Source organism: Coturnix japonica, chromosome 4, assembly GCF_001577835.2.
Source record: "Coturnix japonica isolate 7356 chromosome 4, Coturnix japonica 2.1, whole genome shotgun sequence".
NCBI classification, from domain to species: domain Eukaryota; kingdom Metazoa; phylum Chordata; class Aves; order Galliformes; family Phasianidae; genus Coturnix; species Coturnix japonica.
In genome coordinates this window covers 47,143,972-47,432,329 of record NC_029519.1, presented here as the reverse complement: position 1 = coordinate 47,432,329, position 288,358 = coordinate 47,143,972, and the positions used below count along the sequence as shown (strand labels likewise).

The 288,358-nt window shown below is 39.4% G+C and overlaps 1 protein-coding gene and 4 long non-coding RNA genes across 6 annotated transcripts in view; 2 read left to right on the top strand and 3 right to left on the bottom strand.

The window, feature by feature from the left end:
• The window catches only part of LOC107313549, a 112,805-nt gene extending 80,287 nt beyond the window's left edge, over nt 1–32,518 (bottom strand). Inside the window, exons 1-2 of one of the 2 annotated variants that reach the window (XR_004307029.1) lie at nt 32,417–32,503; nt 28,632–28,761 (exon numbers count right to left, since the gene is read on the bottom strand). This is a non-coding gene — a long non-coding RNA (uncharacterized LOC107313549). Of the gene's footprint in view, nt 1–28,631; nt 28,762–32,416 lie in introns of both variants that reach the window. The other variant, XR_001555056.1, reaches the window with a different exon arrangement.
• A 91,889-nt stretch (nt 32,519–124,407) lies between these two features.
• Nucleotides 124,408–164,002, bottom strand: ANKRD50 (ankyrin repeat domain 50). The gene is made up of 5 exons (XM_015861898.2): nt 163,811–164,002; nt 161,776–163,061; nt 140,930–141,159; nt 129,749–133,296; nt 124,408–127,481 (listed from the first exon to the last, which is right to left on the bottom strand). Exons 2-4 carry the CDS (start codon nt 162,252–162,254, stop codon nt 129,752–129,754), a joined length of 4,254 nt encoding a protein of 1,417 aa, XP_015717384.1. The 5' UTR covers nt 162,255–163,061; nt 163,811–164,002; the 3' UTR covers nt 124,408–127,481; nt 129,749–129,751.
• LOC107313556 lies at nt 163,509–214,746 on the top strand. Its single transcript, XR_004306941.1, has 4 exons — nt 163,509–163,739; nt 186,319–186,432; nt 207,141–207,221; nt 214,547–214,746. It is a non-coding gene; the product is annotated as an uncharacterized LOC107313556 (long non-coding RNA).
• A 27,631-nt stretch (nt 214,747–242,377) lies between these two features.
• LOC107313526 lies at nt 242,378–264,999 on the top strand. The gene is made up of 3 exons (XR_001555031.2): nt 242,378–242,581; nt 263,629–263,680; nt 264,663–264,999. It is a non-coding gene; the product is annotated as an uncharacterized LOC107313526 (long non-coding RNA).
• Nucleotides 254,256–257,260, bottom strand: LOC116653410. The gene is made up of 2 exons (XR_004307182.1): nt 257,058–257,260; nt 254,256–254,373 (listed from the first exon to the last, which is right to left on the bottom strand). It is a non-coding gene; the product is annotated as an uncharacterized LOC116653410 (long non-coding RNA).
• Nucleotides 265,000–288,358: the final 23,359 nt, after the last annotated feature.

Genomic DNA, 288,358 nt, shown 5'->3' with positions numbered 1-288,358 from the left:
CCTCTGATCCCACATCCACCACCAATCTTTTCTCTTGAATGAGATGACTCTGTAGTCTCACCATTCATGTGTTTGAGTCAGATCTCACATCAAAGATATCCCGGGTTTTATACTGTCAGAAGCAATCTTGTCCCAGAAGAGTGAAGATTGTGATCATCCCAGGAGGAAAGCTGTCAACTCAGCTCTATGTAGAAAAACTGCTGTCTACAAAAGCTTGTAGTGGACACCCTTTGGCAGACTGCCCTCAAGAAAAAAAAAAAAGTCCACAGTCAATCTACATGAAAGACTTTTCCTAAGAGCATTTTTTGTGCTTGCTGTCTTGGTTAATACAGCAAATTCAGATGAGGAGGAAGAGGACATAATATAATATTTTCCCATAAGCATTAATTTTCCTAGTGAATATTCAGAAAAGCAATAGAAGTATCACAAGGAAGAGGCCTGTTTTGAGAAGGGACCAACAGATGTTGAGCTTTGACAACACTGTAGAGCTCTCAGACAGTGAAAACTACTGGATCACGTGATGGGTGGGACCCCTAGAGAAGCAACTTTTGGGCTGCTGATGGCACTGAGTCACTCACTAAGCTCCCTCACCAGCAAGCAGGCTGAGGCATATTTAGGAGTGTGTGACAATGCCCAGCTCTGTAACTCAGGCTTATCTCCAGCTGAAAAAATGCTGCCATTCAGGGATCTGAATGCTGCTGAAATGTCAACAGGTTCAAAGAAGATTTCTTTGGAATAATTTTCTAAAATTGTTCCAGAATAAAATGTTGCTAATGAACAAACCTGGCTTTGCCTAAACTACACGAGATCTAAATACTTTTTAAGAGCTGCAGTCTCAGCGAGACATCCTGTCCATGCACTAATACCAAATGATAGAACCATTAAGGTTGGAGAAGACAACTAAGATCATCCACAGTCCAATCCCCAACCCACATCCACCATGCCCCTCAATGCCACATTTCCATGATTCTTGAATACTTCCAAGGGTGGTGGCTCCACCACCTTCCCTGGGCAGCCTGTGCATCACATCCCCACTTGAGAAGAGATTTTTTCCTAACATCCAACCTGAAGAACAAAGATCTTGGTTATGATTCAGTGAAGTACTTAGGCAAAACCCTAATACCCACACATGTGAAAAGAATCATAAAATCACTCAGGTTGGAAAAGACCCTAAAAATCACTGAGTTCAACTGCAACCTAGCCATACTACCCTAACTCTAGCAACCCTCTGCTAAATCATGTCCCTGAGCACCACATCCAGACAGTTTTTAAACACATCCAGGAGTAGTGACTCAACCACCTTCCTGGGGAGCCTATTCTAACAACCCTTTCTGTAAAGAAGTTTTTCCTGATATCCAACCTAAACTTACCCTGGCTCAACTTGAGGCCACTTCCCCTTGTCCTATCACTGGTGAGAAGATACCAACCCCACTCCTGCTGCAATCACCCTTCAGATACTGGAAGAGAGAAGTAAGGTCTCCCTTCCCCCAGCCTCCTTTTCCCCTGACTAAACAGCCCCAGTTCCTTCATTCTCTCCTCATAGGGCATATTCTCCAAGCCCTTCACAAGCCTTGTTGCCCATCTTTGGACCTGCTCCAGCACCTCAGTGTCCTTTCTGTACTGAGGTGCCCAAAGCTGAACACTCAAGGTGAGGCATCACCAATGCAGAGTACAGGGGCAGGATGACTTCCCTAGTCCTGCTCACCACACCATTCTTTACACAAGCCAGACAGGATGCCATTGGCCTTCTTGGCCACCTGGACACGCTGCTGGCTCATACTCAGCCAACTGTCCATCATCACACCAAGGTCCATTTCCATCAGGCAGTTTTCCAGCCACACCTCCTCAAGCCTGTAGGGTTGCCTGGGGTTGTTGTGACCAAAATGCACGATCCAGTACTTGGCCCTATTGAAACTCATACGGTTTACCTTGGCCCACCTATCCAGGTCCCTGGACCATGTACAAAGCTAATGATGAAGCATGTACTTTTACCAATCCCAGCTTTAATTGCACAAAACATAGTAAAGGGTGAAGAAAAAGGTAAAGAAAAAAACAACAACTGTGAAGGACAAGAAAAAAATATTGTGAGCGTCAACGTCAAAAGGTAATGCAAGACCATTAGAAAATGGTTATTTTGAAGATGTTATAGTGTCAAAACTCAGAACTGTCATACTGTTCAGAATTACAGGTTTCTCCCTTTAAGTGCATGCCTTCCAGGCTTAATCTAATATGACAGTATTTTGTATAACTAAAAAAAAAAGGCTACTTAAAAGATGACAGGACAGGGTACATTTCTCTTACTGGAAATGGAATCGTAAGCACTGAGTTTATCTTGTCAGGTTGGCTCAGAGTGATGTGAGCTTGCAAGGGGTGAAGCAGATCACTAATTGCCAGCAAGCATGACAATAAACTGATAAGCACAGAAGCTAGAAGTGTTCAGATAGGTGCTGTTTGGAAAGCTGGGGACTGTTAGAACAGGTACTTTCTGAGTGAGTTTGCTTCTCCCTCAGCTTGGCGGTGATAGCCTGACTTTTGTTCTTGGATCCCAGAAAGGAGCACGTTGTGGGTTGTTTGGGCCAAATCAGAAAGACAGGTATATACCTGTACACCTTGTTGCCATGCCAGCTCCACCCTGCAAATCTTGCGGCTCTGTTTATGCTTCATTTTTCCATGGCTCCAGACAGCCACAATTTTAATTGGACTGGCTGACTTTTTTAACCCTTTTTATTTACCTTATTGCACTTTATGATACCAATCTTGGCACCAGAGTCTCCCGCAATTCAAATTACATTATCAAATGTGCATCAGCTTATTAACAAATGGCCATTCACCTAAAATTAGGCAACCTACCCTAAACAATAAACCAAATTAACCCCCTACCTCTCAACTCTTGCTTCTGGCCTGAGCTGCTCCAAGGTTAGCAGAGGGAGGAAGGCACCAGGGGAAGTACCAACTCTCTGCCCTGGGCTTTTGAACCTTGCCACACATCTTCCTCATCACAAAGAGCATACAACAGAGGGGGAAAAAAAAAAAAAAAAAAAAAAAAGACTTGGCTGGCTGTGAAAAGGAAATCCTGAAAGTGGAAGGGGACTGACTGGATACAAGCTTTTCCTTCTGAAGTGTTGCCATCACTGGCAGGAAGTAAATGGAAGGGCGGGAGAAAGGGACTGGCCTCATTTTGGGTGCTTTATTCTTGCCTCCTGGAGCTTACTCCACAGCTTCTATTCACCATTAGAAACGACAGTCATAAAATAATAAAAGAAAAATATCAGAAACACATCAAAACCTTGTCTCCTCTTAATTGTAATAAACACAGGCCACAGTTCAAGCAATAGCAGAAAAAGCACACGGGTCTTTTTTTCCCCACTTTCCTAGTATTTTCCCCAAAATCTTTTACCACAGAGTGCCTCACACTAAGCTCTCATCCTGCAGACAGTTCGTGCTGGTGTCAGTGGCTGTACTCATGCATGGCAAGTTGAAGGCTCTGAAATGGTGAGCATGTACATCCCCAGTTCCTCAGGAGAGGCTCAGTCTTAAATGTCTTCTGGAAAGCGCTCTCACAGCTTGAGCTGTTTCATAAATATCAAAGTTGACCTCAGGAAAAATTGCATTCTATTTACACCTAGATCCATACTTTTTAGAACTGGCTCAGCTGTGGTGTATATAAAGCCAGGGAAGCAGCCACAATCAGTGCAATGCCTTCTTCAGCAGAGAGCATGCAGCCCATCCCAGTGAGTGCTGGGTGTGCCAGACAAGGGGATGGTGCCACCATGAGGTCTGCAGGTAGCATCTGAGATTGGCACGGCTGCCGTGCCCAGCTGCAGCATGGGGCAGGCAAGGAGTAAGCCAGCACACTCTGCCAGGATGGGTTTACAATTTTCTTCCAGGTTTCAGTCAAGATCTCCCTCTCTCCTGTTTGCTTAAAAGGTTATTTATGAATTAGTAAACTAGTTTTATGGCACATAGTATCTCATAAATTCCCCTAGATCCCACTGGGCCACTCCATGAAGTATTTACTTATACTACCAACTGTCAGAATAAGAAGCGAGTTCCAACCAGTCTGAATGCTGGCCATCACTATAATAACCCAAAATGAATTTTAGTAGAGTTTCTTGTAACTTCGGCTTCTACCTTGGCAGTGAAACTACATCACAAGACATCAGGTATAGTATTTCTCAATGAGGTTACAGCTCTGTCTATAGCATTTGCTGTCTGAAGTACAAAATAATTTGCCAGACAAAAATTTTACAAGCATTTTTGTTTAAAATAATTATTGATTCTATTTATGCCCATTAAGTCATAAACAATACACAGAATCTGACAGAAGGCAACACCTGAACTCTATGGAGACTGGTAGCCCTGCCTGAGGCAAGAAGGTTGGAACTCTATGATCCTTGGGATCCCTTTCAACCCAAGCCAATCTATGATTCTATGAACCGTGTAACTGTGTATGTTTATCATCTGTACTGTTTCTTTATCATCTGTACTGTTTCTAAAGAAACCTGCTCACTTGTCTCCTTAAAGCTGCTTAGATAACAACTTTTCCAATCCTTGGGCACATCAGTGTCCATTTTGATCTCTAAGATGAACTTCGAAGATTCTCACCTAAGATGCTCTGACCTTCCCAGTGATAATTCTGGTGAAAGCTGATTAGCTGATTATTTTGGCTGGCTTGCAAACACTGCCAATAACATGTAAACTTCTGAGGAGCAATATTGACTTTCTAAATGTTATTTACAGCTGCTTCAAGCCATATTTGAAAGAGGAAAAGAAAACAAACATATCTGGCATCTTATGTCCCTCAGCTTGTGCTGGAAGCATCAATTTATAAAAACAGGATGGATAATAAACAGCCCTGTCCAAATTTCACGGGGTCTAGTATGACTGAAAATAGTAGCACAACACAAAATATTTATTTCATTCTTCATTAACGAAGAGTAACTTCTTATTCTGTTCTATTAGTATCATGTAATAACGAATGCTCACACTTCACAGATACAGGAAGAACAGCCTTTTGTAGGAGTTGAGAAAACCCAACCTGTCTGGTATTTGCTATGTAGCTCTGGCTTGGACATTTGAGTTCAGGTTTTATTCTCTGACACTGCACAACTCAATCCATGCTTTTATGGACTGTGTAGGTACATAAGCAGCATGCTATGTTGAGCTCTTATAATGGTGTAGGCGGAGCACATGGGAGCTGAAAATGTCAGTGTTGGTGGCCTTGTGCTCAAGACTGCCTTCATGGCTACCACCCTTTATTTCCTACAAAATTTTCCCCTCAGATAGTATTAAGGAAGAACCCCTCCTTGTTCAGAAAGCATCAGCCTTGACATAGTATGGATGCCTGAAAGGTTTTGTAAAAGATTCTGCCAGGGAGGGAGGCAAGGCTCCCATTGGCAAGTACCAAGATGAGAGATGCACACAATGCTTAGGCCATCCTTGGACACCCTGAGAGCTTTCCTTGAGGAGCAAGGCAAGTAGGGCATCTCCTTAGGGACTGCCCTCGGGTGCAGTTCTTCTGGGACCTGAGAAGTCCCACAAAACAGCTTGGCAAAGCTCAAACATTTCAAGTAAGTCAACAGGAAGACAAGAGTAAATTACCTGTTTATTTTCAAGTTCATGTGAAACTAAATGCTGCTTATTGCTTCTATTAAGAGCAGCTCTCTTCACATAACATTTCCATCTGTTCTTTACCAGCAGTGACTATTTCTACATGCCAGCACTGCTCCTTTCCTTACACCCTCCTTTCCTACGACTCCTGCCTACAGATAGAGGAGAAAAAAAAAGCCTCTCCAACTTCTTGTTTCAAGGCTGTCATCAGTTAACAGTTTTTCTTCCTACCAGATGACCAGGCAGGGGAAAAATTATAGAGCTACTACAGAAGATTATATGTTTAGCCTTTCAGAGGGTGGAGGTATGTAACTTTTCTTTCAAGCATCCCTCTGTCACCTTCCCACCCTCTCCCTGAGGCTCATTCCAGCTTGTTCACAAATCAGAAGTAACTGACGGCAGCAAATCAGATCGCATAAATCACTTGGTAGAGGTTGGAGCAGGGAAGGTGAGGGTACACAGCGGTTGTGTGAGCCAGAGGTCACCAAGATGCTCCTCACCACTCATATGGGAACCCTGGTAAGTCCTCATCATCCTCACTCCTGCATGGGAACGCAGTGGAAACCTGCACCCTGGCCATGAGAACGTGCATCGTCCAAATTAGGGATGGATGGCCAGTGTTGCTGGCTTGAAGAACTAAATCCTGACCACTCTCTTCCCAAAATAAAACCACTTCTATTTACATGCTTCAAATCAGATTTTGATACTGAGATCTGCATATGATGGTTTATATCTCCACCTTATGCTTGATATCTTGTCACTCTGCACTGATGTGGTACTTTCATTAGACAGTGACTAACAGCACAACAGCTTTAATAATATCTGTTAATGTGACATTAATGGAAACTGAATGTAAATCCACAGAGACGTGAAAACCACTGTGCTGAACCAATACATTGGAAGGCAAAGAAAAGAAAAAGCAACATAAGCCTCAAAAGTAATGAGTGGCTGCTTACTGGCTGAAGCTTGTCAGTGAAGTGGTGTGCTTCAATGGATCACTAAATTACCAAAAAAAAGAGGAGGAGGGAATTAAAGGTGGATATCTTAACACCATTTTTAACATCAAAGGATTTTTTCTTTTTACCAGAAAGAACCCCCAGCACCTGCAGACTGACATCAAAACAAGTAATTGCAGCTATACCGTCATTAGCAGAGTTTTAGCTACTTGCACCATATCAAAACTAAACCAACCAATTTTTGTAGAGAATTTTTTTTCTTCCTCAGGTCCTTCATTTTAATAGATGAAAACTTTTACTCAGAATACCTCAAAGGTACATTGGTAGAAGTGCTGAAGTGTAGAAATAGCTGTGAATTCTCTGAGATACTCATCTCTTCAAATTTTGCTGAAAGTTTCAAGAGGAAAGAAAAGAATAGGAAACCCCCCAAAAAAACAAACTTCCCCTTCTCTAAGTATTACATTGCAAAAAAAGCTTGTTACTTTTAAAATGTTTCAATCTTGTGAATACTAATACAATGCTATAATTGGACCTGGAACCAGGAAAATAAGAAGGAATGAACAAGCAAGAAAACAAAACCAAAAACCTGCAGTGTGCTCCCAAAGCATAACAAGCTTAAACTTCTGTTGTTGCTGTCATTTCTTATTCTGACTTGCATGGTTTTGTTCTAGGAAGCTATATGCTGTTTACAAAGGATATCTAAACACTGGAGCTCTGAAAACTTCACACCAATAATTTAAAGAATTCAATAAAACCAGCTGATTTTATAAACACGAGATACTGAGACAATATTGACAACATACAACATTATTTCCCTTCAAGATATTTCACAAAGCTCAGCAACATAGATTCATGCCATTCACAAGCACAGCATATTCATTTCCCCTTTTAGAGTTCTTTATCTTATCAATCACACTGGGCACAGATTATAAACAACTTCCTAGGGATTAAACAAAACTGCACGGCCATGAGATAAGCACCACTTTCCTTTTGATGCTATCAGAACCCTACACTGCCATTTTGTCCCACAAATGTTCAAGCACGGTGCTCCCACAGAATGTCAAATTAACTCTGAATGAGCTTCCTCTTGTTTATAACACTGTGGCCAATTTTCTTTCATTTCTGCCTTAGTTTCAAGATCAAATGTTGAAATACTATAGCACAAAGAGAGAAGTAGTTCTTGTGTTATACCTTGATTAGCTAAGTAAGGATGCTTGAAATTTTTTATCAGATTTCCCAAAGTTGGAAATGCTTATTTGTTAAAAATATATGAGAAACCATACTAGCAACAAGAAACTACAGTTTCCATTCTCTTCACCCTTTACTAATAAATACAAAAGTTTCACAAAGCCTACCGTTGAGTATCAGAAAGCACCATGGCAGACTTTTGCTGAAGCAGAGGCAAAAAGTGATGAAAAACTGAGATTCTGGTGAAATAAAAGCTCTAGAGAATCCAGAGACCACATACTTACTCACACATCTAGAATAGGGTACAGTCTCTTCTGTACATGTCCTGAAGCATCTATCACAATGCATAGAAAATTACAAGTTCTTAATAAAATTACGTACTCGTGCAAATAAGTATGCTGCTCAATTCTGTACTGTATCAGTAGTGATTTAGTCTCATTAAATCTGATTTCTAAGAGAAATAAAGCTGATTCAACCAAACCTAGGGACTTTAGACTTTTAGAGTCATGAGAAACTCAATTTAGAATCATTGAAAACTGAAACCCCCTTTCTTATGCCTTTTCCTGCACATGGTGGTTATTGACAATACCAGAACAATGTTAATATTGCCCTTATGCTGGAAAACAGTTTGAGGTGTCATTTTGCTTTCTGGCATCTACAGCACTACACAATTTCCTGTTTAACATGTACATGCCGCATACCAGCTGCAGAAGACAACTAAAGACAACAGTTCACCTGAATTATGATTGTACGCTACCTCAATCCTTTGCTGCTGGTTAGCTTGACTTTCCATCATATTTTGAATCATGAAGGAATTCTGACAGGTTTATGTGTGACACAAGTTACCCTGCATAGTAGAAAGCCTGTAATTAGAAGCTGTGCAATCAGTTACCTCCCACTGGCAACCATTCTGCCTTAAATCTGCCATCGCGCTTAATCAAGAAAATGCCCACAGGGAGGCCAGTGCCTCCACAAGCCATGAACCTATCATCTGTGGGATTTACCGTGACATGTACTGCCACCCCTGCAAAGGACCTGCCCTGAAATACAAGGGAAGGCCACAGATGGGGGCCAAGTATGTGTCCAGTAAAGCCACCAGCGGACTCCTCACATGTTGCATGGAGATATGACTATCTTCCGCAAATATACTGCAGAACATTTTTAACAGCTTATGAGTTCTAGACAAAACTCCTGTGAATTAGACCAAAACACTCTTAACAGTATCTGGAATAGTTGGAAACATGCAGTGTGAAAGGCATAGGAATAAAATACAGTAAAGCTTAAGGAGCATGGCAGGACAGCTGGCACTAAATAAATAAGTTGAAAGTTTTATTTTCCCCCATGTAAAACCATTCCCCTATTTATCATTTTGTTTCCTAAATGTCACTAAAATGTCACCTACTAAAAAATAAGAGATGTATCTCATAAGGAAAAGATGTTTCTAAATACCTAAGAACATGCAGAAGCCATGTGAGTGCCATAAAACTTCAAAAAGGTGGATGCATAATTAAAATATTAACTTTTTAAATAACTTTTCTTGGAACTGGGTTTAATAAACTTCAATACATATGTCTTATCTAGATGCTCATTTCTAAGATAAAAACATCCAGTAAGAGAAAACAAGCCTGCTACATCAGCATTGCATGCATGTCACTGATTTTGATGCAGCAGCCAGCAAGAAAACGTGTTTAGAGAGAAACAAGCAGCAATTGTAGAGCTCAGCTGAAGGTGGGGGCCTATAGCTGCCCCTAGATTCTCAGACAGGTGTCAAAGAACCCTTTTAGGGAGGAGGGGATAGTGTCTAAGCCTCTAATTACAGAGAAAATACAAGTTTGAATGCAGTTGTTCATGCCCAACAAAGGCAGGAGCTGGTTTATATCACTTGTGATGCATACACTGGGCAAAATGGCAGCTCCCCAGCAACATTTCCCCTTGGTATGACACAAACTAGACAGATACTCCTTGCAGGAAGCCTGGTGCACTTGAGTCCCATCTCTTCTTCCCTCTCCCATAAATGCTTCCATCTAGTGTTTATTATTACACAAGTAGTAATCTCAAAGGCCAGTGGTATAAACCAGCTTGTCTGGGATGCTGCTCACTACTGGCACTGACCCACACACCTTAGCAGGACTTGCAGTGGTCATGAACCACAGCATAGGGGTAGAATGGAGATAAAGGTTATTTTGTTTTCACTGACTAATACTGCTTTTTTATGAAGTTACTCTACATAAAAGTGATTGACATCCTCAGAAATTAAGCTCTTCTCAGCATCTTCAAAGTTATTTCAACGTAGCTACAAGAAGCTTTCTTAATTATAATAAATGCTAAGCAACTACTACAGCTTTGTAAACCTGTTCTGAACATGCAACTACACTGCATTTTATGGTATTCAGTTCTATAGACAGCTCAGATCATTTTATCTAGCTTCAATAATTCATGCAATATCACCTCACAGCATTATGGAATCTGCTTTGCAGAACACAAATTCCTGTTGATGTTTAAGTGGAACTACTAAACAGACCCTTGGGGATGCAGACTGACCACAAAAATCTTTATGTAAATACAACAATACATATATACATACATATATATATGTATTAACGAAAGGCAACATTAAGAAACAAGCATCCTATTCCTTAGAGAAAAACTTCTGGTCATACAAGGCTTTGGATCTATCAATAAAGGAATTAAGCAACACATCTTAGAAAGAGCATGTGCAAGCATGGATGTCTTAATGGCTAGAATAACAACTTTCACTTCTTTGCTCAAATCTCTTTTGAAGAAGGGAGAAGTAAATGAAGAAACGTCACTAGTTTCAGTCAAATTCTTCATTAGAGATTGATCTATGAAACCTTCTTTGTCATATCCACAAAAAAAAAAAAAAAAAAAAGGTCCATTTCAATAACTTCCGCTGCTTCCCAGGAGTAAACCAAGCAGAGGATTAGATTACTGAAAATCAGTATGCCAAAGTGTGAAAATCAATACAAGCAACTGCTAACTGGCAATCTTTTTTGTCCATTAGAAACCAGAACCTCTGTCAAGGAAGAGCTTCAGCCATAAGAAAGTTAGGTTCAGACTCCACAAACACTTGAGCGTGGAATATTTATAAGACAAAGAAATTCAAGGGTGAAGAAAAATAAAAATGCTTGCTTTGTCATACAAAATTCAAGTCCAATGTCTAGAATGTCCTGTTAATTAAGAACTTAAAGAAGCTGAACACAATGAGCTGAAATCTGTTGTCATCCTAGATAAAACTCCCGTAGCTTATACATCTCTGAGAAAGCATTCCCGTTCCTGACTCATTAGTCATTGATGCACTGTGCTACAAAATAAAGACATTGGATTACGCCAAAGCTAATCTGCAGATAACTCAGAGGAAGGTCGTGTTGTTTCAACGAGGTCATCTATCAGAAGATAACCTCTTCAAGGGAAACCACCATCTTGCATCCTCAGCTTTTTCCCTGTAGGTTATCTTCTGCTCTTTGTCCTTTCATCAGAGCCATTCTCTAGGCACAGAAGCTGACAGAAGGTGCTTACAGCACATAGCTTTTATCCAGCCATCCCTTGCTGAAATTTCTGCTCCCATATTATTTGGAGGGACAGAAAAAAAAAATAAAATCTTTGTCAATATGATCTGCTGAACAAATTTTTTTTTTCCATTTTTTTACTTGGTTAAACTCACTTTGATGGCTTCCTATTTAGACCTGATGCATACAAGGGCTGCTTCAAAAGAAATGCCACCTGTTGTATTATGTTGGCCTGTGACACTGGAAGCAGATGGTGGTGTATGGCAGTAGAAACTGAATCTTCCCAACAATAATCTGTTACACATTGTTACCATGTGGCAGCAGCAGAGAAACAGTCTGACATGGAAGTGCTTATTGAGCAAAGGTGTGTCATCAAATTCTTCCATGAAGAAACAATGGCACCCACTGACATTCATCAGCACTTGCTGAACCTTCATGGAAATAAGCAGTGGATGTAAGCACTGTGAGACAGAGGGTGGTGTGTTTTAGCAGCAGTGATGTTGGGCCACCTCCACTGACGCAGAGTTAAAAAAAAAAATTAGCACAGTATGCAGGCTCTTGTTCATCACTGTTGACTATACTTAAAAAAAAAAAAAAAGTGTTATGTAGCTGAGAAAATTTGCTCTATGCAATTGTGCTCATTGTAGTTGCTATAGCTTTTGTGGAAATAAGCAGGATTTATTAATTTCGGAGCAAGCTATGGACTATTTTTATGTTTCAAGATGACTGCTGTGCCAAATCAGTTGGAAAGGCAGATGGCACTTTGTTCTCAATCACAGTTTCTTGCTTTTAGGGTGGAGGTTGTAATGCCTAACATTATCAAAACTGGAGTACGTCTGTGCCCTCTAGTGGCACTGTGATTTAACGACAAGCATTTGATGTTTCATTACCTGACTAGAAAGTTCAAATGCAGCCCGGTACATTGTGCATTATTAGAATCCACGTTTTTGTGGGAACACCTGCCAAGTGAGACTACAGACTGAAAACGTCCCCATAAGTCTATGACCCCACAAAACACTAAAGAGGCAGGGATGGCTTAGCAAAAAACTACTTTGTAAAACATTCTTAACCAAAATGATTGCTGACTCCAGCAGTCTCTGCAATTCACAAATCTTCGTTCTGTTACTTCATTGCCTGATCTAGTAGAAGCATTCTGTGCTCCCACCTTAGTCTAAGAATGACAGGCATCAGTAGCAATGTTTTGTTGTTTTTATTTTAACTATAGGACTCTCACCAGGATTTTTGATAGCAAACAGCAGCTGACACACAGCCTAACACTGCCAAGGCCATTGTCACCTCTGAACTTCAAGTTTCACAAGTGTCCCCACCCATGTGCTGGCCTGGCAAGGGAGAACAGCAAGAATAACAGATCTAGGCAAGGTGAGAGTAAAAGACAGAGCAACCTGCTGTACTAAACCACAGGCTTACTCACTTGCAATTTACTTTGATACTTGAGCATCTGAATAGAAAACACTACTTGGTATGTAAAGCCTCTTGTAAACCCTAACAAGTAGTAGGAGGAACCATAAGAAAGTTTGCCATGCTTTACAATTAAGTTCTTGCATTTGATGAAGATAAACCTCCATGCCACTGAAATTAACTAGTTACATGGTACAGAATCATAATCTGTGCTTTGGGTGGGGGAACTCTTGACAAATGATCACCTGGAAGGCTGGAAGAACATCACTTCCCTGAGCAATTAGTACAAGATATTTGCATTACAGCTGTGATAGCAACCTAATCCTGATCTTGCTTAGGGACTAGAGATACCTAAAAGCAGTCTCTGGGAATAGTACGAACAAACACTTGCAAACAAGAGTCACATCCTGATCTTTAGTCAAGTAGGCACTGGCTAACTTAGCTGCAGGAGTTAATTTCTTCTTCTATGCACCTGATTTTTACCCTAGTTTACTCTTTGCTGGTGAAAAATACTTTGTTTTCCTTTCCTTCCTGCAGGAATACTGATAGATGAGTCAGTGCCTTATGTAGCCTTCTCCAGGCACTTTAGTGAATGATCTTTCTGCACTAGAGTCTGCAGTCTTCCCACATGGCCCTGAATTTCTCAATTATTCTGGAATATTTTACATGACTCAAAGACCCTGTTCTCCCTATCTTTTAACAACTTTGCCAAGAGAACGGTAAATAAAATGACACAGACACTATTAAGCCATAGCAAAATCCTTCTCATGGGTACCTCATGAAAAAGAGAACCACATCCAACAACACATAATTCAGCATGTAAAGTAAATAAATATCTTATTTCATTTGAAATATCTGCTCGTTTTTTTAATCAGAACAGTAAATACGAAATATCTGCCAGACTTCACAGTAATTTACCATTACTCCCTTAAATACTAGAGCCACCCACAGCAGCTATCCAAAACCTCATGTAGTTTTACCAATACAGCATGTGTGAGGAAATCCAGTGCCTTTAGGTCAGAGTGCACCTAGGACAATTAACATGAAAATAATTCATGGCTGTATAATACATACTGAATCAAGGTACCACCTCTCCCTGTTGCCAGCTTCCAGACCCCACTAGGTGGCATCCATGTCCTTACTGACCACGAAGGCTCCTCTGCTGCAGAAGGAAACATGCTCCTTGGATTTTATATGTCAAATGAAATTGAAAGGTCCAGGAGGCAACTCAGGGTCATTCTGCTCTGGAATTTTATACCAGTATCTTTATACCAGTTGTGCATACAGCTTCAATGGTTTAACATTTTAAATGTGTCATTACATATTTTATAGAATTAACAGTTCTTTTGTGCGGTTCTGTGCTCAGAATTAAGAGTTTTATAGTACACCACACTGCTTAACAGAATAAACTAAAAGAGATGGCTACTTTAAATTCAGACATTATTAGTGCATTATTGTGCTTTTTGTAATTTATGTCCTTTACCAATGCTAAGAAGAGATGGGTGGAGAACAGTGAATAAATCAAACACCAGAAGTTTTGTCACATAAAATTGTTCCACATTTGACACAATCTTTGGCCATTGCCTGCTAAAGAGAAGAGCTTCACTCACTGTCCTCTGCCATCATCACCCAAACAAATGTACTGAAGTTGAATACTGCCACAATAGAGAAGTCGCATGTATTTACAAGCATTCATGAAAATGCATTCCTTCTCTATTAAAGCTTTTATGATTGTAAAGCAGTTAGCTCTGACTCAGATACAAGCATCATAAAACAGGCATTCCTGCAAATTCATGAGGACTGTTCTTTTCTAGCTATTCCTCCACGTAAGCAGATTTTAAAAGCTACACTGTCAGACACTGTACTAACAGAAAGAGATTCAATTACCCAGACCTTTCAGAAACTCAAGCTCTCCTAAAGTATAATTCAACTGAGGGTATTGCCTCAAAATTAAGCAAAACACTAAGCAGTGGGTGGGATCACACAGTATGTCAGTTGCCTTATACCTCTAGTAATGATATTTAGGAAGATGAAGTGGGGAAGCCTAGTACAGATTTCCCCTAAGCAAAAGTAACAAACACAGCTGGGAGAGGCTAGAAGGAAGTGCTGGGAGCATCCATCTACACAAGAGCATCTATGAAGCTCCATTATGAAATCAAATGTGGGTTTCAAGAACACAACAGCTGCAAACAGATCTCCAGCTTGTGGGACGCTTGCCTGGTAAGGACAAAATATAGCTCCACTGAGGACAGTCCTTAGAATAACCCAGCTGCTCCTTGGGTTCCATGTTAGCATCCACTCAATTCTATCTTGCATGGGAAAGTCAGTTCTCACTGAAGCAAAGGACACAGAGCAGAAAGTGAAGATAAATGGTAAATGGTAGAAAACCTGTAAATAAAAGTGACAAGGACTAAGAAAACTCTTCTAGGAGGTAAAAGCTTAGTGCACCTTATTTACATGCTTAGTTTTATTTGAGGGCAAAGCTGGCATACAAGTGACATCTACTTGCAACAACAAAATGTAGGTGACAAAACTGAGGTTTTGGTGACTGTTGTCAAATATTAAGTTATATTCTTATCTTTCAATTTCACTGGAAGACTTCTTTCACCTGCCTGACTTAATCATAGAATCACCAAGGTTGGAAAAGACCCACAGGATCATGCAGTCCAACCATCCACCGATCAACATTGTTTCTCACTAAATAGTTCTCACTACTACCAATCCTAGCATAAGTGAGCAGTAGTAGGCCTGGTTTTGCACACCTGGGTGTTTTTCAAAGCTGCAGTGAAACAGTCAAGCAAGCTCATACTCGCTTCATGAAGTTCTGCACAGCTCCAGCTGAAGCTGGAATTCAGGAGTCCAAGTTGTACAGTATTTAAAGCAACATTGCTGCAGCTCCAACCTGCTGGCATGAATGTTCAAACACTAATAAGCTCTAAATTAAAATGTTTCCAAGAAAAATTCTCTAAATTCATTTAAAAATCACAAATCTTTTTCCTCCGATTTGAGTACAAACAAACATCTGGAACCACTGTGCTTTGGGTCTTTGTTTATGTAGTTACTTAGTAGATGGCCAGAGGGTTAAGAGACTAACAAGCAATTCTAGTGTTAGGAATTTACATTAAATAATTTCCACAGGATTTAAGATTCATTTGCAAAGTTCCAGATACAAGCAATGAATTTACAGTTGAGTTGTAACTCCTGGAAGAACAGTCAAGAAATGAAAGTGCCAGACATGCAACCCAAATTCATCTTCACCCCAAGCATTACAGTACTAGATGAAGATGTAGCATTTAACTTTGCATAAATTAATTGGTTTTTCAGTTCTTTTTAAGTCCTTCCATAGTCCCTGTGTCTTTGGGAGCAGATGAAGCTGTAGAAGAGACCTCAACTCCTCTTGGAGTGAAGGTATCATATTAGACCAAGACTCAGCTAAAACATAATACTCTGCCCCAGATAGTCCTTCCAGTCTTCCTGATCAGATCCATGGCTTTTCTCCAGGTTCCAGTCAGGTTACTCACATTTTTCAGTGTGAAAGTTGTTTTTCCTGGAGATTCATCAGTACTGAAATACTTGACATAATGCTGCTACTCAGATAAGAATTAACTGTCTTTCACATTCCACATTTTGGGAATAATGCCTATCAAAGCAGCCATTCATCTTAAATGTTTTGAGAATTAATATTAGTGAGATATACTGAAAGAGCACTGCATTAAGGAGGAGGTCATTCTAGCTTGATGCTGATGCAGTGTTAACCTCCCACCCACTCCAAGGCTCATCCAAAGGCATTTGCAGACAATGAAAACAAGTCTGCTAACCCTATTAACATTTTTTGGCTGACTTCATAGAGTTCAACTCTAAGCTAAAGCTGGGTGTTTGAAGAGTATTATGACAAAATTAAAGCTTTACAGTTAATAATGCTATGTGCCTGGTTGTTGGGACACTTAGCATTTAAGCATTAACTTTGGAATTCCTGGAACAAGAAATGGATGGAGGAAAGTCTTTTCACAATACAGGAAAAAAAAAAAAATGAAAGGGTCTTGAAACACGGAGAAGTGAAGGCAACTTTAAGTGGAAACTCTCCCCACTCAAAAAAAATAATCAGAAATGTTGTGCTTACTGAAATTTCCTTGCAGACATGGGTATATACTTTGCATTAGCAATTTAAGAGCAACCAGTTTGCCTTCTGTTCTGCGATGCTTCTCTGCTTGCTAGAATTGTTCCCTTAGAGGAAGGGGAGAAACACTAGTCCTGTGATAGGACGGAAAGATGCAGAGAAGCACTCTCTGTTCCTTTGAGGAACTGATGGCAGAGGTTTTGCAAGCTACCAGTAGATTGTGTAATTTCATACTAGGGTGTTACATCACATTTTATATATTTCTACGTAGCCTCCAACATCAGATTGGAATAAAGCAGAAATCATGGTCCTCTACTACAGAATAGACAGATTAAAATGCCATCCAGATAAAGTAACAACTAGATAAAATTAATCAGACTTAACATCCATAAAACAGCAGCAAAACAAAAATTCAGTTCCTTGGTGTAATTTGTCATGGGTAATTTTAGAAGTTTTGTTTTCAGTTTGTTTGCATTTGTTGTGCTGAACCCAACACACGCACCATTACAATTTTCTAGGTATCAGAGGAGAAAATAGTATTGCTTAATCATGTTTAAAATCATTGAGTAAATTAAGTTAACTTCAAGTTTTCACATCCTGAAAACATGTTTTTCACTAACTACATATGCAAGCAGAGGTGTAAACTCGGCATCACAGGCTCTTACACTGAGCAAAGAGGATTCTGCTGTTGACTATGATCATACAGTGCTCTGGTGAAGCTCCTCTGCCAGCAGCAGACCTGCCCCCATCTCCTTCCACCCCACACAAGGCTCCCTGGTTGAGCTCTGAACCTGGCTCACTATTTGCCATGACTGGAGCTGTCACAGACAGCCCTTTGCCCACTAGGCCCTGTAGCCCAGCGATGTCACTCCTCAGGCAGGGGGTACAGCTACTGCTGGCGTCACCTCAGCATCACTATGCTTACCATGGGATCATCAGCTGCACGTTCACAGTACACTGTGCCTAGGCTCTCAAATTCAGCACATCGTATAGCCAAGTGACCAGGAGATACTGCAATATGGTACATTCCAATAATTCCCATGTGACATCTTCATACCAGAGCAGAGACAAGAAATTGCTTGAGCCTTGCAGATCCTTGCTAGAGTATGCATGAACACAGGAAACAGTCTCAGAGCCTTTCCTACTAAGGAATACATATATATGCAAAAGGAAGGAAGAGGGGGAAAGAATGGAGAGAGCAGCAGAACAATATTTTAATTATTTTTTTTTTTTTTTTTTTACAAGCTGCTATTGCAAGAGTAAGCAGGATGTTTAGATGATGCTGAAAGACCGACAGTTTCCCGGAAAGGGAAATTTTGAAGACAATTGCTGCAGTGCTGGTTATGGACCCCTGTTGTTTTTTTGTTTTTTTTTTCTTTCCAGAGGGGTTATCCATTAAGAACAAAGCAATGCACAGAGTCTGTGCTCTAGGAGCATGACAGCAACACATCTTTTGGCTGTGCCAGCAACAGCAAAGGCAGAGCAGTGAACTGGTGCAGCTGAGCCATTGCGATACAAGAGGCCAGGCTGAGCAAAATCCTGCTCTTGCTGTGTTATTCTGCTGTTTAAGGTCTACCAGGCATCTTTCACATTGTAACGCATGCTTTTTACCTTTCATATGTAGTTCACATTAGAACAAACAGGAAACCTATTAATGCTTACTTATATTCTCTGAATACTGTGATTTCCCTAGAACACATACTTACCTAATTTGTTCATTAAGTTTGCTTCAGTAAAGCAGAGTCAAGGGCTGGAATGATTGAAATAAATTTAACCAGAGAGGTAGAGAAGCACAAAGAATGTGTGGTCAAAACAGTAAGTGTATCTTAAGTGTATCATATCTTAAATCTCAGGAAGTAATCAATGCTTTCTAGACACTATTTTTGTACCAATAAAAACATACGTATTGGAGATTGTCAGCTGCTGGTTCAGTGTTTGTCTTATACTGCTGTTGGCAACAGCAAATGAAAGTAACAGCAATGATAAGGGGAATGATTTCAGACATCAATCCCTCACCTAAGAGCTTAATTGAATTACATGGAATAGAGAGGGATTTGTGCCCCCTCCCATCCATTGGGCTCCCCAGAAGTTATTGAGCAGTGTCACATTTCCTTGCAGGCACAGTATTTGGAGTCCTGTTTCAGACAGGTTAAGCTTAGGGTACATGATATTCCAGCACCTTTTAGAAAGAAGTCCACCGTCTTGCTCATACCCACTTACAATAAGGCTGCCTTCCTTAGTGCAGCCCTCCCTACACTGCAATGCATGCACCTTCCCATGCAAACAAGTGTCCTTAACCCCAGCTTCTGACCAGGAGAAACTTGCAGATAAAGCAAATCACTGCAGAGGCATCTTGAAATATCCAGAGTTAAAAGATTTTTAAAGAATTGTTGTTGCCATAGGACTGTAACCTCAGTGAAGCTTCTTGTTTTCAGCATCCTTCTGACTGACTACTCCAAAGATTCATTATTTTCAAGACAGAGTAAAGGCTCACCTCAGACAACATCCCTTTTGACCTTCTTAGCTTAGATGATTTGGCAATTTGCACATTGAAAGTCTATCAACCATTTCTAGGTATTTTTCCTAATTCTTCACTGCTTACTACATGTTTATCAAGAGGACAATAAAAGCCTTCAGCAGAGTTTTCTCTAATTCCTTAATTTGCCAACCATCCACAGTTATCTGGACATACAAAAGGAATTATTTTCTATCCACCAATTAGCAAACAAGAAGTTCAAAAGCCTCTGTGACTGCATTAACACAGAATTCCTTAATCCATAAAAATTAATGGAGATTATGTTAAAGAGACTTAAATACTTAAATCTTTTGCCACATTAGTCACTCTTTTATGTGCAGGTAGCTCCAGCTGAAGACCTTGGAAGCCTGTGTGTGTGTGTGGCAGAACAAACTAATCTCCTCAAACGAGAAACCTGAGCTTTAGGCCAGCTCTCCCCAGCAACAGGAGGCGGCTGCTTTCTCCATAGCTATTGAGGTCTGACTTTTCCCTCCGCTGAAGCCCTTATACTGTATAACTTTAACATACAGGATAATTGGCTCCCAGACCTCTAAGTGGAATAATTTATTGTTGTTGGGAATAGTTGTCATGGTTACAGATAACTACAGCACGCAATTAAATACAACTGACTTCATAACACCACCCGGCTGCCAGACAGAAGTTCTGGGCTTTCAGTTTTGCTTGGATCTGAAATTTGGCTTCAAGATCATCTTAGACCAGTCCCGGGACAATACAGCCCTGAAGTACACATGCTGCACACAGATGCCTTTATTGCTCTTTTTATAGCTGCATACTTTTCACACACACCTATTAACTGGAGTAACATTAAAAGTTTGGAACTAACTTTTTCCTCATGGCTTTAAATAAACACATCCTCAGAAACATAAGAGATTTTAGAATAATTATCACTGCAGATGAAAGTCCCCTTTCAAAGATTTGCTATAGGGTATTTACTGAACTATATCTGCCATAGAAATAGTTACAGAAGTGGGATTATTTCCCCACCATGTCATCATTTCTTCTCTTTCCTCCCTGGCCCAAGTACATCACACAAAAATACTTGATTTCTCTTCACATCACTGAGGCTCTTGATGCAAGCAACCAAGGGGCACATGTCATAGAATCATTAAGGCTGGAAAAGACCTCTGAGATCATATAGTCTAAGTATCTACCTACCACCCATATTTTCCCACTAACCCACATTCCCTTAAAGTGCTATACACCCTGTTTCTTCAGCACCCCCAAGGACAGTGACTCCACCACCCCCCCGGCAGACCATCCAACATCGCTTTTGGAGAAGCAATTTTTCCTAAGTGGTTTCTGGTCATTAGGAGGACACAAAGAGCATCTGCCTTTCCCTCCCTCAGGCAGATTTCTGCACCCTTCTGAGGACAGAGCAAACTAGCTGCACATGTACAGCATCAGGATCATCCCTACCTTTGTGACATGCATATAATACACACACCTTTCCCACCTTCTGCACGAGTTTGCAGAAGTAGGACAAAATAAGCACCAAGGAGGTGAAACATCGCTCCGAGCCTCGGGAGGACCCACCGGCTCCGGTCTGTCGCACAGCTGCCACCAGGGGTCAGCTGAAGCCCAGCAAACACCCTGCAAAGCCCGAGCCCCGCGCCGACAGAGAGAGCATCAATCCAGGCAACCGCGAACATGACGTTTCCAACTTGCTCGCGTTGGAAAACCAGCAAAAAAAAAAAAAAAAAAAAAAAAAANAAACGAAGGTTGATGGTAATGCATAGCTGAGAATGGAAAACTGAGAATTTATGTGTCCATTAAGTTTATAAAGTAATATACAGGCTTGCTATTTATATGAATAACATAAGTTCGAGTTTTTAAAATATTTTTAATTAGAACATTAAAAAAAAAAAAAAAAAAAAAAAGCCACGAGGTGAAGACAAGCTCTTCCTTTTGTGCTTCAGAGCGGCTTCTGCTCTGGCTTCACAGCACAAGTGCAGGTAGCCATGAAGTACTGCCCAAGTTGCTGTCACAAACACACAGTACCTTTCCCAGCAGATTGATACAGATGCATCTGTTTCCCCAGAACTTAAGCTGAAGTCCTAATGGCATATCATTCAGAATTTAGAATAGTCTCAGATATTATCTAGGACAGTTTGCAAGTGCAGGAATCACCTCTGCTCAGGAAGCTGAAATTGTACTTGCAAGCCGCAGTTTTACTACCTTACAACAATACAGGGCAGCTAATGGCTCTGTTAGATAATGTTTTATTAATTTAAATACAGCATATTCAAATAGGTTATTAGCATACCATAGGAAAATAGCCTATACCCTCTGGCATACTAAAGCAGGCAATACACAGTGTTGGACAGCAGAGAGCTCATGGGAAAGGTCACAAATATTTTCAGTGTGTTTTCAACAAGTCAAGCATTTTGCAATTTATTTGATGTTTACAGATTGATGTTCCTTCAGTGAAAGTCTTGTGCAGATTCTATTATTTTTGAGGGATACGTTGTTCTGCTTGCACAGTTCAATAAACCCCTATTACATGTGTTTTATATTCTCTTCCAACCTTTATAGCAAGGATTATCCTAGAAACTATTAGATTACATGAGAAGTATGCAGCACCCCAAGAACAACATTTAATCCTTGCAATAGTGATATGTATCCAAGGTGTGAGAAACTGAAGAGCCCTGACCTTTCTCTCAAGCAAGAAAGGGGAAAGACAATGAACAAAAGCCATGATCTGTTCGCATTTTTAGTAAAGCACAACCCTCTAACTGCCTTTTAGTTTTCCTCTCAGAAATTTTGCCAAGTCTCCGGCCATAAGTATCAGACCACTTTCCAAATTCTTTTTTAGCATTAGCCTAATGGCCAGAACATGAAGGAAATTCAGGCAAAGACTTTTCAGAGAGATCTGAATAGTTTGAACGCTTGCCTAGGAGGTCACCTGCAGTTCTCAATTTAATGCCGAAGGGAGAGAAAAAAAATAAATCAGGGTTAAGTTGTAAATGCTTTGAAAGAAAGGCAAAACAAAAAAGGACAGAAAGCCAATGATAAAAGAAACCTTTTGGCTCCGGTAATCAGAAAGTATGTGAATGGTAACACATGGAGCAGAGCCTCATTTCAATAAAGCAAGAAGCTTACTAATGGTGCCTGTCTTGCAATTACAAGTAAAGCAGTAAGCTACTTAGCTGAATAAGCCAAAAACGAGTGACAAAGCAGCAGGACGTGATTCTCCATCTAATCAAGCACTTTGCCATCTTTGTCAGATGTGCAAAGCCAGGAGAGAAGGAATTCAGGGAAGGGGGCGGCTGCACTGATCACTAATCCAAAACTGAGCAGTCAGTCTGGTCTGAAGTGGGGACCACTACTGATGCACACATACTCAAATTCTAATAACAAATGTCTAGTGAGTTGAGGAGAAGGGCTTGCCTGCATGGCAAATACCTTTCTGTACACATGAGCAATCAGTCAGCCAGTCTCTCAACAAATAAAGCCACTTAGTTGTCTTTTCCCACTCTTGCAGATCTCCACCAAAACAAAGGAGCTGGAAGGACAAGCTGCTTCCTCTGCCTTTTGCAAAGCAAGTCTCTATTGTAGTTCATTAGGATCTCTAATAGCTCTACAAGCTTGTATACACTCAGCATTTCATGAATAACAAATTTTTGGCAGCCAACCAATCATGTGAATATTTCAAGGCTTGGCAATATTTCAGCACAACCACCACAGCAAAGGAGGTCATTTTCTCTCTATTCCCCGAAGTGGTAGCTTTACAGCTCAAATTCTTTCAGCTGACCTTTCCATGCATTTGTTTCAAATATTTATCTTTTTAATAACTTGTCAGACTGTTGCAGCAGTTACAGAAGAAACCCCCAAATGTGGGATAAGGTTCTGGTTATAGCTTATACTATTACCAAGCGCTCCCCTGACAGCCACTGATTAGAAGTGACCAATTAACAGGCATCATCCAGTATACAGAATAGGTCTAATTAGGGCAAGGCATGCCTAGGAAACTAATGGCATTTTTCCATTTGCATAGGAGGTGAAGCACAGTCAGTATAGCTGGCACAAGTAGCTAAAAGACTCAAGGGGCTGTCAGAAGCAAGACAACTACTTGAGGGGTAGACTAGAAACAAAGTACTTATGAAAGAATCTTCAAGATGAGAAATTGTCTGAATTCAGCACAACACCTCACTTCGCAGGGATACTCTAATATGGTTTCACTCAGCACGCACAGAATGGGTCAGATGAAACAGAACTAGAATAACTGATGGATTGCCAATTAAAAATTTAGTCTACTGGCTGTGGACACTTCCCTAACACGTTGAGAAGTGGAAACAACTACAACTAAATTTAGCATGAAAATAACCTCTAACTGGCTAAGAAATGTTAACAACCCAGTTAAACAGAACAGTGTAGGCCATGCAATAATTTCACTTCTTCCTAAATATCACCTTTTTCTAGAGCCTAAAATCCTTTTAGAGGCTGATGGTCACAGGACTTCTCATAGTATCTAGGTACCTGCCCCATTAAATCCTTAGGTATTATCTACATATTAAGTAGCATTGGAGGGCTTGCACCATCTTGATAAGCACTCTAAACATCTGGAAGATAAAGCTCACAGCCCTCCTCACAGCTTGGAAGAGATCAATCTGCACACATTTCAATGATGCTGGGATGACTAGGGACATAATTCAGATGATTCCCAGATGAGAGGCCTGGAGCTTCCAAAAGGACAACAATAGGGTCAAGAAGAGGAAACACTGGGGGCAAATGCATTTTGGCTGGGTGTGAGAACCCCTACTATGCATGATTTGTTCTTTTTCCTTTAGATGCAAGTCCAGTTTGGCTAAACAGGATCAGTTTGCTTTCTGCTTGAATGAACAAGCAGTTTTATAATAAGAAACTCATTTGTAGCTTCCATGAAACAACAGGATTGACAAAAATAATTTCATTATTAGAACTACTAAAATAGGATTGATTGTTTTTTGCTGAGTTGCATTTTTTTTTTTAAATAAACAGTAATAAGAGAAACTGTCACTGAAGACTGGAAATTCCCACAGTTGAGAAATTGAAAAACAGAGCAAAATCTTTTCAATGTCATGCCTTGTACAAAAGTATTTCACAGGCTCAAGTTTCTTGTGCATTTTTCTAAATATTGCAGTTGTTTTGTGAAGACCACTGTGAACACAGCTGTGCCAAACCAACAGTTGAGACCATTGTTGGTATTTTGGCAATACTATCGTACGGAAAAGCATGAAAGCCAGCTGGGTTTGAAACTGACAATTCAAACTTTAAAGCTTTGAGGAATGGAACATATAAAATGAAAAGGCTTTTTTTTCCTGCCATATTTGCCCATTTCAGTAACAGCATTCCCAGATCACTCTCAGCACAGGATACATCAGTGTTGCTGGGCAGATACACTCCAAGAGGAAGGGACTGCTAGCCAATGCATACTGAAGACCCATCCCACTGCTAGAATGTAACTGAGAATATGATGAAACTCAGGTGGGACAGGTAGTTTTTTCTCCCCTTCTAGAAGCATGCTATTAGATGCATTAGTGATGACTGAAGATATTTGCCCCCACTGCAGTAGTTGGTTGTTGTGGTACTTCAAGTATCTACCATACCTCAGCTGCCAGAATGAAACATGTAAGTACAGTCCATCTGCTTCAGTGCCCCATTCACCAAGGTGATCTGGGCTGCCACAGAGATCACAGTGATTATGACAACAATGAAACAGATGTCACATACGTAGATTCATGGATTATGATACTGCTGACAGTCCAGGTGGCTGGCAGAGATTTGACAGTCTTCCTTATTACAGAACATACAGGCCACCAGCTAGAGTTAATAAAAGCCAGTCCTCATAAGCAAAGAAACAATGCCAATAAAGTGCTAAGGAATACATATATTTTAAATGGTAAAGACAAAGAAGACAGTACATTTTATACGAGGGAAACTGACACTCTACTGTGATGTTTGACCAGATGACAAACTACAGCTTCTTCTTGCAAGCAGGCCATTTCCCATTGTCCTGTCACCAGTGAGAAAAGAGACCAGTCCCACTCTCACTGTAATCACCTTCCAGACATTAGAAGAGAGCAGCGAGGTCTCCTTTCAACCTCCTTTTTCCCCAGTCTAAATTAGCAAATAAAAACCAGTCACATATCTACTGCTTTAGTTTCTAGTCACAAATTTAAAATTATGCAAAGCATTTTTAGATCTGATGCAATACCATCTTACAACTTTTAAAAATGATCTCACCTCAGAGGCCAACAGATAAGCATTATGTTACTTAAAACTATCACAGTCTGACATGTTAAATTGTTACTGGCACTTGTGATCTGATGATGCTGATTGCATCAAAAGCATTAACAGTGGATCACATGCAAAGTCTCAGACTGCTACAGGATAGCTAAAAATACCCCTGAGTTTTCACCAACTGTCACAAGTTTTCTTACGTGGTATTGTGTTCTCTTCCCATTCTGCCTATAGAAATTTCCATAAATATTATCGTGTTTAAAATACCACTGTTGGCTGCAGAAATTCAGAGACAAGGTTGCTGAGAGTTAAAAAAAAAAAAAAAACACAAACATTATGAAGAATGTAAGTTCACTCACTGCAACTATACCTAGTTACATCCAGTAGAACAGATTTAGCATGTATAAAGAAAGGAGTGGAAATGCAAGGAAAGAAGGGATGGCTGGTCTCTGTCAGGTATATAGCAGAGACAGACATGGGGTCTTCATCTAGTGTTAATTTTGAATGCTTTTCAGTTTATGAGTTCTTGAAGTGATCATCCATCCTCCAACAGTATATTTAGGGAACCTCCTGAGTAAGGAGAGAGCCCAGAAAAACTGAGTTGAGAGACTGATTACAGTAGTAGTACCTCTGCAGCCTATTCCCTCTTCCACCATGCTATTACACACTGAAACTCATCACTAGAAAGATAAGGAAACCCATACACCACATGATCCAGTACAGGTTATTATCTAATAAGAATACATCAAGGTCTGCATTTTATTTCCATCTGCCAAGTAACTACAGTCTATATGGCTAGTATTACGCAAAACAAGCAAAGTATAATGATATTTATATTTTTCCCTTTGATCACCAGTGCATGTCTTTTACTTGAAGAAAGTCTGGGTTTGGCTGGTGGTCTTGAGCTAAACATAAAGTTACACAGCAAAACTTCTGGCAAGTTCACAAGGAGCCAAGCCAATAATCAGCTTAAATTAAATTTATACTAAGAAATGGTTGCTTCATCATTTATTCTCCTCTGGGTTTTGGACAGTAGAACTGGTATTCCAAATCTCATATTTCATAATAAGGATGTAGATGTTTTGAGGAATTTCAGCCCCAAAAATAGACTATTTCTACTACTTTAGCTGCAGCTATATTGGCAAGAATCTGAGCCTGAAGACAGTCTTAAGTATCCCACCCACTCCACATTCACAGCATAGGTGCCTCAGTTGTCTCTTACCTGGCCTAGAAACAGGACGAACATTACCTGAGAAAAGTTTAGATTCCACATTTATTCCATGAGACTCCTGAACTTGCTCATGCTTCTTTATAGCACTTTGATGCATACATAACAAAGGAAACTACTGGCTTTCTGTGAATAGCAATGTATGACTTGCCCATTGTACAAAAACATTCTTCAGCAATGGAAAAAATAAATGCCACCTGCCATGCTGAGACTACCAAAGAGCCTTCACAGGAAAGGAAGCAACAAAACCACATGCCAAAGTCACAAGATACCCATGAAGAACACAGAAGTCTTCTTATCAGCGTGACCTCTGACAGCATTGCCTAAATGACTTATTAGGAAAAAACATGCTGGGGTGCCCAGTACTTGGTAACAGAGGAAGGGAGGCTTTCTGAAGCAAAAATGCAGTAGTAGAAGCTTCCACAAAAGGTGAGGAACACAGAACACAAAAGCTACACTATTTTCCAACAGTACTGAGCCAAGACAACACAGGTGATAGACTTTCCCTGACATGATCCCATGCTCTCCTTATGCAAATTAATGCTAAAGAAAGCACATATTTATATCCAGCTCTGAAGCAAAAGCAGAACAGAATTTCAAACATAAATTACTGCAAGACTTCCCTCTTCATAGTATTGAGGAACACACACATCTGTCTCAGAAGCTGAGTGCCCCCATCTGCTTTTTTGGCTAATCATTGTTAACTAATTCAAGAATATTATAGGCAGTCAGATTATCCTCTTGTTTGCAACAGGATTAGCACTCTGTCCCCTCCAAAAATAATCTAGTAACTTACTTAACTGAAACTAGCTGTATCCTAAGGGTTTTGGTTTTTTTTCTTTCTTCAAGAGGCAGTGCTAAGTGATCCATAATGTGATCTAAGTGACCACCTACAGAGATTGAAGCCTCATGAAATCCTGACCTTGGCTAGAGATGAAATCAATTTATTTCATCATAGAAATTGGCACAGCTACTTCAATACAGTAGTTCTTCTACTAACACAAAAACAGATTATCTGAAAGCACTCAGTCAAACATTACTAAGAAATTTACAGGATGTAGTTGCCAAAAATGACTTATCAAACATCAAATTAGCACAGAAAAAGCAAATGCATAAATATAAAATACAGAAGTAAGGCACTTTGCCTGAGAAGTACCTGTATTATAAGACAGCTGACAAGGACAAAATGGAATGCAATTGTGACATGCAGCTGACAAACTCAAACAGATCTCTTTCAAACCAGGTAAAAAACTACCCTGTAGCCTACATGATACTGAAAGATATAATAGCCTGTGGAAAAAAAACACCAAAACAAACTCAATAAAACCAGTGCTGAGATCATATTCTAAGCTTTCAAATAATTAATCTGCAGTGAGAACCTATTTTGAGTTTGTGGCATAGACATGCTTGAGAAAAACACTTTTTCATTTATCATAGAATTGATCAGAAAAACAAAAAGCAAGGCTTAACGGAAGGCACCTGCCACAAGATTTGGTGCATTGATTTACACAAATATATAGCAATCAAATACCAGATAGTAGAAGACAGCTTCCAGAACAGCACAGTGAATTACATGCTGATCTATTTTATATGTTATAATGCTTTCAGAAACATGAGCCCTTTCTCTTCTCCACATGACACCTGAAACTAATCAGGTCACTTGAACATCAAGCAGCAACATTCAATGCATTCAAGAGCAGAATACAATTTAGCTTGCCAGTTGTTCTGCTCACAAAGAAGCAAAATTGCTTCTGACAGGTTCTCAGTGATACCAGGCAAAGTATCTGCAGGTAAGGCAGCAGCCATATAGAGAAAGAAGCATGGAACTCACCCAACTGGAGAAGGGGCTTTCTGGCTCTGCAGCACTCCTCAGGAAGCAGCCTAGGTGCAAGAAATGCCCTCTCTTTGGTGGCTGACACTCATATAAGTCCAGGGTGACTCCAAACTGAGTCTTCTGGCCCCTGGGGATCACAGATGCAAATGATTTGCCTGTGCTCCCTCAGCCAGCCACACCTCTTCACCAGGTGCTCAATCACCAGTTCAAGCCCTGAACAAACAGTTCTCCTATATAAGTAGCCCCAGCTGTTCACTAACAGAGAGCAAGCCATCATTAACACTGCATATTTTGGCAATGATACCAAAATATCAAAGAATAAAGGTTTACTAAGCAGTATTATCCCCCCTTCAGACACAAGAAGTTGTAGACATTACAGCAATATTTGGCTTTTATGAATGTTAGCTGAAGATGCTTCTGCAGAACAGAAAAAAAAAAAAAAATAGTCTGTGCCCCACAAAAAGATGGCCTGGAAAGGGTAAGGTGTAAAATTAAGTGAATTTACAAGCACTTCTTTGCAAGAGGACCTGGATGCCCCCTGCCTCTCACTTATTGCTCGACTTCGGCAGCACCTATTCCAGAAGGTCTCAATTCAACGTCTAAATTTAACCAAATGCACTGAACAATTGTATACAGTTTTCTCAAAACCTGTTTCAAGTTTCCCATCTCAGACTGAGGGGAAAGAGTAATTTTAAGGAGATGCTCTTGGAGTCTGCACAGCCCTAGGTCCTTCCCTTACAGAGAGGGCTTTGCAATGCAAAAGAAACTAGCAGAAACGCTGCCCTTGCACTTTCTGATACCAAGTGAGTTTTGTTGAGATCTGGTCACAATCAGCATTAAATGTCTAGAGCAGAGCAAGCATGAGAGAGACAAATGCTGTTTCATCCTTCTACTACAGATAACTATCCTAGCAAGAATCTTCTACTAGACATAGTACTTGAATTTATTATAGTAGCCAATGCACTTTCACTATGAAAAGTAACGTTTCCACGCTCAGTTACCAAAGAAAAGGTAGATTAACTATGCTTAGAAAGGGAAACAGGATAAGTGACATGACTACAGTGACATAAGAGGTCCACAGAAGGAAGGTGAACAAGTCCTGGGTCCTAACATAACACTAAGCCTCAGACAGGCTTTTCCCTTCGTATGCTTTGACTACTCCATATGCCTGATAATGGAGCATGTCCTGTCAATTTTAATCAGCTACAGTGTCACAATTCAAGAAAGGGAGCTTCTACTTCAGCTTCTCTTTTTATTGTGCTGAGTTTTCAGTTGATTATAATTAATTTTTAGTCTCCTTAACTCATAATGGCCAGCTTCTGGGATAAGGCCATTTCTATCAGTCTATCCCTTCTTTCACCCCTCTTTCCTCTCAGGTATTTATAGAGCACCCACCACAGCAGTATTCAGGCACAAACCGTCACCTGATTAATGGCACATGGTTTTCAAATACCACAGCAACATAAAGACATCAGAACACACCTCCATCACTGCAGCAATGCAGAGTATTTAACACATGGCACCCATGCCAACAGAGCATTCTGCTTTCCACATAAGGAAAAGACGGTGCACCTCAGATCTCCTACACACACAGTAACTCGGTATTCATTCCCTTTGTCTCCTCACATAATTGATAATGGAACAATTACCAACGTCAACTCCAGCCCTTAGCATACAGAAAGCACAATGCGTTTAGAGTGCTTTGCTGTTGGGCATGGAAGGGGGAGGTGGGGATGAGGAAACATTGGCTCCAGGAAAACTTAAGAATGGAAGGAGCATGAATGGCTCAGAACTGAATCAAGACATTCACATCTCTGCTCCCATCCCCCACTCATTATATATAACAGTAGGATTCTAAACACTCCTCTAAATAAATAAAACATGAGCACCCCTTACAAAATGGATAGAAAACTATTTCAGACTTCAGCTGGATGCAGGCATGTGCACTGAAATACTCAAAACATGGTAATGACTGTATAATCAGTATTCTTATCTGCATTACAAGCTGATCTTGCATTCATTAGACTAAATCTGATGCTTAGCCTGTGAGTGTATGTGGTTCTCTAATATATTCAATTTCTCTTGATCCATCTGTTGCCATTTTTCAGCTATTTAGAAAGCATGGATGGCTACACAGGGATCTGAACAGAGAGGCTGGATTTCTTCATCCTCATGGGGAATCAGATTAAAATTTTGCTTTATTACCATGCCTTCTCTCCCCATCCTTGTGTGAGTATGCACCAGATGAAGTACAAGTGCTAGAAGCTTTGCATGTACTTTTTGCTTTTTAGTAAGTCATTTGTCCTAGTGACTTCAGTACAGTTTATCCGTTGCAAGAAGTGTAACACCTTCCCCTTTGTCTATTTGATATATATTCCTTCCAGCTATGATTATGCTGGTAGGATAGTTTTATTAATGCCATCAATCTCTTCCCATTCTGTTTCACCATCAAATTTCTTTTTTTGTTTGAAGTCATAGGACAGTTGTGTCTTTTGTGCCTTATTATGATTTTGTCAGGTCTAGGATGCATGCTAAAAAGCCATTTCTTCCCACATAAACAAGCTTGAAACTCGTATGAATTACAGAAAGCATCATCATCTTCCAGTCCCCTCACCCCCTCCCTTTTGCAGGCATTTTAGTGCCAAGCCATGGCCTTTCACTGAGCTGTGGCTTTCCTCTGAGAAGCTCAGACACCACTGCACATGAAACAGGGTACCGCCAACTTTGCTATCACCTCTACACTTGCATACACTTACAGGTTTTCTACTTAAAGAACTATTTCCTGAGGAAACATTTGCAGCATTCTAAAGACAACACACCGGCATAAAAATTTTCTTTCTTTCAAACACACACCAGAAACTTGTCAGTTTACATCTACCAGTATTTACCCTGCAGGTCTGCAATCCTGAAAATGTCACAGTGGTGGGGAAAGAGAAAAGTAAGGAACATAGCTTGGATGAAGTTGGTCAGCCCATCCCAGAGCAATATAGTGAACTGCCTATGTAGTTTTATATGAGAAAACAAACTTACTGCTGTATAGGAGCTGCCCCTGCACTTTAGCAGGTCTCCTTATTCCTCCTACTCCCCCAGAGCACAGAAACAGTCACTGACAACAGCAAGACCCATACAGGAGCACTATGCTACGGCAATCTGGGCACAGAAAGTTACACCTCCACATCACCGCTGCATAACGTCACACCTTATAGGAGTATCAGCAATTGCACAAGATAGCCTTGTATATGTAGTTTTACAAGTGAGGTTGCTTTAGAGCCAACTGATAAAATTCCTTTCCATAACTGCACTTCAGGAATTTCATATCTATCCATCTTCCTTATCAAATTCATTCCATTCAGACACATCAGTCAGAACCCTGTTTAAACTGAGATGCAAATACCAGAAGTAGCTGAAAACAGCCTTCAGTCAAAATACTGGAATCACAGCTTTAACTGTGAAAGGGCTGCAGAAAAAGCTTCAGTAGTTTCTGTATCTTGAAAAATAATCTTGTTCTAAACAAATAAACGTGGAACTATTTTCAAAGCACATTAGAAATATGATAACGGACAAAGTTTTTATCTTTTACTTTTATAACTTAAGATACTTTAACTCACTAAAAGAGACTCCAGTTACAGTTCATGAAATACTTCACACAATTAGTCCTGTTGATCTTAATGTTTTCCAAACCACTACACAACAACCAAACAAGAAAACATTAAGCCATTGCTATTTACTCCAGGAAAACTTAAAAAGAAAAAGATTAAAAGCTGTCAAACAGCCAAACTCACCTACTCCACCTTCCACCCAGCAGCCACATCCACTCCAGATACTGAAATGCCTCCCCCACAGAGAGAGCCCTACCCAGCTTCCCTGCTGGGTTCATAATGTTCTCTATGAACTCCACATTATTGCATCATTGAAATCAGGTGAGATCACCAGGTGACTCAACAGTTCTAGTGAATGAAGAAACAGACTCACCTCAAAACGTGGGGCTGGAACACAGTCTCTTTCTGTCTACTGCTGAGGAAAAAGAGTTTAGAGAGAAATGAATTATACAGTCTTTGTTATATTGTATATTGAGGGCTACTTTCTTTGGAACTGGGTTCACTTTCTCCTGCAATTTCAATGATTGGTTAGCCCAGCTAACCAGCTGGGTTAAGATACTTGGTCACGTTATTCCTGGTCTAGAGCAATCATCTACTGACAGCACTTTTCCTTTTTATTTTCATGTTAATGCCTTCCAACCCATTAATATTATCAAGCACAGAGGATGTGTCTGTTGACAAGCTTCTGAAATCTGAACAAGCCAATAGTAGATCATTGTTAGAGGGCAACTGCTGTCTGTGCTCTCTCAGTGACTCCTACTAACGTTATATATTTTTTAATTTTATTAAATATCAATATTAAATATAACAATCATAATATAGCAGATAATATAATCATATACATTTCAGTACACAATTCTATAATGTGTATTTCTAAAACATGTTATATTTTTCTATTTTCTTTGCTTGTGTTATTTGATCTCATATTTCTACTCAGATTTTTTGTTTCTTCTCCAAAATAAGTCCTGATAGTTTCCCTCTCCTTGAGATAATTAAACTGATTTATTTTTTTCAGTCCAAGTGTTTTCACTGACCTGTGCCCTTACTTTCTCAGGTTTTTTTTCTGTCTGAAATCCCAAACCTGTTATAATTCAATTCTATTTAATTTAGACCAAATAAACACGTGATGGCTCGATCCAAAATTACTTCCAACTGTGATAATTCAGTTATTTTTCACTGACCTCATTCAATTCCCGTCTGGACTAGGTAATCATGTATGATTAGGTATCACCTACATGATCATAGCTTTCATAAATATTATCTTCCATGAGGCTGTTCTCTGACAGTTCTGCCATCTTAATAAAAAATCTGTTGATGATATACAATGAAGACAGAAATAAATTCCAACCTTAAAAAGGTTCACTCTTCTACTTTACCAGGAATTCAGTGGTAGTAAAATCTTTGGATTTGTTACTAATATTTCTGCATATATCTTTTACTGTAAGAAACAAAGGTCTGATAAGAATTCCACCTGTCTTTCAGGAAAGAATTCTGTAATATATCTCAGCTCTACACTGGTTCTGAACTTGCTCATCTGCGTATTTAAGGGAATCAATCTAAATACTTGTCCTACAGAGTTGAGTCTTGCGGGGGAGTGACTTAAAGGTCTATGAAAATGCAGTCTGGAACTGTGAATGCATCTTGTATACACTCTAATACTTGATGTTACACCAAATTAGACTTCTTTCTTAACCACGTCACTTACTTTCACAAAGTATATAAAAATGTTATTGATCTTTGGAAGCTCTATCTCTGACATCTCCCAGCAAGAACATCATATAATTGAGTCTGGGAACAAGGCAAAAAGTAGGGAGTTTCCATCTTTACATGATGCATATTTCCATAGGAGAAGAAACAAAGCAAGCCAATTCATATGCGACAGAATACTATAAAGTGCTTTCATGAGTCCCTTTTGGAATCTAGTCTATATTAGAATCCCAGTGAGATGAACAGCTGCACAGCAATTGATCTCTTTTGTCATCAAAAGTCAGGGGTGAAAGGGAAGCCAAGCACAGAGGATAGATAATAGGAACTCAGTGTGGTGCTGAGATAGAGTTAGTGTTAGAGTAACTGTGGTGTCTACTGTAGTTTTATTTCTGCTGTTCACATAGAAAGTTCTCCTCTATCACTCCCTTATGGCTCTTCAGTTTAGTTTGTTTCCCAGTCTCTCACTTCCAGCTGCTAGACATATGTAGTAACTAACACAAAGGCTGTTAAAATGCACTTTGTGTGCATGAAGCGGGCATAATGATACTTGGACTTTTTTTCTTCAGCTGGGCTCTGACTTTGTGTGTTCACAAGAAACTATGCAAACTGCTGTATGTTCTCAGAGCAGCAGACAGCCCTACTTGCTGGTTTATGTTAATGTCTGAAACACTGCAGTGAATTTTGAGCATAGACAGTGCTCTCAGTATTTGTCACACTAATGAAGGGTAATGGCATGCACTGCCATAAGTTGCTAGGAACACACAGGTATAAACAAGCCCAAATGATTTTCCTTTCCAAGTGAGGCAAAAGCATGCAGACAAAGAAGCCTGTATACTTAGGCATCAGAATGAGGAGATGGAAAAAAAACACCCACAAAATAAAGTAACCAAGTGTCTGTCCAATGAAATTCCAAACCCAAACTCAAAACCATTCAAACTGTCATATCTTTTTGCTTCAGAGTAGTATAACAAAACTTTCTATAAAGTAATGGACCTGGTCTAGGCCTCTTTTATTTCCCACTTGACTAAGATGATTTCATTCAGTGTTCAAGCAATCTAATATCATATTGGGCAGACACATTATACTAAAAAGGAATTTTCAAGCCATGTCTTCCTTATGGGAAAAATTGTGACTACCACTGTCTCCATTACGCAATCTAAAGAAATTTATATTATGCCAGTCAGAACAAAAGCAGGTTAGTTCAGCATTCAAACACGTTAACTTGCAAAGATGACATTCTGTTCTCAGAATAAGCTGAAGAAGCTTAAGCCTTAGCAAACTAATTTTAAAAGGAGTTTCAAGGTTTCCAGGACTTGTAGACTTGACTTGGAAAACTGCTCAGCATTTCAGCATCACAAGACTCTCAGGAATGATTGCAAATGTTTGAAACATAACTGTGATATTTCTGGCAGCAAAACTGAAAGAAAAAAAAGAAGAAAAAAAGGCATGTGAGTGCTGTTCTTACAACAGTTACAGTTCCCTTTTGCTAGAGAAGAGCTATAAAGCAGGCTTTGCTAAAGCTTGGTGATGCTACTCTGAATTAGCTGATCTTCATGGTTGCTGTTTCAAACATTTCGGATTCAGAGGAAAGCAACAGGCTAGCATTAAATACAAGTACTCAAATTCTTAAAATTCTAATAAGATGAGTAAAAAACTAGCAATTTACAGTTTTATTCTCACTGGATTATTTAGATTAGCTGGCAATCCAACTACCATAAAGATAACAATAATATATATATATATTTTTTTTAAGAAATATTAAAAACAAACAAACAAACCACGAACAATTAAAAATAGACCTTTTCCTTTAAAATCAAAGAAAAGTCTCAATCTTGGATATCTGCATGGTGCCCCAAAAGTGAAGATGATAAGTCTCACCAGACCCTCTTGAACTGAGGGATGCACATGTCATTAGCAGAACAAGTTGTGGAGAGAGCTTCCTCCACAGAAATTCAAAGTAAATGGCATCAGCAGTTTAGCAGCCCTGACAGCTAAACAGCTGGAAGCAGGATGTATGGAGAGCCCAGGAGCCCAGGAAAAAGGCAGCCACTCCAGTACTGTGCAGGCTGGATGCAGTCACTTTGCTCACCATATTTCTCACTTCCCAGCTCCTGTAAATGGTGGAGTAGGATGGAGAATGAGGGGCAAGAAGGGACTTTGAGGGTGGAAGGACATTAGCAAGGGAACAAGAACACCTGCTGCTTGGACCCAGGATCTTTCAGACATGCAGACTGTGGAAATAGATATGCATCTGGGGTGGGCATGGGAGGGCAAAGGAAGCACACCAGAGTTGGTGCGTGGCAGGATCTTTGCAGCACAACAGGCTGTTTGCTGCCTTTGTTGCCAGAGGGTGCACAGGGTCAGGTTGGTGATAACCTCTCAGCCCCTCTGGGTGCAACTCTGCTAGAGAAGCAGATGCCTTGGCTTCTGAAGACAGATTAGGCACTGGATTGCTCTCTCTCAATTAACCAATTTGTTGCCTTTCATGTTCAGTCAATGAGTTACAGTGTATTATGTCTTTAGTGGATACAAACTAATTAAGGGTGAATGAGCTATCTAAAATTCCTTTAAGTTTGGATTCCTCATTTGAGTACTGGGATAGCTTTGGTATTTTGCACACAGGGCCTCATTCCAAGAGTACTGAACCTTTCTCAGTCAAGAAATATCATGCAAAGCATCTGCATACTGTATATCAGTCATCTCTAATGAAGAGTCCCAGGCCTGTGTTCTCTGTTCAAAGGAGAAACACATTCATAACTATCAACAGAGCAAGAAAACCCACAAAATGTTCTCAACAGGAAAATAAACAGGCAACACTCTTGCTTTTATCAGTGATTCCAACTCCAGGCACTTCAGTCAAATGTTGCTTTTAATACTGCAATTCAGATCTTTGTATCTGATGTAAATATGTAGTTTTGAACAAGCTGCCAAGTATTCCCACGAGCTCTGGTCTTGCTCACTGCTGACAATGATGGACACCTACTGAGGCAAGAAGAAGCATTTCTAGTTCTTAATCATGTATCAGAGGGCTTCTTATCAAATATGACACTCCACAAGAAAATGTGTCAACATATATGTTGGGATACATTGTAGGGAAAGTCTCATGTCCCTGACTAGGACAACTGCCTGGTGGAAAGCATGCAAAAGCATGCAAGAGAACAATATTTGTATGGCTGGTGGAGGTAAGACCACTTCCCTTGAAAATGTGCTCACCACTGTACAACTCTCAACACTAAAGTGGCTCCTGCTGGGAGAACTTTACACCTCTTACTTGAACCTGTTTGTCTATAGTATTACTTTGCCCCTCAAGAAGATTTTGTTAACATCCCAATGAAGAATGCTTTAGCAGCTGATCCATAGAAGATATAAATCCCATGATACAAAAGTCCTACAGATTATAGCCAGCTAACTGCCTTGTCTGCTCAACAAGTCCTGCAGCACTTTTTTTTTAGAGTTACTTCTACAGTCTTTTTCATAGGAAGAAGTTGCCAAACTATGTCTTGTCAAGTGGTAAGTACAGTGTAACCATGATGTGCAAGGTAATTGAGTGTGGTTTTATTAATAAAATTATCATTTATGACCTGGATGAGGGCATTGAGTGCACCCTCAGTAAGTATGCAGATGACACCAAATTGGCTGGGAGTGTGGATCTGCCTGGGGGTAGTGAGGCCCTACAGAGGGATCTGGACAGGCTGGAGAGCTGGGCTGAAGCCAATGGGATGAGGTTCTACAAGACCAAATGCTGCGTCCTGCACTTCGGCTACAACACATACATTTCTAACATACAGCACAAAAAAACAACAAACAGCTCACACTTAAGCAACAAACCTGCTTTTGCAGCAAAAAGATTTTCTAAGAAAAGGTGTCACGCTCCTGTGGCTAGCCTGTTTTCTCATGATTTTCAGTTCCACTTTAACACAAAAGCAGATTATACATGTCTGGTGAACGTCTGTTAAGAGCCAGCCATGTCCTGGTGGAAACACACATGGGCCAGTGCTAAGAGTATGTGGATCCCTTTAAGATTTCTTCCCCCAAGTTACCTCCAAACTTGCTAATCCCGAGTCCTAAGATTCAGTCCTAATATACCAAAGAGAGTTCTTCAACTCCAGGATTAGAAGCCGTAATATTTTAAATCATTTGCACGTACGTTCTACTTTCCAAAGTTTTCCAGGAATAATTAACCTGAAGCCCATGTCTTGGTTAACACTGGCTAAGGTTCTGAGATTCTGGGAGGCTTTGGAATTATGCCATATTTCCAAATTCTGGAATTATAGTTTATTTCTTTCAAGAACACAGTCATATTATCACAAAATGGGAATGCAAATGTTTAACACTTCCCTAGTGTTTGCAGTTTGTGAAGTTTACAGCCATCTTTTATACTGCCTCTACAACACAGATGTTACTGCTTTCAGCATTGTCTTCATTACTAGAGCACAGCTGAAGAATAAATTTAGACCCCTGGTTTACACAGTCTTTTTCATATGCTAGTGCTGCAGCCATCAGCCAGAGGAGACACTTAACTAAGCAAGCCATTTGTTTATTTTGCATATCCAAGGAAGATAAGTAAGATTCAATTCCAAGTTCATGTATGAGATGCCTCCAGTTTGTTCAGTTCTCATAAATGCCAGACTCATAAGTTTCCTTTTCGTTGTCCTTGGGAGATTTTTGACAAAAGAAATATAATTATAATAATCCTTTAATCTGGATGTTCTGAAATCTTTGTTCAAAACAGAAATATTTCCAATAAATATCTCAAGTTTTATGGCAACCACCAATTTCTTTAAGTTGTTGTTTTGTTGCACTAGAATTCAATGCACCTCAGAAGCTTGCCTTTGCTACCTGTAACATGCAGGCGTACATATATATTGTATGTTTTCAGCCTGTTTGTATACACATACATGCACACCCACAAATTCTGAGCATTTCTGGAAAAATACAGGCTGAAGAGGTGACTGTTAACTCTTTTTTTTCCTGCATTGATTCCTGATTTCCTGCACTGGGTTCTGCAGCAGGTAGTGCAAAGAGAAGGTGTTTACAACATCTCAGCACTTTGCCTCTTGCTTTTTACCAGTAAGCATGAGAAAAGGTGAATAGAAGCTAATTTTTAGAAACACAATCTGGGGATCTCTGAAGTTTCAGAGTGATGTCGGTTTACACATTTAGAGAGAGGAGAGGGGAATATACATCTAGTTTAGGACTGTATGCCAAGTTGATCTAGTTATGAAACTGAAGAAGAACATACAAAGAAAGGGTTTTCCTTCCCATCTCCAGAGGGATGACACACTGGAAATAGAGTAGTTCACAGCTTATTGTTTTCTTGACACAAAAACTTACAAATGTGACAACAGTGTTGTAGAGATAATCAGTTCAATTTATGTTCTAAGTGTGAAGTGTCCAAATCCTGCACAACAGGGAGTCTGTCATCATTTCTTCTGTGTGCAATGAATGCAGAGAATAATTAGCAAAATGAATGGGAAGGCCTTGGACTCAATTTTATTCCACCTCTACCCAAGGGTAATAACACCCCAATTCATTTAGCATCGGATGCACATTAGTGAAACACAGTGGCAACTTAATTCACTTGGGAAGGGCATACCCCTAGGGACAGCTGAAACAAGCAAGACCATCATTTCTCCATAGGCAGTTAACATTAATTAGGCTTCTCAAAACAGAAATTTGTACTCACCTGGAAAGAAAACATGAGAGAACAACTTCTTAAAGTGCCTTCTAGTTGTATTTTTAGGTTGTTTCCTTGTCTTGAGCAAGAGCAGTGGAAACATTGATGGAACAAAATTCAAGCTCTGGAAGAACGTATTCAGGGAACCTTACAACAGTGAGAAAAGAATTTGTAATATCTTTAGGGACTATTACTATAAAATTTCACAGCTTTCTTTGTTCCTCTGGATCATTCTGCTCTTTCTCTTGTCACTTCTGATCAAGTGCTCTTTCATGTGTATATTTTCTCATTTATTAAAGGCCAAGTATACTCTGTTTACCTAATTCCATGGGAAAACGCAGAGTGACAGCTTGCTATGGGTCTTGGGATTAAGAAATATAGCCTGAAGTTTCATTTCCTTGCAAACCCTTCTATTAAAGCAAAAAGTGGGAAGAGTGAGCCAATTTTCCTCGTCTCTTTATTTTCCCTAAAGATTTCTTTAATGTCTCTAGCTTAGACAAAATCTAGATGGAAAACACTCATGCGATCTGGTTCTTGTTTTCTTGGTAAAATATCTTGGAACTAGTCATGTGCAGCAGTTGGGGAGAGAAGTTAATTTAACTGATATCCTGCTCAGTTGGAATATGCCCTTGTCTTCTGAGGTCTCAGTTGGCAGTTTCAGTACTTTAAAAAAGTGGCCATTACAGAAATTACTTATTAATTTTCCCAGGGTTTCATATTGTACCTCTGAGTTCAGAATTCTCTGGGATACTATATAGGGTTGAGGGAAGGAAACTAGGATGCAGTACTCCCAGGGTCATTCCTTGACTCCAGTGCTGACTCACTGCTCAGTTCTCTGCGAGACAAATCTCCTTCTCAGCCTTGGCTATAGCAAGCAGAACTAAGGACAAAGAGTAACTTGTCCTCAAAATAGCACAGGCACCCTACCGCCAGTCCTAGCAGAGAAAGCGTTGTTTGAGCAGTGCTCTTCACTTCCCAGTTGTTTCTATACAAAAGACGTTTGTGACTCAACAGCAGACATAATAGATGCATATCACTGCTGGTGCTTAATTTCAGGGAAAGCTGTCCCTGTCTTCTCGGTCAGCTGAGAAAGCAGGAAGCTGGGGAGGCTGCCCCCTCTTGCTGCATCAAAAACGGAAAGAACTAGGCAAGCAGCAGATCCAAGCACCAGGATGTGTGGTATATGTTTCCCTTAAAGGTATTACCAGCTGGCCCCCTCAGCTGTCTGTTCCTCATATTATCACCCCCACAGCCCTGACCTGAGCTGTCAGGGCTACATTTTCTATTGCTACATTTCTCACTCAAAACAACCATTTTGGGCTCCATTTTGAAACTCAGATTTCTAACACGGTTCTGCTATGCCACAGCTAACCTGAAGGAAGACAGAAAGGCTCAGTTAGGGCAAAGATGCCCTTCCTTCATCGCACTTCCTGCATTGTTCTGTCATCTGAGACACCCTCTCACCATCAGTCTACTGACATAGGGCAAATTGGGCATGCTCAGCAAAATGGCCAGACTTGGTGACTGGGTACATCAATACCTTCTTCATTCTTCCCACTGCTACACAAACCAGCCCTTCTGTAGGAGCCCTTCCTGGGAAAAGATTGGTTAGAGTAAAACCTCAGGGAACTAAAATTATAGAATCATAGATTCCTTAGAGTTGGAAGGGGTATTTAAAGTTCATCTAGTCTAACTCCCATGCAATGAACAGGGACATCTTGCTGTCCTGTATCTGTGGCCAGTTGTAGGGGGTGTTCCTTGTCTGCCCTTAATGGGGACAGTTGTTTCTGCCACTCATTAATAATACTGGGATTAATAAATCTTCTTATACTGATTCCCATCACTGTCCTTCAGTGGTATCCTTAAACCTTCTACAACCTGCCATGCAGCCCATGGATGTGGTGAATGATACAAAGTCCGGATGTTTCAACAAGCACAGCTTTCAACAAGTTTATGCCCCTGCACTTGCTAGACCAAGGCTTTACAAGGGGTTAAAGCCTTTGGACATGCCAGCCATGCATAGTGCCTCAGCATGGAAAGCATTCAGGGGCTTTTGAATTCCTTCCTGTTTTAACACTTCACACAGGAAAACCTTGAATTCAGTGTGATAGCTGTGTCAATGGCAGCAAGGACTGTTTGTAAACACATGACAGGGAAAGATTATTTAAGGGGCAATAACTCTGTGGACTTCCCTTTTGTAGCTGCAGGTCTGCTTAAGCCACCACAGGCAGCTAATGGGTAAAATAAATTAAACCCAGGAACTGTTCTGGCCCTTCTGGTCCAGGCAGGGGGCTGATAAACCCTTTTCTCTTTCTCAGAAGGCGCTCTGTCTGCAAGGCTGTGAAGGCAGCCTTTTTCTTTTCCCAGCTCTCTTTCCTCACCTCCTCCCTGCTGCCTAGTCCCAGCTGCAGATCCCAGGGCTGGAAATGCCAAAAAGCACAAAGCAGGCTTCCCTTCACAGCATGGAGAGGAAAAGGCCTCTCAGACAACAACAACAACAACAACAACAAAAACCAAACAGGTGGCCAGATTGACTGGAGAATGGCAGGACATCAGGCAGCAGAAGGAATAGGGCAGTTGTAGAGGACTTCAGCATTGGCCTCTTGGTGCCCTAACATCAGCTCAGGGCGAGAGAGAAGGGGCCTTGTCACAAGGAGAGCCATAGAACTTCTTTGAGGTCCTATTATTAGTAAGCACTCTTCAGCCTTCCAAAACATCCTGCAGCCCAAAGCATCACAAAACCTCTACCCCAGCTGTTAGATTACATGGATAATTATAGTCTGCAGATGCTAATGTGAGGAACGGTTGTCACTTTCAATGCATCATGCTAAGGGATGAAAGGTTTTTTTTGGGCTTCAACGTGGCAAATTGTTAGTCTTTCTTTCCTCATTGATTTTTATCCTTCAGGGTAGCAAGCAAACTTCATTCATCACTTTGGACTGAATTAAGTTCTAAAGAGGGATAGTGTTTAGAGGTTATCTGAGGATAAACAGACATTTTGCACATGTCTGTTGTGTGAGCAGGCAGTTGAGAAAGAAAGCACCTGCATCAACCCTAACGTGGCCTCAGGGACACCTCTTAGCTATGCCATCTTCTGTAGGCTAAGGCACAGCCAGGGTACAGAGGCACAGAAATTCCCCTGGGGAAACCCTGGCACAGCTCCATCCGCCTTTCTCAGTGCTGTAGTTCCTTAGTCCAGTCTCTACCTCATTGCTTGCCTGCATTTGAGAAAAGCTGAAAATATCCCCAAAGATCATCTATCCATGTGGTTTTAGAGGACACTTTTTCTGCATCCTACAGGCACATGCAGTCTCTTTTTTGCACTTGTGTTGCAACCACAAGAACAGTTGGTGCCCTGTGATTATAGGCTTTAACTCAGCCTGGCCAAAAATAATTTGAAGAGTATGGATTAGAGGGCTACCAACCATACAGAATGTTAAACTACTGAAAGTACTTACAAATACGTCTCCAAATCAAAGAGCATCAAACCAGATTTACTTTGCAAGACGGAAATAATGGAAGATTCCTTCCTCTCCAACATGAAGGAGAGGCAGCCAGGCACATTTTAAGAACACATTCCTTTGCATCATTTTTAAAACGAATGCTATTAATTTTACATTCACATATTAATTTTTTACAAGGTTTCATTTGAACCACGGGTCTATAATTTTGACTCAGATTTCTGGTAATTTGGTGTTCATTTTATTTGTTTATAACATCGCCAGAAAACCTTGATGGAACTCTCTCTATATAATTCCTTCTGGCTTGCTATTCATTCTCTCAGTATATGGGAGAACTCTGTAAAAGTCACAGAGATAATTGCAGTATTGAATTTGTGTTATGCGATTCAAAGTGTATGTATATGAAATTTGTCAGGAAAAAGAAACAATAAAGCTAGATTCTCAAGAACAGTTTCACATACATAAGTGAGTGGATATGTTTCTACTGATGCTGACATTTCAAACAATCAGAGGTCAAGGCTGAACAAAATCAGTAATGGATTGTCTGGTAATGCATTCACCATTTTTCTTGACTTTCTTTTACCTTGCAGTGAGACTGAACAGTTACTGGCACTGTAAAGAACACGAAGTATAATGAAAGCTTAGAGTAGGTGACAAAAACATTAATTACAAAACAGCAGAGTGAAAACATGCATGCAGAGAAGTCTTACCACTTTCATTTCTTTTTTAAATGTTCCTGCTCTCTGAAAGAGAACATTAAAGAATTCAAATTGTCTGTATTCTCTGCACACAGTGCATTACACATTTGCATTAGATGAGTACAATTATGTTTTTGTGAGGTGCTTTATTAGCCAAGGATGGTGTAAAAAGCATTTCACGTAGCACCCTTTTTCATTTTTGTTCCTCAATTTAATTGTCATGACATCAAAGATGATTTCCCAATCAGCATTTCCTAGACCATACGCGAGGTACTGAGAATAGCTTTAATAACTTAGACCCAATCTCTGCTTCTGCATCATGCTTCTGGCTAATACTTGTGCATGTTTGATGAATGGGGCATTCACAATATCACATCTCTGGTTTCTGACTGCATATGTCATTCTGAGCTGTCTTTTACCATTAATGATAATGAAGGAAGCAGGATGCAAACAAGAGAGTCACAGAGTCTGCATTTCTACAATGAAAGGAGGAGAATAATTGCTACTGGTGGAAAGCAGTTTCCCCAGTGCCCATATGCCCTCCTTCTATATTGATGTAGTTGTTGAATACATGTTGTAAGCGCCTGGCAAGCATGTTTTGTCAGAATACACCTGAGTTTGGTTTTCAACTTCCTTATTAGCATTTCCACCTAACAGGAGGCACGATCTGATAAGAAGCTAATGCATATCCTGGTCTCCCTTAGCACTAAGGCATGGTGGGAGATATCACCACCCTTGTGTGCTGAGAAATGCTCTCCACTATCAGCATTTGGAGATTACCAGCTCAGCAACAGCAGTGCAGCTCTGGGCTGCTGACCATCACCTAGATCTTGACTGCTGAACATGACATCTCTCACTGGTAATTTGCTACTGTCATTTGTTTCCTGGTGGATCCAACAGAGGATCAACACATTTATAGAACATCAGATCATATTATGTTCCTATATTTCTGACAAAGTAAATACTTTCTATTGTTTTTTTCAGTTAAAATTAAAAGGTAGGAGACAAGGTAATAGCAAAAAACAAACAAAACAACAACACTAAAAGCCAGCAGGGGATCTGGTAGGTGAAAAACGCCTCAAGTGTATGCAGTGAGAAATAGGGTTTCATTTTTGGATCTCTAAAGAAGCATTTGGGGTAATTGCTATCACTTAGGAGAGCCTTTGCTGTGCAAAACTTAGCAGAAGTTAACCCAAACATCACTTTTTGCCAGCAGGTAGTCAATAAAACTGAGGTTTTCCGTATACACAAAAAGAGCATGGCATATGCCCTTCTGAACTTACAGGTGAGGATTATGGGATATACAGTCTCCATCCACTAAAAAAAGAGCCACAAATTTTTCTTCTCTCAAGAATTTACTACCTCCCATAATATTCCTTTTGAAGACTGGTACTAATCATCCCATTATTTTTTATGCAAGAAGCTTCTTCCACAGATCCACAGACTCAATTCCCCTGACAAATCTCTTCTCACTCTCTTCTATCCTATATTCAGTTAACCATCATTTAAAAACAGATTCAGTGACATTCTGCCCTTTCTGGCTTCATAGAAAAGTATGACATTAGCTGTTGTGAGAAATACCCAGGGAAACACTGATGCTGAAATTATACGGTCTTAATATATGTGTGTTTTTTTTTTTCTAATGCAGAAAGACAGGAAGACAGAGGGAAATGAGGTAAAGGAAGACCAATAAGATAGAAAACAATACAGCTACTTCATTCAGTCTGAAAATCATGGACCCTAATTTAATATTTGTCTTCTTTCTGTTCTTTAAATAATAGAAATACTGATAGTCTTGGGAAAGAACACACATTAGCCACCATCCTTCAGATATAATTAACGTATTCATTAACAGTTGTTGTATCTTGACTTTTTGGCCATAAATATGTATAACACTAATGTCTACACTGGAGATGAAGCTACCTTTAACCTTGTGGCAGGCAACTGGCAGGATCGATAGTATAGCTTAGCTGAACTTCAAGCATTTGCAAATCACTCATTTTCTTTTTTTTCTGACTAACTTGTTAAAGGTAAAGTAGCATAGATGCATGCATGCAAATGTCTCACACATTCTTATCACATAACTGATGGCACTTTCTCAAATGCATTTAAAATAAAAAAGCCTTTCTTTCTCACAAGGCCATTTGATGAAGAAATCTTTGCTGGATGTTTGACACAGAAAGACTTCTGAAACCTGATGACTATCCACAATAAGAAACATATTAAGTACAACTCACAGTTGGTTGTTCCAGCTCAGTGGAAGGCCATGGCACTGAGGCAATTTATTCTGCCAAGAGGTGACCTGAAGTACCAAACACAGGCAAAAAAAGGTCTCCTGCTTGTGACGGTTCAGCCAGTCGGTGGGAGTGTGCTAGTGATTGCTTAAGATAAGCTGCACGTATTCATACATACATGTAGTCAGGTTGCTTCCTGTCATTTATTGTTTTCAAATAAATTTGTCCTGCTGCATGTGCTACATACATGGTAGGCTGGCTCCATTTGCAGCTGAACTTTTATTCTATTTTTCAAAGGTCACAGCAACTCACGAAGGTATAATTCAATCCTTGCAAATGTTGTTTCCCCATTAAAAATCATCCTTCCTTCCTCATTTTCCTCTGAAACATGGCAAATAAAGGGACATGCCGATGAACTAAACTACACAACAGGAAAGACACGATGTTATTTGTTGATCTCTATGAGTTCCTTCATTTAACTGAGCTTGAGTAAACACACCTTCCAATGTTGCAGATGAGTATTTCCCAAAGGCTGCCTTGTAGGATGCTTGCTGGCAAAGCGTGGCAGTACAGAGCAGGATACCCATGTAAGTGTGACCAACAGGAATTTGCATTCTGCTCTATCTGAATTTCCCAGGAGGAAAACCACACAGTGTTAGGGAAGAACTGCAATAAATTTAGCAACAGATAATATAAGCAGCATGGAAAAAAGGCGTGCTGTACCGGAGGGCACAGGCACATTTGCTAGCAGGGATATTACAGAACATTTGGAAGCAAGGCAGTTGTACACTTAAACTCGATCCAAAGACCTGTACACTTCCTCAGTTTTATGCTCTACAGGTTGTCCCACTGGAGTCAGTGAGACTGCAGAGCGTGCAGACAAATGCTTTACAATTATTTATTTTTGTAAAAACTGGGGATGGGGGAAGGTATCATGTCCTTGCCTTCACCTCCCAGATAGATCAGTAACGTAAATAGGCAGTTAGTTACTATTTTCAGTGATTAGTGTGCCAGCAGAAAACTCTTACTTTCCCAGCTTAGCTTTACTTTGCCTTTGTACATATCTGACTTGTCACTCTGCCCGAAACAGGAAAAAACTCAGTCTGCCAGAAGCCAGTGTAGTCTCACTCCCTTTAATTTGTGCATTTGTTTTCAGTGTCAACTCACTTAGATGTTTAAAGATTCAACCTCATAGTATATTTTCCTGCAGCTGCATTCATATCCCTATCCATAAACTTGACTCAAGTGAATTTCTCAGAAGGAGGACATTTGAAATGTCACGGAGCATTAGTCAAATTGCTGAACTGCAAGCATTAACAGGAAACAATTACATAAACTCTCAAACTGTAGCCAAACCTGCCTGCAGCAATTTATTTGAACTTCTCTCTTTCCGTGTCTGTTGCTTTTCTAATTGCCTTTAAATGGTAGTTTTAAAAAAAATGACCCAATGTCTTCACTGCATCCTTATATTATACTGTAGACACAACCAAGACTGATAATTCACAGTTCTGGCTTTCCTTTCCCAGTTACAAATACTACTTTCTCATTATTTTTCCACAGTGACCTTCAATGCCATTTGATTTTTATTGATAAAGAGTGACGTAATTTCCTCTTGTAACTAGCCATTGTTCTGACTGGAGATGAGAAATACCCATTCAGTCAAACACAGTGAACCAAGCATGCTGCAAATATATATCTTGCTTCATAACATAATCTTTCTAAAGATCCTGTCTCCTTAAAGAAAGAAAGGTGGTTATCACGTACATATGTACATTGTACACTGAACATACACAGAGTTTTCAGTGTGTATGTGGATTTGCACACTCCCATGTGCATGCACAAACAAATCCAATTTGTACTTAAAAGGTTTTAGTTTTCATCTGGAGATTTTGTTCTTTGTGACATTCATAGGATAAAAACCTTCCCTTAGGATATAATGTCTGCACTAATATTTTTGTTATCTACAAGATAAAATCAAAGGACCTTTTTTAAAAGAACAAATGGATTGTCAGACTACCAAAGGATGAGATGTAAAAATAATCTGCATCTGAATGATCTATTCTTAGTTTAATCAAAATTAGAAGGCACTGAAGTTTGAAGAATATGATAGTGGTAGTGGAACATTTTGGTGTTACATGGGTAGGGGAATGAAGTGAAGAGGAAGGATGAGACAGGGAAGGAGAAGGAAACAATAACTGAAGTCAGCATGGAGCCTCATTCCTAAAACTTAAAATCCCCAGGGGCTTTATTGACTTTGAGATCTAGATTTACACAAAGCACAGGATGAAGAAAAATGTAGCTGTATTCTTTCTTGCCCCGATCCCAAGAGAAGCATGTTTCTCAATACTCTGTGAAAAGTAAAAGCAGGGGGTGATTCAGCTGGAACCAACGGGAGCATTTGCAAGGATTTCAGCAGATTATGGATCAAGCCACACATATATAAACATCTAGCACATGTAATTTTGTAAATTGCTCCTCCAGTTTAAATGGCACAATGCTTCAATTCCGTGTAATCTTTATTTATTTATTTATTTATTTTTATTTTTTTTGTGCACATTGAGTAACTAGAGAACACTTTTCATTGTTAGCAGAAAGCTGTCTTGTTTTGATTTTCTTGTTTCACTCATCTATCCCCACTGTAAAAGACAGAAGAACATGTGTACCTTCTCATACATAATGAGCAACAACCCTATTACTAAACCAATGAGTTCCTAATTTCTTGTGTTAGGTAGTGTCACTGTCAATCACACTAATTATTTCAAACTTGTCTTTCTCTCTTTTGTTGTGGTGAAATTTAGCAATAATCCTCAGCAGTTATTTCAAAGTTATGCATTAGCATCAGAAAGCAAACAGTTGTTTGAATTCAGACAAAGTGGTAGGTTCACAGTTAACCTACTGTAAAAGTCAATTGGAGAAAAACTTCCCACTCAGATTGTGATATATGTGAAGCAGATAAGTTTTTAATAATTCAGAAGGATGCACAGTGACAAAAATAAAAAAATTTTAAAAAAAATGGAGTAATGGAAAGTGCAGAGAGGGAGCTTAAGTATCCATTTTGATGAAGGAAAGCATAGGAAAAGAAGTTGGATTGCTGGAAGGGCGGAGGGAGGAATAGTATTTTTTCTGTCAACATCACTGAAAGAAAAGAAAATGTCATTGAGATTGATAGGAGGAAGATGAGAAAGAGAAAAATGTCTGGTTATGTTAAACACTGAACAGTGAACTGTGCAGCAAAGCTCAGCTATATAGCAGAGGGACTATAATGGGTATGAAAGGCTACTGTTCATTTGGATGAGATGACAAATTGCTAACAACATGAGACTTGCTCTTGTTCAATAGTGTTTTAATAACATGTGAGGGTGCAGTGCAAGTGGCAAGAGGCACAGAACAGAAATTACCTTACCTAAAAATCTGCCTCGGTATCCATGGCTGCTGAGAAGGGAGAATGCAATGGAAAGGAAAAAGATCAGGATGCCCTTACTGTTTTTAACACAGCATAAAGACAAGATACAACAGAATGTGGTTTAGGAATAAGACTGACTGATTTCAGTACTTGTTTTTGTCACAGATTCTGGACAAAAGGTACTGAGGTTGCCCAGACTGAGTGACCAGCACCAAGCAGGGCTGTGGAAACCCCACCCATGTTTGCCTCTGGTCCAGTTTCAACATGAAGTTAAGGAGTTTACTTTCTTTTCATCAAGGCAGAGATCACTTCTGTATGCTTTCAGAGGCAGGAATTCTTCAGTAAGTGACTACAAAAACAAACATTAAAGTTGAAGGTGAAAAAGCTGTTTCCATCTTCCTTAACATGTCCCGTCTTTCCTACCTTGTTCTGTCTCTGAACACAAATCAGATACTTGTGGTAGCATTCCAGCTTTCATTCAGTGTAAAGAGTTGGTCTTTTCCTAGTGTTTTGGATGCACAAGTTGCTGAAGAGGAGGGAGAAAAGACTGGGAGACAGTCTTTCCAACAGCTTTTTGGGGGCATGGTATTCTCACAACTTTCATGCTTTCCAAGAGACACAGAACAGGGGTTCACAGCTGTTTATGTGCTTTCCTCTAAAATATGTTTGCTGGTGCAATAAATACAGACCAAGCAATGCAACAGCTTTCTTCAGCAGGGCTAGGACTAGAACAAAAGAGGCAAAATCCCTCCTGACTTACACCTCAGAGAGCCCTGCCAAAGATGCTAAGATTATACAGAGTCAAAGTCAGGGCAGAGCCTGACTTTGGAGTACATCTTCCTTAATCAGACTGGAGGATATAAAGCTTTAAGTAATGTTTACCCCTGTCATGCCCATAGAGCATAGAACAACTTAAGCTCATGTTCTTTCTAAAGGAAGACTACAGATGACTACCTGCCTACCATGGTCAAGCGTAGAACTTCAGAACATTAAGGCTTTGTGACATTCCCTGGAGGCCACCCTATTGATGGGAACAAAATTTAAGTATTACAGTTCAAGTTCAGAGGGAAGTTCTCTGATGCTTTTTCACCATGTATTTTTATTTTTTACTGCTGGCATAATTCATTCTGAAACACCATTTCCATTACTGCATGCACACTGTGGCAGCCTTTCTTGGAAGACTCCCTCCATGCTGCAGAATAATGTGGTACTAATGGGATTACTCACAGGGTAGAACTAAGCATTTATATAAATCTTTGCAAGACTGGGGTGTTAATTACAAGCTCACATACTCAAGCGCAAATAATGAAACGTAATAGCATACACTTTTGCCCAAACTTTGTAGGATTCCTCTTGGTCAGATTGCTGTTGACATGGGAAGGGCTCTACAGGAGACTGGTTCCTTTCACTGCCATTACTGTGCATAACTCAGGTAATACTTTTAACAGAAGCACAGTACTGAGAATTATCAAGCGTGTACATATTAAAAGCAATGTGTTTAGAAAGTAGTTGTCTCTAAATAAAAACTCCTCAATGAAAAATGGAGCAAGCTGTGACTTTTGTAAGGTTTTAACACTTAGGAATAGTTTCATCCTGTAGTTAGCTCACTACTTCCACATCCTCCCTCTTTTCAGTATTGGACCAAGTGATACCTTTGAAAATCTAAGGAGACTGATGAATTTGACTGGAAATGCCAGCACTACAACTCACACACCAGAATTAGACAAAACCAATGAAGCATTTTCATTGCTTAATACAACATGGTAATCAAGTAATTACAAGAAGACACGACACATGCCAGCAACTGCAAAATTGTTATGAGAGAAGGAAAAACTGTAGGGACAGATTATGTAAATAATCCATACAGGAGATATATAAATGCCTAAAAACATGTTATTTGTGGACTACTCACAAGTTCCTGAGGGAATTGTTAACTATTTGTAAAAGATGGAAGATTCCTTCCAGGTCCTTCTCTGTGTTGAATCACTCTTCCCATTGTCTCATTAATTAACATGCTTCCCATTTTTTATTCTTTGTCTCCTTGAAATTCTTTCCAGCTAAGAATAAATGAAAACTACATAAAATAAATTTTATGCCACTTTCAATCAATAAGAAATGAAAAAGAGGAAGTCAGTGTAGTATCTTTACATGCACAAAGAATAAATTTTAATGATTATATATCCTCCACTGAGCATTGCCATCGTTTTTATTTAGATGTCTCCTCTGAACGGAGGATTGAGGACTTTGAACAGGACTTTAATAGAGCTACAGGAAACCTTGGAAAAGCAAAATGTTTTTTTTCTCTGTCCAGAAGCCTAATGAACAATCAACAAATTGAGCACTGGGACCATAGTCCTGGTGGAGGGAGGGAGTGCAAGGTCACCTGGAGACTGGTCCCTGCATGTCTGAAGGGGCTCATGACATTCAACAGTGCATGAGCTGTCTTTCAGAGGTGAACTACCTAAATGGCCATGACTGCATTGAGGAAGCAGCTGAGCAGTTAATTCTCCCACTCAAACCCAGCAGTGAGGAAAAAAATAAGCACACAAGACTCTGTGTGTGATTTTTAAAAGGTGGCATGCAAATGTCAAGAGAAATGACATTTCAGAGTGGTAAGATGCAATGCTGTTCCTTCAGTGGTGCTTATTGACTAGCCACTCATGGTCACATAGCTCAGTGCTTGCCAGCAGCTAATCAATGAGTTCTGAAATACTGTGTGTTCATAAGGGATAATCTCAAGGTTAAAGGAAAAGAAAAAACATACAGAACATCCAATATCCATGTGCTGTTATCCTCCAAGAGGTACCCCATTGAAGGGGAATGCACAATTGATTGTGAGCCCTTTCTAGGGGATGAAAGAAAGAAGTACTAGGCACTTTATATTTGACCCTTCATATTAGGTTTTATATTAAAACTCCAAGCTTTTCCTCAACTAAATAACTTCTGAAAGTTGCCCTGTGACACACTGTAGAGGCAGATAAAAGGGAAGCTGAATCCTTCAGTGATGTCTTCACTCTGGTATGGCTCTAGTTGCACTGTAGTTTTTCAGTTTTTTGTGAAGGATCACTCCAACAATCACCGCTCCATGTCTTAATAGATCTATTTGATAGGGGGCCCACATATTCCTCTTGTACTTATTGTGTTCTGGTGACCCAGAGTATCTGGGAGCAGACTGAAGTCTTTCTGACTGGGCTGCAAATGGCACTCAAAGCAATTTCAAGCTGAAAATATCCAGACATTTATCCAGACATTCTCAGGACTGTATCAGCCAAATGGCTATTTACCAATGCAGAACTGAATGCCTGATACTAAACAGATTATGTTTGAGAGAATCAAAAGGATATAGAGCATATTCTTCTGTAAAATTGGAATGTAATTATGACTTGTGGGGCATAGTAAAAATAAATTACAGCATTTGTCAAGTGCTTTGAAAAATACTATTTTGTATCCAATCCAACGGGCGTGCAATAGTTAGTAGACACAACAGTGCAAATTTGTATTGTCGTAGCAGATACAACAGTATGAATTGCCCTGCTAGAACAAAGAGTTGGTCCATCTTAGTCATCACACTATTTGCATAGTGAATATGTGCTTCTCTGTAATTAATATTTTACAGTAGTACATCTCAAAAATACTTAGGAAAGGTTGATAACATGAATCAAATCAAATCAAATAACTATGTGACTTGAATGCTTTTTCTATGTTTTTTTATTTTCCTTTTCTTTTTCTTTTCTTTTTTTTTTTCTTTTTTTTTTTTTTTTCCTTTTCTTTTTAAAGTGTTGAGGAGGGTGTGACCTATGCATAGCTTAATGCCACATCTACTTGATATATCACAGAATCACCAAGATTGGAAAAGACCTAAAAGATCATCCAGTCCAACCATTCATATGAATGTTTGGTTTATTATTGGGGTTTCAAAAATGCAATTGTGGTGGCCTTAAGATGGAGAAGGCAAAGGGAATTTAAGTAGCCACTGTAAGATACTATTCTTTTGTGGACTGAACTCACGTGCCTCTTGCAAGACTGCTATGGGTGAGCAGGAGTACAGGTAGCTGGGTTTGGCAAGAACATCTTCCTGTAGGTTTTGGATCTGAAATTCCTGGGAAATGCAGGAACTTTCCTTCTTGGTGTTCTGCTGTGTTGGAGGTTTGCCATTATTTAGGGTACTAAGAAGAAAGTGAAGTGATACTATCTATCAGTCCTTATAACCTTCACTTTCTCCTACCTTCTATTAACATCAAGAGACAAAGATGAGCAGGAAGAGCTCTGAAACCTCTGAATAAGCACTGAATCTGACATCTCTCTCATGTGTACTGGCCAAGATTTAACTGAGTAAAAAAAAAGTCACATCAAAGTGATTTTAAATGGATTAGAGACATTCATAATTTGTGAAGAAAGAATTAAATTCTCTTCAAAATTAGCAAACGCAACATTTTTCAACAAAGAAAGGGAAGAAAACTGTACAGCTTGCCTCAGTAATGGGCATTCCCTCAGATGGGTCCATATCCACTGCTCTGCTGCTTGTTTCCCTCCTCCTGGAGAATAACAAGCCTCAAGGACACAGGTGTGCAGTGATATTAAAAATAGACACCACATTTCAAAACAGCCTCTAAAAGAGTTTTATCACTGGAACGAGCCTCCGCCTGTATTAGTCCATCCATTAAATACTCTGTTTTTCAGAAAAGAAAGAAGATTTTCAGAAACACAGCTGCCCCCAAGCTAGCACAGCCCCTGCTCTAAGAGGAAAGGATGCCTCCTTCTTCCTTCCTTCCGTCCTTCCTTCCAAAAATAAAAGCAATACTTGAAAGACACAAAAATGTAAACACAGCTTTTGTTAACATATATAAAGGAAAACAAATATATCAAAGTTAATAAAAGATGAAGAAATTCAGCTACCTGAAATAATGCTTTGATGACACTCCTTTGTGGCTCAGACAAGAGTTGGAGACTGGTGTACTTCACATTTCACAGAAAAACAATAAAACCAATCCAGAGATTTATGTTTAACCATGAGGGAAAAACATTTACAAAGATGCAGCCTGGAAATGAGTTTTGTGTCAAACTGCAGAAGGGACTGAGTGGGAGGGTTGCACAAAGAAACCAGAAATCAATGGTCAAAGGGGAAATGAGCAGATTTAGGTATACCGAGCAGGAAATGGCAGGGAGGAAGAGTGGGCTGCTTTTCTCTCTCTCTCCTCTCCCCCAAGAATATTACTTAGAAATATTAATATCTAAGAAAAACAGCAAAGGAAGAAGACAAATAGATAGAGTCACATAACTGAGGTATATCAGATAGCTGCATTTGCAGCTGGTGGAAATTATGTGTAACATAGAACCTGTTGCCAATCCCTTTGATGAAACCAGTGATCCCTTTAAGTTATTCTTGCAAATAAATGAGGTGGTGACCAATTATCATTAATCTTCTGAAAATCACAAAAGAAGGGCAACAGTTTTCTATCAGTCTCCTTATGCATTTACAGTTGTGGTTAAGATCAAAAGCTCAATAGTCAGAGCAGGAATGCCTTATTTTGACCTAATCTCTCTGGAGCAGCAGGCAGATGATGGGCAAACCCAGGACAGCATTTAAGCAGGTATGTCACTGTGCCTGGCATAGGCAGCACACCCAGGACTTGGTGAAGATACCCCCTGTTCCTGAGATGACATGGCCTCTTTTCCAGATCTACCTCCTCTCCCCAGCTCCAACACAAGAGCCAAAATGAGTGAGCCACAGAAGCTTCAAGCACTGCTCTTCCTGAAGGCACAAGGGCCATAAGCAAATCTCCCATGTCTCTCTTGGCTTTGGTATAAAGTTTGCTATAAACTCTTCATGCCTACACATTAGTGACATAAACTTTCCAGTCCTTCTGTTGCTGTGAGCAAAATGCACGTACAGAGAAACACCTGCCACCACCATCATAGCAATTTTTGCAATCCATCAAGCAAAACATGGTAAGAAGTCCTACTCTAAATCACACGGATGCTGACAACATCTGAAATGGGAGACAGGGTCCAGAGGGCCAAGCTGGGCCCTGGAAGTTATTGGAAAACTGAGGTTTCTACAACACCCAACACTAAGAATCTCTTTGCCGACTCCTCTCGCCTTTCCCATTTGTGCTTTCCCACTTCTTTTGGAACTGACCTTCTCCTATAAGTTAGATGAGGTTATTATATTTAATGCAGAAAATACCCATGTCGCTACAGAGACATGAGAGCTTGAAGTTGCTCTCATTCACACAGATACAGTCTAGAGATTCACACAGATACCAAATCTTGTGGGAGACTCGTGGGTGCTGCCTGAAAGAGGTGAGGGATAGCAGGCAGGTTTTCTGCTCTTGTTTGGCTGCTGTGGTGCACAGGAAACAGGAATTCATGCATTCTTGGTAAGCAAGCTGTTGTGAAGAAACACCAAACTCATCAGCCAATTCCCACCACCCCCACTGGGACAGCTTACCAGACTTTGAAGTTTCACTAACCAAGGAGTATTAGAATGCTGTGACAGCTGGCAACACATTCCAGCGGGTAAGTGATGAACTGGCTCCGTGAAGAGTAAAATAAATTATGGAGTGGGTGAAATTTCAGACTTCTGAATAACAGTCAAATGATTTCATTGGAATGGCTCTGTCTGGCAATGCATTCAAACATATACAGCTGGGCAGAACACACAAACACTCCTATATGAAACAGTCTCATGCATGGGAAGAGAGGGAGTTGTTCTTGCATAAATGCGCCCAAATCAGTAGACAAGAGAGAGGGGCTTTTCAAAATACACTTGCAGGAGAGCAAGCCATTTATGATTATATGTAAATGTAAATATCAGACCCAGCACTCAGCACCTTATGGATGTTGCTCTAAAATATCATCTTCAGGATTATTCAGGCACTGCTTGGCCTAAGGGATGTCATCTACTGGCTAAACTTTTATTTCAATGAACATGATTTACACAGATATTTTTTCACCTAAAAAGATGAATAATTAATATAAATCAAAGCTTGTACCTGCAAGATTTCTGGCAAGCAAAATGAAGTAAAGTACCTATATCTCACTTAGAATGAAATTGGATTGATAGCACCAGCTTTCAAACTCTCATACTCATGCCTCTCAGAATGTCCAGCATATGACTCTCAGTACGGAGTGAATGATACAGTGTTAATTGCTTTGATTTGTACCCAAGACTAGAAGGAGTGCTGGTGGTAGAGATGAAGAGGAGAGGGAAAAGGAGAGGAGATGGGTTTCCTGTTTGTATCCACAAAGTTGTAGGTTATGAATGTATCATCAGCAAATGGTGAGCAGCCTGTTCAGCTAATATTTGTTGTTGTGTAGGTTCTTATTTTCTACTTTTGTCAAAGGTGATCAACATAGATTGTTTTGATAGGGGAACCACTGTTTAGTTCTCCAGAATTCATTTTCTTCGGAATAGTGCGTGTTTCAGTTTCACCTCTGTCCTCTTGCTGCCAGACCTCTTGAACACCTCTCCAGCTAGGAAGTTTTAAGATCGTGAACTCTCAAGAATGCTTTTAGAAGTAGTCAGGAGCACTGAGAACAGCACTCCTGGTTATTTAAACATAGCATGCAATTATTACCTTTTGGATTCTTGTGAGAAGAAAAAAAAGATTAAGATACTATTGGATCTCATCCCAGATATGCTGGAGTTCTCAGTGGTTTTTCAGAGTTTAAAATTACCAAGATGTTAATTTTCACTGAGGAATAGTCATCTCTGGAGACCCATGTGTATGCTCTGCTTCAAGTGAGCAAACAGCTAGAAATATTCTGAAGGCCATTTACTGACATTCAGACTTGTGAAATAACAATGGGACAGTCACATTCATTTGCAGTCTCCATCAGCCAGCTTCTGCAACATGCCTCTCAATTAAGCCCTATTCATGACTGTGTTATTTTTAGCCCGGTTTCCAAAGGAAACAAGGCACATCAGACCACATGGTCTGTCTGTCTGCTTATCACTGCACCCATAACTAAGCATGGACCGGCCAGCCACAACCAAGATTGCCAAGAGGATTCAAGTCTACTGAATGCAGTTTACCAATGGAAAGATGCAGTGGGACATCAATAGTTGCCCAGGGCCAGCACCCCAGTATAGCTGGTTAGACATGACAGGTTCAGTGCCCAACACCAAAAACTGCTTAGAGCATGGGAAAGAGATGGGACATCCATATATCAGACCTTTCTGCTTCTTCTGCCCAGATGAGACCTGTCCAGACTGTGATATATAAGCTTCAGGATCAAGCACAGGCTGTTCTCAGTCTCTATCCTCCCAGGCTTCCCTCTCTGGAATTTCTCCTTCTTGTTTCTCCTATGCACACAGATCAACCTTCCTGCCATTATACCACTTTGTGTGGTTTTAACTTTCCCTCTCACTGTATATTGCCATGTACACTGCACTATCCAATTTGCCATTGTCACAAATATGGACTTCATTGTACCAAGGCACATGTGAAATGCCCAGAAATACTTTCATTCTTGTGTTTTCCATTTATTCCAGCTTCAGTCATTTCTTTTGTTTTAAGATACATGGTAACAAAAAGATGTTTGTCAGAAAACAATTTTCTGAAGTGACATCTCTATTAGAAAAAATTACAAATGCTTCCTGATACATTCAAGAAAGATGCAAAGCAGAGAGCATCTTGTCTGGTAGAACAAAAATAAGGCAGACAGGAAATCTAGCCCCTGATAAGATTCCCAGGGGTTGTCAGAGGCATCGATCCTTCCTGGTGGGTCATGTGGCTCAGAGGTCACTCAGAGCTCTGTGGGAAGCTGGGTACACAACCTGACACCAGCTCCATGCTGCTGGGCTGGGCCATAACCACATTCTTCCAGCAGCTCTCCATAATCACAGAATGAGATGGCAGTGATGCTGATGCTCAGCCAGTATGAATTCCCACCAGCTTGGGGTCAGCAGGCTGCTTCATAGTGCTGCCATGATCAGCAAGACCAAAACATTTCAGTAACAGCTCCTTTTCCCATCCAGTTTCTCATCTTAGAAGAACAATTTAATACTTGACAGCCTTATTCTTTTCGCACTTCACTATTTCAGAAGCAAGAAGCTTGTTTTGGCTGGCCCAAACCGAGTAGAGAAGAGGACAGTCTCTCAAGGACCAGAAGCTGTCATGTTTAGATACCTAGAGAAGGACAAAGATCAAAGAGCCTTGCTAAGGGAATCAGGAGCTGTGGGGTTTGAATTGCTCCCACCTAAACCCAGCCTCCCAGTTGCACCCAGCATGAGAAGCAGTATCTGAGTAAAAAGCTGTTTCTCTGCAGGTCATTTAAATAATACAAGGCTATATAAGACATCTGTTTAGGCCAAAATGAGCAGACCTAGGAGACTACCTCTGTTTAGGACAGTAAGAATTTATTTATCTGTTTCTGCTTTGCACTCAGTTCACACTTCAACAAAGCAAGGATCCTGTAGAACACTGCAGTATGGGAGATGTCCACCATAGCATAGCTTATGCCTTTGTTATTTGTATTACAGCATATTTTGAGCCCCCATGACACAGTGTCATCAAGTACTGATACTGTTGGGTTCAGTGTCCCTTCTGCAAAACATTGGGTTATTTTTCCAAATATTTATCTTTATCATTGAAAATGTCCATGCTTGATCTCTGACTGGAGCTACGTTCTTGGAAGCAAAACCAAAGTGCTTTAAGCTGTTTGAAATTAACTTTGGAAATATTTTATTTATTTATTTATTAGTAGCTCACATATAGTTGCATATATAGCCACAAAAACAAAAAGGAATGAAGTTTAACCACTGGCTTGTGCAATGATTTCATGTAGGAATACTGTCTTTGGTGGATCTGAAATTAAAAAGGATCTGCCAGGTGAAACGTGTGCCTTGTGTATTCACAAGAGGTGCATCATTAGAAGGTACATGTGAAAGCTGCACAGACACAAGCATGCTTACAGAAATCAAAAGGAGACTCCAGACCCACAGCTGTAAGTTTTCATGTCTTAAGCCTTCCTTTTGTCTTGAGAGTAGATAGGGTAGTGGAGGAAATAAATCTATTAAGCTGAGTACCAACCGGGAACATTCAGATTAAACAGAGGTTAAAAAGGCTGTTGTGTATTCTAGTAATTACCAAACCAAACAGGAATATTAAACAGTTCTCTGCATAATGGAAAGTAAAGTACGTGCATAAAACAGATACTGGACATTTTGGAATGACTTTCTCAGGCTTGAGTCCATATTCCCTTTTAAGTTGTAAGTTGTCTGGAGGGAAGAGATGCTGCTTGGTTTAGCTACAAAGCTAAACTTAGAAACAGCCCGTGCACAGGCTCACTGCCCTGCCCCAGATGACCATTTGCTATCACATAGAGCATTGTGTCAACTGTTCTCTGTATTTTATATCACATTGACTGAGGCACACTGGTTAACAGACATGCATTGTTTTTTGAGTTAGGGGTGGAGTGAGGAAGAGAACAAAAGAAGGAAATCTGATTCTCAAGAGTAAGCAGACGGCCTTAGAAAAGCCATCCTTGAAAAGAGCAGTGCTGTAATACACTGGAGAGCAGCGATTACCCTTTAAAAATTCTCCTCTGTATCTGAAGCTTTCACTGGGAAATAAATACTGGAATTACTAGACTCCTTTGAAAATTTCCATCCAAAATCTGTTCTGAGTGGTGAATCTTGCACTTAGGCTCATTAAAAGTATGAAAATGTGAAAAATGTCGGCTCTTTTATTTTATGCACTTGTGCCAGGAAGCTTTTGTTAAGCACTCCTAAGGTGAATTTTCCTGATTTTTTCTCTCCAGATTTAAAAAAGATTCATGCTGACTGCATTTACTGCATTGTTTACATCACTGAAACCAGAAGGATCTGTAAAACCACTGGCAGCGAGATGTCTCCTCTGTTACACATAGGGTTCAACATGATCCACGAGAGCCACTGCCACAAGACCCTGTTGAGACTAGCTGGGTCTCATGACAGACAGGAGCAGGGAAGGATCACTGACCCTAAGGACCCTAAGCACCTTTCTGTCCTGCAGAGAACATTTATTGTTGCACTGCCTATGTCCACTCAGGTAAGGCTGTCTGGTTGCAATGCTGCACCTCACTTCAGGCTGGCTCAGCACAGTTGCAGCACCACTGGTGTCTGTAACACAAGCTAGAAGGCAAAGTATCCACTGTTTTTGTGTTAAAAAGCAACCACAGCACAACTGAAGGCCTGCTCTGTCTTCTAAGTCTTGCTTTTCCTGACAAATAGAAAAGCCTAAGACAGAATTTTGGGTCAGTGGTGGAGGTGGGTGCAACCTCTGACAGCTATCACAGGTAAGTTGTTATTCTTCATCCTCTTCAACATTACACAGCGTTTGTGGATGGCTGCAACTGTTTCTTTGGCAAATGCTCAAATTATTCTGAGCAACCTTATTGTCCTAAGGTAATTCAGGAAACAAACAGTCTCCCTTCCTCCTGCCCCTCTGTGCTTCCTGCTTTTCCTGTGCTCTTCCTAATGCATTTGGCTACCTCCAGTGCTGCATAGCCCTGGGGACGTGAGCTGCTCAGAGGCTCATGTTGCATGGATTACCCAAGAAATAAAAGTTCTTCCTGCAGCTTCCCCCAGCTGCTTGGATACAGCATCCTTCCTGAACACAGCCAAACTCCTCCTTCACTCAGGGCCATAAACATATTTCTTGCTCAACCCTGATGGAATAGCTGTGTCCCCAGAAATGCCAGAAAAAAAAATTGTTCAAGACGAATCTTTTTGTTATGCTCAGAATTATATCCCTGTTTCCCTCAGAACACAGGGAAAATGAGGGATGGAGAGCATTTAACTGAGGGTACTGTGCTAACCAAGACTGGGAAAAGTGAGTCATGTCATTTGTGACCTGCCACCAACCTCATGTCATGAGTCTTCCTCATAGAAAGAGACAAGGAGCAATGACGATTTGGTGATAAATCCCCAGGACCTCATAGCTCATTTCTCCAAGAGAAAGCAAGCCCAGTTGAAAGCACTAAATAGTAGGGCATTAGAGAAAAGCTGCAGAGAGCAGCTGTCCTCTGGAGGGCTACTGCCTGCCTTGTGTGTTAGCTGGAGCCAGCTGGTTCCCTGAGGGGAGGGATGAGGGAAAGCAGGAAACATGGACCTGTGATTGGTCTTAGAGTGACACCTTGTAGACATCTGGAAGGGCATCAGTATTTGTGCTGTATCAGGGGCATGCCTCTGCGAATGAGACCAGGAACCCTGAGACTGGCAGCATGTTCAGCTTGTTGTGCCAACTGAGCTGCAAGTAATTGTGTTGCTTAAACAAATTGCCCACCAGGGCCAAGAACAGCAAAGCTGCTGTGGGCATGTAGAGATCCTGCACCAATGGGAGCAGCTCCAGACAGCAAACAGGGAGATGGGAGACAGTGGCACATGAGGGTTTGTGAAGAATGGGCCTACAGACTCAGAACCACAGAAAGAGGGAGAGTACAGCCCTGCAAGGAGAAAGGGAATTTCCATGCAGCACTTGAAGATGCTATAGAATGCTCATTAAATTAGGTTTTTGGTGATTGTCAGCATTTGAATTATAAGGACCAAATGCAACTGAAAAACTACCTTTTGCTTTCATGTGCAATGGTAACTGCACATCAAACATTTTAATCTTCTTCAGTGACTAAATATGTGGAAATCTGTAGGTCTATTTATATAAAAACTTCCAAGGGATGTGTTATCTCTGATTTCTCCTCCCGCTCTTTCCCTAGGGGATTTTACTTTCATGTCTTCTTGCACCATCTACATTTATTTACCAGGGAATATCACTTCAAATGAATTTAATAGCAGGGATGTTTATAGAAATAGAACATTTTCATTGACTTGTGGAGAATATTTATAAGAAGTGAATGCTGTAAAACACAAGAGTGTTAACATTATAAAACCGATAACAGACTGGTTAACAACCAGTCAAGACGTGGAACGAACTGAGACCTATTCTCCTACTCCAAACCAGCCTACAGTCTTGAATACCAAAATACTCTTCAGTAGATTCATGTCTTTTGTGACAAATATGTTTCCAAGTAAGCTTTAGACCAATAATTTTTCACTGAAATTCTGAGGATCACTTGAATAATAATTTGAATAATAATTTGAAAATATATTATTCTGGACTGAATGGAATAAAGTAAACCTTTTCTAATAAGCAATTTGCAATAAATTATTCACTCACTTCTAATAAAAAATGCATAGCCTGAAGGAGAGTAAAGAAAAATATCTCAAAGCAGCAATGAATCTGTTATATCAATGAAAGAAACAATGTGTGACAAGTGTAGAAAAAGAACTTTCACAGAAACCCTGGTGCTTTCTTGTTATGCTTTGGAGAACAGTGATTCAGATACTAATTACTTTGACAGGAAGCGTTTACTTACAGTTCAAAAGAACAAAAGAAGATACCAACTTGTTGCCCCATTCTGTAAATGAAATTTTTATTCAGCCAATGAAGCCTGCATCACTTCCTGACCTATGGAAGCCCTCTATCATATGACCACTGGGTTAAACTACATAGTTGGCAACCAGAGTTTAGGTAACTCTTTATGCTATATGAGCGGAATAGAGAAAAGAGCAGCAGCAAAGGGCTTTATACTCTTGGCAACTGACAGCATTCATGACCCTCCTCTGGCTTGCCCCCATGCCTCACTGAAGAGTTGAAACCTTTGCCACTCTACAAAGGCATGCAACTCTACAGCGACTCCTTTTTCTTCCTCCCATGTTAGGTTCCTCAGCACACTGGGTCTCAGTTTGCAAGAGGCTGTGGGGATGCTTGTGCTTGGGATGACAGAAGCTCCGCTTTTTCAGTACCTGTACTGGTCAGTATTCCATAGAGCTTTTTAAAATGATGAGCCAGTAGATGTCTTTTGTAGCCCTTCTGTGGCTCTGCCCACCCCAATTTGGAAGCAAAGGAAAGAGAAAATGAAGACACTGACACCTTTTATGTTCTTCCCTGATGCAACAACAATCCATCCAGCTTCACGAAATCCTCAGATTCCTCTTCATGCCTTTCAATAATGCCGTGACAGTCATACATTGATCTATTTTGAAAACACAATCAACAAGGTCCCAATTCAGCAGTGCATACAAAAGTAAGACTGCTGAAACAGGGACCAATCACACATCTCAAAAATATCTATAGTGTTAAGAATCAGTTTTAACTTAAAATTTATGTATTTCTGTGAATTTAGAGAAACAATCATGCAGAGCCAATTTACTTCTAGCTGTAAGAAATCTAACATCTGAATTGAGGTAAGTTGAAATGCTCATTGTCAAGGAAAAGTTGCAATGAATAGGAATTCATGTCAACAGCTCCTGGGTAAATTGGAAGTAAAATCTCTATGGTGAGAGGAAGAAAAATAGACTAAAACATACTGAAATACAGGAAACATACTAAAACCACAAAATTAGGAATATTTCCAGTAAGAGATAGATCAACTGTATGGATTCATTCTGCAGAGGAATCCTAACAAAATTAATAATGGTGCTAGCCAGGCAGAATATGTAGATGGTTATAGTTGACATATTTCCAAGATAAACAGCACCCTCCTCCCATTCTGTCTCCCATAAGTATTGGGGAGATGACTTTTGTTCCTTGTCTTGACTTAACTTTCCTCAGGCCAAAATGAAACAAATATTCAATTGATAAAAAGATGGCAAGAGAACAAAGAGGGACAAGCTGGAAAAAGTGGTCTCCAGTCACCTGAACATACAAGGCAGAAATAAGCACAAGTAGGAATTAAGACCAGGGTGTGGAAAGCCTCCATTTTTCTGCAAAAACTGGAAAATGATCAACTCATTCCTCTCTCTATAATTCATTGAGATGGAGCTGCTACTGAGACATGAAAAGTAACTTTGGGCATCTCAGGTATATCAGGGATGTTTCACAAAAATAACTTGTAAGCCACCAGACAGGCTATGCACATAGCAGACACAGTGGTGTTGACAAGCATCAGTTTCATCGTGAAAAATCAGTGTGATTTTTAGAGAAATCCCTGATTAAAAACTAATATTAAGAAATAAAGCAGAATTATTCCACTTTTTAAACACAGACTATTAAAAGAGTACTGTATAACCTCTTTTTGCAAGCAGATAAGCTACTCTGGGAAGGCACAATAAAATTTTCAAGTCCTCAGAGATCCTTGAAATTTTTCAGCCCAGCCATAAAGGGAATGAGCCATCTAGTCGTCATCATTTTAAAGACAGTGAGCTTTTATCAGTTGCACACTGATAAAAAGGATGCTGCTAATCAGAGTTCAAGTTGTAAAGCAGTTTTGCTAGGAAATAACCTCTAACACCCCAAAACAGCTCTGTCCTGTAACTGTCTGGGGGAGACACTGGAGCAACATTTCAACCACTCCAAAAATAGCACGTTGGGGGAAATAAGCCCCAGGCAAACACCAGATTAAAAATCTGTTCCAGAGCCTTGCAAATTCCTGATGGAAGAGGCTTGATAATGTCTGGGAGGATTCACTGAGCTAGTGGTTTCTCTGGCTCACACCTCTGCTTTCATATTAATACATTATCCTGAACTAAAGTAGACATTGACTTGAAGAAAAAAAATTCCTTTGGATCCATCATATTCTTTTTTTTTTTATTATTATTTTTAATTTTCTTTTTTCTTTTTCCCAACCATAAAACAGTTGTGTAATGTTTCAGTGCAAATTTTTAAAATGAATAATTATATTCTCCAGAGCTTTGCCTTATAATTACAGACACCTTTAGAGAAATCAGATATCCTTGTAGGTTTGGATTAAACTACTTCAGAATGTTTATACAGAGTACAGGCACCTCCTCACTTTATTAAGCCCAAATAACAGCAGATACTGTTCATGTATAATAAGCCTACTCTCTTTTGAGGACAGTTTCTTTGGTGATCCTCAAGAGTCCCAAAAATTCAAGAGAATCATAGATACTCAAAATTGAAAAGAGCATTCCAGAAAATATCCTTGTTTCCCTGACACAGTACATGCAAATGAGAACACTGCATCCTTATTTCTTCAAGGTGAAAAAAACCCCTTCATGCTAGATGAAAGGGGTTACTAAATTATAGCTATAGGTTTTTAACAAGAGTTCACAAGATTTCCTTCCTTAAGCACTGTTTAGATAAAGTGCTTTAAAACAGAAATTCACTCTTTCTCAAGTTCAAACAGGATCATAGCTTCCTGTCATTCTAAATTTCTCTGTAGCTCTGTCAAACCACCACTCTTTGCTCTCAGCAATGAGACCCCACCACACAATTACAGCCCAGCCAGGGCCTTGTACACAGGGTGGGATGGTGGGGACGCTTCATGTATTTGAGATGTAGCTTTCCATGAATGGGACTGCAAGTATTGCTAAACATGAAGAAAATGTGAGGGAACAATGACCTTACATTATGTGCTAGTTTCCCTCACATTTGTTGCTGTACCCATACAGCTGTAACCCAACTTTTTATATTGCAGAAATTAATAGCCATACAAAGTGAGCAGTTTACCTGAATTACCACTACATAGTGCCAGGAAAGGAATCTGTGGCAGTGTCAACAATCTCTCTTGCCATGCCATTATCAGAAGAGCTGTAGAGAATTGCCTATTCGCCTTTCCATCCCTCCCTATTTCAGAGCAGAAGTTTCACCTCATTCATCAAGTGAGGGGCTGGTGGAGCATCAAGGACTGTAGCGTTTGGGAGTAAAAGATGGCAAGGGACGAGATTTACTGGAAAGCTGCTCACATTTAGTTCTAGTAATCCTGTTTGCTTCCGAGCAGATTTCAGAAAAATATCAGTGTTCTGCTGAATAGCTGTAATGGGATTACCTTTAAGGCTTCTCTAATAAACGGTGTTATTAAGTTGTCTGGCTCATACTGAGACTTATGCATATCCACTGGCACTCCCACTTTTTCCTGTTTTTGTTACAAATTTGAATTAGTGTCTATTTGGTGTTAGGTTTCAGGTTTTTAAAGAGGATTGTGTTAGGGGAAATTTTTTTAGGTAAGAACCTTTGTAAACTTTTGCCTATGTTGAAAAATCCCTTACTTTTAGCCTACAAAACACATACTGAAAGGGATTAGAAATCCTGTTCAGTACAAATCTGCCAGAAAGTCCAAATCAAGATTTTGCAGTTCAAACACTGGCACAAATAAAGAGCTAAGATTTTGCAGGAAAATAAAGTGATCTCAGATTTCTGATGGCAGTCTGGAAGTCCGGTAGAAACTACAAAGAGCGGGCAGGGTTTGAAATGATGTAATTCTTTCAGTTTCTTAAGGTGAGTCATTAGAAATATTTATATTTGAATCACTCTTAGAGGGTATTGACTAGAATGTTTTGAACGTGACGGAAAGACACTATAAAAGTAAATGAAAAACAACATCTCATTACATTCAAGAAAATCTTGATAAAACCCCTTCAAAATTAAAAACAAACAAATACCCATGGTACCCCAACATTGAAAAGCATTATAACACAAATGAAGAATTGTTAAAATGTTGGAAAGATTCACATGCATTAAATCAATCCAGGAAAATGACACAAACCCCTAGAGATACTGTAGCCAGGGTAAATGGTTTCAAACTATAACAGAGATTATTTATATTTGGTATAAGAAAAGCTGTTGTTGTTTTTAACAATAAAGCAACGAATCTCGGCACAGGTTTTCCAGAGAGATGGTGGATGTCCCATCCCTGGAGACACTCAAGGTCAGGCTGGGTGGAGCTCTGAGCACCTGATGTAGCTGTAGGTGTCCCTGTTCATTGCAGGTGAATTGCATTAGGTGGCCTTTAAGGGCCCTTTCCAACTCAACGATTCTATTAAAAGGTATTATTGAAGGAAACTCCCCATGAGACTATATTTAAAGGGTCTGTGCATTTGTGTGATATTCTGATGTATAAACTAGGATAACAAGGAAGGCTGTGGCTGTGTCAGCGATGATGTAATCTTCAACATTAGTCTCATCTGCTTGTGGCAGGAGGAAAACAGGCTCTGACTCCAGCATGACAACTGCCAACAAAATTTAAGGGCAAAACAATTTGTTTTTCCTCTTTTATGGCTTGACTCTCTTCCTCCCTTGGCAGCAGAAACTTTTGTTGACTCTAAGAGATGTCTACTTTGAATAGTTTCGTGTGGCACTGCTAAAGGAAGCAGAGATCTTAACTACTTCAAAAGCTCTTCTCACTTCAATTTGGGTTGCTAGGCTTACAGGAGAAGATGATTTTTAAATACTTACTCTCAGTTAAAATGTTTGTAGACATTTGGATACAAATCCAGGACCCTAAACTGACAATTTTTTAGGCAAAGTACTTTCCTGATTATTTTTGTCTTACAGAAACAAGGAACACATTGATTTTTCATTGGGGTCTCCAGTCTGATATGTGGGACCTCATAGAAAGCTGGAGAATGTTAATACTGCACAAGAAACCAGCGTAGGTTTTGTTTTTCACATGGGAAATAGCATAGATGAATTTTAAAACTGCAATAAAAATAATTGAGAAATTGCCAAGACTTGTAGCAATCATCTGAGGATTTAACTCACTGGGCAAATACCCTTGAAACTCTCATTATGGTTTGTGAATCAGTCATTGCCTTACTTTCTTACAGATATCATCACTACAAATAAAAAAGTTGAATCCCTTGGGAGGGATGTTTCTGGTCTCTGTTCTCTGAGGCCTCTATTTTCTGGGGAGTGCATGGGTTTCATGCTCAGTTTTTTTGGAAACAGAAGAAAGGGCCTTGAGGTTTACTGCATCAATCAGCCTCCTGTTTTCTGAATATACACTTGACCTTTCCTACCTACTTCGTAGAAGAAGTTCAAATACAAGACACACTTAGACAGCCTTATACTTTCAGCTCAGCATTTTATACTGTGAGAAGGTTTATTGCTTTTGGTTGGACTACTCAGGAGGTAAACTGTTTTTCACTACTTCTTAGAGCCATCAAAATCTCACCCTATACATATCTAGTGCTGCATCAAATATCCTCTATGTTATCTGTTCATCCTCATTGTGTCAATAATCATGGAAAATACATCCTGAAAACCCATGATTCCGAGGCTTAAAGATACGTTTAAGCTACTTCTACACACAGCATAAAGTAAAATCATTCTTTTTCCAGTTGCATTGGAAAATCTACTCAAGCCCAGATTTTCTGTGTTTTTCTAGTGACTCCCAGTGGGCGTTGCCACACCAGCATCACTGCTGAATTTCCAGGCAAAGATATGAAGCCTTGAGTTAAAAGAACTGCTCAAGGGAAAGAGTCCTTTTTTGGGGGATAACTCCTTTCAAAAAAGTGTTACTATGAAATCTGAAAGGACAGAGAATTTCTATTCATAATTCATATTCACTTACTCCTCCAGATGAATACGCAAACAAACAAAAAGTGGAAGAGAATGTAAAACAAAACAAAACAAAAAACAAGTAGAATTTCCAGAAGAACTTCAAGACCATGGGTCCGTAAACCTCACTTCAAAGAATAACCACTCTAAAAATCATCTTTGATAACCTTGTGTTTGTCACCCAAACTTTCATTGGTTGACCTGTCTTTCAAGCTGAATGGAGTGCAAGGAGTGAGTCACTTCTAAAAGCAGTTCAGCATTTTTACTCATTTTTCTCTGTATATTTACAGACATAAAGTTTTATTTATTGTCCTGATATTTTTGCATCTTTCTTACACATATTGCCATAGACAAAATAGTACAGCTGTTCATTCAGAGCTGGGCAGGGTGAATGTGTTAGGAGCATTATGGCAAGAAAATGGAAGCAAAGCGGTTATATTCAATTGCAGAAGCAAATGGATAAGTTTTTCATATTAAGAAATACTTTCTCCCAAAGGAAAGAAGTTGGCTGTGATCAAAAGAAGCCAGGAACAATCACTAGCTGTGATAAATGAATATAAAAAGATGGAAAAAGAAGAGAATGTTGCTAAAAATTCTTTTGCTGTAATTCAGAGTGTCAAGATGCAAAACTCAGCAGGACTGTTCCGATATCTGATCAGGCTTAGGAAGCTCTGATGACCTTTCTCATTCTTTTTTTTCTGTGAAAAGGATGGAAAGTCATAAGTACGAGTAATAGAGATGTCTTTCATGCAAAGAACTCTAAGCCCAGTCCTTTTTTAGATGTGCTAAAAATTTCCCTCTCTGTTCCTCGCAACCCTTTTACATTCCCAATCTTCACATGGTATCTATTAGCAAGACCATAAATATGGAATGCTGAATCTCTGTGTATCCCAAGATATCTACAGCCATGAAGGATTCAGGAAAAATTAAACAAGAGAGTAGGCATGCTTCTAGAAATGACACAGCTTTAACAAACACGCTAAATATTTATAGAATATATAAAGAACAAAGGAAATGCAGCATTTCCTCTATGTACAATTTCTAATAAGTCTTTAAGGAATACCCAGTCCCCTTCCATGTCACTACTCTGAGGAGGGGGACCACAGCCAAAATAACTAACAAACTGTCTCAGATTAACCTGATTTTGTGAAGAATATCACATTCCATTGACATATCAAATACAAGCTAGAAAGTGCTTTGTTAGTTTAGGTAAGCTTTATGAAAAGGAATCTTCCAGTAAAACTTTTGGCTGTGGAAAGTTGAGGCTTACCAGTAGCAAAACCTGCAGTAGTGAAGTAGTTGCTTGTGGCATTTTATAATCAAATAATCTTAACTGAATATGCAAAGTATCTGTTGCTTTAACAGCAAGGACTGAGGAAATGGAAGTTGCAGGAAAAGGATGGTTATGGGTCCAAGGACACGATCTGACTGGTGTTTTCTGCTATCAACAAATGTTAACAAATGTCAAGATCACTTTGATTATTTATCTCAGTGCTAAAGTTTCCAGGTTTTTTGTTTGTTTGTTTTAATTTAATTTAGCTCTGAGAACATTTTTAATAATTAAGCTTTTGTACTTCAAGATTTAAGTTGTGATCTATTAGAGATGCAGATAAGGCCAACTGTGGAAAGTGAATTACCTTACATTTACATGTAGCAGAGTTCTTGTATAGCCTCCAGAAGTGCTTGTGGTGGGAGGCAGGCTGCTGGAGCAAAGGTACCTTTATTCAAGCCTGAATAGCAATGTGCATCCATTTCTGCATGTGTTCAATGAAGCATAGAAACAACTCTAATTTAAAAAACAGTCACTCAGTGCTAGAATGAAGATTGTTTTCTCATTTATGTTTCAGTATTTCTCAGTTATGCTTTCTTTGTATTGTTTCTAATCAACATATTAGATATTCAAATAGCAAATGAAAATGAACTCTTGAGTGAGAGGGAAGAGACCCACGCTTAGAAAGACTTTTTAGGGCGCATGGGTCAAGGCTACTGCTCTTGATGGTGAAAAGAAGAGTGAAGCTTATGAATCTTTTCTACATGTTTAAATTCTCAGCAACCCAGATTCCTAAAGTTTATGGGAAGATATCCAACACTACATGACCCTGAAATCACGCTGGAGATTACTCTCTCTGATAAGTCTGAGAAGATCAGCTAGAGATAGTTGTTTTGTTCACTCCTCCCTCTCACCTGACGAGGCAAGTCTGCTTATACAAGACTACTTTCAAGCAAAGGAGTTCCTCTGTTTCTGCTTAGTTACACTGAGTCTGGATTTTGTGACAGGCCAAATACAATTTCTTAACTTTATGTCTATGAACTGCTTCAGAGCTGGAAAAAGAGGCTCATTTACACTTTCAAAATATACCTCTAATAATGAACCAGGTGTATCTGGAAGTCTTACTATTACAAGTATAGGAGAATAATCTATTATCTTTATTTTTCACTACAGGAAGGAAAAAGAGAAAAAAAAAAAGAGGAAAAAAAAGGAAAAGAGAAATAGAAAAAGAAAAAAAAGAAAAAAAGAAAAAGAGAAAGAAAAAGGAAAAGAGAAATAGAGAAATGGAGAAAAAGAGAAAAGAAGACAAAAAGAGAGGGAAAAAAAAGAAAAGAGGCTAAAAACCTCATTACCGAAGAAGCCAAATCTTCTACAAACATTCACTCTTCACGCAGAATAAAAGCGGAAGGTCCATGCTCTTTTCTCTCAGATAACAGTTCCTCACACCCAGCAAGACACTGAAAGGGACCTAAGACTCCATTTATCAACCAGAGACTGTTGAACTAGGAGGCTGGAGATAGTGAGCTTCTCCCAGAGCTCTCTGCTTAGATGGTGCTCTGTGCTGAGCCTTCTGCAAATCTAGGTACAGCGTGGCTGTTCAAAGCTTGAGCCTCACACCAGAGCTTTCTTACAATTCCCAACCTTAAAAAAAAGAAAAAAGACTGAAAAAGAAGAAAAGATAAACTGCAGCCAAAAGCTGACCTACAGGGAGAACCTTGAGCTTCTTTTTAATATATCTAAAAATGAATATGGAAAGAATTACAACAAATGACTATTCAATTTTTCATGCAAGTCAAAGATTATATACACATGTACTTAAAAATACCTTTTGCATGGGCTAATGGAAATCTTTAGGCAACTTTAATTTAGCTGCTGTTAACATTGCTGCTACAACAAACTCGAGTGCAAAGTGCATTGTAAATACTAGAGCTGTTTATAACCTGAAGGGCAAATTCAAATCCTGTTTAATTTCCTCACCGTTGTTCATAAAACAGTCATTTCAAGAATAGAAGCACGATGTGCAAACATAGCAAATCTCTCACTTTTATCACCGCATCAGAACAAACCAGCCCTCTTTTCCAGCTTCATTACCATTTTTGGAAGTGAGAGAAAATGTTACTCCTAATGATAGAGAGGGACTTCTGACAATCCAGAGCTGCCCGGGCTTAACAAATCTCTCTCAGATGTCACAAATTATTTACGTTATACTTCTCAGTACTGAAAGCCTTGAGTGGCTGTTCACTGCCCTACCCTGCTGATTGGCAAGGCAGCACAGCAGAGTTGCGACTGTTGGTACCAGAGGCTGCTGGCATTTGAGAACAGGAGAACCCAGAGAAGTTAACACTTTTTTGACAAAAATAAGTAGTTGCTAAAAATAACTGGCTGTACATATTCACAGGGCTCCAGGCCTGCTTGTGAGTGATTCACACCCATGGAAAGGAGCCAGATTCACGGATGCATGAGGTCGTTGCAATGAGGTCATGGGCTGTGCTCCTCACACTGAATTGTGCAAACTATGTTCTGTATGAACAGATATGGATAGAAATAATTTGATGGCTTTTTCATTCAGAAAGAACATAGAAGGTCTAAGGTGTCTGAGAACTATTAAAAAACAACAACAACACACATGAAAATATTGGGCCAAATTTGTGTTTTAGATTCTCTTTACACCTCATAGGCATAAGCTCAATAATTTCTGTCTCTTCAATTGTTAAAAGTTCTTAAGGTACTTTGTCCACTTGCCTATTTGTCATTCACCATTTTTTAGTCAAACTAGTCACTTTTATTCTAGCTCAAGGAAATACTATTTTCTTCCTTACTGGGGATATTGTTGGACTGTGTGGTTGGTGATTAGATCTGTAACCAGTGCCTTTTAGGAAAGGAAGGAAAACGAAGGAAAGAGAAACATTAAAATAATGAGGAAGGTTTAGTTAAAAATGCCTGAGTTCATTTGAAAATCACTATCATTATTCTCTAGGTAAACTTTGAGAAGTACTTATAGAGGAGGTGCATTTTGTTATCCATTTGTTATACTCTGCATGTGTTAAGCCTAAATTGACTGGATTAAGAACAGATTTCCAGCCTCTAAAAAGATGCAAGCAGTCTGCAAAGCAGGGAAGCAAAGTTGGAAAGAAAACCATCCATAGGAGATAAAACATAATTTGCAGCTCTTGTTTTCCTTTCTGTCCACGATCAAACTCTATTTAGTTGACAATATGGCTTTTTCTATCTAGTTTTCAGCTTCTCAGGATGCCTCTGTGAGGTCACAGCCTGCATCTTTGAGATGTTGCTCTGTTGTCATGGTCATGTGTCTGCAATCCCGGACCTGGGAATTCTGGACCTGGCATGCCCAGGTCCAAATGGAAGCTTGGTCGTGAGGGTTATATAGTCTTTATTTAGCTACTGATGATACTTAAAAACAGCAAATGTAACAAGAAAAACGGTGTGTGAAAAGACGAGGGAACCACTTGCAGAAGTACATGCTTCAAAGTCTACTCCAACAGAAAAGGCCCTCAGCAATTTGTTATTATTGGGGGGCTCGAAGGAGATGGATGTCTCCTGAGAAATGGTTATGCTGCAGCTGACTGCACCAGAGGAACCTGTAGAGAGGTACTGGGCTGAAAACGGTATCTTTCTCCTGGAAAAAGAACAGCTCAAGTGCATTAAGGCCACATGCGGCTGTAGGTGTAAGCCATCAGATACTGGGAGCCAGCAAAATGCTATTGCTGCATTTTCTCTTTCCTAAATCACATTCACAAACTTGTTCTCCAGGAGGAGGAACTGCAAATATGGTAGTAAAAAAAAAATATAAATTGTTACCTAGCACTCATATTCATTGAAGTCTATGTAATGGCACCTCTGGAGTAATAAAAAAAATCATACAAAAAACATAACCCACACATGATGAAAACAAAACATAGAATAGATTATGAATGACAGTTAGGTTTCCTATATCCAATGCATGATGGATTTCTTGGTGAATAACGATCTGCAGATGGCTGCTTATAATGTAGATTAAATACAAATGGTGAACCTCTGAACTATGTGCTCCTTGTTTGCAACTGCTTGCAGTTTTTGAATCACGTACAGTACGAGCAGCCTGGGGAAAATTCTGAACCCGGTTATTCAGCATGAGTGCTGGTGCTGAGCCTCTGTAAGGTCAGCATCGCTCACCTACTGCTAATTCCTGAAAACATCCTGCAATGTGTTTAAATAAACCATTGAGCTCTGCAGAGATGCATGCATACAGATATTTATACCCTCTCTCTTGATGTGAGAAGAATGACTGGATTAGTAATAAAAAAACCCAAACAACATGCACCATTTTTTGACAGCTACTCTTGTTAGCCCAGGTCACAGACACAGCACGAGTTCAGGCAGTATTTCAAAGAAATACTGTTTGAAAGCCACGGCTCCTCTCTGTCCAGACCCATTAGCAGGAGAGACTATTGTCCATGAGAGATGGCGCCTGCAGACACTGAAGTGCAGGAGAAGCCAGGGACACACTGTTAGAGACCATGCACAGATACCAACCCATGCCCTGTGCAGGTGATGCCTGTGTTGCACATCCCAGAGCCCAGGAAGAAGGGGAAGCGGATTGCATTGAGGGTGAAAAACTCTAGGAACAGGATTCTGCACAACTTTTTTAAACATGCAGGTTTGTTTTGAGTCTATAAACTGCTACTTGACGGCCTAAAGATACCAGTATCTGACTGAGATGTTTAAAAACAGAGTGACTGGAAAGAACCATGACAGCAGTGCTTACAGAATGTCTAATGTCTTGAAATGAGCTATGCTGAAGAAACTGGAAATAGGGTTATAATGTTTTATACTGTACTTATTTTTATGATCCCTGCAGAGCATATTGGAAGCAGCTGTGCCATTTTTGAACACAAGGGAAATGTGATGGACCTATTTATTAAAGGGGGTTAAAAGCCCCAGGTGGTCTGGAGATTTAAAGGCCAGGAAATACCAGAGACAAATGAGAAAACAGGACGATCTAAGCCATACTAGTTGGAATAGATTCTGATGATAAGGCACAGCTTTATGTCTTACAGTCTAAGATGGATATGTCACGGTAGAGACAGCATTACTGAATGGTATTACAGGCAATAATTACACAGTCCCTTTCCAAAGGTTATGTGCCCTCCCACTTCAGATTCGCCCACCCTTACTATATGCTGCAAAAAAACCAAAAAACAAAACCTACAGGTTTTCTAAAAGTATGGAAATATTCAGGATTTTTACAAAGCAGTAACAACTCATAGACTTCATGAAAGAGTGTTTCTTTGCCTGTAACTGAACCCTGAGGAGTCCCAGCACATTCAGTTCAACATGGAAACACAGACAAGTTCAGCTTTACACAGTGCATGAATGTTGCTGCTTACTATGAAAAAATCAGGTTTTCCTCTTTCTATCAGTTTTATTCTATGGGAAACTCAAGTGGAAGAGGGAAGCTTTTAGAACATGTGCATCTGTTGGTCATCTTGTTTTGGAACCTGAATTTAATCATTTATTCTTATTACATAGGGAACTGCTTAGCAAGAAAATTCCAGAGGACCTACAGATCATTTCTACTACATCCTTTGTTAAAATTATTCCAAGTTTATACTGTCCATTATATTTGGACAGTAAAATAAATACAAAACTCTATGTATGTCAACTGATTTCAGAGCTCATTTTGCAAGGCAACAGCATCTTGCTGAATTTCATGCTGCTTAGTCTCCCTTGAACTCAGCTAAGTGTTCTGGGTAAATAAGAACTAAAAGAAAGGCTAGTATTTGGCCAAACTAAAGTCAGTGGAAAAGCTGCCACCCACTTCAATGAGGCCACGGTTTCACCACAAGTATCTTAACTGCCCACACACACATAATGATGCACACAAATCTCAGCGTCTGGCCTGCCCCAAGGGTGTACCTGCTGCAGGCTGCTTGTTTGTTTGTAAACAGACTCGGAGCAGCATCACCTACAGCGGTTTTCATTAAGCACATCAGCAACAGACCATTATCACTCCCACACGCAAGAGGTATTGGTGTACAGCAACATACCCAGAATGTCCAGCTGATAACTCATTTTTTGTATTCTCTGCAAAGAGCACTGCATGGCTGACAGTCAATATATAAAACCTAGCTATAGTGGAGTGAGAGTGCTCAAAATACAATCTGCAGAAAAGGGAGGAGTTACAGAAACTAGATGAGAAGTGGAGTCTCTGATGTGTTGCAGAGGGAGAATTCTGTGAAATATATTAACTACAAAAGCATGCAGCCATGTGAATACAGCCGAGCTGTCCCAAAACCACAACCCTGGCACCCACAGGGAAGTGTCCTACTGGCACCAGCCAGAAACAGTGGCCCCTGGGAACCTCGGATCCAGGGCAGCCCTCTGGGTATGATGATGACAGCAGGGGAGAGAAATCCACCCCAGGCACTCCTCTCTTAAACCTAAATGGTATTTTGATCAGTGTTTCAATGTAAATGTATACTTCACTCAAACACACTTTCATTCTGAATAGCTTGAAGAAGAAATTAGTTTTCAGACATGTATAGCACCAAGTTAATTCTTTGAAGGGGAAAAAATGGCTGTAGCAATAATTTATTACAAAAAGTGCTCGTATGCTCAATTTATACCACTGAGAAATGCAGAATCAATCCTTCTTATATATTACTGCTGTTTAGTAATTGCTTCCTGAGATAATCCAGCAGTTATTTTCCTTCCAGACATTTTAAACCAGCTGCCCAGATATTGCAATTTCATACTGGAGCCCTCTGTGCAGGCTGTGGCAAATAGGCTGATGTTCTGGATGATGAAAAAGCTTCTTGGTACTTGCTCAATCAAGACTACCTTGCTCACAACAGACAAAAATTAATCCTCTGCCCTTTTCATGATAGGAACTTGTTATGAGTTTAACTCTTCATCTGTCAGGAAGAATTATTATGCTAACCTCCTCACAATATATGTCTGTATATATACATACACATATATATACTACACACACACATATATATATAGTGTGTGAATAAATGCTTCCTGTTCATAGCTAGGCAAGATATTTGTGTTAAAATACTGTAGGTTTTATAAAGCTGTCTATAAAATGGGACAAGAAAATGAAAGTAGAATGAAAATAAAATAATGAGTAGTAATGAAAACATAACAAGTTTATAACTCCGGGTGGTGATTCTTTAAGTTTATAATAGCATTTTGTTTTTAACATAAAATTGTATTAGGTAAAGGTCCCGGTTTTTATTCAGTCTGGTTTCTGTGAGAAAGGAACCCATCCAAACTGAGATCTGAAGATTTACGTAGCATTGGTTTGCTCCTCTCCCACCCCCCAGTAACCTCATTAGCTACAGGGACATTGCTGAAACAGGCACCCTCAGGGTGGGAGAAAGAAATCAGGATGCCTGTGCAGCATTTGCACGTATCAGAAAAATAACAAGAATGAACAAATACAAATCAATAACATTTAATGCAAATTAAATGAAATATATACTACCATATTTTAGCAAAGTCTTTAAATGAAGCTGTAAGGACTGCAGGAACTATCAGCAGGGAGTATTTGTTTTTTCTTTTTTTTTTTTTTTGCCAAAAGGAAAGCAGGCTCATTGCTATTTACTTTTAGCAGGCTGCTATTAAGCTTATTTATATTTTTACCATAACCTTACTATTTGCAGTAATTCTAAATTGCCTACTGATCTTAAATACCTTAAATGCACATAACAAAAGGACAATTTAAATGATTAGAAAATGGTGGTTAAAAAAAAAAAAAAGATATGAAGCACTATTACCCAGAACTTATTTACCAAAAAGGGTAAATAACATATCTGAGAAACAAAATACATGCACCTAATCCTGCTTTCCATAATCCCCAGTCAACTGGTGAGCATTTCTCAGAACACAAGATGGGAGACAAGAGATAAAACTGCTCTAAATCAAGAAGAGTTGGCTGTTTAGTATGTTCCTTCCCTTTTGCTCCCACAACACTTACAGTAGGATAGAATGTTGTCTTCTGTTAATCCCACATAGAAGGATTTGAAATACTGTCTATTTCTTCAGTCAAACACAAAAAATCATCTCAACATCAGCTCTGCTGTTTCCTCAAGAAGAAGCAATGAAGCTGATATTGTGAAAATAATTTGTGATAATGCTATCAGTTCATACTGTTGACCAAACTGTGGTCTGATAGCCATGGCTGATGGCCATAATCAATAGCTAGTTTTAGTTTATGATCACCAGCTAATGCCACCAAATTTCATTCTCTCAGTAATTATTTCACAGTTCACACTAAACTCTATTCACATTTACACACACAGCCCTGACATAAATGCAATATACACATAAGGCTAAAATATATTGAACTTCCTATTTCAGATGTCCAGAAAATGATCCAACCTATAACAGTTTTTTCATTTTCAGTACATTTTTGGATTTTCAAATAACTTCCCAGTTCTATAGGTAAAACAAAAACAGCTGTAAGGTGATGCTGAAACTAAGCTAACCTCTTTGGCTAATGAAGTGCTAGGCAAGTCTGCAGGTAGTGTTTCTTTCCCAGGGACTGTGTAGACATGATCCACAAGAGATGTTTCTTTCAAGACTTCTGCTCCCCTGAACCATAACAAACCCTGTAAGAATCTTCAAACCTATAACAAACCTTACAAGGAATGATCTCCAGTGATTCTACTAAGAATAGCTGAGTGTCTGTTGGAAGGATGAAGAAAGCTTTAACGCACCTTAAGTACTAAGATTGCAGAAAGAAGAACTTTAATCCCCAGAGAAGACTACAAACAAGAGAAAATAGTAAAAACCCCTCTTTTCTCTGAATTCTTTGGTGGGAATCAAGGCTCAGAAATAAGCAGCTTGGAAAAGGGGAGGGGGAAGGGGGTAGAAATAGGAAAGAAAAAAAATGGAAAAAAGAAATAAAGGCTTTAATTTGTAAGAATCCTTCCTTAAAATATCAGGAAGGGGAAAAAATACAGCAAAGTTTTCACTTCCTAGATAATCTTTCTGGCTTTGTAGCAATAAAATGTTGTCTAAGAGAAACAGCGCTAGCAGAAGCCCTTTTCTTACTCCACCAACTCCCACTTCTTGCTCAGTGTCACTTGAACAACCCCAGCAGAAAAGGAAACTCTTCCCAGGTACTTCTCAACCCTGGCTAACATCCAGTTAAGAGTTTATCCCCACTGCTGCTGAGTTAGGCCGCAGACAGAGGGTGGTGGTCAATGGCTCTATGTCCAGGTGGAGGCCGGTAACAAGCGGCGTCCCTCAAGGGTCTGTCTTGGGACCGGTGCTCTTTAACATCTTTATTAATGACATCGATGAGGGAATGGAGTGCACCCTCAGCAAGTTTGCTGACGACACCAAGCTGAGTGGTGCAGTCGATACGGTGGAGGGAACAGATGCCATTCAGAGGGACCTTGACAGGCTGGAAAGCTGGGCTCGGGTGAACCTAATGAGGTTCAACACGGCAAAGTGCAAGGTTTTGCACTTGGGCCGGAAGAACCCCAGGCACCTGTACAGGCTGGGAGGAGTTGTCCTTGAGAGCAGCTCGGCTGAAAAAGACCTAGGGGTCCTGGTAGATGAGAAACTTAACATGAGCCAGCAGTGCGCTCTGGCAGCCCGGAAAGCAAATGGGATCCTGGGCTCCATCAGGAGAGGGGTGTTCAGCAGGGATAGGGAGGTGATCGTCCCTCTCTACTCTGCTCTTGTGAGGCCCCATCTGGAGTACTGTGTCCAGGTGTGGAGCCCTCAGTACAAAAAAGATATGGAAATTTTGGAAAGGGTCCAGAGGAGGGCCACAAAGATGATCAGGGGGCTGGAGCACCTCCCCTATGAGGACAGGCTGAGGGAGTTGGGTTTGTTCAGCCTGGAGAAGAGAAGGTTGCGAGGTGACCTCATTGCAGCCTTTCAATACCTGAAGGGAACTTACTCCCAGGAGGGGAGTAAACTCTTCGAAAGGGCTGATAATAGCAGGACTAGGGGAAATGGTTTTAAGTTGAAGGAGGGAAGATTTAGGTTGGATGTTAGGGGAAAGTTCTTTACTAGAAGGGTGGTTAGGTCCTGGAACAGGCTGCCCAGTGAGGTTGTGGATGCCCCGTCCTTGGAGGTGTTCAAGACCAGGTTGGACGGGGCCCTGGGCAACCTGATCTAGTAAATGCGTATGTTTGGTGGCCCTGCCAGGCAGGGGGGTTGGAACTACATGATCCTTGAGGTCCCTTCCAACCCGGGTAATTCTGTGATTCTGTGAGAAGCAGCCTAACACTTGTTGCTACAAAACAGTCTTTGGACAGTCCCCAGCAATGACTAAAACAAAACCAACCAAACAAAACACAACTACAACTGAAAAATCTTTTTTTAGACTCTGCTGAATCCTGAAATGTTTTTACAAAGAATCAATCTTATAAAGAATACCATATATTTCCGTTGAAGTTAGTACGAATGCTATTTTGATACTCCATTCTCAGGCCCAAATAACTGTGTTGATTATAATGTTTATGGCAATTAAAGAAGCATTAACAAAGTACACAAACAAAATTATTAGGCAACCAATACTTTGCAAAATCCTGAAAATAAACCATCTTGCAAACAAGGAGAAATACAACCCAGTGGTGATAAATCTGTCAGAACTGAGTGTTTTTGCTAGACAGGTTTAAAGTTTTTCCCTTTATTTGAACATAAAACAAAAGTTGCTCACATTTTTGCCAGTTCAGTACAATACAGCTAAGAGCAATAATACTACAGTTTCCAGCATGATGAATCAAGAAGGAAAATCTCCTAATTGCACTACAGCCACGCTCAATACAAACCTATACCATGACTAGGGTTAAATAAAGGAAGGGTGCTACTAGGAATGCATTTCACTGAGATACAACGTTCTGTAACCAGAGAGCAGACAAGACCAAATCCACCAACTAGGTTGAATGCTGTATGGTGACAATAATGGAAAGATGATAGTTGTAAATACCAAAAAGATTATTTACAGGAAAAAACTCACCCGTATAGAAGCCTTCAGTCTGCTGAGAACCACCGAGACAATCTCCACCAAGGCGCAATCTCCAAGAGATGTTGCCTTAGTGGTGGTCAGCCCTTTAATGGGGTCTAGAGGAGATGGAGTCAAGCTCCACCCCTACCTGGAGCACAGCTAAATTACTCTCACCTGTGCTCCCACAGCTGACCTGACACTTGCCTCAGCTGATTAATCAAAGGTTCAGGCTGTGATTACCAATTTCCCATACAAATGTTAAGCTACATTTAAACATTTCTCAGGAGTTTAGAATGCCATGTTGAAGTTTCAGTAATATTTCCATGATAAAAAGTAATATATTTATATACTGGATATCATTCCCTTAGGATGTGTATTGCTGGCAGATCATAGAGATTGCAGCTGGGTGCTGTTACTTTGAAATACCTATGCACTTTGAGACAGTAAAACAATATTCTAAATAATCTCCTATATAACATTGGAAGTGTAAGCTATGACTTAGGTTTCCAACACAATCAAGAATACTATGTGACAGCTGGAGAAGGAAATTATGAACACTCCTATTTGCTTATCTTTTCTTGCTTTTAAGGATTAGGCACATACATTGGATTAAAATGAAAAGTTGCTGAACACTATCAAATGGTTTCTTCAAAATGGGAAGAAGTATTTCCTATAGGTCTTTCTGCATTTCAGTAGAGGCACAAGGAGTGTGGAGCTTTTGCTCACTAATAATTTTCTTCAGCTGTTCATGGAACAAACTTCATCCTGCAGAAAACTTGTAGCTAAACATGGATATGCTGTTCTCATCACTCTTTAAGTACACGTCCTAGGTGAATGGTCTCTGAATCTATTGGTCAGAATTTGCATTCCTATTATCTGCTTATGTCATATGATTTACATTTAAAAGTATACATGCATGCTGTGTATTTCTACAAAATGACAAGTTTATCTTTCTGGTTAAAGTGCAAAAGCCTTATTCTCTCGACCTGCACATATACAAAAGTCTGTGCCCCCCAAACCCAGTGGTAGTCACAAGAGGAAAAGGGCTTTTCCTCTGACCTCCAAGGTTTTGCATCAGGTCATGTGCTCAGCCGCAGATCCATTTGTAAATACCTGGAAACCTCACAAGGCAGAAAACAGATTTCAGGCAAACACACACTGCAGGGCCAGACAGCATAAGAATGGTCAGACTTTAATCTTGTGACTGTCATGTTATTGATATCCATAGAAGATTTATATGCTTCACAGTTCCTCTTTACAATAGCAGTTCACTGTCCTCTTTACCTCATCTGCTAACTTATGGCACAATTGCAATAGTCAGTAATGTGGCACATTTATGTGCAGTTTAACACCTGACAAAACAGCTTCAAGAACTGCTTTGGATCTAAATCCAATAAAAACAGTATAGCCTGCCATTTAACGCTGAGAAACATTTACACAATAAACACTGACAATGAAGTTCTTTCACTCTCTTTTGGACACTGCTTAAAGAAGCATGCTAATTTTGATGTTCATGAAAGTGACAGAAATAACACGCAATTTTGTCACTCATTCAAGGTATATTCCTTTTGAATGGGGAAGGGCTAGTTTTCACAACTACCATCTTCTCCGGGAGCAGTGTTTTGAAACTTTAGATTTTTATCATCATTTCATAATACCTTTTAAATTACAGTTTGTTACAGATATCTAGAAACTTAAAAGTTAGATAAAATATAAAACAAATACTATAATCTTCATCTCTTTTTCTCTTTCATGTCTATGTATCGCATAGCAATAGATTTTGCTGATTTCTGAAAATGTCTTTCAAAGATTTTCTGTCCTTAATTATTGATCCGTGGCTTCTTTGTGAACAGAGTTATATCTGCAGGAATCTCTGAAACGTAACTTGTACCAATGGTTCAGAGGAACCCAAGGTATAATTCACTCTACTGACTGGTCAGTTATCACTTCCAAGTTATTTTATTGATACAAGCAATTACTATGGACTCAAAAATTGCTTCCCACAATTACGTAATATTTGCTTTAAAGTAGTCATTTCTCTCATTATGTTGAGGGGCCAAGGAAAAGGATTTCCACAGGAAAGAGATTCAGGCATAGCCAGAGGTGCTTAATCCAAAACACAAGAAATATTATTCAGGTCTGACTTTGATGCTTCTGAAGCTAGTTAGTTGTGGAAGTTATTCAGCAACTGAAACACCAACTGATGGAGAAGTTCACCACCTGTCAGTCTACCACTGAGTGCAGACTGGTGTAGTAGACAGCATGGGTTAAAGAAGCTTAACTAACAAAAAGCAAATAATAAAAAGCAGATTCTATTTCTATAAACACAGAATAGTGCCAACTGGTGACTTCATGTCTATGGAAAAGTTTAAGTATTCTTGTCTAAGTTAAGCTTTGAAGATTTTATTTGAAATTATGTTTTGTAAAATATTTAGTAGGTCAACCAGAGCTGTGCCATGGGTGGGGTAAGAAAGACTTGAGTGCAAGCAAAGGAGAAATGCCAGCCCTCCGTGGGGTGAGCATAAGTGATGATAGCAATTTCCAGGTTTGTGGCTGAATGCAGAAACCCATCCTACGGACTCCAACAGTACAATTGCTGTGCTAGGCCAAGTAGTAAAATTTTAAATGCCTCATTTCCATGTTAACTATATCCCACATATTTCTGCCGAGGAAGAGGAAATTGTGGAGAAAGCTGGGACAAAGATCCAAAACATAGAGCAGTTTCCCTGGAGTTCAAGCAGAGACTTTTGAGCCCCAGGGGAACTACACTCTCCAAGTCACCCATGCAGAAAGCCTGGCCTCCTGCCCATGCAGATTTGCTCTGCAGCAATGGGGCTGTTCTAAGAGCAGGAGGCTCTAAGGAGTTTGCAGTTTCTGTTTCATCCTTGTACTGGAGGGTCCTGTCTGTCTTTCTCAGTGTTAAGTTACACCATCATGCTCACCCTGCTTCCATGGGCCTGCAGCCACAGGCTCTGCAGCTTCAGAAGAGCAGACCATGCAGTCTCCTTCACAGATGTAGACCCATATCCCTAAGTGAGCCTACAAGCCCCACTCCCCCTACCGCGTTGCTTCCTTTCATAGAGAACTCAGAAATGCTTGGGTTTAGATTTGGATTGGAACAGCACCAAAAGAACCAGACCCAAAATCCTCCACAAAAGAGGACTGGATTTCATCATCTATTCCAAGATCAACAGCTGGGGGTTAACTGCGGTCACCAGTGCTATTTGCTGCTGGATTCACCCTGGGAATTATTTCTGAAGAACAGCTCCAAGAAAGACAAGGCAGCTCAGGGAGAAAGAGCTGTCTGAAATGGCACGGGAAAGAGAATCTCTTTTTAAATAACTACTCTTCTTGATTAAAAATAAAATAAAATAAAATAGACTTTATTTAAGCAAACAGCTCTGTACTTGCTACCACATCTCCACTGCATATGTAGCCAGAGTGTAAAATACAAGAACTATAACTCCTTCCCACACAACCTCCCTGAGAACATCCTCCCTTAAATTTGAATGAACTCAAGCTAGGAATGCAAGTCAAGCCAAATATAATTTCTTGGTATCTATTCCACTCCCAGTAAGAGAGGCTAATCCTCCTTCCTCCCAGGCTATTTTCTCCTCTAAGCTTCTTATCACCTTCTACACCATTCACAATATGGAGACACAGCTTTCATACATCTCTAAACTCTGCTGCTGCTAGTGGTGTGAGGAGATTGCATTATAGAAACGAAGTTTGTTTTAAAAAAAAAATTTAAAATGAACTGTGGAAATAATATGAAGGAAAGATGGTGAACAGTCATAGCCACTGTTCTCATTTTTAGAACAATTTTATAGAGTATAAGAATGGTCCATAAGGTGGCAGCTATACAGAAACTTTCTTGGGAGCTGGATCACCAAAAGAGAAAATGCAATTCCCTGAGGAGTGCTATGGCTTCACTGAATGCCAAATTAAATGCAAAATTCATTTATTTTAGTTAGTTTTCTCATGATAATATCTTCAGAATATAAGAAACAAAACTCTTTTAAATTAGTTGGAGCTATATTTCACAACGTCTGGCGAAGACTAGGAAGGAAGAAAGCTTTTTTCCCCCTAACCTTTAAATGAACCACAAAATGGAGACTACAAATACCTAGAGTCATTAACAAATTCAAGACAACACATGCCTATCCATGATAGCCACAGATATCTTACACAGCCAGACACCAAGAAACTGAAAACTCAATTACGCAATAGCTTTCCTTGGCACCTAAGAAGTCAATGCTTTTTAGATTTTAAGATTACAGCCAGGTTAATGAGTTGGCTGTTTTTTTAGAGCAAATGGACAAAAAAAGTAGAATGGTTATGGTAGAGGTGGCGTCAGAGTCCTCAACATTCTCTTTCAAAGATTTGAAGACAAAATTTTTGATTTTAGGAGACTTTTCAGTCATTGAAAACAGAATCTGAAGGGCCATGTTTTTTAAATCAGAATGAAGAAATATCCTCATAATGGTCCAAGTTAAAGCTCCTATTCTAACCTGGTAAAGCAGGCTGCTCACAGACTGAATCCAGACTGAGAATGACATTTGGAGGCAGATCTCTAGTTGCATATGGGGCCAAACCAAAACGTCAGACGGAAGCAACTTCTCCAAGGTTTGGAATGAACTGAAATGTAGATGAGGGCCTACAGCCTGTTTACACCCATATATAAGTCACAGCTTTCATCAACATACTATTGCACCATCTGTAATTTGCCTTTTCTCCCAGAATCTCTACTCTCCATACAGGAACCCATTGAAAAGTTGCCACAGATAAGTTATGTTCAGCTAACACCTCCATACCCATAAGGAAGGCTCAGAAACAGATTGTCCTTGATGGCATGAACATTTTACGGTGTCAACATAGCCAGAAGACAATGCTTCTGTGCAAAGGAGCTCTGTCACTTAAGGTTCAGCAGTTTAATGGCATCCTTTCGTGTTTGAAAGCACTGCCAGCACCTGTTTGAAAAGATTTATCTTACCTTTGCGATCTATCCCTGCCACCTGATCCTCTGCTATGATGAATGAAAACACGACCTTTTTAATTCTCTTATCATATGAGACAGAGCAGCTGTCTCACATTTTTGAAACATGTTTATACTATCGAAATTAATCTAAATCTAATTACAAGTACTTTGGCTTAAAAAAAAGAGTTTCCACAGAAATTACATCTGCTGGATGTAACTGAAATATTCTGAGAAAGAAAAATACTTTATGTCTAAAAAGTATTGGTGAACAAAAGGATAAAGTATCTGCTCAGCAAAACAAATATGTCTGTGGAAAGGAGGCTGTAGCAGTTTTTCCAAATGATGGTGCTGTTTCCAGCTTTATTTCTGCACTAAAAGAATTACTTGACATAGTCTGCACCAACACTCGAGGCAACTGGCATAAGGACAGTTATGGAGGGATGAAGGCCCATATCCTGGCATTCCCATAAGGGACAACAGCTGGTCCTGGTGACTCCTCTCTGCCCCCTAAATGAGATCTGTACTACCAATTGATCAGGGCTCTGAATGCAGACTATAGGCACCTTCTGTGTTTGCAGTTGATTTAGGTGTTTGCTTTAGATGGCATTTCCTTAGCTGCAAAAGACTACAGACCTAGTCGGGGGGAGCCCTTCAACCAAATGCATCTGGAGAAACATTTATATTATTTGTCATGGTGATTTCATTCTGTTACCAACAAACTAAAAACAGGAATAATTTTGATTCACAGCTGTCCCCAGCAGCAGCACAGGAGTACCCAGAGTGAGGTCTGGCCCATGCTCTCATTTCCTCATATTCACCGACAGACAGGAATGGAAAGAATGCCTGTCCCCAGTCTGTAGTCCTCTCTTTGATGGTCTGGGTCCATGAAGGGCCACCAGCTGCTCAGTGCTGGGCAACCTATAGTGGGTAGGAGGTAGAAATAGGAAGTTCTTGTCCCACCAAGACTCCAGAGTATGAGATGCACAGCTAGCACGTAAGCTTAGAAAAATTAAAATGAACACACAGCAGACATCCAGCAGAGATTTCTTTTAGTGGATCTTCAAGAAGGGAAGAGGGGCCAATTGCATATCTGTGTCCAGGGCTACTTTCTGACTTAGACAGATTTGACCTTTTTAAAGGGCTTTAAAATGTAATGCTTCGTTTTGCTTCTGGCATCTCCTTGATTGCCTGCTTCTTCTCCTCCTTCCTTATCTAAAAATTAGTCTCTAAAAACCTTCTCTTTGAGATACAGTCATCCCTACCCTGCCAGCCCCTACCTTTGTAAACACAGGGCTGTGATCAGACCTGGTGGAAGCAGGTCTGTGGCACAGCCCATGAAAGTGCTCTGTGTTTGTTCTTCACACAGGGAGCAGAGCTGCCAGCCCCACGTGGCACAAGGCACTCTCCTCAGAAAACTCAACACTAAAACAGGCTGCTAGGGTAGGGATTACTTGCAGCTGACTTTTTACTCTGGCATTTAAGACTTCTGCCAACCCAGGAGCTTGCCTTCCAGCATCTTCCTGGATATGGGCCAAGACCATCAGCAGCCAAAGAGCTGGGTGTGGTGCCTGGCCCTATAGCTAAGCAATTACTTTCTATCCTCTGCTGCATATTGGGGGGGGGAGGGGGAGGAAAGGGGGAAGAGAGAGAGCACATGAGGGACATGTGCCAGAGGTATACCAAGCTTCAGATCCATTTGTAGGAGGAGAACCAGAGACATGGCAGAGAGAGCCCTGCAGCAAACGCTCATGCCATGGGCAAACAAAAGGGGACATGGCGAGGGCAGCACCCCATGGCGCACAAGGCCAGCAGCACAGGAGGAGTTTCCCACATTGGAAGGATCCTCAACACAGACCTCAACACCCAGCCCTGCAGTGCAGCTAGGAGCAGCAGCCTCTTTAGCCAAGGTGGAGATTGAACACAAGGGTCTTCCAACAGGAGATGTGCCATGACTGCCCAAGGACTATGGAGTCATGCCATGTCATTACCAACCCTTCTTATCCACACTTACATTTCCTCATAGAATCATAGAAACACCAAGGTTGGAAAAGACCTAAAAGATCATCCAGTCCAACCATTCACCTATTACCAATAGCTCCCATAATGCTGAGCAGGTCACTCGACCAACTGATGAACATGGCATCAGGTCATCAGGGGATTTTCTGTCTATTTTGGGTGCAGGAGTTCATTTTATGGCTACTACTGTGATAGATTTTTTTATTATCTTTAACAAATTCCACTGTAATTTTAAAAAGATTAGGCTATTTGTTTGGTTACCTTAAGATAACTCATAGTTTCAATAGAACAGAAAATTCTTTCACTTTCTACTCCTACAGGTTTGAAGTCCTCCTCTCATTTATTTTTCATCAACATATATTTGAGTGTATTTAGAATATGTTATAGACTGGCAGAAATAAACTATAAATAAATATAAGGCAGTATAAATAAATGCGGACTAAATCTAAATAAACATGGGAGGCATTTGTACATCACTTCTCTCAAAAAGAAGAGACCATCTCCAATGCAAGAATCACAGAACTGTGTAGTTTGGAAGGGATCTCTGAAGATCATCACAAAATTTGAGCATATATTGGATATTGTTTGGTACAGGTTGGAAGGATGTTTTCTGTGACTATGTTTTCTGAGCTGCAGGCTGCATACTTACAGCATTTGTCTTTCCAGTGTTGACTTCTAGCATCTGCAAGATATTACAGTCATTCCCTTAGTAATCATTTGTTAACCCTCTTCCAAAAATAAGGGATCTGCTTACGTTTAAGGAAGCAGCCTTCAAATTCTTTCAAACAAGCTGTAAGGAATGAGTACTGAAGTGTTACTTCTAATACTGCAGTTAGAGCATTTTGACTGTTTGTGTAACACAGCAGGGCATCCACGTTCATGGCTATCAATCCTTTATAACCTATGTTTGGTTTTGGCATCCTGCTACGTACAATTCTACACTGACATATCAAAACATGCTTCATAAGGAGACTGATATGAGAGAATAATGGAAGATTTCTTTTTTTTCCTACTAAGTAATAACAATTCATATATAATTGATGTCATTACAACAAATGCAAAATGCTTAGAAGAATTTATAGCTCCATGTAGCAAAGACCATTAATGTGCCTTTTTCAGCCTAGGAAAATAAGACATGAAGAACCAAACCTGGGTAATTAAAAATGCTGGAAGATGGAAAACACTGCACAAATTATCCTCTCTCTCTCTACCTAATGTGGTTAGGGTTTGCTTATTTGTTTTTACTAAGAGGTAATATAAACCACAAAAATGTCAGACTTGTCAACCCAGTTTTTCCATTCAGAAGATTTGTGCTGCATTTCTACCTCATTTCATGGAAGGCACACCTCAGAAACTGCAGCAAAGAATGAAAGCCATCTTGTGAAACTTGAAAGGGTCCATGACTGCAAAGGGCAAATGTTGAATACAATATATTTCCTGGCAGTCTCAAAGAAGTAACGTTGCAAGTTCTGTTCACTGCAGAGTTCTAATCTAAACACAGAGTTCTAATAAGGAAATTTGGAAGAAAAAAATAGAGAAAAAGAGAAGTTAATTAATATCCTATGTTTAGATTTAATTTTGATGAAGTGTAGTTGTTTTTTGTTTTGTTTTGTTGTTTTAAATGAAACATAGATGTGCTTTTTTCCAGTCCTCAAAACACAACATATTTTCCTGCTATTGCATAATTTCCAGCTTATTTGGTAAATTTTGGATTCTACTTGAGGAAAAAATTTGCAAGATTAAAAGCTCAACTACAGACCAGTTCAAATTTACTTCTGCTGTGAATCCTCAGAAGTCTGATTCGACTATATCAAGAATATAGATGGTACTGCAGCTATTTGTCACGAAGTTCTGAAAAACAACTCTGACAACAAACAAAAACAATTTGACCTATGATGTTACAGTTTTGCCTTTTTCATTATTAAATGCTGTTAATCACCGACTTACTAATAAATACTTAAGATGGTATGAATTAAAACACATTAATGAGGATTACTAAGTATTGTAGAAATGTGAATCTTTTCAGAATCGTTAATAATTTTTAATCAATGCAATGGAAACCTCCACATCTTGATCAATTATATTAACCAGTAGTTTTGAAAACATCCTGCAGCTGGATTCAATTTTCAATAGTAAAACAGATTCAGTATGAGGTATTCATATCTTAATGTAGCCCTACTTCAGAGCAGTTACATTTGGAACTGAGCCATTGAAAAGATTTTTCAGCACCTTAAACTCTCTCTCAGGGGAGCTGGAATTACATCACATTAACACCTTTAAGAGCACAGGTCAAAAATGCTCTTTTTGTCTTGGGAGTCATCTATACGTGAAGTCTGATCTAAAATCTCCTGCCAGCTCAGCTTCTCTGGGGAAGCCTGGATCATGTTCAGGCCTATCTGAGCAGATGTGGGTGGACTTGACAACACACTGAGAAGTTGGGCAGCCAGTGGTCCTGTTGGCTTGGAGCTTCTTGTTTTGTTCTGTAGCTAGAGAAGCACTTCCAACAAATGAGGAAGCAGTTTTAATTCTAACAGGTTAATGAAATTCAGTGCTTTCAGACAGTTAAAAGGCAGAATAGGTTTCTCCAGTCTAATAAAGTACTTAAGGCCTGTGTCTTACCAAAATTCTGGCTATCAATTTCAAATACTATATCTCAGTTTCAATATGTACAATATAAACAGGTTACATGCACTGATTAGATTAAAACTCCCCAGTATTGCCATGAGTGGATCTCCTAGTCCTAGTATGTAGAGAAGCAGAACTATTTATTATGTATAACTTATCTTAATTGTGCATCCAATTTCCTCATCAGAAAGTAATTTCAGCTTCTCAGATGAGAGAAAATCTGTTTGCTATTCACAACCCCCTGACAGATAACACAGGAAAACATTTTTTCTGTGCATAGTCAGTTCCAAAATTTTTCCTCCAGTTATTCTCCCTTCATGCCACGTGGACACATAGGCTACACAGTAATCGTGTGCTTTTGTGTATGAGCTGAACACTTAATAATAGCTTAATGAATGGTGATAACTACCTACCAGTCATTATTCTTCTTCTAAAAAGCTAATAGCATAGGCATTCTTTATTAAAGGGCAGGCTGTGATGGACTACTGCTGAAATGGATGTTCACTAACACTGTTTTTTGCAGTAGTTGATCGGTTCTGAGCAGTTAACTGTATTTACATTGGGAAGACAGAAACTACGGCTGATGGAAAAGTGGCAGGCAGTGACAATTTGTCCAGCTATTTTTTATTCCCTACTAATAACTCTCTATTTATTATTATTATTATTTTTAATTATCTCTCTCTACTGAGAATTTCTGATTTCTTTAAAGTATTGGAGGTTAAACTGGCAGCATTTCTGTTTGATCAGCAGACTTAAAAAGAGCTACTATGTGTCTATTCTGCTTTACCCTCTTCACTAGGAACAGTACTTGCCTGCTCATACTATCATTTAGCTCAAGATATTCTCTCATATAACTCCAGTGACAATGCACCTAATGGAACTTTGCCCTCACAAATATGGCTTGAAAATGATCGGACAGTTCAAAGCAGAGTTTTACCAACTCTATGTCAAGTCAAATTTATGTCACTGCAGCTTTTCCCAGTAGTATGATACTGGATTGTTCAGGTCCCAACTTGGGACTGGCATTCCGCCCAGCTGTGTGGTCAGCCTGGGACCAGCCCCTGCCTTGGGATAGCCCATGCACAAACCATGAACACCCCTTCTCCTTCTTTGTTGTCTAAATTCAATTCACAGCAATTTTGTACAAGCAGACATTGTAAAGCAATGGCTTTACATGCCATTTACACACCAAATGTCAGCAAGCATTTTCCTGACATTTAGCATTTACCCCTTGCAGGAAGACTCTGGAGCCAACGCTTTCAAGAAAAGAAATGCAAGCAGGATCTACTCTCTTTCTACCCTTATACAGAACACAACCAACTCTGTAAGAAGTCAGTTGCCTTGTGGGACTGGTGATATTAGAAGATCAATAGGCAGCCTGGCCTAGTAGGTCATGAGCAGCAGAGCTGTGTATATCACTCAAGCAGGGGGTTTTTGCTGGAGCAACACTACTGCTGTCACAAAGTCACCCTTCTGTTAGGTCTTGCTGTATATTGTGGAAAGCTGTCAAGAGGATATGGGGCTTGGAAGGCACTGAAAATACAAAAGCTTTCACAGTAACCTCACTGGTTGTCATGCGAGGAGATAGGGATGAGCAATGATATTTCTCAGAGAAGGATGGAAGGCTTGAAGCTAATCAGTGCAATGTACAAATAGGAGCTCAAGAGTTCAACATGCCATGATGAGGCAAAGCAAGCATATCAGAGCAGTGGTGGGAGTTGGAGGAAAGTTCAAGATTAAATTTTTGCCAGAGTAGTAATTAATATAACATCATTAATTTTTCTCAAAGCACAGGGGTGTCATTTGTTGAGCATTTCACTGGTCCCGAGGAACACTTACCTTTCTCTTGAGTGAGATATCACCTTAGAAGTTAAGTAGCATTTGTAATCACAGTAAACACAGACTGTGAGACTGCACAGACACCGTGACCTCTCCATATGGTACAGATCAACAATCATGCATCTCAGCTTCTCCATTTTAAACACGTGGATAACATCTCTAATCTCCTTCTCTGTCACACTGCAACCCATTGACAGTTGCCTATAGGTCCCAGACATTATTATATTTTAACTACTCTTAGGATAACCTGAGGCCCTGACTTCATTCTGATTTCTGAAGAGTATTCCCTTTCCCTGAAATACATGTGTAACCTTCCAGCTGCCTTAAGGGATTTGTTCCATTTCTGTTCCTTATTGAATCTGCCATGAAACCCAGCACACAGCTCCAAGGTTCTCCAGCAAAGTTGATGACTTACTCAGTATACCCATCTGTACTTTGAATGAGGCAGATGCCAAGTGGTATATCCTAAAAAACTAACATAAACAAAACAGAACCCCAAAGAAATAACAAAAAATATGTAAATCTACTTTGGGATTGCACCAAAGCTCAGAAACATGACAAGCATCTCGTCTGGTTTCCTTCTTTAGGCAGAAAACTGTGTGATGTGCTGGGCTGTAGTGATGAAGGTCAATTCTAGAATAAATCTAAGAATTTTTATATGATTAAATTATGTTTAGTTTCTGCTCTGCATATGCGTGTGGGAGGTTATTTACAACTTTCAAACCACACTAAGTTGCATTTAGAGATTCTTTACTTCAGACACTTGTTTTTTTTCTGTCCTTGCCCTCTAACTTCTGATAAGTATAAAAATGACATAAATTCACACTTCCCAGCACACATGCTCAGTAATTAAATAGCCTGCTAAGGTTTTCCAGCAAATATTTTTGCACTATAATGCAAATATATATATGCTGAGGTTTCCAAAGCCAGTTACTTATTGATTAACTTGTTATCAGATGAAAATACTTAAAATGAGTCCATACCCCTTTATAAATATGAGTTTCTCACTTTCTAAAGTTTCTCATCTTGTGACTTCAGGAAAAAAAATAAATAAAAATGAGTTTCACTGTCACAAACTTTTAAGTTATAACAGACTATTTCCATAGTGCAATATAGCTCTTGCTACCATTTTCTCTCTTGGTGTTCCCTGGTTAGTATGGATTAAGAAGTGGTGAAACAACACAATTTTTACAGGTTTGGTTGTCTGGAATATTCACTATTTATTTAAGCTGACAATTTATGAGAAAGCAATTTCTCTGTCTTTCTTTCTCACCACCTGGAAGCGTTACTCCCATCATCCCACATCTTTAAAAAATATGTGCATATCTGAAGCAAGAGATTGTGCTAGTTTGAACTTTAAACACAACTTAATGTCCATATTAGAATGTAATGATAGCAAAACCTCTTCTTTTGTGCACAATTAATTTCCTTGAACCCTTGGAAATTCAGCAATAATCTTGAGCAAGAATGCTATGCTTCCAATGTGACTAGATCAACTGCAGTATTCCTATCCAGGAAAGCCCAGAAATCTTGCTCTACATCAGGATGGCTTCACAACATGGGGAAGTTAAGGCTACAGTCTAGTGAAGCTAAGCTTTTTCCAGGGCCAGGTGGCAAGTACAAACAGAGAGGGATGAAAGCTCTCAAGGTCTTTTTATCTCACTCTAAGTTCTGGAGAGGCTGGTTTGTTTTATAGTTTTATTTTTGCAGGAACAGACTTCAATATCCATGGAGATGACATTAGAACACCATGAAATCCTAACAAAGATAACTATTGTGGTTTGCTCTGAAAAAAAAACAGATGTTTATTGAAATGTCAGCCAAATGACTGATGTGTCACTGAGTCTGAGGGCAGAACTGTTTAAAAAGTAATAATTATGAAAAAAATGATCACTCAGTGCTGTGGAATGGTGGCTGGTGGATCCTTACAAGAATGGTCAGTTTTGTTCAAATATAGACAGCGGAGAGATGGCTGGAATCTCAGCAGATGGAGACTACTATTTGTTTTTAAGTGTTTAGATCCATAGGTCAAACTGGTTATTTGGAAGGGTCTGAAATTGATACAGGCTACTTTATAGTTCTGACATTTGTATTTTCCCAATGAATTCCATTAGATGTTATTGCCCTGTTTAGGGCTGAGTAAGCCCGTAGAGAATGTGCTCTCAGAGACTGGCACTAAAATCTGTAGCATTTCTTCATTTTAGCAACATTTATCAGATAATTCCAATTACTGGTTGCTTTTGCAGTTTCAAATGGGAAGGGATTTACATTTACAACTCAATTCCCATCATGCTTTACAGTAGAGCACTGTCTCTATTATTTGTCATGTGTCCTTCGCTCTCTCCCTCCATTCTGTCAGATTGATAGTGCTTAGTAAATCACAATTTTGCAGCCTGACTCCATAAATTTTAGCCACACCAGCTTTGTCCAAATGTCACGGAAGTGCTGAGAGTGCTCTATGAACCATGAAGAATGAATGTTTAAGCCACAGCCTGGTGTGATTATGTATTTAGTAAATAAGACTAAACTAGAATGCACCAGTCAACTCCGATTTCAAGAACTGTAGGCACAAGGCTTCATGTATCCACTCTTGTGGATGCAGCATGCATATGTGATTTGGGAGAGAAAAGAGAAGGGCACACAAAGAAACAGATTTTTCCCTACTAATAAAGGTGTGGTGATAGCACCTATGGAGCCCCCCTGGCCACAACATATTGTGGGAGGAGAGGGCCTGGTCAGAAATATTACATTGCTTACACACCACTTTAAACTTCTCAGATTTGAACCAAATCAATTGTTCTCCCAACAGTGTATTGGATGCTAATTCCAGACAACAAGTAAAACAACAGTTTAACAATCTCAGAGTGTTCTTAAGAGATTCCTAAACAGTGATTGACTGGTCTATTCATCCTTCCCTGGTTAAAGCTGTTTGGAAGATCAGTTAATTATGTGAGGCTTTTCATGGTCAATGAAGTTTATAGTTGGGTACCTTACTCTTATGCCTCACTGATTTGTTTAGAAGCCCCAGTAAAAAGAATGCAACAAATACAGTTCTATACTTAAGGAGGAACAAATCAGCAATTACTGAAAGGCAAATATAACCAGATGTGTTTATCAGACATTCACTTGAGTACTGAAGCATAAATAGCTTGTTTGCTTTAAGTTACATTTCTAACTTCTGCCAGGAATCACATTGGCTAACTAAGGAACCTCTACAGGTTTGCAATGGATATGGAAAACCGCATTTGCTCACTTTAAGAACCTAAAGAAGTTACACAAAATTGTGCTTACTTTGCTTTTTTATTCTTATAAGCTGGTGTATAAAAACAGGGAAAAAATGCTCCCAAATAACTATAACAGCATACAAAAAACTAAGTATTTCTCTGGATAAAGACCCAAAGGCATTTGCAATATAACTAGTTAACAATGAACTTCCAGGTGGTCAGTATATTTGCATATGATTGAATATGATTAATTCCAACTCATTCATCCCTTTCTGGTTACAAACTCCTGATTTCCTATAGCTGAGAGCTGCATTGCCAGAGGCCCACAACACAAAGTGTTAAAATGTATTTTATTACATTTGTGTGGGATAAAATGAAAACTCTTATGAGAGATTTGTATCTGGTGCACTATTCTCCAAAACTCAGGCCAGTTATTAATAATGCTAAGTAGACCAACTTTAGTAGGAGTTTGGACTCAATGATTGCTAGAGATCCCTTCATTGTCCTTATAGTTTTCTTGACATTGAAGAAATTAAACAGGTAACTAAGTAGAGGGGAAAAAAAACAAAAACAACCCACACTGGTAATGGATTTACACTGAAATTTAAGATCATATCAGATAAAGAGCTGCTACCTGTAATCATGATTATATGATATGAATGATTTTGTTAGATGATTGGATATTTTAAGGTACTTCCTAGGAGGATATTTAAAAAGTCCAAGTGCTTGTCATGAGGCTAAGTAGCAAGCAGAGTTCACAGCACGGTATGTAATTCACATTTATGTCTGTAGGAAACTGTAGCTAATTAGATATTCTTCATTACCTTTAATCCATAATCATTTACAATATCCCAGGCTCTCTTCAGAATCAAACACCAAAGCAAAAGCTTCTGATTACTACCATCAGTTACTCATCCTTAGGTTGGTGAGTTGGGTCATACTAAAGATTCTCTGCTTTGCAGAGAGTATAAGAGGAAGGGTTAAGACAAGCCAGAATTGTTAATAAAGAAAAGAACATAAAAATTAATTTCTTTCTTTAATACCTGTTGTGAAAGTGCAAACTTTATCAGGGTAAATCAGGAGAGTAGAGGATGAGAATAGGGCATCATATTTCATGCAAAATTCAGACAGGATTCATATAGTGCTATTGAGCATTCTCCTGAAAAGGAGGCATGCCTCTCCTAGTATTCTGTTTTGGCTTTGGAAAAAGAGCATCTTAGTTTTAGTTACTAACGTGAGAGAAAGGTTCACAGCTGTAATTTCATTTTTGGGTTAAATGCCACACTCTTGCCAGGAATTAAGTTTCTAGCTCTTTTTGAAAGACAGATTTCAAGGAAAAAAATTATTCTCCTTTCATCCTTTCCTGCTACTGCTTTGGAGACTCCTGGCTTAATGTGCTATCTTTCTGAATTTACTTCTCAGATATTTAACTGTTCCCACACCCAATACACACAGCACATAGGAGCCTAGTCCAAGAGGTGGGAGCTCCATGCGTTCCTGCTGCTAATACAGGATGTGTTACATCCCTATGCCTACAGCCTTGCTTATAAACCATGCGATTTTAATGACCTTGCTCTGTGTGAATTGGGCCCATTTAGGCCAAAGTTTCTTGATAAAACAACTGTCTCCAGCAACCCAAGTGCTGTGCAATTCTGGGCTCACAGTGTGATTGCTGAAAGCTTCTGTGTTTCGAGTCACTAAGCTCCAAATATTCTTCAAGGGAATCCAGGCACTATTCCTGTAGCATGTGTTGTTTTCCTTTGAAAAAGTCAGCATGAGCTCCCTTAGAAATCAACAGAAACTTTTCAAGTAGAATGGACAACACCTACTCAGCTAATCTTATCGCTCAGGGAACAGAAGTACTGCTCCCTCTTGACTCCATTTTTCCTGAATCAGGCACATCAGATTTGCTCCTGAACTCCTTCATCTGGCTTAGAATATGGATGAATAAAACTTAAAATGGGGTTTTAAAAAGTTATGCTAATTTCATGCAAGTGTGTAAAAGCTTACCCATAGGAAAAATGTTTCTGGAGGAAAATTTATGTCCTCTTTTTATTTTATGCGATTTAAAAGATAAGAAAGATATGCCACAAGTCTATTTCTAACAAAAGAAAAGGACTTACGTATTCAAGTCTCCATGTATACCTTACGCATAGAATGAAACTACATTAGTCTTAACAGAGAATTGCACCTACAAAACCTATGTTTATGGTGTTGAGATTGGAATTTGATACATACACGTCTCAGCAGATGTGTTTGTGATCTCTGATCTAAAAGAAACACATAGACTATTTTATTTTCTAGAAGCCATGATTTAGTGAGGAGGTGCCTGATAACATCACTGCAGGAGAGAAATGAATATGCTTGGGTTCAGTGACTGTTCACTGCATTGATACATCTCGATTCCTCGTCAAATCATCCTTGACACCAAATATCCCACATCTGCAAGTGTTCTATGCAGAAGAAAACCGTGGCCTAATAGTTAGATGAATATTCATTCTTAAGAACAATTTGTTTTAATAAAATATTAGGAAAAACTTCAAAATTATTAATGTATGTTTTTCATTTCAGCAATTTAATCTGTGTATTTTATTTCAATTTGGAAAAACATTTAAATCCCTCAAATAATGCAAAGAAGACTTTCAGACTGTTCCTCAGCCCTTAAGGTTGCTAAATGTCATTGAGTGCTCATCCAGTTGCTAAGTGCAACGTGATGCCAGCAAAAACAATAGCTGTATTTATGAAATATGTTATTGTAGTTTCCAGCTCAGAGACTTCATGGTAGAATCTAACTTATGTGCCAGCGTGCATTCTGTTGCTATTAATTCGTAGTTTGAAATGCAGGACAGTTTTTAGTATGATGTACTCTTATTTGTAAACTAGTGAACTATTTTTGTAGGTATAAGCTAACCTAACAATTTACCAGTCCACTAATTTCAGTGGCAAATGAGATTGTCTAATCTTAGACTTTGTCTTAGAGCTTGTAAACATTCCTTTGGGTAAGTTTTCAGCAGTACATGTATATACTGGTCTCAGAATTTCTCCCCTCCCACAAATCTCATCTGATAATTAATCTCTCAGTGACATGGCCGCTTCCAAAACTTCCTGACACGTACGAGAAAAAGATTCTCAGCCTGTCTTCCTGGCTACATTTTGTTCACTTGCACACAGATTGCACCAGTTTTCATTCTTTATGGACATAATGATTCTGCTCAGTAAGTCATAGTTTTGCTGGTGAACGACAGCTTTTTGTCATGGGCTAGAACTATTCACAAAGTGACATTTGCCCACTTCTAGTATTGCTGAGTGAACTCCATAACATGGATTGGACAAAGAGATCATGCAGGGTTGATTATGAAGGCCTCATTCTCCAAGCAATTGTGCATCAGATCAAATTCTTACAGAATACCAACAAATAATTTAGCCTGTCTAGGATCTCTGGAGTGCCTCTGAACAGCCCTTCTTTTCCTCATGTCCATGCAACCTAGAAACCAAAGTCAGAGTGTGACCTCCAGCAGCTGCCAGAGGTGCTTTATTTTGAGAGGCTCTCAGGTAGCCTGTGAGATACCTCAGAAGGAGCCACTTGAGAATACACCAACCTCCGAAGAGAAAAGCAAGAACTGATGACACAAACTTGTTATCTTATCCCTCTTCTGCCAATAAACATAAGCATCCTGTATCTCTTCTACCAGTAAGGCCACTGAATGCTGCAAGGTTTCTGGTTTGAACCAAGGCCCTAAATCCTCTCTCTATGGTAACCACTGATACTAAGTTGTTTCTTCAAATGCAATAGTCATTCAAACCTCAACAAATATGAAAAAATAAGTTTTTCAGGTCCATCAAGCTATTTCAGTAGTATTACCATAGCACTTCAACGCTACAAGAAGGCTGTCACTACACTTTTCACCACAAGGAGAAATACCTAAGAAAAAGCCACCAAGTATTGCTGCCTGATCTACAGCACTGCTGGTTCACATCAAGAAAACTGAATTCTCAGAGCATTGCTAATGACTACTTTCTTTTTCCATCTCCTTATCATTATGGTAGAAGCCTCTGTAGGAAAGCCTTAAGTTCAGTGAATGGCAAGTTTAATTGGATATGTACCACTCCAATATTTCTATTTTTGATTCTCTAATTAGAATAGGCAAAAGATGGATCACTTTTATACTCAGATTGCTTTGTGCACTGCAGTGTTTTTCTTCTATTCTAAAAAAATCACATGTCTATTTTAAGGTCGTCTTCCTAAAATATTCTGTCCTGGAATCTGACAGAAGCTTTTTGAAGAAAATATACAAATGGTAATTTGAGGATTTAGGTCATTTATAATCAACGATTCAAAGCAAGACACTGAAGGCAGCTGAAACAATGAAACATGCTGAGGAAAAATGCACAAAACGGCATCTCACTGCTCAGATTTCATTGGAACAACATGACGACACTTCCACATTCAAGATGAGGTTCCAATATTACAGAGATACCCATCTAGCACCTCCACCTCACTGATCTAAAATATACATGAAATATTCACTTTAGCTAGCAGGGACAACATCAGATTTTTCCAGCTAATCTTCACGTGATTAGAATATCAAACAAATCTCATTCCAGTCTTCCATGTTCTGGGGCAAAAAGAGGCTGTTTCAGTATGCTAACAAATTCTTCATTCCATTACACATCAACTAACTTCAGACAACAAGCACACACTGTCATACAATTTCTTGAGAGCCTATTACAATTTGGGAATTTGGTATGCTGCCTACTCCATAAATTTGTGAATATTTTTGTTTAATTTTTGTCCAGTTAGGGCTAAAATGCACAGAGAATATATCTCACTTCTTTCTCTCAAACAGATTATAAATTTGAAAGTATAGGAACGTATTGTAAAGTAAGGCCAAAAATTAGCTCATAGTGGGATGTCAGGAATAGAATTTAAAACAGTGTATGTCACAGAAGGAAAGATAAACAGCCTATGTATTTGTGAGTGTGTGTGTTTCTTTCCCTGGAGGGAGCAGGATGTGTCAACATGATCCTAATGAGAAATAGCAAATACATTTTCTTTCCAGTATCTCTTGTGAAGACTGATTTGCCAGTGCCCTTCCTCACAGGCCATCATTTGTATTTGCACCTGTGCCTGCATAGCTGTCACTACCCTGAGAGGATGGGCTTGCATGTCTGCTTGCTGATAGCACATGAGGACAAAGGAAGGATCTCAATAACTATAGAACATAGGAACATTACCACTCTGCCAAAATCTCACATTATCTTAAGATGTGTTACCAGCAAGAATTTCCTCATTTTCCCTAAAAATCATAATGATGTTCCCTTTTAACTGGGAAGCATGTTGTGCATGCAGCTGCTGCAGCAAGAAGGAGCTAGCCAGGGAGAGGTACTCAGTTTAATGGAAAGGATGCTGAAGTCCTATCTGCTGCTTTGGTACAATGCACCATCAAATCTTGCTGCTAAGTTGCTAGCCTATCCAGTGAGAATGCTGAACAGCTAGTTAATGTGCAAAAATGTGGGTTCACTCATACTTGATTTTGTGGAGTCCTTGGTCTCTGAAAAGCAGTTTTGTATTTCAGTACTGACTCTGAGATAATAAAAAGAATAATAAAACTATTGCTAATTGTTAGTGAACCTAAAGCTATTTTATGATAGCAAAAACAAACCTGAGATAACATCAGGCAAAACACTATCCTTTTGTGCCTTATAAAGTCCAGTTGTCCTTTAAAATACTTTGGGTGAAATTGTGTATTATCATATCCTGAGTGAGTCTGGAAGAGCATCAGGAATTTTTCAATGGCCATAATAAAATATGATAGTATCCTTGGCTTGGAATAATTAGACAGATGGAAAAAATCTTGTTAATGCTCAGTACTGTACCAAGCAATGCAATTACGTCCTGTAGCTAGGAGGCAGTTACTAATGCTTTGCAAGTTATAAAGGTATACATAATCAACAATTTTTACAGCTGTCATAAAACTGTGTTCTTAATATTCCTGTACCATTTCTGAGGTGCTCTGTGCAGTACAGTAAGTAAAAATTCTAGGTATTAGTAAAGAATAAAAAATTGAAATTACAATTAGACAAAATCTGCTTTAAACCCAAAGCAGACAGCACTGTACTGAGGACATACGGTGTGATACCCCCGACCCAGGCCACTAAACTGCATTTACAACTGAGAAGCAAATTCTTAGAAGTCCAGGGTTCACATAGTCCCACTTTAAAAGCTAGAGGAAGTCTTTTGCAAATAGTCATAAGGCCACCAGAAATCCCATAGCTAGACGTGCACCCTCAGCAAGTTTGCTGATGACACCAAGCTGAGTGGTGCAGTCGATACGGTGGAGGGAACGGATGCCATTCAGAGGGACCTTGACAGGCTGGAAAGCTGGGCTCGGGTGAACCTAATGAGGTTCAACACGGCAAAGTGCAAGGTTTTGCACTTGGGCCGGAAGAACCCCAGGCACCTGTACAGCCTGGGAGGAGTTGTCCTTGAGAGCAGCTCGGCAGAAAAAGACCTAGGGGTCCTGATAGATGAGAAACTTAACATGAGCCAGCAGTGCGCTCTGGCAGCCCGGAAAGCAAATGGGATCCTGGGCTCCATCAGGAGAGGGGTGGTCAGCAGGGATAGGGAGGTGATCGTCCCTCTCTACTCTGCTCTTGTGAGGCCCCATCTGGAGTACTGTGTCCAGGTGTGGAGCCCTCAGTACAAAAAAGATATGGAGATTTTGGAAAGGGTCCAGAGGAGGGCCACAAAGATGATCAGGGGGCTGGAGCACCTCCCCTATGAGGACAGGCTGAGGGATTTGGGTTTGTTCAGCCTGGAGAAGAGAAGGTTGCGGGGTGACCTCATTGCAGCCTTTCAGTACCTGAAGGGAACTTACTCCCAGGAAGGGAGTAAACTCTTCGAAAGGGCTGATAATAGCAGGACACGGGGAAATGGTTTTAAGTTGAAGGAGGGAAGATTTAGGTTGGATGTTAGGGGAAAGTTCTTTACTAGAAGAGTGGTTAGGTCCTGGAACAGGCTGCCCAGTGAGGTTGTGGATGCCCCGTCCTTGGAGGTGTTCAAGGCCAGGTTGGACGGGGCCCTGGGCAACCTGATCTAGTAAAGGTGTATGTTTGGTGGCCCTGCTAGGCAGGGGGGTTGGAACTACATGATCCTTGAGGTCCCTTCCAACCCGGGTAATTCTGTGATTCTGTGTGTAACACCGTGCACAGCCTGGCCAGTGCCTCCCTGTGTGGTGCCCATCTTCACCATTGCCCACCTTGGCACAGGCTTCCTTGGTGAATAACCTCAATCTCCATGCCACAGAGGCAGATATCTCTCTATAAGTCTAATTTTGTGAATATACAACCAGCATTCTCTAAGAGACCCTACAGTTGAAGCTCTCTTTGGCCAAGGACGAAAGGCTTGTCCTGAGTTCTTCCCTCCAGGCCCACATGGGTCTCACTAGCAGAAGGCCATCCCAAACCAATACAGGCATTAAGAGAGAGGGATATCTGTATGGAATAATACTTGATGCACACAGTCAGCAAAATTGGAACCAGATTCAGAGATCACATGCTGGAAAAATAGCTGTGATTATGAAACAAAGACATTTGTTGGCTATGTCATTGACTCTGGATTACAGATACAGATCTGCCGTGTACAACAGGCAATATCATAACAGTTCCAATATAAAAGGAAACTGCATAACTGGCATTTTGATTAGTTGTACCTCCAGATCTGCATCTTTTTGCAAAGTACAGTGGATTACAGTTTTTCTATTTTTTCCATGTTTTAACATAAATATATTTATCTAACATCCATAAACTTTAAAAGAATATTTTCTCTCAAAGCTCTCTTTTGCTTACCACTTTAATTTCATTAATTCAAAAGATCTGCTTTAGAGATGAGGAAGTCAAGGAAGAGATTAGAAGCTAGGGCTGAATACTCTTTATCGCACATGGTAGCATTATTTTTTCTGGAATATTTCACACTATTCTAGTAATTGTTTTTCCATTAATTTCAATCTCGTAACAGCTAAGCTATAAACTGCTGCTTGCTCAGTTACTATGCATTTATGCATATAACGATTCATTGTTTAAATTTAACAAGTCATTACATAACAAATATTCTACTAGCTATTTCAAATTATCTTCCTACGTTTCAGCACACTGATATAATTCAGTTCATAGTGGTATAAACCATATTGTCTAAAGACTATTGCTTAAGAAGCCACTGAACTTGTCAGATAGTTTTTCTCAGCCATATTAATGAAACAGTCAAGATCTCTTCTCACTGGTGACAAGTGACAGGGCAAGCAGAAATGGCCTCAAGTTGCGCCAGGGCAAGTTTAGGTTGGATGTTAGGAAACATTTCTTTACAGAAACGGTAGTCAAGTACTGGAATAGGCTCCCCAGGGAGGTGGTTGAATCGCCATCCTTGAATGTGTTTAAGAGCCATTTGGATGTGGTGCTCAGGGATATGATTTAGCAGAGGGTTTTTAGAGTTAGGGTACTATGGTTAGGCTGCAGTTGGACTTGATGATCTTCAAGATCTTTTCCAATCTGGGTAATTCTATGATCATAGGTGAACAAGAATCATTCCTACACATTGTTTTAAATGTATTCTGGCTGGCATTGTCTTAATGCTTATTTAAACAGTAGTTTTCCCAATTCATGTTTTGCTTTCCTGTGCTGCCAGAATTCTTGTCGTGAGCAAGCAAAGGGACACAATTAATGATCTGAGACAGCAAAGAAATCAGAATACCTCAGGTATCTTCTTGCACTGAACTCTAGCAGCATCTTTATTAAATAATTTTCTAATTGAATCCATGCTGCATTTATTCCCTCATAAGAGAAAGGAAGATGTCAGATAATTATGTGCTTCATGCCAGGCTGGAAGTGATTAGATAATTACATATTATCAAAAGCAGAATCTTCTGGAGAAATTGTTTCTGTGGGTACTTTATCTGTTGTCCCTTTCTTTTCAGAGTTTTTGCTTAGTAGAAATATGTCCTCAGGCTTTTCTTTAAAAGGCTAACTGCACATTGCTATTGGAGAGCCGTGTATCACACATACCAAGGAGAAATTAAATATAAATCAAAACAAGGGAAAAAAAACCAAAAACAACAGCAAACAAAAAAAGCAGAGAAAGATTGCATGTGATGATAAACCAGCAGCACTTTTGCTTACATAGTACAAAGCACACCCTACATTAATGCAGTTGGCAAACAGAGCAATTTCTATCATCCTTCAGGCATGTTCATCAGATTTTTTTTTTGGAAGACCTAGAATTAGCTTGGATAGCAACAAAAAAAATCAGAGGTTTTAAGTCAATTTCACTTGCAGAGATTAAAGCAAAAAGATTAAATGAATGGCAAACATCGCCAAAATTAAAGCTAGGGGATATCAACATTGTCATTCTTGCAAACTTTTCCAGTACTATAAATCTTCCTAAATTACACTTAAAGGCTAAAAAAAAAAAAACAAACCAAACACCCCACCACATTGGCTTGATGAAAGTTATCAGTTCTTTCTAGATATTATAAATTGTGTAAAATAATTGCTAGCCTTGGGAATTCTCATCTCTTTGAATGACATGTAAAATCTTCAAAATTTAATTAAAAATACATATATCATAATTGCTGTGCCTAATTTTCTTCAAGAGTTGGCTTTCAGATCTAAACCATCTCATTTTCTATTTTTCCTGTGCAACATTCCTCAATTGACTGGCTTGCATAAACTATTATATTTGAGTCAGAAATAGCCAGACCAGTATCAAAGTTTCTTTCTCTGCTAAATTAAGTCACAAAGCTATTTAGCACAGTACAACTGAGAATTCACAATCCCTAACATGGCACACTGAAAGCATTAAGCTCCTGACCAGAAGTCCTTTTAGAGATATCGAAGCATATTTCCAAAGGCTTTTTTCCATCTAGTAGCCAAAACAACTTACACCACATTTTAGAACCCTACAAATAAACATATTTTCAAAACAAAACAAAAAGAGAGGGTGATTTTGAACAAACACAAATCTTCATTATGACAATGAACATGTTTTGTGGGGCTGGAACTAGACAACCTTTAAGGTCCCTTCCAACCCAAACCATTCTAAGATATGATTCTATGTTTTGGAGAAAGCGTGTGATATCAGCACTGTTCTTTCTGTTCAAGGAACACTGACTTCACTGCAGCATAAAAAAAATCAGAACCAAAAACCAACCAACCAAAAAAACCACAACAACAGACTGTAATGCTATTGAGCAGTATGGATAACAAATTTGAAATATTTGAAAACTTAGCCTGGATTTCAGTTTCTGATCCACTAATATCATTTCTGCTCTTGTTTCACACCTACAAACCTTCTCAGCAATACTAGACATAATCCACTTCCTTAGGTTACTACAAAATCTCTTGCATACATATCAGAAAACTTAGTAATTCCAGCTCCTCCTCTGTGCCTTGGGCTTCCTCCCAAGAATTGCAGTGCTGACATCCTCTAAGGTTGGCGTTGAAATCAAACAATGCAGTTACAGCTACTTGCAGAACCTCTGTAAAGCTGAAACTACTTTGTAATTTAGTCTGATTTTTAAAAGATTTTTTGAAACAAAATAAACTTCCCTTTTTTTTTTTTTTTTGGTAACATTCAAATTCTTATGAGTTCCTCTAGCTCAAATCGTCAAAGTTACTGCATCCCTTTCTTAGCAAGTCTTGAAGTGGTTAAGATATTGGTTAGGCATTACAATGCAACTAATTAGGTCTTCAGTTACTATTGTAACTGCTTTTTAAACAGCTATCTACTGAGATAAAAATTGTTTGATCTCCTAGTCAGACATCAGGCACCTCACTGTTCAAAATACAGACAAGATCAGGTTTCTTTTACATTAAATGGCTTTATTTATATATAAACTATTTCCAACTAACCATTACAAAGGAGCTCGTATTATCTCAAGCTATTATTTAAGACAATCAAAAGACTTTTCCCTTTCAAAATGAAATTTGAGCCTAGATATAAGCAAAACACTTCCCAACTTTCTTTTTGTTATATTAGTAAATACTCGTTAAGAAGTTGCCTTCAAAAAGACTCCCTCTGGAATACCTTGCGCATATTTAAAAGGAGGGTTGTTTTCTTTCTTGAGAAAAAGGCTGCATACTTATTTCTTGTTAGCTTGAGGCACCAGCTAAAGCATATTGCTTCTCTGGGAGATGTCCTAATTAAAAATATCCTCTCAGAACAACTTAATCAGGGTAGGACTCCTGTTGTCTAGAAAGATACCGCTATTGGTTAATTAAAAAAAAAAAAAAGCTGCCTTAATTACAGTCGGCTGTAGCCTCTCTCCAAATTAAAGGTTATCGTCAAATGCTCTCTGCAAGACTATGCTAAGGCAAACTAAAAGGTATAAAAATACATCCTGAAGTTCATACAATTGAGACCCAGAGGCAACAGGCCTAGCATTATTGTGAAGAAGAAATCACTCTCATTAACACTTATTTCGCCTGCCACTTTCTGAATGAAGCCAGGAATAGACCTGGCGTCTAATTAATTAACTTCAACATTTTCTTTAGTAAAACAAGAAACCAGAAGGAGCCATAACTTTTTCTGGGTCCTATGTGTTCAAGAAGCCTCTAAGTACCTTCCTAGCAACACTATAAACAAGAACAAATTCATTAACAAGGACAGCATTACAAGGTTGGTAGCTACCAGGCTTGCACTGGTAGTGAAATTTGTTCTTTGGGAAGTGAGCCACAGTACACTGGAGCAGTGTTCTTCATGAGGAAGTTGTGCCTGGAGTGTTCAAGAGGTATTTGGACAATACCCTTTGGCATTTGCTTTATGCTTTGGTCAGTTCTGGCAGTCAGGCAGTTGGACCCAACAGTATTAATAGGTTTACTCCAACTAAACTGCTGTGTATTATTCTACTAATTTCATTCTACCCCAACCTATCCTATCCTTTGAGATTAAAAGAAATGATTCTATGACTCTATAAAATGAAGGAAAGAGACTGTTCTCCATACCCTTCTTATTGTAGTTGCACTGTATACAGGAGATAAATTAAACCCATCTAAAGAGACCCCCAGGAAGAAGCATTCCTCTCTAGCTTCAGGTCAGGTGCCTTTACTTGCAGCACTGGGTGCATTTTTAAGGACTCCCACCCAAGAACACACCTGATGCAACTAGCTCCACTTGATTTGTGAAATCTGATCACAGCACATGTTGATAGGACTTCAGGCAGCCATGGCTCTAAGTCAGAAAGTAGAAAAGATCATACTGCCATAAATAACAGTACTGTAAGATCTGTGTAACAGCTTCCAGTCAGGTTAGAGCTGCATTAGGTTCTGAATTTGTATGACCTTCTACCAGTTACTTTAACTGTTTGGAAGATGGTATTTATGGAGTCTGTAGGACAAAAGACGAGTCATCATCCACACTAAGATCACATACTAATTGATCTTCTGAAATTAGCTCTGAACAGAATACTATGATTATACAAATAATTATGTCTATTTTAGAGGAGCAAAGACATTATTTTCCATTATTCTAAATCCAATCAGTGGAGTTCACTATAACATTTGCCAAGAAAGTGAGATTACCTGTTCTGTTGCTCAATTTAGTGGTTAGCAACCCTGCTCACAGTAGGAGGTGGGAACTATATGATCTTTAAGGTCCATTTCAAACCACCTTGTTTTAGGACTTCATTATTCTGTGACTTATACTATGAAATTAAGAGCTAATCTATTCTGTGGAATATCACATACTTCAGTTTATGTTGAGCAGAAGCTCTGAAACTTTATAAGTATATAAGAGGCCTGCACTCAGATTTTATATCTACAGAGTCCTTGGAATGATTAAATCAAGAGAAGAACACGCAGCAGGAGGAAATGTTTCTTCACCCACATTCTTTTTCCCTTTGGTCCTATCTCAGTAGTTTCTGAAACCCCACCTCTGCTTCCCATAGAACCACATTGCATTTTTGGCTCTTTAATTCTCTCTAATGGAAAGCAGCCAAAGGAAAGTCAGAGAGCAGAATGATGAAAGACTGGAATATGCTTGCTCATTCTTCTGAGTGATTTTCACAAAAAGAAAAAAAACAACAACAAACCAACCAAAAAACAGGCAAAAAGCCTACATTGTGGGAAAAAAATGATAATGCATAGATTTGGGAAGTTCATATATGATAAGACATGAAAATTAAAGTTGGGCGCAGATTAAGTTTTTAGTCTTGCAAGACTTTGGGGTCAGCACCTGAGTGCTAACGCAACCTAGAATCTAAAGAAGAAACCACCTCACACCAGCTAAAAAGCCCTGTCTTCTTATCTTGGAATTTTACAAAATTTTCTCTTTTACTTCTGTTTTTACTGTAAATTTTACTTTAAAAAGCAGAGGTATTCAAACTACCAAAGAAAATGCTCCAGTGATTTCAAACTCTGAAGAAAATTTACATAGGATGTTTCTCTAAATATGTGCTTGTGATTGAATAGTTTCAATTTAGATGAATTGCCACTTCCAGGGGAACTGTTTAAACAACACAGACCTTCCCCTGGGTTTTCCAGCAACAAAACCTGTGAAGCCTTCCCAATCTTCCTGACTATACTTGAATCAAAAGAACCTGCAAATAAGCTAGCCACTTCTATGGAGAGGTATCATTTAATTGTCAGTGTTAAGATGTGTTAACATTGCTTGTTGCTGGTCATGTTGCTGCAATATAGACCAGGAAGAGAAATGACATTTATCCTGGCTGGTCATAAGCATCTCCTCAGAGCACAGCATTTTCCAGAGCTTTTCAGGGAGGTTGCAGTGCATTGTGCAATCAGCGCAACAAGGGAGAGCTGATCTGTTCTGCAGTGTACCAGTGATTGCATGGGATGCTTACTGAGCTAATGTGGAACATGCTCAGAAGCGAGCTTGCACCACAACAAAGAAATTAATCACCATTTGTTGGCATGAATCTGAAAACAATTTATCTGGGCCTGTATTGACTGCAATTATATTTGGCTTTGAGTCTCATCAGCACTTAGAGCACTCTAAATACCGTAATATAAACATAATTTAATTGGGACAAACTTTCATTAGATCTAAGTTCCATGGAAACAAAGCATGTTTATCATTGAAGTAGACTCCAGATTAAAGCAGCAGTAGTTACCTATGCCTTGTGGTTCAGAAAGCCTGCAAAGCAAGTGGAGCAATACCAGGGTGAAAATGGAATGGAATACTAACTCAGCCTGTAATCGCACCCCAGGGCTGGAGCACACCACAAATGGAGCACAGCACTGCGGGCAGGAGTAACTAATGGGTACAGCATGAACATACTTCATCTCTTACACACAAGCATTTTCTCTTTTTAAACACAGCTTGAGCAGAGGATGGGCCCAACTGCATGAAAGGACAGCAGCACAAAAGTCTGCAATCAGTTTTTCATCTGTCCCTTGGGATAAAAGTGGAATATGTGAGTCATTTTCTCTTACAATGGAGAAAAATGAATCTGACTGCATCTGGTTAATACCAAGGACTGTCCAAACACCACTGTAATTTGTCACAGACTAAAATACAATTGTGTTTCTTGAGGTGCTTTGCCATTTGTTCTGAACTCAGCAATAAAATATCATTCTTTCAGTGGAATTTCAGTTTTTGAACTCATACTAGTGACTAGTAAAAAAGCAACTTAACCACTAAGTGATACAGTTGTCATTCCTTCTGTGCCTCTGCATAGAACAACAGCATATGGAAGCACAAGAACAGAGCCATTCAGATGGGTTCCCAGTTTATCATTTTTTGCCTTTTCACACTCACATTTCATATTGCAACAATAAAAACAGAACAAGGGAAAACGTTTGGGAGTGAAGCCTATGTTTAAACAAATTACATTGCATTGCTCTTTCTGACAGCCTTGCAACCTGGTGGGAGACAAGGGCTCTGGGTCTTGCTATGTGAGCAGCTTTCCTTTCTTTGTCAGCCTGTTCCATATCTGTGCAGATGTTTTGTCCCTTGTCAGCTGACGGCTGGCTGATGCACAAGCATTTGGCTAAGTCGTTTTCAATCATGCTCCATTTAGAATGCTTTAAAGTAAACTAATTCTCACTTTGCAGTAAACTTGAACCTGAGTAGATATTTTGGGATTAAAGCAGTACTTAAAATGAGCAGATATATTGTTCTGGTTTTCTCTAAACAACCTAATGATAGAGAGGAAGCTGTGCCAACAAGCTGATAGATACCTACCCCAGAAAGCAAGAGTGGATGTCATGGTTTAATAATTTTGTAATTTTTGCTATCAGTATTCCACATCATAACATCATATAAAGCATGAATAATTTTACTGAATCTTGCAACTTATACAGGAAGAAGGACTACATCTTCCCAGGGAACAACCACGATAGCGGTTTTTTTTTTTTTTTTTTTTTTTTTTTTTTTTTTTGTTTTTTTTTGCTACATTCCACAAATTTTTTTTTTTATTGGTCACGGGACCTGGACTCTATATTTAACTCTGTCGCAGAACAGACTGACGTCTTTTTCTAGTTCTGGCGTTCAGGGAGTGTGTGGGAGCCTTCAGCCGTTCGCCTAGTTCCACAGTAGGCCTCTCGGTTACGGGGACTCATTCTCTTCCTATTTTGTTGATTTCGTTAGCTCAATTTCAATTATATTGTATTATATTGTGTTATCTCTGTTATTTCGATATAGGTATTTAGTAAATAAGTGTGCTCTTTAGATCGTCTGCCGCTGTTTTTTCTTTTCCTAATTAACTTTTTCCTCGGCCTAGGGCCCCTCCGGGGCCTACGGCCCCCTGTCACGGACGCAGGTGGATTTTTAGTTCAAACCGTGACAGATTTTGGTGGAGAATGCGGGCAAAAGTGCGTGGCTCGATGCAGTTGAAGCTCGCCAACTGGGGTAGCATTTCCAGGGACTCACGTGTGTGGACAGAGGTATAGGCACATTGGCCAAAATCGGTCCTACACCCTCTGGAAGCGGATGTTGATAGCGGTAAGAGTAGATTCCCTTTTAAACGGGACTTTGGAGCCTAGAAAAAGAAATGGACTGATATGGAGAAAGGTATCCAATTTTTGAGAGAAAGGGCTCTGGTGGAAATGCTCTACAGCCCCCAGTTCAATCGTAACAATCCAAACCAATTACATGATCCTGAAGCAGTCCACGTTCCACGACAAATGTGGCGTGACTTTACAAAGGCAGCTCCAGAAAAGCATGCCAGTGCACTTGCATTGGTATATGGCAAAGGGGAAAGAAAGCCCCCTGTAAATGAGCTAATTAGCAGACTTCAGGAGCTTGAATTATTTATAAGCGCTACAGAAGTTAAGCTTTATACTTCAGCCATTGTCCAAATGGGAAAAAAAATAGTGGAAAGGTTAGACAAAGTGGAGGAAACACAAAGTGATATTATTGACAAATTGGCTAATGTGCCTGATGTAGATGAATCCACGGTGGTACCAGATGATGGAAACCAGGATTTCCACGATCGCCTATTGAGAGAGCTAAACAACATGAGTTCCTCTCGACCTGTATCATCGAAAATCTCAACCATAAAAAAGAGACGTCCTCGTATTCAAGCAAATGACAACGATAAGACACCTCGTATTCAAGCAAACGACAATGATAAGACCATACGTTTTGCTTTGTTGTATTTCTTGAGTAATCATGGGGAGGATATAAAGAAGTGGTATAACTCATCCACTTCTGCACTTCAGGCACGAGTGAAAGAATTACAATCCAAAACAACCACCAAGGTGAACTCTTCCAAACGGGGGAGAGTTCCAGTTGCTGCAAGTCAACGAGGTAAACAATAGAGGGGCCCTGCCCCCAGCCAGGGGGGGGAAAGGGACAACAGAGTATACTGGACTGTGTGGATTAAGTTGGCCTGGCACATCTCAACCACAGAAAATATAAAGCCTTGGTGGACACTGGTGCACAATGCACCCTTAATGCCCTCAAGTCACAAGGACACAACCAATATATATCCATGGAGTGACTGGGGGTTCCCAAGAATTGACTATGTTTGGAGGCCGAAATAAGCCTCACTGGTAAAAAACTGGCAGAGAACCCTATTGTGACTGGTCCAGAGGCTCCATGTATACTGGGAATCGATTACCTTAGGATGGATATTTTCAAGGATCCAAGGGTATCGATGGGCCTTTGGGATAGCTGCTGTAAACACAAATGGTGTTAAGCAGCTGTCACTTTACCTGGTCTTGTCAGATGATCCTTCTGCTGTGGGATTGCTCCAGGTAAAAGACTAAGAGGTACCAATTGCCACATGAGTGGTTCACAGACGGCAGTACCGCACCAACAGGGACTCATTGCTCCCCATTCACAAGCTAATTCGCCAATTAGAAAATCAGGAGTGTATTTAGCAAACGCACTCGCCTTTTTTAACAGCCCATATGGCCAGTGCGTAAAACCAGTGGGGAATGGAGGCTGACGGTAGATTACCGTGGCCTGAATGAAGTTACACCTCCATTAAGTGCTGCTGTACCAGACATGCTAGAACTCCAGTATGAATTGGAGTCAAAAGAAGCTAGGTGGTATGCCACCATTGATATTGCTAATGCCTTCTTTTCCATCCCATTGGCTGCAAAAGTAGGCCACAGTTTGCTTTTACTGGAGAGGTATTCAGTATACCTGGAACCGTTTACCCCAGGGGTGGAAGCACAGCCCAACAATTTGCCATGGATTGATCCAAGCTGTTTTTGGAACAGGGTAATGCTCCTGAGCACTTGCAGTATATTGATGAATTGGGTGTGGGGCCATACAGCAGCAGAGGTCCAAGAAAGGGAAAACATATAATCAAATTTCTTTTTTGAAAGCTGGGTTTTTTCCATTAAGCGCAGGCAAGGTGAAGGGCCTGCCCAGAAATCCAGTTCTTAGGCATAAAATTGCAAGATGGACGTCGTCACATCCCAGGCAGATGTGTGATTGACAAATCACTGCTATGTCTCCGCCCACAAATTAAAACAGAGACCAATCTTTTCTGGGAGGTAGTGGGCTTTTGGAGAATGCCATTGTCCAAACCTACCAGCCACATAGTTATGGCCCCTCTCTATTCAGGTTAACACGGAAGAAAGAATATTTCTCATTGGTCCTGAGCAGGCAGCAGCTTTGAGCAGATAAGAACAATGAAAATAGCCCGTGCCGTGCCTTGGGGCCATTTACGGACGGGACAGGATGTTGAAGAACATCCTCTACACTTGCTGCTAGGAGAGAAAGGTCCCACCTGGAGTTTTGTAGGCAAAGAGCCTCAGGGAGGAGACCCGAGCGACCCCTAGGATTTTGGTAGCAGTCGAGCAATAAGGTTTCTGAGGAGCGCTACACTCCAACTGAGAAGGAGATCTTAGCCGTGTATGAGGGGGTTCGGGCTGCTTCTGAAGTAGTTGGGACAGAGGTTCAGGCTTCTTCTAGCACAATCGCTTGCCCAGTAATAAAACTGGATGTTTTAAAGGACAGGTTTCCCTCCACCCATTTCATGCTACTGATAGCCACTTGGGAGTAAGTGGATTTTCATTAATTACTCAACCGAGCTCGAATGGGAAAACTCAGGCCGGTCCTGGAATTCTTAGAAGTTGATCATGGACTGGGCCTGAGAGTTAAAAAAAAAATTTTGAAACACCAGCCTACAGAAGAGGTATCAACGTGCTAAAGACGGCACCACCATACAATGAGCATACCAGAAAACGGAAAAGAAATTTGGTGCCCTATTCACAGACGGATCATTGTCGTTTATTGTAGGAATAAGCCATACGCCAGAGTGGAAAAGCTGCCTGTATGGAGCCCCAACACGACAAGTTTGCGCATGAGGCCACGAAGGTAAGGAGAAATTCAAGTGCAATTTCCAGAGAGAGTAAAGGTTGTCTTTCAGCTTGGTCTTTAGATTGTGGGCTGAACGGAGAGGTGTGGCCAATGCTTCATCTTTATACTGATTTCCTGGAATTGGTGGCAAATGCCTTATGGGGGTTGTTGCATACTAGTGGGAAAATTGCATAATTGGCAACGGAAAGGGTTAAACCTGTTTGGGCTGCTGAACCTTGTGAAAGACATTGCTGCCCGAATAAGGAAACATTGTTGTAAAGGCTGCGCCAATGTAGATGCTCATGTGCCTAAAAGTAATGGCTACTGAAGAACATAAAAAAACATTCAGGTTTGATCGAGCTGCCAAAATTGAGGTGGCTCAAATAGACCTTGGACTGGCCAAACAAGGTGAATTTTTCCCTGCTCGGCATGGGCCTTATGAGGAACTTCAGGTTCATCAAGGAAAGTGGATGCAACATATAAAGTGGGCCAGAGACCGAGGGGTGGACTTATACTATTGGACGCTATTGCTCAAGTTATTCATGCATTGTGAAACATGCGCATAATTAACAAGCCAAGAGGATGAAACCTCTTTGGGGGGGAAGAGGGCGATGGCAAAAGTATAAATATGGAGAGGCTATGGCAGCGTTGAGTTATATCACCTTTGCACGATCTTCGCAATTGGTAGACGTTATGTTATCTACCATGGTGGATGGCAAACCAGCTGGGGTGGCTCGAAACATACGCAGCACCCCATGCTACTGCCCGAAACACCATATTAGGGTTGGAAAAGCAAAATCCTTGTGGCGGCCATGGGCACTCCGGAAAGAATTGAATCAGATTAAGGACCCATTTTTTAAAATTCCCTTTGTAACCACTTTGGGGCCAAAAATCATGGCATTGAGTGGATTTACCATATTCCCTATCATTGCACCAGCTTCTGGTAAGATTGAACGATACAATGGAGTTATTTGAAAACTATGTTGAAGAGCAATGGGGTGCGGAACGTATAAAAATTTGCGAGAACCATTTAGCAGAAGCCACCTTGGTTGAGTCAACACTCGAGGATCTAGGTAATTCGTAATGGTTCCTAACCAATCCAGGCCACCTACGTACCGTGGAGGGAGAATAAGGTTCTGTAGTACAATACTAAAGAGGTTGTGGGTGGGGAAAAACAGTTTTGGGTCCTTCCGCGTTCTGGAAAGGGCAACCTCTCCGGGTTACTGTCTTTGCCAGGGACCTGGCGTGCACATGGGTGGCGTGGATGGACAAAAATGGAATTGTCAATGATGTTACACAAGGGAATTTTGATGTTGGGGGAGTGCAGCCAATGATTTTCCTGTAGATAATTAGGTAGAGTCTCAGAAAAATATTTCAATTGGTTTACAGAATAGTTCAATTAGTATAGGACTTAAGATAGAGTGGATCAATGTTAAGGAAACACTTTTCTCTATATACCTTAATTAGGCATTCTGTAAGCGAAGTTTTCCATCTTGGACTCTATATCTGCACTGGCCATGCATGTGTAGAGCACACATGGAAAGAAGTATAAGCCAAAAGGAAATCTGCTGTGGTGGCTGGGAAAGGATTGAGTGCACCTTGATGTGGGGGGGACGCCCTACTAGCGCTGCCTTTCCCCTCTACCGCTGACATGTTTTCCTTTTTCTGGCAGTTTTGCCATTTTTTTCTCAAAATTAATAAATAGTAAATTAGGTTATAGAGTTTTGTTCTCAACTTAGGGATTTGTATGGAATAAATATAGATTGTTGAGAAAAAATAAGGTTGCTGATTATTCACAATTATACATATGAGTGTGTATGTATGTATAAATATAATGTAATGATGTTAGAAATAAAGGGGTTGGAATGTCATGGTTTAATAATTTTTGTAATTTTTTGCTATCAGTATTCCACATCATAACATCATATAAAGCATGAATAATTTTACTGAATCTGCAACTTATCAGAAGAAGACTACATCTCCCAGGGAACAACACGATAGGTCACGGGACCTGGACTCTATATTAACTCTGTCGCAAGAACAGACTGACGTCTTTCGAGTTTCTGGCGTTCAGGGGAGTGTGTGGAGCCTTCAGCCGTTCGCCTAGATTCACAGTAGGCCTCTCGGTTACGGGACTCATTCTCTCCTATTTTTGCTTGATTCGTTGCTTCAATTTCAATTATATTGTATTATATTGTGTTATCCTGTAATTTCGATATAGTATTTAGTAAAATAAGTGTGCCTCCTTAGATCGTTGCCGCTGTTTTTCTTTTTCCTAATTAAACTTTTTCCTTTCGGCCTAGGGCCCCTCCGGGGGCCTACGGCCCCTGTCACGGACGCAGGTGGATTTTTAGTTTCAAACCGTGACAGTGGACCATGTTAATCTCCAGCACACCCTATGGCTGGAAAATAGTTTTAGATGTGAACCACAAAAAAAGTGGGCACAGCTGAGACAGGAAGGCCCAGTGCAAAGCTCATGAGACATGGGCCAAGCAGCCTCACTCTTCACAGGCCCATTGGGCCTACAAGATGCCTGGAAACTGCAGTCACTCAGAGCACCCCATGATGCTCTGTTACCTCCAGATCAGCGCAGCCAGGTCTCAATTGACTAAATTTAGTCACAGGAATGGGGCTGGCTGGCATGGAGGTGCAGATGTGATAAGACCTGTTCACTCAAGAAAGCATTCACAGACAGCCCTCTGCTTCAAGGCCCAGCTTGGGAGCACTGCCCAGTGACTTGTCCATCATATGGCAGGGTCTGTGCCCCATGTCAGGGGAAGAGTGCAAGGGTGCTAAGAAACAGTGAGATCCCACAGGCTTGCTAGCCCTGGATGGATGCCTTCTTACAGTGGCAATGCCAAGCAGGAGAAGGGAGCCACAGTGAATGGCAAAGCCTGTGGCCAGGAGCACTGCAGGCAAGGAAAATCCAGCATTGCCTCAGGGCTAACAAACATGCCCAGCTGATGCGTGGATGTGTGCACACTGCAATTCCCATGCACAGCCCACAGTGTGCCAACTCAGTCTTTTATTAATCTCAACTAATAGAGAATTGACTGGGGTATAAACAGTGTTTTGTATGTGGAACTAGGCTCAAGCTCCTAGAATAAGCCTCGAACAAATGTACTTAACCCTGTGCAGCTAACTCCATCCACAGCCATGAGAGCAGGAGGTGTGCTGGGAGTAAACTGTAGGCAGACAGAACATACACCTGGAAAGCTACTTTGCTATGGCAGAAGCAGGCAGCTTTGGATGAACTGACTCTGCTACAGAGTCAGTCACATCACACAGAATAAGCTGATCTCAGCTGCACAACAGATGTAGCCCTGGTACAAAAGAAACCCACCTTGTGGGATTAAAGCCCACATCCCAAGGGAGCAGACACAGTATAGTAGCCTACCTTCCCCTCAAACCCTTCAACTCAGACTTTTCTTTTTCAGGTTCCTACTTACTCTGTGACTCTCAGTACACTCTTGGATAAGAGACCTTCTCTCACAAGATAGAGCGCCTATGCTTTACACCTTCTACTATTTCCACATGCAGTAATTGTCCAATGACAGTTTTTCTAGCATAGCTCTTGCTATACCATAAGTCTCTTAGATGGCACCCCTTCCTCTGCCATATTCAAAATAATTTCCAATCTTCAGCTCATTCTTCTGTCCAGCCTGCACTGCCCACTGCAATGCTGGATGTTCAAACAAGCTATTCTCTCATGGTTGGGAAAGTAATATCCACATGAAAAAAAACACAAACAAACAAGACTTCTTTTCCCCCACGATCCTTCTTAAGAATTCAAAATTTGATAAAAATCCAGCTGCAAGAAAAGAAAAAAAATCAAAAAGAAAGAACAAACATCAGTTCTGTTGGCTCACTGTTTCCTAGCCTAAGAAATGCCTATGCGTTGCCTGAAGTTGGCACTTGCTGTTGTGGTGAGAGACAGAGTGCAGCCTTGCTTGTTCAGCTCTGAATGCAGCAGCACTTTGCCCCATAATTACCACATCTAAATGAAGCACAGAGCAGATTTAACAGAGTGGATTGCTTTGCTGTGTGAGGAACAGCACTCACACTCTAGTGATTCAGGTGGAGGGAGAAAGCTTGGAGAAGTGTATGGTGACAAATAATGAAAAGATGGTAGTTGTAAATACCCAAAAGGTTATTTACAGGAAAAACTCACCCGTATGGAAGCCTTTGGTCTGCTGGGAACCACTGAGGCAATCTCCACCAAGAAGCAATCCCCAAGAGATACTGCCTTAGTGGTGGTCAGCCCTTAAATGAGGTCTAGAGGAGATGGAGTCAAGCTCCATCCCTTTGGGGGGCACAGCTAAATTACTCTCACCTGTGCTCCCACAGCTGCCCCAACACTTACCTCAGCTGATTAATCAAAGGTTCAGGCTGTGATTACCAATTTCCCATACAGAGAAGTCAAGGAATACTTTGACCAAGATGTTATTTACATTGTAGAAACCTGTCCTCTTTCAAAAGAACTGAATTGCAAGCATGAACATATTGTAAAAGGCAGAGGATACTGCTGCTTTTTACCAGTTTTCAGATCACCCCAGAAACGCATTAGTCACAATTAATTCAATAATAAAGAACGAATATCTTACCCCTTTCTGAGGATACCAGGCTCACTAGTGAACTCCCAGAGGAAGTGATATCCAAGCAGAGATACTTCCATTCCAACTGCCAGGCTTTAAATGTGTTTAGGATCCCACAGGTGAATTGAGCACACTGCTGCTTCCAGGGTTACACCCCTTTACCAGGTGCTCAATCACTGGCTTAGGCTGTGGACCTAACAGTTTCCATACAATGGGGGGAACATCAACTTTAACCCAGCTTGATACTTCTTGGCAACTTCTAGTCATTGTTCATGTAATCTGTGAAAATCACAGAGCCAAATGAAAACAGATTGATAAGACAGTCATTATTTCTGCTGGATCACAACTTGATCTTGGCAAAATGGTTTGACAAGCTGGCAGCTCAGGAAATGCATGAGAGAGTAAGCCTGCCGGACTCCCTTTCCTCTTCACCCAGTTACTGTTGAGCAACAAAGTCATGCTGAAGAGAAGCATTTCAGCCATGTTTTCTTGCACCTGTGTTTCCCTTCATGCCCAGGACTGCTGCTTTATGGCAGTCACAGAGGCTTGACTTGTCAAAGCGTCTCTGCTCACTGCTGGCTGGGGAGTGAAGCAAGCACAACTGGTGTGTGCCTCTGCTCCTCCCTAGAAGATCTGTGCTTCATTTCATGGTATTCAGCTCAGCTTTCATGTGCTGGTGTTTCATTTGTATTGCTCAAACCATAGGGCAAAGTACAGATAAAGTCATCCTTGATGGTTGTTTGAGGTATTTATAAAACCTGGTGAAATGTGTGTCCCAGTAAGAGTGTAGCAGATTAATGGCCTTGTGAGAACTATTAAGGAGTGGTGGAAAGAGAATACAGGATCATTACTTAAAAAAAAACCAAACATTCTGCTCCCATTTTTTTTGTCTACAAATAGCTCTATGTTTCTATCAAGTGCAGTTCCAAAATGGGATGCCATTAAGTAATCTTTAAGCTGAGCTATGGTAAGTGTTCTTTTTCTTTCTCTGCTTGTCCGATTTGTTTAATATTGATCAACATATAAAATATTATAGATAAAGATACAGTCTCCCTGTTTGGAAATCCTTGAACCACAAATGACTGGAGAGCACTCAGGCCAAAAATCATTAGAAGTTTACCCTGATCTTGCATTCTTCTCTCTCTGTCTGGGGTTGGTCATTGCTAAAGGCAGATTGCTGGGCTGGAGAGAGCTCTGATGTCTTAAATTCATCATCCCATCTTGCCCAAGAGAGACTCACCCTTTATAAAAACAGGCTTCATGTAGATGAGCTGGCAGCACAAGCCAAAAAAGCACTGCAGCAGCAATCCGGGCACAGGTCCTGCTACCTGTCCCTCAAATGTGTGCGCCCTTCAAGTACTGCAATAGAATCAGCAAAACTGAGTGTAACTCAAGGAAGGATTTTCTATGCCATGTAATTAAGAATGCCCTTGAATAGGGCATTCTATTAATAGCACATTTAAAAAAGGTAATTAAAAGAATCTTTTAAAAAGCAACTTAATCCAGTCTTCTCTTGGGAAGTCTCAACCAATGGCAAGCATTGATAGCAAGAATTAGCAGGTGGGTTTCTTTTAGGACTAACACCACAGAAGAGCCAGAGGGAAGGCATTTCTGCCCTGTGTCTGGTCTGCAATGATCACCTTCGGGTCCCAAATAGGGACTCTTGCTCTTAGTTACTCACCCACTATAAATCTCAAGGTTTGCTCTAATAAGGAAGTTACTGGATGTAGCAATGAGTGAATTGTGTTTTGAAGGCTCCCGAGATACCTGTCTTGCCCTCAGGCTTTCTCCCATGTAACTAAAATTTGTACCTTAAACCAGATGGCTGAGGCTTGTGAAAAGAACACTTTGGACACTGCATACAAAAGATCTCAACTGGAATCAAGATGATGACCTTCGGAATTAGACTGATCCCTCGGTTTGTCAAAAGATTGACAGTTTGCCAAGGGAGACATCAAAAGTTAGCAGAGACAGGATCACTCACGGTGCATTCAATTCAGAACATTGCATCAGAGGTGAATAAGACAAAAATGGTATGAAATATGAAAGCTGGGATGCATGCTGACTATTCCTTCTCACTGCATTTGAAAGGTCTGGATCTTCCTACAATTGTCAATCACGTTCCTAGATAAGTCTGATTTTTTTAAGAGGGATTTCTGAAAGAACTGCTTGCAGCAGCATAATGAATACGACTACATACAGAGCTCTCTCATGTGCTGTGCTTCTCAAGTACATGCCAGATCTGACCTCAATGTCCCACAGCCGCAGCGATGCATCAGAGTGCCCAACCTAATACAAATCTGCTGTCTGACAGGCTCCAAATCTGAGCTGACTCATCTCTGATGGCTGGCCAGAGAGTTAGAGCTGGCTGTGCCCAGCTGTGTGGATAGCCTCCAGTGGGTTATGCTGCAAACACAAAGAAAGCAACTAAAAAAAGAAGGAGATGAGTTAATGCTAGACAACAGGTTATTCAAGGCAGCAGAACTGCCCAGTGCTGGGAGAGACCCAGCAGTTTTTCCTGCCTTTGTTTTTGGCCTAATTGAAAGAGCAGGAATGTCTTTACCTCAATACTTCTCTTGTCTTTTCTACAAAGTGTTTTGAGTTTTACTGGTAAAAAGTAACATCTTATAGAAGAGTAATGCAGAAAATCACCAGTGTAATTATTACATCATAGTTATTAGAGCAATCTCAAGCACTAGCCATGGCACTTTATCCAGATAAAACAGCTGAATAGGACTGTTCTTTACTTGGGGAACACAAAAGAGCAAGCTGAATAGCCAGTATAATGAAAAATGACAGAATAAATCATAATAAAAGTCCACTTTGTCTTTATCATATATGAACAAAGCGCAGAATTTTAAGTAGTCTACCGGAGAGGTTGCTTATTGTTTGCCAGGACATGGCAAGCACAAAACAGCTGTGCATAATTCAAAATGGAAAGGAAAATAATAACTATATTACTTACCCGATTTGTATTATTATTACTTTCTTTCGCTCTAGGAGATGCTGACTGAAAACAGGATGCATTAAAGAAGGTAAAACAAAGATCCCTCGTCACTCAAGAAGTGAGTTTTGTCCCCAAATCTCTCCTGTCTGGAATTTCACTGTTTTCAGCTTTATGGAGAAACCCTTAACATCACTGGGAAGTTGTCTGTTTTGCTTGCACACTCCTTTAATAAATGCACCAAACAACTTCCAGAGGATTCTCCCTAAATCTCCTGCTCTTTTCCCTACTAATCTCGTAGTACATCACCAATCTGGCAGTTTAAAAATGGTAAGTCTCACTCTAACAATACGATCCTTGCATTATAAGCCTTACCAGCTTATCTGACCACCACTTCCTTGTGATATGTGTTTTTCTTGAGAAAACTAGCTTCGCATGCAAAAAAAATACATCTGACTGTATACAGGTGCTATTGCCCAAAAGGAAGTGTCTACACTCTGCCCTGTGTCTGTAAGTAACAAGATTTATTTAGAAATACAATTATCTTTAAAGGCAATCCTAGCTCAACTGCCAGGTTCTGAATAGAGAAGCTGCAGTAGGAGCCCAGGGACAGCTGATTTGTTTGTTTGTTTCTAAGATAACTTGTGAATGAAATATTTCTATCCATAAACACCTGACCTTATTTAGCTGGAACTTCAGAGTTGTGGCCTTCTGGTTTGCAAATGCCTAAGGCAGCTTTCTGTTATGAGTCTTCTTTATTACCTTTTTATGGACCACTAACATTCAGTCATGAATCATGAGGATTTTGCAGACCAGTTTGGAAACCACTGTTGATGTGGCTGCACCTTACCCACCAAAAGCAAGTCAGGCTTCTTATGTCAGCTCTGTGAACTATTACCTTTGAAAAAGTGCAGGGATAGTAAACAGAGTGAACCAAGGGTTTCCTCACCATTTTAGCACAGGCCATCAGTAAGGAAAACTGAAGAATGTCCATGACAAGATCCTCTACTGCAATCTTAATCCATCTGAAAGGGTCTGAGGACACAAATCAAATTCCTCAAGATTATATCACAGGAGACTGTTAGAAGTTGTCTCTCTCTAGGTTAAAATCTACCTGTATCTATAGTTCTGTGACTCAGCTGCTCTCATATAAACTTAGTAACTGATAAGCATAAATGAGAGGACAGTAGGTCTTTCCGGGACACCAGTAAATTAAATTTTCATCGTAATGGTCAATTTGTTTGTATTATCTCCATGTAACTTCAGAGACTTTTTCAATAAGATGATTTGCCAAGTAGATTTCTCAGTCCCCTGCCCTATTACTGTGACTCTTTGTAGTATAAAACAGTCAGGATTTAGATCAATGCCAAATTCTCATTGCTGTCTACAGGGCCTCTGACTGCAAAGCCTTGCTCTTGTTCGCTGTGCCAACTAGTCCCAGATTTCTTTTGGAAAATACATATAAGGCACAAGCCAAACTGTTACAAAGATCTCACAGGAGATTTGAAGGATTATTCAGCCTGACTGCTTATATTCCATAGAATTAGAGATTAAAAAGAGGTGTTGAATAATCGTATTTACATATTATTCCTGTGATTATCTGAAAAAAATGTCTCCAGAACTTAAATAGTACATATTCGTCTCTGCCTCTGTGAAAAACAGCTACTGAACGAATGTATCTCATATTTTGCCATTTCAGACATAAAGAACTAACAGAAGTGTGTCAACAGATATAAGGGGAAACCACAAAAATACTATACAGAAAATAAGCCAACAGTTACCACCATTTTCATTTGACACTCTCCTAATCTTACAAACCAGTCTGCTCGTAAGCAGCAGCAGCTACAGTCAGTTTGAACCAGCATGTGTGGGGATAAACCTGAACCATTCCCTCAAAAGGTACAGGCAAACTCTGCTTCCACACTCCAAACACTCTGCAGGGAGATCACCATCAGTACATGATCTGAAGTAAGATGGGTAAACGGGATTACTGCAATGACTGGAAAATCCCTCCCTTCTCTGAGTATTTCTATTACTTTTGAGTGAAAAGTTCAAGATAAGAGGAGGCTGGCAGAATTCCTGCAAGTTTTTGCTTGAAGTGACTATACTACAGACTGACACTGAACAAACATATGATTAATAAACACCATTTAAAGTGGTAAAGAACTAAGAGCAAATGAAATAGTTAATTTACTGGCCCTCCTGCTACAGCTGGCATAAGTTGTCTTTTCAACCAAAAGAACATGCAGTGAATTCTCTGCTGCACACACTGACTTGCTTTTAATGGGGAAAAGGGAAAAGTCAGTCAGGAGATAAGCAGGGCTGTAGGAACTAATCTTGGGGTCTGACTCTTGCTAGCCCAGACAGCCTGACGCATACACTGTGTTTTACTAAGTACCGCACAAACGTTAATCAAGTTTAATAGCCTTTTCTTGAGATATCCCAGGAAATGAGGTAGTAAAATTAAAACAGTTAGATGTCTGCTGAAAAGCAAATATATTTATTATGCACTTTCATATACACAGGGATTTTCACTTAATATAATACAAGGAATAAAATAAAAATTTTACAATGTGAAATTCATTCAATGTACATTAAAGGCTATTTACAACCCACTCCAGGAAAAAGTCTATCTGCAAACCAAGTTAACTGAGGAGTTCAGATGGGGAATATTAAGCGTAACAGACGTTTGCATAGCAGAGTAACTGAGGAGGGAAAATACCTTTTTATTTTTAAATAAATGGTAACGCTTTCAATACTGATCACAGAGAGGACAAAAACGCGTCATTGTGCCTCTATACTTCTTAATGCATTTCTCTTTTGAAGAGTTTTTCCACATGCATACAGCATTGACATCGGTGTCCACAAAACAGTCTTTTCCCTAGCTTTCCCACTACTAGGAGTTTTAGATGTCTTGTGGAGAAGACCTTGGAGGGAGCAGTGAAATGTGATGAAGAGAAAAAGGATTTGCGTTTTATTCAGGTTTTTTGGGTTGGGAGGACCCTCACACCATCAGAAGAAAACGTGCTGAATCACGGCTATGCAACTCCACTCGCCTCCACTGGACTGTACAGATGTAAAGGAGCAGAGCAGAACAGAGAGAACAACAGGGGAACAGCGACTTGCCTTTGGATGCAGAAACCTCACAAGCAATGGGATTAAAAACTCACGCACAACAGCAATGTGGAATTACACAGACCTTCCAAGAAAAGTAGATGTTTTAAAGCAATTCATGCTCTGTTCCAAAGCTATGTTCAAAATCTGTAAGAATTGTTGTTTCCTTTCTACAAACATTTTCAAGAGGTCTGCTTTCTGCTGATTTAGATACAGGATTTCTTCAACAGCTGTTTCGAATGTAAATATTATTCACACAAAAACCATCAGGCTATCTATAAATGGTGGCCCCTTGCGAAACTGACCACATTTTTACGTCCTCCGTTCACAAGGTGCAATTCATAACACAATAAAATTAAATAAATATAATCCCAATGACAGCCAAGGTCAGTAGAAAAATGTCAGCATTCAGGGATCCCTTTCTACAGAACAAAACACATAGCTAACAACCAAGAAAAGTTTTATTCTTGCACAGCATTGCAGATGTACTGTACTTGAGGTTCAGAACAAGTTTGCTGAGAACATTTTGGTACTCTCCCTTTACTGAGCCACTAACTCTCTTAAGGCTGTTTTGTAAGACTCCTGTCATGTTTATGTTATAATTGTCCCACGGGGACAAGAAATTTAACGCATGAAACATACAGAATAATCAATATTGCTGTGTGTCAACCTTCAACATTTAATCTTTTTATGCACTGAATGCCTGACTATAAAAGATTCTTTTTACATTTAATAACAAGTGAATAAGAATGGAGGTGCAAGATATTAAAAAAAAAAACAAAGAAACAAACAAAGACAACCCACAAAAAAACAACTTCAGAAAATGTTCTGATGACCGTTAATTATGATAAGAAAACACAATGACCTTTAGTGCTTCAGAATATGCACTACACATACATCCAGGGGCCACTGAGCCAAGTTTAAGGATAGCCACACATCTAATTAATCCTCTATGTAAAAATAACGTCAGGTTTCTATCATCTTCTCTGTGGAATGATCGGAATCAGAGTATGAAAAAGACAAATCTCAAGCCTTTAGAAGAAATACTGGCTTACAAAAATAGGCGTATTTTCTAGAGAGCAAGACCGCATAAAGGTGAACAGTAGAATATAGATTCCATCTTTAGGAGAAAATAATCACTTGTTTCATTCTATCACTCAGAGCTGTGCAAGTAAGATACACACATTCAAGGGAAAAATTCATAGCATTTGCTTTCATGACTACGGTCTTGACTTTGCTCTCCCCTAGACATGTAATTCTTTTTCAGCTGTGAGAGCAGGGGGCCTGCTGTCCATTACCCACAAAGGGACTAGCCAGGCTGTTGATCAACGATGCTCTGTGTCCAGAGAAGCACATTATCTCTACCTAATCCATCAGAAGCAGTAACCACATTCATACAGGTTTGTGCTTTAAAGAGTTACTGTCTCAGGACAGGGATAACTCAGTAATCTTTGTAGTCCACAGACAACAGTATTCCTAACCTTTTCTTTCTCCATTATACTCTCATTGTGTATTCTTTCATCCTAACAAAGCTTCTGTGTTTTCCACATTGGTTTAACTGACATTTTCAATGCAGTTTGTTACCTTGGAAAAATAAAGAGCTGTTTCTAATGTATAAAGACATACAGGAAAGCAGGATCAAACCTTTTACTTTAGCACCTAAGAAATACCCATATTCGGTTACCTCATTACTGTAACAATAACTGAGGCTATTGAAGACCAGGAATTCAAGACCAAATTCACCTTTCACTTTCAGTGGTCACAGTCTGCCATCCAGATTTGGTGCTGTACTACCAGACACTGGATTTCATTTCTCGAAAATCCCAAGGATACTGCAGAGGGCTGCATTCCAACTCCTTTGCTACCACTGACCGGCTATTACATAGACAGAACATACAAGTACAGTATTTATAAAACCCCACTATAAGATTTGTATTTCTTGAAAGAACTTTTTGAAGCACACAGAAAAGACTGACCATACATTACATCAATGCAAATGTGACAAAGTGTTTGCATTTCTTTCCTTTAGCCACAGGAAAATAAACACAAAAAGCATGGCCTTTTCATACACAGTTCAACTATGGCACATGCACCTTTGCCAAGCATTCTGGAAGAGGTAATCACAATTCCTCGCTCTTACAATTTTCAGCTGTTGTCAGGGAAATATCGCGTGTATCTTTCCGCAATTAAAAAAGAAAAGTGCTCATTCTGTGTATTAAATACGAAGTACACAAAATAAATTTTTGAAGCACAGAGGGTAACATAGTGGAAGGCAGCCTGAAAATGTAGGCACGTTACAGTAATTAAGGTAACTGTACTGTAGTATTCACATTCTTGAGTTTTTAGGTGGACTAAACAAGAACTGCATGCTTCCATCCCAGCCCGTCGATAAATCACTTGGAGCAGAAGCACTTCTGTTCACGGCATCATGAAACTGACCTAGAAGTATAAAACAAACACACCAAGTTTTGAAATATTCTGTGATACATGCGGTGCTGTCAGCAAGACAGCTGTATAATTTCTAATAATTAAAGTTAAAAGCACACAACAGCATACCAATGACGAAAAGCATTTCCTGTCTAACTCAAATCACATGACGGATTTCCTGTGCTTGCAGACATCCAAAGCAGCAACAAGGTCCCTGCAGCAAGAAAGCTTCTGAATCTAGCTTAGAAGAAGCAGCAGGGGAAGGGAAAACTGTTCTTCAAGGTGCTCTGGAAGAATATTGCTGATGTGATTCTGCACAGGTGACTAACGCACTTCAGTGGTCAAGGAAATAACTGCTTTTTTGCTCAAGTCTGGGCAAAAGAGGAGGTAAATTACAGCCTGCACCAAGCAATCCTCAATGCACACAACTGTTTTAAACTTCTAGATTTAAAATTATGTGAAATCGTTAGAGAAAAAGCACAAGAAACAATTCAGTTATCCATCACATCACCTGTTTCTTGCAGAAATAAGTACTTCACACAGGAAAACTTGTCTTTTTAAAGAAGTACTACTTGCTACTGACAATAAAAAAGCCCAGCTTGAGTTATAGAATTGTATGAGGAATGTTAAAAACTCCCTGTGCTTTTTTTGCTTTAAAATCTACAGAGAGGAAAAATGCATCAAAACTAGTATTTTGACGGCAGGTCAGGTCAAATCAATACATCTTAGGTCAGAAGTATAAACAATATATACATATGAGTGCCTGCACTGAATATCAGGTGTAGGTATGGAGATGGGGGGAAAAAAAATGACAAATTTAAATGCTGGCTTAGACATGATTTAGAACTGTAGGAATCTGAAGTTGTTTTGACTTTACTAATATCCAGGGCCTGTCTCCTCTCACTTACTCCTCTCTCTCCTTACCTAGTTCTGCCTCTTTGCTATTGTCTGCTACACAGCTCATCTGACCTCTTGGTAAACAGTATTAATATCTGCATGTTACTGATGTGCAGGCTGTAGTACATGCCTTTTTGAAACACTGTATTGTTTCAAATATTTTGATTTAATCAAGATACCAGCCTCATAGTCCAGCACAATATCCCAACACCCTGCAATTCACAAGAGACCACTGGTATATCTAGAGAGATGAGTTCCATTAAAGTGAATTCTATTTGCCCGACACTTTTTTAGGGGGGAAAAAACCAAACCAAACCAAACAACCTGTCAATGTGCTTTTCACAGCTCAATATCTTCTATTTGTGGATTCTGCACCATCTGCAAATGACCTAGAAACCTGTGCTGTTTGATGAACAGCAGCAGAACTGAGTCAGCAACCAAGAACATCCTGGTTCTAAGTAGCAGCAGTCTGGTCTGGAAAAATGGCAATATTTACAAAAACAAAAAAAAATATTTTCAGAAATAAGCAAAGAGAGCTGCATACATTTCATAAAGATGCTGCTCCTCTGAAATTCAAATAGTACACATTAATTATTAATAATCCAAATACGCTGAGATAAAAAAACTTCATCAGGATGAGGCAGAAAAATAGCTCTGTTTTCGCTGACTTACTGACAATTTACGTTTGAAAATGGTACACAGCACTTCCGTACACAACACTTCCTTCTCAGCATAAAATTCAGTACAAGAGAGTGAAAAACCAAAGTGAGCTCTGCTGGTCTTAAGCTCATGCTACAGAATGATGAGGAAATTGATGATAACGTAGATTCTCATTTTGCTATCAGAACCGTCATCCCTTTCATGGGAGGTTACTCCAAGGTAACAGAAATATAAAGTTCAAGCCTTATGGTACCATGTAAATTTGCAGATATATGAGATTTCCCATTCAAAATCCAAATTCACAGAAGTATAGTGCCTGTGACTTGTGAGAATCTTTATAAGCTTCCTGAAAAGCATCTTTGCAAATACAAGTAGTTACTCAATACATGTGGAGCTACACAAAATAACAACTACACCTGAAAATACCACAAATTAAGACTCCCAGCTATTCTATCTCGGAAAATTCCAGATTGATGCTACATGAAATTTTGTATCTTATTCCGTTGCATATCAAGGACAGTGGGGCAAGACTTGAGCAATCACTACTGAACAGCAAATACGGCTGTGAACCAATTCTTCCAAATTCTATGCTTTAAATTACAACAAAACAGATACTTGACAAGGTTTTCATTAAGAAAAATAAAATGAAGTGCATTTTCAGCTTCTTTAAACGCATATGATGAAATACATGTGTTTGACTCCTTTGTGAATGGACTGATTACCTTTTATAATGGTGTTTCCTTCTTGTAGTTGAAGCTTGGGTCACCACCTTCAATCTGCAGTTTTAAGGCTTGCTTAAGGCTGAGTTCTGTCTCTGCAGAAGGGTAGCCTTCCAGCACCTCCTGATGCCCTCGATCCTGCACCGTTCGTGGGACAGAAACCCTACCAAGGAAAACCTGATTGCTTTGAAGATGATAATTGGGATTTGTCATAATTCCATTCCTCTTCTTCTGTTCCCCACTCTGTTGATGAATTAAGAACTGCTGCTGAGATCGACCAACCTCTTGCTGAGCTGGCGGTACCAAGATTTTGCACTGTGGCTCTGGTGGCATGGATTTGAGTGGCATGTTTGTCCCAGATTTGGCAACAGGTACTCGTTTATCAAACTGAGTCATTTCATACTCTAACACTTTTGGTTGGGAGGAACTATTTTGTTTGATTTTTTTTCCAGCTGACCCAGACTTGTTGGAATTGTCTGTTTTCCCCCCTTTGTTAGCCTTTGTTGATTTCAGACTAGGTTTCACTTGGCTCCATTCAAATTCACTACTTGGAGAATTATGATTTTGACTTAGGGAGTGGGTTGTGGAAGAAGGAGAAACAATAGACTGCCTGCTTCTGCTGCGTGGCAGGGAATGCTGCTGTATTTGCTCCGTAAAGGAGAGGCTGTGGAAACTATCAATGGGCACAGTCTGAGCAGTTGCTGTTGATGATGTGGTACGGAGAGAAGAATTTTTGGAACTTTTCAGGGAATTATTTGATAAAGATGACTTCTGACGGTCAACTGTAGAATCGGGTGACTCTGAAGGAGAACTGAAGGCATGAGCGGGCCCATTAGATAAGCCCCGCATGCTAGGCTGCATATCTCCACCAGTACTCCCTGAACTATTTGACTTCATTGTTAAGGACTGCATTTTAGAGGAGACAGACTGTAAGGGTTTTTGCTCCATTGTGTGGACTGGAGATGGAGTGCAGCCATTCAGAGTAGATGCACCATATTTTTCCAGTAATTTAATAATCTGAGAGTGCCCGTTTTTAGCCGCAACGCGCATTGCAGTGCGCCCAAACTGATCGGCATGATTTGGATCAGCACCATGCTCGAGTAATATCTGGACAACATCAATGTGCCCTTCTTGGGCTGCGATGCAGAGTCCAGTAGCACCTTGGTTACACGTATGATCAACCAGAGCTCCATGCTCAATGAGAAGCTGCACTACCTTCACATGACCTTGCCATGCAGCAGACTGCAAAGCAGACCTCTTCTCATTATCTGCAGCATTCACATCAGCATGGTATGTTATCAGCACCTGTACCATCTCCAAATGGCCCTGCCAGCAGGAAACATGGAGCGCTGTTCTTCCTTCAGCATCACTAGCTTCTACATTTGCACCATTTTCTAAAAAATACTCAGCCATTGTAAGTTGGTTTTCTAATGCTAAAATATAGAGTGTTGGCCGACCATCAGCATCCTTATAGTTTACATCTGCTCCATGGCTGAGCAGTAGTTCAACTATCTCTCTGTGACCTTCTAAAGCAGCAACACGGAGAGCATTTCTCCCATCATAGCCTCTCTGATCAATGTTGGATTTATTTTCCAGCAATATCTGCACACAATCATAGTGACCTTCCTGTGCAGCTAATATGAAAGGTATACGTCCATCGTTATCAATCTCATTTGTTCTAGCACCTTGTTCTATAAGAGCTTCACATATCAACCTGTGACCTTCAAAAGCTGCCATATGCAAAGGTGTCCAGCCTGCATCATCCCTGTGATTTTCATCCAGCCCCCTGTCCAGCAGAGTCCGCACTACTTCAACATTGCCTTGTGCAGAGGCTATGCTCAAAACTGTTCTCCCTTCACTATCAATGCTATCAACAGCTGCGCCCCAAAATAAGAGAGTATTTACAACCGAGGCATGGCCCATGGAGGCTGCAGCCAGGAGCGGTGTACGACCATTGTTATCTGTGTGATCCACATCTGCTCCTCCCTCCAGGAGCAGGTCAACAACATCCACGTGTCCTTCGTAAGCAGCCACCAACAGCGGCGTCATGCCGTCTTTATCACAGTGGTCAACTTCAGCACCTCGGTCAATGAGAAGGCTGACCACCGAGGCATGCCCTTTGCTGGCTGGAACACAGAGTGCAGCAACTGACAATGCTGTCCTTCCATCCACATCCTCATGGTTCACCTCTGCACCATGGTCCAGCAGGTGCTCCACGATCTCTTTATGCCCCATATATGCTGCTGCGATCAATGCTGTTCTGCCTTCGTTATCAGCCTTATTCACTTCAGCCCCATGCTGAAGCAGATTCAGCACAATATCTTCGTGCCCTCCCCAGGCCGCTGCTCTCAGTGCAGTTCGGCTGTCAGCATCTGCGCAGTCCACTTTGACTCCGGCATAAAGGAGTGCAGAAACTACCTCGGTGTGCCCACCCCATGCTGCAGATCTCAGTGCTGTCCAGCCATCACGATCTGTGTGATTAACATTGGCCCCGCACCCTATCAAGCAATTCACCACTTTGGTGTGGCCCTGCCGTGCAGCTAAAGTAAGTGCTGTTTGACCATGACTGTCTTCTACCTCTAAATCTGCTCCCCTGGAAACCAGCAAGTTAACTACATCGAGGTTGCCGCTGTAGGCAGCGTTGGCTAGGAGGGTTCTCCCGTTTACATCACACTGGTTGACTGATGCCCCATTATCTAGCAAGGTGCGGATGGAATCCTCTCTTTCCAGAGCCTGCCTCACAATGCAGGATGTGCGGTCATCCTCGCTGTTGACGTGAGCACCAGCTTTCACTAAGAGCTGTAACACTTCTTGTTCTTTGGGAATTAAGGTTGACAGGGAGTCTTTGACAGGTGTGCCATTCCATATCATCCACAAGGCCAGCTCGGAAGTCTCTAATTGTAAATTGGAGTTAATTAGATGCAATGCAAATTCTTGAGCTTCCAATGGTGTTAAGTCCTTTGCTCGGCAGGTGTAGCTCATGGCTAGCATTCTGTGCCCCTCAGCCGCATTACACAGGTATTTCTGTGTGCAATGCTTCACATCCAACAACCATTCAGCAAAACTGTAATGAAACAAGATTTTTGTATTCCCAAGTCCATCAATAAGGACTTTGGACAGGACATCCAATTTGCGCTGAAAGTCTTCCATAGTCAATGTCATGTTTTTGGTCCACACAGCATGATACAGCTCCGTCGTAGTTAGCGGCCTACAGGCTGCGAGAATCACATTAAGAATAGGCTGCACCTTTGCAAATTGTTTTCTCACAAAAAGTCTCTGACAGAGCCAAAGGTAGAGGCCGTTCAATGTTCCTGGAATATCGCGGATCTCTCGTAACATAATAAAATTCTCTACAACTCCATCTAGGACACGTTCCAGATACAAAAAGCAGCCGCTGCTTTTGATGTGAAGCTGATTCAGCATTTCGGCAGTTTCTTTTGTTAGATGTTGTCTCAGCGCTTCCTCTTGATCCAAACGATGCAGAATATATTGCTGCACGTCCTTCACAATGTACGCCTTCCGCAGATCATCCAGACTTATTTTTCTAAAACCTATTGGAAGAGAAGAAGGTCATTAGCAAAAAGACACATTTTGGAATAGGAAGCACCCACTTATATTTTGTATGCAAACATACTGAATGCAAATCATTATTAATAACAGCAGAACACTTTGATAAAAAACACTTATTTTTTTAATCATAATCTGCTATAATGATAAATACATATTAATAAACAAGAACATTTAAAAAATAACTTCAAGTCAGATGCTTTGTGCCTGCCTTGGACATTACTAAACGCCTAAGTAAGACCATAAATAAAGCAAAATCAAAACTGCAAGTTAAGAAAGATTAGTAAAACTTATTATATTATGACAGAATAATCATTTATCCAACGTGGTCAACAGTAGAATTCCAAATAATTTTCAGCTACTGAAATTAAGACAATCATTATCTTAATATAATTATAGAGGATATTATCCACATGCAGTGCACATTCATGAAGAAATGAACATAAATCACTTTAACAAAATTACCTTTGCTTCTTTTCAAAACTCTTCAGATCTAAGAGAGAGAGACACTCAAAACTATTTAAAAATACCTATATATCTGTGTGAAATGATAAGTACTTAATTTTTGAAACAAGAGCTGATTTTTAGATAAACAGCCCAGTTCTCTGGCTCACTGCGTAAGGAAACAGGCATTCTACGAATCAGACATTCCCATTGTTCTTTCAGCCTGTTTATTCTTGAGAGGAAAAGGGGAAATTATTTCATCTTTGTATGCTGCGTACGTCTCCTCCCTGCATACACACTTGCACACTCCCACATCGCACAGAGCAGAAGCTCTTGAGACCAAGGAGGAATGGTACTTATGATCGATGTTACTGTGCCAGGGTATATGCAATTATCTAATTTAAAACATAGGTATTTGATGAAAACCTACTTTCTACGTCTAAACGAAACATTACATTGTTTGAATGCTGCTTTTCTGGAAGCTGGAGGAAAACTGCAGAGGATGCAGTCACAGTGCCTGGAATGACCAGCTTTATAGCTATTTCAGGCCAGAATTGCACCTCATTTCTCCAAGGACAAGCTCTCATCTCTTCCTCTAGCATCGCAGTTTGCATAAAGTTCCTTTAGAGTCAGCTCATCTGTAGTCCAAAAAAGCTTTGCTTTGCAAACCAAAGCAGTTACTAACCCCCAAATTATCCTGAAGGAAAAGCTACCATAGTGCAGCCTAGTCAATGTGATCTTGGCCTTAGCTCCATAGAACAAATAATTGGAAGTGACACCCTGAAGAATGTCATTTTCAGTTCTGTGTTTTTATTATATTTAAATATTCTGCAGATCAAACCGCTTGGTCTGGAAGTATGTTCCAATAATTGAGCTTTGGTTTTTTGTTCCCAAATGTCTTCAGCAGAGATTCCGAACAGGACATTCAACTACTTCTGCTAATCAATCAGAGTGATATTGCTAAAAAAATAAATAAATAAATGTATTCTTCCTTTATTAATTATGGCAGCATGACAAATCTGACAGGAGTAAATCAATAGAACTCTTAAAATTATGCTTCTACTCAAAATCATCAGACAGGATATTTTTGCACAGTCACTTTTCACATTAAAAGTGCAATAAGATACTCCACTTGTAGATATTTTCATTTAATGTCAAGAAGGTAAAAAATAAGATTTGGGAGGATCTCTTGCCATTCTACAGATGCATTTTTTTTTTCTGGCTTTCCAAAATACAGAACTATCTTTATTGACTGCAATCTGTCACCACAACTTTGAACAATATCCTAACTTGACCCACAGGATGGCATAATTCACTGATTGACTGGGCATTTCATTAAAATATTCTGTGTGCAACTCTGCAGAACCCATAATTCACACACACATAAACCAAGTAAGAGATATTGCTGAGTAAGGATAGCTGGTGCCTTCCAGTTTTGCAGATGCCAAGATTTCTTGTTGAGCTTCCAGACTACGAGCATTCAGAAGACAGAAAAGCAAACAGGGAAGTGAAAAAACAACGCTTAACGTACACATTCACAGCCATACCTACATGCAAGGCTGTCCTCAGCCAATCATCACTTTGATTAGCCCATGTCACGTGTGCAGGGAGCAGCTCAGTTACTCAATTCAGAGCAAACGCCACCATCATTCACTCAATTGCTAGTTTCTTAAACCTCTCTCTTATGAGTGAAACAAACATTCCTGATAGATATACACCTGCCACTTGACTAAAGAAAAGCAGACACAGAGCTCTGCAAAGTCCTTCCTAGTGCGTTTAGCCCTAGGTGACTCCTCACACCAGATCCCCATCTCTCACAGCCATCCCATGCCCACATCTTTCCTTCCAATATATTATCTGCCTAAGTTACTTTTATTTTTTAAATAACTCAACTGCTTTTGCAACTTGTAGAGCAGCTGATATAACTGCAGCTGTGCCAGAAAGCCACTGACAGACCTGGACAGCAATGCAGAGACATCAGCCAGTGCTCAGGGCTGATGCGAGGTGAGATCCTCACCTCCCTCGACTCTCAGCCTTCACACGTCCCAAGGACAATATGTTCCTTAAGGGCTGGGATTAATACACTTCCTTTATAACAGCCTTTTGAACAGAAGTAGGCTGTTATATTAAACCACTGTACCATGCCACAGTACAATAAGTAATCCAAAGAAAAGTTTTACGGAGAGAAGATACTTAAATACAAAACCCTAACATTCTACTTGTTAGCTTGAAGGAATAAAACAAATCGGTGGGGTTTTTTTTGTTGTTGTTTTTAATCTAAATGAGGTCATTTTATGTTTCCAAACAAAGATTCTGCAAACTTGCTTTTCCACCCTACCAACTGTAATAACTTATTTTCAAGATCAAGAAGAATCAAAACACTGAGAGAAAGCTCATTTGTTTCAGATGCATTCCCATGAACTACTTAAGCTCAGCAGAACAGGAGTGCAGCAGACAGAACTCACAGTCCCACGACACTGCTTTTTGCATTGTTCAGATTTTTCTTACAACACATCACTTTCAACCCAATGGGTGCTCTACTATGGATTTTCCTGATTTATTAAATTCCTGGCAGTTCGGTAAACAAATCAGTTCCAAATGTATTTCTTGGCAAGGTCTGTGGTCATTTAAAGGGGAATAAAAAAAGTATCTTGGCTATATAAATACTTGTACACTATATCAACCTTTTCAAACTTTAACAATAAAAAATAAACTATTAACAACCAGGTTCCACTAAATGATTAGAAATCTCTTTCAATTTCTGTATCTTTAATTAAATACATTTAATTGCATTGAAAGTTTAAATACTTTAATATACCCCATCTAACTCAACTGTTAAATTTAAAATAATCCAAATGATTAAAAACACAGCAATGTTTTAATACTACTGATTTACACTGTTAATCTAAATGTGCATTAAGTTAGGTATTTGTATGGCTATTTATGCACACCCACTTAAAAAGAATAACATATCCAGAAAAGTAAAAAGCACTTGAAAACCAAAGCAGCATGCTTAGTTTGTAGCACATTTGCAGTGTACAATCCATTACAAATTGTATCATATCCATCACAGATGCTAAAAGACATAGGACTAGTCTTGAGACTAAATTCTGCTGTTGTCAATCTTTTATTGTCAAAATCCAAACTCCTACAAAGATGTTAAAGTAACATGAAACTGCCAACGTAAATTGCAAAGCATGGCATAAGCTTAATATTTTCTTCTTTTAAAGCAATCTCTCCTAAAGCAGCCTCATGCTATTTATTCTCTGGAACGAGCATGAGGAAGGAAAGTGCAGTTCCAAATTTGACAAGCGATTTGATTTGAGGATTCAGCAATGCAACTAAACAAGCAGCTTAAATTTTCTGGTGCAGAAGCTGACTTGTTATTTTAGTACGTTTTTCTTAGGTTTTCACATTTTTGTTCATAATTTAATTTTAGGAAAGTCTTCAAGAACAATTCTCTATATTTATTCCAACTAGAACTAGCAAACTGAAAACATGACAGAAAGACTGATACGCTCAAGATCGTTAATTCAGAGTAAATCAGGATGAATATCTTATCTGTACACTTTCAGCTGGATGACAGGCAAATGCAAGAGTGAAAAAGGACAAACAGTCTGCTTCTGCCTGTGGATAACCGGCTGAATGGAGTGTAAGCTGCCTTGATGCTACAGTGAATGTTTGCATGTCCATTTTTCATTCTTTTTATTCTGGTTTCTAGTAAATAACATGAACTATGTATTAACTTCAGCTTCCTAAGACAAGCCATTCACATGGGCTGCACCAATCTGGTGCACACGTCTCGTGTGAAAAGGAACTATTTTGATCAAGAATAGCAGTGCTTAACTGAGAAGTATAATCAAGCCAGATGCCAAGGACAGTTTCTTCTTTTGAGTGATATCCATGAAACAAATAAGTAAATGTCTATTAAAATGCCTCTTCAGACCAATGAATAGAGCATTTCTACATATGCAGTTCTGTTTGCCATTATGCTATCAAATGAGGAAATACCTGCTTTTTACTCCAACTTACCTAAATAAAATTTCCGGAATTTAAAATGCCCATCATCTTTAGCTCTTATGATAGAACTTTAGAAAAAGAATTTAGTTTTGCAAGAAAAACTGATACACTTTTAATATTTAACCTCATTTTAGAGGTTTTTATTTCCACTTGTTAGTTAGCTGAAATATAAAACCTAAACAAGTTGAATGCCTATGCTACATACAGAAGTTTTCTGAAGTTATTTAGAAAAATAAAGAATTCCTTCAAACAAATAACAAAAAGGTTGGAAAGACTGCATTTAATGCAGCTGCTTGACCACTCACACTTGCAAGCAGATGATGTCACATGGAACTATTGGGATAACAAAGGAACAGGAAAAAGAATGGCAAACTTCAGGACAAATGTAAGAAAAGTAAACAGGCACAATGTGACAGCTGGTGACAGTGCATACAAGAGGAGGCAGGAGGACACACATATCTGTTCTCTTCTTTTTCTCCTCAGCTGCCTGGCTTTTGCTCACTGTGGAGGGTGACCGCAGACTCATGCAGGCATCAATTTACATTTGGTTCATATTTTTGAGGTTGTCTTTGCAGCCACAAGAGGCAAAAACTATTTTATTTTTAATTATTGAAAGTTGAGAATCTGGTGAGAGAGGAAAAAAGAAATCTGTAGCATTCTGTGCTACTACAGAAACTCTGAATACACCCCTGAACACAGGGCTGCAGCAGATGCAGGCACAGCTATTCAGATTGCATAAATTAGTCACCAGCAAAAGGAAATAAATGAAGAGGACTAGAATAAATCTCCTCCTTTGCTCGGTATCTTCTGGTGGGGATGATGTATTCACCACTGGCAGCAGCAAGATGACAGCAGATGAGAAAGGCTGCACTCTTTCTTCCACGTCTATGACTATTTTTGGCTGGAGAGATGCTTGCAGAACTCTCGTCTGTATTCAACACCCAAAAAAGAACATTGTCAAGGCCACACTACTGCAGCAGCCCTGCTCCCAATCACTTACACCACATGCTGACAAATGGGTTTAGCTCTATTTCAGCACATTTCCAGAAGAAGATTCCTCACATCAAAATTTTAAGTGAAAGCTGATACAAAACAGCTTATTGAATTAATACCAACTAGTACATACGTCACACCTTACTCTAAAACTTTTAGCACGAAAGCCTACAGATGGACTCATTTTCCTAAAGTAATGCTAAAAGTATTCCAGCCTATCTTACTAAGTTAGTGTGAAACTGATGTCTTCCAAATGGAAGAAACTATTCGGAAGAAAGCGTGCAGCGACAAGGTTAACATTACACTTGCAACCACTTGATGAGAAATTAGAAAGCATTAGAAATTCAGTATAATGGTGTTCCAGAGTACAGTGCGCATTATTGTGCAGACCATTTCTTCAGCCGTGTTTGCAAAAAATGTTCCCAGTCAATCTTGAATTCTGCATACTCATGGATATGATTTAGTGTAGGGTTTTTAGAGTTAGGGTACTGGTTAGGCTGCAGTTGGACTTGATGATCTGCAAGGTCTTTTCCAACCTGGGCAATTCTATGATTCTATATAACTTTAAAAAGAAATTTGCTTGGATAAAATTAAACGTTCACATTATGCAAAGGGGAAGAAGAGTGTGCCCCAAGAGACGTGTTAACAACAGCCTATCCTTTGCAGGTTAAAAAAAAAGAAAACCAAAATTATTTCAAAGTTTTACAACACAAAGTTCCAATGTATCTGAAGTTAACTGAAGCTTCAATCGTACTGCTCACAACTTCATTGTATCTTTCACATATTCGAGCATAGGCTGAAAGGAGGAAAATCATCCAGTAGGGTACTGGGGGATGTAATATCACAGTTCACTCTCATTTGGAAAAAAATAAACACAAGCAAAAACAAAACCCAAACCAACCACCAACAAAAAAAGCAACAAGCCACCCCTTCCTTCCTACAAATAGACCCCCAAACTTAGACTCATTATGAGTTCAAATGCTTTGGGAATAATGTTGTTTTTTGCACCTCTTCTCAAAGCACAGATGCATTATAACATCACAAGACAACTCTTTATGCTATTCATCAAATCATTCACTGTGGAAATGAGAAATTTACCCTTTCAAATTAAATTTATTTTAAAGGCATACCCATTAATTCTGCTGATTTCTCCTGTCACGAACTCTATCTGGAAGTATACTTAGAAGACAGCAACAATTTTTTAGGACTAGTCTGAAACATTATGTGATTCAGTGGAAAGGAAATAAAGCTGCTCTGAAGAAAGTTTTGTCAGTATTTTTGGCAGCGACAACCTTTCTAATCAGCCAAGCTCTGACAAAACTATTCCCATACGAACATCCAAAAGAGCCCTATGAAACTACTCTAAAGTTTCCTTTAGTTCTCACATACCCCTAAATACCAACGTTCATGTCTGCTGTTGATTAATACAGGACTACATTCCAGAATGCAATTATCACATTGACCTTTTGCCACAGTGGAAACAAGCAAGCCTATGGGTCTATGTTCTATAATCACATTTTTGTCCTAATCGTTGCCTTAATACACACAGGCTTTATACATAGGCCTGGAATCCAGTCTAGATATTGGCCTTTATTAAATTTCAGAGAACATCCAGTAACAATGTGATTATAGTGAAGAAATGTTCTCATGACACTGTAAAGACTGGACGAAGAAGTTGTAAAGAATTCTTTACCAAGTAACCTTTGCCAAAAGTATACTCTAAGAATCCACATTGACAGCATTACCCTCTCAAGTTCCACCTTCAAAGGTTATTCACTGCTTTCTGAAAATAAGGGGAAATATTTTAATGGTAGATGAAAAAAATCTTTTGAGGTTGTGAGGAATGGGCGTATACAGCCAACATACTTATGTACTTACACATCACCTACATGGCTTCAAAGCTTTTTAGAAGAAGCAAGGCAAAAAGAGAACTCAAAGCCACCAATAGCTCTAGTGCAGAGACATAATTTACTTCTAAATGCCACTTTAAGCTTATGGTAGGTAAACTGGAACGTGAGGTTTTTAAAATTACCATTTTTGCCATTATCATTTTTTAGAACTATGCGCACATTAGTGCTTTCGACCATCACCACAGGTTTTGTAAATGCCAAATCCTCATTATAGACAGATGTAATGATGCTTCCCGGGGTCTGCACTCACCTGTAAACATTTTTGTAACAGCTTTACTCTGCTTGCGGGCAGAACACAGAAGGAGCAACCAGGGAGGGAAGAACTCAAAGTGGCCAGCTAACAGCTCTGCTATCGTTCCAGATAAACTTGTAGAGGTCTGTTCACCCTCAGAGATGTTGCAGCCCTCATCGACTGAGTCTACGAGCAGGAAGAGGCTTTGCTGAGGCGGCTTCATTCCCAGAAGAGGAAGTAGAATGCACCTGCAAGGAATGGGGAGCAAAATCAATCTTGTAAACGTAACAATATAATAAATGCAGTGACGCAACTTTTGCTTAGGCAAGATTACATTTTAATGACCTTGATGTCTCTAATCATACTTTAAAACAAGTTAACGTGGTTCAGTGTCCATAAGAATACCTAGAAAAACGGTGGTTTAGTATGCCAGAAACTACTTGGCATAAAATGTAAAAGACTCATTAATCTTTTTTTCTGTTATTATTGCTTATCAGATGCTGGTCATGATACCAAACTAAATAAAAAGACATCTGCAGTATCAGAGCTCAAAAGTTTAACCCCTGAGTGAACAAATTTTACAAAGAACTGAATTTCTACATATTTGCATTCTCAGAACACAAGGAGCTGAACAAATGCATCAGCACAGCTAATAACCAGAGTTCCTGCCTCATATTTGCATGTACTGCTGCCATCTCTAGTAGTACTCATTAAAATATATCTCTGTGCTTATATATAAACTGCCACATGCTTTCCAGTATTTCTACACAACAATACTGTTTTGCAGGCAAGTTTCATTTAGGCCCTGAAGATCCACTGAATACATCTCCCATCCATGGAGGCATTCAAGGCCAGGCTGGATGAGGCTCTGGGCAGCCTGGTCTGGTGGCTGGCAACCTGCACACAGCAGGGGGGTTGAAACTGGATGATCATTGTGGTCCTTTTCAACCCAGGCCATTGTATGATTTCTGTGATCATAGAATGATTCTATGATCTTTAAATACATTTGACAAGTAAAGTTTGCCTTTATAGTAAAAAGACTCAGAAAATGAAACAGGGTATGAAATATATTAACGCTCTGAGTGTATAAATACACTTGCATGATAGTTCTCTTTTTGCAGATTTTATGCTTGTGTCCAGATGGCATAGACGTCACAAGTATTTTTGTTTTACTTAAGGCAATAATAATCTTCTTTCATTTGTTTTACTGAACAAATTTATCTTCAGAACACTTTGGCCGACAACTTAATTACTACCTATCAAGGATGCAAATTAGAACAATGGCAAATCTTGCCTGTTTGATGGAAAAAAAACCAACAAAAAAACAGAGTAAAAAATTATTTGCAAGCACCACTAGTACAGTGTTGCTTTCTTGTTTTCTGACTGAGAAAAGTGCAGAATGGAAACACAAAGTGGTGCGCTGCTTACAGTAACAGCAGGATCTAGCAGAGCCAGCTAGGCAATTTATTCCAGTTGGTGAAATTTTCCCAAAGGGATAGAGAGGATGAGTTCTGAAAGCTTTCAGTATTAGTTGCATTTAAATCCTTAACTCTGGCCCCTTGCATTTCCAGAAACACAAGACTATTCTGAATTCTTTGTTACTTCCTAAAGCCAGTCCCCCTCTTTCAGAAGATGCTTGCAGGGCAGGTAGTCTCTGTGCTCCCTAAGCTGGGAAGTTAAGCAACTACTAACTTACAAAGCAGGAAATTAATGTAGCCATAAGGCTAAAATTACTTTCCGAAGTGATATCAACCCCACAATGAAAGGAGGCAGCTTGAAATTACCTCATTTTCCACCTCTTTCCTAGCAGAATGCAGCCTTGTACTCTCAGCTATTTACATTGCTTTGAGATGTGAATAAATAATACCTTAAAGCAAAATCTCACCTAAAATCTGAGTGATCGTCACAAAACGCCTATGAAATACCTTTGGTGTATCTGACAGTGCTCTTGTGTGTTAGTATTTACCTGTAGGAAATACCAAGATAACCTAATAGATACAACTGGGAAAGAGTCCCAAATTATTCTGCTGGATTATTCTACAGTATGCAGTAGTTGGCCACAGTAGGTCAAAGTAAAAGGTCATCCTGCCTCCAAATGAAGTCAAAAGATGTACAAAGAATAAGGTATTAAAAAATAGTGCAAGCACTAAACCACATTTTTCCATATCTTGGAGACTGCAGAAACAGTGGTTGCAGGAGTTTTGTGGAACAGAGATTTAGTTTTCCACTTGGCATCCCTTCCACTTCACAATACTTTCATTTCTGAGCAGCAGCATAACATCCATTCAACCAGGGAAAAAAAATCATCATATATAAACATACACATACAAGAATATATTCGATGAGGTATGACTACTTCTTCCAGGTTACAGCTATATTACTCACAAGTGTGGCACTGACAAGACACTGACAAAGCATTCTCTGAAAGTGCTCTTAGGAACCACTTGATAACCTCAGTTCTGTCTAGACTTTTCTATCTCGGAGTTCAGAGTAGTGCCAGATAACGTTAATAGGGAAATTTTTCAGACATTCATGTTTGAGGCCAGAATTCCCATTGTGTTTACCTCCACAGTAATTCCTACTCTCCGATAACATCTTGCTTGCATATGGAAATCACATCAATCGACATGGAATAAACGTCTTAAATGGACTTCTGTAAACGGTGATTCCTCTACAGAGCATTTTAACAGATCGCTTAATTTGCAGAGTACTGTTCAAAAGATGAGGAGTTTTCTTCACCTTCTGAAAGGATAATAGCAAACAGCCTTATCTTCAGAACTTTCACAGCCAATACAGATATAAAAGTGGTTCTCATTACATAGCAATTCCTTGTTACAGAATAGTTCTGAAAGTGTTCACTAAAAAAAACGAGATCTTTAGAGAAAACAGCACAATTATGTATCTTAAATGATGAAATTTAACAGGAATGTAATGTAATGACTTATTTATGCAGAGCTAAGATGCTTTGTATGCTCTCAAATAAATAGAGAGTCCTAAGAACAATGAACCCTCCCACAGAATTCTTCAGACTGCTACTGAGTTGACGGAACCCATGCAAATATGATTTTCCACATATGGAAGAAATACATAGCAGCAAGGCTGAAGTTCTGCAAATGATTATCCCTCAGATTTTTAAATTGGATCTGCAAAAAATGCTAAGACACGACAGAAGAAAGCAGAGCGATAGCAGCAGTGTCCACAAAGACTGAAAGACACAGTGGAATGCACATACTTGTTAGAAAATAAAAAAGCCAAGATGCCTTATAACAATGAATGAGCAGTTCTTGAAGAAGAAGGATGATAAAGCCTAGTTTGTTATGAATGCCCCTCATGTGACTGACTCTGGTGTGTAGGAAAGTCAGAGTTATGTCCCCACTTAAATTCTCTGATGTCTGTTACAGCACAAATACAGCTTATCCCCTCAAAAGGGTCCCTGTCCTCTTGCCAGCTGCTGGTGCTCACTACTGGCAAACACACAGAACAATTGTAAAAAACTCATCTCCTAGGCAAAGTAGCAGAAGAAAGCTAGAAAGATCAGAAATCCAATATTTGTCTAAGTCCAAGCACTGCAACTTGTAGCAAAACAAAAATATTTCAAATATCATAATGATACAAATTTGGAAAGTGTTTAACTGCCACTACTGCTTTTGAATTTAATTTATCAGTATGATATTTCGTTAACAAATTGCCCTTTGAGCCACTTTCTTGCCTATGTGTTATGGTTCGGCACTTCCATTTCAGTTACAGCCATTATTGTCACAAAAAACCTCCACAGCAATGCGCGTGACATATATAGTATACATTACATAATGAGCCCATTATACATTTACAATGTTTGCTCTTTCAGAAGAGAGCTGTTTTAAGAAGCAGGCAATAGACTTATCTTTCAAAGACAGCAATGACTGGGCATGCACGCTGCCCTCCAGCATCATAAACTACTTCTGTACAGGCTAACCAGACCCAGGCTTTTCACATGAGGGTTAGAGAGCCGCCTGCTTTCTTCCAAGCTTTGCTGCTGCTTTTGCCAGGTGTGCAATAAGTCTCCAAAATGATACTAGCATAACACTGGGCATCTTTTTGCTTAGGTACGACAGCAGGTACACTGTGGAACAAATACATACACACACACACACAGTGACACCACAGAAAAAGAGCACAAGAAAAGGCAATTCTTCTCCAAGTGACACTGAGCTAAATGCTCAGCACTGATGTTTATTGCCACCAGGCAGGCAAGGCCGTTATTATCCTCTCCTTTAGCAAATCTGTTTCCCCCATTCAGTTAGGAGTTTCAGGATTTTGGTGAATTGTCATTCTCCTACTTGAATCTTCACTATGGAGATCCTTGCATACTCTCTTCTTTTCCAAACACCATTGATATTTCAAAAAGGAAGATGACAGGCATTGCCACTGAAGTGGTTTATACGTGGTACTTAGAATTAAGTTAACACCAATGCCACATTACTTGCAACTATTCTGAATCAAAAGAAACCACAGTCCCAAGTACGTGATCCCTCTGAGTACTGGGAAATACCAGCCAACTTCAGCTAAACAACTTTGAGGATTGCAAACATTCACTGAAAAAGCATTTAATCATAATGCCATGGAAAAATAAGGTTAGTAACTACAAGCAACATAATGGACACTATTAACTGGTAAGAGCAATCCAGATTACACTGAGTTTCAACTGAATTTATTGTTACGTTGGCAAAAAACTTACCAACAGAACCGCATAAAACATTCTCCTAACATGAAAAGGACTGCACAGTGTTGTCCTTGGCAAGAGATAAGACTGCCTTGCATGATTTCCTTTAAAACTGCTACATTTTACCTAAAGAGCTCTTGAAGATTGAAATAATTGTAAAAGATTGCTATAAATAAACTGGATGGATATATACCTCCCTATATATACACACACACTTCAATAGCTAAGCAGACATTTCTTCAAACAATAGTGCTGATCTCTGAAAAAGCAAAGAATCATCATTCTTCTTATGGATTACTTCCTACACGATGTATCACAGCAATTTGCTATTTTACTTTTAAGACGCTCATTTCCATTTATGTTGTATCAGAGAATTCAGGAAGACGAAATACATCAATGAAACTCTAAGGAAGCCAATTATGCTTACTAAGTTAACACTGTAACTATTTTTGTCAGCAACATAAGAATTACTGGGATTTTTGCCTAAGAATCAGATGTAGAAACCTTGTAGGCATCCTAACTCAGCTCTTGCCAGCTTTATCTGGTGGATGAGAAGCTCTGCCCTCTCCACCTCACAGCTGGAAGGAATTATTTTATAGAAACATTGTAGGGGGGATCCCAGGTCAATGCACCATACCTAAGGATAGAAGTGCCAAAAGGCATAAAGCTGTAGGCAATGAGGTTTTTATTAGTTCCACTGGAACTGGAATAATCATCCTTTAAAGTGCATAGATCCACAGTTTCAGAATAGAAATTCAGAATTCCAGATCACTGTTCTTAAAATTTCTACTTACAATATTTTCACATTTGACAGTAAGTCACATCCCATCTCTTTTCCCGCTGTCTCATGAACCCACTCTTATATTATACAGAATCATAGAATTACCCAGGTTGGAAAAGACCTTGAAGATCATCAAGACCAACCGCAACCTAACCAGAACCCTAACTCTAAAAACCCTCCACTAAATCATATCCCTGAGCACCACATCCAAACGGCTCTTAAACACAACCAGGGATGGCGATTCAACCACCTCCCTGAGGAGCCTATTCCAGTACCTAACTACCCTTTCTGTAAAGAAGTTCTTCCTAATATCCAACCTAAACTTGCCCTGGCGCAACTTGAGGCCACCATATTTCCACGGTCAGCCAGTAGAATGTAAACTCATGAGGCTGTCAGTACCCTGGTTTCTAATTTGCACTTAAAAGACTGAAGACAGGGAGGACAAACCTGTTAAACACTGCTAGATACCTCAGCAAATGCATCCATTAGCCAGGAGCTGAATTTTTCTCTTTTGACTCCCAAACTGTACAGGGGACACAGGCCACAAAGGGAAATTATACTTCTAATCAGACAGTTTTAGCCATTCAGTTGATGAAATATTAACCCCTTCCTGAGAATACTTGCAGCAGCTGAAAAAAAAGCATCTTCACAGATTATCTACACTGCTGTTTCTAGATTAGGGCACATTTCCCTTTATGTCCTATGGATCACTACCAGCAGCCGCTTATTCATCTGGAGTAAACTAATTGTTACATGGCTTCTGAATTACTGATTGCGGCACAATCTAATGGTAAAGTTCAATAGCTGCCTTCCTTGAAAGTAAAATTACCTGGCTTGATTTTGTGTGCACACCTGTGTACATACACACGTGCAAGTTATTGAGGTGGTTGTTCAGCCCCATTTCAAAGTGATAAAAGTGCCTGCAACTGATTATGACTTTCTGAGAAAGCACAATACTGGAATTATATTATCATTCCTTGGTGTGTATAATACACACAATTGTTTCAAGTGAATTGCTAATTCACAGGCTGCACAGAAAGATAAACCAGCCCTGGTGGTTCTAACAAACTGAAGGGAGACTTAGGAAGGAAGTCTTAGGAAGCAGAAAGGAAGGAAAGACAGTGCTGAGAATCACCCGCTAAGTAAGCTCTAGTGTTTGTGTGTAAACTTCAGGTCCAGGCTTTTCAGACTGGCAAATTAGAAACGGCAGGCAAGGCTTGCTGTGCAATTCAGCACCTGATCCTGCAGTGCCTTGGAGTAACCTGAGTTTTATCTGTCTTTGTAGAGCAGAGCTGCAATCCTACAAGGAGGGCACAAAAGGCAGCTCCAGGGTATTGAGCCAGACAAAAGCAGAGTTTATCATACAGTCAGCACCATCAGTCACACAAACACAACATGCCGGACCCCTGCATATTGATTAAAGACCTCCTGCTGTCTCATATAAATATACAGGTGATTTTCTTTTACACAGCTCCGCAGGTCGATCCACTGGTAGATTTACTAGAAAACTCAGAAAAAGAAACCTTAAGAGCAAATATTTTGGTTGTAATAATTGGACTGCCTAGAACAGTTTGCAAACAACTCAGCTGTATTAAGGAAAGACTAGTGTGGCTGAAGCCCACTCACACCTGCTACTAGGAGCAGGTTGAGTCTTTTTTTTATCTGAATGTATTTGTTTTATATTCTTACCTACACAATATGTTCTAACCACTCAGAGTCTAAAAATCTGCTTCCCTATCAAAGGGGAAGAGGAGGTGAGTATGAAAACCCCCTACAAAGAATTTCCTGAGCACAAAGTGCAGAACTGTTTAATTTATCCTACGCAAATTCTCCCAGACAATGGTTCAGTGACTGAGGTCAATTAGCCCACCAAAGGGACAGATGCAGGACAGATGGCAGCGATGCCCAACATGAGGTGCAGTGTCACTGTGAACTGCTCCTAGTTACTCCCAAGGTACCCAAATCACACTGCATGGAGCCAAATGTCGGTCTACCCAGAGCACTGCGTGTTTGCAGTGGAATCATACGAACATCCTCAATGCCTATCTGAACTAAAAATGACATTTATGGTCATCCCTTATCCACAAGTACTATTATTGCCTTTTACAGCAAGAAATTAATTAGATTTGTAAAAAACAAACCATGTCATGCCATGTTAACTGTCAATTCAACTCTTCCCAGCTGCTTGCAAATGGCTTGATTATTTGTTCAGCATTTTTTATTCAACTGACAGGTCTACAGTTCTCTAATGTCTTTTTATCCCTTCATAAAGTGTGACATTAAGTATCTTTTTCTTTCAAGACCACATTGAAAAATATAACCTGTCCTCTGAAGACAACAGTGACAACTCAGACTCTGTTAGAGCCTCTCACCTATTCTGTTTCTTTGTTGTTGTTTCTGTGCAGGCTTTTTTCCTGCGATCTTAAATTCATATTAAGTAGCTGATCTACTTCCCTGATTTTGTCCTTAGGTTTTACATATGAATGATGAGGAGCTTGATTTCACTAAACCGGCTATTTAATACACTGGGATTCGAGGCCTTAGTATTTACTTTCCAGCTAATTCCTTTCCTTTCTGCTCGCAGTCACAAGACCTCACCCACAAATTATCTGAGGGGAAAGTCCACTGCTTTTAATCTGTTCATCTTTCTCTTCCAAAAATCACACATTTAAAATCATTTTACAGATACAATCAACAAAAGCCGTTTTTCATCTTCTCATCTGCTGGAAGCAAATTTCTGTCCTTTTATTCATTATTTTTTCCTCTCTCACACTAGAAATCAAGTTACTGACAGACTCTTGTTTCCCAGATGATGTTCATCTCCAATCTATTATGGCAATTCATTATAGTCAGCTACAGACATATTTCAGGCATTCTCATCCAAACCCTACGCTATGGACAACCCATCTGTTCTCTTAAAGAAACTTAATTTACTTGATCATGCTGGTTTGAAAGAGTAAAACAATTAGATTTTTAGAAAAAGACAGCTTAGAGGTGCAGGAATTTCTCAATTACAGCAACTACACTCTGGCAATGCAGATAATCTTTAAGATGCACAATATCGTCTAATAGGGTAACTCTATTTTTTCCAATTAGAAGTGCTACCTCCATCCTCTAAATAGATAACATATGTACAAAACTATCCCCACATACAGTGCTTTTCTTCATTCAAAGACTTCTCGATAGTTTTAGATTATTCTAGAATTCAAAGCAAGTTTGCAATATAGAAAGCAACTCCTAAACAAAAAACACCAGTCACACAAGTTACCCTGAGAGACCTTTAAAAGCATTTAAATCAACCTTGACTCTGCGTAGTAAGATTTCCAGTTCTGCTTCTTTACACCCCATACCTTTCTTTCCACTATTTAAAGACATCCAGGACAGCTGAATAACTGCCTCATCCTCTTTATCCATCCCATGTCCCTACCTGAATACCCTCATTTCCTCCCCTCTTCTAACTCCAGTTATTTGAGCTGTTGTCCAAGTTACTGTTATTTACATTCATCCGCAGGATTTGTCATCAACTGTGCGCTGTTTAAAAGATGTCTCTTGTTATGGTGGAAAACCACTGTTTTTCTTTTTGAAACATCAAATATATTCTCATTGTCTATATGAATCCACTCTTAAAAACAAATAAAAGCCCGTGTCTCAAAGAAACAGCATTTAACATCAAATGCATGAGGAGAAAGTATCAAATCAGGCTCACGGTAAGTTATGAGTTGAAATGAGAATTACCCATAAGGCACATTATTTTTTTACACCTGTGAAGTTATGATAATATATTTACACATTCAGAAGTCTCTAGTTGAAATGCAAAAGGTAGCCATAGGGTACCACAATAAGAAAAACTAACAGGTTCACATATGCAAGAAAATATATTAAAATTGCAAAGTTAGTTTTAAATCACTTAGAAAAAGAAAGGTACAGCAAAGCTAAATATAGTCTTAGTTTTTTCTCATTAATCATTGGTACTTTACTCATAAAAATTAACCTCTATTTGTTAATCAAATACAGCTTCAATTAGAAGCAGTGTTGTCTATAGAGGTTAATGCACAGCTGAATATAAATTCTTGTAGCCTAACAGGCATTTTAATTTGTTGGCATTATTCTACATTTTAGAGGCAGACAAAATCCATTTCTTCCTTGTATCTCAACTTATTCAACAAATAACAAATTCAATGGATCAAAGCCAAAGCAAAGAACATGGCAGCACTAACCAATACACAGTAAAGCTACTGAAACCAAACTGATGCATACAACTGGCAATGGAATGCTGTAAAAGCAGGGACATTTTACCCAAGAGTTGGTAGGTTTGTCAAAGCTAGAATGTGTTGGTACAATTCATGTCATACCAAGAGAACTGTAAGGCAACTTAACGTTTTTTGCATGGCTGACTACTTAAGTGTGTATCTGGTAGAGAAGGCAGAGTTAATACTCCTTCACTTATTTAGAGTCATATATAGTCATGATAAGACAATTCCTCCTACCACACATCAGCTGCACTCGCCCTACAAACGCAGCTTTCATTCCACTGTCCTGCTGAACTGTACTTCTTGAATGTGCAGAAAAACGATTTAACGATTTATATCACTGCAAGAGAATTAATGCAGTTGATCCGAGATTTGTTAATTAGCTGCTTTAAGGCTGAAATCACGTTGTAATCCTTTTCTCAGCAGTTTTCCCTCATGAGGTTCATTCACATCCACTTGTTAAAGCCATCTCTACACAGCCACTATTTTTACTACCTAACAAAAGTTGTCTTCTTCCAAGACAAGTCCACGTCCTGGATGCTGCCATAACCCCTTTCTACACACTTCACAGAATCACAGAATTATCAAGGTTGGAAAAGACCTAGAAGATCATCTAGTCCAACCATTACCAATACTTCCTGGCTAAATCATATTCCTCAACACCACATCCAAACGTTTCTTGAACACTCCCATGGTCGGTGACTCCACCACCTCCCTGGGCAGTGCATTCCTACCCTTTCCGAGAAGTAATACTTCCTATTGTCCATCCTGAATCTCCCCTGGCGCAGCTTAAAACCATTCCCTCTAGTTCTGTCATCGATTACACGGAGAAGAGGCCAACCCCCAGCTCACTACAACCTCCCTTCAGGAAGTTATAGAGAGCAATAAGGTCTCCCCTGAGCCTCCTCTTCTCCAGGCTGAACAATCCCAGCTCCCTCAGCCTCTCCTCATAAGGCCTGTGCTCCACTTCTTTCATCTATCAAGAACTTTAGCACACAAGCTTGTATCTGTGCAAGGTGGTTGGCATTTTTGTCCTCTGCATGTGCACCACTATAGCCAACTATCTTTAGTGTGTGACAAAAAAGAGAGGAAAAAAAAAAAAAGGGAAAAGATGGCACAATGACCACTGACCTGAAAGCCCACTCACATACAATCCTAAATTCCCACTCCTGTCCATTGAAACAACAGCAACCAAAACTGAGCTAAGAATAATCACCTTCTATCAAAAATACTTTGGTCCTTCCTTTGTGTGAAGGCATATACGAACACACTGTGGAGAGAACTCTGACTGCAAGTGTTCTGCACCATTTGCTCCATCAGCTATGTTAATTTCCCTATTAGTCTCCTTCTCGATTCCATTTTCGGTTCTTTTATGCTATTCTACTACATTCTGACATCATTCAAATGTACCAGGAACTCATCCACCTACATTCTTTGCAATGTTTCCTCCACAACACCTCTGAAATAACGATTGAGGACTCAAGTCCTGAAGGGTTTCTGCATTAACTATTTAAAGTGCACCTGCACTAAACATTTGGAAGGCATCTGAACATTCCCAGGGCATTGTACACATCATCACACAGAAGAAACTGAAACCTCTTCAATGCACTTGCTTCACTAACGCTTTCAAAAAGAGATATTTCAATGCTATCTTTTCCCAGTATATTAGACACTAAATCCTTTCTGCTTCACAATCCTCCAAATCCTTTTCATTTTTTTTCGTTAGAAAGGAACAAAAGAAACTTAAACCCTTGCACAAGCTATGAACATGTGCATAGAAAACAGGAGAGAAGGGAAATAATTAACAAGTGAGAATTGCTACGAAGGTCCATCTAACTAAACAGCTTATAGGAAAACCTGCAAGGTTTAAGACTGAGCCACATGGATTAAAGGCAAAATGTTAATGCCTATAGAAGTAGAAGACAAAAAGGCCTATGTAAGTTGTCATTATTAAAATGCCTTAGGGAAACTTTCTTATGGTAATTCAAACTGAAAAGGTTAAAACCTTAAATGGTATAACGTTCACCTCGTATGCAGCGCTTCCATACAATGAAAGAACATACAACTTACTCTTGCAGAAACACCAGCTGTTGCTATGTGACCCACTAACTCCACAGATTTAAGAGAAAAGCCTAAAGAGAAACATGCCACAAAGTACTTAAGCTTCAGGCAACGCTCAACTTTCTAATAGCGGGGAGCATGTGAACACAGCATTGCCTATGAAATCCAGCAACAGTAAAAGCCCAAAGCATCAGTTAAGCACTACATGGACTATAAGAATCAGAAGCTCCACCAATGTCAAAATACAAAATAGACTGAGCTTCCAAAACTCCAGTTAACCTTCCAGAACGTCAATTTCAACACAGTGGGAATGCAAGCTCAGTTAGCAGATGTTTTACGCTCTCGTGCACAATCTTAGAAATACCTTGTTTCTCCCTATACCAATAAATAGCTATGACTTTCAGTTAGCATCCTGCCTCTAACATTTCAGAGCACAGTTGTGCTACTGAATAACTGAAATATAGACAAATCTTATCTTTATTGGAAGTCTCCATAAGGCACGTGACAGAAGTATGTAAATACTTCTAAATTCATATCCACACTACAAAAAATTGAAAGCCAGCACAGAAATATGTATTTACTTGAACTGCTATAACTAGTAAGCCACTCTGAGGACCAACAGCATTTTACCAGACATTTAGCATTCATCCATTGTAGCTGTTTACATCTTCAAAGCACACCATCACACAGGAGATTATACTAAAGTTCCACGTAAGATTTTCTTCTGCTGTTCCTTACTCCTTTCATACAAAGTGTCTTGTTCACCGTTTTCTTCATTAGACCTCAAAAGATCTTTTGATCTTGCAGATATCAGCTTACGTGCAGCTGCTTCCTGTGAAGAGCAGTAAAAGACTTTGGGCTGTGAAGGCTGTCTGCTGTTTTTAATATTTTATGTCTCCCACTATACAATCACTAAAGTTTAAGCCCCCACCATATGAACACTAACCTACTATGGAGCTAAAGTCAGTAAAACCATCCAGTCTTTCTGATGAAACCTACAGAATTTGTGCTGTTTAAAAAGATCTTCAGTAAATATTTTAATTAAATAGTCCCTCAACCACTTGATCTTGAAGTTAATTATTTCTGACACTAAGTTTCCTCATCTGAAATCAGGTATTAAGAGCAAGTTCTAATTATAGAATCATAGAATTGCTCAGGTTGGAAAAGACCTTAAAGATCATCAAGTCCAACCACAACCTAACTATACTACCTTAACTAACAACCCTGAGGTGACTCTCCCACCTCCTTGGGGAGCCTATTTCAGCGCTCAACAAGTCTTTCTGTAAAGACATTTTTCCTGATACCCAGCCTAAACCTCTCAGGCACAACTCAAGGCCATTTCTCCTCATTCCGACACCAATGAGAAGAGACCAACCCCACTCTCGCTGAAAGCACCTTTCAGATATTGGAACAGTAAGATCTCCCCCCATCCTCCTTTTCCCCTGACTAAACAGCCCCAGTTCCTTCAGTCTCTCCTCAAGGGCATATTCTCCAAGCCCTTCACCAGCCTTGCTGCCCTTCTTTGGAACTGCTCCAACACCTCAATGTCCTTTCTGTACCTATTCCATTATGGTTGAGTACAAAATAACTTCCACAGAAATCCATAATGAGACTACATGGGACAAACCACCAAAATGAAATTTAAAAGAAGGAGAAGGACAGGATTTCAGCTGCCCTCCTGCATACACTTGGCAAATTAGGAATTCTTAGCCCAGAAGTACTTCCTAGCCTATAAGACCTAATACCTATATTTTGAAATCCATAAGGGGAAGAAGATATTGCAACAGTAGCAATGCCTTCCAGAGAGAAAAAAAAAAAAGCAAAAAAAGCTCTGTAAAATGCTGAAGAGGACAACTAGAGAATACAGGGCCTTCTACAAAGACTCAATGATTAGCTGTAACCAATTAGAATCAATGCAATGACAGCAGAAAGGTTTCAGAAGACAATTTTTTCCCCATCATGTTTATAAATTTTATCACCATTAATTAAGAAGTCTACATCCCTCACAGCAGCAATCAATCAAAATTAGTCCTCCTCCAACTTCTCCAAAAAGTAGGAAGAAACAGTACTATATTGTTTCCTCTAGTCGAATGAGGGAAAGAGCTGCAATGTCAAAAGAAAGAAAATACGTTTAAGCTCTGCAGCTCTTCAAATCATTGAATCACCAAGGTTGGAAAAGGCCAAAATCATGTAGTTCCATTATACCACCAATACTTCCCCACTAAACCATATCCGTTAGTAACACATCTCCACATTTCTTCAACACCTCCAGGGACAGTGACTCCACCACCTCCCTGGGCATGCTATTCCAATGTACCACCACTCTTTCTGACAATAAAAATTCCTACTATTGAACCTGCACTTCCCCTGGTTATCACTAGTTATGAGGGAGAAGAGGCTGACCCCCACCTCACAACTTCCTTTCAGGTAGTTCTTAAGAACAATAAGGTATCCCTTGGGCATCTTCTTTGGACTGTACAACCCCAGCTCCCTCAGAGACTCCTCATGAAACTCATGCTCAGACCCCTTGCCAGTTTTGTTGACCTTCTTTGGGTATGCTCCCGGGCCTCAATGTCTTCCTTATAAGGAAGGGCCCAAAACTGAACACAGTTCTCAAGATGCTCTTTTTCCACTAGCTCCTGCAAAGATGTAATAAGAGTCCTCCTTTATAAGGCCATGTAGTGACAGGACAAGGAGAAACAGTTTTAAACTGGAAGAAGGGAGATTCAGACTAGATATCAGGAAGAAATTCTTTACTGTGAGGTGGTAAGACACTGGAAAAGGTTGCCCAGTGAGGTTGTGAATGCACCCTCCCTGCAAGTATTCAAGGCCAGGCTGGATAGAGCTTTGAGCAACCTAATCTAGAGGTGTCCCTGCCTATAGAAGGAGGGTTGAAACTAGATGATTTTATAGATCCCTTCCAACCCAAACCATTCCATGATTCTGTGACTCTTTGGAGACCTGCTTCTCCTTTGGCAAGTTGTAGGTGCTAAGATCTTGAACAATTCACAAACGCATCAATCCTTGGATGATTACACAAAGTACCTAGGACAAAACAAATCATCTCTGAGATTGCTTTTAACTGAAAATGGTTATGGCCGCTATTTTAAGCAGAATTCAATCTTGTACCAGTTCAAGCTTCTCTGGGCTGGGATCCAACTCACTTCAGGATTCTAGTCAAGCATAAGGGAATGACATGGGAACAGACACAATTCTGGGAAAGTATGGAAGTAAAATGATATATACATACACATCTAAAATTTTCTAATGACATTTCCATCTAGATACAAAAAGCCCTAAATTTAAGCAAGGGATTTCTTTTTTTTTTTTTTTCCTTTAAGTGTCACATTCTTAGGTGTGAAGCTCTAACCAGTGAGCATTATGAAACTTAATTATGAGATGAAAGAAATTAGACGGTATTCAAATAGGTAAAAAGGTGTCACAGAAACAAGGAAGAAGGAATCCATTCTCCACATCTCTGGAGAATGGCATAATTAGTAATATTAGTAACAAGCTCAGATCAGAGCAAAAAAACCTTAAGTTAGGCATACAGGATTGCTTTTAACGGTAGATGAAACAAGCATCACTCTCAGACTTAGCTGTTTCTGTCAGGAACAAGAATATGATCTCCATTTTCTGAGGTCACCTCCAACCCCTCCTCCTCTATCTAGGTGGAAGTCAGTTACTTGCATGTTTGAACTTTACATGTGGTAAATGAATAAACACACTGTGAAGTTCTTAAAAGGATCCTGTAAATTAATTCATTATGCATTCAGATTTTCCACTGAAACAGGACACAGTTCTTGACTTTATTTCTACCACTTATAGCTTTGTAAAATTAGAATCTGACAAGATCCACATTCATGCTACGTTGCAATTGTGGCAAAGCTACAGCTACAGCATTGTACTGGTGCTGCAGAGGCAGCAGGAAAGCCTGTGCAACAGTCACTTGAAGCCAGCAGGTGATCAGAGCAAAAACACAGATCACCTCCTGGATGAAAAAAGTCAAATTTATACATAAAGATTAAGACTGAATTCCTAATGCTCTACAGAATAAATCAGCAGAAATTCCAGTAGCTTCAAGTTTCCTAAAGGATGAGCTCAGACACCTGTAACTGCCTCCAGTACGCTGCCTCTCCATATACACCTCCTAAGTTCATGACAGAAATAGATTTCTACTAAATGCATTTACAAAAAACAAAGTAAATACCACACTATCACCTCACTACCCTCAGAGTAAAACAAATACTGCTTATTTGAACAAGCTGCCCAGATAAGTTGTAGATGCTCCATCCCTGCAGGCACTCAAGGCCAGGCTGAATAGGGCCCTGGGCAGCCTGATCCAGTGGGGGGCAACCAGCCCACAGCAGGGGGTTGGGACTGGATGGTCTTCGCCAATCCAAGCAATTCTATGATGCTATGAGTACTTCCACAGCAATCACAAATTTTGTTGTCAATAAAACTACAATAAGTGACCAGCTACAAACAGCAGCAGAAACACATGCTTAACACTAGCAAGGAAAACACAAAGTTTAATACTATACAAAGAGCAACTCCTCTCACTTTCATCAAAGTTAGAAAATCCCAGAATCCCAAAGTTAGAAAAACCCTCTTGCCTCAGCCATTAAGGTGGATTTGAAACTTACTAACTAAAGACAACGTGAAAATAAACAGATAAAAGGAAAAAGAGAAAGTGGAGAAAAGGAGCTGGCTCTAAACTTTTTAGATTTACTCCAAAAAGAAAATAAATTAAGTCTTTACAACTAAGAATAGGCTACTCTGAAAAAGTGAAAAGGCCCACTAATTAATTGCTTGATCAAGTCCATATAATCTATAATTTAAAGCATATTACTGGCTTCAAGGATCATACAAGGAGTTTCAAAAAGAACAGCTTCAACACATTTAATCTTATCATGTAAAACCCATTTTCTAAACCTTTACCTTCATCCATGTCAAATAAATTGCAAGAAAAATGGCATTTTATGCTGCAGATTTAAAGACCTTGGACAACTGTCACAGAATATTTGTGAAACAAACCTGTGTTTTTCTAGAACAGCCTAGAATTTCCCCTTATAGAAAACTCTCAAACACCTGAAATTTGCACCCTTCCAACCATGGGTTATAGCCCTGCCTTCCTTCCAGGTACTGTTTCCAGCCATGACTCAGCCTTTGAGCAAAAATCTCACAAGACTTCAAGTCTCTTAAAAAGAGATGCAGAAGACAGCAAGTAACTTCACCATGAGAGTAAAGCAGCTCCATCCACACCAGCCTTCCAAGAGAAATGGGAATTCACCATTTTAAGGTATTTCTTCATTTCATCAATCCACCCAAACATTACACAACATCCAGACTTGTCCTTAAGTTTGTACCAGACCAACACACACTACAAACTTAATGATGTGATGTTATTTAACAGACAGATGTTCTCTCCCTGAAACTGACTCATGAGCTCTGGTTCTGGATGTCTTTCAAACTCGGAGCAACAGGCTGGAAAAGAAATCAACTGTGTGGTGTAAACCAGCCCCACACTTCCAGCACAGTCCAGTTTTCTGGGCTGGGAGCTAACCAACCTCACTCTTCTGTCCCTAATCCCAGCTGCAGCCCAACATGCAGCAGATGCACACCTTCCCTTGCTGCCTGGTTTAATGCTATCTCCTCTTCCTGAAGAACAAACTAAGATGTGTTATTTTACATTGAAGCTTAAACCATGTCAACACTATCCATGGCTTGTATCTGACTTCCACTACTTACTCATGGCTTTGAACAACTGACAGCTGCCTGTACTCCTACCAGTCATTGGAAGCATCAGATTGCTCTAACACAACTGAAAACACACAACTCTAGATGTAGTCTGGCAAAATCTGGGGTATTCTGGTTCTAATTTTTCTATTCATACAAGGAAGAATAAGTTAACAGACCTTTTTTGATTAAATTTGTTCAGTTAAACACATTGTTCCATCTGAGTTTTGGAACATGTTCTATTCCTTTTTCATTTTCTTTACACTTCCTTCTTAATTTTCACTTAAAATTTCAACATGAGGTTTCAGCTTTCTCCCTTGTGTTTTTAAAGGCCACTTCATGCTCCAGAACCACATGCATGGAGAAATGCCTCAGAAGCAGCACTATTAAGTAGCTCTTCTTTCTCTCAGCTGTCAGTGTAGAAACAAATGCCAAATACATTTGTACATAGCAAACCTTCCAGATCTGCAATTCAGCAAGATCCAATCCTGAAAGAACTTTTAGAGCACTTAAAGATTATAAATACATGAGAATTTTTTTAAGAGCAGAGATTCCAAATAAGGAGGAGAAAAGACTTTATGGGTAATCACTCATACAAGGCATCACCACAAGGTTTGATGGAAACCTACATAAAAACATTCCTCACAAGAAGATTTAGTAGTTTGACTAAAGCACGTTACATTGTTCATAAAGTGACACTTTACAAGGCAACAGCAAGTTTTTTCTTACTACTTCTAGGAAAATTAGCACAAAACAGAAAAGCATAAGCTTGCTTAGCACTTATAAAGACTTTCCATTTTAGGCCATGAAGGAAGAGCTGGGCCTAGAGCTGCTGTGCAAAGCAGAGGAAAAAACTAACAGTAACTTTAAAGAAAGGCCCTTGCCATCTTCTGCTGATGAAAGAAAAATAAAATCAGGTAAAGCCAATGGAGCATTGAGATGGGAGCTCTGTGCTGTTTCAGGGCCTTTATTCAATAAGAAAGGCCATCAGCTGACTGTTAAGTCTTCCTAGAGCTCACATACAACTTGCATTTACCAGGACTGGGATACTAGAACATTACATCTTGGGGCTTGTGAACAAAGCTTATATTTTTGATAAATATTTATTCCATGCACTATATATTAGCAAGTGATTGAGGTACTTCAGGGTGGAGGAGGCATTGCCATGTACCTTATGTCTGTGTACAGGGACTGTACCATATGGGCAGCAGAACCAGCTCCCAGTACTGCTGTCAGCAGCCACCTGCCGGTCCCCTGCCACAGTGCTGAAAACATCCATTCCCAAGACAGCACCTCAGTGCTAACACTCCATCTCCCTTAAACCTGAAGATGAATACCAGCCACCACAGCTGCTTTTGGGAGCAGGAGACCAGCGGTGGTGGGCAGCAAGAGACAAAATAAAATTGTAATAAAAATAAACCCTTGACTGAAGCTGCTGCACCATGGAAAGTATTTTTAGCTTCAGAGGTTACAATCACTGCTGAAAAATTTGAGACTGCTACTAAACACTGTCACCTCAATCTCCCAATACAAGAATCCTGTAGAAACACCTAAATTCTCAAACAACCCATCATTTAATCTTGCATTCATACAGCAGTCTTACCTAAGAAGCTAAGTCTAACTTACAATCATCTTCTCTATTTCTACTACTGCATCTTTGGCTAAAGACATTTACTTTGCTCCTATTCTTCTGAGCAAGCCAGTTGCGCTTAGAATGAAGGCAAGGTTCAGGTTCTTAAACAGAATTTGCTCTAAATTAGTAAGATTCCTTTGTAATAGACGTTCAAATGTAAACAGGCTCTCATTCACCAGATTAATCCACTTCCATGACTTTAAAAGACTGCCTAGAGCCAGACAGAGCCTGTTATTCTGTTTATAGATCATTTCACCCACTTTTTAGCCATTAGAGACTGAGAGGACTTAATGCTTCTGAAATTAGGACTAAGAGTTGCTAGAAGTTGCATCTTCAGTTAGCAACAACAGTAACAATAATAATACAGAATTAGTCTCAGTTTAGTGCTTGCTTTGAAGACCCCGCACTGGGAACAATGTAGAATTGCATCCTGTTTATTACACAGACAAGGACATCGCAGCCACCAGAGCTGGAAGGCTCTGTCCCAACATAGTGACATTACATTCAACGTCAGTATTGACCAGCCTCAATCCTCAGAGAATCACAGAATTGTAGCGGTTGGAAGGGACCTCTAGAGTTCATCGAGTCCAACCCCCCTGCCAAAGCAGGCTCCCTACACCACGTCACACAGGTCGGCGTCCAGGCAGGTCTTGAATATCTCCAGAGAAGGAGACTCCACTACCTCCCTGGGCAGCCTGTTCCAGTGCTCCGTCACCCTCACTGTAAAGAAGTTCTTGCTCACATTCATGCGGAACTTCCTATGCTGTACTTTCATCCCATTACCCCTAGTCCTGTCCCCACGATAGAGAAGAAAAACAACAGTTAAGCCACTATGTAACAGTAAGGAATATCAGGTTAGCTAACAACCAGCAGAAATACTATTGTTAGCCTTATCCTTTTCCTTCACTGTGATCCAAAGGAATACTGACATGAATGCCATGCTCAAGATGGCAGACTGTTTTAAGGGATATGGATACACACACAAATACTCTCAGAGAAATACAATTCCCAGTAACATACTGTAAAAAAAATTGGTAAATTAGTATTTTTGTTCAGCTTAGCTGCCAAATCTAATAAGAAGGAGAAAGGTGAACTCTCTTGATGAGTTTCTGATATCCACCTACTACTTTAAAGCACTTATTTTATAAATAGTGATGAAGATGACATAACTCATCCAACACTTAGAGAAGTAACATCAGGAGTTAACTGACATTTTCCTACCACATGTTTTTAGACAAACATAAAACTGATGTGCTGGATCAGACCCAGGGATCCATTAGTCCAGTTTCCTCTTTGACAAAGAACAGCGTTGGAAGCTTTTGCAAGGGTCCCCAAAGGTCTGTTTCACATCTGTGAACAACTACCCTACCTTTTACACAACACAAAGGCCACTGACTTTTATTCTAGCTATCATCCACCCTTCAGTCCATTACTTTCAAGTAATGTAAATAAACTCACTATCAATAGTAAGTTTTATTTTAAAAGCAAATATTTATTTATATCAGCTATAAGGACAAACTTCTTTTTTTCCACAGTAGGTCTGAAAGCTCTGAGTAATCCACAGAGATAACAAACCAAGAGACAGGCATGTAATAAACAGTCTGTATTGTAGACTCTTTGGAAGCAAAACCTAAATAGAAACAAGGGGTTTTTTAAATTATTATTTGGTTTTCGCTTTAGGTTGTTATTAGTTTTTACCTTTTAAATGCTTCAGCAGGGTTCCTCTCGCATTCCCCAGGTTGCAAGAGGCTTTGAATAGCAGGATCTCTTAGTTTGTCCTCATATCCGTGGATCAGTCCACTGCGGCAGATCTGTGCAACTAAACCTCTAATAAACCCTCCAACACACAGCGTGTCGGAGTCCTGGGCTCTGCAGAAATGGAAAGCTAGGGCTTGCCGATGTAAACCTCTCTGCAGGTTTAAAGGTGAGCTTGGCCAGAGTAACTCAGTACAGAGGGCTGTCTTCCCACTACCGGGCCCTCCTACCAACAATACACCCCAGGCAGCTCCTTTCCCAGAGACAACACCAGTATTATTCCCAGAACTTGCTACAAGAGATGGTTTGTTGGCAGCACTACTGCTGCAGTTAGCTTTCTCCTGGAGGCAGTGCTGAAGCTTGTGGAAAACCCACTCCCTACAGTAAAACTGCTTTCCCTGCAGCAAGCTGGTTTGAGCCATTTTACAATGCTTCTTCTCTTGGACTCGTCATAAGCGGCAGTATACTTTCATCATCTTAGCGCAGGGAGGCACAGGTTCATCTTGCGCAGGAAGATCTTCTGCTCAGAACTTGACAGCGCGTAAAATGATCAGTTAACCTTCCCCGTAACACTTAACGGCATCTTCTCGCAAAGGGTGTCACTCCATCTGGATGCTGTGATACAACTAGTGAAACACAGTCACAGCTCAGCTGACATCACGAAGCAGCATCCGATACCAGTGCTCAACAATACTTCTCCTATGGCTCAAAAGTCCATACAGCTCCATGGCTACATCTGTAGTTTATGCAGTTGTGCGCGTTCCCAGCATACAGGGGAGACACTACATCTGGAAAAACTGAAGGGAAGCCAGCTTTTCAGTGTATACTAAATGCCTTTCAACTCTAGGCATTAATCTCTCCGGATATAAATCCAGAAAAAGCTGTCCATAACAAAATGTTCCTGCTGGGAATTTTATACAGAAAGCAATTCTTCTTCAGAGTACAATACACATATTCCAAACACGCAGATACGCACAGCTTACTGAGAAACAGTCAGTTTGGACAAGGAACTTTGCAGACTTCATGTATCTGGGCAAGCGTCTCAGAAGTGCTTTGGATTATGGCTTCTTAGGCAGGAGAGATGAAAGGGATAAAAAAAAAAGTGTTTACAACTTCTCATTTCAGTACATTCATAAGCGTCTTCTTCAGCAACCTGGATTCTTACTGAACCTGTTCTCAGGTATCTTAATCGCAAGATGTCAGAAGAGACAACATCTTCCCCTAGAGCTCTGAAATAAAGAAGACAGCACTTTTAACCCTGCATGCAAGTCATAATTCAGTCAGCTGCAAAGCAGACAACAAAGAGTGAAGCCAATGGCTCTTATCTTTAGTTTTTGCCCATCTAAAAAGCTGCTTTAAAAGGAAAAAACAAAATGTTTTCTCAAGGTACAACTGAATACGTATATAAAAGCATAACAATAGCCAGCTGTGACAGTGGCCTCACAATCACAGCACAACGAACCCCGCACTTCCTCCCTACGAGAGCCGAACGCTCCCTTTATCTCCGCACGCTCTTTTCTCCCACAGCTCCAGCGCCGATCCCTCCCTGCGCGCAGCCTTCCAGCTGCTGCCCACGGCTTTCTCGAGAACTTTATCCCACAGACGAGCTCTGCCCACGGTTCCTCGCACAGCCCTTTGTTCGCCGCCCGCCCGTAGCAGGACCGGGGCTGCCCCGGCTGCCGCTCCTGTCAGCCCCAGCGGCTCCCCCCGCCCGTGCCCTCATCCCGCGCTGCGCTGCCCTGCACGGTGCGGCTACCCGGCCAGGCACCCGACTCACTCCGGCGACCCCGAAGCCGAGAAAACGGCCGGGTAACCCCCCCGCTCCCCTCCCCCAGTACGGCTCCGCACAAAGCCCCCGGCCGCAGCCGCCCGCCCGCCGCTGTCACTCCGCTGCCCACCTCAGCCAGGTACCGCCCAACAGCCGCCGACCGCCCCAACGGCCGCCGGGCTGGGGGGTTCCCTACCGCCGCTCTCTTACCTCCACCAGCGCCCCAGCTGCCGCTCCAGGCTCCCAGCGGCTCGGCGCAGCGCGCTCCTCCTCTTCCTCCCGGCCGCTCGGCTCCCGCCCCCGGGCTCCGCCGTGCCAGGCCCGCGTCCAGCCCGCTCCGCGGCGCCTCAGCCCGCCCGTGCTCTCCTCGGCGACTCCTTGACCCCTTCCTCCAGACCCCACCCCCTCGCATTGCCCCCGCCCCTGCCCGCCTCACGGCCCGCCCCCTTCCCTCCTGCCAGCCCGACATCTGGCTGCAAGTAGTCCTGGGCGGAGGGAGACGCCGGGCGGGCGCTTTACCGCCCCTCCGCTTTGTCCCGCCGTCTCCGTTGCTGATGTAGGGGGCTTCCAGCTGCCGGAGCCCCCCGGCTGCGGGGCCCTGCAGGGGGCGGCAGCGTCGCTCCCGGCGCCGGGGCGCGGCCGCGGGGTTTGCCCGGGTGGGGCGGAGCGCCCTGAGGGAAACTGCGGGGGGCGGGAGCACCGAAACTTGAAAAATAAGGGTTCTCGGGAAACGGTTTGCATCGATGGCCGGTCGTTTTACTTACGTGCAGAGCGCGGTGATTGCACTGTGTAAATCTTGTATGCCAGCACTCTAATGCACGACTTCAGCTTGCCTTACTTATGTTAGCCTAGAAAAAGAGTAGGCCTAATAGCTGTTTTCCCTTTGCCTGTTCCTATTTCACCCAAACCAGCCCATCCCAGGTGGGGTTTTGCTACGTGCACTGGGGAAATGCAGCCTCACAGAACGTATGCGGTGATTCCAAGCGATTTTTCCCTTACTCCTCACACTTAACACACTGAAAACCACATTGTTTCCAAGCTTGCTGCTGGCCTGAATGTGGGCTTAGCAGCCCTCCAGCCTCAGACAGATGGACTGGTGCAGACCCACGAAACACAGTGGCCATCCTGATTCCACTTTCAGTTTGCAGACCCCTGAAAATTGCTGCGAGATCCCTTTGACAGGACTGGAAACATCGCTGGGTTCAGCAGCCCTTCACAGTGCAGCCTACATGCAGGGAGAAAGTGGGAGTTCTCCCCTTATTTGGCTGCCAGAGAGCAAGGAGAGGAAGGGTTTCCATTAAAATTTCACCTCTTAGGCTGACCATGTTATTTATCATAAGGCTTTTCTTCCCATTAGCTTTCTGATCGGGGGTTTTATGGTTGATAAAGAGAGTCTTTCCTCTGTCCAGCTTTGTACATCAGGCAGTTAAAGCACTCCTTTACACAGTATATCCATGCAATACAGGACACACATCTACTGCCCTCCAAGGAGTGTCCCGAGATTCTCTGTAGGAATAGAATGAAAAAGAAAAAAAAAAAAAAGAAAAAAAAAAAAAAGAATAAATTCATTTGGCACACTGAAGAGCTTAGAAAAACAAGTCTGCCTACTTCTGGAAACCAGTAGAACAAGTTTGAAGAACCTTTGGAAGCACTGAATTACGAATTTGCAAAGCAATGGGGAGTGGGGGGAGAAACAGAAATAAGAATAGAAGTCAGAAAAAAAAGTGTTGGTTTTGTTGTTTTTGTATATATGTGTATGTATATGTATGTAACTGTTTTCTTTTTTAGACTACATACTTCAGGCAAATAATCTTCTCTAAGCTTTTTCCTTTCCTTGCAGCACCTCCTCATGAGAGCCTTTGAACTGCTAAATCTCTCTCTCCCCCCCTCCGCCTCCCCTTTGTTTTTCTCTTAACAGTAAATGAATGGTGATAGATAACATGTGGAATGATGGAACTGTAGTTCTGGTCAGCTGAGTTGGATGGAGACAAAACAGGGGTTTGACAGAGTGAAAGAGACTGCAAAAGAAACCCCACACCAAACAAACACAAGCAAACAAAACACACAACAACAAACCTACCAAAGAAATAAACCCTAAAACTAGACACACACAAACACCAAAAAAGATCAAGATGCCGAGGGTCACATCTTAGATACAAGCCCTGGGCTGGTGGGTGTTCAGGGAAACAAAACAGATATAATGAGAATCTGGACAATGATGAAACCCAAGGGAAAATGGAGCTCCCCCTTTTCTGATGACTGGAAAGCAAACAAAGACCGATTAAACATGAGAAGTTGCTTTTAGATTCCACAACATCCAAAATGAACAGAAAGAATAACAGTGTGGTTTGCTAAAATTAGATATTTAAATGTAATCAAGATTGCATTATAGACAATGACTAGAAAATACTAATCTTTCTGCGCTAATATATAAAGTCTGCAGCTGAATAGATGGCAGTAATTTGATTTCAGCATGGAAAAGAGGCACACAATAAGCATCCCCACTGAAATTACTTATGTATCATGCATTTGAGCAAAACTTCCATTCAGAAGATCAGTTCTACAACTAAAGGCAATGGAAATTACTTGTGGGAATGGCAAGGAAAAAGAAGAAAGGAGGCAGAAAGGGAATAAAAGAACAGGAAAAACACAGTAGGCCTAGAATGCAGTTATACCCTTCCCAGTGGGATGATTTTTAGGCTGTCAAAAGATGACAAGAAATTGCAAGGTGGGAAGTATAACCTGCATGCTTCTTTCCAAAAGGATGCATATATGACCTAAAGGTGATGTTTCACACAATGGTCTTGCATTGACTGCCTGTATTAGTTAGGAAACAAAAAGCATGTAAACACTGAAAGTGATGAATAATTAAAATATAGATAAAAAATCCTAACAAACGTCGGAAGCATTAAAAAGAAAAGAATGAGAGATTGCTGTGAAGTAAGAGGTGCAGCTGCTGGGGTTGAGAGCTTTCATCTGTATGCTAAAGAGTAAGACCCTGAAGTCAACCTTCAAAAGCAAGGAAGGTATTTTGTTATCAAGCATGTTTGTGTAGCACCTCCTGTTTCTAACGCGACAGCCTCTATGACATCATCCTGGTGAATTATTATAGCTAAGAGTCAGATATTGCTGATACAATTGTGCAACGTTGTAGTTAATGAGACAGGATAAGAACCAAACCTTATTTTGTGGTTTCGTATAACTCGGCTTGACATAGATAGCAAACCAACCACGATATAATTGGGTGCAACCTTACAGACTCCAAGACTGACAGATAAGACCTCAAGCAGACACAAAGAAGACGAAACATATCAAAATCTCCCATCTGAAAAAAAAATAAATACACTCTTGTTGTAGCTCCAGTGGTCTGAGGCGGTAATAAGCTGCCTGCTTAAATGAAGACATTTCAGGACCTGATCTTAAGATACAATGGGAGGTTTCTGCTATGCATTTTCAGGCATAATTTTATGGTTATAAATACTAGTTAACACTGAAAAAATAAGATGAAACTTTTTAGTAAGAAGGTAAAAAATTTAATAGACTTTATCAAGTCTATGCTGACTTTGGAAAATCCAAGGGACTGATTAAACCAAAAGCCGTTATGCATTCTAAGTGAATTGCAGCATCTATTCTCAGAATGGTAGAATAGACCACTAATGTGTTAGCAGTTACAGTATGATGCTATTCAGATAGGAAGGTTTGTTTTCTGATAACAATCATCTGTGATAGGCCAGAGAATGTAATCAATTGTGATGGCAAAGGTAGGACTGAGGCTGATATTTAAAGTCATCAAAACCTGAGTAATCACGTTCACATAAAAACATTTGCATTGTACGTAGCTTGGAGCAGTGTTATCGGTTTGGTTGCTTTCTGGTTTGTGTATGACTCACGCCCAGCCCTGGTCCTGCTGTCTAGGTGCTGCATGTCTCGTCAAGTCAGTGCCAGGTCTGCAACAGAAGGGAGTGGAGCTGCAGATCCCAGGAGCTTGTAAGAGTCTGGGGAAAGCTTTTGGTACGCAAGCATTCACAACCCCAAATAAACAGCTTTTAGGGGTGGGCCTGAGGCATGGTTGCCAACTTACAGCAGTCATTTTAACTACTTGTCTAGCTGTAACTTACTGATTTTCATGCATAATTAGGCATTATTAATTCAGATACTTTCTCTGACAGGTGAAATTAGTGAGTTTGATGGTAAAGGAAGATAGTGTAGACCTGATATAACACAGGAACATTGACATAAAAGCACATTATAATTTTTCCAAGCAAATAGTGGAAGCTTTATCATGTGAAACAATTAGGCAAAGGCATGAATGTCTGATTTCAGCGATACAAACATTTAGATCCCAGTTCAAAAACCTGCCCAGGGTGAGATATTCTTTAGGCCTCATGGCATCATACAATATTCCTACGCAGAGCAACCTGGAAGTCCTGTATGCAAGGGAGCTCATGCTCAACCTGATGCCTACTGCCATGTATGTGGATCCCCTTCAGCACAGCACAGTTTGCCTAACTACATGGAAACTAACCCCAAGAAGTGCTTTGTAAGGTCTTGGCCTGAATTGATACTGACCACACCGTTCCCTCAATGCTTCTTTTTGCCTTTTTTTTTTTTTAAAGAGGAACATAACCCTATTCATAATACTATTTTATTCTAGCTATCTGGGAGTTTCCCTCATCACTGCGGGTTTTCAATAGATGAAGGCAATAGCGTTATTTTACATAAGAATATAGTTAGGAAGTATAATAGTTCCTTTCAGTTCCTTCCTCATTACCCAGTAATTTGGGTAGAGGTACTATCTATCCCATCTATTGAAACGGGATCTCTGTGAACAAAGGATGCGAGAATGATGGAGCTGAAGAAAAATTAAACAAAAGATCCTGGATATGATAATGCAGTAGTTCAAACACTTGAACAGGAGAGGAAAGAGCTATATCCTCATTCCTCTTGAAAGAGAAATTGTTCCCACTTCCAGGCTGACAGCATTAATTTATAGGTTATTATAGAACTGCTGCTACAATATATTCTAGTTGCTGTTTGGTAGAAAAATGGCTCCTATGCTTTGGATTACTGAAGATAACTTGCCTTTGATACATACGGCTCAGCATTCTGGTCTTTAAAACACTGCATCTATCCTGCAGCCACCAAAAAGGCAATAAGGAAGCTTTCATACATACATCCTTACCTTTTGGGCATGGCCATTTTGTAACTCAATGGAATCAGGACAAACTCAAATGCCATGCTGCCCACGCCTGTAAAACTCTGTGGGTGGGAAGGGAAGGGGGGTGTTGGACTAGATGATCTCTAGAAGTCCCTTCCAACCTCCATGATTCTGTGGCACTATCATACTACCAGTGCAATTACTCATCACCCCTACACTGTCAGAAAAATAAAATAAAATAAAATAAAATAAAATAAAATAAAATAAAATAAAATAAAATAAAGTAAAATAAAATAAAATTTGGCTACTCCAGGTAGCTGTTGTCAACAGGAACCCAGTTTAAATGCTGTGAAATGGTTTTGGAGAAGCTTTTCTCTCGACATGAGAGCACCATCCTTCCATTTTAGGTATGGGGATCACACACTAAATTTAGTCAATGGGCTGAGTGATACTTTCATGCCCAATACTTCAGGCTATGGCTTCCAGAGTTTGCTGCAACATATTTTAGTACCTGAATGTGCATCTGCATAGTCCTAGGAAGAGGCAGATTTTCTGTTAAAAAACTGACACTCAACCTGTGATATTTATTATGTTTCCGCTCTTTGTTTGCAAAATGCATTACAGTATTTAGGCAGCTAAACAGAACTAAACTCTTAAAACGGTGGCCTCGAGAATTTAAGACATGCATGCTAATGTAGCGGCCTATGTCATTCTAACCTCAAACGTTGGTATGTGTGCAGGGATTGGAATACAATCCACCTTCCTCCTGCCCCAGAGTAGCATGTTAACCAGTATTCGTGCAATGTGAATTATGGGATAACATTACCATTCTGTTTAATAAGAGTTGACAACACATGACGCCAGTCAAACTTAATTATTAAGTATAATATTCTGAAAAACAGGTGCTGCAGTAGATAACTAGTTCTGTTGGATGAAAATGTATGAAGAACTGAAAAGAATTTAAATGCCATTAAAGGATGGCATGAAAACTTCTGTGGAGTTGATAGAAAAAAATCTGTCAGCAGTAAGACATAGTAAAACTATATCAAGAAAATGACCTTTTCTGTGATTTGGACCAGAAATATATTTGTCAAAATATCATTGACTGTGCATGAAAAAAAAAGATAAACAGATGCCTAAGAATAAGAAATAATGCTTAAATGAAGAATGAGAACGACTACATACAATAACAGAAGAATTTATACTGAAGCAAGATTTTATATAAACTAAGTGAAATCTGATCAAGTACTGTTTGATTTATGTTGGAAATATTTAAGCTGTAATCATTAGGAATGTGTGTGTAAATAGCTTATGCTCTTTCTGTATGTTGCTCATGTAATCTCACTACTTTCATCAGCACCTGAATGCTTGTCCTGACCCGTTCTGTGATCTTGAGCAACTCCTGTAACCTTATCTGCTTCTGTTTCCTCATTGGTACAATAAAGAAAGTAAATCTTTCCTATTTGCTTTCTTATGCCTGGTCTAACTGCAAGCAAAAACAAGATGTACCAAAATATTTTGTACTACTTCAGTAGCACCAGGTAGCAATGCTCTAACTGGCCAAGTCTGATTGATGTGTTGTTGAATCGGTGTGAGATATCCAGACTAAACCATAAGTAATAAATAACCCAAATCCCTTTCACTGTATAGGCTCTTGCAAACCTCTGCCCTAAGCCCATAGTAGCTCATGTGCTCCTTGTGTGAGAAGTCGTGCTGATATACTGTATAGTCAATTTAACTCATTTCTCTCTCCATGTAGTTTACTCTGTCTCAAGACCATTTCTTGGTATTTGTGAATTCATGCATTTTAAACGCTATTCTGCAGTCCCTGTGGAGACAAACTGCCCATTTGACAGAATATCCCAGGTCACTAAGCACTTGCTGCATTAAGCACTAAGCACTTCTGCTGTTTTCCCGAATCTGTAGTACTCCATAAGTCCTCACTTTAGGAGTAAGAAGATAGCAGGGTTTAATTTTGCTTGCCCTTTTAAGCTTTGCCTAGCTAGCTTCACCTGAAGTAGGATGGATATTCTCCCATTCATTTCTCTGGCTGCAAGACTGCTAGCTGTCCAATTCAACACAGTTTCCAGTCTTAGGGGAAATATAGAATGTAATTATGCTTTTCCCTCCCTCCCCCCCCCGACCCCTTAGCATAAGGCATGCATAAAGCAGGGAGTACAAACCTTACTTTCTTATGAGTGGACTCAAGTACCAGAGCATGTGCAACTGGCATGTATGGAAAAGCAGAGAGTGGACTCCAAGCTGCTGGGTAGCTAATGTTGATTGAAAAAAAAACACAAAACATTTGCATTTAATGTGGAAGTCAATTTTAGTTTGATCGTGAGTCTAATTTGATAGACCAAATTTTACTCCCTTTCCCATCTTTCAGGTAATATTAATATATTTTTTAAGTAATCTAAAATCATTCCTTTTGTAAAACAAGCGAAAAGGAAAAAATCAAATTGTATTTTCTCCTGCAACTCTGTAAAGGGATCCAGAACATTCTGTATGTATTGCAAGAGAAGGTTATGTCAAAGTGAGCAACTTTTCTACTTTCTTTGTCCAAGCATGCCAAAAATGAGTGTTTTATGGGCTAGAATGTATAGTAGTTATATGGTTTACATATAACTTCACGAGCTGAAAGTAACACGAGTGAATTCCAGCAAGTACATAATGCTGAACAGAAAGCCGATATTAAATTGTTTCATGGCAGTTACAGACTTTGGTTATTAATGACATTCTTGGAGGAGTCCTCAAAAATTGTTCTACAAATGCCAGCAGACATGTAGATAGTATGAGGGAAGTTGCATTATAGAGCTGCAGTAAACACTACAATATGAAATAGCAAATGCAAAGCAGCTATCAGAAGATATATATATATGTTTTTTTTTCCTGTGCCTGTGGAGTGTGTGGGAAGCCTCTGCAACCTAAATAAGAGTGCAGCTAATAACCCCAACAGCTTCTACAATATCCTTTTTAACTGTAAGTGGCAATGTACTCTCTGAAATTGAGAGATGCAAACCATTCAAAAAACCATTAACCAGAGCATTGGGAACCTGGAGAACAGATCTGAAAAAGGTCTTGAGGTGGCTCTACTAGCTATCTGAGTGCAAGGATACCTTACTGAGCATCTCACTGTTCAATTTTAGTTCCTACTATTCAGTGTATATTACCAAATACGCTGCTTTTCCTCCTTTGCCTTAAAATGCTACAGAAGTACATACTGAAGTCAAAATGCAGGCCATATCTTCAAAGCTCCAAGGGTTTGAGTTCAGGTTGTTTCCATGACTGCCTCATCTTCATAAAATCCCATTAATACTCTTAGGGAGCAGACAAGGAAATTGAAACCTGTGAGGAGTGGTGAAGATCTGGCTATGCAGCAGAGGGTTTATAACCATGAAATACTCCGTCCAAAAAGGATTAATGTGTATTTAGATGAGGAGCAAGACTTGCCTTTTTATCTTAGCTATCTCTCAAAAGCAGGTCTAGTCAGAAAGGAAGAAGAAAAATGGAGGCAACTAAAGTTGAGGTTAAAAGAAAAAACAAACAAACAAAAAAACATTTAAAGATACAATTCTGAACATTAATATTCATCTAATATTTGATCTAATATCTAATATTCATCTAATATTTTTCTAATATATAATTAATATATGCTAAAGATGGCCTATTAAATTAAGCAGAATACTAGTCTGAGCTGTTCACCTCCTTAAGACTGAATTCCTGGGATCTTGATCTTGGAGGTAGAGTTGAAAAATAAAGGGAAAAAAGCATAAAGCCTTTTATATTACATAGTCATAAACAGCAGACAATGAGCAAAAGATAAATTGTCTTTACTTTGCAGGCTCTGCTGAGTCTCAGAAAGAACACTCCAGTAGCTTTGTGCTGGTTATCAACACATTAAGAGGAGACACAGAAGACACTGAAGCTGAGGATTTAGCAGAAGAAAGAAATAATGGAAGGATTTAAATGGATTAAGTGGGCGATGGGACTCTGGCGGAGAGAGGTGGAGATAACTTTAGCTATCTAGTAAACGCGAAGAGGGAGAGATGATAAATGGAGTCCTGAAGCCTCCACAGATTAAATTACCCGGGTGGGAGGCAGGTGTGAATTAGTGGGGAAGAGCAAACACTGAAGGGTTTGGGATTTTTTTTATTTGCTGGTATAAGTTAAGTTCCCATTTACACTACATAGTCACAGTAGCGCAACTGCTTGGAGCTTTGCACACCCATACAAGTGTTAGCTAAGGACTGCAGGGTAATTCTTAGCACAAGAAAAGGGAACTTCCAGCATTTCGCTAGAGACTTAGAAGTGAAACAGGAGATTTACAGGAGACAAGATCAGTCTCCGCAGACGTATGAAAAGGGCATTAATCACCATGGTAAAGGCCTGCTGTAAGGGCAAAGATTGAAACTAGTCTGAAGAGAACCATACAGCAAATAGACATGCTGCAAATGTTGGTAGAAATCAATTACATGTGTTATTTCTGCATTCATAACATCAACAGTTTTGCAGTCTCACTGCTATGAGTCTCGTTTTGAAATACTTTTGCAGTTATTTTCAGATCTATCTGTATTTCTCACGTGCTAAGCATCTGTTTGGTGGATTCGAGTCCATTATGTTATCTACGATGGTTTGTTTCAGTTTTATAATATGTTTTCCTTCTCATTTAATCTCTAATCAAGAGATTAATCGCTATTGCCCTTAGAGTGAATGGAAATGAATAGGTTAAGATCATGGGTTTTTTTGGAAGTTGAGTCAGATTCTGTCAAAAACAGAAAATAAAAAATCAATGCCTTCCTAATTTAAAATGATTTATGTCTCTCCATTAATCTCATGCTAATGTCTCTCTAATAGATTTTTTTCTCTACTTTGTCAAGTATTCCCAGTTTCAGAAGTACTTGAAGTTTTAGTAAAACAGTAATTTGGATACACTTTCTACTTTGCAACTCCTAAGTGAATAAAGCAGCTGTTTACAAATGTTAGCCTCATCCAGGTACTCTTCTGTACTATATTCAGAACATTAAGTTCAGTGAGAAAGGATTAAGTGTTTTACTGCTAATTCAGAATCTTATTATTGGAGGTAATAGCATTGATGTGTATCAACTGCTAGACATAGACCAAAGTCAGCTGTGAGAAGTGTATAAAAGCAGTGTAGCCAACAACAGTTGTCCCAGCTTTATCATCCAGGAAGACCGTATACATTCATTTAGCAGTATGCTTTTTATTTCCAATTTTCATACTTCTTTTCTGTTTTTGAGCTGTTCACCCTAACTGCCTGCTTGGGCTGGTCACATTCTTTAGCATTTTGCCTGCATTCTCTTGGTGTTACAACCACCAGCTCCACTGCTAGTTAGCTTGATTTTTCTAAATGCTCCATGAGACCCACCCACACCATGAAGAGTAAATCTCTCCAAAGGAAATCAATTTATATGTAATTGGGAAACATAATTACACCATGGCATTAGGTCCTTGCTGAGTGCCGTAGATTAGAATAGATTAATCAGATGCTCAGAAAGAAGGCGGCTGATACTGGAAGGGTGAAATTTGTTTACAGCATATGTACAGATAATTCTGAAACTGCTAGTCATATCAAGAGCAATTTGAATTGGTATTTTCAAAGAGAACATTTACTCAAAGTTTTAAGCCAAGCTGAAGAGCATAAAGGAGTATAAACTCATAGTAAGCACAGCATCACCAGATACTGAGTGACAACTCAAATATTACCTCTGTAAATGTATAATTGGGTAACTCAGCTTTGAGAACCACTATTAGCGCTATTAAAATTGCAGTCAACTCAGGTTATCAGATTCCTAAACTCCTTGAAACCAGTGTCTGTTTTTATACACAACATGTGGGTAGGAGAAGATTGAATGGGAATTAGGATGATAGAAAGCAAATGTTTTAAGAATGTGGGATCCAGATTTTCCTTAGTATAGCTGAGGTCTGAGAAGGAACAGTCTGCTGCTCTGGAAGAGGGCAAGACCCCAGTGTGAAATCAGTCCTAACCATGTCTGCCGCTTCCCCAGAGCAGGGAGGGCATGGCAGCAGCAGCCCTCATGGGTATGGAGTCAGAGAAATGTGTGTATATAATTATGTTCATGTTCTGATTATAGAGCCAGATGACTCAAACACATGTTGCTGCTGTTCCTGGGAGCATAGAAAATTTAGACCTCACACAAAAAGAGATGCATGTCAACTGTCAGCACACTGGTTTGTAAGCAAGGCACATTGTCACCTGTCTGAAATCTGCTTCATTAAGAATAGCGTCATTGTGACATTTATGTTTAGTCCTAATGGCTGCATAATTATTAATTGCTTTAGCTACAGAAGTAAAATCACAAGGAAGCAGGAATTTGTCATACTCTTCACAACTGCCATCTCCTTTCAGAGTGCTTTACCCAGGGAAATAAAATCATTAAGGTATTACCTTTGGAAAACTCATCACAAATGTAGAGATTTCGCCACTGTTAGTGAACATCCTTTAAGAAATGCTAGTCTTTAAAAAATAGCGTTCATTTGAAATGTTATCATGATTCACTTAAATCTAGGCACACCTTGAGCTATCAAGATGTTTAATGTACATCAGAAAGACTTTGTTCAACACTGGACCAAATCCTGTTTCATAAAAATCAGGATTTCTGGCCAGTAACCATTAAAGATCATTATACTCTGTTACTAATAGTATCTATGCCAATTTAAGTTAATCTACTTTCTCTCATTTAAGCTTATTTCAAATATTCCATTTAAATCAAACAATAAAATAAAACTAAAATGTTTTTGATCAGTATCAGATTTGAGCTGTGCTCATTGCAGTCGGAAAAACCTCATATTAGCAAGTCAAGGTAGGAAAATTGAAACTGCCAGCCGTGCAAAGTAATTTTCACAGTGAGCTTTTCAAAATGATGGAATACTTAGAAGAGTTCCTGATGCATTTCAAAATTGTCAATATTTACAGACACTATTGCTATTTCTTTATTCTTTTTCCTGCATTAAACAGGTTATATACTTAGAGTAGAAGCTGAAGCAGAGGGATCAGTAATTCAGGGCTTTTTCCATGCTGAAGAAATGAGTCAAATAAAAGACCAAAAAAATAAAAGTGAATGAAAGAATGATTAAGCTACATTAATTGTTCTCAAAGTAGCGGTCTGAAAAACATATAAAGAAGTACCATAAAGCCATTTCAAATAGACTTTGCATTAAAATTGGTATTTTAAAACCTCTTTGTGATGTTCTTTGATTTATAAGACTGGCAGCTGTACTCCAAGGTAACCTTCACTTAACTTTTAGACTTCCACTGACATACATTAAAGAACCATATTATATTAGCCCGTATGGTTTAATTCATGCTCACACATGTAACTGAATAGTCTCACCATCCTATTGGACTGTCAATTTCTAAAGCTGAATGTAAGAATCTGGATTTGTATTCTGGATAACAACGCACATATTCATATATGTAGTTGTTAACATTTAGCACATACAAGTGCATATGTGTCAGGGGGAGCTGTATGCAAACATTTAATATCAAATTTATTCTACCATATTCTGTTAACAATAGAAATAGGAAAACTTTACAGACTGCTGGGTAGAGAGAAAAGAGTGCTAACCAACAAATCTTTGCTTAGGATTGATTGCTTTGTAACACGCTCACATGAGCATTGTAAAATTGAGAAATGCACGTGAACCAGTTCTCAGGGAACATCCCTTGGCATAGTAAATAAATGCCAGTAGGCAAAAATGCATCCCTAAGGAAAATGGTGAGCGTGCACATCAGTCAGGCATCGTACAGCCTTGAACTTTCAAGGACAAGGAATTTTTAAATTATTTTTATCTTTTTCAAAGGTACTAAGGCAGCTGTGGGACAGACAGGCAAGTATTTTAATGGGCTGCGGATAATGCAGGCAGGAAAATCTGTTTTCTTCTTGTTTTTCTGATGGTCATTAAAAGATCAGTAGGGCTCCTATGAGAGTTTCTGGGGAAGAGCTGAGTACTGTTATCCTAAAAGTCTTCAGAATAAAAAAATTGAGACAGGAGAAAAGACTGCAAGCTTTGAAAGGAAGAAATGAAGCCTGCACTGAAGAATATGGATGGGTTTGGAAAGTTTTGCAGTGAAGGTGAAGAAAACTGTGTAGTGGTAAGAAACAAGATGACAAAAGGGTAAATTTAATAACACCGGTTATACACTCTGTAAAGAGTTCCAGGACATGAAAGATAATATGGTGAAAAGGAGAACAGTGTAGGCTTTAATTAAACACAGAATATGGAACTGGCCCTCTGAATCAGTCATTATTTCTAGGAGGCAAGAAAGATCACCAAGCTGTGTGAATGTGTGAACAGAATTTCGGGTAGCAGCCGTGCAGATTTGTCTGAGGAAATACTTTGACAGATGCCAAGTAGTCCTACTACTCCTTATGCTCATCCCAAAGGCAAGAAAAAGTTACTTGACTGTATCCAAGAAAAATTAAAAATATACATATCTTGATGTGTAGATGAGGTTTGGGGGGGGGGGGAAGGGGAAGAAGACTAATGGTCTGATTCAGATGGAACTTGCAGTACTATTGGCAATCGAGGGTAGTTTTCTTCCCAAGCAAAGACCAGTTCTCTTGCCCTTACTATATGCTTAACTACAGTTAAAACATTGATCATGCTATTTAAACTTGTCTACATCTACAAACATGAGCCAAAACATTACTTCTTCACATTAGCTCTGTATCTTAGTCCATCACCTTTAGTGCTCTAAAATGGCAGTCTTCCAAAGACTGGAAAATATGCTCATCTCTTTGCAAAATCATATCAGAACAGAATTCTGCCTGGGCGATAAGCCATCATTCAGTCTTCTCAGGGGAGTCAGAGAGGCTCTTGGTGATGACATTTGACAATGCTTGTTTTTTAAATGGCTGAAAAGGGAATCCTGAGAGGGCTTGGTGTTTGCTGGTCAAATCTCTGCGTCTCCCTCATCTTCAGAGCAGTATTTCTGTTAAGTTTGTTTTCCCCTGAGCCCTGTCCTGACATAACACAGCAAAACCGTGATCAAAAAGTACCTAGAGGCCTATGACTGAAGAACTAATTATGACAGGAAGAGACTGGACTGGGAAGCAGATAGAACTAAGATCAGACAAAATGTTCTAGTAATGGCAGCAGGAGACTTGGCAGTTCCCATAAAATAGATTATAAATCTATTAGAGTTATATGGATTGGGCTGTAGTTATAAGACATTAATCATCCTTGAATCCAACAGAACAATGATCCTCTATGACTGGAACATATATTTATACCTCTTTCTGAGTCTGCTCTGGAAGAAAACTGCCCTTAGATGGTGTTAATGCAGCTTGCTGTGATAAGCAATAAAAAAGAACAGTTCCACATCTGAACTCACATCCAGCATTAGTACTCTCAGCAGACTGTTGGCTTTGCACCTCCTGTATGCAATGAAAGTTGTTTGCAACTTTCTAAATGGATTGTTAAGGCATCTAAAGAGAACAGTTGCAGTTTAACCCCCTCATGTTTCAGGCTGCAGGGGTCATAGAAAGACATGCACGTATAAAATCACATCTCAGTTACATCGATCTTTCACATCTTAAGTTCTACTTATTTAATGACACAGCTGCTTTTGTTCCTGCCTTCACAAAAGTTTCCCATTCTTTGAGAAAGTACTTCCTCTTAAACCTTTTCTTGCCATAGAGCACAGAGCTGGAATTCGTAAACTTATCAGACCAGTAGCTATGAGCTGGATCACGTAGAAGTGGTGGATGATAACATGCATTAGTAAGTACAGAGTTGAACACTTGAAACAAGTAGCTACTGAAATTATATTAAAGCAACAGAAGGATAAAAGCCTGTTTCCTACAGTTTTGCTTTATTACAGAGTGCAATAATCAAAGATTCATACATCAGCTACATAATCCTACATGGACTATCTGGGGTTCAGTTCACACTATAACCCTTCCCTTCAGCCAGGACATTTTTTCCAGTTATCTGCTTCCACAGAACCTGCAAGAATTTTGCATTACTAAGGCCATTATCATTCAATCAGATCTGATTTAAAGTGGTTAATGGATTCACAAGTACTGAACAGAAGACAGGCAGACATGCAGGAAGAATGCTTGATTGCACAAGATAGGAATATTCATTAAAAAGAAAAAGCATACTCAGAAAGTCCTCCTTTTTCAAGGAAAGTAGCAAACCATATTTCCTAGGAAATAAGTGAAATATTGGAAGATAAGGCTAAAGAAGTTTGCGATTATATAACATCAAATGACCATTCAGGGATACTGAATCTGCAGCAATAGGTGGAAGACCAATGAAAGTATTTAAAGGAACAGGTTGAGAATTCCTCTCAAATAAGTTTTTTATGTGATTACTGGCTTGTGAAAGAATTCTAAAACATATTCTTGGATTTTTACATTTGCAGAATTTAAAGATTACACTTAAATCTTTTGATTGCCTTTTCCCCTAAAGAATGCAATACACTTGTTATTGTGCAGGATGTGAATTAAGCCTTTATTGAGACTGTTATGTCTCTGACACCACCGTTAGACATACCAGATTTTTAAAAATAGTAACAAAACTTTTTATCTAATGAGTACATCATATAACGTCATTATGTGAAATACAATAGTGAGATGAGCTTTCTAAATCATTTTAATGGTTAGCTGCCATAAATCAAACCTTACAAGTACAGTTACATCCAGTGGTTTTTAAGGAGCAGAGGATGAGTAAAGACTATCTGTCATGGAAAAAACCCTTTCTTTCAGAGGAAAAGTCTCATACAACTAAATGAGTAGTAATTTGTGAAAATAAATATGCTTTTCTGCTCCGACTCTTTTCCTAATATGGGGCAACAAATTTCAACCAGAATATTTGATATCAATTTTGCTACATTCAATCAAATCAGTAAAATAAATGGAAAGAAAAGGTTTCATCCAAAACATCTTCAATCAACATTACTAGTTGCCTGGGTTTTATGAGTTTTCTTACAGGGACAGGTGACAATGTAATGCAGGCCAAATAACTTTTCCAGGATATAAAGAATATTTGAATAAAGTAAATAAAGGAATAAAGTAAAACCCCCCTCTTTCCTTTTGTCTTGCAAAAACAGACACTTTCACTTTTCAAGTAAGCAATTGTAGGTATTCTTAGGCATAAGATGTTAATTAAGATTATATGCTTATATGTGCTTTAGGAATTATGTATTTCCACCATTTGATATCTTCAGTATCTTCCTGCAGCATACAGAAAAGCCTTCTGGAAAAGTAATCCAAAAGAAAAAGTAATTTGAGGATCTAAAAGTCCCAAGTAAAACAATAAATTGTTTCCCTATCTACAGAAGTAACTCCTGAACATGACTAAGAGTCTTAAAGATTTTATTAATTTTTTTGGCAAGGATTTGCTTTATATTCTACAGGTGGTTCCATTGGAGCAAAGTATTATATACTCAGTCCTAACAGGATGGGCTTTTAGACCTTATCTCTACCTCAATTTAAAGTTATTTAAGGAGGATATTGAATATAAGAACACTTATGCAAAAGAAAAAGTGAAGAGATGCAACAGAATTCAATTTGGCATTCCCACTAACAGCAGAAATTAGTGAAACAGATTTTCATATGCTGTGCCCTTCTGAATGATTTCCATCTTTAGGGATTATGTTGTATGGCTCATGTGAAAGCTCTATTACAACATTTCTTGTCCTGGTCATTCAATATGTCAAACAAAAATATTATTTCAAAAGAAGGTTTTATTCCATGCTGTCTAAAGTTTTCTAGAAATCTAAGTAGAATTTAAAAGAAACAAATGAATACAAAGTAGGAAGTTGGAAGAATTACTTTTTCTGTTAGTAACTTACTTGATCTTCTGTTTCCATGAATCCCAAAAAACTTGCTTAAAATTACAGGCTTCCAAAGACATGGTCTTTCATTCTCAGAAATGCCTGGCAGAAATATAAATTAGGCTGTTTTTAAATAAACACCTGCCCTCTAAAGAAATTACTGCATCTAAAAGACAAGCTGCCAGTTGTGGAACCCGTACTTTCTGGTTCAAGAAGTTGCTGATGTACCTCAAAAAACAACAACAACAAAAACACCCCAAAAAAACCACCACAACACACTGGAATTTTGCAGATGACTTACCTGATAGGTTGAAGAAGATAGTTTATGTATAAAGTATTGCTTCTAATTCTTGAATCTAATGAGTGAAACCAGAAAATTAGTAAGAATTATGTTAATCATATCTCAGAGGACAACAGAAGGCATTATGTGCTCCTTCTGTACACTGTAGAACTGAGACAAGAGCAAGGGGCTATACAAGATAGAGACTCCTCTTGTATTCACTATTGAATCTAAGAAAGGATGAGCCCTTAGGTTGGTGTAGCTGTGTATACCCTTCCCTTGCAGACACCAAAAGCATCAGATCATCTCTTTCCTAATAGAAGTAGGCAGGGAGAAGCATGATTTAGATGAAGACTGGCTGGTTTGGTAGGTCCTCCAGCTTGAGATAGATAGCCAAGATTAGCATGTCAGCCCTATTCTCCTGCTGTAGTCTTTCCCTCAGCCTGCCATTTCATTTCCCTTGTGCGGGCTGCCTTGCAGTATTTTTTCAGCAGCAGTGCAACTGCCACTTTGCATATTATAGCACTCAGCAGAGGCTGGTGGGATTCATGGATAGGTCCACATCCGCACCTACAGTGCTGGCATCACCAGCCATAAGTAACAGCTTCCTTCCTACAGTTTTGCCACCTCAAATTCTGATAAGCAGCAGCTTTTGATGGGCTGACATGCCGCACAGGGAGCGAGGTCTTTCAGGGGAAAGACTAGTGGCAAAGAAAATGCAATTGTGCTATTCAAAACATGTGAGGAATGAAGTACAATGATCTGCTCCTCCCGCTCCTCACGAGATTTCATCAGAACTGCAGCCAGCTCAAGGCATTGATCTTGGGCTGCTGTCTTCTTGGAAGGTAGTCTAAAAAGTAGATAACTCATTTCTAGAAGAATTAAAGCCTCTGTGATCTCCACTATTCAAGCACCTTTGACTTTTTTTTGGCACTCTTCACTTCCTAGAGCCACACAACCTAAACAAGCTCATTCAAACATTTCCCCCTGAGGAATGCTGAGTTAGTTGTTCATTACAGATTTTATCATGCAGTTTTAGCTTCTACTGAAATGCAGTACCACATGTATTGGTGCACAAGTGATTAAAATTGTCATTTACTTGTTAGCCTGCCTATTGAGTGAGGAAAGGGCCAAATTGTACCTGGAGTGCTATGGCAGGAGTGTCTGTCTACCCTTCCACTTACTGGAAAATTCTAGTCAATGACAACCAATTATTTGGCACCGTGCTCTACTATTCACAGTAGTGAATACAGCAGCTTTCAAACTGCAATTTCAGTATTGAGCATCTCCTATGTGTATTTTAGTCTATCTGACACGGTAGCCAGCAACTTCTTTTCATTTTCCTACTTTCTACAGGACAAATATCGCAGAAATAGATAAATGCAAATATTCACGAGTAATTTCCAGTGTAACACAAAAAATGCAGACTATACAAGACTACTGAAGCAGTAGATAGGCAACACCTACCAAGACTCCAAAGCTATTTTGATCACACACATACAAACCCTTCCTCTTGTTCACGTTCAACACTGAGTCAACTCCAATGGATGAAAGAATTCATATGCTAGTTGCAGTAACAACATCTCAAAGTTTTGTGTGTTTTTTGAGCTCTTTATAGTCACACTTTGAAGACCACAAACTATTTAATTTCAGATTTCCACAGCTCCTTTCAGAAAGGTTTCCTCATGATGCTCAGTTGGTAATGTCTTTCTTTCTAGATGTTTCTAATGCAAAACATTTCCATTACATTTTCTTTATATTTTTTTTTTTTCACTGATCAACCATCTTTGCCATCTAGTTAGTTTATCTCTCAGATTCTTTTATCACGTCTTATGGCTTATTTAGATGAGCAATTAATGATATTCACCTCAGAATCTTAGCTCATTTTTATGATAGCTGGGAAAGAATCATACCTACATAAAGAATCATACCAACGTAAGATTTTAAATAGTACATTTTGTGATTCATCAGATCGTGACATCCATGTATCATTACTACTTAAAATAATTTAACAATAAAGATTTTATTCAACATTAGAAAGTGCAAGTGAAACGAAAACAAAACAAAAATCAAAAAAGAATTAGAAAAGATCTTAACACTGCATATCCTACATATTTTCCATAAAGAAGATTGGAAGATCTCCAGTGGAATCTTGATTTAATTCAAATAGTAGAGACTGCACAACTGCAGTTGCTGTTTTGCTTTCTTGCAAATGAAAAGTCTGACCTTGAAAAAAAACACATCTAAAGAGGTTTCTCTACCAACCCCCTTGAAAATAAAAAAATAAATAAGCTTTAGTAACTTGTGATCGTTTTGCTCATTAGTCAGTCTTACATTTTAAAGCAATCAAAGCCAGAACTTTTCTTTTGATGTTTTTGAGCAAGAAAAGGAGATAACAAAAATAAATCGATTATGTACTTGTCAAAATTTTTTCTTCATGTGGTTTGAATCTGTCTTCAACATACTTTGAGATGAGATCCAAAGAGTCACTGTTCAGATCTGCAGAATTCAAAATATGTTTGAATTCCCAAAAGCTTTTCCTTGTGCCAACAAACATACAACTCTTCCAAAAAGACAAATGGCACATGGCAACACAATTGGAAGATATACAAGGTTTCAAGCAGAAAAATTGGATAGAAGGATTTATCGGTCTAAGGTTTGAGAATACTGTATAGTGACAGGAAATTGGTTACAAGTACTTTCTTAAGGAGCCATGCTAATGCAGTAAGTCAGTCAGTAGTTCCTCAAAAAGCTTCACAAAATAAGCTGTGGTAACACTTTTCAGGGTGGCATTCTTTCATGATAAGAAGAAACATCACACCAAAAATATACCAGAACACTAATTTACTTAGTAGGCACAACCCCTCCTCCAACCACTTAGCATTTAGTTTTACTAAACCTTCAATTACAGTCTTCAACCTCTGATACCTTCCTGTACCCCTACAGCATCACTCAAATTATTACTGGAGCCAGGGCTGGGCTGAAATAACCCCTCCCCCTGGGAGGTAAGGGCTGGTGTGGTGTTTCAGGTGTTTCTGTTTGGACAATTACATCCTATCAGTGCCCTCAGGCACCTGGGACCAAAGCTTCATAGAATGGGGAAGGTGGTCTTTTAATGATGTGAATCATCTAAACTTGATGAAGAGATCTGTTCTAACTGTGTCAGCCACTAAAAAGCAGGCAGCTCAGGAAATGTGAAAGTAAAACACAGATCATGGATGCAGTGTTAACTTTGTGTCTCATTCCATGTTCTTCTCAACAAGCACTGGCTCACTGAAGATCTGAGGCAACTCCAGATGGTCACTGTGGAAATGGTTAGCTCTCTGGAAAGTTTTTGGACTTTTTTTGGACTTCTCTGTAGTTTGATTTGAGCCATTGGGACTATGAGGACTTGAGCGGTATAAGACAGTTCAAAATTGAAAATGCCATTTTATTTTTTGTTATGTATTTATTCATTGCTAGTTTTCATGAAAACCTCTTTGTACTCCCACAGAGTAAGTAGAATCACAGATTATGTTGGGAGGGATCCACAAGGATCATTGAGTCCATCTCCTGGCTCCACTCAAAATGCAAACCCTGTGTCTGAGAATGGTGTCCAAATGCTTCTTGAACTCTGACAGCTTGGAGCTGTGACCTCTGCTCTGGGATGTTTAGAGGCACTCTGCTTTTGCCATAGTATACAAAGATTACAAACTTTCCACAGGTTTAAGTAATATTCTTTTAAAAGACTCTAATTGTATTTTATTGAGCAACAGAAGTGCTCTCAACCTCCTTTTGTTTACTGCATTGCAGTTGAACTTTGTGAAAGACCAAAGAAGTCCTTGTACCTGTACAGTATAAATAAGTGATAGAAATACTCACGTATAAACTCTGAACTTCTCGGCTTCCTTAAACAAGATGCTTACTGTCCCTATTATCTTTGAGAAAGGTTGTTTCTTGGTTTGGTAGTGGCTGTTTATGTGGGAATGTTAACTGAGATTTGATCTTTCTTCTGATTTTAATTACACTTGACATACATTTTTTTAAAATTCCACACTGCTGTTGTAAGACAGCTTTACTGTAGACTCTGCTTAGTGATATTTTTCCCTGATGGAAACATCACAGTTAGGGGTCTTATAAGGTCAAATATTTCCTGCTGCAGCTCTGGAAGTTCAAGAACTTCCCATCACTTTTGTTTGTATTTTGTTTTCAGAAAGATTTTCCCTAGAAAAGAAAACAGACCTTAAAATTAACTCATGATACAGAGCCAAACAAATCTCCAGAGATTGTTTAATGAAAAAAATCCCTGTCATTTTCATTTTACTATTGTTATTTATTAGCAGAATCCATACAATCATAATGTTTTTAGGTTAATTTATTTCTATACTCCAGTTTCCTCTCCAGTTTCAGAGGACCATAGAATAAAATAGAGTGCAGCTGGAAAAGATGACGTGAGTTATTGAATCAAGTATCATATTACAAATAATCCCATCATTTATCTTCCATCCAGTTTAATGTGGTGAGGTGTGTTTATGTGCAGATGCAAGAGTGCACAAGGGGATCATTTTGTGTAGATTTTGTGATACTAAATCTTCGAAGATGCTCTGTATTCTCAACAAACTTAGGGGCACCTGGGAGTATTCATTTCTTCTCAAGGTCCTGTGAGGATACTCTACTGCGTGTGTAATATAGACAGAACTTTTGTTTTTGTTAAAGGCGTTTTTTGCTTCTGATTTCCAAAGTAAATGCATTTTAATTTTGCTGGTCACTCCACATTAGATATCTCTCACAACAGCCATGAGAGACATTACCTTAGCACCTTGGCAGTGTCTCCACTCATTTGGTTCAGTTTAGTTATCACATACAAAAGTTAAAAGGTAATATCAATGGAAATTGAACGGTTTTTAACTGTATGTGTACAGTATTCTTTATCAATTTGAGTGCGTAACCTTACTACTGATGATAAGGCTCTCAAAAGAACAATACAGAAGACTGAAGATGGCTGAATGGCTTTTTTCTTACAAATTCTATCCTTTTGTTCACATCACCTAATTTATGCAAAAATATTTGATTTGATGATGTTGGATGTACGTGTCCAGTTTACCGTAGTATTCTCTGTTCTTATGCTTTCCACTTGTGATCTGTTGTTACACTGGAGTGGACATTCCACTCCAGTCCTATGGGCATTAATGTTTTTTCCATGAACTTTCCTTTGGACAAAATTTTGGTCATATGGATAATGTTGTTAGTATCAGAAAATTAATTTTTATTGCTAAAAATAATAAATAAAAATGACATTAAATTCTTTTATATGTAGCCAAGAAATCCTGAATATTTTTTGTGTGTGTTTTTAAACCTTTCCAAAGAAATGCTCATGGTTTCATATGTAAGACAAGACTTACTGCATAAATACATCTATTCTTATTCTGATCAAAAAGTGAGTTCATTATGCTATTATTTCTGTTTGATTTTAGGAAGCAGAAATAGTTCCTCAGCAGAAAGAATTGAAGACTTCAGCTTTTGCATTATCCGTTTTCTCTGAATACAGCCCACAGTTATGTGCTAGCTAAAATGACAATTCACTGAAGGTACGTGTACTAGTAAGCTCCTTTCATTGTTGGTTCTGATGGATTTTAAATGGAAGAATGGCAGTTTTAACCCTCTTCTGCTTTTCTTTGTTAGATACTTTATAAAATAAAGTAGTTTTACTTTATAAAATAATGTAGAGATGTAAACAGATTTTCTACCATTGTGACCTAAAGCCCAGTGAAGTCAGTAGGAGCCTTTCCAAGTGATTTCAGTGGATTTTGGATCAGGCTGTGGTAGAGAAGCCTCTAATAGATAGGGAATTAATTCTTCTGTGTCTGTTTTGTATACCATATGGAATAAACCTCTAGGCTACACTACAAGATAAAATAGGAAGACTAATATATGTTTGCATCTACCATGTAAACCAGCATTGTAACTTACATTCTGGTTACTGTGCAACTTGTAGAATTGAAATAAGACTATTTTGTCTTACTACTGCATTATGAATTTGGTTTACATCATTTTAGTAACTGAAACAAATGTTCAGAATCAAATGTATTTTGTACTCTGTATTTACATTAGGTACAGACCCACTATCACAGAGCCAAGCACAGGATAAGAGCACCTAGATTTCAAATTCATATATTTTGGAAGTGAAAAAAATCTTACTTCCTCATCCTCATTCCTTAGAAAAAATCTGCAGTATCTGAATTAAGGCTTCAGAAATGTAAAGTCCCTGGTTCTTGGTCATTGAAAGTGTTCTTTGTTATTTAAACACTAATGCATGCTGCCATACCATGTCTTGGGATTAAGCAGCTGCCTACCTTTAAAATATCATATATGTACATTTGTCAATGAGTAAAGAAAAACTGAACGCATTACTTTTAGAGTTTATTTGACTTTTCTTTTGATTTTTTCTTTTTGTATACACTTGAGTGAGTCTGGTATGTCCTATATGTTGGCAGGTAGTTTTGCAAGAAGCTAGCTGGCTATACTTTTCAATTATTTCATATTTATATACTGCCTGCTAGCTCAAGGAATCCCAGACCTGTTTTTCAAAACAGACGGCGTACATCAAAAGTGATCTGCATGTGCCCTGTTGTAAAATTGTCAGACAAAAAGCACAGAGTTGAGAGCACAGCTGAGGAGAGAAATAACAATTAATACCATTTAAAAAAATGCTGAGGCTTTTAAAATGTTCTTCTGGGCTAGTATTGTTCTCACAGTGGCCAAAAGACAGCAAAATCAGTCATCAGTTCCTGTCTTGAGTTATTCAGTCAAGTACTTATCTGACCTTAAAAGCTGAGCTTAAGGCACACGGGGGGATGTGTGTATGGTAACTGGAAGCATTGCTGTGTTGGTATTGGGTTGCCAGCTCCCTGCTTCAGAGTGCTGGGTGAGGTGCCAAATTCTCTGTATGGCCAACATATGGCCAGAGAGAAAATTCTGAGGAGGATGCAGAGCAGCCTTGATGTTGAGCAGGGAGAAGCTTCAGTTGGTCTGATGCAAAGTGCTGGCAGGAGGATAGCTTAAACCTCTCTTCTCTCCTTCTCTTGGGTTTTTACCCACAGGTTTTCCTTATGTGACTTAGGGAACTTTAGAGTCTAAAATTTCTTTCACAGCTGGAGCCTCAGAAAAATGGAGATCCACCTCCTTCTTGGCAGGAGAGGGCTGTAATTACTGAAACACAGCTTAGACTGTCATGCAGAAGGTGGGAAATGTTCCTAATTCTTTAGCTTGGAGAAAGGAGAAAATAGACTGAGATCTGTGGGCTGTGGTTGAAGGCACCTATCCAGAGGGGACAGGCTGGAGTGTGGTCTTAAGATTCTCTTATGCATTTTTAGTTATAAACAACAACGAAATGTATACATAAAACCCTACTGTAGGGATACGAATTTCTAGATAAATGGGCAGATAGATCCTATCTCCTAGATACTTCATTCTCACAATCTGTCACAGAGAATGAGATCCTTTTCCTAGCATCTTCATCCACTTGAAACATAAGTCCCTGGGCCAAGCCAGTCATTTAGGATCTGTCTAAAGCTGTTTGAGCTCTTACCATAAGGAGAAATATGCCTGAGAGATGCATTTTGCTCAGCTTAGACAATTACTTTGGGTGGAAAATGCTGTATGGATGCACTTCCCTCCCTGCCCTCCTATTAACTCTGAGAAGAAGTCAGACATCCATCAGGAACCCTACACCAGCTGATGGATCCCCTCTCTGGAGACTGTTGCTATCTCAGCTATTACTCTCCACTTCCTTTTTAAAATTGCTTGTTTGTTCTTGTTTTTTTCCTCTTATTTATTTGTTTTTGTTTTGTTTTGTTCTGTTTTCTGCCTTTCAGAACATATTTGAAAGCAATTTCCTAGCAGCATGACATCTTTGTGAATTGCAGAGATCTTCAGCAGTTTCCCTCTACATTCAGAAGTGTCTGGCACATTTCAGCTAGATATGAAACTAGGTTTAGGTAGTGTTATTCTGTACAAAAGTCTGTTTTCTGTGTCTCATTTGCCTGCTCACATTTAGGCAAGTGAGCTATATTTTCAACTGAGGATATGTAGAAGTGTTGTGATGACACATGCAATTTAGAAACAAAGCCTTTGAGCTGAAGGCATTACCCATTAGAAATCTACTTTGATTCTCATGTTTACTAAGTTTACCCTGTTGGTTTGATTAGTTAAAAGCTTAGCATGACTTATACTTCTACATACAAAGTCTTCAGAATATTCCATCATTCCAATTGGTGAACAGAAACAATATTTAATGTGTAACATCACCCATCTCATCATTTGCAAACTTAAAATATATCCTTTGGATGTTCATTCGTCATTGGTTATTGTATTTTTATGCAAAAGAATAAAAAAAATATTAAAATTGCCAGAAATTTATAATGGTAAATGTGATCAGCTTTGAAAAGCTATGTCTAAATGCTATATTAAACATGCTGCTATGTATAAACTGATGATTGACTATAAAATTGTCTGTACCTGTAAACAGAGCACTGTGTAGCCAATACCTTTATGTTGCCTCGAAAAATCCCTTTAAAACAAGGCAACTGTTGAAACTTAGCCAAAGATAAAAGTGAATTCTATGACCAAAAATATTTAAAATTCATATATATATATATATATATAGACTGCAATTCTGAGAGATTTCTATTTACTTATGTTATTACAGTATTTACATTTACTTACAGTACCTATGCTTAGGAATATGAAATTCTCAGAGAAAAAGAGCAAAGAACAATTTGTTGATGATTTGGATAAATCTTCAAAGAAAACACCTGTATGCGTGGTTACCTACAGATGATTGTAAAGGGTGAACCAGTATATTTTTAAACAGAAGTCACAATATTATTCTGAAGTGCAGCACTTTATGACTTCCAAAATACTCACTGTGACAAGAAATAATGGGTTGAAACTGGAATGAGTCACTACAGCAGGCAGTAAGATAAGTTTAGCATTAGTAAAGCTTTGGAAGCACTGAAGTAGGTCACCTCGGCAGAGCTATACTCATCGCTAAACATCTTGGAGAAGACACTGGATAAACATCTGAGATAATGGACATGAATCTAATTGACCTTCATCATATGGACAAAGTGACCTTTGAAATGCAATTCTAGGGTGACATTAGACAGAAAATAAAAAAAAACAACATAGCTACTTGCTACTCATGATGTTTAGGTGCAGATCTGAACCCAGACTTCCAAGGTGATGTAAAAATATTCAAAGACATTGTTAGGCAGGGTATCATCTCAGATTAAGGCAAAAGTCTCAGATTATCCTTGTTACAGACTGAATTTAAGTAGCCTGGATTCAGGCTGCTCATTGGTAGATTTCGTTTCAGTCTTAAAAGTGTCACAAATTGGTTAAAATTAACTTGGAATAGTTTACATTTGAGATTCTCTGTTGTTCTTACTATAATGAACAGATCAATGATACACACTGCTTTGACTTCAGCTTGAAGCAAAAAGGCAAAGTCTGAGCGATTTCTGACATGAACTGGTAGACTTAAGGTACAAAATGTACTGTGGTAAGAAAATCAATTTCTCAGAATAAGCACTCACCCATACCTGTAATCCCAATGAATTAAACAAGAGTCTGTGTACAGATGGTGTGTGCAGGGAGTAAGGACAGAAGTATCAAGCTGCTTCACTTTTCTTTGTTTGTTCATTTAGCGGACAGAAAAACCACACACAGTTTCTGGAGGTGATAAATGCGTCAGTAATAAGTGCCTAGATGAAAATAGTTTTGGTGCATCTCTTCCAAAGAGGCGAAAAATCCAACCAGCTAGCCTTGGTCTTAATAAAACTCCATGCTTATTAAAAAGGTTTAGGTGTTTGTTGGTTTTTCTTTTGATTAGTAAACTGTGAAGGATATAGCAGAGCTAACACTTGTTTAATTCTCTTCACTGCTGCCTATGCGCTTTCAAGGGAGAGTGGTAAGTTATTTGAAGTAAAACCAAGCAGAATGTTAGAATGCTTTGGAAACAGCAAACATCCATCAGTTGCATAGATTTCCCTTAATAACTACGATTTGAGTGTATCAGCCCAATTGTTAACTGCAGGCAGTTAGCCAGCCAGCCACAGTTACTAACTCAGCTCCATGACCTATTGGCACCTTGCCTAATTATATTTTTGATAACAAGCTGTAGACATAATTAGAAGTGTATGTGCAATATAAAGAGATAGCAGGTTCGTTTCACACCCTCATATAAACGGGAGCATAATTAGGTGCAGGATGCTGCTACGTACCATGCTGCGTGGCTGATTTCAAAAGCTCTGCATTATAGCTTGTCTGACTGACTCTGGAAAATTGTGTTCAATCCCCAGGCTCTCAGAAACATAATTTCCTTTTTTATACGGGAAATTTTAGCAATAAGTGAGGGGAATTTTTACCCATTTGGGAAATTATACCATTTTACTTGGCAGGGAAATATGATTGCATTGGCGTCTTACAGGAAGAAATAGTGAGCTACAAAGAATGTAAATGTCTTTAACCATTCAGATGTCACCAAAGAGAAAGTCTAATCAATGAATATTTATTCATTCTTCAGACTTTAGCCTCAGTGTCACATTGCTATCCGAACCATCTTGGGTACTAGTATTGGGTATTCAGCCTTGCTTTGTCAGTGGATGCTTCCAGTTGTTCAAGACAACACCAAGCTTAATTGCTAAGCCAGACTGTTTTGTGATTCAAATAAGTGCATCCTGGCGACTGGTCACTTAAATGTACAGACTGGCTATGAGGTGTTGTTTCTCTTGAGAGGAGAGTGGCAAGGGATATTGCTTTTCTTTATATTACTTTTTTTTGTTATGAAAAAAAAACCCTGTAAGTGACAGGTGCACTGCTGCACATTACAGCTTTTGAGATCGTTTGTATCTTTTCAGTCACAAAAAAAAGTCTGGAAAAGTACCTGGGAAATTACTCCCTGCAACTTGGAGGTAATTATTGTCTTCAGAGTAGGGTCTGAAACGTGTCCTTTAGTGGGAAAAAATGAGGAAAATAACATCCCCTGATTTATAAAGAGACGAAGAAAGGATTTATTAAAAAAAACCTCCATAGCTATTAGCACTGTGGACCAAAGTTAGAGTGACTTGTCCTGAGACTGTGACAATTCACAGAGTATCCAGTCCCTGATCTGTTGAATTATACTGACACAAACTTCCTACATACTGATGTGTAATCCTTCTCAGCATGAAGATTTAACTGGAAATGACAGCTTTCAAATGATTATAATGTAATGATCTGTGCCCAGAGATAATCAATGGGGAAAAAATGTCAAATCCCTACCAAAGGCATTTGGAAGCAAAAGAGTTAAAAAGCAGTTTCACATAGCTAAGTTTCACATACAAATGCTTTATCATGTATTGTGCAGCTATGTATGACCTATGTACACTGCATATGTAGTGGATGCACTAGTCAAAAGCAAATCTCCTAACTATTATGTTTCCTGCTATGTCAGTAGAAAGGATGTAATGAAAAGACAGACTGCTACAAGTAAACCTTCTCCCAGAGGATGGAAGGATGAGGTATCTGATGGAAAACTGCCATTGTTTCTATCACATGATGAGAATTGCAGCCCAAATATATTTGTCTTTTTGGGGTCGTGTGGGGTCCATTCCATTCTTGTATGGGTGTCTCTAGCAGTGTGGTAGCAGAGAATGATGAAATTAAGCATAGCAAATCTGTGCTTCCTAACAACTTATGTATGATGGTGAGGGCTTCATTCTTCTTTGGAAATGATTTGTTTCTGAGCACTTGTTTTTCCTTCTTTTGTTACAGTATTCAAACAGGCTCCAGAACCATGCAGAGGTTTGGGACAATCCTGTTGCTCTTGGTGCTGAACTAACAGAGATTATATTTTCAGCTTGCATGTCCTTGCTGTTTCCTATTTTCCTAGGACATACTCATTGTTACTGTATTGCTGGAGAAAGTATTAGCTAGCAAACTTATAATACATTTTTGACCATGCATTCAGCAATTCTTTAAGATTATTTTTATGGTGAAATATGAGCAGAGCTTCCCTTTCATTTTTGTATTGCTGGCTTCTGTGGGAATGCATAGCATTTTATTAAGGAGATTAATGCCTCAGGACACTGTGTATGAGAACTCAAGCTGACAGATATTTAAATAAGTTAGCAGAAAAATAGGTTCAAAAATATTGCCAGGCACAGAGTTGATGCTATAATATCCCTGCATTGCATATATTATTTTTATTATGTCAGACTTTTTCTGGCCTGAATTCTAGGAGAATCTTGCCCCTCAAGTTACATTAGACCTACAAAGTTACAAGCTGTACACCTTTGTTTGTATTGTTCCAGATCTAGATCTTTTTCTGTGCTGATCCAAAGAGCAATCAAAGAACCAGAAAGCCTAACAAAGCTAAACACAGGATAAGCTTTCTTGCAAGAAACCATATTAACAGTGTTTCCTGGTCTCCCTGTCAATTATGCTATCCCTTTCTGGATGGCTCCCTCAGTTCTGTTATGTTGGCTCCTGATTTCCAGTCCTATTCTTACTTGCCAAAACCCCCAAAATGAATGCATGAATCACTTACATATGGTCAAGCAGATGTCTGCAGGTATGCATAGTATAATCTCATGTGGTGTTGAGAAGGTCACATTTTTCTCATGTTTACAAGACAGAACCTCCAAGCCCCCCACGTCTCCATAGCTCCGAAGGCTCCTGTTTTAACCTGTGCATTGCTCTGTGGCTGCTGTTCTGTATGGAGGAGATAATTCATTGTACTGCTTACTCAAGAATGAACACTTGGCAAAGTGTCTAGACATGAAGAGGAAACAGTATTTTGCTGTTATCTGGGAAGTGCATTCAAGGGATGTCTCCTAAAAAAACAACACAGCTCACAACCAGCAGCAGCCTGAACCCAGAGGTTTTGGTGCCAAAAATAAATTACAGTTTGTTCAACAAGGTCAGTACAAGGCTGAATTTAAGTGCTCTCTAAACTTGGATAGTTTAAACAAAGATGCTATAAAGCTTTAAATTTCAGAACAGAAATCAAAAGTCAGTAGATGAAGACTGTTAGGTTCTTAACACTCTGCAATAAAGCTTGTGGACTGTTTAGATAGAGTATTTTACCAAAGATTAACAGCTTGGGTTGTATAGAGTTTAACTGGAGTTAAAATGAGCATGGAGTTCTGCTGTCTTTACTTCATCTGAACTGGAACTAACATTAATCATCATTACAATTATCATGAAGAAAATAGTTCTATTTATGCTGAAGTTGAACTCAATGACATTTAAATGTCTACTTCAGCTGAACTATTCTCTCCTCAGATAATGCTGAGATACTGTTTTATTTTTTTTCAGTCCTGATTTTTTTATTACATCACAGCATATTTCAGCTGATTGGATTTCAGTTTTAATGAAGAGTGCTAAGGCAGATCAGTGTTTTTCAGAGTGCTTCTTGCAGTGTCCTGAATACAGGAGAGTGTAGTAGAAATGCGGGGACTAAAGTAGCTTATCTCCTTTGGGGGCTGTGGGTTCCCTGGCACCCAACTGACCCATGTGAGATGAGATCGGTGGTGTCCACATCTCTGCTCCAGTGCCAACCATTGTGTGCAGCCTAACCCATGGCAGCAACAGGAAGGGTAGTGGAGGGAATCTGACAGAAGCCACAGCATCATGGCAAGAAAAGTCTTCTAAGGTGCTCCAGCTACTTTCTGTATGCTAACTAGCCCACACTCAAATTGGATGCAGGTGTCCAGGACTTTTTTCTGTACAAAGCACTGGAAAAGATGCATTTGAAATTGCATGATTTAGATACTGAGACATTTGTACTTTAGTAATAGTGAAAATCCTCAGTTGGGATTTGAGAACTCAACACCAGACACTACACATTGACACATTAAATGGGATTTGCAGTTTAGGAGACAAAAAATGAAAGAAAGCTAAAGGATGGGGGAAATACAGTGAGTATTCTCTCAATGTAGATAGCCCAATATCTCTGGGGCTCAGTTGCCCAGATTTCCAGGAAGCACGTAGGAATTTTATGAGAAAATTTGGACTGCCCAAACAGAAGACAAAGAAACCTTATTTGGGGGAATGTTGATGCTCAATTTCTTGGAAAATCCAGGAAATTGTCCATTAAATCCATTATTATCCATTAAATTGTCTTCAACTGGGCAACCTCGTCTGGAGGAAGCTGAAATCATTAGTTACTTTTGACAGTTCTACTTAAGGAAATAAAAAACCTCCTGCAATATTCAGGAACCAAACTTTCATCCCCACGTGTACCAGCAGTTCCTTAACCATGGATCATCCTTCATCCCTGCCACAAGGCAGTCCACTGTGGCAAAGCAAACAAAGTTCAGTTATTTTTTTCCCCTTTAATTCCAGGATGCCCAAAATCTTGCTGCACAGCTACATAAAACAATAATACAATCCTCAGCTGCTTTTTTCCTGCAACCACAGGGCCACAAGATTGAAGACTTACTCCTGAATGCAACCACAAAACAGCGAGCTCCCAAAGGAAATGAATGAATGAGAAAATATCACAATGCTATAAATAGATTGTGCATGTATTCTTAGCTCTGGCACTTCATAACTTTCCTGGTAAGAGCCCTACAATCTTGGAGCACCACTGCTTTCTCTTTGTCTTGTCTATGATGCCTCGAAGCTACACAAAATGTTTCAGTTTTAAAATTGATCATTGTTTAATGGGAATTGAAAAGAGATGAGTCTTGAAAGATGGATGCTTTGTAAGGAAAGGAGTCATCCCAGGGCTTTTAACCCTTTCTGTTATGTGGTTCCCCAGCATTTAGCAGGCTGAGGGATTTCTGTATTGCTTTTGCACTGAACCCATTGCGCAGGGTAATCTGTAAGAATAAATAACAGAGAGATGAGAACTCCCTCTGTAACAAAGCGCATGTGTTACTCCCTGCTTCAGAGCTCCTCAGAATTGCTCCTTTCTGGTGGCACAGAAAAAGTCCTGTCCATAGGACTTTGTCCCTTGAGTTTACTCTTGGAAAAAGGCAACAGTGATTTAATTGTTTTGTTTGTTTGTTTTGACATCATCTTTGGTTTTTTGCTTTTTTAATTTATTATTTTATTTTGCTGAGCCATAGGTACATGCCTGGACTAAGGCTTTATGCTATTGTTATGGGGGCTGTCTGCTTTTAGTTTCCAGGCTGCAGACTTTAGCAGTGAACAAATCTATTAGAAGTGCCTTCAAGGAGGCATTCACCAGACATTTCTAGAGGTTATGAATGCACTCAGTGTCTGGACATACTCCTTAGCTTCCACATAATAAACCCGAAGAAAAATAAAAGCTCTGTTACTATAGTAACCTATATTCACGTGTTCTGGGTAGATAGCTTCCTTTATGAATGACAGATGCAGGACACTGGTAGACTAGCCTTCTCAACACTGTCTGTTTGTACGTTGCCATACTGTACCTTGTTCTTAATGGTACTTTATATATATATATATAAATGTCAGTGCAAATTGGATGGTTTCTGTATTCGAGTTCACATAACTTAAAGCACTGTTTGTTTTTTTTTAATAAAAAGTACCATTTAGACTTACCCATGGCAACTAGAGCTGACATAAATATACATCTATTTTTAAGCCATAATGCTAAGCAGCTCTGTGACATATGCTCATCTGCTTATACTCAGTAGTAACCATCCATGCTCTGTGACTGTCTGTAGCAGAATAATATGTGAGGTGTTGTAAAGTTTGCCTGTGTGGTCATGTAAATGAGAGGAACCCCAGAAGTAGAGCTGGACCAGCTCCAGGAATGTTCAGTTCTCCAGAAACTGGAGGAGAAAAAATCAGTGACATCTTTATCATTTTCATGTTGATGTGCCCAACCTGATGCCTACAGCACCAGTGTTCCTGGAATAGTAACCATTTAAAACTGCACTAATATCTGGGGTTGTTTTCTTGTGTGATGAGGAGGGATGTTGGAAAGACAAAAGCCCGGTTAAGCCAATACTTAAACCGGACAGTTTATTGTCCTGGAACTTGTTTGTTCACCTTTCATCAGAAACAATGAGAAAGTTGTGTTTAATGCTAAAAATTGCCATGGCACTAATCAGGAGTTACTATCATAAGTAACAATTGTTGACGTGGTGCAGAATGCTGTAGAAAGAATCAAGGAAGGTCTCTAGAAACACTGAAAGCTGTGTGGGAGCAGGTCCCCTAATTTAACTAGCAGAATTTATGCCTCAAATTGTGTCAAGATAATCAAGTAGAATTAGTGAAGATTACAATGTTCAGCAACATTGCATTTGATTTCTTGCTCTCATTTTGCAGCTTACCTCCTGCTCATGGCATCACTCTTTGCTATCACAATACCCACCTCCCCACGTCTCTGTTATGCTGAACACATCCCACATCAGAGAACTAATGTCTTCCAGTAGCTGTTCTAATGGATACAAAGTGACAAGGTTTTAACTAGGAATCACGATGTTGTTATTCTTTTATTTTATAATTTTAACACATTTATTTTTTAATGTTTTTTTTTTTTTTTTTCAACCTTCTTGTCACAATAATATATACATATTTGCTTTTTGGAGAATTGTAAAGGAAAATATTCACACATGTAGAACTTAATTATAATCAAACAGCATCCTCTTGTACTAGTATGTTAGGTCATAATACAGATATTATTTTAAGTAATTAAAATTCCTGCCCTTTGCAATGCCAGATTCAATTTAAATCACATGAATACACAAAGTACAAGTTTGTTATATTACAGCATAGAGATTTGTGTTACAAATTTTACTTTAGAGTTAGGCATGCATGATGAAAATTATTACTATTATGTATGCATGCTATGAAAAAACATTAATTCTCTTTTTCAAACATTTCTAAATTGTTTCTACCCGTAAAGGAACACAATGAACACAATGTGCTCTGTATTTAAGAAAGCCCAGGCAAAATAAGACCTTGTTCTTATATAAACATACAAATGCTTAACTTTCTGCATGTGAGTATACCCACAGGATAGCGAGAAACTACTCGTGAATGTAAAACTAACCATGGATAGACGAGTTTATGGGACAGGTCCTTGCCATTAAGATAAATGAAGTAATAAAAAAAGATTGGCTGAAGAAATTCTTGTTAAAATCTCAATCTGAACCAGAAAAGCAATAATGAAATTAAAAATTGATTATATTTTTAAAGAAGAATTAAGAATTGACTGTTATGCTTGTGGAAATATGTCTGAATGTGCATGTACATTTAACAAATTCTAGTCTAATTAAAAGGCTCCGTAAAAAGCATAATCAAGTTCAGAATTAATATTGACTGTTTGATACCAAAAATACCAAGTAGAATTAATTATCTCTGCACAGCTAATAGTTAAGGAGGAAAAATATAGTTTGTCTTAGGTGCTGAAGCAGCCGTACAAAGAAAATTGATGGGAGGAGGGGAAGTACATTGCTTTTATATCACAATAGTTTTCAATAATTGCTGTAATTTTCTGTCTGTCTTGCAAATGCCAACTGAAATCTGTACAGCATATGAAACATAATGGAAGATAATTTAAAATGCAATGCATATCATAATCATTGTTCAAGTATGCAGTTAAATTATATGGACAAGTAGCATGTTTCATTGTAGCATGTAATCTATCAAAAAGAAGACAAGCTGTATAATATAGGTGACAGCATTTCTTATCGAGAGAATTAGATACTTGAATGTTTCTATACAGCAGCAGTACCAATGTCAGAAAAGGCTGTATACGTAATGGAAAATTTGCTAATTATTTCAAACTTCAGAAAGCACGAGATAGGCATTAATATCAGTGCTAAGTGGTTTAAATGCATCCTATACCCAGCTGTGAAATGGACAAAAGGCCTTTAATGAACAGTCCACCCCTCATGTCACCTAGGGACAAGATATCGTTGTTCAACTCCCAAAACAGTCTGACTTTTTTTTATCAGAACTAGGCAATGTTTTTTTTATAAGGGCATGTAGTGACAGGACAAGGGGAAATTTTAAACTGGAAGAGGATGGGTTTAGACTGATTATTAGGAAGAAATTCTTTACTGTGAGGGTGGTGAGACTCTGAAGAAGTTGCCCAGTGAGGCTGTGAATGTCCCCTCCCTGGAAGCATTCAAGGCCAGGCTGGAGGGGGCTTTGAGCAACCTGGTCTAGAGGTGTTCCTGCCTAGAGGGGTTGGAACTAGATGATCTTAAAGGTCCCTTCCAACTCAAACCATTCCATCATTCTATGAATGTACTATACTTATCCATCATGTTAATGAATCTGTTGGCATTTTACCTTTGCCATTTGTGTTATTGTCCTTAATACATGAAATGAAATTTTGTGATACTTACTCTTTCCCATCAAATTTTCATTAGACTGGAGACATCAGAAATCCTTTATAGTGAAGTAACTGTGAAACGTGGTGTTGGAAAAGCAGCCACCTGTGTGTGAAATAGATCTTTTTGGTGGGAAAACCATAATATGGATGTATGGATTTCCAACAAGAGATGGTTTGTTTTTTTTTTTTTTTTTTTTTTTTTTTTTTTTTTTTTTTTTTTTTTTTTTTTTGACAATAACTGTTACTTTGGCTGCCTATAACAAAATTAAGATGGCAAATCAGACAACGCTCCCATAATCACATGCAAAACTATTTAGGAGTGTCGTTCCTAAACACTGAGCTTGTCAAAAAATTCCTGTTGGGTAGTTTAATGTACTGTGCAATAGTCGTTCCTGAAAAATAAGGGCTCAAAAGAGCAGAATTTGCCAAGTCGTTTTCTCTAAAAGAGGTCGTTTTTACCAACTGTCATTTCTGGCAGTCTGTTTTTGCTACAGACATAGTAATTGTCTGAAATGGAGTGTGATGAAGAAACTCATGGGAGAGTCTCAATTCAGCAATAATTAGTTTAGAATGAGTCAAGTCTCAAAAAGAATTTCCTGAACCAATATAAACTTCTGATTGTGTTTGAATTACTGAAAACAGAATGGAAGCTTACTTTTAGTTACTGAATCAATTGTATTATTATCTGTTCAGTAAATGCTGTATTTTCTTACCACACTAATGAGTTTTGAAACAGCTTTATTGTAGAATGCTGGCTGCTACTACTGCACTTATTTCCCAGTTAACATATGAAGGCCCATAGCATATGAAGGGCACATATTTGATGTTATATCTGGAGAAGTTTTAAGCCTGTGTGATTTCATTAGTTCCTTGAATTAATGGAAGAAATATCCCCAGCACTCCAAGCAATGTCATAAATATCCTATGAAAATCAATGGTCATCAAGAGAACCTAAACCTCAGGCAAATTCTGAGACCTGTCATGATTTATAGAATCTTAGACTTTACTGTATGTTGAAGAAATGAACTTCCTGAATTACTACTACGTTGCTGTAATTGTCAAGCTGAGAATGTAGTGGCTAAATGATATCTAAATTCTTGATATTCGGCCCCAGATATATTAGTTCATTACTGGCAGTAAAATCTACATTAGCACTATAGGTCAAAGAGTTAAATGAAGTGTCAGTGCCCCTTGAAATAGAACCTGTAGACCTCAAATCTGTTAAAAATAACTCTTATAACATGGATTTTTGTCAGCTTTCTAGAAGACTGTATAGGTGACCTGAAAGTTGTGCTGTCACTGAGATAGCTCTTTTCATATTGAAGGCTGCTTTGAAAAAGTTGGCTACACATTAACACGTAGGATCCTTGTCCAAGAATGCAGATCATGCACAGTCTTTTGACTCTATACAAATACAAAATCTGATGTTTGGAAAGAGATGGAAAATAGATTTTGAGTAAGGTACAGTAAGAATGTACAGTAAGAAGATGTGGTGACCAGATATCTTCTATGCTTACACCATACATCCTTGGTTTTAAGATCTCCTAACTGAATCAAACAAAAACAATGATTGTCTAAGAGACTAATGTAACTGACAGGAAAAAAATAAAAATAAAAATTAAAAATAAAAATAAAAATAAAAATAAAAATAAAGAGATGGTTGGCTTGTCTATAATTTGTTGGTCAAAGGGAACAGTGGGTAAAATGAAGACAATTCTCACTGATCTTCTGGATCTTGTTTGTATCAAGAAAATGCAAGCACTTCTGTCTGTAGGCTCCCAGGTAAGAGTTTCCCTACGCAGTACGAATATTCAACAGTTGCTCTGTTGCCAGGCATCCTAAAATTTATCCTGAAGCAAAATAGTGCAAGGCAATTTACAAGCTTACAAGATTGAGAAATTAATTCAGCTTCATTGAACCATCTCTTTCTTGTACCTTTGTCTACCCAGGAGAATTGTGAAGTGCTGGGTCTTGTTTCCTCCAAGTGAAGAGGACTGAGATCACACAAGTCACTGCCACAATCCTCAGTGAACCCAGAGGGAGCTTATTACTATTTCTTCACTTGCTACAGTGACTGTGCAGCACCATCTCTGATGACAAAGCATACACCATCTATTCGTTTAGGCTAGGGACAAAAGACCTTTTAATTTTAAATATTCTCACTGATATGTGTAAGGACTGTGGCTGGCATCATATTGGCTTTCTCCCTTTGACTGGCGATGGATAAACCTGCCTAAACCAATTGTTAAGTATGATCTTACTCAGTGTGGTTTTCTGAGGAATTCTTAATGCAGCATCCAGCAATTCATTGTACTTACAAAGAAAGGGACATTTAGAAAAATAATTCAAAAGAAGTCTTATTTAATCATAAGCTTCTTTAGTGATCCGGGTTAAAAATCGTTTGTATAATCTGTGAAATTCACTGGTGTATACAGTCTTTGTGAATGAAGCAAGGCTGTTAAGAATGCCTCTGCAATTTTATCCAAAATTGAGTACAGACTGAGCAATTATTTCAGCAGTATTTCTCAACTAAAATGATCGCATTCAAGATGAGAAAACAGGTCAGTGCCTACCCTGGAAAAATCCATTATTCACTTTCTGTGATGTTGCTCACTATGGTACTGTGGATGTACAAGAACACTTTTACTAAATGTGTAACAATAGGAAGCCAGATGAGCTATCTGAAAAATGAATGTCATTACATATGATAAAACTGTGGTGCGTATCCATTTTGCAGACAGCATTAAAATTTCAGTCATGCCCCATGACTGAAAAAAAAGAGAAGAATTTTAAACAGCTCCAGAAATGAACATGATTAAAGGCACAGTGATCTTCTATGCTAGAAATAATTCTAAATATTAATGTTAATTATATTTGGAGAGAGAAATATAAACTAATGGATGATATCAAGAAAGTGATTCATGAGCTTCTATTTTACTTATTAGGATACCATTAAATTTAAGCAATTTATTTGGAAGAGATATAGAAAATATTTCCGTAAAAAAGCATATTTTTTATTTACTACAGCATAGTACTGTAGTGTCTGGAAACTGAGCAACCTGGAAACCTTAGCAGAGCTAAATGAATTATCATGGATTTGATTAGGAATGACTGTTGCTTTAACATGAGCCTGGATAAAACAATACTACCCAAGCCACCAATAATCACATTGGATGCATAAGTTGTTTTACAAAGTAAAAAAAACAAAACAAAGCAAAACAAAGCCCTACATCAAAAATAACCGAAAGCAAAAAAATAAGTCCCTAACCTTATCAACAGTTTTATTTCTGAAGCTTGAGTTAACAGTGAGGAACTGATATTCCATATACACACTGCACGTAGATGAGATAAGGTAGTATATCTGTATTAGTATCTAAACTAAACTTTGATATGAAACCTCTTTCTTATGTGACTGTTTTGAAATGGACTGATATGAATTGGGTTTTTCCTTTAGCGATGGGATTATGATCTAATTTGGGAAGAGGATATTTCCTCTTTGCTCTGTCTCCAGAATGGATCCTGTGACTGTTGCAGTGAAAGTCCCCAAGCTCTAAATGTACCTTTTTCTGTGGCAGTTCATTAGACACCCTTTGGCTTAACACCTAAGTTTCACTTCTGACTCATTCTGAGCTCATTTGAGAAGGTGCTCACTGATAAATTGGCAATGTTATTTTTATCCTAAAACTAGGAGCTTTGAAGAAGCAAGAAGACTCAAAGATACGGGTAAAGCGCATCATAAAGTGAATTATCTGAGTGTAAAACCAGTGAAAATAATCATCTTTCTTAATCACTAAATCCTTCCTTCTCCAATCAGGGGAAGGCTATGGGTGACGCTGGCAGGTAGTTGGTTGAAATGTTTAGTCAGGTGAGACACCAGTATCTCTGCTGTTGAAATCTAGTTTAATGACAGTTGTACAAGATTTTATTTCACTCGAATTAAAAATCAAACTCAGAAGCTGAATAAAATTTGTCTGAATGTCTCTAAGGAATGTCTTCATAACTCCATGTAGGCCACTTATATTAGAGTGTAGAATATTCATAAAAATACAGTGGAATCTATGTATGGCTAGCAAAATGATTTTTACCAGAACTGACCATGCAGAAATAAGTGTTTCCTACTGGAGAGCTGTAGCTGATCATAGACTTGCAAAAGAAGTGCTGGGAGTTGTTGTGCCTAGTGTTACCTAACATGTAGATTCAACCACTGCCTGAGACATGGGGCAAATCACCAAATAGTTCTGTTCTGCCTCTAATTGCTGAGATTTATTCTGTGCAGTGACTTCATATTGGCAATGACTAAACTGGACTTCATTTTCTTAGCTGTCTTCACTGTCAGTAATTTGTGAGTACATACTACAGTGACTTGATTTTTTGAGCAGACACACAACTCTTTTAATTAGACTTGATTCTTTTATTTTTCCAAGGGGGCTGTTACTGCCTAGTTTAACTTCTTGGAAGTTTGAAATGACCAACTATCTTATCAGTCTGACTCCTCTCCTTAAGTGATCCATTCTTCATCTTTTTTTCAACACTTTTCTTATAAGCTCATTGCTTTTTTTTATTTCTAAGTGAATTAAATCTAGCTTCTGCATAAGAAAAAAAAAAAACCACAAAAAACTGGAAAAGACAAGCCTTCCTCAAATCTATCTCTATAAAGAAACAGAAATTAATACTACATGGAGACAATTTGTTACTTAGATATTAGTGCTCTCTGTTTTCTGATTTCTTTGATGTTATTTATAGCCTTGTATTGAATCAGGGGTGTAAATAAAAACATGGTTGTGATTTATTTTCAGTTTCACCCTAGTGCCTCCTGACTACATGATCAGCACTTCAAAATGTAGTCTAATTACATAGAAATAATTACTCTCCAGCTAAGATTTGTTAAGTACAAGTGAAAAGGAAAAGACTGCTAGCTTTTTACTTTTTTGCTTTTTAGCAGTCTAGGCTGCCCTCTGGAATAATTATGCATTGCCTTGGGGCTATTGTAAATTAGGCCCAACTGCCTGTATCTTCAGGGACAATTCATGCATTGAGAAACTTTGAAGGACAGGTAGAGCTTGGGCTACAACCCCTTCTGTCTGGTTCCGCCCTCTGCTAGTGCCCTGCTGAGGTGATGTAGGAAGATTTCATCTACCCAGAGAATTCCTCCACGCTGGGCATATCCTTAGAAAATTGGCTACATTAACATTGCAGCTCATTTGCATTACTGGATCATTGAAAAGTAGGCCACAGGGAGCTAATGTTATCCAAAATTTCCATTGTTCTGAGAACATATTGTTATTTCAGGCTAGGTAAAGAACATCTTTTATAGTATCCAGAGCATAGAAACATGATATTTGGAATTCACTGAGTCATCTGATCTCTGTGTACCCCGTGGACCTATTAGCTAAAGGCTGTCTAGTGTAGAGAATAACCTAAAGGGAAACGTGCAAGGGAAGTGCCAGCAACACATGAGACCTGGAATGTTCCAGTAACAAGAAGGATTTGCTGATTCTCTACAAATTAGGCCTCTGGAAGTCTGGGTTATATGGCCAATGTATAAAAATGGCCCAGGGCTAAAAATGTACTTTCTGAAAATTATTATGAGGGTATGATTCTGATCTTTCCATATATATCAAGGCACATGTGGTAATACAACAGTTCTATCAAGCATGGGCTACACACACTATGCTGAAATTTCAGGTCTACTGAACTAAAGAATAGCTATTCCTACTTAATTGTAAATTGCTGTTGGGGATGTACTATGGGCTCTTTCTAGCCTGCAGACCTGAGGTTTTCCTCATTAAATCAAGCGCAGAAGAGGAAGACACCAGGCTGTCATGCCTCACAGCTGAGTCATATTAAGCAGTGGAATATAGAGGGCCTATGCTCAAACTAAGCATGGCTCCTGAGCCAAGCTTTGCAGAGAGAGACAGGGATGCCAGTCCCTGAAGAGAAGTTAAAAGAAATGTCTTTGCTTCTCAGTGACTTCATCAAATTGTTTTGAAGTGATATGTTTTAGGCTGTAGCTTGCATCTTATCTCATTCTCAGATATGTTTCACCTCCTCAGATGACCACACACACTTCCAGTAGGATGTAGTTATTGAGTATCACTGTAGTTGCTTGCCATATATCACGCTTTCCTCTGTTTTTTTTGGTGGTTTTCTTTCAGTACCGTGCTGTCCTACAGAGCATGTATAGAAAGTAGCCTGTTTTCACATCTGTCTTCCCAGCTGAGATAGGGAAACTCAACCTTTTCTTAGTAATTAGAAGTATTAGGTTAAAATCCTGAGGTCTTTGGAACAATAAAAGTGGATTCATTAGATGTTACATATCATTTATTCTTAGAAGGGACTGTAATGATAAGTTGTGATACATTGTGCTGCTTAAAGACGACCAAATGGAAAGAGTTGATGGCAGTGTCAGAGGTAGAAGAGTTCAGGTAGTCCCTGCCTGGCTAGCGCTGTGCTGTTTGCTCAGCAGATGCCACGTGAACAGTTAGGTTTCTACTGCTCTTGTACCACTCAGCAGACTGCGCATGCAGAAGAAAGCACTGGGCTTCACAGTGTTACAGTGTACAAACATTCACAAAGATCTCTGCTTATCCTGAAAGCTGCAACATTTTGTTTGGTAAAATTTCCTTCCTGATCTGCTGGAACTGTACAACAGGTAGTGGTGTTGCAGACTTCAGGCGAAGCTGCTGGGAAAACTGCTATCTAGGAGTTTGGGGGATGTAAAACAAGATGTTCTGGTGAGTTTATTTTCAGAATCTTTTCCTCATTAAAAGAAAACAACCTCTGAAAGCTGAAAAACAATAACAATCATGTTGAAATTTTGGTTGGACTGATAAGACTGTCTGTACTTATTCGTTCTCTGCAAGAATCAATTTTATTTTATTTAATAAAAGTAGAATAATAAAGAATAAAATATATGGAGAATAAATCCTTTGAATTAAGTAGGAGGATGCCTTCACTATGGAGAAATGAAGGCAATCCTTAAAATTGATGTTGAAAGCAACTATTGTTTGTTTGCCTTGTCAAGTTAATTTTAATTCAGATCATTCTCATGACCTAATTGAATGACCACACAAATGCTCATGCTAATAAATGTTAATTCATCTTAGGAATGTGAACCTGGGAGAAGGACTGCCTGATTATAAAGCAATGATTTGCTGTTATGTTTTAAAGTGCCACATTTAATATGCATTATGTTTTTCATGCCACACAAAGTACATCATGAGTTGATGTTCTTACAAGTGTTACCTGAAATTACCAAGTTGTCTGTCAGACTGTTTTCTGTTACAGTAAGAATGCTGATTACTAGAGATGAGAGTCATCCAAGAGATAAATAAAAGTCATTAATTAGTCTAGTTTGTTTGTTCACAGATAGCCCACAAATAAATATTCACTGATGACTATAATGATCTTTTAATCAATAGATTGTTCATGAACAAATGTAATGTGACTGTTTATTTACAGTGAACTATCACTTGAGTTATGTAATTGAGATTATCAGATAGGATGCTGCATTTTTTTCTGGTATTCTGGTTATATGAATTAAATTCATTATCATAAGTGATTGGGGAAAAAAAAAGTACTGGGAATATAAATGGTAGCATGGAAGAAAGGAATATCAAATACTTCTGCTAAGAAAAGTTATTTTGTAATAGAAAGATAGCTGTGTAGATCAGTTGACCAATAAAACTTGAAGAAAAATACAGTCTTTAGTGGAAGTCCAGCTCTTGTATGAAAATGTTTTCACCACCTGTAAAGTACATGGAGTCTGTTTTGTTTTATTCATTTCAACAATAAGTTGTTAATCACAGGAAGCACAAAAGCTAGGGAAGGTTACACCATTTATTTGCTAATTTTTCTGAGTAAAATTTTTACAGTTCCCCAGTTGATACAATTTCCAGGAATGTCTTAGGATTTTAAAGTATCTCCCGTTTGCACTATCTTAGTTACATCTTTTCCTCTCCACATTCACAGAAAGTAAACAGACTGAGATGTGTTCAGTGCAGCGTCCCTATTATCATCTGAATTTTTGAACAACCCCTTTATCAAACTCAGGTAAGAGATTATGGGATTCTCATTCTCCCTCTATGCTTTGCAGTCAAGCATCTCTTAATGTATCTTTGATAATTCAATTTATCACCACAATCACTGGCATAAAATGTATGTGTGCCTTTTTGATAAATATATGCTCAGCAGCTTGTCTTGCTGTCTGTGTAAAATATTACTTCTTCGAATGGTTTATACTCTTCTACAACTAAAAGACTGAAGCATGCAGTAAAGGAATATCTGTTAGTTGTATTAAGTCAATGCTTTGTTCAAAATCTCATAATAATATATATGTATATATACATGTAAAATAATTGGTGTTAGTCTTATTATAATGTCTGTTCTCTTGCCTTCATTTTCTGTTATTCTTGATATGACATATCTCATTGGCTAATATTTTGCTGGCATTAATGAGAACACTATCTGGAATTCTAAAGGTGCTGCTTTTGTCACAGATTCTCTTGCAATATTAATGACTGTTAAAAATAACTAGTTCTGCTTTCTCTGTTTCCTCTGTGTCGCCTCCTGTGTGCGCTGGCTGCATTTTTATTTGTGTCTGTGGCAGACTCCATAGGTCTCCTATAGTGATTAAATCACTGATTGAATATTCTGCTGCTTCAAATGAAAACCTCAGTTGCTCACTGCTGAGTGTCTGATGGAGGATTTTCTTTCATTATTTATGAAAACAATCACACTGGTGTTTTCCACTCTCTTTTCTCCGGTAAAAGAGTCATTTTGTTCTTCCAGGCTGAGAATAAGCGTTGGTAAATTGAGGTCTGATATAAGTAGAAAGGATTCTCATTTGCTTTGTTTGCAAATCTGTGCAGCTGAGTTTTTCAGCACCAAGGTCACCAGAGGATGATCTTGCAGCCGATCTACAGAGACCCATCTAACCCTCAAGTTTGGGATTGGATATGCCAGCAGTGCCCTGGTTCCATCAGGACCATGTCAGGTGGCTTTCTTGCCTTGTGCCATGGGTCATGACATGTGAACAGTGTCACAGTCCTGGACAAGGTTATTGGAGACAAGGTTTCCAGATTCAACCTCCAGAAACTATCATAAATGCTAGGGTGCCATTCAGTGACAGGTAAATAAAATAAAAGCAAGGCTCTCCTAGCTCCCTGCATCTTACATTGCACAGAACAGCAAGCAGGATTCGCCAGAAAGGATGGATGAGGTGCATACAAATGAGTGAGTTTAAAAAGTCATCTTGATAGCACACAGTATTGCAAGCAGAACTAAACTGCAAGGCTCCCTGTAATCCTGACCCTCTGAAAACCTTTTGGAAGGGAACACACCACCCATGGACAGAGGTGCACTGTGGCAGAACTGCTGCAGGTTATCAGCTTTCTTCATGTTAGGGATGCTGTAGCACTAGGGCAGCTAAATAACAGACAGAGGATGTACAGTTTTGCATTTCACACTATCCTTTAAGTCTTTCTGCAGCTCTTGTTTTGCAGCTCTAAAGTTTTGTGGTATGCATTACTGCTGAAAAAGAATATATTTAGAACAATGTCTTCTTTGCTTTGCTAGCTGGCTGGCCTCAGTGCACATTCCTAATCTACAGCTGCAGAAGACTGCGGAGTGACTTGAATATTTCATTTTGCTTTTTCAGACTAAAGCCTGAAGTCATATATTTACCCCTTCTATCTTTCTTTTCCTCTTTCAAAATACCCTTTCTATATATATATATATTTATATATATATTTTTAAATTTATCTGCTAGAATTTTTGCTTCACGATGCAGCAAGGAAAGCCTTCAGCAGCATATGCAGTTCACTAAAGTCCTTTAATTCAGTCTGCTATCGTGCTACACGCAGCTTCTCATTGCCATTTGTGGAACAATCAGTGCTGAGGCAAACTGAAAGAGGAGAGGGAAGGGCAAGTTAAGGTCTGAAACTGGTGGTAGAAGACAAGATTGAATATAAATAGATGTGAGTCACAACTGTGGCATCAGTATTAGAGAAGCTTGTCATTCTTTTTTGTTGCAGAAAACACCTCAGTTGCACATAGGAAGTGAATTCACAGCAAGCAGAAATCTATTATTGGAGAGCAAAATAATAAAAAACCCCACCAACACACACACACAAAAAGTTTGTTTCTCCATTGTACAAGTAACTCTCATATTATTTGTAAATATATTTTGTGTTGTATGCATATTATGCATATGTGTATGTGAAACTCCTTAATTTATAAGCTCCTCATGCACTACAGCAAATTTATACCAGCTGGAGATGGAAAATGCACACATTTTAGGGGCACAGATAGTGAAAAAGAGCATACTGCAATTTAAATGGGGTTGGTCTTGGAAAAGAAAATGGTATTAATCTTCTGCAGGTACTGAATGTATAAGCATTCAGCAGAGAAAGAAAAAATACACTACATGCTGAAGAAGCTCAAGTTTATATAAGAAATTTTAATTAGAGAGCACAAATTCAATGTTTCAGTAAGCTAGAATTGCAATTTTAGATTTTTCTTGCTTCAGCAGTTCCAAATATAGCCCTCAAGACATTCAGTTTCTCTATAATAAGCCTATGTTGAAAGTTAGTGATGAATACACATAGTAAAGCCACAGAACATCTAGGAACAGAGACTATTAGTCAGCATTTCTCCCTGGCACTCTACATCCCTTTCTTGTCTATTCTACTCTCTGCCTCTGTGGGACTGCTTGGGGCGGAGGGCACTGCATCCATACCATCATTCAGACAGTTCCCAAATAAATGTTGCTATATAAGGTGAAGGCAGCTGAACTGTGCCGCCTGTATTCACATCAAGACAAGGTGAACAAGCGTCCATAATTGGTTTTTCTCTTGGGGAGGTGCTGGGCAGGCAGTTTCCTTGGTGGTGATTTTACTGACCTGCAGAATGTTTCAGTTGTGTGGTGTACTACAGAGCGCAGTCCTTTTGTAAGGACTGAGAATTTTAACATCTCTGTATTAATGCACTGTGTTGTAAATTCTTATGTGCCTAAGAAAAGGGATTTCAGATTGTTATTGTGCCTTTAAAGTAAAAAACATGCACTCTGATAGTCACTAAATGATTTCTGTATTAAAAGCACAACTTCAGATCCACATGAGTATGCATCTTGCCTGATCCTCAGCTCAACTAAAGCTTCTCTGCACACTTCAGCAGCAGAAGGCCCCCATGAGAGCTCTGCGGGGCCAGCTGAGGCTGTTCCCTGCGGGACACAGGAATCTGCTGGAGGCTCTCAGCCAGACTGCACCAAGCTCACTTCTGCTTGGAATGGTGGTGGCAGGAAAGGAGACATAGTAGAAACTTCTGTGCAACCCAGTAAGCCCTAGGCATATTTTTTTTCTTACTTGTTCCTGGGGGCCAGTGCTTTTAACATAGTTAAAGTAGCCCAGCTATAATTTGAAGAACAACATAGTACAAAGTCAGTGGACAGCATGTCTCTATAACCTGTGTGGGCACTGAGATATCTGCTCAGGAAAAGCAGCAGAATACTTATCATAAGATAGATTATTATACTGCAAAATGGCAATGTTTTTCACCTTGCATGGTGAAATTGTTGTGAGGGAAGGTAATTCAATTAACAGCTCAGCTTTGTGAGAGGTAATTTACAGCAAAGGGAAGATTTCAGAGTTTTCAGAGACTTCACTTCTGTGCGCTTATAGTCTTTGTCCTTAGTTGCACTGGGAAAAGTCTGATCCCTATTGATTCAGAGACAGACAAAACACTTCAACCTCAGTGCAGTGATTGACGTGATAAGCTGGACTGGATTTGATAAAGGATGAGGGGAAAATAAGAAAAATGAGCTCTGTTATCTATCTACAAGCTGGTACAATCTATCTACAGGTGCTGTAATCTGTGCCAGGGATCTGATCCCAGCTTCCATTAATGCACACACCTTCCTAATCAGATGTTGTGGAGCAACCCTAAGGGAGAGGGACATGTGTTAAATTGGCCTGGAGACAAAAAATGTGATGAGGGGAACAAATTACAACCTTCAGTTTCCTAATGGGGAAGTTGAATATGGAAGCTGAAAGTGGAAAAGATGGAGCCAGTCTTTTCTTAAGCATATTCCACTAAGGAGAATCAAATGAAATGGTCATGATGCAGCAAAGGCAGATGTCAGAAGAATGAATTTCACTGTAACAGAGATCCAGCACTGGAAGCAGTCATTCAGAGAGGATGTGGTATCTCCATCCCTGCAGACCTTTAGAACTCCTCTGAACAGGACCTTAGTGACCTGACCAATCTTCAGAGTAAGCCTGGAGCAGGGATTGGTCCAGTAGACCTTCAGAAGTTTCTGCTGACCTCAATTATTCAACAATTCAGTTACTTTAATCCACCATAAATCCACATGTCCTTTTGTCTGTGAAGGTCAAGCCCTGTTTTCTGCATCAGAGTGAATAACATTGCTCATCATCTGCCAGGCAGTGGAAAGGAAAGAGCAGTGTACCAAGGAGACAGTTCCTTTCTTGCAGTTACATGCTTCCATGCTATGGTAAATTTCTGCTTCATTTCAGGAACAATAAATGTTGTTACAAAAGTAGTCTGCTTACCCACAACCAGAATGTCAACACCATATTTAATTTATATTGCTCTGAATGTAGCATTTCATCTTAATGAGTTCTTTTCCCTCAAATGTTCTTTTTATACTTTATGGGAGAAATGATTTTGAACCATTCCCATTTTCTGTCTGTGACCGCTGGCTGTCAGTGTCTGTTGTAGCTTAAATGATGTGGGACAAGGTAAATTTAAATTCAACCCAGCAAATGGCTGTCATCAACACATTACCACCTCAAAGTCATTTAGAGGATTCAGAGTAGCATAACAACAGCGAGCAATGTTCAGAACAAAAATCGACAAGAAACCATATTAAAAATATAGCATTTTGCAGAACCATTATGTGTGTCCATACGCAGGTCACCCCATACTTCTTGCGCACTAGCTCTGCTAACAGAGGAGAGGGGTTTTAAATGTGTTATGATCCAAAATGCCCCTTACAATCTGAAACACTCTGGCTGCTAGTTGTACACCCACACTACATATTAATTGCATTCTTCATCTAATGTGTAAGCTCTGTGGGGTTACTTCTGATTTAAACCTGCAACAGAAGACTGTGAGTCCTGTAGAGGACTCTGCAATTAAACAATCTGTATAAATTTTTGGAAAAGAGACACTCCTTGCATGATTCATCTGCAAAGCACAGACACAATATCAGATTCTATTGTTCTGTCACAGGCTAATTCAGTTGTGTAAATGTACTACAAAGAAATCATTTTAATGCATCAATTGCATAGACTGAGGAAGATAGGAAAATTCTTGTTAAACAAGATCGTGTTTCCATCTGGAATGGTTCATATAGTGTCCAACATAGCTTGAAACAATTTAACTGTTTTGTTTTGTTTTGTTTTTTCCCGTGACACAAGACAAAGTATGTCCAAAGCTAAAAAGCTGGAAGAAGTTTAAAAGCCTACTTAACGTGGACCAGCCCTGTCAAAGTCTTCCAGGGCCTTCAGTTTCTCCCACGTGAATGAGTTAGAGTGTACATTTGTGTAACCTTGCCTCTGGTTCCAGTCCCTTCTCTTGTACCTTGAGGACACTCCATGAGAGGTTTTGGACCTCTCTGTGTATCTGGACATGGAACTGCAAGTGTGCACAATCAGAGATTGGTTTTGCCTCTGGGTAATGCTGCATGTTACAGTGGAGACTCAGCTCTGCAGATTTAGCAGCAAGCAGGCTATTTCAAGATTTACTTTTTATCTTGGCCATGCAAACTATCTTGGTGCTCATATACAGGCATGGACATGCTCTGGGTCTCTCCTAAGTTTAGAGTTTGGCAGAATTTTAAGCTATGTTTAGAATCTCTGGCTCCAGTAGCAACTCCTCTCCCCTCTATTCCCTGCTTTTATACCTTTTGAGGCATATTTATACTTTCATCTATACTATCCATGGTGCTTTCTTGCTATTTTTTTCTAGCAAACTTAATCTTTAGATATGAAATTACAACTGCTGTTACAACCACAAGTACAAATGTACCACTGAGATCTTCTCCTGATGCTTCATCCATTAATCCCTATCAAGGTCCAAAAGGTCCCTGAAACAACTGTTTTTAACTTTGAATTTCCAGTTAATGTAGCTTAAGTAGGACAATTATGCAAGTCCAGGCTGTTTTTGTCAATGTTGCTGCTTGTGCACAAACAGTACAATAGGTTTCATGTCCTGTTGAAGTTCATAACTGCTCTGTACTTTCCCTGAGCATCACAGCTATTTAAAAAAATTTTTTTTTCTTACTTTTATTTTTTATCTAGTTGCAGTAAGAAGCATTTGGGCCAATGAGAAGAGATGAGGAAGCATCTTCAAGGCATTTCACAGCACACATTCTGATGCCTCTGGCTGCTCAGCCACTTCTCTTGCATCACACTTTTCCCTTCCCTGTGACTGGATCTCTTTCCTCTGCTTGGAGCTGAATGATAGTACTGATGGTTTTATATGTTTTCATTGAAAATAATGCAGTTTACAAGTGTACTTTTCACCAAAGAAGTGTTTTGTTTAATTGATTATTTTAACATCGTTTAAAGGTCCAGTTTTTGGCAGCACTGCCTGCAGCAGGAGGGTTGGCACCTGATGATATTTGAGGTCCCTTCCAACACAAGTCATTCAGAGACTCTGTGGCTTTAAGGGACAGCTTTATGGCTTTGACTTCAGTTACAGACTTTCTGGGAAGCTTGGTCCACCTACTCCTAAAGCAGCCTGGAAATCCTTCCTACATCTGTTTTTCCTAGGAATACAGGTTAATACCTGTTATTACTAGGAACCTGCCAGAGGAGAGTTTGGGGCATGTTTCTGAGGTGCCTCTGCCCCGCCTGCTGGGACTGGCTGTGCTCTGTCACTCATCACCCTGCATCTCGTCAGAGTGTAAACTTTCAAAATGAGCATGCACAGACACTGGCTCTTGTTTCAGTCTTGTGGATAGCACTCATATAGGCTGAAGCAGTTCTGCAGTGAAGCTTCTGCTTGGTGTGTGCCCAGGAAACTTTTCTCTTTCCCCCTTTTCTTCTCTCCAGGATGTTCTCTTTAAAGAATAAGAATTAAGAGTGTGCCAGCAGGGCTGCTGTTGCATGCTTTGGACATGTTGCTTAGCCTGAGGTACCTGAGAAGGGTGCCAGACCCTTGCTGATGCTCATCTCAGATTAGATACTGTTAGTATGAAATAGGTGATTAAAGCTATGCCACATTCCTCTCTCATTCAACATTTCCTTCCCTGAGGAAAGAAGTCTGTACAGATATACAACTCAATGGTGAACAACTCTTAGACATCTTAAGAACTATAGTTCATTTTTCTTCTCTCATCTTTTTCCTTCTAGCTCCCACAGCTGCATGGAGTCCCATAACATGTCAAGCTGTTATCTGCTTCAACAAGGATCCAGGTGACCTTTTTGACACCTGTTGCAGTATTAACATCTCACAGCAAACCAGAGGAGGGGGAGCAAACAGATCAGGCTGGAAGTCTATGAAAAGTTAGCTTTTTTTTTTTCTTCCACTGTCACTAGCTTCTATTTCTGCACTCCTTTCTCTCAGTCATAAAAAGATGGCCATATGCAGTGTCTATATTTTTCATTTAATTCTTTTTAAAGTTGTAACAAAAATTGTCTCTCAAACAGCTGATACATATATATATGGGTCACTTACAGTTGTCTGGAGTTGTTTGATCCATAATATTTCCCAAATAACTAAAAGCAGCTAAGATTTGTGCTGCACTGAAACCGAAGGCCAATTGCTGCTCTTGTACTCCTGTATGTTAAATTTGTGTTTACTTTCACAATAAATGCATAATTGAATAATTTTATTGATCAATGAAAATCTGAAGGTGCAGACAAAGTTACCGTAGTGGCAACATGTGCATTTTAAATCTTCTAAGTCAGTTAAGTGATAAGGAGTTGGTACAAGTGATCATCTCAAAAGTTTATCCTCCTTTAAGGAGAAAGAACCTGTAAATTAAGAAACTGTAAATAATGAAAAGAAGCAGAGGTAGGATAGCCATTAGCTTTGAGATCAAGTTTTTCAAGATGTCTTCTAATTCAGAGAAATAAAAGAATCCCTTAATGGATCTTTCAGTTCTTCAAAGTCTTGATACCACAAAGCACGTACACCCGGAAATGAAATAAGTGCCACTGAATTCTGCCTGTGTCCAGAACATGACATTCTTAAAACTCTTTTTTATCTGGGAAGCATCTCTGGTTAGAGGATAGGTTATGCACTCACTCTACTAGAGTTGCTCTTTGAGGGAGATGACATTTTAGGCCTTCCCACTGTACTCTGTAGGTTGGAGCTCTAATTACTTGGCTACAATCATGCTTACTCTGATGAGAAAAAGGGCCAAAGGCAACAAGTAACACACACGAATTATAGTAGGTGAGATAAAAGATTTGAAATCCTTTCAAAAGATAAAGTTGGTAAATTGCCACAAGAGCTTTTGTGTTTCCAGCACTGTTTCCAACACATGCTTGGTATTTGGTACTGCCCCAGGGTGGGCCATGAGAAAGTGTGGAGAAGTGATGCTGCTAGTGATTACTAAAAGATACCTCAAAGAAAAGGTCAATGTAATTTCGTTGTGTCTTTTCCCTGCTGTTTGCAGGGCCTTTATTATGCTGTTCTCCAAAATGTTTTTACCTAACAGTTGTTTTACTGACATTACTAAGAAAATTGGAACAACAAATTTGGCTTTCAGATTTGATTATAAATGGTTCCTCTTCTTTTTAATGTCATCTTGCAATGTTTACATTTTCATGTTGTATACAGAGAGATTGTAACTCTAAATAGATTCAAATGTTATTTCTGAAAAATACATTCATTTTTCCCAGAAAGTGATTGCCATTTAAGGTGCAACTTTAGAAAATCATTTGCATAAAATGGCATTTTTCCATACAGAAACTTGATGCAACCTGATAACTGGGTTGACACAGGCTGTCAAATTACTACCTAATGTTTACTTGCAACTGATTTCACATGAAATAAAAACTGTAAGCTTTCTGTAAGTAAAAGCTCTCTTTCCAATCACTTCTCAGTCCTCCAGAAGACAGACTGAAAGCAAAGCATGCTTCAGAATTGGACAGGAGATTTTTCTATTAAAAATATCTCCAAGGACATGTAACGATGACACCATTCTTCCTGTAAGAACACATCCTGTCATTTCCTGAAGTTTTTCCATACAATTCCTTAAAGGGAAGTGGATATGAATGAAAATAAAGAACCTGTTGACAGGTGAAAGCATTAACTACAGCTTACACAGGCTTTGTTATGTTGGCCCATGGGAAGAGAAGGGCTGTGCCTCTTCTTTTTATCCTGCAGACATTTACCAAGCTTTGGTCGGATTTCAGTTCACTGCCTTACATGGGTGGAACTTCATTTGCTTCAGTTAAATTATTATTGGTTTAGATATTGTTATGCTTTTGGTGACCCTCCAAATCCAGTTTAAACCATCACATTTTTCATGGCTTCTGCTCAAAAACATTAACTGGCATCTATTCAGTTGAAACTTAGTCAAAGTTTGACATCACCTTAGCACACATTTGTGAATTTACAAATCATGAGTGTTGGGTGATACATGTCCTCATCATTTCCATTACTTCCTATGGGTAGCTGAATAACAAGCCAAATCTGTGTACATGTCAAAATAAATGTTTAAAGTCAATTTATATTTACTAATATATGTTTTTTTTTTCTTTTTCCTTTTTCCTTTTTTTTTTCTTTTTTTTTTTTTTTTTTNTTTTTCTTTTTCAGACTATGATATGGTCTTCCTATATTTCAAGACATAGAAGCATTGGGCTTTTCTCCTGGGACTGGGAGTGCTTATTGGCCAAATACTGGTCAAAAGATCCTTAGCAAGCAGCTCTTGTCTTCTGCAGTTCTTCTCTAGCGAACAGTGTTCAGTTATCTGGAGTTTAGCATCAACAATGACTCTAAACTCTAGATTATTCAGACTTCAGAGTTCAACAAGGGGAGAACATTTGACAGAAAGAGCTGTTGTACCTGTAAACAGAATGGAGGTGAGACAGTGGAAATGTACTGGAGGAGCCCACATTCTTGATTTCTCTGACATCATTAAATACATGACTCAAAAAAATGCAGCAAGAGAAAGCCCTGGACCCCAGAGTAAATTGAGAGTCTGTACTAAAGGTTCATTAATTTCATGGATCAGAAGATTCTTGGATATTTCTTGCAGGAATATAAAAAGAATAAAACTAGAATCCCAGAATCATGACTTTTTATGTTTTCTGTTACTGGAATAAGAGTTTTTCTACTATATCACATTAAATATATAGTGTTACACAGTCAGGAAAAAAAATAGAATCTATTAATGACATTTCTGCTTTGATCGAATATGGTTATCATCATGTCAATTTGGATGAAAACCAAGAGTTACACATCCATGAATCTCTTAGGCTCATTTCTGTCTAAAATACCTTGCTTGTATGCTGATGAGCTCCCTGCCCAACATACTTTATCATCTATTAAATGAACAGACCATTTCTCTTCTCATGACATATTATCTGCAATAGATCTTAAAGCATAAATTGATCTTGAAAAGTTTGGGGAAGAATGATGATAGTTTGCTGGTGTCTTCTTTCTCCCAGTGCTGCCACACAAGCAAGTTTCCTTATTGCAATAGCCTGTATCTGGCTCAACCTCATTAGTGCCAAGTTTAGCACACAAACCTTCTTCACAGAGGCAGCACCATGGACGGTACTGCAACAAGAAGACAAAGCTATCTGGCTGTTGATAGCTTGCAAGCAATGCCCAAGATGTAGCAGCTGCTGGAGGAGAAGCCACAGCTAAGAAGGACAGTGAGGTCCATAAGCAGGCAAGAAATGCTAATGAAGTCTAGAAACATGACTCAAGGAAGCATATGTGTGGGAGAGGTTCAAATTACTTAAAGACCAAAAGAAAAAAAAACAAACAGCAACCCCAAACTAGTAGCAGCATCCAAAAAAAAAAAAAAAAACAACAAAAAACCACCCCAAACAAATACAAACAAACAAAAACAAACAAAAGGCTGATGGGATATTCAGTACCTTAAATGGCTGACCAAGTGACTGGGCTGCCTCAGGCTACCTGCAGACTGTAGCCATTTTCTTACTTAATGCCTGGCTACTTGCTAATTTAACCTGCTATATGATTGCCAATTTAGATTTTTATTTATTTATTTATTTATTTATTTATTTCCTGTAGGCTTGTTTGAAAAGCTTCAGAATACTTCAGCCGTGTTTGAAGAAGAGGATTATCACAGGGATTTTCCTGAAGCACTCCAGATGTCTACATGGTGCTAATAATCCATCCAGACCACATAGCCTTCCAAAATACCACAGAAGCACCCATCATTAATGTAATAATGTCAGCGAATCTACAAATATAAACAATATTAAACTTGAGCCAAAGAGCTTTGAAAGGAGAACATAATAGCAAGGTACGCTAGGAGATGGTCTTTCACATTTGCTCTGCAAGGCAAGGGATTTGAGCCTTGCTTATCATCAGTCCATACCAACAGCTAGTTTCCAGAAGCTGTGTGTGTTGACTTCCTCTTGTAAAGCCAAGGAAGTGCACTTAACTTTCAAGCTCCCAGGAACCCATAACGGAAGTCCTGTCTCTCTAATGAAATTTTTGGTGCTCTTGAAACTATAACTTAGCTACCCATAATACTGCTCTACTTTTATGTTAAACTAAGTTAAGATGTTCTATTTTAATACTGAAATTCCTTCTGCATAGTCGTTTCTATCCACTATTAAACCACAGTATCAGTTTTGTATGACTGGTTTTCCATGGACTTGTGGGTAATCACATGGCTTTTGTGAATTCTATTTTAGTAACAAGAGATATGGCAGAAAGCAATCTGGACATTTTACTCACTGTAGACCAAGTTCAAATCCATTGTTGTTTTGTTTTGTTTTGCATTCCCATGCTTATGCAAATTCTTGGTTGTGTCAAATCTTTTCCTCATCAGTTGAGGAGTGTGTGCCTGGAATGCTGGGGAGGCTGGGGGAAGGGAGAACAGCTGAGAAAAGCGTGGTTTAAAACCACCTCTTTGCTTCTCTTATTCCCAAGAGTTGCAAGAGTCATAAGTTTGGAGCACCTCCCAGGGCTTCTTTAAATTAAATCCAGCTGCAGTGGCTGCTAATGGGAATAGTCCATCATAGCGGTCAGCAATATCAACACTGCTCCAAGCCACAGTCCCAAAGTGCTTGGGCTGTTTAGCTGGATTGTGGCTATCTCCAGTGACTGAAGGTAATATTACTCTGAACATGCTGCTGAATGTTGTGTGATTCAAAGAAAAATGTAAAGAGCACCTTGTATTAGCGAACACTGCAAGGTGATGCAGAGTAATAAAATTAATCATAATCTCAATGCCGTAAAGAAACCTCACTTCATAGAGGGACTTCATACAGTGTTTACAGTGCACTTCAGAATTTATTCTTAGTGGGATTAAGTTCACTAAGGTGATATGTGTATGACAGAAAGCAGCAAGCAATCTATTGCATGCTGTGTCAATAACAATTACATAACATTGGATTATTGAATTATTTTCAAGCATAAGTTAATAGTCAAGAATAAGTTAACAGTCAGGGAGCAGTCACATGTTTAAAGCCATTTAAAGACTTGAAAGAACAGCTTCTTAGTCCACTGCAAACATGGATATTATTTTTGCTAAATCATTGCTGTAAAATGTGAACAGTAGCAGAAATATTGTGATAACTCAGGAAAGAGATACTATGAAAATACTAACTTAAGTTGCTCAAGTATACTAACTAACTTGCTCAAGAACAAACTGGAAAGGCTTAGGCTGCTGAAGCCCCAGCAGCTAAACCTAGCACAGAATCTGAATTAAAGATGTTACAGCATGAAAGGTCAAACACATCCAACAACTTCTCTAAGGACTTGTTCTTTATGAGATTTCTCTTATGAGAGTGTGGAATCTCTTTCCCTCTATCACCTCCTACCTCCTATCCCAGGAATATTAAGAAATGCACAAACCAAATGTATACTGTAGAAAAATGAATGAAACTATTGTAACAGGCATGTCCAACGCACAGCCTGGAGCCCACATGCGGCCCACCATGGCAGGCATTGAAGCTGCCCCATGCTATGGGGATGGTGGAGTGGCCCCTGGCACACACCCATTGCTCAGCAACACCCAAAACGTCAGTGCACTATTAACGCTATACTGGCTGAAACCAGGGCATGGGGAGGGCAGTGCTGTGCAGTGCTGACTCAAGTGATGGCAAATAACTGTATGCATTTTGATACACTGGCTAAACACAGTGCTCTGAACAGCAAAGAATACGCAGCTGTGCTTTCTGTTTTGATAAAAGAATTTGAGAATAGATTTCAAGATGGCAAAAATAATCACGAATTTATGTTTGCAATGTTATTTTCAATTGATATAAATATGTTAGCTGAAAATTTTCATGTGGAATGTATAGAGTTGCAATCAGATATTCAACTCAAAAATCTGATCATGTCTCTTTACCAGACTTTACCAGAGAGTAATATCATTTGCTTCACAGACACAGCTTATTCATGTCATCTCTTTTGGCAGTACACACATTTGTGAATAATTGTCAAGAATGAGATACAGGAAGAGTAAAATTTCATCAAAATTCTCTGAGAACTCACTGAGAACTGCAGCCACTGCCACCTAAGCAGCCCGAGGCTCTAGTTTCAAAAAAACAGGGTCCAATATCCCACTTATATTTTTGTTCCTCTCTCTTCTTTAATGTTTTAAGAAAAATATTCAAAAATAAAAGTTATGTTACTTATATATTAACAATATATAAGTATATACAATATATATACAATATAATATATAATAACAATATTATATATTTTACAAGAGCTGCTCTGAAAGTAATGCCTCCTATTTTACGACATGGACCCACAACACAAGAGGTGAATGCTGGTGGTATGGCAGCAGAGGCTGAACCTTCCCACCAGTATTCCATTCCATGTTGTTAACATGTGACAGATGGCAGCAGAGGGGCAGTCTTATAGAAGGGTGTCTGATATAGAAGTATATATGAAGCAAAGGTGTGTCATTAAATTCCTCTGCGCAGAAACAGTGGCTCCCATTGATATTCACTGATGCTCTTGTTCATCACTGGGAAAAATGTACAGCTAATGGTGGTATACCTGAGAATTTGCTCTATCAGATAATGTTGTGCTCTTTGTATTGGTTGTACTTTCCATGGAAATAAATAGGAGACATTACTTTTGGAGAAGCTTATATATAAGAGGCCCAAGACAATTCCTCTTTACTCACTGTGACCCAGGCATGCCAAAAGGTTGGATACCTACATGTTATAATGAGATAATGGTCTGTACTGTTGCTTCTTTCCCACTGTGAAAGGAAGGGATTAAATCATGATTTCCTTAAGATCAATGGAAAAGTAGCTGAAGAAATGATGGTTTCTATGCGCCAGAAACTGGAGCATAGGAACTTCCACACGAATGTGCGCAAGAACTTCTTTACGGTGAGGGGGACGGAGTGCTGGAACAGGCTGCCTAGGGGGGTTGAGGAGTTTCCTTCTCTGGAGATATTCAAGACCTGCCTGGACACCTACCTGTGCAACCTGGTGTGGGGAACCTGCTTTGGCAGGGGGTTTGGACTCGATGATCTCTGGAGGTCCCTTCCAACCCCTACAATTCTGTAATTTTCATAACTGACATGCCAAAACTTGGTAACAACTCTTGACAAACCCAAATATGTCTATAGTCTTACCATTCCCCAGTGTGCAGAGATTCCTAAAGATCATGTATTTCTCCTCAATATCTACAACTTTAAAGGTATCTGTCCATAACAGGCCTCTGTTATTTCCTGTATGGGGTGACTGGTCATCTGCTTTCCATGTGATGCCTGTCAAAAGGCAGAACTAGGATACCCTGAGGTAACAAGGGCTGGTTAAGTCCCCAGCCTTTTCCTACCTCACTTCCCTCAAAATCAAGCTAATTTAAAATTATTCCTCCTCCACATTCATTACTCATCATCCCACCAGACCTCTGGATCAAGAGATTTCTGCCTCGAAAATCTTGGCTAAAGGCTGTATTGGAAAGTACATGGTTGAGTATGAGGACAGGAAAGAATTCAACTCTGTAATTAATTATTTCACACTGGTAGGCTTAACGGATACTTTTCTCAACTACTGCTGAGTTGAAACTCATTTGAAAAGTACTTTTGATCATCAGAATTTGTGATTAAAAGAAAACAACACACTGATGAAAGAAAAGAACACACTGATTTGTGTACAGAACTCCCTTTGCAACAACAGAAATAGAAATACAATAATATAATCAACAGTCCCTGAGGTAAGACAAACTAATCCTGAATGAATCTTGGTTATAAATGTTACATATGGCCCTCACACATGTTTCAGGACACAGAGAGAAACACTGAGGCAGCAGTTTAGGCAGGTTCCGTTTTATATCTTCTGCAGAAAACAGCTGATTTCTTCAAAGAGCCTCAGCAATAGGGAACAGCCTTCACTGCACTGTGCAAGGCATGTAGTTTTCTGAATACTCGCTGTGTTTCATGTGGGTGATCCCAAGATTCATACTACTATTAAAGTTTCCAGGATTGTGCAATAGTCCACCTTAATAAACTAGCAGCCTAACCTCATCTCTCACATTTGCCAGAGGGAGAAAACAGGATCAGATACTGTAGGCAGAACGAGTACTGATGTTGCTTGCATGTAAACAACTTTGTTACATCAAGTCCAAAATAACTGTCATTAACCACTGCCACCTCTGGGAAGGAATCACAAGTCTTCATAGAGAGTCAGTGCCTTTTTCCTCAATCTAAAAGGACTCCGCTGAATTATTTTATATTATCGTGGTGTTTTGATGGCAGTGGAAAAAGAAGCACAGAGAGGATTGGCCAAGAGAAAAGAAAGATTGATAAGCAACTTTTGGGAGTTGTCCCTGATACTCTAGATAGCTTCACATCCACGCTCTGGCTGGTGTGAAAGGTGAACTTCAAACAGCCTTCCTGTATCTTAGATAAATGTCTGCCTTAATCACCATAGGACTGGCTTACTGGTTTTCCAGCTCTCATTCTAGCTCTCATATTTTTTTTCACAGTATGCTTTTGGATGGTAAAGTAGGAGAACATGTGAAACTTTGAAAAAAGTCCAGATGAGAGAAAATGTCTCACATCTAATACGCAGAGATAAGAGCATGAAGATAATGGAAAGTATCTGAATAAATGTATCTTCTTTGATCAACATATTTCTGCGTCCTTTTTGGGTTTGTGCTTCTTCAGCAAAAGGAGTTGGAGATGCTCTGAATGTTGTATTTAAAAAAAAATATAACAATATTTACACTACAAACACAACATGAAAGCATTTTATTTGAGTCTACAGTCATTCCAGGAATACCAAATTCATTTCGGTTCACCTAAATTGTAGGCTTTATGCCCAATGGACTTGACCAGATTAGATTTCAATTTTCAGCATATTCTTCAGTGTGAAATCTAACTGACAGCAGATTTTCTCCCTGTTTTTGAAATTGTTTATAATTTCACTCACCAAGAAGTAGTGTAAAGTTTTGCTCTTGCTGATGTGCATCATTTCATGGAGTTTTCCATAAAATGAAATGAAATTTAATGAAAAAATAGCTTCAGTACTTCATCTCTGAATCAGTATCAGAAGAGAGAGCCATATTCTAAGTTTAGTCTTCTAGTTTTCTTCTTGCCTTGTTTTCTTAACTACTTTGTTCTACCCAGCTTTGTGAAATGGCTTCTTCCTGTACTTCCTCCAGCTGGCTTCAGAGCTGAGGAGGCCCAACCAGTCTTTCCACTTATTTTGGTTACTTTAACATCACACTCGCTGCCATTGCAACCCGTTTTTGTCTGTGCCTTGCAAATCACTTTCTCTTCTGATTTTTTAGATACTACCTCAGTTAGAAAGTGGGGGACAACCAAGCTTATGTTGAATCCAGACTTTTAGCTCAAGTTAAAGACTTGAGGAGAGATCTCACCACACTTGAACTAATGTCAGGGATCATGTCAGGACTTGCAGGCATTTGTGCATTTTTACCTCTCTAGGAGATTCTGAATAGCACACTGATGCTAAGGGTGAAAGAACCATGACAGGTTGATGAATGAAAGAGGTGAGGGAGACATATATTCCACCTACACTGGTGCCCTGTCACTGTGTAAAACCAAAAGTGAAGTTACTCTGGAGAATAAAGTAATAGGGAATGAGACCAGGACTCTGATGAACTCTGCAGTGGCCATGAAGGGCAGAGAATGTGGAGGCTATTGCAGAAAGGAAAAATCACAAGAGGAACAGAGTTTTCTTTCAGTCCAGAGAAGAGATGCTGTTCTCAGAAAACGCTCTCCAAAAATGAGAGCTGATTTTAAATGCTCTCAGAGAATCACTTGATTCCTGAAATGGATCAAGTCACTAGTTGCCTAGAAGAGGTTTCACATGGAGCGGAAGGTCAAGGAAATCAAAGTGGTAATGGTATTTTAATGTCTCCAGTTCATTTTTCTCATGCAGTACAAGAATCTGTCACTTGCATTGTTAAATGTACTAAACGTTAAAGTTTCAGCTTCTTTTCCTACAGAAAGGTGATTCATAGAGTTCAGCTGTGCCAAGACAAACTCCTTTATTCTCCCCCCTCAACCATTCCACTATTCCTGCTCTGCACTCTGCAGGAAACCAGAGAGGTTTTTAGAACTGTCAGAATTTCTCTGTTAGGATAAATCCATTTCTATTCTTCCTGTAAACTTTAATTGTCATTACATTTTCCTTGTTACTAAAAAAATAATAATAAAAAAATACAGAAAAGACAATTTAACTCTTTCAGAAAGCAAAGTAGAAAGCAATGTGTTTCCCTTATGCCCTATAGGAAATACCAACCACTGCAGATCCCAGTTACTGAGAGGAACACTGCGCTCTCCTGACTGCAGCATCTGTCTGTGCTAAGAGAAGCAGGAAGAAACCATATCTTTCTGGACACAGGTGATCAAATGTGAAAAATCCATACCAAATTATTTACTACCGTACATAAGAACTGCATATACCGTGCATATGCAGTGAAACAAGTATAATAGTATGTAGTATGCTGTAAAATGAGATTTCAAGTCAATAAAAAATTTGCACAGTATGTTTGATTTCACTTTAGAGACTCAGTTAAACTTTCTAAATAAACAGTTTTTTTTTTTGTTTTTTGTTTTTTTTTTTATCACTTTAAATATAGAGTGGAGAAAAAATTGAGTGCTATAAGGTATAACAATAAACAGGGTACTTCACATAGCAATGTGACATGCCAGATTCATCATCCATAAATGCATAACTAGCTATTTCCTGAGGATTATGCACCCAGACTACTGTTTAACTAATGTCCTAGTTTCTGTGAAAAAAAAAACACAAAACACCAGCAAATGTAATCAGTTCTCTCCCCCCTTGCTAAGTAAGATAAATGTTCTGTAGAGAAGGACTGAGCTTTCTGAAGACATACATGCTTGTGGGTGTGCATATCTATGTGTTTACATATAGTGCTGCGGCTAGCTGTAAGATTACCTCCTACAGAACCAGTCATGCAAGAGGATAAAAAGACTGATATGAAATAAAGCTGAGGTTGTACATTATTTTAATATTAGAAATGAGAAAACATTGTATTATGGGTTATATGAATGCCATGACCAGACCACCAATCCTTAAAGTCCCAGCTACAGTCAACAATGGGTTGCATAAATGGCTAAATGTTCCCTGGAAAAGAAAAAGCTAGCTACTTTCTGCCATTCCAGATGAACTCTCTAATTATCAACCCTCAGGGCCAATCTTCTGCTTTTAGTCTTTGCCTTTTACTGGGACTCTTCCATTTTGTGTAAATAGTTAAATATCTCATAGGTGAGAAAGAGACAACCAGTGGGTAATCACCTGACAACTGGGGAAAAAGTTAGGTCAGGGAGGGTAAGGGAGTGACTATGGATTTTCCTCCTGCTTTTTGAAGAAACTTGAATTTTTACAGATTTTTGTATCTAGACTGAGAGAATATTCCTCTCCAAGCAAGTCACCCCAGAAAAACCTCTTGTTTTGCTCACAGTTAAATGGGGGAATGCCATGCAAGGCCCTTCTCTGACTGATTTAGAACAGTCTGTATGTCTTAGTAGCTATGCTGGATGTTTTGCTGTTTTCTTAAACACAAATTCCCTGTTGAACCTGAGAAATGTATCTGACATGAAATGTCTGCAAAATCAAATGAAATAACTATTGGCAAGCATCTCTAAAGATGTGCAGAGCAACAATTAGCCTTCACAACTTCTTTATACCTATTTTGTTGTAGTATAAATACATGACGTATGGGGGGTGGCACTCTATTTTTGTTGTTTCATGAAGAAGGCAGTATTATAATACACCTATGTATAGAATGATGCATTGAGCTACAATTTTTCAGGCTTATAAATATTTATATACAGTAATACAGATATTTACAGCATTTTTTTGCATGCCCTCCTCCACGTTATGTTTTGTCCCAGATTATGGATCATTATCTAGTGCCTCTAAGCAAATCATTTGTCATAATAAAGCCTCTGCCATCAATTCATTACAGATGCTAGGAACAGGCTGGCCTAGTAACCTTGTACTAAAAGCCTTAGCTATTTTGTTCAAGGTTTCCCATCAGCTGTGGCTCTCACAATTTCTATTCACATCTCACCTGACAAACTGCCACCTAATGTTTTATTTGCTTGCTTTTTGTTTTGTTTTGTTTACTAATCAGACTTGCACTTATTTAAGGTTCTTCAATGGACTTATCTATGCTTGTGTATAAATATTGTTCTCAGGTATTGCATTGAAAAAAAATGTATTTATGAACTAAAATAGCCACCCACATATACTGTCAGAACTAGGAGGGCATTAAAGCATGATGTTTGAAGACAGGTTTGTGCAGCACAGACCTCCCAAACATTCATAGCCTTTACAAACTGTATTCACTGGTTGTAAATCTTGAAGCCTTTGCCATACCCTGATTGTGGAGAAATTAAACCACAGACCAGCGCATAAAGAGAAGCTTCAGTGTCTTCAGCCATGTTCCACAACCACACAGCTGAGGGACCAAGGCTGCAAGATGTCCCAAGTTCATGGCATGAGCAGCTAGATTGGTCTCACTTTTTTTCACAGTTCACAATTATAATGGGTTTTAATTCCCTTCCCTTGTTTCTGGAAGAACGCTTGCTGAGGATGACAGCCCTTCTATTAGGCTCTAACTTGTCCCACCTCTCTCATGCAGCTAATAATTTCTGTCTGCGGATATTTAATTAGAATAAACTCAATTATTTTAACTCTGCACAAAATTGCTCCAAGTTTTCTCACAATATGCTTGTGATAGCATTTTTTTTCCTCACAAACCACACAATCACTTATGATGGCTATGATTAAACATCAAAAGACGTGTCTATCCATTTCTGAGAGATACCGTGGGTGCCAAACTCAGCCCACGTGGGCTCTCATGGGAGTTGCTGACTGCACACACAAGACTGCTCTCTTTCTGAAGGCTTCAGGCTGAACTTCACAGATGCTTTGAAAGAGGAAAAATATTTAACAGGAAATATCTACCTGTAGATAAGCATAAAATCATAGAAAATATTTAGATTGGTAGGGAACTCAGGAGATCACCTGGTCTGTGTGGTTACACATAAAAAGCAGAACCAACTTCAAAGTTAGATCACATAGAAAAGTTTCCATTTCTACATGTTCATCAAATTAGACATAAATTACAGTGTGATGCCTTTGAGTAGATCCACCCTGTTCCATCTTCCATCAAAGGTTTATCCCTATATTCTCCTCATCACCTGCCGAGAACAGGTAAAGATTTTCTCCCAGCATGAATCAGTTATTTCCCTTTCTCTCAAGCCTGACAGTGCTTTTCTCTAGCACCACACTGGCATTTGCACCTGTGTTCAATTTTAAAGTAATAAATGTTTCCTTTGCTTAGAGAATAACATTTAATTCATCACTGGCAAAGCTTTCTGTGCCCCTATAGGAAATTCTTATAATGGTGCTGCTATATCCTCCTTGTCTGGAGTTCCTTTGCTGATTGTTACCCACTGCTGAAAAGTATTTTAGTCTCAGTGCTCACATCTTAGTTCCAATTAATTTTCATGGTAGAAGGGGATCGTTGTCCTGCTTCTGTGAGGCTCCAGACCAAGCTCTATGCGACCTAGATTTCAGGATTTTCCTCGTAAGTCTAGGTATTTGAAGCTATAACAAGAATATATATTTTTAAACACATCCATTAAGAAATGCCAATTTGTCAGATTTGCAAGCATTTAAACTAGCAGTGTTCTTCAGACAGTGAGGAATAGCACTTCACAAAAAGTAATGAGTTATGCACCCAATATTCTTCGAGCTCAGAGGAACTTTGTGTTTCAGCTTAGCAGGTTGATATTTCCAGCAGATTAAGAAAAGCATGCCAGCTGGTAATTAGAGCTCTGAGCACCGGTCACAGCAGCACCTGCTCTCTTTATAGTATATTTCAGTTCTCATGTAATCACGCTTGGTTTAGAAAACATTCAAACATAAAATAAATAGAAGTCAGTGTATTGCAACCTCCTGCATAGGCTGATATATTCTCAAGAAGTTGCTGATTCACTTCATGTCACCAAAGATTTCTTTAATAGTCCTGACAATGATGAAAGCATGTTTCATATCTTTCCAGTTGCATAGCCTTACTAGTGATAAGTAGAAGAACAGAAAGTGATTCTCACTGAGGAAAGTGTGAGTTTTGTCTGCTGCTTGCTATTTCATGCACCCTGGTGCTTTTTGTATTGCCAGCATGAGTGAGCTTTTACATTGTAGGGTTTTTTATTTAACTTTATCTTATTTTAAATCTTTTCTGCATGGCAACTTGCTATTCTTGTAACAGGTCTAAGATTTTGGGGAGAACAGTACTTGCTCCATTCCTTTCATTGCAAATATTACAGAATTATTTTGCTTCTGTAAGAATATTTTCATTAATGTAAATTTTAAGGTGAGAAACATCTAAAAGGTGCAAGTCCTGCAGACTTGAAAATGATGCTGTCACCATTTTACCTCATGTCACATAGTGTTCCCTCTTACAAAAATTAATGATCAAGCTCACCATGAGAAATGTGCTAAGGGGAGACTTCGCAAATCTGACCTGAAGAACTTATTGTAGTATTCTGATTTATTATTATCCTTCATACAGATAAGAATTACAGTTGTTTTTCATTTAAAGAGCACTTGTGAAATGAGTACTAATGGTTTCAGGGTAGTATTTAGACCAAATGCAAGCCAGGGAGTAAGGATATAGGAAACAATGGAATTTCAGGGAAGATCCTGAGAGATCCTGATCAGGCAAATCCTCAAAGTGATCCTATAGTTGTATCACCTTCAAAGATTTTACTTTCTGCTAACTTTATACTATTCAGCCATAGGTGGATAATTGCAGAGATATAAAGGCATGAGCAAATATAGTGGTAGCAGACTTTCATACTTAGAGTCACTTTCATAGATAGAGAGCATTTATCCTAATGAATCTCTGATGAAATCAACAAGTTTATATTTGTATTAGGGCAATGCAGAAAATAATCTTCGGAACTGAAATGGTTAACTTTATCTCCAAAATCAAAATACTTTGAAACAAATTTTAAAGAATTCTGGGGGATCAAGCATTTTAGATTTTATATTTTTTGTGCATATGTGACTGCTTTAGTCAACCTGAACAGTGTTTGAATGGAAGGCTTCTGGAAACAAGTTCTTCTCATGCACATTTCCATATATTCTTAACTGTAGGCAATAACCAAGAACAGGTGATATACTACTATGTGCAAGACTAACACATCTGTGCATGTAACCTCACTAACTTCACCTGAGGTAACTAACTGCTCAGTGCATACATGAAGATATGCGTGTACAGCTAGTGTATTACTTGCCTTTCACCACGAAACAGCTCTGAGCTCATGCTTCATGGAAAGCAGCTCTCAATCAAAATAGGGTTGAATGTGAATCCTGCACATAGCAGTCAGTTGTGTTTGAAATTGGGCATGGATAAAATGTGGTTAAAAAAAACAAAAACACACCACATTGAAAACCTTATTTCTTTCTTTTTCCTCAGGAGAGGGAAAATGTGCCTTCTCCAGGGGCATTACATCAGTGCTGCTAAATGCAATACACTAATGAATCACGTATGGCAACTTTTATCTGGGCAGCAATGTAGACAATAAACAGACATTTCTCTTGCCTTCATGAGCTGTGGTTTCGTGATTAGCCAAAGGTACATGAAAGTATCACTGATCTGAGACATAGACAAACCATGTCAGTCAACAAGTTTTTCAGTTTTTTTTTCAGTGCTTCTCAAAAACCATACTGATGTTACATGGAAATTGTGTGCTTATATCAAAGCAAAGATGCTGCAACAGTGCAGTGAATGTAAGTAGAATTAAAGTACAGTCACACTCTTTTGTGGTCAGCATCTTTTTGTGAGAGCAAAGCTTTCTGAGAATGGCTTCAGTTTTCAGATGGTGTTGTGTGCGTGGGCCACCATACCCATCTGCACTGATCATCAGTGTAATGCAAATGTTCAGATCTTATTTAGGAACTCCTGCTACTAACACTGAGCTTTACTCCTGTTCTATTCATCTGTTCACTAGAATATAAGTGATATAAGAAATATATAGATATAAGACATATTCTAAAGGAAGAATCTAAAATTTCTGATATGTGTCAGACTCAAAATACAAAATGTATGTGTTATGATTCCAGACTTTAGTTTTCATACCTCATCATTTTTTAAGATCTAAAGCCACTATACAGCCATTGTGGTTAAACTGTTAAAGAATATGTGTATTAAGGAACTAAGCATATGCTATATTGTATGCTATCAAGTTTCTCTCATTTTGTTGTTTGTTTGTTTGTTTGCTTGTTTGTTAGTTTTAAATCAGGAAGAGATACTTGGAAAAAGATATGCACGATTTTACCTCGTATTGTAGATTGGAATGGTTTCAGTTTTGCCATTACAGAATCTGAAGGTTGCCTTATAAGCAAAGCTTTTTTTTTCAGATTTCTTTGTAGGTAGGGAATTACCAATTTGGGCCACAGATAGAAGATACTAAACAAACAGCCTCTATGAAAAATATACAATTTTCACTTTAGTTTTAGAAGCAAAGACATAGATAAGCAATGATGCAATTATTTGATATGAAATCCATTTCCTAGAATAGACTCAGAAGTACAGAACTTCATCACTGGAAAGAGGAGAAAGAAACTGTTGTGTGTGATGTGTTCCATATGTATCTCCAACAACAAAGTTAATAAATTAGGCAGAAACAACACTGAACAAAAAAAAAGACTAAGAAATGCTAAGAATGTCTTTGGTGCCAAACTGCACCCCCGACTTGTCTTTGGTATGGCAGAATTCTCATTAGTTCTCATTATGTGAGATGAGTTAATATAATTAGCAGTAATGTTGTTGTGCTGTGATACCCTAAGGATGTATTATGGCAAGGTTTGAAGGGAGAGGTATGAGAGCATTCTGAGTGAAGCAATACAGCTGGAGAAAGCAGACAAGCTTTTTGGCACACATGAACTTCCTTAGGCCTGGAGACAAACATCAGTGAAGTTGAGTTTTGTTTTGCAACCTCCAGAAAAACTCTTATGCTAAGGATTCATCTATTTTTTGAACTGTTTTAGGTCACCTAATGAAAGCTGTTACTTCTCCATACACACATCAGCAGGCTTACTAAACATATGCAATGAATACAGATATTTCTGATACCAACCATCAGACACAAAAAATATTTCCTGCTATAAAATTCCTGATCTATCTTCACTGCCAGGCATGCACTGCATCATAACTCCCACTTTGTTAAAAAGAAGGAACTGAAGAGATAATACAGTCAGCTTTCTATCTGCAAAGACCCACTCGTTCCAATGATTCTGAAGGTATCAAATAGGTAGAGGTAGCAAATGTATCACAGTAAAAATATTTCCAAATAGTAGATTATCTTTTCTGGCTGACCATCATTATGGCTATGCATTTCTTCATTTCTTATCACCTGTCCAGTTGAGAAAGTATGCTGTGAAAAACAGTTTATACATTATTCAAGTTTAGTCGACTGATAGAGTAGATTGACCTTGTCTCCTATGAAAGGAAGCAACTTTTTCTTTCTGGTAGCTTTCAGAAGAATAATGGCTGTGGTGATAATGAATAGCTTATTCATATTTCATATGTGAAATACCAACAACATGCTAATTAAGGAAGGTCAGAGCACATGGGAGTAAAATGTGAACCTCTTAACCTTGAAGAATGATTAAAGAACTTTTATCTTTTGTTAAGAAATTCTAATCAGGTTTGGAATGGGCTGCTGGTTGTTCTCCTTTACATACCAACCCCCAAACCCTCCTCTGTCAGAGCTATTTCCTTGCCTGGCTGGAATGCAGCTGAACCAAATTGCCACATGCGCTCTTAGGTGGCCTGAGTGCCTCTTGGGTGGCTTAAGTCATTGTGAAAATGAGTGGAATCAAATGAGAAATATGTGTGTCTCCCTGGAATAAGAGTGAATAAGAAGACCAAAGAAAAAGGTTACAAAACTGGTTTTAGGCATTGGCTCTGCCCTTCCCAACACCATCTGCCTCATGCAGGACAGAGTCATTTCTATGGGGAAGCCAAGCCAAACCTGGAGCCCCTTCCCATCTTGGGGAGAAGATGCTGTGCTATTGCTAGATACAAGCTTTCTTCTCCCTGAGGGTGGTGGAATAGGGGTGGACTGTTCCTCTCTAGAAAATAACTATGCTTTATGACCATTGAGGCCGAAAATTTATAATCCATTCACAGGGAGAGAAGAAAGTCATCCAGCTCATGGTAATTAAGAGCGATGATCATTTTTAATCATCATTGTCACCTGCTTGGACATGTTATTATCTGTGCCAAAAAAAGGTCATTTTCCCTGAAATACTTCAGCAGATGTGACACTTATTAATTATTTTCCTTGAAATGGATGCAAATTTTGAAGTTATCTTTTGCTCATGCTTCAGAATCCCATATCAGAATTTTTCCATAATAATTTTGTATTTTCAGTCTAGGGCTGTATCATTTTCAAAAGCTGGAGCAAATCTGCTATTTTGGAATAATCTGAGCATGAAAATTGTAATTTTTACACTCTAGGAGGTCTGATGTAACTCCCATCAAGACTGACTAGGAAACCCCCATTGATTTAATGCAAGCTGGACTGGGTACTAAAAAATCCTGATATCTTTTTGTATTTTGATCTATCAAAAGTGGCAAGGATTTTAGTTTGACTGATGGTAAATTGTGTAAAGCAGTCAATCTTCACATAGTAATGTAAAGGGGTCAGTCTGGAAATGATAGGCATGTAAAATCAGGAGCTACAAGCCTCTAAGAAAGGAGTGACGGGTTTCTTTTTCTTTTTTTCCTAGACTAGTAGAGAGACTGAAACAGGAAATTCATAGGGTCTGTGAAGATGTACTGAATGAGACAGACAGCAGTAGAAGAAGAAATTCTATCCCTGAAGAGGTGAGTGCAAGAACATTTTCTACTCTTTTTGTCTACTGCCTCTGATTCAGGTCATTTTTCTTAGAGTGGAGGAGTTTTTACATCCAGTTGGCTTATAATTCCAGAGCTGAACCCAAAGAGATATAAAGAAGAAAATTAATGTTGATCTTTTGTTGAACCATAACTTGTATATCCAGGACTGCAGGCATTTCAGCAGTACAGATCTCAGACTGGCACCTTCTGCCACCTCCTCACAAAGCTAAGTCATTTCAGAGGTGTGTGGGTTGGGAGTGGGCTGTTTATGATGGGAATGAGAACTATTTAATTCAACCCATTGATGAAATAGGTTGCAGAAAGTGCAGAGGTTAATTAAAATTGTAATAGCAGCAGACTTAGTAAGCAGGTTACAGCTTTGAATTAAACGTGTGGCTGTGGGTAGGTTGTTTATGCCTCTGCCATTGTCTTGCATCAAAGAGTGCCCTGAAATGCCTCCTTGGGTCCTGCTAAGCTATCTCCTGTGCAGAGACAAACTGAATGCTTATAGCAAGAACTGAAGAAAAACTGGTTTCTGACTCACTGTACTAGGATCATCATAAGGAGAACAGAGGGAAGCCAGGTCAGCTGGCAGATGTGGGCTTTGCAGGAGGCTGTTCATTCTAACCTGTACAAAATTGTTTCTCGTTTGCCTGAAGGTTGGTTCTGCCTTGGAGAAAGAGGAGGAGCAAGAGGGGAAATGCCCAAATGGTGTGCTCTGTCTGTTTCTCCCTCAGCTGGGTAATCCTTGGGGCCTGTATCTAGGAATCAATTAATGTTGCCTTAAATAAACTGTTTTATGAGGACATCTGCTCCTTTTCAGTTTCCCTTCCTTCCTCCTCCTCACTTCCTCAGCGGATAGTGAGTTTGATACGTGGGAAAAAGATCCTGACTAGATTAACCTGGTTTTTGGGGTGACTTTCTTTGAGATGAAAATGGTTATCAGAAGGTAATTAATTCCCCTTCACAGAGGATACTTACTCAGAATGGAAGTATTTTTGATAGAGCTGAGTGAGGAAGTTAAGGTTTTTTCTTTTGACAGTATAGCTGGAAACAAAGCAAAACAAAACAAACAAGCAAACAAAGAAACAAACAAAAAAGTTAAAATATTAAGAGACATTCAGAATTTAAGAAAAGCAGAAAGATGTTGAGCTACATTTTCAAAGTGACCTGAGGCATGCCTGGAGTCTCGTAAGTTTTTTTCATTCATGGATGTAACATAAAAGCTGAGAGAATCACATGCACAATATTGACTTTCACTTGAATGGTGCAAGGTAGTGTACAAAGGCTTGGGCACAAAATGAAAAGCCTAATATTTAGGTATACAAAGGATGTAGCAAACTACTGCATTTTATCATGAGGGTGTGGGCACAGAAAAATAAAGGAAACCTTCTGTAAAACTGAAGCTTGTCAGATTAATATTTTATGCAAAATAAGAAAGAAGGAAAGAAGGAGGGAAAGAAAGAAATAGAAAGAAGAAAAGGAAGGAAAAAAGGAATCTTTTCAATACATGTAAATTACCATTCTGTAAATGATACTTAACAATCATCCTGGAAAACAAAGTAACAATAGATCTGAAAATCTCAGTTTACCATGGTGCAAGGAAATTCACAATGATATTTTAGAGTTAATGGCTATTTTAACAATCTTGGAACAAATAAAATCTTTCTTAATTGGTTTTCAATAATAGTTTCAAGAATATGACCATAAGGTCATATTCACGGCGGTGAGATCTACTCCACAAAGCACTTCTATTTCCAAATTCCCAAGCCTTGTTGTAACTACTATGGAATGGAACAAATATGAGAAGTATGTTTTGAGTCTAACTGAAAAAGAGTTAGTAATACAAATAATCTGATAATTAATAAAGAAAATCTATTTATCTTTAGTGACCAGAATGAAGGAACTTGGGGAAAGGAGAGGAGACCATGCAATCATACAGAGCAAGAAAGTGGCAATTGTTGTTTGGATGGATATATTCCAGGTGTCAAATGTCTTATAGTCTAGAGGAATTCCTGGAATTCTGGCCTGGAGCACTCAGTATAGGAAGGATGTGAAGCTGCTGGAGCAGTCCAGAGGAGTGCCATGAAGATGATTCAGGAGGCTGAAGCATCTCTCCTGTGAAGAAAGACTGATGGAGCTGGGCTTGTTTGATTTGGAGAAAGCTCTGGGGAGACCTCACTGCAGCCTTCCAGTACTTGAACAGAACATACAAGAAGGAAGGGAACTGACTTTTTACATGGCCTGATAGGTCAAAGAGAAATGGCTGTAAACTGAAAGACAGGAAATTTAAGTTGGATGTTAGAAAGAAATTTTTTACTCAGAGACTGGTGAGGCAATGGAACAGGCTGTCCAGAGAGGCTGTGCATGCTCCATTTCTGGAGGCATTCACGGCCAGGTTGCATGGTATCCTGCGCAGCCTGATCTGGTGGGTGGCAACTAGCCCATGGCACGGATTTTGCAACTAGTTGATCTTTAAGGTCCTTAGTTTATCTTTAAGGTTCCATTCTATGAACCACTCATAAAAGCATAGAAGTTGATGCTGCAGTTATTCTTCAGGCCCATCTTTCATATCCTTGAGAAGTGAGTTTTCCCAGTATAATATGAAGTAGATTCTTTCTTAATTTTTGTGAAAATATTAGAAAAGAATGAAAATTTTTACATTCCAGAAAAAGTCAACCTTTTCATTCTTAAAGGCTTAAGAACAGAAGATCAGAACCAATTTTCTTTTAACTGTCTAACATGTTGACTACCAAGATTCTAGCTTCAAGCCATATTAATGAATGCAAAGAAGTATGTGTGTATGCTATAGAAAAATGCATATTATTCAAACAGAAGAGTACAGTATACTGCTAGACTGTGGATTTGGTTAAATTTGGGCACATGTTAGAAATAAATTACTCTGCTACTGCTAAAAACAAAAGACATCCAGTAAAACAGTACTTATTATTTACTGCACCTCCATAAAAAATAACTATTCTGAAGTGGTGAAGTTTGATAATGGCATCAACTTCTTTTACTGGCATACCATAATTATATTTTTGTAATAATTCATTTACCAACCAGCTGGTGATGAAAGCTGTTATTTCCAGCCAGATGAAAAGTGCTCTGATTGAACGGAATGGTTTGGAATAAAATGTTTCTCCCTCATCAGTTTCTAAGGGTCAAGGTCCAAATGCAGCAAACAGTTGCTTAGATACTCAAAGAAATAAACCATAATCAAGGGACCCAGTTTCCCATTGTGAAAGATTCTCTCTCTCTACTGCATTCTAAGGAGGGGAAAAAATAGGTATGTACTGCCTGCGTTGGCCTCGCAGATGTTATGATATTAACAACAGGCCATTTACAGCCCCCAGGTGAATGTCAAAGCTTTTGTTTGCATCTAGGGAGCACACGATACCCAAGGAGCTGCCAAAAGCAATCTGTAAGAGGCTTGGGGCATTGTTGATATCCGGGTGCTGGCACAAGGATGAGAGCAGATAGGATGGCTGATGTGGCTCTGCACTCACACTGAAGCCTCCTTCTGTTACTTTCTTTTGCAATAAACAGGAGGGAAAAGTGTATTGTTTTTGCAAGTCATATCACAAAGCCCTTCTCTGAGGAGCATCAAAACGACTCAATCAATATGTTGCTTTTCTACTGCTGGGTGAATGCTCGCTCTTTAATATTTAATAGATTCTTGGCAGTTGTGCATCTGGTGTCCTCAGCGAGGAGTCTGTGGCTGCCAGGCTCCTTTCCTGTACCAATACCTCTCAGATTGTAGGGAAGCATCCACCTTGGGAGGCACTTCCCTTCTCAGAAACTTTCTCTTTTGCCACCTACTTTGTATTCACTCATCTTTTTCTTATCCCTCAAGCCTTAGCTGCTGCCAGGTGAAGGCTGCTCAGATGCAACCCTTCCTAGTTGCATTTTCCAGGCTGTTCACAATTTAATTCACAAGCTTCAAAGTCTGGCAGTGCCACTTGGAACAGCATAAGCAGCCAAAACCCTCCTGATGAAATTTCTCCCAATCCAATTGTTGCCTGTAACTGGTGAGGTTATGAGCTGAAGAGTAGGGATGTGAACAAGTAAAAGGAAAAACTTGGATGGATAGGGGTTTCTTAGTGTTGCTGCTATAGCCGACATTTTGTATACTTTCTGCAGTGGTACAGCCGGTGGAAAGATTGACAGAGCTGGCTTCAGATCAGGTCTTACATGTTTGAAGGAAACAAAATACATTTTATGTGCTCTTTATAAATTCCACAAGTAGCTGGCCTCAATTGTTCCTGTAATATTTTACTAATAAAACCTCTGTGCATACTTCTCAGAAGAATTCAGGTTCAAAACTGGCACATACACCAGTTGGCTTTGGAGTTTGTTCACTACATACACACGTTTATGAGAAAGATTTATGACATGCTTAGGAATTCTCTTAAAGAAATTATGTGTAAAAAAACCCATGTTATTCTCAAGTAAAAAACATAAAAGCTACAGACTATGTATACATGCTCCAGAGGTTTAATTTTACTGAAATCGATAGAGTAACTGTGGATTTGTAGCAATGTAACCTAACAAAATTTAATGCATATAGCTTAAGCAGTCTGTAAAATGTCCTGGGATACTTCAGAACAATAGATTCTGAACTATCTCTGCTGCATGGAAAAAGTACACTCAAAAACTACTTTTCTAGTGAGTCATAGATTTAACTGATAAAGCAAACTAGCTGTTCACTTGGAACTAGAAGCTAACCCGAGTGTCATCAGTAAGAATAATCCTCTCTTCAGTGACAAGATTAGATCTGTATGTGATGGGTTTATTGTCACTGATGAGGTCTCAGCCACAGGCAGACAGAGTTCAGGCAGGAAATGATTTTTAAGAGTATATGGAAGTATACAGCATATGGAAGGAAAGAGTGCATGTGCATGCATATATGCTTTTACACATACATACACACACACCCATGTCACTGAAGTGTAGTTCTTTTTTATCATTTACTAGTCTTTGAATTTTAAATAGATTGTGAACTAAAGATTTGATGTATAAAACATACCTATGCAAAAATTTAGTCTTTTTCTTGTATTGTACATGGTCTGGTTCAGGAACCATTTTCATCAGTTTTCCATTCATTTGCCTACCTTTCTGGTAGAAAATAGAATTTGCTTTTGATTTACATAACTTGGCATGCCTTTTCTGATCCTTTGGTCTCATATGTTCCCTCCAACCCAGCTCCTATCTGGTATCGTGGTACACTTCAGTTTCTCTCCATGCCTTTTTCTCTAAGACCCATGACAGCTGTCTCTGTAACTCACTGCAATTTCCCTCTGGAATAATTTCCCCAGAAACACTTCAAACCTAAAATGTTGACACCAGACCAATTTAAGAACAACTCCTGGCGCTATGCTACGTAATATTACCTACAACTCCATTTGTCGTGACTTACTGGAGGAAAGGCTAACTCTGGAGTCCAGAGAACAATTTTCCACCCTTTTGTTCCTCCTGCACAATCCTACAAACACAGCTCACAGTAGATTGTTTGCTCCCCCACCATGCTATCTGCTCTGACTAACCCCCTGCTCGTATCAGAGATAGGGCTGCTGATAACTGTGATTCAGTTAAAATTGCATTGCAATTAATAATACTGTCCTTCAGTCATGTTTGTCCACTTCTAAATGTTTTTCATTTGTGCTTCACACATGTTACTTTGCAGCACAATGTATTGCAACAGCCAGGCAATGTCACAAACCCCTGAGCTGCTGTTTTGCATACAGGATAGTGCATGGTCTTAAACTGCAATGCAGTGATTGCTCCTCTTACATTGCTTATGTGCAGTATCCAAGAGCTGAAATTAAGTGATTACTCCATTGTTTGGTTCTGGAACATTATGCCTGTATTATATGAACAGGCTGTAAGAAGTTATGATTATCGGTTTTGAGATGCAAAAAAAGCTGTGATAGGTGGGTGATTTAGAAGCAGAAAATAAGTTTTCTTCCTAATGGAGAGCAGAGGAGTTAGTTTTGATCACTGTAAGGTTGCTCATTCAAATGTCATGTGTTTGGTGCTGCCTGCTCGACAGGATTTCAAGGTATGGTGCAAAGATTTTAATCTTTAAAAAACTGAAGTTATTTCTACATTTTTCTAGATTTTTTCTTTGTACCCAACCAGCCCATCAAAGCCATTGCATAGAAGAACATTTCCATGGACAAACAGCTGTATAAATCCAACATAAATTGCCCTATCCTTGCACACCTGGTCTACAAAGACTTTAATGCCAAGAACAAAGGTATAAGGAGAGGTAGGTGTAAACACTGAGTGCAAAGTGCTACAAGGTGCAGGCAGCCTGGGTAACACAGGCCTATTTTCAATGTCTTGCCTTTCCTATTTTTTCCCTACCTTTTCTGTTTTCCTTACTTTTCATAAGCATCTCTACAAGTACCCAACCAACCTTGGCAGCTTTCCTGGGTACATCCTGTGTGTAACCCCAGTGGCATAAACTGCTGCCCTGCAGGAACCCTCCCAACAATTCTCTTTAACTATCTCATTTTGGAATATCCAGGAAGAAAGAAAACTGATGCACATGCACCTCAAACAACAACCACATCTCTGTCCTGTGAGGGGTGTGAGGGGCACTGAACAAGCTAATGTTTGCAGTTGAACAAATCTGGTTGTTTTTTTTGTGTGGTTTTTTGTTTGTTTTTTTTTTGGGGGGGGAGGGGGTTGCTATGTTTTCACATATGCTTAGAAGCACCCAGGACTTACCTGCACCACTCATGTAGTCTCCTTTAGATGAAATCCAGTTTACAGGGCTATCCAGAGTAATGTTACAGCATGGAGATACTAACAACACACCTTACATTTTAAACCCACTTTTACACACACTGAGCTTCAGCTTTCTCTCCAGCACCAAAAAAATCACCCCTGCCCTGTTTTCTGGGAGCCCTGAGTGACCCATCTGACTGAAAAAAAAAATCTCCAGTTACACAGAGACTTTCCTAATCCACCTACACCCCAGTCAGTGAGATCCCATTTAATGGCATTTTTTGGTAATTTCTTTGTTTACGAATGTGTTTTTAAAAAGGGAATTGGTTGGAAATACTGCATAAAACACTGGATGAAGCACTGTGTTGAGTTGTTTGGTGGCACATGGAGGCAACCCTCCTTATTTTCCTTCCTTAGGGATGCTTGGGTGGTGGAAGGCATCAGCTACCCCAGTGCATCATGTTCTTATCTGTGAGTCTGCAGAAGTGGAGTCTCATATAGCATGGTACAAAGCAAGTCCTGAAGCAGGTCCAGAAGCAGGAAGGTGGCCAGGTAAAAGCATGATACACAAGCAAAAGTGTTGATAAGCTCCACGGAGGAAAAGGATCTGGGGCTCAGCTGAGCATGAGACAGCAGCATGCCTATGTGGCTAAGAAGGCCAATTACACCCTAGCTTGTATCAGAAATAATGTAGACAATAAAGCTGGTGTAGTGTCTGGAGCATAAGTCTTATGAGGATTGACTGAAGGAATCGTTTGGTATGGAGAAGGCTTAGAGAAGACCTGTGTCTCCTGGCTCTGCCAGAAATGAGGTTGAAGTGAAGGGTTGGCCTCTATTCCCAGGTAACAGAGATAGGATGAGAGGGAGTAGCCTCAAATTGAGCCAAGGAAGGTTCAGACTGGATATGAGGAATTATCTGAGAAGTAGTGGTAGGGCACTGGAATAGGATGCCCAGAGAAGTGGTGGAGTCACTATCCTTGTAGCAGTTTAAAGAAAGGGTAGATGGAGCACTTAGGGACATGGTTAATTGGGTAATGGTGGTAGTTGGAAAGTTGGACTAGATGACCTTAGAGGTCTTTTTCAACTTTAATGATTCCATGATTCAATGAGGTTTACCAACTGAGCAACAGTGGCAGTGAGGTTGTGGTGGTGATACACAGTGCCACCCACATGATGTGATGTTGCCAGTAAGGTCTTGAAGGCATCTCTGATTCTTGTTTGATGGCATGGTGGTGGTAGAAAAGGGCGGTGGGCTGGTGGGGAGATGGGCAAATTAGGTATGATAGAGTTGGAGGTGAAAGTTGGGGTGCAGACATCCCACCTGAGGCCTACTGGGAAGCAAGGACACAAGAAAGATGATGATGAGCCAAGAGGAAAACTCTCCAGAGGTTTGTGTCCATCCCTGTGCATGGGCATGTGGCAGTGGCTCATCCCAAGGGCACTTCACCATCACAGAAGCACAAAGAAAGGCATGACTATGGTCTGAGTGATGATGGGGTAGTACGAGGAGGTTGTAATGGTTGACCCTATACTTTATGTCCCCAAACAACGCAGCAGCAGAGAAGCCATGCTACATTCCCATGGCTGAGACAGACCCTAATGGTCTCAGCAGCATTTAAAGAATTGTTAGATTTTCATTTTAAAGTAACCTCTTTAAAACAACATATTTATCCCCGAGGACTTTGCAGAGGGGAAAAATACTAAGAATTAAAGAAAAAACAAAAAACAAGTAAACTAATAACGGTGGCTGGAACTTCATCCCTTGGGTACCATGTCATATACATGCTGAGGGATGCTGAGGGAGAAGCTGTCAGCATCCCTGTGTTGTACTTTGTGAGCTCACAGGGAGGATCCCCGTACTGTAACCAGGGTGACAGGGTCCCCTCTGTGTGCTCAAAAAGGAACCCCTCCCCATCTTCCCTGATCATCAAGAGCTTCAGTGTCTGGGGAGCTTCGAGGCTGAGTGGAAGTAAGGATAGTGGGGGCCCATCAGGGGCCCAGCAGACAGCATATGGGGCACTCCAGAGGCCAGGGCAGAGTGACCCTAGCTACCAGAATGAGAAGAATCACATGTTTTCCAGAGTGCCACTGGACATGAAAAAAAGGTAATGTGAAACAATTTTATTATGTGGGCCAGTGTAATTGTAATTACAATTAGCCACACACTTAATGCTCCCCACTATGTTGCCTTAGTTGGGTATATATACGTCTGTGTTACCTACTACTAATGGAAAAATAGATGAAAGCCACTGACTGTCTTTCCACTGCCATGCTCTGCTGGGAAAAACAAAGTCAATCCCCACAGCATCACAAGAAGCAGATCAGCCATAACACCGAGGTCAGCTTTGTCTGCAGTCCATTACCTCTCCACCTGGCCTCACTGTAGAAAATCTCCCAGTAAATTCACTAAGATGTAGCCAGGATGTGTTGTGAAGTAGGGTATGGGATATGGGATGTGAGATATTGGATGCAGCTGATGTGATGTGCTGCAAACCACAGCCACATACTAGGTTTCTCAGCCAAATCTTTCTCACAATCACAAATGGGCTCCAGAGGGGTAAAAATCCTCATTTTTAGATTAAGTCCCCTTTCTCCTCATGTAGAAGCATTAAAAGAGGCATTGTGACTCACAGTGGTATCTTGTCTGAGGTGGGAGAGACAAAAAGATGTGTGATGAGGAATTAATGTTTGCTTTGTTCTCCAGTCAACACAGATTATATATACAACATTGCAGAAAGTATAGTGAAAAAGATATTTCTGGGAAATCTTACAAAATACTATAGCATAAATTTATAATAAAAACCAAAACAAACAAACAACGTCAGAACATTGAACATTATTTGACAGGGAAAAGTAAAAAAGAGGTCATCCATGCCTCACAAACTGTTACAGAAGTCCTGCTGCAATTTCTTTTCCATCTATTACTGTCTACACTGTTCAGCTTTACAGTAAAATCAAATCAAAACTTCTTGACCCTATGAAAAAAAAAAAAAAAAAAAAAAAGGAGTAGATGTGAGGAAAAAAAGGTTTTCCTCTCTTTTCTGGAAGTTGCATGAGCTTCCAGCTGTATAGTGTGGTGCAGTGATAGGTGTTAACCTGCTGGCATCCTGGCAGCCCTAGCTGACAGCATCTGTAGACAACATTGACCATAATCATTCCATGAAAGGGAAGACAAGCATAGAAATCTCAGCTTGGTCTCAACCCTCAATTCCTCATCTCCAACACACACATTGAAGATGACATGTTCTGCATACCTATGCCACATCACTGCTTATTTCTGCCCTGCTCATTAGCAAACCTAGAGCATGGCTTAACCCAAAGCACTGTCAGTGTCCTCTCTCCTGCAGATTCTGGCTTGCTTTGGATGTGGCCAAGCTGATTTTTTATTTTTTTTACGGTGTGGACAATTCTCCCCATGGGGCTAGACAAGCAACACTATGTTCATTTAATTTTGGCCATAGCTCAGATCTCTGGCCTGTTTTATCTCTCTAAAATCTTGAAACCCCATAAATCTTTTCTCTAAAAGTCTCAAAACTGTATTTTTCAGTCTTTCCAAGACTGCTTATACTGTCTGCTTCATTTATTCTCCTGTAAAAGTGAATGACCTAAATATTGAAAACAGTTGAGCAACCATTCTCATACACCACAACTACATTTTTTCATTTGATGTCTGGTCTGGCAGGCACCTACTTCAGCATTTTGGGCTGGTCTTAACTCTTTTGCCTTGGCAGAGGTGAATGTAAGGCTACAAAGCTGAGTGCAGGATAGGTACAGTGTACATATGACCACATCAAATAGGTGATACAAGGGATGATAGGAAAGATCATCATACAGATTATGTGGGAGATGAAAGGGGAGACTTAAACATACTGGAAAGAGTCCAGCAGAGAGCCACTAGGATGATCAAAGGGATGGAGCACCTCTCCTGTGATGAGAGCCTGAGAGAGCCAGGACTGTTCAGGTGGGAGAGGTGAAGATAAGGGGCTATCTTATCAATGTGTATAAATACCTGAAGGGAATATGCAAAGAAGAAGGATCTAGTTTTTTTTCAGTGGTGTCCAGAGCCAGGACAAGAGGCAATGGGCACAAACAGGAGCACAGGATGTTCTCTTTGAACACCAAGAAGCACTTCTGTGCTGTGTGGGTGATGGAGCACTGGTACAGGCTGCCCAGAGAGCCTGTGGAATCTCCTCCTTGGGGATTTTCAAAAGCTGCCTGGATGTAGGCCTGGATACTTTGCTTTGGGTGGCCCTCCTTGAACAGTGACAGACCAGATGACCTCCAGAAATCCCTTCCAAACTCAGCCATTCTGAGATTTTGTGATATATAGTTCAGCCTATATCAGGCTCAGGATAGGCTGTCTGTGCCCAGTGGAGTCTATGTCATAGCTCTGCACAGGTCACAGGCCATTACTTCAAGCCTGATGTTACAGTATTTGTTTAGTGCAAATGCAAAATGCATGTCTCTTCAGCATAGGGAGTCACAGGATGCTTCATTAAAATGAAGAATATTCTGTAATAGCCACGTTATAATGGTCACAGAATTGTCACTTGGGAGACTCAATTGCCAATTTGAGACTGTCTTTATTTGTGTTAGGATTTATGGAGCCTGTTTGCTTTCACTCTTTGGCACTTCCTTGACAGTACAGAAAGAATATCCTGCTGTGCAAGGAGACACTGTTTACATAGGTGCTGACACACAGTGAATCCTTTTTTAATCTTGGTACCTATGAATCATTAAAAGCTTTGGTGTTGAGACTGCAACAACTGGGAAATGCAGAACTGGGATTGCAATCAAAAATCTTTTTATTTCCCAAATGGCACCACGTATCAAGTGTTAAATACTCACTGTAGCATCAGTGATTTTGTTTTTTGGTTGTTTACAATAGAAAGAAACTTTCTCCTGGGAAATCAGTACCCCATAACCTCTTCCTGTGATGCTCCAGGCCTGTATTTGCACTGATGATTTCAGTCCAGCAGGAATGATGGGTGTGTGCTGGATAACTTCAAATGTTCCCAAAGGCAGGTAGTAAGGAAGAAAGCATCTTATTCTGCTTATCTGTGTGAAGTTCTTGATAGGTGTCATCAGACTAAAGAAAGAATTTCAGAACAGGTATAGGAAGGAGAAAAGTGTTCAATACAGACAGATTTGCATTTAGAATATTATCACTTGCTTCAGTTAAAGTAATGATTCTTTCAAGCTCAAAAATAATTGACTTCCATCCTTTGCTCTGTTGTGCTTTTACAGAAAGAAAACTTTTCCTGCAGCATTTTATCCTCTTGTTTAAATAAAGTTCCCATATAATAAACACTTCTGTGAGCACACGGATAACAATGTGACTAAGATTCTTGCAAGCCTGTCCAAGAGCTGCTCTCAGCCTCAAAATATATTCTCACAAGCTCTGAGTGTTTATTGACTTAGAGGAGAAGGATTTGGTCCTGAAATGACTCTAGAATGGATGTTTTCTATCCTTGTGGCTAAGTATTGTAGTACTTTTGATAGGCTCCTTGGTGTTAGAAATCTCCTACAGTGTGCATATTCCACAGCCTGGCACTTTTGGAAAACAACATATTTATTCAGAAAACACTGGCTTTCAGACTCTTGTCAAGTACTTTGGCCTTTCTTCCTTTGCTTCTTTCAAAGCTGAAGATACTTTAAAGCCATTTAACAACCAACCAGCACAGCAGAAATGGCAGTCAAAGGAGTTCTGACCTTTGGGAATGTAAAGGCATCTTCTGGATAAATAAACCTCAAATAAGAGACAACACAAGTAAAGGCTGTAGAAGCAGCTGAAATACAGTACATCAGAGAAATGCACAAAGGAGAGGCAGAGGAGTGGGGGAGAGGTGAAAATTGCCAATAGCCTTCTTTATTCATAACAGATCTAACACGATCTTCCCACAGACTGAGGAATGAGATAAGCTGGCACCAATGACAATTCTCTCTATAAAGCAGAAATCCAATGATTTCACATAACACCAACTAAATCATGCTTGTGAAGTGATGCAACAGACTAGTTTTCTCTTTATTTTTTTCTCTCCCCAGCCTCTCTCTTGTACACATATACATGTGCTGACAGTGCAGTCCGTACACAGTGAGAGGTCAGACCCAGTTGTTTCTGGACACATGTGCATCTCTCAGCTCAGGATCTGCCCTTTGCAGCTGCCAAGAATTTCTCAGGGCTGACTGTAAGCAGTGCAGACCCAAGAAAATCCAGAAATGCCTGGGAGCTCTCTAATCCTTTGCATGGAGGAGCAAGGAGGCCCTGCCAAGTTCCTACCCAGACGCAGCCATGTGCCACTTTCTGTGGCAGTCACACAATTCTTGAAGGGGCAGAATGGGGCTGTATCCTGTAAGGCAGCCCCTGTGCAGCTGCAGTTGTCATGAGGCTGACTGGCGGGTGCTCCCATGAGGGTGCTACGACAACAGATGGAAGAGGGGGATGTGTATTTCTTACATATTCTCCAGTCTTTTTAAATATTTGCTTTTTTCCATTTCTGAGCACTAATACATTCAGATTTTAACTCATCAGGCATGAATTACTACAAGATAAGAACTCCTCCAGGAACAGAGCAGGGTTTTGTAGACAGGTATTAAATCCTTTCTTTCACACTAAGCTGATACGTCCTGAGTGAACCTATCTGCAAGCAATGACTCCTGTACATTGTAGCCACCAACACATGTCTTTCCTGAAAAACTGCTAAGCACTCCTTCCCCCACTAGCAGAAAACCACCTTAATCAGCCACATCACCTAACTAAAAGTTTCTAGATACTGAAGCAAAATTTTCTCCATTAAAAGATTTTTTCCGAACTGGGTTGGCTGCTGGGTTATATCTCGGCTCTCACCAGATCCACAAAACCATACTCTCAGACTTCCTCCTGCAATTATTTCATTGCTATTTTTGATGGAGGTCTCTTCCCTTTACATTTTCACTTTTCTCTTTCAGTAGATAATAAATGCACTTACCTGTAAGGGAGGTCACTCTTTAAGGTTCACCATTACATTTGATTTAAAATTAGAGTAACATTTCTGGTCCCTACAAAGAAGGAGCTAAAAGCTGTATGTTTATTAAGTAACAGCTGTTGAGGGCTTTGATTTAACTGGGAAGTATTGGTGATGGTTGGACTGAATGATCTTATAGGTCTTTTCCAACCTTGATAATTTTATGATAATTCTATTATAATGTATAATAGTGATATTACATTAGCACATCACATAAACATTTGCTACAAGTAACAGTTTTTTAGCTCCATTTAGCATATTTTTTCATACGGTAAGACTTTTTTTCTCTCATGAAGAAACATTTCAGATAGCAGAATGGTGGATTTATACAGAAACAACTGTAGAGTAGACAAGTACCTGCTTCTTCTTCCATATTATTTTTTGTTGTAGCAACAAGAGTAATTACTATGTTATAATGTCAGCGTACTACATTTTATTGTTAGTGTAAGTAGCAATTTGATTATCGTGCCATATAATTTGAGAATGCTAATAGAAGATAGAGAACAGAATTTGGAAAATGTAACTCCTGGCAAAATTAACGTTAATTGTGGCTAATATTATTTTACAGATTAGTGTTATTTTTATATTATTATATTATTAGTATAATATAATATATTATATATATATTATTTTATATTATTATATTATTAGTATTATTTTTATATTTATTAGTATTATTTTTACAGAGTTAGGGTTACTACTTCCTTTATGTTTGTATCTATAATACAAGGTCATGTACGGCACTTTGAAATTGTGAAAAACAACAGAGACATTATTTATGTTTGTAGGAAAGCCACTTTCTTATCAGTACACCTCTGTGAAAAACTACATGCATAACAGCTTGGAATTGCTCTAGAGAAAATGAAAATATGACCCAGCACATCAACTTATCTATGCCATTATCCATACCAGAAACTCACATGTGGCACCTCATTGTTTCTAGCATCCAAATTGCACAACTTTCAGAAGGTGGTGAGCAGCCAGATATCACTGAGCAACGACCCAGAAGCTTTATGATGCATCCTCTGGTCTCTCTCTGGCCCATTTCCTTAATCATGAGGCTGATTACTGGGGCAATTTTTAACAGTTCCTGTTACATTTCACTCTGCTTTCCTTGGAAACCATAATGAATCTTTGCTTTTAGCTCTCCTCAAATCTCTCAATCAGCAACTCTTCTCCCAGGCAGCCGTGGGCACAGAGAGGACCTTACAAGCACTGTTGTGTTAAAGGCACTGGAGTGTGAAGCAAAATAATTAAATGGGGATGACACAGATTTCAGAGAGGCTTTCTGATCTATCTGTGACAATTAGACAGCCTCTAAGTGCTGCACAGCCACTTAGAAGCAGGGAGAGTCAGACGTAGCCTTAGAGTTTTGCTCTGCTGAAGACACTTTCCTCCCAAGCACCATTTTTTTTGCTACTTCCAGAGTATGAAGAGGGTGGGAGCTGACAGAAGGCTCCTATTAAATGCCTACTGGACAAGAGGAGAGAAGGCACTGATGCAGGAGACCCCAGACCCCCAGATTTCCTCTCTTGGCCTCTTCCTTGCAACTTCATCACTCCCACAGTGATTTGTCACAGCCCTGGATCAAAATGTCCCTGTGGCACCTGAGGCTGCTGTCATAGCTCTGACCCTGTTGGTTGGGACAAGCAGACAATTAACCTGCAGATAATTCTGCAAGGCTTTTACTTTGTCCCCTTGCCCTCAAAAATTAGGAAACTCTTGTAAGTAGCTAATGAAAGGAATGAAGGAAAAAAGGGCTACTAATAGGACCAATTAACAAGTGGGGCTGAAAAAGAATGTCATGTGCTATAAATCAAATGAAATACAGCTTTTAAGTAGAGGCCATTAATTACATGGTTGAATTGAACTGTGTATATTGCTCACCTGTAGGGTAAGAACGATTGCACATCAGAGTCTTAATGAACACAGGAAAATACAAACTAAATTTGACTTCAGGAATAGAAATATTTACTTGGTGATATTCCTGATAAAAAGAACCAGGTGTCAGTGTTCAAAAAACAACAAGGGATCTACCATGTCCATTAGGTAGAATGTAATCTCTTTAAGCCTAAACAGGTGGGAATGTTTTCCACCAGTCAAGGATGGAACGTTGCCTTGGCACAGTTCTTGGAGAGGTTAATGTTAATGCACTCCCTTACTGTTGGCCCATGACCGTGGGATTTACTGGTTTTCCTTCTTTCTCCCTCCCTTTTGAGCCTGTCTAAGAAATTCAGACAGAGTGGATGGCAACTTGGTTGAGTGATTAATACTACTTTCTGTATGCTCCCTGATAAATGCGCTTTTGTTGATTTGAGGATATCGATGAGATAAATGTTGGCTTTGCTTTACCCAGCCTGCTCAAGCTGTGGCATGTGCACCTCATCAGTTTTTCCTGTGCTGTGCAGGTATACATTTTCCCAAAGTGCTCCAGTTTAATTCCCCACCTCAGTTCAGCTACTGAGAGCTGATGGCACGCAAGGTGCATGCAAGTACGAATACATCTCCAGGCAGGCAGAATTTCCCACAGCAGTATCAAGCTGTATTTTTATCCTTAATACTCATAAGGGGAATAACATGGCTAACAAATTTGTCTCAGTTCACAAGTTTCAATAGAGATAGGAAATGCCACTGACTGGTTATATATACAAGTCAAATATTCCAAAGATCTACAAAGAATGGAGAATTTTCTGGAGGAAATCCTAGTATATAAAAGCAAAATATGCTTCTCTCAGTAAAAAGGTATAGTAAAGATCTATACTGAAGAAGCACAGTTAGAAGATGCACAGAATCTGGCTTGAAAGTTTTATTAATTAAACTTTGCCAAGACAGCGTGTTTTGTCCTGTGGCTGAAGACATCATGGCACTGAGTATGGAAAATGAGGATCTCGGTAGAATTTTTTGACTACATGGCTTTTATACAATTATCTGTGTGTGGATGATATTTCTTTCCTGTTAAGACTTTTTGAAGAAGTAGTCATAAGAAGTTCTCGTGTTGGCATAATAAAACATACCTCTATTTCTTTCATTGGATGTTTTCAAGAAAGCCAAATTTATTCAAAGCTTCCTAAGCCTAGGGGTTCTTATTAATGTCCACTTCTGGTCAACAGCTGGGGAGAAGACATTGCAGATTTTGTTCTGTCCTGCCTACACTTTGAAGATGGATAATTTTTAACTCTGCAGTAACTGTTGCCAAAAATAAAATAAAATAAAATAAAATAAAATAAAATAAAAATCTATTGGTGTATTGTACCTCCAAATGATGTGGATATAAAATATGTCCTTTAACTCCTTTTGTTTTCAGGAGGCCTTGTCTGGAAAAAAATATTCTCCCTATTTTCTGCTTTCTCTCTTCCTGATCTCTTTAGGAGGAGGAGAAAATCCCAAATAAAAACAAAGCAAAATTTGACCCATAGGCACTGTGAATTTTCTGGGGAGATGCCATTGAATTTGATCAAGAGATGAGTACAAGGAATCTAAAAAGGATATTCATTCAGTCCTACAAAGATAAATTCCTTGCCTTGGTAATTCTGCAGACAAAAGTAGAATTATTCCTGATTTACACTGGTTCCATTCAACCTTTGCCCATGACTGAATGATTGCAGAGCCATCCAGTGGGCCATAATGGAACATTTCTTAAAGATAAATCATAACAAAATATATGGAAACTTAGTAGAATCGCACATTTTCTTTGTTGTTTCTCATCTTCAGTTGTCAAAATTATTTCTAAGTACCCCATCCTATGCCTTGGTGCATTACTCCTCTTCCTTAGACTCTCTGAAACTTGATCATTTGTAGGGACAGAAAATATTTGAGCTAAAAGACCACAAATTCTAATAATGTAGGAAAAAACAAAATAATGCAGTTTCTGAAATCTTGTCTTTTGTTTGAATCGTTTGCTTCTTTATGCCTGTCCAAACTGCACTAATGCTATACTCATTAAACCGAAGTTAAACTACTGTCAGTTCCTGATGGATAATCTTCAAACATTGGCATAGAGGTAGAAGAGGTATCTAGTGTATTTGGCAGGAATTAAGCTGTTAATATTTTATCAGCTCAAGTTAATGATATATACACCATTAGTGCTTCTGCCTATGTTCTCATAATATTTTTAATTTATCACCCTGGAAATGTCTGGTTTGGTACTGTGATGGTAACTGTGATGTTAATTCAAGTACCAAGTAACTTAACAAAATCCTCTTCCAATATATGTTCAAGTTGTACAGTTAAGCTAATGGAGTAAGGCAGGGAGAGACCCAGTAAGGACAAGCAGGAGTTGGTCAAAATGTTTCCTCTTTTCTGTCTGTTTTGTGGTCCCTTCCTTTAAAGGAGTGGAGAACCTGAGGATAAATAAACTACAGCTGAATCTGAGCTGTTCCTTCCTGGAGCTCTCCAGATGAGGCTGTAGATATCTTCTTGAGAAGGTATCCACACCACTGTGAAATTTCAGCAGTTGCAGATCAGATTCAGAAAAGCCTCTGTGTGCGGTAGCTGTGAATGAAGATAATTTCTGCCAGATCTGTCACTACCTTCTTTACTGTAAATACAAAACTTTACTGCAAATACCACACTTATCATTGGCAAAATGGCTACAAAATGCACTCATATTCCTATAGATGTTCCAATAAAGGCAGTAGCAAACAGATGGCAAGAGGAAAATGTAACCATAGGCAAATCTTTTTTATGGTATTTGTTTTTATTTTTGTTTTTTATTACAAGGTTAATCATTTTGTATATCTTGTGTTTTACCTGGGCATGAGGCATAAAAATACCCACAAATGTAGATATCTGTTGAATCAGTTTGGGGGAGTATAAATGGAACATCTGAACAAATTTTACTCAAATATTTTCCTTCCCAACAGGACTGATGAATATTCAAACCTTAATTTGTATACTGAATCTAAATGCAGATCAGAATGAATGACCAGTTTAATCCTGTGTTTATTTGCAGAGCTATTTATTTAGACATCAGAAGCTTTGTATCCTAAATAAACTATATCACTATAATCTTAAGATCCCTTGTTAAAACAGTAGGAGTCCTGTGACTTATTTACTTTGCCTAATCACAAACACAGCACCCACTTTCCCCAAATTTATGTTTCTTACATGATGTGGTTTTAATAGCTAAACTTACTTTATATTAAAACCCTGACATATAGGAAGAATAACAAGCATATTTAAAATGAATATTTGCTGATACATCATCCTTCAGCCAGCCCAGACACAGAAAAACCTAGCAGGTATAGCAAGTGATATAAGCCCTTCTCTGAAACCTTTGCAATGGTGAAGTTTTTATCCATTCAGATGTTTTAGGAACCTCTCTGAATCCCAGGGGAAGCAAAAGCCATCATTTGATTGACTTCAGTGAGATTTGGATTAAGAGCTGGCAGGGGGACTGCTAGCCATAAGCAAATACTGGAAATGTACGTGGGATTTCTTCTTGGCCTTGAGTCACAAACATCTTCATATGGTCATTAGCAATTTTGTAGGCTCTCAGGCTGGCTGAGTGCCTGGCAGTAGGCAAGTTGAGGACAGAGAAACTGAAGTATACACATCTTCCATGCAGATTTCTTAGGTTCATGTTATCTGTTACGAACTTGTGCTTTATTTAGTGGAGAAGCAGGCATGAAAAGCAGAGCTTATGATATGTTACCATTACTTTATAAAACATGGTGGCTAATGAATTCCTGGGAGGTAACATGACAGCCTCTTAATCTTCTGCTGGCCGCATCATAATTAGTGCATGCTCCTCTGAGGTGCTGAGCAAGCCCAGATCCCATTGACCCACACGGAAATTAAGAGCATTAAGCACCCAGTGGAATAGTGCTGCTCCACCATGCACATGTCAGGACGGTTCTGTCCCCATGAGTGCCTTACACACAGCAGGGCCACTTCCAGGGCAAAACACCAAATGGCAACAAAAAGCATCATAATAATTGATAACCAAATAGGCCAGTACTTCTTTTAACCCAAACCATTCTTAGATTTTATGATTCTCCTGTGAGGAGTGCATATTTGCACCATCAGATTAACCTAGGAAGGCCCGCAGGCTGTTGGCACAGTGGTAAGTAAACAGGAGCGAATGAGATCAACATCGCAGACACCTCCTCACTTGGGATAGGGCTCCAGCACTGGGTCTGTGGCTTTGTCCCTGCTGAGCCCACCAAGCAACATTAGCCCTTAAAATCTGCCAGCCAAGAGCAAGGAGGCATAGAGCAGCTGCAGGATGCTGCTCACCAGCTTGTTAGCAGAACAGAATGCATCTGTGTGCGTGTGTTCCTCCTGGGTCTGCAGACAGTGGAGCAATTGTCTCATGCCTAATTGTGTGGTACACATGGCTAACTAGCAATGCCCTGTTTAAAGAAACAGGCAATCCCCCTTTCCAGAAGCTGTTGTAACACTGAGGCCAAATATCCAGAGGGAGAAAATTCTTCTTTCTTTCCCTTGCCTTTTCATTTTAAACTAATCAGAAACATTGCAGATTCAGCCATCTATAAAAACACACCTCCAAAAGGAATTTGATTTGTTTTTGTGAAATTACTGCATGGTTTTTTTTATGCATGGCAGGCATGGTTGGAATCCAAGTATGAAAATTGTGTTTTACTCTACAGACCCCTGGGTAATGAACTAAATGGCAATAGAAACATTATCTACCATCGGAAAATGACAGAATATAAAGGTCTTTTCAGAAAACGCACATAAATAAACTGTAGAAGAGCAAATAAGCTTTTTTTCCTGCTCATATCTCTATTGTTTAGTGGTAGTTGTGTCATTTTTTTTTTTTTTTATCAAGGAGTGAAATACCTGCATTAGAAGTTAAATTCCAGTGAGTCTCATCTATGTAGCATCCACAGCCTCTGCTCCTTTGATTGTCCAGCTTCAGTATCTCAGGGCTACAGCACAAAAATCACAGTATGAAAAAGGGAAAAATGTCATCCTGGGACTCATCCTTGCATGGAGTCAGGACAATAAAAAGACTTTCTAGACAATGAAATCAATACATAGCTAAGCTCTCTGAATCTGTTGTTTGTCTATTTGTCATTTTCCCCAGATCTTTCATAAAAGTTTGGTCTGTTTTTTTTTTCTTTCTTTCTTTCTTTCTTAAATTCAGAAGTTATTTTTAAGACGCTTAAACTTTAGACCCCCAAGGGAACCTTACTGTCTTCCGATGAATGACCACTGCTTCAGGAAACAAATTTCCAGCTTAAAACCTTCAAGCAGGTTCAAAATATCTAACAGCGTTACTGTTAGTGATAAGCCTGGCTGAGTGTATATAAGCATGTATCCAAATTTTTGTAAGCCTGCAACATTTATTTGTGTTTTCGAGGGTAGCTTTTCCACTAGGTAATTGAATTTCAAAAAATACAGCCAGGAGCAGAGCAGGCTTATCTCTGATCTGCTGCTGCTGGCTCAGAGCACTATCCTGAAAGGCCACTGACCCCATAACCTCTGGTTCCTGGGCACTGGCATGAAGTAGCAGACAGCATTGCTTTCATAATGCTGCTTTCATAGTGTGCCATTTGGAGAGGCAGGGCCTGACCTAGGTAGGGGATGAGGCAGGCAGAAAGGGTTCCTTCAGGGCAAGGTTCTCCCACACTTTTTTACTGCTGATCCCATAAAATTTCAGAGCTCGCCCACAGGTGCCATGATCTCTTCATTGCTCATCCTGCCCTTGCTCATTCCCCAGGCTCCTCCATCGTAGACAGGCACCATGCAAGCTCTGTGCTGGGATGTCTTCCAAGTATGTATTGCTCCTTGCAGAAGGGAGCCTCCAGCCATGAAGTGCAAACACAAACTTAAAAAAGATCCTTGCAGTAATTAAGCTGTGAGTAGCAATGTGCAGCTGTTTTCCTTGTGTACACCTACCAAGGGAAAACTGTTACCCTCCCTTGTATGCAGGTCAGCCACAAGCAGTAGCAACAGCACTATTTCAATAGTCTGTATGTGTGTGTTTCTTCCTCACTTTATATATTGGCTATGGTAGGCCAAGACAGTGCTAATCCTCAAAGTGCCTGTTTGCTCTTTATTTATATCCTTCAGTAGGAAAGCAAAACTTTAGCACTAAGGTTGTGCAATAAGTGATTTGATGCAGAATAAACTGTTTTCAGATAGGCAGATTTTTCTGTCACACTTGAATATGGGAGCTGTGAAGAGGGAAATAAGCAAATCAAACTGTACTTTTCTACTAATAAGTGAGTTAGCTCTAGGAACTGAAGAAATAAAGAGCAGGTAAGGAATGAGTGAGAATGAGAGCTGAGACGGCACCGTGCAATATTAGACTTGAGAATCATTATGTAAATAAGAGAATTGTCAGCTGAATCCTCCACTTTTCTTCTCATTCCCATAATCTCTGCTCTCAGACTGTTACCAAGGAGAAGAGAGTGAGCTAGGATTTACCGTTATGACTCCTTGCCCTTTCCTATCCACCTATTTTGCAGGCAGCTCTGAAATAAAGCTTATGTTAAATGTAATACAGTGGTGCAAGTTATAAAGATCAAGAACACATGGATAAAGCTACCTTCACCAACAAGAAATGTGAATTCTTAGCTCTTACCTTAGTGGCAGTTTATAAATTCTTTCTTGATAAAAGCAACAGTGCGTTTTACTTTTATGTGTATGCAGAGAACTCTTAAAGGAGTATTAAGAATATGTCAGATGACTAACACTTATTAACCAGGAAGCTCAAAGAGATGTTTGTGTTTGTTTTGGGGATTATTAATTAATTAATTTTAATCCTTTGCTTGCAGAAAATGCAAGGAAATCATCAGGGCATACAGAAATGTACAGCAGAAATGTATCAAAATAGTCCTAATCAATCAAGTTTTTAGTACTTTCCTTCAAATACACATTTTAATTGTGTGAAACGCAGAATGTCAGTATCCAATCTGGTGCATACTTTTTCGATACCCTCCATACTATAAGACATAAGAGAGATAACTGTAATTGTATAAAGGCTTCTGATCTACACAGCTGTTGCAAACATTCAGAGAAACTGGATAAATTAGTCAACACTGCTAATGGCAGCAGTCCAATGAACAGCTGCTAACTGAGGGGAGGAACTGTCCTGCTCTACTCTCTGGTGTTGTGACTTCATCTTAAGCACTGAGTGGCAGTTTGAACACCATAATATAAGAAGGTCATGAAGCAATCAGAGTGCATGCAAAGGAGGGACATGAAGATGAAGAAAGATCTGGAGGACGAGATGTATGAGATGTGGGTTTGTTCAGTGCAGAGCAGAGCAGACTGAGGGAAGGCCTCATGGCAACTGCAGCTCTACACAGGTAGCATAAGTGGCAGTGCTGAGCTCTGTAACATAACCCCAAGTGAAAAGCATGGAGCTGTGTCAGGGGAGGGTCAGGTGGGAGTTAAGACAGGTTCTGCACCAGCAGGTGGTGGGCATGGAACAGGCTGCTCATGGCTGCTGGAGTCCAAGGAACATTTGGACAATGCACCTCAGGTCACACCCTGTCAATGCAAAATGCACCTGGGGTGCCAAAAGTTCCTCTAGTGTGAAATGTTATCTTTCCTGTCCCTTGGCAGAGGTAATAGCAAAGGAAAAAGATAATGAAAGTCTTACCTGAATGTGTTAAGCCTTGACTTGCATTCTTTGCAGAAGGATAAACGAGGATGGGTGGGAAGGACCCCATGGCGCTTCCTCCTGGCAGGACAGAAAATGGCGGAAGCATGTGCCTGTGCTTGAGACCCTCACCCTGACTGGAGGAGCTGTGAAGGAAGTTGTCCAAAACATACCTTAATGTAAAACTGAATGCTTCTTGCGTGTGCTCGTGAAATGATTGGTTTCATTACATATACAAAAAGCTCCCTAGTGTTAGCTGTTTATTTTTCTTTTCAATTTTAAACAGTGAACTCAAGCTTTTGCATGATTGCTGTGATGTCTTCTGCCAGATACACGGATCAGACACAGGTCTGACTTTTAGAGATGTCTTGGTCTTACATTTTATTATTAGCATTGGTCTTTCCTTTTAATTTCTACTCAAATCCAAATGATTGCAGATGTTAAAAAAGGTTGTTTAAAAATATGTGTTTGACAGTAGCTGAAAGGACCCTTTCAATATTGCTCCTGATTGTAGACACAGCATTTTTAGTTTTTGCTCTCTGTTTTCAGTTTTCTATGTAAGAGATCAGAGAACTTGGCACTATTTAAAAGTAGTTTTTTTATATATTTCTATTTTCCAAGGCAATAGCCATGCTTCAGTAAGTTCTGTTTCGTATGATTTACCAATTACAACAAAACGCTGCATGATATCTAATCCAAAACTAGGGAATATTTTTCAAAGAAATATTTAACTTCACAGAGATTCAAATGCTTTCAATTACCAAAGAAGTGAAGTCAGAAAGCTGTAACAGTATTTAATGGAAACTGAAGAACAGTAGTCTGTTACTTTTATTTTTTTTAATCCCTGGATTTATGCCTGGATGTTGTTTCCTGTGAAGCATCCTTATCTGCTCTCTAATTTGAAGGACTGGCTCCAAACAGAAGAGGCGGTGCAGTACAGGGACTTCCACACAAACAGCACTAGGAATTTGTGGTAGCATCTCAGTATCCCTGATATATACGCATGTGTGTGTTTAAAACCGTGGGAGAGAAAAAGAAAGGAGAAGCAATTCCTTTCAGAAAAAAATAAAAATTGGCTCTTTCTTGGGAAAGTCTTCTCATAAAAATATTAATTTTGTCAAGAGGCCAACATTCTGTCAAAACAGTTTGGATCAAACAACTTTGATTAGCCCTGGTGCTAATGAAAATCCAATTCTGTAATTTGTACAACGCAGTCTGTAGTCCTTGCTTGAGTATGCAATGCTGAGGGGGCATGGTTTCGTTTTCTCAGTTCCTAACATGAATTCAGTAAAACTATTGACATGTGAAGGTTGCTACTTATAAATGTTTGCAGATTGAGGCTTTAAGTTCAAAATTGATCAGTTTTGATCTGGAAATCATTTAGAACCAATGAAGCACTATTTTTACGACTGTTTTCTAGAACTGAACAAGTCTCAACATATTGAACATTTTTTATTTTTTTTTTTTTTTTTTAATGTTCTATGGCCATACAAAAGTGATTACTTGGAGTGCGATGAGTTGAGAGTGATTTCTCAAAAAATGTGAGTGAGCTGGAATCGGAGCAATTGGAAATGGAGGTCTTGACAGTTCAGCTGCACTCTTGTAGGCAGATTCACTGGGACTGTACTTCCTAAGATCTGAGAAGACTGTCGCCTGGGTAGCACCTACAGACTCCCAAGCTGATGTTTGCCAAAATCTCTTTCTTTCTCAGTTTGTTATGAGTGAAATGGAGAAGCCAAGAGGAACACAAGAACAAAAGACCATCCTGGCTGCACATCATTACAGGAGCAGACTAGAGCAAGAAGCAGCTTGATCTACTTTGACAGAAGCTGCTGGTTTTATCACTGTCTTTCCTTGAGCTGTTTTCTCTCAAGTATTTCCAGGGAGCTCTGTCACTACAACTCCAGTTCCATTGACCCCTGTGGTGCCTAAAAAATAACAGCAGCTAATCCATTTTAGTTATCTCCAATCAGCTGGAATAAGATGGTCACTTGTGAATACTATAACAACTTACAGCAAGTTTGCTGCTTGTTAGCTTTTCCTATTAAGCCCTATTATATTGCTTTTCATTAGGAAGTTATCTTCTCATCTGAGAAGCAACAAAGCACGTCATTTTCTTCATTAATAATATTGGCCAAGATGTACTACATTTAAAATCATTTTACTGAATTCATCTCATATTTTATATGTACAATTCCAAAGCTGGCAGCTGACCTGGCTATTAGGCTTTGCTAATATTTGTGCTGTGCTGAGGGAGGAGGAATTAAGGGCAAAGAGAAGAGAAACACAGGGGGATCTATTTTCTTCAATTTGTCACTAAAGCTTGACAAAGTAATTTTCAGATAAGAACAGAAATGGAAAGAAAGAGCCTCAATTTGTGTATCTGTGTTAGGAAGGCTTCACATCTATCTGATCTATGGGCTATGAGCTTGTGTGAGCCATTACTCACTGCAGGGAGGGCATGGGAGAGCACGGTATTCAAAATCCGTGGATCCAGAAGTATTTTACTCCACTCTTACAGCACAGTATGAGTTAGGCCATTAAGGAATCTTCCTAGTGACTCTGAGGATCTGTAGAAAAGCCTATGTGTTATTAAATCATTGCTTATATTAGAAAGAGTATATTTTTTTTCCCCATCACGAAATCCAGAGTATAGCAGAAGTAAGATCTCTTGTTTGCAAACAAGAAATTCTAGTGTGGGATGTCTTGGTGGGTCTGCATCATGTTTAAGCAGCTGTTTGATGTTTTAGCTTGTAGTCATCAGACACGTGCTGAGCAAGCTCTAACACTGAACGTATCATTGTTATTTGATTACCTTCATAGTTAATTTGTTTGACAATTTGGAAATCATTAAGATACAGTAGCTGTTTAATCAACTGCTCAGATGCAATGCCTCTGATGAATGTGGAGATTAATTATACATTATTGTTTTTTTATAACACAGGTCATAAAATGAGTTCTTGTGACCTCATTACCATGCTACATTCAATCTAATTAACCAGTACAAAGGCTGTTTCAAAAAACTATTGTAACCTTGAATGATAGATTCTCTATATATGTACATCTGACATTTCCTAGATTGTTCCTACTGTAGGAGATTGATGGAGGCAGATTAAGAGTACCTATTAAAAAACAAAAATGTACAGTTGCACAATTCACATTGTGAGTCATGAGCACATTTATCTGGAAAAGTACAATATTGCCCCTGGTTTTTCTTTTAGAAATATAGATTTTTCTTTATGTATATTCAGATATTTCTAGGTATTTTCCCTCTCTTCTCTGGAATACTGAAGTGAATGGAATGGTACAATCGCCATTATAGGGAAAAAAAAAAAAAAGAAAAAAAAAAAGTTACAGCAGAAACTTCTCTTTTACAATATTTAGTTATAAAAATAATGCAATATTATTTCTCCTTTCTGATAAACTGAAGCACAGAACAGTGATGTCAACCTCCAGAAGCTGTATTTGGTGGATCTCATTTGAATTCTCTTAATTAAATAAATAAATTGAATTCTCTTTTCTTTATGGTGTGCTTTGCCTGTATCTCCCTCTTTCTTATTCTGTCTTCTGTGTCAAACTTACTACTTGCACAGAAATATAATTGCTGAGAGCAGGAGACAAAAGGCCTGTGAAGTCTGTTTGAGGAAACATTTTTAACTGTCAGAGAGGATTGTTCATCTTGTGGACTTTCTCTGGAGGGCCATGGGTCTTGTGTTTGCTTACACTGTGTAACTATATACACTTTTCTGTTCTTAAAAATCAACGACGGCATTACAGCATAGCAATAGCATTATAGAAACGAAACATTCTGGACAGTACATCGGAGCAGTTCAGTAATATTAAATGTGCTGAAACTTGAGTTCACATCTTTGTATATTGTGGTCACATACAAACATATGTGTTACTCAAAACTAGTGAGTTTCCCAAAACTCTAAGTATAGCCTTCTTAGCAAGATTTGAACTCATGAGAATTCATCTGTATAAAAACATATTTATACAGGTTAAACTGTGCAGAACCCCAAGTGGATAACTTCATTTGGAATCCTTTTTTTCCCCTTTAATTTTGGGGGAAAAAAAAGAAAAAAAAGAGAGAGAGAGAGAGAGAGAAAAGAAGAATAAAAGTCATTCTTAGTAAAAGTAATAAGTATTAAATTAGCATTGCTATACCACAAGTCTGCACATCTAACTAAACAGCATGTTTAAAATGTATATCTGTAATTGATTTTGATGAGTTTTCCTGAGCCTAGGAAAATTCTGCATTTTCTGCGTATTGTTTCTGGAGGCAAACAGGTCTGACCTTGGCACGTGAACAGGGAAAAGCCCACAGCTCCTGAGGGTTGAGCTCTTAATACCTGCATGAAGCTCAGAGATTAGTAACACCATACTGCTTACACAGTTCACTGGCCTTTGCCCAACAAACCCACTCTAGCTTCAGGAGACAGTCTTAGCACTCAGAGTCTGCGGTGTTGCTCTATACAGAGCCAATACATTCTTGGAAGCAAATAAACTGTTTGCCAAAAACTGCAGTTTATTTTCACCCCCAAACTATTCACAGACTTAAGCAGAATGCAGTCAACATTTGTGTCTGGAAATACTTTAGTCCAAGAAAAGCTTAGGCCGTGATGCAACAAAGAACACAAAAGCAAGACTAGACTTTTACCCAATGACCCAGTGGGTCATGGTGAAACAAAACCACTGGAGAGCAAGGCAAAACTTTGGCCTGTGTATATAGCAAACAAATACTATATAAATATTTTTTTCATAAGTATTATCTTAACTGTGAATTATGAGAATCCTGGTACAGAATCCTCTTAATTCTCTCTCTTTGGGCCCAGAGCACAAAAACACTGACTGAGGGAGGACCCAGAAGGAGCATAGCTCCAAATGTGAATGGTCGGAAAGGAAAGATTGCTCACAGTCCTCTGACAGACTGTGATGGAAACCTTTGATGCTTCCAGACAAATGCAAGTCTAGAATGGTAGAAATCCTATTGTTTAGGTTTTAGGCATATTAATAATTATTTGTAGAGGAGCCTGAAATATCCTTCATTTCTGTTTTGCCTTCAGACTTATAGACGGTGTAGGAACACTCATGCTTGCTCTTGCTTGCCTCAGGTGACCAAGAGATCTAAAAAGCTGGAGCATATCTTTGTTAACAGGTATCTATTGACATCAACAGAGCATGCAGGCAAATAGTCTGTCTCTTGGCATGATATGACTCCTATTTTTATTCCAATTGCAACTGATCTTAAGGAAAGGAAGGAAAAATCTGCAACACATTGACTCTTCTCCCTCCCTTTCTCCAAAGATGTATTTCAACAGTCTGCAGTGTTTAGTTTATATATATTCAAGAAGTCACAGGAGAATTTGGATAAGTAGGTAGTCTGGTCTTGTTGCAGCAACAGCATGCACCTAACAGAGAAGCAGTGGTAAAGCAGCACTATTGAAAAGCAGTTATTCAGAGGAGTTACTTAAAAAATGCAGGCAGCACCCAGTAGGGTAATAACATCATGGCTTGATCTGACTTCAGAAAGAGAGCCTGTGATGGCTGTGATCACACAAAAACACACTGGGACCAACATGATTGCAAGCAGGAGTTTCTTCCTTATTTTACTTATTCTTCTTGGCTTTCCTTGAGGGACTATTTTTTATCATTTTGAAAAGTCAAATTCTTAACAAATTGCTTGAAAAAGAAAGTGAAAAACAGAACAGAGTGGAAAATCTGGATGACTGGAGGACGGTTATTTCATTCCACTTCCTTATCTATCTGCATTTAGCCACTGCATATTAACATATTAATACATGGAAGTGCATATTAATAGTGCTCAGCTTATCTGCCCAGAGCAAAAAGCGAATGAATGCATCATATAAAGAAGCAATAGTAGGTGCAGAATTCAAACCGGTGTGCATCAAAAGGAAAAACACAGCCTATTCTTAAATCTATTCGTTTGGTCATATGAGTGAAAAGAGAATTTCTCTCTTCTAGTTTTATGTACAACAAACCATGTAGGTATCGTGGAAATAGCTTTTGTCAATTGCATTAAGAAGGTAAGCAAAAAACTTTACAAAACTATAAATTAGTTTGCATTCACATGGCTGTAATTTTCTTTTTTTTTTTTCTTTTTTTAATTATTATTTTTTATTAGGAATTTGTGCTTTACTCTGCTTTAAATTATTTTTGTTAGAAGACCCTGTTTCCCTGGTAAATAAAAATGACCCACCCTTGAAATATTTGCTAGTTCATCCTTGTCTTTAATGGTTTGCATGAAAAATAAATAAATAAATAATGAAGGTGATAATCTCACATGAAAATAAGCTCCCTAAGTCTTTATCTCAAAGGTGAAAGGAACACTTCACTGTGGATCAATATACTGATCACAGGAGTGGTGGTAATTATAGTCTGTCATTTGGGAGATAAACATCCTCAGCTCCCACAAAACCAGCAAAAGCATTTGACATCGTCCATCAGGAGGCCTTAAAACAGAGAAAAGCAAACAAAAAACAGGACAAACAGAAAAAAATCCAGCTTTTGCTTCAGAGTGAGTCACTTGATTTCTCCTCTTTCTATCTAGGTATCTTTGCCAGAGCTAAAGTACAACATCCTGGACATCTCCTTCTCTGAAGGTAATCAATTCAGAGACCATTTTAAAAATAACTTTTTATTTTTAGGAAGACTGTGAAAAGCTGCATCTTTCTTTAAAGACTGAGGCTTTAATCTTTAGGAGGCTTTTAGACATGGACAAAAATCTAAGTGACATTTTCATTTTAGTCCTTTATGTTTAAAAACACAAGATAGCTTGCACTGGAAAAAGGCCCTGGAGGTCCACAGGGACTGCAATATTGATATTATCGAACATTCTGTGTTTCCAAGTTGTTTTTTTATTATGACTTAGAGTATTTTGAGTTACTTGGGTTTATTGTTGTTAAATGTTTTGGATTTAAGAAAGTGAAATTGGACTTATTTCAGCTAACTTCATCACAAAAGAAATTCCTCTACAAGGTAGATTTTTCTGCTACATTGAGAAGCCATGTACAGGCCTGTAACACTTCACCACAGCAACCTGCTGTCTTTTGATCTTCCATGGTTTACTTTACTGACTCTTTGAAGCAGGGGCTCTAATATCAAGTTTGTGCTGAGAAGAAGCCATGATCACTTTTAGAGCTACAAAAATAAATCTAATTCAGCACTCTTAACAGCTTGTAACCCTAAATATTTAGCTGAGGCTGGCTACCCTTTCTCCCATAGGAAAAACATATTTGTTAAATGAAAACTATTGTAGAGGACTTGTCATGCTTTTTGACTAGAAGAAGAAGAAGGGAGTGTAGCAGTAATGATATTTTCAAACATTTTCAGAAACTTAGTTGTTTTTGAATTGAAGATACAGTATCTAAATGTGTGCAAACTTATTTTCCTTTCCTTTCCTTTCCTTTCCTTTCCTTTCCTTTCCTTTCCTTTCCTTTCCTTTCCTTTCCTTTCCTTTCCTTTCCTTTNTTTCCTTTCCTTTCCTTTCCTTTCCTTTCCTTTCCTTTCCTTTCCTTTCCTTTCCTTTCCTTTCCTTTCCTTTCCTTTCCTTTCCTTTCCTTTCCTTTTTTCTTTTGCCCACAGAATTAGCAGGAGACAAATCAGAAATATCTGAGAGGTTTCATTTTGTATGAGCTCCTAGAAATATCAGACTTTAATCTCAACCCTTGTAAAACTTATTATGTAGGAAATAGAACTTCATGTTCTAGGGGTAGGGGGCTGTGTTTCTACTGCATCTGATAAGACATAAACACCCTGAGGACGGATCATACAGAAGGATCATGAAGTTTTCATGAACACCATAAAATACAGATCTTAGCCTCTAGCTGAACAAGAACAGAAGCCTCCCATGGTATATTCACAACCCTGAAAAACAAGAAGCATCAACCTGGATTTGACAGGGAAGTCTTAAATTGCAAGTAAAGGCAATGTAATAAATAAATAAATAAATAAATCTTGTCTGAAATTTTAGATCCAAATTTTGTTTTAAAGAAGAAAATATTTGGCCTAAGGAACTATTGGGAATGAAAAATAAAGTATTGAAGGAAATGTGCAACTGTATGAAGAAGTGTTGTGTGTGGCTGAGTGGTAGCACACACGTAATTCCCAGGAGTCTACTCCACACCTAAGCACATAATAAACACCAGCCTCCTGTTTCACCCTCACTTCCCTACTTTTTCCTCCCCAGAGGAGGTACATCCTCCTCATCTATCCTAAGTATCTGTGCTTCAGTAGGCAAAACTGATTAACTGCCACACCATGTGCTAATGGATCACAAGTAAATGGTCATTTGAGGTGGTCTAGGAAGATTTGTCTAATTTCTCATCAGACAAGAGATCAGTGTGAAGGAAGGATCTCTGAGATGCAAGCTTCACAAAGAAAAATCCAGTCTGAAAAGAAGTGTAGTAAAGCACTGAGCCCAGAATCACCTGGACAACTGATATAAGGAAACACAGATCAAAGCATAGTTCCATTGGATTTGACTGATAGTTGGACTAGATTTTCTTGAAGGTCTTTTCCTTCCTAGATGACTCTAGGGTCCTATGGCCTGTGACACCAACTGCTCAATGCTCTCTGCAGATAAGATGATGGTTAAGTGAATGCTAGCATTCATGGAGCACTTTGTGATCCAACAGAGATGACTCAATGCTCACCTCAGGTGGTCAATCAGAGGTCCAGGCCATGATTCAACAGTTCCCATTCAGTAGGAAAATGGTTAGGAACATTTTTCATGGCATTCATCTATTGAATGGCTGTTTTTTCTATTCCCTATGAGAGTACTAGGCCATTTTGCATAAAATTAATTTTGAAGCTCAACAAACACAACTCTCTGCTGACTCCATTTCATACAAGCAAGCTGTCAGGAATTAAAGTCCTTAACAGACATTAAATGGAAGATGAAATGAGCTGTCTCTTCATTATTGGAGTGGCTTATTAGGGCAGGTTTCCCTCTATAAGGTAGCTACCTAACTTGCCTTTCAGGCCGGTATCTGAAAGTCCTGCTCTGACTGGCAAGTTCAGTTTCCCTAATCTGGAACCCTTACAATATAACTTCTTTCCAAATGGTGCTATGTGAGAATCATAGTAGTCATCTTCCTGAAATTTGCAGTGTAATTCACATTTTCACAGACATCACTGTGTTCTTCTCTTTGATGTCGTTTTACAGGGAGCCTTTAATGTCTCCCTCCCATTCTGAGTCAAAGGCTAAAAAAAAGTCGATTGTGCTCTTTGCATTTTCCTGCTCTGACATTATGCCTTATGTACAATGCTGAATTTTTAGAATGAGTTTCTCTGACCATTCCTCCTTCACCTGACCTGAATGTAAATAGCACATTTGTGTCTCCCCACTGGCTAGAAGCTGAGCTAAGAAAGTCAAGGTCAGACAAAAGATTCTTCTAAAGCTTCCATCTATATTATATGGGGTCTCAGGGTTGTAGCTTGTTGCAAGGAATCAAAGCAGTGACTAAAGTTCCCTACAGTGTGGGTTCAGCACAAATAAGGAAAACCCTTGTGTAGGAGGGAGGCAGTCCATGACTATTCTGACACACATGGGAACGCAAGTTATTGCCATGGGTCCAGGAAAGGTATGATCACATTGCACATTTCCAAAGCTCTGGGCAGATGTGACTGAGGTGAGTGGGTAGAAAAGAAGTGGCTGGGCTATGAAATCACTGGGACTGTTTTCAGCTCTGCTCAGATTTTCTCTTTGTGTGCTAACTGCTGGACAAGGCACCCAACTTTCCACAGCTTGCATCTGTCCTGGCCAAGTTAGTTTATCAGTTTTTACAAAGCTGCATCTAATCTATGCCTAAATACATGCAGGCTTCCTCCTGTACTTGACAGAGGTAAAATATTATGATCTGTGAGAAGTTTGGAAGCTGCAGTGAAGAGTACCATAAAATATCTGTGTAGTAATTCACATAAAATAAGATAGCAAGAGATTAATGCATATGGCTGTGTGAATACAATTTTAAGTTTTTATTTGAGTGTTTAAATATGAGATGTGAAAAGCCATATATTTGCCAGAATGGAAAATACCTTCTAATGCCATGCAGCTTGTGGAAGATTTTTAGCTCTGCCTGAAGTAATTGGAATTCTAGTTATGGAGCTCATTAGATCTGGATTTTGCCTCAGCTTTTGCGGTAGGGACAAAGAATTAGATGCTGCTTTGCACATAACTTTGGATATGTAATTGGTCAGGCATTTTATATTCAGTAGTAGTTGTTAAAGTACTGTGTGTAGCAGTAGCTCCCAGTCAATGAGAGGCACTAAGTAAGTCTTATCAAATGAGCCAACATTTTCTTTTCCGATTAAATAGAAGCTTAAAATTCAACTCTGACACCTTAGGCAGAGGAATTATTAAATGACGCAAAAAGAAAAATTTTGCTTAAACAAATTACCTTAGGAGAATATTGGAATATCTCTGTGTCTTAAGTGTCAATTCTGGCAGAGACACTCAACAGCTTTTCTCATTTTAGAAAGATAACCTGTCTTATGAGATTATAGGTAATTGACCTGTCTTATGAGATTATAGGTAATTGATCTGTCCTAGCATGTACAAGCTTAACGGTAACTAAAGACGGTGTCTGGATACTGTAATTAACTGTGATGGTTTATCTGTACCCACTTTGCATGCTACACGGGCACAAATATTTTTCTTCTGCATCAAGACACAAAGTATGTCATGATACTTCACCATATCCCTCATACTATACTTACACTACTGTGGAAAAGAGGTGGAAAGGCTGGAGTAGGTAAATGCAATATCCAGTTGCACTACAGAGAAACTGAAATTTTTCATCAAAAATCCCAGAATTTAAACATTACTGTAAACATCAAGGATTTTTTATTTTTTTTTTTAATTTAAGTTTTTATTTTTACTCATTTCTGAATTGAAAGTCCCTGGTGACAGTGTTAGGGGAGAGTCATTGTGAACATTTTTGAAATGGATTTGTGTGGAAAGGGGGCATCTTTCAAGGCCAGGCTGGATGGGGACCTGGGCAGCCTGATACAGTGGGTGGGAGTTTGGAATTGGGTTACCCTTAAGGTCCTTTCCAATCCAAGCCATTTCGTAATTCTACGATCTCTGCAGAGCTAAGTGGGGAAACTTGAAGAGGCTGATGTGGGAAAGGCATGGGTGTAGTGAGGGCTGCAGGGCTGCTGTCGTCTGAGCAGAAAGGGAAGGCCAGTTGTAGGAAAGGAGGACATGAGGGAAAGAGCAGCAGGTTTGGGTCTAGTAGTCGTGCAGTGCAATGTAGCCATGGTTTATTTACGTTGGGAAGGTTTAGAAAATTAAACAACATGAGTGTTAAGAATAGAAATTTGCATGTTATGGTTGCTGCTCAGGAGGCTCTAGTGGCTCTAAATCTCACCTCAACCTCCTCCCTTCTCCCTTCCCCTCACATACACAACTATTTGCCTCCACAGTCCTTTGCCAGAGACTCTGAAAGGCTGACCAAGAGGGGCACTAGTTGTATTAATTAAATCATGGTGTCTGCAGCAGCACCACCACAACGGGCATGTAGATCTACTCTTCCATGTCCCCAAGCTGGCCACTGTGATGGTGGGGCTGCTCCAGTGCTGTGAAAGAGCAGAGCTACAGCTCCTGCCCTGCACATCAAAGCCCTTCTGCTCATATCAAAAGGCCGTGGATCAACATCAAGGTGCTGTCCAGCCACTGACTGCCCCTCAGCTCATTGTGTCTGGGTGGGGAAGGTTTCAGCTTTCATCTCAGGGCCTTTCTTTTTTTTTTTTCCTTTGAGCTGAAGACAGCAGGAGCCTCTCACAGCAATTCTGTTCTTCCCACTTTGCATTTGTGTGATACAGCACCGCATGCATAATTTTATTTGGTGTAACACCATATAACACTGATACTCACTTGCTAAATTCCTAATGTAAATTTCCATTTCTAGTATTCAGGTAAGCTGCACTCTAGCAAAGGGCTTCTTTTTGGAATAATCCTCAGCAACTTGTGTGAGGCTCTGAGAACAGTTAAAAAATCCTGGTTAACTCCTCAATCAGCGCACATCAAAAGAGCATCCATCATAATTACTGAAATTAATAAATGACCAGAGGAGACTGCTGGAGATAAACCTCAAAAATTATCTTAATTTCTTCTATGACACTGCTATTTTATTCCATGTTGTATGAAAGATAATTAAACAAAGGTCAACTAAAGTCAAAATATCTATTCAGTAGGTTTGAGCCCATTTCCATACATGTACTCTGTGAAAAGGGGTTATAAACACGAAATCAATTTCAATTACACGTGTTGATGCCTAAGAGATAATGAACTGATTTATAAGGATGGTACATTGTTCAAGAACACATTCATTCATGGTTTGTGCAGGAATGTTAGTGACTCTGGTGCATTGTATGCTATGCAAATCTGCAACATTTCAGGATGTGTAAGTAATAGTACAGTACTGGACTATTAGGAAAATGCAGTTAAGCTATTGTGATGCTGAAGTGGAAATGCTATGTCACAGCTTGAAACAGTGACTGAGCACCTTGTAGGAAGGCAGGGCCAACCTGTGGGAGCTCAGGTGTATGCATTGCATCTGATTGACCAAAAGGGATGGAAACAGGATCCACCCCTTCCTAGACTTCATTTTAGGGTTGGCAGTGAAGGCAAGAGTATCTTGCTAGAGATCCCTGCCTACCTGAGGCCTTCTGAAGGTAAGCAGCTTCTTTCCTTTATTTCTGTGCCCATGGCTGTTATATATGAGCAAACTCTTGGTGCAATGTGTTCCATCACATTACAGGTGCCTTTTTAGTCAGTGCTAGAAGTAATGTTAATTCAAACAGGTATAAAAAGTAGTGAATAATTGTGAATGAGCAATTCACAGTTTAGGAATGCTTTCTTAGTTAGTAGCTGTTCTCATTCATAAAAATAAGAGTACTGAAGAAGTTCCAGCTTTGTGAAAAAAGATCAGCTTTGATGACACAAAGTGTGTCATCAGTAAAAAGCTGGTTAAATGTACTTAAAAGTACCTTGTATTTGGAACAAATGAGTAATTTTCTTCATCAGTCGTTCAGATGACTAGACTTTTTATATGTATATTTTGTTAAGCAAAAAATAGTATTGTTGAAGTAATCATCTAGCTATAGAAAGCATATTCCCACATTGCATTAACAGTCACAGCTACAGTTTATTATAATGGAGGACTTGCCCTGATATTTCTGATCCCATAATAACCAAACCGACCCTGCAAAACTAAGTTGAAGTTCAATAATGTATTTTCTTCAGAACTTTCTAGTAATTTTAATCTGGAGAGAAGTGTATCTTTATACACATAGAACACCGTGACCGAAGAGGGAAGTAAGGAATGGTTTGTAAGGGAAGCAGAATAAGATTTTGCCCCACTTTCTGGGAATGCTCTGGGTAATTTTTTTTATCTTGAGGTCACAGGTTGTAAAAGCAGCTTCTTTCTCCGCCTGCCTGCCCTAGTAGCTATCTGCTGTTGTAATGAAGGCTCTTTGTTAATGCAGATGTCTATTGATGGTGGAGCAGATAACCCAGCTGTTTGCAATTGAGGCAGGGATACTGACCTCGCTGGCTGCCACCTCATTTACTGGTGCAGAGAGAGAGCAAGTCCCTCTGTACTTTACAGTAGCATGCAAGGCTGGAGAAGATATAGGAAAAACAGCAGCAGTTGGTCTCTTGGCAATGAGGAGTAAGCAGTCAGTGGCCTGCCAGTTTGTTGAATAGAAAGCTTGGGAAACACCATCTCATTGAAAAATGCTTTAAGGCACACTATCAGTGCAAGCAATATAATTGCTTATCAGGCTGGATAGCTGAGACACCCCTCTGCATCCTAAAATGTTGAGGAGAAACACTTCTGAGATGCAGGCTAAACATCTTGTTTCAGATGAATGGCCACCAGACAAGCTGATGAAAGTCTAGGATGGGTGCCTGAAAAAGGAAGCAGGAAAATGAACAAAATACTTTGAACTTCTTTCTAAATCTTGACAGACTTATCCCACTGAGAAACCACTTGTCATTTTGTCTGAACGTTTCACAATCTACCTCAGTAATTACATGTTGCATTTACTATTTAAATGCGTTATTTTTAAATTCAAGAATCCATCAAATAATTCCCTGTTAGTTAGAAGTTGCCTATCTGAGAATACATCCCTTCCCTCAGCAACTGTTACCAGCTACTAGTAGTGATGGGATAGGAGGAGGTGTTTCAAAAGCTTGTTCTTACAGATTTTATAATGGATTTAATAAAAAACACAATATTACTAATGCAATCATATCCTTGGAGTAAGGACTGCATTGCTCTGCTGCCACTCCTCCTATTCTGACAGCTCTCTTGAATCGATCCTCGTAACTGTAAATCATTAGTAAGGAAGATGACAAGAAAACATCATGTCTGAGACTTTTCATTGCAGTATGAGAGTAATTGCATCCCAGCAGCCCTGGTTTGGAAACCACCACAGGCTTTTAGCCCAGTCAGAACAAAGCCCCCTGACTCCAGTGACCTTCCCACTTTGTACACCAGCAGGGCTTGCTGGTTTTCACACAGTGAAAGACAGGAGAAATTTTCTCCCTGGAGAAAACAAAAACTAAAGATAGAGTGTGGATTAACAAAACTGGAAGTGTTTGCTTCAAACACTTACTTGCAGTAAGATGCAAAGTTGAGAATACCCTGCTGGAGGAGGGATGAGTGGTGCTGGTACTCTCTGTTCTGGAAAGTGCTTGCCATCTCTGTCTTCCTGTTTGCTCCAGTTTCATTAGTTTTTCCCAAGTCAATCTACATTAAAAACAATCACTTGAATGATCAGCAATAAAAAAAGAGAGAACTAAGTTGAGAAAGATCATGCTAACTCTTATATGACTCACTTTTCATCCAGTATGGACTTAGTGTACACTTATAGCTCAAGACTGAGTTAACCAAGAAAAAGTGAAAGTGAAATCCATAGGAACAGTGTTAACTTAGATTTCAGGAGAATCCAGTCACTCCCCACTGCTGACACCAATGATACGTTTTTGCTGCACACCAAGAACATGGCTTGGGAGACACCCATGCTGCTCTCTAGATGCCTAATTGCTGCTGACTATGGTACATTCCACTTGGATTTAAACAGCAAACTATGTGCTATTGATTCTGTATGGTAACACAAGACTCAGAACGAGCTTCACAATAATTGGACAGGCTGCGTGCTTCAAAATGTGTACTGTGTTGCACTGCAGAGAGAGAGCTTAAAGATAGCTCAGGATGTCACCACAAACTGTAGTCATACCCACCAGACTGCAAAATAGACTTGCCTTTCCAGAGTCCTAGATATTGCTGATTAGATGTGAGGAAAGGAAAACAAGGAAAAGCTGCAAATTAGATTTTTAACTTTCAGAGTTTGGCAGCGAAGCATTATCATGCCAGCAATTTAATACATACGTAATTCCAACGCAGAAATTATATTCAGGCAGGTGTCCTTGCTCCAGTCAAGAAATACAATACAGTATCTAATGTCCAGCAGTCTTAAATTGCTGTTATTTTGCCTACTTCCCTACTATATTGCTTCATCAAGAAGGAAATTCCATGAGCTCTCTCTTGAGTTGACTCAGGGAAGAATGCATTGCTGGATTTTCTAGTCAAAACAGATTGTAGGCAACCCGTTGCTGTCCTTTCATTTATGACTCTAAATCTGATGCTTTGTAAGTCTTGTTTTCAAACAGCACAACCCAGAGAGACTGCAGAGGAGTGTGATCCCAGAGGTTTCTCTCTCGATTTTCTTTCAGATGAGCCTAAAGACTAAAACTGAAAAATGTTCTCCTATTAGCAGTCTTGGATCTGCTCTTGCCAAGATGGAATAAACATTTGGCATCTCCAGTACCTTTTGTCTTGCTGAAGACAATGAGTTTGGAGATTTGGAGATCTGTTTGACACTGATGTGTTCCCTGGCCCTTCTCTGCTTCTTGGTCTGAAGGGAGGAAGAACACAGGCTGTTGGTCTCTGCCAGGTCTACCCAGGAAGCAGTCTCATGGGCTCTCCAGTGCTGTCAGGAGCTGGGCCAGATGCCTAAACCCAGCCTAGGGCATTCCTCCTCCAGATGTCCCAGGATCAGCTTCAACCTGGTGTTTCTGTTCAAAAGGCATTTGAAATGATCCCACCATTGCCAAGATAAAACTAGTTACAGGATTTTTCTCCACTGACACCCACATGAAATCTTTTCATTTGTAGGTCATTGCAGTGATTTAATAGTGCTTGATGGTAGCGATTTTTGCTTCTTTTTTTTCTTTTTTCTTTTTTTCTTTTTCTTTCACTGAATGTGGAACCAATCTGCTCTCAGTTTTTATTTATGTGTTACTGGGATGGATCAACATGAGGCACTGAGATAAGTTTGCTATTAGCGAAGCCAGAAGGATTCCTGTTCCACCAGAAAACCCATTTTCCCCCCTTCTTTTGTTTCCCATAAAATCCTGTCAGTGATCTTTAAGCAAGCTCCAAATTCATTGAGTCAACACTATTTGTGCCCAACTTTTCTTCCTTTCACTCCATTAAGAACTAAAGCGGCCACAGCAGAAAAACTGGGATAAGGCAAGAAAGCAGAATGCTGAGATTTTTATTACAAAACTGGGCTGCAGCTGTAACTCCTGGTGATCTTTGAAGTTTACTGAATTAAAACTAATGCTAATGCTGATACCAGAGCTTTGCAAACACTTTTTTATTTGTACTGAGGAATTTCTTTCTGTGGGTTTTGTCCTACAGCCTAATAGCAACTGGCTATTTTACTGTTTCTACATATCAAATTGCTTCAATGCTCCTGTTTCCACAAGAGGTGCTGTGTTGATTCAGATAATTTTAACAAAGAATTATCACGCAAAGATATGCTTTTGCATATTCACTCTATAAATAGCATGGCCTTGTTCCAACCTAATACTTTTTCCATGCAACTATCTTTATAAGCAGCTTGGAAAGGTTCTTCTGATAGCTACCAATAAAAACAACCATCCATTGCAATTTTGACTGCTCAAGTAATGTCTAACTGTTCCATCTGTATATAAGATGTTGTCCAGACCTCTTGACAATGCATAGCACTTGCTCTGATAATAATGGCATTGCCTCACAGGGATATCTGGTGGTACTGGGGTGGCTGTAGGCCCACAGAGATCTCCAAGATACATTAAGTATCTTCCTTTGTCCTCTTTGCCATTTAATTTAATAGCACTATTTCATAGGATAAACCAGAGATTTCTCACCAAATTCACCACAGTCCCCAGAGCTTTTAAGAGGTAAAACACAGTTTATATGTTGAATTATAGAAGTTACTTGTCACCATTGTCCATTGCTATCAATCAGCTCCTTGCAGTGACTCTCAAGAGAAAAATTCCAGCTATTATACTCGTTAACGATGTAAATACTCTTGGGGCAACTGATGGTTGAAATATGGTCTTTATTTGTCCTGCCTCCTGCAGTCACTAAGACAGGTTTCACTATGCTGATGAGTATTGTAAATATGAGTAAGCTCATTCAAAGGCAACATTATCCTATAGCTTTTTATTTCCAAACCTCTTAAAAATGAAAATTCTTCATTGTAAGGATAGTTTTTAATAGCTTCTGGGTCCGTCTATCACAAGAGAAGCTTACTCAATCCACCGCCTCTGAGCTGTCAAATGTTCAGAGTGCCTTGTTTATATGTCCTGGGATTTTGTAAGAAATCAAACTGATACTCAGAGCTAGTTTATGAACAGTACATAAGATTCTACCTCAATTACATGGCTGCTTTTTGTTCACCACCTCTTTAATCTCTATCTAAACACTACTTCATGACTGTACTTATATTTTCTTTCCTAACAACTTTTCTTTTTGGCTCAGTGTTAGGCAACATGATGTGGTTTTTCTGCTTACCTAGTTCTTCAAAATAGATTAATTTCTATCTATAAATTAAAAACCTAACAAGTTCACCCAATAAACATGTTTATTTTCATTGAGTTTATTTTCATTGAGATTTCTTTTTTAAAATTTTTCTCCTGTCCATCCTCTGCAGAGCCTATGAAAAGAAGCAAAAAGATAAATCAGGCACTTTCTTACAGATTTTAACATCTATAGAGAATTTCAGAAATCTATTTGATCTATATAGATCTATAGCCTATATCATAAAGGTTGAAGCGGAGTATGCACTTCAGCTTTTGGTGACTGGAGAACCATCCTGATAATGCTGTGGCTTTCAGACTGGATGGATTGCCCCTTCTGTTATCTCTGTTCCGAGTCTTGTCTCATGAGAAGCACATATCCTTCTGTTGGAAGGACTTTACCAAGGAGCATTTAAATGGAGCTGAGTATGTTCAAATCTTACTTACTAAGATCTGCCTGAGCCACTTCTCTATCATCATTTCCCACACTCTTTCCACATTATGTTCTGTATTAATTTATTTTCGTTCTCTGCTTGCAATTTTGAGGACAAACAAAACTGGGGAGAGGTCAGAAGGCAGAGCAAAGGGTTATGCAGAGATGTACTGACTTCAGTGGGTACAAAGGTGCCAGGTTGGTGCTGCTCCTCTGAATCCACTGGTCTGGGTTATTCGTCCAAATCTACTAAGGTTTCTGCATATGCCAATCTATCCTTCTCATAAGAATACTTGTACATTTCTTCATGTAGCTTAAAACACTTGCAGAGTTATAAGAGCAAGTACAAACACACAATATTAACAATTTTAGTAAAACTTCTAGGATTTCCATGTGGAGTGGAAGAGAAAAGAATGGGGGAAAATAAGTAAACAGAGCATCCACCCAGAGAAGTGCCTCTCTGCAGAGACGTCCACCTCCAGCACTCAAGTGAAAAGGTGTTTGTCTGTGGTTAAGGCTACAGCAAATTCTGTGAACCATATCAACATTTAAAAACTACCAGTGAACAAATCTCTCTGCTTAATGACTCATAAGCAATTTGAAATGAAAAAAAAATAAATAAAAGATGTTTGAAGTTTATATTATGCATTTAAATAGATTAAAGAGAGACTAAACAATCAGTGATAATACATGTGTGCAATAATGCAGGAGAGGATCAAGTCTTTCAAGTTTCAAGATTGCTAAGAGGCTTCCCTGGTGTAAAACTGGGAGGAGAGCTAACGCACAAGAGGATTAAAATACATTATCCTACATGGTATATTAATTATTCTTATTGTACCAGGATGTTTTTGATCCTCAGACGAAAGTTTTGCAGGCTTAGGTAAGAGTATCTTGGATCTTTGAAAAGTTAGAAGCAGACTTGTCCACTCAGAGGAATAAAAAGGAAGATACAAGGGTTATTGATATTCTTGTTAAACTTTGCCTTTGGAGATTCAGACTCAAGAAGGGCTTGGATGGGGAGTTTACAATCAAGGAATATCTCATTTTAGCATGACACTCAAACATTGGTGCTGATGTCAGGAGATAGGGTGCTTACCCTTCCCTGTGACTTTCCCTGCACACACAACTGAGCCATGTGGAATGACTTCTTCCCATCCAGAAACACTGACAGAAGTGGGTCCTGCCTGACTTGTACCAGAGGAGTCCTGACTGAAGTAATATGGTAATTATTTACTGTACAGCACTTTTTAGGAAGTGTTTGGTTATGAATACTTAGTTGTAACTCTTCAATTCTTTCCCCTGCTGGAATGTTACAAGCTGTATGTAATCTTCTGTTATTGTTATTTTTTTCCCCTCTTGAGAACTGCTCAGAATAACTCAAACTAAATCTCTGTGGAGAAATGATCATTTTACTACCTAAGTAGAACACCATAACTTTCATGCTAAGTAAACAAGAAAGCCAGCAATTTATAATCAAGTTGTAGTTTGTAGGCATAGCGAAACAATCACTTTTCAGCCTTGGGAATGCAACACCCACCTCTAACTGAAAGTCAATGTGATTTTCAGTGTTTGCATGTGTAATAGGACTGGTGTATCAATAGGACCCGTATTTTAAGAAGTCTGTTTGACCATCAGCTCCAGGATTTCAAAAACATCTTGGAGCCTGCACCCACAGTTCAGTGAAATTACACTTCAGTGTATAACCTTGGGATGTGGCAAGAATTTAGCTGGGTGGGGAGATGTTGATGCTGGAAAACTCGAACTGCTTTGGAAGGTGGCCATGAAGGGGCTTGGTTGCCTGGATTGCCTTGTCATAAAATGATAAATGTATCTTCTGCCCTGCAAAAGACTATTAGGTAGTGGAACACGGCTGTTTTAGGCTTACTGGTAACATGCCCAGCCAGCTCCTGGTATGGTCTTTGTCCCTGCCTCCCACCATGACCATGATTTGGCCCTGTGATGTGTACTAGGTATAGATATTATTTCTGTGTTGTTACTCAGGGTATTCCTATATGCATGAGGCATGAGTAGTATCTCTATCAAACCTCTGTCAAACAGCATGGAAACTCAGAGAAATATGTTCAAAAATAGAATGGAGCTCACAGGCTAGGGAAGGGCAGATTCTATAAAGTCATGTAAACACCCAAGGAAGCAGCCTCTCCCATGTGCTAATTTAAAACCCCTCTGCAAATGGATGAACACTTCTACATTAAATATACATGCACATACTGTTAATGTTAGATAAATAATTCAGTGCTATAATGTCACTGAAAAATACAGAGCACTAAACACAGATTTAGTAATGCACTGTATATTACATTTGTCTTCATCCCCCTATTAACACCAACCTGTTTCTTCTCTGTTTTTTCACCAATATATATATTTTTTTCTAATTAAGAAAACTGAAGCAAATTTCTTCCAAAACTTATCTTGTTACCAAATATGAACAATCCCACACCAATGCTTTGTACATCCCTCTGTTACATATGGTCCAGAACAGACTGTTGGATTAAAGTTTAACAGGTTTAAAGTCCTTGAAACTGAGAGCTTGTAGTACAGGACCTTGCTCCTTGTGCTGTGACAAGTATTTCTCTTTCCCTCCCAGTATCCCCAAGGTGACAGAGAGGAACTCCCTCCCTGCCTGAGAGTCTCAGCCTCACTGCTGCTGCAGAGAGCTTGGGGTGAAATAAACCATCAAATGAGAAAAAAAGTGCTGATGTATCTTTTTAAGACCAACAAAGATATAATCCTCATTCAGTAGAGCAGTTTATTGGAAACCACCTTTCTGATGATAGGCATTGTAGTATTAGGAACGGTACTGAGGATCATACTGGCTGCCTGACTCCTGCAGCCATCTCATCAGAGTTGGGGCAGAAGGGGAGTATTATCATATGCTCAGGACTGAAGGTGGGGAGGTAGTTCTTTCCCCCTCCTAATGCAGAAATATTCTTTACCATTGGTTGCTGGTGTGAGATCAGCAGTTATTGAAGTGCCTTGCTACGCTGTAAGGTTACATAAATCAGGACAGCATTCTGAGGACCTTTGAAGGCATGTAATAGCCTTGCTTTCCATCACACCCCTGTATGATTTACTGTTTGTGCTAGATGTGGTAAATGTAGAGTGCCCTCAGCCAGTGAAGCTGAGACAGCATTTTGTCAGGTGTATAAAGCCCCATCCTTGGAAGCACCATTGGATATGGATGCTGTCTAATCAGATGGGTTTTGACATCAGAGAACTGCCCCCTGACTGCTGCTTACAGATGGATGATATTGACCTCTGCTATCCACTTTGTGAAGAGCAACATCTCTTTCGCTGCCAAGGAAGATCCCTCTGAAACCCACTGCTGGGTCTTACTTTTAGCTGAGAAAAATTACACCCATACAACTGGCAAAAGAGTAAGGCCCTCCTACAAAGAGAGCCTTGATTTACAATTATGTTCATAGATTAAAATTGTGAATGATTCAGGGTAGACATGTTGCCATTTTTCTGTGAGGACTCTAATCATGAGGCATTTGTGAATCCTGAATGTTTCCCGGGTCATACAATGAGTTATTATCAGCTAGCATTTTGCATCAAAAACCATAATTTATAATGAGAGCTTGTCATTCCCTGTTCAGATGCTTCAATCACCCAGGTGGGACAGAAACAACATTCAAGGTCAATGATTAATCGCACGACCCTCTAGGAGGCAATCTACAGAATCCTTTAACACTTGGGTATTATTAATCCAAACTGTGCTGAGTGCTATTTATTAACAAATACCTGTGATCGTGATTAGCTCAGCAAAGATTGCTTCTAATCTGGATAATTTTCAGATGAAAGGGAAAGAACAGTGACAGAATCATAATTGCATCATGATTACAAGTACCTTCTTCCTTCCCTCCCTCACCTCTTTGGGGTATTAAGGGGTAATTGGATATTCTTATAGGAATACTGAGAAGCTAAATCTTAGTACAGGTCAGTCAAATGCCCTATCTTTTCTTCACTGTAAACTTTAAATTACTGTTGTGATGTGATCATTTCCAAGATGGCTCTTTTGAAAAGGTGCCACAGTTACCAAGATGTTTCAGATATACTGAACATAGGCAAGAGGATTTGGGAGAATTTGGACAACTGGATATCTACTCAGAATATTATCAGTGCAAGGAATATTTATCTATACACATAATCATCAAAACAGCAAAATGTAGCAGAAATGGGTAGCAAGGAACACATGTAATAGAAAACTCTGCCTCCATGGCTGCTAACTAATGTCAGTGTGAAGTACAGTAAGTTGTTCTAATGGGTGAGTATGATGCCTCTTAGCAATCCTTATCAAACACGTATGTTACTCAAAATATTGAAAATTGCTGCAAAGATCTCATTGACTTTTTGAGGTCTCTGTCAACACTTGTTTGCAAATAAATTCTTAACTAAATGTTTTATATGTAGAACATTGAATATTAAAGCAGTTCCCATTGTATGTGGTAATAAGGACTGTAACTACAAATATTTACTTCAAAGCTAAAACATTATTTCCTGCTTCTCCTTTGTGATCAACAGAAAATACACCAGGATTTTACAAATTTTAGCTCATAGTAACAGGACAAATTTTGTTGCTTATTCTTGTGTTTTATCATTTCATGTTACAGGTTTTGTGCAGACTCTTCCAGATTTTACTAACATGGATGTTTTTTCCTCCTTTCCGATCTTTTTACCTCAGTGAGTTGAGCTGCATGCCAGTCTTTCTGAATTTGGGAAGGAGACAGGTATTTTGTATAAGGAGTAATAAGTAGAAATCACAGTTGTATCAAATAAAATTATCTGGAGAAGAGCAGTTAGAGAGCAGAGAATGTATATTGGGTAAGTTGCTTATCTCTAAATCTTCTTCCTTTCATTTTTCTACTTTATAACCACGTAAAATTGTTCCTTTATCTAAGCACCAGGTACAGCAAAAGAAAATATAGGATTACAACATTTCTAAACCTTGAGCTGAAATGGCAACTGCGAAAGGACCAGGAGGGAAGTGCAATTTCTACAAGAGAATCCCTGTCATGCCTGCTAATTAATGCCTCTGGCATGTGGACCCCTGTCCCTATCATACAAGGCTGAAGCTAAAGCTGTCAGCTCATTCAGGGCAGGTCATCGCAAGGGTTATGAGACTATAATATTCCCTGCAGGTTCTGTCATGCTGTTTGCAATCCACTATAGTAGTCAGAGTGGGGAAATTACCAAAAAAAAGTGTTTGAAAACAAGAGAACAGAAAAGCAAAATAACGTAGCAGTAAGAAGTAACAAGAAACACATGAAAATGAAAACTACCTCCATGTATGTCAATATTTGCCATCCCTAGCAGCATGACCTCCAGAACAAAGGCGACGGGTTCCCTGCTGCCTGGTGACAGAAACAAAAACAAACACTTCCTACACCCCAAGTCTGGCCGCAGAGCTTGCAAGTAATCTCTTATTTATATATTCTGCTCAGGGGATAACCTTAGCTCCACAGACGCCTGGCATTTCAGCAGAACAAGCCCCTCTTTGGGAGGCGCACAATAGGCGAGCTGCAGGCGCAGGGCTCCCTGCTGCGTTCTGCAGGAAGGGCTGTGATTTCCCCTCTTGCTTTCTCTGCATTTGCAGGGCTGTTACAGCTTATTCATATAAAACAAAAGAAGGAATACAGTGCATATGTTCCCACCTTTTTCTCTCCCGCTTCAGTACATTTAGCAATTAATGTGAGACCCCATACTGGAGAGAAGACTTCTCACCTTCACTTTCCAATCAAAAAAATGCTCTTTCCTAATAATTCCCAACAAATTAGTCAAATCAATGACTCGGTTGTCATTAGATGAGAATGCAACACAAAATCTCATTAGTTTCAACACTGTCTCCCAGGAAGTTCCAATGCCTGATGGGAATGCTTTTGCTTAAACAGCACATGAGGATGAGGTCTGGTGGGTCACTTCTTACTATCCCTATCACCCACCCCATCGTCTCTCCTGTCTTTGCCCACACTTGTCCCTGCTGGGCATTCAGACACTAAAACCATCCCAGGCTTATCTTTTTCTTCCTAACCTCAAATTCAGCCATATGAGCTGTAGGAATGGATGACAAAGAAACACAGGAGAGGTTCAGCTCAATTAGATGACAGCCCCATGAGTATTCTTGCACCGAGGCGTTTCCTCCTCCAGTTCTAGGATGATGGACGCTGGGTAAGGGACAGGTGCTGCCCGGGAGGGCAGCGCTCTCGGTCCAGTGGGTGCTGCACGCCCAGCTCCTGCTCTCTGCCTGCCTCTGCTTGGGGATGCTGGAAAATGGATTCATTTGCAGATGTAAATAGCGGCTGTCAGAGAGGGCAAGGGATTTGCTTTACATATGAAGAGGGAGGCGGCTCTGCATGCTGTCAGGCTCATTAGGGAAGCAGGGCCCGTGTAGCTGGGCCATTTGGTAATGATCTACCCACTCCATCCTTCCTTTGTTTCCTTAACAACCCTCTGCTCAGGCCAGATCCCTTGGGCTTTGATATTTTCCCTTAAAAAACAACAACAAAAACCCTGTAGCTTCGATCAGTATTTGAGTTAAGAAATCCGATATACACAGAGAGAATACGTATAACATGAGATATATTAGTTTTTATTGAGGAGTAAACTGAGATGGCTGCCAAGCCACTTTTATGTACGGACAAGAAAAGGCAACCGAAAACGGCACACATCACAGTCACTGCCCACCACAGGGACCAACGGCAGCAATACACTGAGGATCTGTACTGCTTTTTATTGTCTGGCATACCATTCAGCCAACGCAAGGTAAAAGGTATAGAACTAGATCCCTTCCTCACACCCCTCTCCTGGGCCCAAACCCTCTGAGAAAGTAGTCCAGCTAGATGAGAGAACCTTAGATACACAGTTTTGCAGCATAAATAGGTCTTAGATTGCTACTACTAAAAGTGGCCCCCTGCTCTCATCTCACCCTGGACATCCTTTTCCATCACCAACTGTGCATCAGCTGTTGTACTTGCATGGCAAACTGGATCAGCTCTCAGCTCCAGCCAAAAATAAATTCTGCAGAACAATAGTGGATTTCAGTAGGACCAATGGGTTGATTGCATTCTTTGCACAGCTGTGTGATCAAACACAAAATATTCAGTGCAAACATGCAGGTGGAGGTGGGAGAGCACAGGTGGAAAAGAACTGAGAGTCTGCAGTCTGCTTCAGGTGGCTGCATCCTCAGATAGACGTAGAAAATGACATTAACTTGATATGAGCTCATATTGGATTATACATCTTGGGCCCCATGAATGCTATGGGCCAGAACAGATGTGATACAGAACATACCTGGGAATTTCACCATGTAACTTTGGAGCCAAGCCCACAGCATAATAAAAACTGATAATTATTAATAAATATATGTATATATATCAGATTTATTACTGCTAGCACTATGGATTACTGTGTTCCTGCAGACTTGTCTCATAGTTGAAATCAGATTTTGATTTGAGCTTTTTGCATCCTTAGTTTTCAGTAGTAGGTTCATTAGGAGTAATATTCATCCCTCATCTCATTGCCTTATATGTCCTTCTAAAGGAGAGTGGGAACACTCATTTCTTATTGATGTTGTCCTTTTTGTCCTCTATTCTCTGCTATGTTCAGTAGTAGCAGGGGTCATATTGAGTGAGCATCAAGCTTTAAAAGGTTTATGTTGCCTAAAATGAGAATTCTCAAATCAATATCCATTGCCCAAAGCCTGCCTAAAGAACTTGGGAGATGGCTAAGATTCCTAATTTGTATAGGAATTAAAATACAATATATTGAAGAAGGAAGCAGCAGCATGAAATAAAATGAAATTCCATTCCATTTCCTACTGGCTGCAGTCCATGATGGCCATCCTGTTTTCCAATTTCAGTGTCTCCTTTGAAGTTAATTGTTTGCTAGTGAAAGCCACTGAATGGCAAACCTAATTTGACTCAAGGATAGCCTTTCCTCTATTTGTCAATTGCCTGTGAACACCTCCTGCAGCCCAGGAATCTCAAGGTCTCACACTTCCCTGACATGCATCACTTACAGGATCTCCTCCCACTGCTCTGTGATGGTACTCTCCTAAGAGTGGCTCCAAGCTGTCCATGCTCTTACTGGGGCACCTGACCTTTGCGACTTGAAGACACACACTTGCATCTTTTTGTGAATTCAAGAGGTTTTACTTTTAAGGAATGATGAAGAAGTGGCTTTCTGTTTCAGCAGATGAGGTTTTTGTAAGCTGTTGTTTCTGGACTCTATGGGACAGACTTGGATTCCCTTTCTAAAGGGAGAAGAGTGCACTCCAAACTCTTTAACAGTGCCTTAATTTGTAAAAGGGATTGAACTCTTCACAGTATGAAGGTGTGAGAGTGAATTAAGATCCCCCCTTTTTTTTTTTTTTAGTCATGGCAATAAATGCTCAAAGACAATTTTCTATTAAAGTCCCTTTTCACATCTACTCAAATTTGCCTTCACATGCTTCCTCCCTCAGGAAGCCATGGTGTCATCACTTTGTCTGTCCAGCTGGACATGATGCACAACTGTAACCAACCAGGGTTTCTTATCCCATCAGTGACAGCAGTTCATTGTTTCTGTTAACAGCTGCACATTCTTTTGTAAATATCACATTCAGGTACAAATATTAATATATAGGATAATATAAATTTTCTGTCATACAAACAACATTGCTCATGTAAGAGCTCAGGCAAGAAGATATTAAAATGCATGCAAAACAGTCAAAGAAATTGCAGATTACTATATTGCTGTGTTTATTTTCTTTATTATTTCTCCATTTGTGGCTTTGAGCTAAGAAAGTCTTCCCTACACTGAGAAAAAAAGAATTACATTTTCTAAGTGAAAAATATTGTATTACACCCTAAAAAATTCTATTTCTGTGAATTCCGTAAATGGACTTTATATAGCCTCAAATGTGGTTTAATATATAAACGTAGATAAAAATGTTTTCTTGCCTCCCACAGACAACTTGGCAAAAACAAACAAAAAACAAAAGCAAACACAGAAACAAAACAAAACAAACCTAAGTGGAACAGCTGTTCTCTGAAGACTGCTAAGAGCCTGGATAGTACCATTGCTTTTGTGAGGGGAGACAGGAAATAAAAAGGTCAGAACTGTGAGAGAAGTACAAAATAAATGGAAATCATAGCAGTTCAAAGTTTAATTTAATTTTCCTTTAGTTTATCCTGGAAATGGTAAGGCTTTCATAGCACAATAGAATTTTGTCCAGGACCTGAATTTATCAAAAACAAATGATTATTTTTTTCTTAATTCAATGACTTTTCTCTCTCCTGCCCTTCTGTTATTCTGGTCCTTGGTATTCAGCATACTCCATTGCCATGAGGAAATGCAGAAGCAGGAAATAAGGGAAACTTAATTAAATTGCAAATCTCTTTATAAAGCTTTGTGATCTACTTTTGCAAGTGAGAAGTCTTTCAAGATTATGCCAGTCAGCTTTTGGATCCATATCTGAAATAGCTACTGCCATTTTCTTTCATTTTACCATTTCCTCCTGTGTATCTCAGACACTTCCCATTCTGCTGGCCATAGCACGAGAGTGTTCCTCACTTCAAGAGTAAGGAGGAAACCACTGGCACTGGGGAGGTTGGCAGACTCCATGCAAAACACTGATTTGATAGTTTAGTGCTGCTGTAAATCTATGCAAAGCAGTCTCTGAGGCCTTCCAGAACCAATATGCATTGATAATCACCCTAATCCAAAACCAATCGGGTTAAATAATGACAAGCCTTTTTAGGCACTCATTTCTTTTTTAGTGTAGTATGAATATGATTGAGGAAAATTAAGATGCAGGTATCTCTTTCTGTGGAGCATCCCAAGGCAGCACACTATATCCCTGTCAAATCCACGCAGATCGTATGAGGAATTCCAGTTCAATCTCAGGCAAACAGACATCTTCTTGTGCATCTTCCCCTGCCTGGTACTTCTGAGTGAAACCAGTGTGCAGGTCTCTGGATCACACTGCAACCAGGCTAAATTCACACTTGGCCAGACCTTCAAGAGGAACCGATATTTCAGCAGGAATTAAGTCTGTCTGCTCTGCTTAAATAAAGCTCTTGCTCCTTTTACAAAGGTTTAGAGGCTGCCTGTGAGTAGAAGCATGCTTTTCAAAAAAGAATAGCTTTAAATATACTCCCTGTTAAATAGAAGGTAATCCTACACAAATAATAAAGACTTGGCTGTGAAAGTGTTTTTTCCCCTGCTTATAGCTCTCCTGATAGAAAAAAAACTTGATGCGAGACTAAAGTCTGCAGTACCTGCACCTGCACTCACATGTGGAGAGTGAGATCCTGTCCTAATGAAAGTCAGTGGGAATTCTGCTCTCAGCTGCAATAAGGTCACTGTTCCTGCCTGTGAGCAGTCAGACTAAATGAAAGGGATGAGAGGGACTGTGCATAATCAGCTACTCCACAAATGCAACTATTTGCAGGGGACTGCGGCCATGTTTTTAATTATCTCCTAAATTAAATATTAATTATTTCCAAGTGTCAATTGTATTATCTTGCTAATTTGTCCGCGCGTGAGTAACTAAGATGGCTGGGCACATGATGATGTAAACACCGCCCGTTTTTAAAAGGGCTTAACTGGGCAAAATGCAGAATATCCTTTGCAGATTAAGTTCTTTGGAAGGAGCAGATGGTGCAGCACTCAGCTTGGAGTTTCCAACACAGAGCTGTGATAGTGGAGCTGCAAGAGCAATCTCTTGCTATGAACTCCAGAGCCAGTTCATGACTGGAACATTGACAGTAAAAGGAAATGGATTATCTGTACAACTTCTGGCTTACATCGGAAGAGAATCAGGTTTTCTCCTGTACTAAGCAGGTAATATGTACTTCATGGAGTTAGGAGGGGAAAGTCTCAAAGTTAGCAGTATGCTTTCAAGTGAAGTTCAAGTTGAATTTCCTCCCACATCTTCATTCACACTTGGTGTCATGAAAAAGAACAGATTGTTTTAGGCATGTGCAGCACTAAATCCAGTGCTATGCAGACATGTTCTGCTTTCCCAGAGGAATACAAACATGGAAGCTGGCAGAGATGCAATGCCTTCAGCTTCAGGTAGCCTATGAAACTTAGAACAGACTTTGAGGGAGCTGTCATCATTCCTTTTAGTGACAGAAGCACCCCACAGCCTGGCAACAAGTGAGTATTCCTAGACACAGATTGAATTCAACCTGGCTTTAAGAAGGAAAAAAATACTTTAATGAAAGCTTACTTATCTTAAGTCATTGCCAGGTCACATCTCAGGATTCTTGTTAGAGCTTCCATATCAAATAGCATGTCACGTGTGGCACTTCATGGGCAGCTGCAGCTTTGCTGTAAATATTTTATATGTTTTTGATTCAGCATCTGTTTTGTTGGCATACTGCAACCTATTCTTAACCGTGGCTTCTGTCATAATAATGTACACCTTAGGGTATTTCAGTCTGTAATCATATTTAAATAAATCATTAACTTCATAAGTAGAGACATCTCACCATAGATATTGATTGTTAAATGGCTCTTCTCCAGGATGAGCAGTCTAGCAGAGTAAGACTTCTCCTTACATATATTTATGTTCAGCTTCAACAAATGTGTGGAACATACACAGACAATATGCAGCAACAAAAGATGCTCATCTTCTTGAAAAAGCAGGGCCTGAATGGGAAATGGCTGGCGTATGTTTCTTCCAAAGAAAATAAAAGCCAGCATCCAGAGCATGAGAGCCTCAGAAATAATAGCACCTTTCTGTTCAACAGCAAGGAGTGAAGTTATTCACCGCTCTCATGAAAATTGCCTTACACACTCACTGTAATGATTTTGACATCTCTCTGGCCAGGTAAAGAAAAGTTGACTTTCTTTAGCTTTATTTAATGCCAGACAAAGGATGTAGGAGTACCAACACTCATATTGTGTTTATCGAAGTACAGAGAAAGAAACTATAAGCTCTAATACACAAGGATGGAAGATTACATGAGGAGTTGTACAAACAGTGAAACAAATGAAATCACCCTGGATTGCAAGCTGCTGAGTCCCAAATCCACTGCTCAGGGCTACTCAGATGCATTCCCAATTAAAATAGTGAAAGGCATTGTCAGCAGCAAGACAAGCAGTAGTTCAGGCTTTCCAGTGGGTCAAGGACACTAATTTTCATATGATAGTGAATATTCCTGGACTCTTGCTGGCTGTGACAGAGAACCAAGAGATACCTCTGCAAATCTGAGGAAAAGAAAAGATAAAGTAAGAATAAGAAACCTTATATAAGCACGCTTGCTCTTCTGACAAAATGAAGTTCGAAGACTCAGATTTAGTGACTAATGGAAAAGTTAGTCTATCAATTTACATAATTTCTTAACACTCTGCTATGGCAGTGTTGAGGTGAAAAACATTAGGCTGAAAGACATTTTTCTCATCATTTTCTCTCTGAATCTCACATCTAATACACAAAATTAAGCCTGGTGCCACCACATAGTTGATTGACTTCAGCTGTGCTTGGTCACTATCAGTGTTTATTTATTAAACTACTGAGCATTTAGCACATGTCTGGCACCTATTCAAAAACTACTTTTGTTGGCATGTGTGGGGAAACATCCAGTAATACAGTTGATGGCTGTGGTCAGGGAAAGCAGCTACAGCCACAGAGTAACATCTGTAGTGAAGGTTCCTTGTCATTAAAGCATAATCTTAAAGTCTAGTTCTGCTGCCTATGAAAGCAGCACAGGGACCACTTGGACATGAGCATTCTCTCCTGAAGAAAAATAACGTTATACTCTGACCAGTGGCCTGGGTGTGGAACAGCACATGGTGCAAGCCTGAGGTGGGCAGAGCCTTGTTTAGATGTCTGCTTGCCCACCTGCTCCATAAGGGCTGGTCTTTCTTACTCTCTTGAAGCCCATAGAGGCTTGAGAGAGAAATGACACATTCCTCAGCTATCAAAAGGCAGGCTTGAGGCTTTCTGAGCTTGCCACAACTGTGAAAAGCACAAGGCCT

Excerpts from the sequence above, each read along its gene's own strand:
- ANKRD50 (XM_015861898.2), bottom strand. The coding sequence starts at position 162,254 with ATGGCTCAAACCAGCTTGCTGCAGGGAAAGCAGTTTTACTGTAGGGAG. Across the intron at positions 141,160-161,775 it reads CCTGCTGAAGCATTTAAAAG|GTGCATTCTACTTCCTCTTC; the intron begins GTAAAAACTAAT and ends CATTCCTTGCAG. Across the intron at positions 133,297-140,929 it reads TGTTACAAAAATGTTTACAG|GTTTTAGAAAAATAAGTCTG; the intron begins GTGAGTGCAGAC and ends CTCTTCCAATAG.